The 243,793-nt window shown below is 41.5% G+C and overlaps 1 long non-coding RNA gene across 1 annotated transcript; it reads left to right on the top strand.

The window, feature by feature from the left end:
- Window positions 1-3,858: 3,858 nt before the first annotated feature.
- LOC136571313 (uncharacterized) lies at window positions 3,859-127,146 on the top strand. Its single transcript, XR_010785697.1, has 3 exons — window positions 3,859-4,066; window positions 78,689-78,796; window positions 127,056-127,146. It is a non-coding gene; the product is annotated as an uncharacterized lncRNA (long non-coding RNA).
- Window positions 127,147-243,793: the final 116,647 nt, after the last annotated feature.

Genomic DNA, 243,793 nt, shown 5'->3' with positions numbered 1-243,793 from the left:
GAATGGACTTCAGCTCATCATCTTTGCACAGAGCTTTGAGCCTGGTTGGTCTGGACTTGCAGGGGTGTCCTGTGGGACTGGATTGTCCTCACATTCCAGGGGTCCTAAGAGAATTAAGCCTGAACAGCAAGATGTGGGATCTTGCACCTCCAGGAATCTTTGTCACCTGCAGGCATCCAAAGCAAGAAAGAAGAAGAAGACGAAGAAGAAGACGAAGAAGAAGAAGAAGAAGACGAAGAAGAAGACGAAGAAGAAGACGACGAGGAAGAAGAAGAAGAAGAAGAAGAAGACGAAGAAGAAGACGACGAAGAAGAAGACGAAGAAGAAGACGACGAAGAAGAAGAAGAAGACGAAGAAGAAGACGATGAAGAAGAAGAAGAAGACGAAGAAGAAGACGAAGAAGACAAAGAAGAAGAAGAAAAAGAAGAAGAAGAAATTTGAAGGGTGAAACAGAATCTGCTGGGAGGTTGACTATGGAAGGTCAGCTTGTGAATCCACATAAAGTACTGTTATTGAGTCAGGTGCCACAGTTTTGGCACTTAGATTGTATATAATTATTTTAAAACACTGCTGTGAGGTGGTGTTATCAATTTAAGGATGGGATATCTTTGTTTCAGGAATAGAGGTGCAATCAGGTAGGATATCTAAAATGCAGAAGAGAATGGAATTGCTATCATCTACATCCCAGTTGCACAATAAATCCTTTGCTACAACTTCCTTCTTAGTACAGTGAGTTTGGTGTGCCACTTCAGCAGAGTGAAGCACAGCTGAGCTTCTCAAATACTTCACTGTGATTTTGCAGAAATCTGTTCCCAAATGTCAGTCCCAACAGTGAATTTAGAGGGCTTGAGGTGGAACACAAGTACAGTACTTGTCTTTCATCCTCTGTCAAATTTTGTGTGTGTAGGTGGCAAGCTCAAGCAGCACCTGCCAACTACTTACTGGTTATTGGCTTGGAACAGAGCTGTTTACATTTAGTTCTGAGGCATCCATTTGTGTACTGCTTTGTATTGCTTTCAGAATTGTACTGACAATCATGAAATTTTAGGTTCAACCAAGTACACAGTCTCAAAGCAGGAGCTCTAATTTAAAACCACTTTGTAATCAACAAAGAAAAATTGGTCTGAAATCAGTTACCAATGCACAGCTTGGTGGCAGGACTATATTTAAGATATGCAGTGTATCAGCCATTGAGTGCACAGGAGACACTAAAAAATTATATTAACATTTTGCAGACTGGCTTTTAGAACAAGGGTTTAACAGCTTGGGTTGTGCCCCCGAAGTAATTGTTGAGACCTGAACTCTCATCAGAACATACAGTGCCTTATGCTTCAAGGGGGATGAGCACACAAGGGTATAATAATAATAATAATAATAATAATAATAATAATAATAATAATAATAATCGTCATCATCATCATCATCATCATCATCATCATCATCTGTTTTCTGCGCCCTGTTGAGAGAGTGTGTCATAGGTGACAGTTACAAAAATCTGGTAACACTTTCCTCATTCTTGCCACTTTTGGTATCACATGCAAAATTGGCTTCTGATTCCTTTATAGTTTTATTTATGTGTGTTGTGACCAATGGGTCGCTCTCCTCAGACTCTGTTGCTGATGTGCAGTTTGCAGTCACCTTCTGCACAGTCACTGCTGCCCCAGCTTTGTTTTGAATATTGTGTTCAACCCTATCAAGATCCATCTTCCCTCCTGTTGTGGATGTATCTGTCCAAAGGGTATTTGGTATGCCCTGGGTGGTTAGTGTAAATGTACATTAATTGCACAAATAATGCAACATTTCCTTACTTACCTTCCCTGCCAGAAAAGAAGTTTTCTTTGTTTCCTTGCAGTCAAGGTGATGCCAGATTTGCTGAATCTTCCATTTGTGAATTTGCATTTTGAAAACATCTTTACTCAACAATGATCAAAACTGTCACAGAGTTTTTACATGGGGAACATTTTAAGGTGTTTTCTTCCTTTAATCAAGTGGTATCAGATTTGACAGTTATTGGAAAGACCTTATGCCACATTAAAGAGCCTTTTTTTGGAAAGCTTCTTCCAAAAAAAAAAAACAACTGTGGTTTGCCACACAATTTGATTACCATGAATTATCTTGAGGCTTAGGTTGACTTGAACCAGTTGAGTGGAAAGCAGAAATCACCTTGGAGCCAAAGCAGGTAGCTGTGAGGCTGGCCCATGATAAGTTAATTTCTCTGTATTCATCTCCAAGTGTAATTCATTCCTTATACTTTGCATATTGATGTATGACAGAAAAGACAAGGTTACGTCTCCTATTTGAGACAAAAGGCAATTTTTCAACTGCCCCCTTCCTAAGGGGTTGGTGAAATCACCGTGGAGGTGTGTGGGATCCCTGGGTGCCAAGCAGAGAAGGATTTGAGAGGGAGGGGCTGCCAGGACTGACCCTGCAGTGCCCCTGTCCTGAGCTGGAGGCTGGGAGCAAGGAAGAATCTCCCCATCCTTGTGCCCAGGATCTCTCTGGCACAGGGGAATGCAGACAGGAAGAGATCTGGGACAAGAAGCTGTGCTGGGAGCCAGGCAGGTGCCATATGCCTTCCTTCCTTTCTGTGCTTCCATAAACTGTGCCCAAGTGCTTGGTTGGCCACAGGGAAGGCTCAGGAGGTTCTGCCAGAGCAGCTCTGGATCAGGCAGGGAAGGTTGATGGCTGCAGCTCCTCACTGATGCTCTCTTGCTGCCTCCTAACCTGCCTGCTCATTTCTGCACTGCCAGATACCTTGCTCTGGGAGAAGTCTTTTCATTTCTGAATCTGTGTGGGAAACAGCCCCGTCTGTGGCAGCTTTGAGGAGGTGTTGTCACATCAGAAGGTGCAGTTCTGGCTTTTGAACCAAAGCCTAATGCTCCAAGCACATACACACCATTTTACGTGTCTGAACAGCACTGTGCTTGTTAAATATGAATGTTTCCAGGACTGCTGCCCAGCTCTGCAGATACAGCATTCTAAGATTATCCATTTGCTGTCTTTCCATCAGCTGTGTTCACTGCAGGAATGGAGATTATCTATCTGCCAACCATGGAAAACTCTGAAAGTCAAGCTGTGTCCTTTCTGGCTTGTGAATCATCACCTGAAACCTTGACTCAGCAGTCACAGGGGAGCTCTTAGGCCATGGTTAATATGTATTCTTGTGATCTAAAAGATTCTCTGTGGTGCTGTGTTATTTATTATTTCTTTAAAAATGCTTATGTGGGATCCTACCCATAATCTTTAGTTCCATGGAGCTAAGGGAATAAAACAGTGGAAAATTACTTTTAGTCTGTTCAGAGAGGGGGATCTGACATTAAATATATTTTGAATGCAGACATAAGTCTATATATCTATATATCTATATATCTGTATATCTAAATATCTATAAATTTATATATTTTTAAGAAATATCACTTTCCCAGCTATAGTTTACTGAAAATCAAAATAATATATTGCTTCAAGGTGTCAGCTTTTAGTTCCAGTGAGATATGATGTTCTGGCAAGAGGAGGAAATGTATATGAGTGTGAACTGGGTGTGAGAAGAATACTTAAAGAGATGGTTTTCTTCATTATTAATATAGCTTTTGGATATTCTGTGATTATTTATAACTATAAAAAGCATGTTTTGCATCGAAGACAATTATGCCAGTTAACAGGCTATGATAATTGACTGAACAATCTTAGAATACTTTGCCCCTTTCAAACCTGTTGCTTGGATACCACTTTCTTTGAACTATTATGTACCTTGCTGAAAATTAAATAGTAAAGAAAAGGTTTTAGCAGCTCTTTGTCTTTTCCATCAACTCTATATTATAAAATACTTTCAGAAGTGGAGACAAAGGGTTGGGGCTTTCTGGCAGTAAAGTACTGACAGAAACAGCTGGAAAATGCAACTCATGTACAATCTGAATTCAAACCTTTGTTTTCTAGTTATGGTTTTGTTTTGTTTTTTTTTCCTTGCATGCAAGCTTTTCCTTCCTTTTCCAAGAGAATTTGAACTTGAGATGCAATGCAGCAATTCTCAAATTGCAGTCATCCAAAAGTAACTGGATAATGCATCCAGGTAAGTCTCTCACTAATGAGAAGGGTTTGTTCCCTGCTCAGCTTTACTTACTCACTAAATATGTAATCTAAAATTGTGTGGTGGCATTTGTGATTTGGAGTTTTTATATAATGGAAGGTATTTTTCATCTCCATCTAAATGCCAGGTATTCTATTATATCCTGCCATGAACTGCTGTGATTTCTTTAAGCTGTGAGCTGCTGCTTTATCTGCATGCACAATCCTCTCAGAAACAACAGAGGTGTCTTGTTCAAGGGCTTAGATTTGCCTACAGGACTCATTTGCTGGAAATCTTCACGTTTATTTACCTAGTTTCACTTCACTCTGATGAACATGAGAAGAAGGGTTGGGGGATGAATGATCTGGTTGGTTCAGTAGGCAGAGTCTTTGGAATCACCTTTTTCTGGGATTATTTTACCATCTGAGTTGAGCTTAAGCTGAGGACTTAACTTATGTGACATTGCTAGCAGAAAACACAAAGGCTTTCCAGTGAAAGTCCAGCCTCTGAAGAGAGAAGTCACTTGTTTACAGGAAAGATGTTGACTCCAACTCTAGGTCCTATTGGACCTAGGTTGGGAAAAGAGTTATTTATTAGAGATTTGTCCCAGTGAGGATGGCTTTTTCTGCCCTCTGGAAGGAAAAGCTCCTGTCTGTCCCCTGTGGCCCTGTGCCTGGAGAGGGTTGTCCTGCCCCAGGGAGGGTTGTCCTGTCCACCTCCCAGAGAGGCGCAGGGTGACTGCCAAGGACTGGCACAGACTGGATTGTGAGAAGCAGCACCTCCCACAGTCAGTGAAAAGTCAGGACTTTGGTGCAGCTCATTGCTCCGGTGGGTGATGGGCAGAGCTGCAAACACAGCTACAGTCCAGCTGTCTCCTGTTTCAGCTCCTCTCTGCTTCCTGTCATCACAAAAGTGAGCAGAAGCAGAGGGGAAGTTCTTATCTGGGTACAGGGTTGGACCACAGACATCTCCCAGTCTGGATCTTGGGATTTGCCTGTGATCTCTAATGCAAAGGGAATGTTTTGTTGCTTTATGTTCATAGCTGAGCCATTCAGCAGCACTGCTGAAGTGACTCACAGCAGTGCTGAGATTGTGACTCACTGCTGCATCCTTTCTGGAAAGACACTAATCCTCCTTTCCTGCTGCTTGGGCTGCTTTGGGAACCACAACATTAAGGACTGAAAGGCACATTTATTAAATGACACATGCCAGGACTGGGTTTTGTTTGTAACAGCGAGGAAGTACTTTGTGGCCTCTCTGCTGTTGACTAGACACTGACACATCTGGCACCCAGGCACCAGAGGATGGAGGGATTTGGGCATTTATTTCCCTGGTTAGATCTGGGTGTCAAGCCTATTTCAGTCAGTGAGTCTTTGGGCTGGATTCCAGAGTTTTTCTTAACTACCAACATCTGTCAGATGTCAACTCCCTGAATCCACCCTTCCTGGTCATGCTATTTTAAGGCACTTGTATTTTAAATACTACTACTACTACTAATAGAACCCTTATAGATTTTTCTCTGAGTAATTTGTCCTCAAGGGACTTGGAAGTCCTCAGGTTTCTTCCTGACCAGTGTCAGGATGTGGTTTATCCACTAGGAGTCATCCAACCTTTTGCCACACAGGCAGTCTGGCCAAAAGCCTTTGGGATTGCTGGTGGAGCAGAGGAGCTCTGCCCTGTGAATGTACTAAGTGGTAACTCTGCTTCAGTTGATTATAGGTGCAGCTCTTGCCCTAAAGTGGGAGATTTCTGTTCTAAACAATTACTTCTTGTTGGTTTTGATCTCTTGGGACCTTAGCTAGAGCAGGAATGATCTTTTATGCCCTTCATGTCTACAGGTATTTGAAGAAGGTGTCTTTATCAGAGCTAATCTCCCTGGCTCCAGTTACAGTGGAGAGAACAGGCATTGCTGGGTGTGATTTACCTGACATGCTTTATCTTCCTTCCTTAGGATGAAGCAGCTATGTCCTGGGAAGCAGGATGAAGCAGTTTTGTCCTACCTGTTTCTCTCAGTAATTTGTAAAATAGCTCTTGGAAGAATCTGTACTGAGTCAGGTGACCAACAGCCACATTTACTCAATAAATAAGCTCTCAAATGATATTTATCCATGGAAATGCCAATGAACTCTGTTACCACAACTCTCTCCCAGGGCTTGGACTTTGCATAATTTTTTTAACTAATTAGGGGTATGGTAATTTAGGTTTTTTATACCAGCAGAATTATGTATGTGTGGTTTCTTCTTCCTTGAGGGAGGGAGGCAGATTTGTTCCACTGTCCAGCACTGGTGTGGCTGCTCTGATTCACTCAACTGTGCCAGTGTTTCTAATTATAGCTGTTTAAAAATTGTAGAAGGTTTTCAAACAACTCCTCTGTGCAAGTACCTACACACCCTAATCAAGAGTCACCTTAGCTGGAGGAGTGACCTCTGCCTTGAGACTCATTAGGGCACCAGAATGTGCAAGTTTCAACAATTTCTATTCTTGAAACTATGAAGGAATGTGAGGTAGGATCCTTTCTGATGAGGAGAATGTGTTTGTAAATGTTTGCTTTGTATATTAAAAAGTTTAGAAGTCTTGAAATAAAAATTATTGCAAATCAAATACAAGTTTTTCAGGGTGAAAGGGTGCTTCATTTTCTGCTTGTTGCTTAAGTTTTTGAATATTGTTTTCAGGGTGAACGCTGATAAAATTAAAAACAGTCAATTTTTTTTCTTAACGAATGTCTTTTATTAAACAGAATGGTGATAAGAAAAATGTTGGTAAGGCAAAATCAGTCTCAGCAACAGTTTCATTTTTGAAGCTTTCTGCTGCTACATGAAAAAAAGTGTAAAATAGAAATCAATAGTAATTTAAAAATATTATCTCCCTAAAATATTAAATAAGGATGTAGTTTTAAAGCAGGAAAAGTATAAGGTTGATATTTTACTGAAGTGCTGCTCAGCCCTGCTTCATGTGACAGGTGAAATTGGAGGCTGGGCACGAGCCAGGCAGGGATGGTCAGGGCATCCTGTGAGCCTGAAGGGGGCTCACGAGGTCCTGCTTCCTACCAGGGATTCATATGGATTTTGTTTTCACATGAACCATGTGAAGGTGGTGTAGCAGATGTTGGACTTCTAGCCATTAACAATTTTCACCTTTGATGGCACAAGGCTGTTCCATCCCACAGAAACACAAGTTCACTTGAATTCCCACGCTGCCCATCTGCCTGCATTTCAAAGTTTGCTACCTTATTAACTGGTGAAATATGTTCATTATAATAGCAGCAATGAGAAGTATTTAAGTGCACCTCAAGCAGTCAAACCCTAAAGATTTAAATCTGCAAAACCCATCTGCTCCTAACTCAGGAACTCACATAAAATAGGAAGGTGCAAAGGATTCCTATATTAAATTTTGCAAGCACTTGCTTTCATCCTTGGGGACATTGGAATTTCACTTGGAAGTGCAAGACAAGCCAACTTTTAAATTTTTTTTGTCTTCGGTTTGACTGGGCATTATAAGTTCATGGGTACTGCTAAGTTCATGGTGCTGCTATTTTTGCTCAAGCTGATCATTCAGTTCTCAAAGCACTCTAAGAGCTCTCCAAGTTCTAGAAATTTTAGGTTCGGTTCTTTTCTCTATCTCAGAATTATCAGTGGTGCCTATCTAAACTGCAAGTCCATTTTGTGCCAAAGGTGACCATACTGAGTATTAACTTTAAAAATGAAGATTTGGGTCTGTAATTCCCAAAGTTTGGAGATGTTTCCTTGCAGATGAAAATAATGTATTGTTCAAAACACAAGTCTTAATGACTGAGTATATTTGTCCTGCCTGAAATATGTGTAGGACTATCAATTTAAAAAGTAAGATTTTCCTTTAGGACTGTGGAGAAACTCCTCCTTCCCTTCAAGAGGCAGCATGTCCTCTAGTGGAAGACATTTTGCTTTTAAACAGCAAATAATATTTATAATAAATACCTAGGTTTGGAGAATGCCTTGGTTGCTGGAGCTGCCACTTTTCTGAGCTTTTAAGTAAACTGAGAATTATTTAAAAAAAGGATGCTTCCATTGTAATCAGTTACATTTTCCTCCCTTCAAAATCTACGTTATCAACAAATAAGCAAAAAAAATCCTGTCGAAAAAGTAATAAATGTTAAGTCTCTTCTCTGATTTGTTTTTCATGTGGGATATTTCTCTTGTGCCTGTAACTGCCATTTCTGTGCAGAAAGATGCCATGATCTGGTGGCTCAGGTGTTGTCTTGCAACCAAAAAAACCTGGGTTCTCTCCCCACAGGTTTTCCAGCTATTGCATTGAAGAAATGGCAGCAATAAAACCAAAAAGGGATGACTCTCACTGCTGAAAAAATCAGTATAAAAATTAATTTGCCCATCTTTGATACCAAGCTTTTCTTCAACACCTGCCCTAGATGCCTTTGCTGCAAGGAGGGGTGGATGTGTCGTGCTTGTTGCAAGGCTATGTCAAGGCAGAGTTTGTGGTTTTTTTTTCAGAGCTGTTTTAATCTGTTCTGAAAGTCTGTTTCTTGCCACAGAAAATCTAATCACACTGTTCTCTGCACGAGTGGTTTAGAGAATCCCTCTGTATCTTTCAACATGGAAATTCTCCTTGCACTTATACGGCCTAGCAGTGCATGGTGGAAAACTCAGCAGGAGGAGCAGCCTCCTCATACCTGCCATCCTGGCCTGCTGAACTATGATTTTTTCCCCCCATTTCTATGTTTAAATCTTGTTTTTTGGTGGTTTGCAGATACTTCTCTTGCTTCCCACATAAATTCCAACAGTATGACCAGATGTCTGTTTGGTTTCTCTCACACCCTTTACAGCCCTAATCCGAAATGTTTTTAACACCAGCCACAAATGGATCGTGTGCTCGTCATGCAAATTACCTCAAGCAGATAGCCAAAACATTATCTCATGCTGGCTTAGATGCTACAATGCTGAAATGCTCCCTCAGGATCCTGGGCAGATGTCTTTGGGCTTTCTGACTCTTCTCTGGGATGGGCAAAGTTAAGCCTCAGCCATTTCCCCATGTAGGAAATGTGTTGTTGGAATGGAGGCTACTGTAAGAACAGAAATACATTTCTTGGTTGTACCTTCACTTAGAGGGATGCAGATTCCAGCCACAAAAGATGTCCCTGAAGAGGAAGACTTCATTTAAGTGGCTTATAGGAGGGAGAAGGTGATCATGTTGATATCATTCCAGCTGTTTGGAAATCCTGCCACCTTTGGGGCTGTTCTGCCTGTTGGCAGTGGGAGCAGAACAGTCCAGGGCTCACAGGCAACAACTGAAGAGCACAAGGTTTTTGCCTTAAGAATCTGAGTCGTTCACTCATCTTGATAAATTCTTGGAGATTGGGTGCTGGGCTGTGAAACATGCTCTGCTCACCTACCACTGGCCTGCTCATCTTCCTTATTATTATTATTTTTATGTGTATTTTTCTATTTGTAAAACTTTAAACTTCGTTAAACTTTCTGAGATTCATGGTTGGAAAGTGCTGCTTAAAAATTAAGTTGTTCTTTCTGCTACTTGATTATTTTTTTTCCCAAGGCCTGGGTGAGATTAGAAGTTTGACTTTGCGTGCTGAAGTTGTATTATTTGTTTTGTTTTGTTTTCCTAACCACTTCCACATGCAATCAGGTTTTATTGCCAGCTGCTTTCCATGGTTGGTCTCTGGGGAATGTAGGCTCCTGTTTGTTGTTAAACTCATAGCAGTTGGTTAGTTTAACTTTTTTCAAATGTTAATTTTTCAGGTTTGGGTTTACCCAGCCAGAGGTGGGCAATGGAATAAGCAATGATGTGTAAGAAGGGCTCATCAGAACCACAAATTCCTGTAGAGGGAGAAATGGGCAAGTTTATCACCATTCTTGCATTCTTTCTGTATTAAAATTAAATATCTTGGAATTTTTCACTTCCCACAGAGCAGGAACATGAAATTTCATTTAATTAATAAAAGAAAGATTTTTATTTCGCAATTTTAAACAGAAAAGGACAGGGCTGCCTGTGATGATTGCAGCAGGGAGCCTGTGAGCCCAGACATGCTGCTCACCAGGGAAGCTCCCAGGGAGGCCAGGAGCTAGCAGGAAACCAGCAGGTTTCCCTAGGAAGTGTGTTTGCTCGCTGTTAGAAGATTTGATTCAATCAATCTGTTCCTGCAGAATATATATGCATATTTTTCAGGAACTGGCATTTTCCTATGGAAAAAAAGAAAAAAGTCTTGCTGAGTTAAAACTGGAGATCAGTGAGCATGCTTCTCTAGCTGCATTGGTGAGAAAGCCACGTGTGCTTTGTAAATGTATGTAAATATATGACAATTAACATACAGTTATGCAGCTGTACCAGACCTCTAAAATGCAGCCTATGGATGACCCAAAATTATCCTTAAGGATTTTTTTACTGTTATCTGTCCACCTAAAGCTAGCACTGGAATGAGCAGATTATTTGTCAGAACTCTGGACATCCCTCTGGCTGTCCTGAGCAGCCAAGACCCCTGCCAGGGGGCTCAGAGACCCTGGCACAGAGCCCAAAATGCCCCTGTGGGTTTGATTATGACCCGTGGAGCAAATTACCAAACTTAGATGAAGATCTACAAGCCATGACAATTTAAGTAGAATGATAGTGAATTTATCATGGGATGGAAAAGTAGATTTTGGGGTTTCTGGTATGGGGGTTCAGGGGGCAAGATGGAGGAATCTGGGCGTGTCCAGCCTTTCTTCTTCTTCTTCTTGGCCTCCATCTTCTGCTGTGATGTTGGCACTTTTAGATTGGTTTAGAGTAGAAGCTCACTGTCTAACGTAGATGATAGGTGTTGGGAAGTAATTGTAAATATTGTACACGTAGTTTTTAGTATAAAAAGATAACACTGCCCTGGGGGCAGGCAGAGTGCCTGGACTGTCTTGCTGAGTGGGCCTCAGCAGGACAGGAGAAAAAATGTTATAGATAAGATACAATAAACAACCTTGAGACTGAGAACTGAAGAGCTCTGACTCCTTCTTTGAGCACCGGGCTGGGAAAAGAGACTTTCTAAATTTTCTTGGGGTCACTCTGAGCAGCGAGAGATCCCGAGACAAGTATTGGGACAATTTTCTACCTTGCAGGCAAAGGCTGTGTGGGAATGAGGCACCAGAGAAAGCAGAAGAAGCCCAAGGTGGTTATGGTGAGAACATGTGTAGCCTCTTCAACTTTGCATATTCAGTGTGACAGCTGTGAGCCCTGTGTATTTCCCTGTGGAATTTATTCTTTTAAACCAACCTTCTGATTGTGGGCTTGAACCCTTGTCATGGTTTGACACTGGCACAATGCCAGTGCCCCCATGAAGATACCTTCTCCCTGGTTTCTGCTGTGAGATGTGACCAGGAATAAGCAAAGTAGGCTCCTACTTAGGGAAAAAAGAACCAGAACTTTATTAACTACTCTACAACTACAGATAAAAAGGAACACACACACAGGGAAAATGAAAACCTCACAAATGCATTTCCTCCTCCCCCCACCAAATTTCCAACACAATACATTTATTCCTCAAATCACCAACTCTCGGTCCAGCACCACCTTTTAGACAATCAATCCTCAGTTCATCAAGAGGAGAGGAGTCCTTCTTGTGCCATGGGCTTCCCCTGGAAACACAGCTGAAGCCTCGTGTGTTTCTGTGTCACTCGTGGCACCGCCCGGAGTACATCTGCCATCATGACCTCTTCCTTTCATGTCCAGCGCTCTCACCACTGAACACGGACCAGAACTGCTTCTAGGGTTGTCTTTTAAGGATGCTCTGTCCCGATCTAAAAAAGGCACAGTCTCTCCTTTGGGACACCTGTCCCCACAATCTCTCCTTTGGGACACCTGTCCCCCCCATATTTTTTCACCCCCTGGGGCCGAGGGGCATCAACACTGAACCCTCTTGGTTCTGAGGCCATTGCCTCCCCCTAGAATGCAGTCTCTGTGTCACAAGGAACATGGGTCTGTCCATGGCTATACAAAAAGAGTCCAGCAAAAGCCACTCCATCATCTCTTCCCACTAGGATTCTTCTCTATTCTTCTACTATCTCTCACTCGCCCAGACCTCTCTCACACTGGCCCATTTCCTTCCTCATCTTCCAATCTATCTTCTAGAAAAGGTCAATGTTCTGTAAAGTTCTCATTCTCCAAAAAGGGGTTAAAAGCTCCTACAAGTGGCCGGCTGAACCCCCCCTTCTTCTCCGTCCCAGCCGTGCTGCCGGCGCAGGCCCATGTTTATCAAGTCTCAAGGTTACAGTCCCAGGCAGCGGCTCGCTTTCTCTCTCTCTCTCTCTCTGTGTCTCTCAGGGGGGGCTGCCCGATGGCTCCTGGTCTCTCTCTCTCTCTCTCTTCCACCCTTCCACCCCCGGGCTCAGGCCTACCTCTCCCGGCCACATGGCTTTTCCCCTCCCCCTGCCCAGCCAGCAGCTGGGCCGGGGGAGAGACCCGAACTCTTTCCCGCCGGAAACCCAAGAGAGCTTCCCAAGGGAGAGCTCTGCTTTTAACCCCGTGTTCTCAGAGGCGTGTCCATGTCCCAATGGCCAGGTTAAATGCCAATATTAAAGTCTGAATATCCATTGGCCAAAAACACAGCATCTCAAAAAACACATTTCCTGTCAAACCACCACACCCCTCGGTGCCAACAGCTGGAAGACTTGAGGAATTGGGTGTCTGTTCTGGATTTAAGCATCAGTTGTTGGTACCAGCTGTCAGAACCCTGGGCACTGGCTGCTTTTCCAGCAGCCTGAGGGCTGTGCTGTCCCCAGACTGCTGACAATGGTTTGGAGAGCAGTGGCCAAGCTGCACGGGCACCACAGGAGGAGGGACAGAGCGGGGGTGAAAAAAAAGAGGATTTGGGGCTGAGCGGGGTAGCATAGCCCATGTTCAGCCCCTCAGGAATTCCCACTGGGCATTCCAGAGGGTGGCACATGGAAGGGCTTCAGTGAAATCAGGACAGGAACAGAGTGTCTGGCTCCAGGCACCAGGCAGGAGCTGAAGCAATTTCTCCTGTCCTGGCAGGTATAATGGACAAAGGTCTGTGTGTCCCATGTACTGTTCAGTGTCTGGGAATCTAAACACCACCAAAACCAGAATTTTTTTCACACAGGCTGTTAAAAAGAGATGAGCTCTTGTAAGGGTTTGCATGTGGACGCCTTTCTACCCTATACTTGCTCAGAAGACTCTCTGTAGGTAAGGAAGGAAAGGGTTTAAGTCCCGAGCGAGCTCTGGAGATCCTGCAGCATTTCCTACCTTTACCCTCAAAATCTTGCCCTGTTGCTGTGGCTGCAGGCTTTTCTAAAGAAAATCTGGGTTTACATGGGGCCACACATCCAGTGCTCCAGCTCCATTTCACAGGGAGGGAAGAGGAGCTGTGGTGGTGGAGGATGAGAGGATGAAGCCTGTCCATGGCTCTGTTTGTAAGGCAAATGTGGGTGGGAGGAGCAGGACTGGAGCTCCAATTCTCTGTGTGTGGGAGTGATGAGGAGTCTGATCCCCTCAGACAGAGCAGTGGCACTGCCTGATGTGAAGGCTTCACTATTTAACCATTAGCTGAAATCATCTAGCTTCTAGATGCAGGAAATAAAAGACTGCTTGACTTTCTGAATTTTTACCTGTGCAAAGCTGTTGCCCTCACTGTCCTGCCTGAAGAGAGCTGTGTTTAGTCCTCAGCTGGAAGCTGGTTTGTGTTTTAATAGAAGCACTTTGGAAACACCTTCTCCCACAGCCCTGAGCCCCACCAGTGACTCAGTGCTGACTCAGAAGAGAAGGTTCCACCACTGAATCAGCCTCAGAGCTGTGGGACAAGGTGAGGTTTTCCTTGGCTCTGTCCATCCAAACTGTGACCAGATCTGCAGATCTACTCAGCTTGCTAGATGGGGTGAGGTCACAGCTCAAGAGGCTGAAGTCACATCAGAACATATTTGTAATGAGAAAAAAAAAAAAAAAAAAAGAGATTTTCACAGACTTGGTTGTTTGTCCAGGATGTAGAAGGAGGCGTGATGCAGGACACCCAGATTTGGAGCTCTCTGGATGCTTATTTTAGAATTTTCTAAAGGGAAATCATCATTCACACTTCAGAAATGAGAAGACACAGGTACTCTTTGGGGTCTTTGAACTGAAATATTATGTTAATATTTGTGTGATTCAGGTTCTATTTTCCCTGCATGAGTTGCCTTCACAATGGTGGGGTTTGAGTTTTGTGGACTTGTTTATTTTTTTAACTCACCATTATATCAGCTGCAGTGCTTCTCATAGGGAGCAGTGAAAGAAGCTAAAAGTTACTTTATGACTATGTAAGAGCTGGTATATTACTCACCTTTCTAAAATAAAAGTTGTATAATGAATTAAATGGAATGATACCAAAAAAGGTAATTTTAAGTTGAAACTTCACCAAGAAATTTTGTCAGATCTGTTATTCTGCAAAGTATTTCCCTGCAAAGGTGACTGGGAGAAGATCCTTAACACAATATTTGACTACACCTGCATGGAGTGGGCTCCTTCAGCAACAGAGCAAGTAATCCCGTCCCTCTCACTCCTGCCATCTGTGACTGCAACACAAAGAGTTGAATATTTGCTCCCTATTTATTTACTGCCATGATAAATTTTCACTGGGATACTGCTGACCCTGTCTGCCATCTGTTTTTGGTACTGGGCTGCCACACAGTGGCCTCCTTCAGAAACCTGGAGAATGGGAGGAGGAAGGGGGAATATCAAGTTGATAACAGGAATGAGCGAGTTCAAACGTCGTGATTCAGTTTACAGGGGCTGTTAATTCCTCACTGGGTGGGGAAGCAGAATTTTGTTTTGTACAGTCCAAACAACAAGAAGAAACAAATATGAGAACACAGAAAAAAGATGTAGGAAACCCCTGAGTTAACTAACAAAATATTCTTTCAAGAAATTTATAAAGGAGTTTGTATGAAAGTAGAAGAGTTTTCCCTGATTCACTAATACCTGCTTTCTTTTCTTTGCTACTTCCTCTTTTTTCCCTAGATGCAGACAACTAAAATTTTTTTTAAAGCTTTTTCCTTTTAGATGAGCCCATGTTGGGAGGATGTTCAGGGTGGAGGTTTGGTTTTGTGCTGCTGGTAGATTGAAGCACAGCCCCTCCTGGTTTGATCCAGACCTGGAACATCTGTGATTTTAAATTTCAACCAAAGTGCTCCCTCATGCAGATTCTGCTTTTGTAAAGTGTCTTAGAATGGTTTGGGGGTGGAAAGGACATTAAAATCCATCTTGTTTCAAACTGCCTGTCATCAGCAGGGGTGCACACACTGTCCCAGCCTGCTCAGAGCCCCATCCAGCCTGGCCTTGAACACTTCCAGGGATGGGGCAGCCACAGCTTCTCTGGGCACCCTGTGCCACCAGGAGGGAGGTGGGAATGGGGTCAACTTCATCCATTAGGATCCTTTCTGGATTATTACTTTGTAACTTTGTAAAATGCACGGGGTTTTGCTGCCCTATAGGTTGAGATTTTGACATCCTTCACTCCCCTCATGTCTTCCCCATTCCTGTGAGAAGAAATCCATGGCAAGGGGTCAGTCCTGGAGGCTTCTGATGCACCTGACCCTGACAGCCTTCTGTGACAAATAATCTGAGGCAATAGAAAATCTGACAGTGTGAGGCACTCTGACATTCCAAATATGCACTTCAGACCATCAGGAAGCCTCAAATGAAAGGATTTAGGAAGTTTTGACTTCAGTGGTGTTATGTGCCTGCAGTCAGACAAGTTGCCTTGGTTCATTAATATGAATTATTGCCAGGTAAGGAAGCAGAAAGGTAGGAAAATTTACTCTGTAAGAAAGGACTGCTTAAATCTTAAAAATAGTTTCATGGGATTATATGTCAGGTTTAGATCTATTATTTTATGTATTCATCTGTGATAGGATTTTTTGTACCTGCTTGCTCTCAGAATAAGCATCCTGTGCTCCTTGGTTTGTCATATTGTGAGGAGTCTGATGTTGTTTACAGTAGGTGGATGTGAAATATATTTCTGTAAAAGCTCTGGGATCTTCATTTTAACACCTGCACATTAGTGCTATTAGAGTGGAGAGTGTTTCCTTGGTGAAATTATTGCTTGCTTTGTCATTGTGCTTATAAGGCTGGTTTTATTTTGTCATAAATTCCAGTGCAGGCAGAGAAGCACAAGTGACTGAGGCAGTTGATGCAGGCAAAACTGTCCCTACCTGGGGAAATTTTATTTAATCTAATTTACTGCCAATTAACACAAACTTCTGGTCATCTCAGTTCTGATTTTGAGAAAAAGAAGGACAAAACAAATCAAACAAACACTTTGGTAGAAATCCTTCCTGCCCCTTCCCCTGGCTCAGCAGAAGTTTGATCAGCATTCACAGGAGCAAAAGCCTGGATGTAACAAATGAGAGCAGAATTGAAACTGCCCTAAAGGGAGGTGGTGGGGCACCAACTTTCCTGGATGTGTATTTTCAATAAAAGCAGCCACTTTTTGCAGCCTTATAGATGCTCCTTAATGGTCTGTTTATCTGAGAAATGGAGAACAGGTTAATTTTGAAAGGAAAGGTCCATGCTGGGAAAGTATGTGCACTCAAGATCCCAAAAGGAAGTATACAGAGGAAACAAAATTCTGCATTTGACTGAGTGAGGTTTTTAGGGGCCCTCCTCATGGAAATCCCAGTGCAATTAGCCAGAAAAGAGATTATCAGAAAAATCTGATGAATTTTTTATGTGAAAATATGCCCATGGAATATCTTTTCCAAGCAATTTCACAGAGAATAAAACAACAACAACAACAACAACAACAACAATAATAATAAGAATAGTAATAAAGTAGTAGTAGTAGTAGTAGTAGTTTCCATTTTAGAAAATGGAAACTATTCTATTCTTTTAGTATAGTTTTAATATAATCTGTATCATAAAATAATAAATCAGAATAAGATGGTGCAAAAAGAAGCTGCATATTTTACTTGAAATTTGATTTAATCTTACATATGTGTTCTGTTAGTAAAAATGTGACAAAACCTTCAGCACAGAGAAAAAAGTTTTAAGCAGAAAGAAGAGCAAAGCCTTCAGTGTGTGTTGAATTGCTACTGTCATTAATGATTTTCAAAATGGAATAAAAAATTAAGGTTTTATGAATTAATGAATTATATTTAATTCGTGAACCACCAATTTCCTACATTTCAATTTGCTAAATAATATAAGAACAGTGTATCTAAATTAAGCAGTAAAAAATTTCTTTAAATATAATTGAAAATTCCTAGTTATTCTTTTTGAAAGAAACAAATTTCAGGGTTTTCATTCCATAGGAAACTTTGGAAATCATCTTTTCCTTTGAGAGTAAAACTTCATTGAAAAAGGTGGAATTTCCCACAAAATAAATGCTAGATTTTGAGAAACGTTAGCTCAGAGTTTGAAAGACAGTCACAAAAATGTTGAGTTCTCTGCTGGAGAATGGGAGTTGAGTTATATTCATCCCCCTGGTCATGTTTGGAGCCCAGAATTTTTGGTGGGGTGTGTTTGGGGCAGAGGGAGGTTATGACACCCGTGTCAAAGTCCTACTGGTTTTAGGGAGAGGGTGTTTGTGTGGGAATCCTGCAATCCCAGCTGGTTTAGGGCCCTCTCATCTGCTCCTGCCATGGCATCTCCTTCATGGCAGTCTTGAAAGGTTTGGAAAACATCTGCCAGATGTGTTCTGGGTGCAGGGGATCCCTCCTAGGTGGAGGGAGAGGACAGTAAATGAACTTTGAATTTCTGCTTCTGTGTCCCATCCCAGGTGTCACAGCAAGGGGGGATCTGGGACCTCTCACCTGTGCTGCTCTGTGTCACAGACACATTTTATGGAAAATCCTTTCCTTAGGCTTTTTCCTCCTGAGAAGCTGAGAGACCTCAGGGACAAAATGTAACCAATGGTTATCTGCTGCTGTGGAATGCAACAGGTGCATCTGGGATTGGGCTCATGGGGTTGTTTCTCATTAATGGCCAATCACAGTCCAGCTGGCTCAGACTCTCTGTCCAAGCCACAAATCTTTGTTATCATTCCTTCTTTTTCTATTCTTAGCCAGCCTTCTGATGAAATCCTTTCTTCTATTCTTTTAGTATAGTTTTAATGTAATATATATCATAAAATAATAAATCAGCCTTCTGAAACATGGAGTCAGATCCTCCTCTCTTCCCTCATCCTGGGACCCCTGTGAACACTGCCACAGTTCTGGAGTGCCTGCAGCTGAGTTTGGCTGGGTGTGGGTTATTTCCAGTGCTGTATTGCCAGGTTTTTGTTGGAAACATGTCCTTTCAAACCATACCTTCACCAGAATTCTGGGACATTGCTCCAGTCCTGGTCCTGCCCTCTCCCCCAGGAGGTTTCCCTCTGGATGCAGAGGTTTCTCCTGGATACCTGGTCTGTAGCAGCATCTGCTGTCAGTGGCTTCTGTTCTCCAGCAAATTCCCTCCTGGATCTGGGTGTAAGACTGACTAGAGCACAAACCACAGGAAAGTAACCTGTGGGTTAATCCAAACACAGCTCAAGTGCTGGTGGCTGTGAGTGGGCAGTAAAATCCATAGGGCAGGTTAGAAAAGCAGGGAGAGCAGCAGCATTTAAAAGTGTCAGTGTGCCTGGGGTGGTGGGAGGGAGGTTACTACTTACAGCTCCTGGAGAGAGAATAGAGTTCCACAGGAGCTTGGATGGCTTTCCCTGTATCTCCTGCAATTTAGGTACATGCTAGCTGGAGCTAGCATTTACAATGGGATTTCTGTTTTGCACTGGGATGCACATTTGTATTCCTGGCTGAAAAGCCTGGGAAGCAGAAGTTCCCAGCTCCACTGGGATGTGCTGGTTGCAGTGTGGGTGTGATCCTGATCTTCAGTAGATGCACAAACCCACATTTGCAGCATAGCAAAGCAGGGACTGCCATGAAATCAACTGCAGTAAAGGAATACTACAAATTCTGGCCCTGCAGTTCTATCCTTCCTCCCATTATGCCCTTCCAATGCTTCTATTAAGTAAATTCAGATCTGAGTAGGTTCCTTTATTTTCTAAGTAATATATTTTTCTTGCACTTCTTATCATTCCTATAATGGATTTTTATAACACCCAGCTTCTTTCTTCAACTGAAAATGGGGCTGTTCTAAGTGTAATTTTGAGAACTACAACTTAAGTTTTAACTGACACCACAACAGAGTATGCATTTGGTGTCAGCAGTGTTTGGTGTGTCACAAAATATTCTTTTGGTGAATTTTACTCTGTCTAACTAATGTCTGTGTTGCTGTCCCAGCCCCTTTGCCACCAGTCAGGGTGATTTAATCAATTTAGATAGCAGGGGAGCACTGGAGGAGCAGTGTGTCAAACCAAGCAAAAGCAGAAGTGGAGCTCCAAACCAAATACAGCATTATAAAGATCTCCTGCGTTACACATAGTGGCTCTTCACAATCCTTGTGAATTCAGAGGTGTTGGCAGGTGAGTTTAACTTCTTCTAATTTAAAAACCAATGTCACACAATATATACAGCTTGAGAAATTTCTGAAAGAAGGAATATGAGTGTTAGTAATGATCTTGTGTTATTTCATTTATGTGAGGAGCATCCTGCTGTGAAAGTGATACCCTTTGTAATATTAGTTTTTATAATAATATCAGTATTTTTTCAAGTGTGTTACTCCCATGTTCTGCTTTTTCACCAAGTAACCTGTGCTTGATGACATGTAGAGGCTCAGAGAAATGCAGTTCAGGGTTTCTTAGCAGTGGCCTTTTTGCAGTGGTGCAAAGTGGACTTAATGACAATGTTTTATCTACAGCTAAGTGTATGAGACCCATTTTAATTGGCTGAATGATATTATGGCTGCAAAAATCCAAAGAGTCACAACTGAATTAAGTAAATCATCTCACCACATCTTTTAACTTCAAGGCTTAATGCTTATAATTCCTAGATTTTTTCCCCCATCCACCACCTCCTTTAAAAACTGCAGAAGAAAGATAACCCAGCCAGCTGTGATGGCATCCATGGCTTTTCCTTGGGCAGGTCTTCCAACCTTAGGGAATTACAGGTAATTGGGGAAATGTGTAATGAAGAAGAAAGTTGTCAGGTTTTTTGCTAGAGAATGTATTAGTTTGAATTTACTCAAAATTCTCTATTTTGCTGCTAATTATTATTGCCACATGTCTGAGTAGGAAATAGAAGGGTGATTTAAAAACCATAATGAAAACAAAACTCTTTTAAAATGCCAATATAGCAATACAGGGAATCTTCCAGTAGAACTTCTGCTGAACTTCCTGCAAAGACGGTCCAGCCCCAGGGAGAAAATGTAGCTGAATATGATTATGCAAAGGAATAGGTGATTTCCAGCTTTGATCACTGGCTGATCATAAAATGCTGAAAAATTATCAAAAAGAGTGGCAACAGTGGTTTTAGGAGGGCAGTTTTACAACTGGTGAGAAGCACATTGCTTTGCCATCCTGGCCAAACACAATGCATCTTTATTTTTTCCCTTCCTTAACCAAGGAACACAGTGTGTTTGACAGCTCACAGGCTGAATGGGTTTGCCTTACATGAGGGAAAAAAAAATGTGGGGATGTGGAGGTGGTGTTTAATTTCTGTTTAGTTTGTGGTGGGGTGGTGTTGTTTCTACTTAATTTGTGTAAGATTAAAAGCAGGTATTTGGGAACTTGTTTGCTGTCTTTGAAAGGTGTTACAGGGAGGTCTTGAACAGGAAATTGTGAAAAAAGGAAGTTGTATGCCTTTGAATTAATCCTTTATAAATAGGTGCAACCAGAGGGGTTGAATAAAGGCTAGGATTTATTTGCATAAGGAAGTAAATTATGCATGTTATATGCATAAAAGAAAAGGAGAAGAGCTGTGCAGCAGAGAAAATGTGAGCTGTTTCTGTAAAAGGCTATTTTTTACTTTATAAATATGGCACAGTGTTGACAGCATTCATGACATCATGTGATGCAAGTGATGTCAGCAACTTGGTGTCATGCAATTGTGTATTTTGACCTGCATTTCAACAAGAGAAAGACAAACTCTTTAAAATAAGGACTTCAAATTAAAAGCTCCAAATAAAAATAGCCCACATCCCCCACCAAAGTGTCCTGCTCCAGTTTAGGGGAAGCTGATCTCCATCACCCAGCACAGGGAGGCAGATGTAGGTGCCAAGGTAGGGATGCTCTTCTCTCTGCTTTGCTGAGACAATTTCTCTGGTTTTAATGGCATTTCTCCTTCTCCTGACCAGTGAGATCAGAGCAGTACCCAGCTGTAAAATGGCAACATGCTGATGAAGTTGCAGCCTGATTGCTTGTAGTTAATCCATAAAGTAATTCTGTTTCTCAGACATTTATCTCTTCTGCAGCACTGACGGGTGATAATGTGAGGGGAAAAAAAGCACTCCTTGGGTAAGAAAGTGATTTTTTTCCTTTCACACTGCTTCTGAAGAGCTTCCTGGTGTTCTGCTGGCAAAAGAATGATAATTTTCCACTCTGCTACTTCTCAATGTAAGACAAAAATTTCTGTTAATGGCGAGCTGCTATTTTAATTAGTTAATAATTTAATTGTTTCTAATAGCCTTTTCTACTAGGGCAAGGTAAAGAGATATAAATCTAGCTATGCATATTTATTTACAAATCTGGAAGAGAGGAGGGTTTATACCTGAATGTATATTTCTAATTGGAAGGATTTTCCTAAGAACCTGATTTACAGAGAAAATATGACAACAAACTTGGAGCTTTTTCCTTTTGAGAACTCAAAATTCCTTATTACTCTTCAATCCTGCCTCTTGATTTCTTTATTTTTATTGGCTTTTTTTTTGGAAGAGAACATAAAATAACTCAAGTATGCTGTGCTTTACTGGTTCTAACTTAATTATAGTTCTGCACTTAATTAAGAAGAAATGATGGCAAATAACTCTTACTGTTCAGCATTCATTGAAAAAAAAATCCTGGAAATAATGGAGGCCAGATGAGAGAGAGAGAGAGAGAGGGGAAGAGAACTGAAACTCTGAAAATTGGGCTGGTGGGGCAGCTGCTGTCCCAGAAGCCATGTTCTATAACCCCATATATGCTTCTTACACGTTATTTATTTGGGAAGTAGAAAATTTTGAAAGGAAAAGTCTGTACTGAAGAGCTTAAAGTCTGATCTTACACCCTTGTTTTGTTACAGCCCACCTTTTAGTCTTCAAATTTTGGCAGATTTTTGGAGGGTGTTTTGCAAATGGGTGGCATTAATTTGTGGTGGCAGGGGATTCCAGGTGATCCCCACTGTGATTCTTGATGAGGGGATACAGGGCAGCTACATCCTAAAGGAGCCCAAAAATGCAGGTATGTAGCTAAGGACTTCCATAGATGGTAGGCAGAGGATTATTGTTAGGTTTTTAAAAATCCTGAGTGCATCCCAAGTACCTCAGTTGTAACCTGGTGCTGAGCAGTTCTATCATCACAGCACACGATGCTCTTTGGGTGTTACAAGAAAAAACATCAACACCAAAGCCCACTCCACCTTCCTTTAGTGTGTTAAATTTCACCACAGGGTTTTTTGTCATGAGGTTCTGTTGAATTGTGCTGTGTCTGTGAACAGCACAGGTAATTAAACCATCCCTGAAGGTAATTAAACCATCCACTTCTGGCTCCAGAGATGTGCTGCATTCAGTAAGTTCACAGTGCATTCTTGAAGTAAATGAAGCAAGTTTCTGGTGTCTACCTGCTGAAAAAATGCACTGTGCACTGCCAGCCAGCTCTACCAGCCAGATTTAAGCTGTTCATAAACTGCTTTGTTTATCTTGGGACTTTATTTACAGAGTGAATTGCAGATGTCTGAAGATCAAAAACCTCCCAAATGCCTGTTGAGAAAATTTAGGATAGAAGCAAACACCAGTGGGTAGTTTAGGAGTTTGCTCCTGTTATATCTTTGAATAAAAACCAATTTTGCATCTTTAATGAAATGAGACAGTCTGAGGGCAGAGAACAGCTCATGTTTACACTGTGGGAGCATTGGAGAAACTGTCTGTTCCCAAATTCAGGGTACAAATTGTTTTGCAGCTAAGGGTCAAGAAGAAAATACCCTCTTTTTCCCCTCTCCATATCCTGCAGGATGCTATAGAACAATTAGGTTCATTGGGGCTGGGGGGGCAGGATTAATCCTCTCACGGAAACATCTGGAATTGGTAAATATCTGAGCTGGGAGACCCTCTTAGAACAGAGTATGGAGGATTTCCACAATGGAACAAACCAGCTTTTATTCTTTCCTTTCTCCTGTTCTCAGCTCTTTGTTAAGTGACAGATTTCAAGACCTGAAATGTAGAAAAAGTGTGTCTGTGCTTAAGGGGGAGATAGGAAGGAAGAACTTCAGCCAAATTAACATTATAGACCAGACAGAGGATATGCTTATTCAGGATGGGGTGAAAGAAGAAAATATCTCTCATGGCATGAGACCATTTGAACTTTCAGATACCTGGAAATAACACTGGTAATGGCAAAATACAGTGGAAGTTTCTTCTAGAGAGTAGAAAAGCAGGGGAGGGATGGAAGGGGCTGGTTTGTCTCAGAAGGACATTTCCCCAAACACAAGTTAAAAATCATGACTAAATGGTAGATACTTGCTGCTGACTTGGAACTCACACTTCCTCTTGTCTTTGTTTCTCTGACATGGTTTTTAAAATGCATGTAACAGATATATATTCAGAAGTGCTATTTTTTATAGACCCTCATATTTCCTGGCTGAGAAGTTACTTCAGAGCAGGAAACCTGAAACTTCCTGAGCCTCAGGCAAAGTGGAGCCATATATGATAAACTCCTCTGCAACTGTAATTTTACATGGCTTATTTGGCTTGTGCTTATTATGATTTCTGCCTGTCCTTCTGATGAGTCCAAACAGAAGGGGCTGATTTTGTGGTAACACTCTCTTCCAGCAGAGAGTAATTGGTCTTTGTATAGATACACCAATATGACAATTTTTCTGCAAGGAAAAGATTTGTCTTTATGTTTTTGCATCAAAGCTAAGTGGAAGGAAACAAACTGAGTCTGTCTCAGCTGATGTTTTCAACTGACTGAGACTTGCCTACCACACTTAGGGAATTTATTGAATGTGACTTGTGTGGTATATACTAAACTATTAAGCTTCCTGCCTATCTCCTGCCAAAAGCAATTGCAATTAGAGCACTTTATTTCCAGGACCTCCCCCACCCCAACCTTCTCTTCAATGTATCTGTATCTGACAGTGGGATTATTTTGTAAATATGTGCATGTGTTTAGTACAAACTAAACCAGAACTGGCTGTCCTGGAGAAGTGAGAGTTCTCTTTAGGCATCTACTAAAATCCCTTTTCCCAAGAAGTTAGGAAATTTTTTTCTGCTGAAACTCGCAGTATGTGGTATCAGTGAAAAATCAACTTGATTTACTCTAGATTTGTCAAACAACATTTTGTTTCTATTGAAATTGTAATGTTGCATGCAACCTGATTCTTTCTAAATTACCCCCTATTCTCAAACTTCTATCAGCGTGTTTAATATAAATTGCTATTATCAAATTAAGATGTTACAATTTAAGAGCGTCTAAAACGTTTTGGTTTTTTTTCCCCCTGTCATATGAAAAGTAAATATTGTGACAGCTGTCTTGCTGCAGATGTCTTCATAATCCTCCTGGTAGGATTTCATATTAATGAGATTTTTTTCTGCCTATAGATTTTATTTCATGGATGTAGGGCTGCTGTTGGGTCCCTGCATTCACCATTTTTTGCTTGAGCACAACTCCAGCCTATAAATGTGCTCCTCTCTCTGGAAGGTGACTCAGGCCAGGACTAGAAAGTTGTTGTGTGTCTTCAAAAGACTCTGAGGACACAAACAGCCTCCTCATGAGTATCTGAACCATTAGAGCATCTGAGGCTCTGCATAAGGCACAAACACAGCCCCAGCTGGCCCTTTGCCCTGGCCCAGGGATTTCTGTTTGATTATTGACAGGGCTTGGGTGAGTCACTTCTGCCAAATCTGCAGCTCAGAAATGTTTGTGTGAGATGTGGATGTGAAGCTTGAAAGTCACCTTGGACTGTGGTCTGCCTCCTTCTCCTGGAAACTTTGCTTAAAGCATTCCAGGAAAGAAAAATAATTCTTCAAAGGGTTTTCTGATCCTCCAGAGACTGATTGGTGTGATGTCAAGAAAGAGCAGTTAAATGTGGTTACTCCTTATAAATTCAGGAGAGGGTGAAGTCAGTTCTCTGTTTAATGGTAATTTTATTTAATATTGCAGTAAAGTGCGCTCATTTTTGTGATGCCTGTAAAAAGTGCTATAGAAATTGAAGAGTATTTTATATTCTCAGAGATACTGCAAGAGGAATAGAAACAATTTGTCTGTTTCTAGGTTTCACATCCCATTAAATGTGAAGGAGACTTAGGCACCCTCTTTTAAGCAAACTGGGCATTTCAAAAACACTGAAGGACCAGGAAAGGACTTCAGAATAGAGCAAACAAAAATGAAAGGCTATAGCAGCTATTTCAAAACTGCAGAGAAAAGTAAATTCCTGACAGGAATACCCAACCTAGTCAGCCTCAATCTGTGGGGCAAGGAAGGATGCTGAGAATGAAAACCTACAGCAGCTGAAAACCAGAAGTAGCTAATAAAGCACAGTTATTAGCTGTGGTTTGCTATGATGCTTTAACCCCCCAAAAAAGGCTGACCCAACCAGCTAAAATTCCTTGAGACACCATCCACAATCTTTTTACCATTTAGCATTACCACTAACACTTTAGCTAATAATTAGGAATTCCTCTGGTTTCCAAAGTCACTGTATGAATCATTTGGTTTAAATGTGGGTACCTTAAGTGAGTCTGAACGATTCTGCTGGAATCAGCAAATTAAGTAGACCATTTAATCTTCTCAGCTGAATTTACCTGGCTGGAGGAAATGTGGCACAGACATTTTGAATGTTAATGGGAGACTTGTGAAAATGAAGGTTCCTCTTACTTTTGTAAAGGTCAGCAGAATCAATGGCAGAATTCACATCACCTGGAAAAATGAAAACATCTTGGAAAGTGTCAGAAGTGAAAAAAAAAATAGTATTGAAATGAATAACCATGTGAAGGAATTAAGTGAAATGGGTACAGAATTTGCTTTGGGTCTAGGGATGAGCAGCTACTGGGGTCTGTACAAGGAAATCAATTGAAAATGTGGAGATAAACCTAGATTGGGAAATATAATTCTAAATAGACAATTGGTCTGTAATATCTCCATTTCCCTCATCCCTTTATTGAATATGTGGTCACTGATTAACCAGCATTTTAATGAGTATATATATGACACACTTTAAAGAATCAGTTGTGAGATACAAATTAGAAAACTCTGTGAATGTGCTCTAATGGTAAAATATGTGATACTCATAACTATGAAATGTTGAAAAACCCTCCACTTTTCTATTGGTAATAAAATAGGTGAACTTGGCAACTACATAAATTAACTAAATGTGGGATGCATTGAGTTTCTTTTTAAGTATCTCCTTTGTAGTAGTTGCTATTCTTTCATTTAATTGAGAAAAAGAGAACTTCCTCTGCTTGTATCCTGAGAGTTCCCTTTGAGAGTTGCATTTCCAATAATATTTGTGTTTTGATGGGGTTTTTAAAAATTATTTGCTTGAATGGTTTGTTTCTGTTTTTTACTTTTGAATTTTCTTCCATGCAACTGATTCAGTGCCATTTTCCTGCCTCCCCAGCCCCAGGCCCAGCAGCATCTGTAGGTCAGCTCAGTTTTGTGCAGACTGGTGAGGAATTGCTGAGGGCAGCAGGGTTTTGTGTGGAAGGAAATGCTGCAACTGCTTTATGGGAGCAGATTACATTTCTCACCTGAGGGGCTACCAGTGGCTAAATTGGTTCTGTCGAGCTGTCTGTGTGTTCAGAGCCCTGAATTTATTCAAAGTGTCCTTAACCAAAACCAGCTTTTAACTTCCTTGCTTGTTGGAAGAGTTTGAGCCCATCTGCTCTAAATGAATCTTTAGGCATCGTTATTAAAATATCAGCAAGGGATATCACTCAAGGCTGGAGTGCCCTTGCTCTGATTTCTGTGAAAACACAGACAAGGAAATATTCCCTGCCCCAAAGAAATGAAATGGGTGAGACAAAGCCAACAGAAGCATCTGGAAGGGAATGAACTTGGTTCATTACGCAGTGAATAAATCCTTGGCAGACCTCAAGGTCTCAAATTTTGTGCGGTTGAATTTTTTTTAAAATAAATGCAACAGTGGTTTGAAATGGTATCCAAAATGTTAGAAATCCCCTTTTTATCTCTTATTAGTGGAAATACCCTTTCTGTCATATGGAGTGATCTTCCTGACCTGCTGCAGTCCATAATCCCTATCACCTGCCCCTCTTCCTTCACCTACCCTGTGCTGTAGGAAAGGTGTAAAAGAATATCTCTTACCTTACATCAATAGCTGTTTATCAGAGGTAAATGAATGCCAGAGTGAGGAAAAAGGGATATACTTTGCAGTAGCCTAATTTATAGAGGTGGTAGCTTCTTTTGAAGACCAGGAATTTGGTCCGTTGTTTTTAATAACAAACAGATCGAGCTATAAATCAGTTTACCTAATGTCACAGATTGGTGAGAGGAATAGAAACAGTGGAGACCACAGACACACTGTGCTTTTATATTACTTTTTCATCTGGTTTCCAGTTACCTTTCCTGCATATTTATTTCCTCACCATCTTCCTGCCTCCATGGTGGTATTTTGAAATGCTACTGTAAACCTTTTTGTAGGAGGTCTTCACCAAGACAGCTGAAGATGTAGAAATGCCCTCAGCTCTACTTTCTGATGGGATACAAAAATCCCTCTGCTTTCAACCCAGCTGCCTTGCTTTGCTCTCTCTTTCATACTTGGCATCTTATCTCCTACAATTCTGTGGAAAAAAGTTAATAATCAGTACTGACATAAATGTACACACATACATATATGTATATAAAGATTTGGGACAAGATTTATACAAATAGACTCAGATTTTAAAAGTATTTTTCTTTTTAGTGGTGAGGTCCCTGTTTCAAAAGGCACTTTGGGGTCTCACTCATGCAGAAAGTCACAAGAAACCACCACAACATGAAACGACAGCAGTCACTGGCAAAGCTCAGGCAGTGGTGTGGATTTAGGGACTGAATTTGTGTCCACACACCATGAAACCAGTCCTGCAGGGTGTAGTCATGGTGGTTCCCATATAGGGGTCTTCTCTCTTCTCTCATCAGCTGGTTCTGCCTGGTTTACAAATAATGTTTCTTTGGTAAAATGATCTACTTTTTCTTCATTAATGTGAAGCCCCCTCATTCAGGCATTGTAAAATGTGTAAGTGACCATTCTCAAATTTAGCAACACCTTGAGGTATGAGTTAGGGTTAAGGTCCCTATACCAGGCACTGTAAAAACTCACAGGAGTTTTTCCATGGCAGGAAATTTCTCTTATCTAAGTATTCAAGAATAGACAAATTTAGGAGGTGAAGTAGTGATGTGGAGAAGAAAATAATCTGCCAACCTCATGTTGCAAGACAATAGAAAAGATAAGAAATTAAACCATTGACCTGAATCAGTGTCTTACCCAGAACCACTGTTGTGTTCCAAAATTAAACAGTAAGACTTAAAATTGTTTAGTAGAAGACAAGGAATAAAGTAGAACTGTCCACCTTAAATACCTTTCTGCTTTTTGTGGTGCTCTGGACTTCTCTTTCCTGCTGTTTGCCTGATATTTGGCCACAGTGTTGAGGAACATGGACTTTCACTCTGCCCCAACTATATGCTTTTAAATCTTCCTATCCTTTGAGTATGGAGACTTTTGATTTCTTATTTTATGCCTGACTCTGCCCCTTCTGACCAGAGGAGGACATTTAGGCTCCCTGTCCCTGTTGCTTGTGGGCAACACTGGATTTTTCACCTTGCTTTTTGTATTGCTATGTGTGGATGGTGCTTTGCACAGCAACACCTCCCCTCTGAGCCAGCTGCTGGTCCTTCACCTTGTTGTGTGCAAGGGTCTGTGCTTAGAACATGATTTTCCTTCTTGCAAGTTTATCTCCTCATGCTCTCTGCATGCCTTTTCCTGGGTTGGATCTTGCCTGTCTTTAGAAACCAGAATCTCTCCTGTTGGCTGGAGTAAGTGAGCCACAAATGTGCCTTTAATTAAGGAACTTTTAACAACTCCAAGTTATGTGTTGATGTGTGCGTTCTTGGGTCCATAACGTGAGCGTGTAGCTCATATTTTGCTGCTTAACTTCTAGTCCAAGACCTCTATTCTGTCACAAGACTCACAGCAGTTCATGGCTGGCCTTGTGTTAACTCTTGGCAAGAGTGTGTGTCTTATGTAACCTTTCTTCCCAACAACACAGCAAAAGCTTCACCTTTCTTTGCCCCGCCCTGCTCCCTGTGAATTGGTTTGTTTATGGGCTTCCTTGTTGTTACTCCTGCTCCAGTGCTCGACCAGATTTGTAGACTCAGAAATGTAAATGCTGCTTTGTTTGCCTGTTCAATCATAAATTCTGTTCTGGTGTGTGTTCTGCCTGGCTGACCATTGGTGCTGTACTTCTCATATATTTATTAGGGAATGGCAAAAGAGCCAGAGTCTCTGAAGCTGTATTCACTCCTTGCCAGGGACATTATTTGCAGAGATGTTGCAGGTTCTGCTCCTCTCCATCTAAACACACACAAGCTGGTTTCTTGGCTTCTTCCATCAAACTGTTCCATTTAGGGCTTTTCAGTTTTACAATATAGCAGGAAAAAAAATTGAGTGAGTCTCCTTCCTTACTGTTTGCTGTAGCTCCTTCCTTGCTAAAGCAGAAGAAAGGTTGAAACAACACAGGAATGAATTAATGGTGGGGGGATAGCAAAACCAGGTGCAGGACTACAAAGCAGTGAGTGCCATGCAATGCAGTGTGAAGGATTTCACAGCAACAGCATTGACAATGCCTGAATTAGGAACTAGAGGATTTAGGAAGAGAAATGTTCCTCTTTAGAAGGTCAGGTTTTCCCTGTGTATTCTGTTTCTTGTCCTGTGCTTAACATTGATAACAGCAGAAGGAAATCCCTATTTTCTCCTTCATCTACAATTAGACATGCTGTATTTCACTTACAAGTACCTTTCAAGTAAATAAAGCAAAACAAACCACTCTGTGTTTACTCCTCTTTTTATTGCAGATTTTTTTGTTGTTGTTCAGATAGAGTAGGGTGATACACACATCTCCTTGAGCACTGTCCTTACACATTGTGGATCCTGAGGGCTTTTTTTGCACTAAAGCAGCTCTGGAGATGGATTTTCTTGTTTCCACCTCATGAACTCAACTATGCTGATCTTTCCACTGGTGGCATTTTAGATTCTTCTCCTGATACATATGTTTTGATATTTGCATGACATCTGCTAGTGCAGAAAACCAGGTGTGGTGTGATGGAGACAAGGTCTATGTTACTTGGCAAATTATATAATCTTAAAATCTGTCATAGGAACATAAAGTATTGGAGTTTAAAGATGGAGTATTTGTAAGTCTAGAGTAGGTACTTGTTTTATTTAGAATAAATGCTTGGATGTTTTCACAAAATGACTGGAATTATAGGCATTGTGTTAAACCCTTCAGCTTTCCCACTTGGTTGCTTCATGAAATTCCCCAATGTTTTCCCATCACATAACATGCTGGGCTTTTCTATTGCAGCCCTGTGGTGCTACACTTTCCCCCAGACAAACAAGTCTTTGGGAAATGGTATCCAGGCAGGATGCAGGGAATTAGGTGATCTCTGCAGCTTCTCTTCCTGGTGTAAACCAAAGCCTAAGCTTCATTACCACCCCTTGGGAGAAATGGAAGAGAGACGGTTGCTAAAATTGCCAAACAAGCCCAAAGTGTAATTGACTTAGTCAGCTGTGAAGAGAAGAGTGTTCTGAGACTGGACGTGTGCTCCTGCATGGATTAGGGAATAGGTACAAAAGATGGCATGGTTTCACAAACTGAGAGGGAAGGGAGCTCTATAAAAAGCAGACAAGCCCAACCACCAGGGTGACCTCTGGGCTTTGAAGGCCAAGTCAGGTGAGGGGGCAGCTGAGGCTCTCAGCTTGCAGCACCAGCAGCAATTGCACAATAATGAAACATTTTGCTCGGTGTGCTGTGCTGGCTGTGTCAGGCTCTGCAGCTCCTGCTGCTTCCAAAAACAGCAGAGAAACCTCCCTGGCATTGCCTTGGCACCAGCCAGGCTCCTGAGGGGCAGGAGCAAGGGTTGTCCAGGTGGCAGTCCAAAAGGATGCAGCTTTCCTAGTTCAGGGTATGTATGATCTTAGAAGGAAATAGAAAAGTTGGCTTTATTTACCATCCCTTTCCCCTTTCCCTTCCTTTTTTTTCTCTTTAGTATGTGCAATATACATCTCCTCTGGAATCTGTCCCAAATGATGGTGTTTAGCCTTTTCGTGTCATGCCCACCTGCTATTTTTCAGCCATTTCAGAAAATTACTGGTTTCACAATAGGATTGCAACATATGTCAGAGGGATAGGGACATTAGGACAAAATTGGAGAGGGAGGAAAATATAAATGCATCCAGAGCTGTTATTTCATGTTAATATGCAGATGTTTTTTATTGCATAAGGACGTGGGGAACCATGTGGAACTTGCTCTCCTCACTCCTTTTGTCCCAGTCCTATTCCCCAGTTTTTGCATTTGTTTGATTGTTGCATTTCCTTGTAACCAAGAGTGTGTATTATCCTTGAGGCACCATCTGCTTGCTTTGTGCCTGTCTGAAACACCACCCTGGGACCTGGCACAGAGGGGCCCTGAATGCTCTGATAACACATTCATATCCTGATAAATGGGCCAGTTCTGCACTTCCTTGGTGCTCCTGGGCTCAGAGCATGAATAAAAGCAGCTCCAGCCCAGGGAGCACTTGAACACTCTGCAGTCAATAGGAATTGGTGCTGCTTTGGAAATGGAGGTGAAGATTGCAGCAAGGCATGAGTGTTGTTACAGAAGGTTTCTGTTTGGAGTATCTTTGGAAAGAGGGTATTTTCTCTTGTAATGCAGTGTGAAGACACAATTCTTATTGCTCATTTTGACTGAGTTAGAATCTGACCCAGCTGTCTGAGCTGCAGCTGAATTAGCGCCTGAGTCAGTTATAATCCACTTCTGAAGTGTGATAGGAGTCCCATTTTCCCTGACTCATTTTTAGCCCATTGTCAGTAATTCAACATGATCTTCAATGAAGATACAACGAACTCAATTTTTCTCCATTACAATTGACTTTTTAAGCATTAACATTTTTCTCAGACTGTATTTTTCAGTTTGTTTTGCATAGTCCAAAACTCAAAGCCACAAAATCAACAACACTTAGGTCTTTTGAAATCCACACTTTGTGTGGTTGTGTATGTCAGCATCCTTTTCTACAATGCAGTAGAGCAGAGATGAAGAATAGGCAAAATAAAGCCAAAGATTTCTCTAATATTTAAAGAGGAAAAAAATTTATACATTTTAAAACACATGTTTTGTGTGTTTTACAAATCAAATCTGAATTCTATTTGCTCCAAGCTTTCAATTTTCTTTAAAAGAAACCCGAGGTCTGAACTTAAGCTATTAAAGGGATGTAGCATCATTGTGAATGCCTGTAGGAACAAAAAACAGGAGACCACTTGAGGGCAGCAAATGCTCAGCTTCTCCCTGACAATATAGCAACGTATCATCAGGAGGCAGGAGACTGTACTTTTATTTTCCATTCATTTATCGTGTAATTTTTGACTTGTTTTACAAAGAGTGTTGTTTCCAAATAATTGCACAGATAGGGAGATTTTTTTTTTAATTGCTGTAAAAATGAAAAAGGGAAATTTTGTTCTGGGTTTTAATTTTTGCTTTGGAATTCAGCAAACATATGAAGGTGCATGGAAGTTTTTTGAAGGTGGAAGAGAAGGGACCCAGCAGTAGAAGCTAATTTTTACCAAATATGTCTTAGGATTTTCACATGTCATTTGTGCAAAGTCTTCACACTAGAAAATACAGAAAAAAACCATATGTACTAGTAAAGAAAAAAAATTCAGTATAAATGATAATGCAAGATCATGTAACTTTCAGATACCTAAAGAATGAAGACAGTGTCAAAATACACATTTGGTATGTCAGATTAAATCTGCACAAGAACCTCTAACCTAGCACAAACTAAATTCTTACAAAACTTGATTTCACAACCTTATCTTTTCCCAAAAAATGCTCAGTTTTAAAATGCAGCAAAATCATAAAACGCAATCCATCATCTGGAGCTAAATTTATGCCTTTGTGCTCCCTTAACAGTTTTAGAATTAGATGCCAAGCAGAGATCTTTACCAATTAGGGTAACAGGCTGATCAGCCAGGAGGTTATCTGGGAACTCCATGGAGAAGCCCATGAGGGTTTTTTGTGATTCATGATGATGATGACAGAGAAGTGCAGGTTCCAGTTTAGTTTTTTACTTTCTTCCCAGTGCCATCTTTCCTCAGCTGACTCATTTTGCACCTTTTCCTGTACCAGTTGCTGCCTTCTCTCTCTACAGACCTTTAGTCCTCATTGAAGGTTTCCATTCCTCTGCTCTGCAGTTTGAGCTGCTCCCCCTCATCCCCTCACTTCCTCATCCTCTCCCAAGCTCCTCTTCCATGTCAGCTGGAGTTCTCCTCCTCCTCCCCCTCGCTGAAGCACCAGGATGGGAGCAACCAGAGTGCATCAGAAATCACTTCCACCTCCTCTGCTTGGTGCTGCAGCATCCTCAGCTTGTTGGAAGATGCCAGGGCAGGGATGTCCTGCTCAACCCCATCAGCTGTGACTGTCTGTGAGTATTTTGGGACCTCTGAGTCTTGTACAGCACAACCTGAGCAGATTTTCACAGAGGCTGCAAATATCAGCACTGTTTTCATCCACGTTTTTGCTAAACTTTAATTTCTGGTCAAAAGTACGGAGTTGCTGCAGAGTTCTAGTTTTATGGTGGTATTTATTTTAATGTTAGAGGAAAAAGTGAAGTCAAATTACCATTTTCAGAAACGAGTGAAAAGCATAAGCCAACTAAAAATATATCTGCATACAGAAATAAAATTCAAATTCAATGCTTAATGCAATTCAGCACCATAATAGGCAATTTCAGTTCATGTGAACAAAGTGGATGAGGTTTAATTGAAGGCAGGCTTATGTAATTGAAAATGTAAAAGGTGCCTTACCTGTAGGTATTGTCATTGGTGTTACCTCTGCTCTGTTTCTCTTGTCTGAGGTCATATTTTCCTGTGGATGCACAGGAATTTTGAAAGGGGTAAATGTCTCTATTTCACAGATGTAAACCCACCACTCAGAAACACTGTTGGTCAGAGTTTTCAAGATTTGGCACTGCTTTTGCATTTTTAAATTTTCAGTTTTTTTAATCTCCAATCTGTGAGAAAGAAGCTGTCTTTTCCACAGTGCCTTTTCATTGTCCTTCCCACTGAAAGTAAACTGGAGCTTGCTGTCCACTCTTCTAAAAATCAGGCTTTATATCTGTTTCAGATGAAGTCTGCAGAAACTGGCCATTACTGAAATGCTGTTTTTTTTACTCTATCTTGCACAGGAAATCTGTTTCAGAGCCAGAAATACAGATTGACTCTCAGGACTTCTACACCTTTGGTTCAGCAGCAAGACCATCTGTCACTTCTAATTCCTGCTATGAAAAAGATGATCTAGTTATCTTTGATGGAATAGTTCTGAATTTGCAAGCTACAGTCTTCTCCTTTTCCTCAATTAGATTTTCCTCCCCTCCTACATACTGGAATCTCTATTTGAAGGTTCAGCCTTGGATAAAGCTAAACCCCAAAAGAACGATGCCTTTTTAATCACTGGCTCCCCACTGCATATGATATCAACTTGCAAAACATGCTAGCTCCTCTCACCAAAGCAATCTTGACTTGCTTCCAAAGGGGAGAGAAAACAGGTGAATTCCTTGTCACTTTAGATTTCACTAAAGATATGCAGATATTTTGCTCCATTTTAAGCTTGATATATGTTTTGGAAGGTTGAGGGTTTCTAAGGAAGGGCTGGATATTTTTTTCAGGCATGTCTACATCTTAACCAGCATCTGCATATCATTCCAAGGTTACTTTTAAATCTTCTGGATTTTCACTCAGCTTTGTTTGACTCTCAAAGGCAAAGCACTCTTTCTCATAGGACCATTAAATCATAACAAGATTCTCTTTCACAATGAGGAAAAAATCAATTTTTTTCCTTTGGAGGAAGCCATCCTCATCTTCATCTGGGTAAAGAGATGCTTCCTGAATCATAATGCATTCAATCTTTCACACATGTGTTTTCTTGGTGCAAACTACAGATAAAAAGCACATGATATAATTACATGCTTTTGTACCGTAGGTGAGGGATTGTCTCAGGCTGTTCCATCCAGCTATTGTTTTTTTCCCACCCATGTACACATAAACACATTCCTGAAGCTCAAACTCAGCTGTGTTTCTGTAGGGATGTCTCAGGTCATGTCTCTGCTATTACATTTTGATGAAAATAAGATTGAAATTTTAGGGATTAATGACCACTTGGCAAAAATTCAGCTGATATCTACTTTAGCTGCACCACTTCTTCCAACCTCCCTTCTCCAATGAATAACTGAAAAGGACCGAGGAACAGAGAGCTGTTTCTAGGATACAATGTGCAGCACTTCCTACTCTTGGCTCACTCTAACTTCAGCCTCTCAGCTCTGTCATTTTTTTCTGTCTATGAATTTAAAATAGTTTTTGCCACCAGATAGTGAAGTGGAAGCAATAGCATTTGTCCCAACTGTGAGTGGGATCACCTTGCTACCGTGGTAAAATCAAAGGGGCTGATCTGCACATGGATTTTACATTAAGGTAATTTCCACACCTTACTTATCTTGCTGTTGGGTTAAAACCTTTCCTGCAGTGAGTTCAGAGGCTTTATGCATGTGTGTGAGAGCACATATGTCTCTGTGCAAAGCATGGCTTCTCTGCATTGGCATTCCAGCTGGCAGTTCCTGGAAAGCTGTCTGGAAAACCACCCTGTGGCTCCAAAATCTTCTGCAAAAGGGAAATCATGAATGCTGTGGCCTCCCTCCTGCCACTCATACCTGTGCTGTCCTTTCTGTGCTCCAGCACGTGGGCAGAATAGGAAAGACATGGTTGGTTTTTTTGTAATCCCTCTTTGAAGGGAAAACAAATTCCTTTTTTATTTTTTGGCCATTCCAGATGAGGGAAAGAAAAGTCTTTTGAACTGGGTTGCCCCAGGTTCATCTGGGTACAAACACTTTGGGTACATTGATCCATTGTAAACTCCTGGAACAGGAACAGGATGCAGGTATGGTGGACAATTATTATCAAACAATTGCTGCTCTGTATCCAGCCACTTTACAGCTTTCTGGTGTCCCTGAGATATAGGTGCTGGTTTCATGTTCTTGGCAGCCCTCCACACCCTTAAGTCAAGGTCCCCCTTTTTTGACCAGGAGCTGGCAGAAGGCTCACAGATCAATGGAGAAAAGCTTCCCTCAAACTGGAAAACTGAAGAGACTTTTTTTGTCATTTAAGCTCTATAGACAAACCTCCTCACCAGCATTTTCCTCTTGCAGTACATGATTACTCTGAGATTTAGGAAGCAAACAAACAGTAATCATTAAGAGCAGTTTATTAAACAAAATAAATTTCTCCTTGTGCCGTTGACTAAAGAGCAGGCAATTTATCTGTTCCTAATTATGAGGTTATGCCTGGATTTTTCTAAACTGAAATGACAGTTTATATACACTTTTTTTTTAGGAACACAGTCACTTTTTGAGGCTTTTGCACAGATGAACTCATTGATATCATAAGTACCGCCATGTGCAAGAGATTGAAAATGGTGATGGAAGTGATTGAAAATTGTGTTGTAAATCTTGGTGCTGCTTCTAGTGAATTACAGACCCACAGTAATTTATACCTGCCCTGATGTTTAACAGAGGGGTGTTTTTTCTAGTCCAATTCAGTCAGATGCACACATTCACTCCAGGCCCATGTTTGGGATGGTGAAATGAAATAGTTCCCATAGTTATTCCTAGAAGTTAATTAGCTGTGACAGTGGGAAAGTGACCACCTCATGATTCTTGGATATTTATAACAGGGCTGTCACTTGCTAGGTTAGTCAGGTCATAGAGGAGATGAGAGTGTGAAGTCAGGTTTCTGTGGCCCACAGAGCTGACCCTGCATCACTGCTCTTCCTTGCCATGGCTGGAAGATGGCAGGAAGGATCTCTGGGTGCAGGATTGGTAACACAACCCCAGCTGTGATCCCTATCTTTGGGAAACAGGGCAGTGCTGCAGAGCTCTGTAGGTGCATCTGCATTTCCTTCGTCACATTCCTTCTGAGTCTGGCCTGGGATTAATGAAATGGAGATGCCTTTTCTGCTCCTGCTTTCCTGAGCTCAAGGTCAGACTTCCAGGGGCAGAGCAGAGCTGTGGCAGAGGATGGAGAAGTGTCACAGTGCCATCCCTCAGCTGCACACACTGCACCACCCTGCTGCTCATCTGCACCAAGTGCTGGTTGCTCAGTGGGGGACACAGAGGGAGATTTGGGGGTTTTTTCTTTGCCTCTACTTTATATATTTTGCCACTGGAACTTCCACTGTCATGCCTCAGGACTTACTGTAGCTGTGCAGCTCCCTAATGCATGAGGAGATGTTTGTTTGAGTCTCCAATTTTGCCGTGTAATCAAGACTTAATGTGCTAAATGTGTTCTCTGTAAACTGGTATCAGCACAGCTGAGCATGACCTGAGCAGCTGGGAATATTTCTGAGAGCATTTTTTGTGGTTTTGAGAATTAAAAGAGCAAAGGAGTTACATCAGCAGGGGAAAAAACCCTCCCAAATTACATGTTTTATGCAAATCAGAGGTATTTTATTGGTAATGATAGCCTAACCTGGAACAGATTATTCCAAAGATCTTTCTCATTTAGAGTACCATTTATAAATGTTGTCACTGCTCAGGAAAAGAGATATCTCACACTAAGAAAACCATGAGTTACTATCATGACAAGGAGAAAGCACAGAAGTTCATTTTTGTCTGTCATTATGGTCCTTCAGTTTTAGCAGGAAAAAACTTTCATAGAACTTCAGCATGATTTGCAGAGTGTCATTTCTCATTTCTCTGTTAAAATTTCCTGCCCATAAATAGTGTGCCAAATGTTGTAGTGGGTTTGTCATCTGCCCAATATTCTTCAGAGAAAGCAGCTGACTGTTGGCTTCCCTAATTATTTCTTCTTCTAATATTGTTTCCTCAGAGCTAGCTTGAAAGGGGAACAAACCCCAACTATATATGCATATATATAATCAAGTAAAACCAGACATTTCTGTCAAAAAAAAAGAAAAAAAAGGTAAAGCTTTGGAACAAACAATAAGTTTCATGCAAATGTCTCTCTCTTAAAACTGGCAAGATTTCAATAAGCATTTTCTGAGAAGTATTTCATTTTATTTTACTGAAAGGTGGGACAGTGCATTTTAAATTGCTATGAACCCCCACTGGAGAGCCAAGCTGGGAAACTGCCAAACCTCTCATACCTGCAGTGACAATGGGGAGCCATATCAACACACAGAAACCCATATTTAACTAAACTGTTCAATTGAATTCTAATCTCCAGCTAATCGCTAAGGTTGAGAAAAAAAAAATCTCCCTATTCATGTTTTATTTCTAAAAAATACCTTTATGAGGTAATGCAAGTGCATGAATGGATGAGAGACTCAAGCACAATACACTGTCTACAAAGCTAAATGAGCTAGGGGGGTCACATTCTATTAAATATCTCACCCATGAAACTCACAGTTAAAAAGAAACTTTAAATGGAGTTTGGAAAGTCACTGAAAGGCCTTTTTTGGGGGTTCCCAGGGTAGAAGGTGATACAGAGGTGTGTTTTTGTTTTGCTTCGCTCCAAGTCTCCATAAGCCACACAAATCAATGAGATTACAACAGAAATAGCAATGTATGTGTAGTTGGGCACATTTTGTGTGTCAAAACAGAGCTGGAGCCTCCTGAACGGGGCATGTCTGTGTCTTGTAGGCATAGGGAGACCTTTCACCCTGCCTGCTGCAGGACTATGTGCAGGAGAAAGCATGTCAGCCCTGAGTCTGGGCATCAGGCGGGACATCCCTGCTGTGACTGCCACTATCCAACTGAAATTCTGCTCAGTATTGTGTGTGGGAGAGATCACAAAAGAAAAGAGGAGCTCCTTGACTTATTTGAGGGCATATTTGAGGTTAATAATGGGGGCAATGTGGGGTTAAAACACATGGTCCTTAACTCAGGACTTGTAACACAGCCCCTCATCACTCTTTGCAAAGTCATGGTTGCCCTCCCCTGGTTTTACCAAAGCAGGAACTGATGTTCCTGGTAAAATCCACATCTGGAGAAGGTATCTCCCTGTTACAGAACCAAAATATAATTTCACACGAGGATGCTGTGGAGCAGTTGTGAAGAACTAGACATTTGGGTACAGCTGGTTCTCAAGCACAGCTGCTCAGGTCTCTTACTCTCCAGAAACGTGTTTGCAAAACAGGAAGGTCTCCCCTGGACCACCCCCTCATGGTTTCAGGTGCTTACTCTCTGGTTCTGAGTTTCCATCTTGTTTGCAGACTCTGGAGGCCAGTCAGGTCTGTGCTAATGGTTGGCTGGGGAATCCCACGAAACTCTGGGTGGGTACGATGGCTCCTCTTTGCTGATTTCAAGAAATTCCTTGCAAGCAGCTCATTCTCCTGGCTGTCCTCCCTGCACAGCAAGGCTGGGCGTGTCCTTGATTTAACCTGGCAGTGAGAAGTACTGGCACTCACTTTTAGCTGAAAGGGCTCTCCCTGACCCAGGTTTTATGCTTGTGTGGAAACTCTGGCAGCAAAAATAATTTTCCAGCGTCTTCCCATTTGTCCTGTTACTTTCCTGTGTCTCCAAATCTCACCTTTCTCAGTGTGAATCGGCCAATGTGACCTTCTTGGCAAACGCTTGCTGAAGTTTAGAGCCAACCAAGTGTTGTGGGGGGCTATCAAATGTCTCCGAGGTAAGGCATGCATAAAACATGAGCACAGAGTCGTAAATAACTCGGCTCCTCTTCATTTATTTTAAAATAATGATGGTTGTTTAACTGGCTTAAAAGGGTTACTCTTTCACCCCTAGCTTGTTCTGAGCACCGTGGGAAAATGACAGGAGCACTGTTTAGTTTAAGGGATGTAGTCATGCAAAACCTTTGCTGTACCTTCTGGAGGAAGCTGGAGTGTTTCAAGAAATAATGAAGGTGTGAATCATCACAATTCTGAGTTGTCTGATAAGAAAATCTTTTAATCTCTTGTAGCAGTGCAAGGTCTCCGATTGCTGCAATTCTCTTTTATAAATTGTGCAATAAAATATGGAATAAATCATTGCAAATGAGTCCAGGATTATCAGCAGTCTTTTCCTTTGATATCAGTATTTCTGACCGGTGTTCTTTAAAGGCCTTTACTTGTTAGTTTAGTTTTAGGAGACAAATAAAGTAATTAGTGCTCTTTCTTTTTTTCCCCATTTTATGGTCTGTTCTTGGCACACTTAGAAAACATTTGAGCTTGAACAGTTAATTTTCAGTTGTGCCTGTTAGCAGGAATTATTTCCATTTTTCAAAAACAACGTAAGAAAACAACCAGGATGAGATACTGGTTTCATTAAACGTGCATGCAAAGGATGAGGTGTTTTGTTGCTTCAGTCCTATTCTCTTTTTCTTTAATTTTAATATATTTTAAGCATTCAAAATGCACTAAAAAATATTCAGTTTTATATGTGTGTGTTTAGTCAAAAAACCCTCAGGAGTTTCATTTTGAAAAATATTGTCATTGTTTCTGGAATTTGGCTCCACACACTCTGTGTGTTTTTACAGGACAAAATCTCTGGTCTTTTACCAAGGTTTTATGGTTTTATTTATACAAAAACCACACAATGCCAGAGGATGCCAAGAAGGTGAACAGCTTGGTAAGATTTAGGCTTTTTGGGAGTCCTTTCAAGATCAAGAAAGATACACAATCAAGTAAATAGCTCAAATTGGAAACCTCAGAACCCAGCTTTGATATGTGACTCTTCTCATAATATACAATATGACTCTGATTTAGCTTTATCACTTCATTGATCACTTCCTAGGCAGCAGATGCCCATCGGCTACAGAGAAAATCAAACATTATTCACTGCTACTTTGACTGTGGATGGTAAACATGTATTTATAATATAAGGCAATGTCCTACTGTAAGAGACTGGAATAGTGGAGCTAGAGGGGAAGAATGAGCCATAAAAAAATACAGCTTGAAGTGTTTGGGTTGGAATCTGTTGTGATTTATTCTCCAGCTCCTTGCTCAGGTTGCTGCATGTCCCCTCAGCCTGCCCTGGGTGGGAACTACAGGCAAGGGGCAGCTCTGCTTGGTGTCCACGAGCATCCTCCACACCCTCTGATTTCTAAAGGCTGAAAGAAGGTGGAAAAGCACTTTTTGGAAACAGCATGTCCACTTACCTTTTGGAATTTCGTTGGTTTCTTTTACTGCTGGAATGCCTTTTACTAATATTTGATGAGCGGGTGAAGAAAATGTGACAAAATTGCATCAGTAGTAAGATTGCTCATGGTGCTTTAATTCTTTGCTCCATTTGCTTCACACAGGAAGTTATTGGGTGAAATACCTTTGTGTGCAGATGAGGGATGTGTGACACACTCTGGCTAATAGTCTGGTTGTGCAGCTCAGATGAGGGTCGGGCCGCCTGGCCTCTGTCACTCCCTCCCCTCATCCAGCTGTTTGCAGCCAACAATCACCTTGGGAAACCACACACAGTTCAACCTCTGCTTGTGTGTCAGTCATGAGGGACTTCTTCCTACAAATAATTCCCAAACTGGCTTAGGAATGCTTTGGATGCTGGAGGGAGGAAGCCAAGTGACTGTGAGCTGCAGGGAGTGAGTGAATGGCTGAGGATGAGTAGTGGAAGGGGAAGGCCATCTCTGCCAGGCATGGTTATATCTCCTGGGGCTCATAGGTGTGGGAGACTGGCAGTAAAATGTCCCTGGGAGGGCAAGAGAGTCCTGAAAATGAGCTGAGAGCCCCTTGCAGCTGAACAAGGGGATCTCAGCACGTGCTGGAGGTGCATTTGTGGAAGAGAACAGACTGGGGAGAATACAAGTAACGGAATCACAGCATTTACCTGGTTTATGTGCAGGCCATGGGCTGAACAGGAGGACTTGACAGCCTGAGCTCTTCTCAGGGGTTCTGAAGTGTTGAGATGGCGAAGGATCTGTGAGGAGGAGGAGGGAGTTCCTCTGTGCAGCTCTGCCTTGTGGTCAGGGCCTTGTGGTCCTTCCTGGAGCTCTGTGATGCTGCAGTGAGGTCACCTTGCTGTCCTCCTGCTCTCAGTACATTTGTGGGCTCATGGTGTGGCATTCATATCCTCTGAACAGAGACATAATTCTCTCTCTCTCAGGTTTTTTCCTGGAGAAGCACAGAGATCAAAACAATTCTTATCTCATTTGCTGCTCCTGTGTTTTGGAACATGTGGAATGTGTTGGAAGATTATTTACCTGAAGGAATTTTCTTGATTGGATTCTGGTGGGAGTGTTTTGTTTTCTTGACCAATCTGCAAACTGTGTCCTGACTGTTGGTCAGGAGACAGGAGATTTTGTTGAGTGCTTGTGCAGTTTCAGTTTAGATGTAGTGCAATATAGTATAGAATAATATAGTAATTAATTAGCCTCCTGATATCATGGAGTCCTCCTCATCATTTCTCCCTGCATTGGGGGTCCTGAATTATCTGATATTGTGGTCCCTCTCATGTTGCTGCATAAATGATATGGATGCCTGAGCCTGTGTGATCATACTCTGTCTACAATGGGCTTTTAAAGCCATCTGATGCAGATACAATCTCATGAAGCAGTTGGGACTGTGTAAGAATTGTTGATTTCTCCTTGGGTTTCTTTAAACCCAAGGCAATGGCACAGCAATCTAGTGATAACCTGGTGTAGAAAAATAATAGAGATGCTTGTGTTGTTCCCTTGCCATTTTCACTTCCTTTCTTTTTCTTCGAAACCCTGTTTATTTCCCCGTAGGGCTATGAAATAACAGGAAGCAAGAATACCCCAGCTAGGCAACATCTCTTCTGCAGAACTACAGGAGATTACATCCTGTGAAAAGGTTAATGAGGAACTGAGACTTTTTTTGGTCAGGATAAAGAGCATTATTCACTTCCTGGTGCACTAGAAGCATTCGTGAAACCTTTTAGGAAATGGCATAATGTATTTTTAGTGCAAAATTAGGCTAGAAAGAAGTTGCAAAAAGCTGTACCATCAGCCCTGGATTTGATGCATCTGACATTCAGCAGCTGCAGGTTTTCTTGCTTCCTTTTTTCATTGAAAATAGATGCAGAGGACTTTAGGAAAAATATCCATTTTTTTCTCATATCCTCATCAGACTCTCCCTAGAAAATGCACACCAGCCAGTGTGTGAGCCCAGCTGGTGCTGGACACTGATCCTGCTGGACTCCAGGCAGAGTGCACAGCTCAACCCTCACTTTCCACCTTTGAGAGGACTTTTGTGGCTCAGTGCCCATTGCCATTTCCCTGCCTTCCTCTCCTGGCCCATGGAAGCTGCTTCCAGGGCTGCTACTATGCACACTCAGAGATTTTTTTTTTTCTTCAATCTCTGCATTTTAATTACAAGTCCTCCTTTTCAAAAGGCTGGATGTTTTGAGATAATGAAATCTTTCCACAGGTCATGCTGCTTTCTCTTCCTCTGGATTCCTCTATTAACAGAAAGCTACCGGTTTCCAGAAGGAAATTGTCTTGATTTCTTTATAGCCTCAATCTGTTCTCACCAAAGCCACTGGCAAACCTTCTGTTTATTTTTCAGGGATACAAAAACTAAGCCAAGTGCCATCAGGCAGAGATCAGCACATTTACTGAACCACGAGCAAGGCCTGGGGAGCCTAGTTAAGTAATTCATTACAGCTTCTTTGAAATTCCTCATTAAATAGGTTTGAGGTTGCTTTTTGCCAGAAATGCTAGCTTGCTGAGGTGGAAACATTTTGTGGCAATGTACCAATTTCTGTTATCCAGAAAGTTATTTTTGGGTCTCAGGTGAAATTTTATGGGGAGAAAAGGAGGCAGAGAAGGACTTTTATCTGTAATATTGGGCTGAACAAATGTAGCTACCACGGCTTCTGGGCTAGAATTGCTTGCAATTGCCTGAACACATCTGGGCAGATGGACTTAGCCCTCAATTTCAGGTGTCTAAATTGAAAGGCATTTGAAAGAGGATTGAAAGGGGGCTGGACTGGATATTCTTGAAAAACCAACTAAGCCAAACCACCTTGTGGCTCCATTAAGTCTATATGTTTGTGATGTATCTGGTTATAAAAAATTATGTTGGAATTGAGAGAGCCATCAACCTGAGGGAAGGAGAAACATCATTTAAGCCCAGTATTTTCATAAGGATTTGAATTCCATGTCATAAGGAAGTGTGACATCCCCTGTCACAGGACAGAGTGTTAATTCAATGCTCAGAGGGCACTTAGAGACATCACAGAAGATCTTGTCAAGAAGTATCAGCAAAAGCTGTTTCTAGTTTAAGAAATCACTAGAAACTGGGAAAGTGTGTTGAATTAAATCCATGCCATTTTTACCTTGTCCTTGCACCTTTTCCTGGCTGTGTGGTCACTGTCCAAGACAGAACTCTGGGCTAACGAATACTTAGTTCAGTCTGGGGCGTTTTAGGCTTTTTAAAAGAAATTTTGCATGAAGGCAACAGAAAAAATCCTTCCTGACCCTTCAGCTGTGCCTGCTCTCTGCAATTAGCACTGTGTGCCTGTAGCTGCACTGGCTCTTGCAGATGAGATCTTCCACAAGGCTCTGGAGGTGTCAGTGAAGGAAAAATGATAATAGAGTTGTAAAGAGTGCTGAGGCTGGAACAAGACCAAATACCCATCAGCATTCCACTGGTTTTGATCCATCACTGACAGTAAACCAAAGTCAGGGATCCACACTAATAAAGGCATTCAAATACCGAAAGCTCACCAAAATCTCTGTGAGTAAAGTGTCTAAATATTTTTATAATGTGGGTCCTAACAAAGTTAATAAATAATATTTATGTTAAATCAGAGTGTTGATTTGGCTGATTCAGGCTTTTTGGGAATACAAGAAAATTATAGTTATTCTCAAATAATTTAAAGTATCATGTAGTTACTTTGCATTGAAACACCACTATCAGCTTACCTCACTGTTGTGTTGCATTGTGTTGATGTCACAGGCAGTACAAAAGCAAAAAAAAAAAGAACTAATGATGAATGCTTGCACTGCAACAAAAAACAGATCAAGATTTGCTTTGTATGTTGATTACCATTTTATTTATAAGCAGGACATATTCTAAATATTAATATTAAGTGATCTATTTTGCTCAACAGTGTAAGTATGAAGTTCCAGGGTTTCTGCTTAGATGCTGGGTCCCCATCTGTTGTATCCATGGTGATAGCAAGACTTTTGTTCTGATTCCATTTCAAATCAGTGTTGTGATTCTTAGTGATTTTGAAACTGCTTTCTAGCAAGTCTGAAAATTAATGGTTAATCAAACAATCTCAGCTTTGGCTCAGTTATCTATGTGCATGCACCCATTATTAAGTAGCAATCTACCTCCAGCAGCAAAACCTTTCATTGTGGTTTCAGTTCTTGTGTGGTGTCTGTAGGGATAGGATAATGTATTTGAAGAAAATCTGATGAAATTGCACCAAAGCTTTCTACATCCTTTATTGGGAAATATAAATGTCAAGCTCTTTCTTTGTAGGGATTACTGGGTCTGTACAGCCTCAGTAGTAGGAGTGAGCAATAGGAATGAGGGAGTGGGGTGATAAATCAGAGGAACACTTGCTTTAGTAGATATCTCTCTTACAGCAATTTGCTCTTGGAAAGATAGTTAGGGTTTGTGTATTATCAGATCTTTTCTGGAAATTTTTGGGTAAAAAACCCCAAACATAAAGTTAAAAGATGTGACTATAGGGAGAAGAGAGATCACAAAGGAAGGGTGTCCCCATGTGCATGTTTCAGAGGAAAGGAGTGAGGAAGGCAGGAGGTACAGCAGGGTGTGCAGAGGAAATACCTTGGAAAGCAAGTGAGAAATATTCTTAATTTTGACAGCTGTGGAATGGGAAAACCTTGGTTGTCCACCCCACATGAGGGATGACACGGAGCATTATGCCAATGGGACCAGCAAGAAACTGGGTTAGCCCAGAGTGTGGGACATGCCAGTGGGGAAAATCAGTGTGTGACTGCTACAGCTCCTTCTCTTCTAGCTAGAGACTTTCACCCAAGCTTGGGCTGAATCAAATTAATACATGTCTGATAGGGAACTTGAAAATCTTCCTGGTATTCATCAGGAACTGCAGGTTTCCAGAAACTGTGTATTGCTGTGCTCAGGCTGAACAAAATGAAGAAGTACTCCAGAGATTTGCTGTGCTGTAATTTGCCCTTGAACAAAAATGAAGCTTAAAAAAGGTTTAACGAATATTCACACTTCTCAAATACTTCTCTGGGGTTCTGGCCTCCCACTTGGCTTTATACACTGAAGATGAGGGGGGGAAGCCTGCACTGTGATTAATCCCCCTGGCAAGGTCACCTGGATAGAATGTTCTTGGCTGGAAAAACCCAGTGAAGGGTCAGCAGTGATGCTACATATGTGGTTTGTCATTAACATGCATTACCAGTGATTGAAAGGTAACCTGAAGTCTTTTGTTTCTGTGACTGTGCAGGGCTTTTATAGTTTCAAATAAACAGCTGAAGGTTTTTTCTGTTTCCTCCTCAAGTGAATGTGCAAAACATTTGGCTCTGGCCATTCCTCACACTTGCCATGACAGAGCTCCTCCCTGGGCCAGTGATGACAGAATGTGGTCCATTTTTTAAATGGGGATTTGCAAACTCAAACACATTCACAAATCAAGTTCAGTCAGGGGATTCCTCACATTCCTGCCCCGAATGGTCTCCAGACTCCATGAAAAATGCAACTGGTCTGCACTCCATATGACCATGTTTTTTTAATTTTGCTCAGGGGGATGTCAAATGATAATCACTGTCAGCCAGTTTCACAAATGACTAGAAATTATCCTCAAAGTCAGTGCTATCAAGATGGAAGGTTTCTAATATATCTTGTGCTACTTCTGATGTACAATAAGATGCAAAAAGACCTATCTTTTTTACAAACAATTTGACTGATGGAAGAGATGCTTTTAAAATTTGACACTTCAGTTGGTGGAGTTGCAAGATGTTCTGAAGGACACAATCAGAGTTCAAAATGAACTTGGTCAGACAGGCAGATGAATAGAGAACTTGTCAGAGAGATGAATAGGTGAATAAGCAAAAGGATGTTCAATGTACCAACTGTGACATTTAGGAGGGAGAGTACAAATGCCAGGTGGGTACTGTCTGCTAAGCAGCAGTATGGGAGAGGAAGGTTTAGAGATGAGAGTGGAACAATACTCTTTTAGTCAGCAGCATGGTATTGAAAAAAGTGGGAATTTCACCCTAGGCTGAAGTTGAATTTTAAATAGTTTGGTAGTCTTAAATGTTCTTTACCAGAACTTCTGTGATAAATGCCTCATTTAGGTCTGATGGCCATTTATCCTCTCTGTAGATGCTCCATTTATTTTTGCAAAGCCAACTCATTCATTACAGCTAGCTCTTAGTAAAATGAAGCATTCAACTGGGAAGGTTGGCTTATGGCAGTCAGCCTAAAGACATCTCCAATTTTGTTTTGAATGAATTAGTGCAGACCTAGTGTAACAGCTCTTAAAGCCCATGTGGAGCATGGGGTGCCTCCTCTCCTTGGATTTGCTTTGTGAGAGTGAATTTTTCTGTGGAGAGAGACAAAGTGCTGCAGAGGACATCCCGGGGAGTCTTCCTGGGGCTCCCATTGTCTGGAGGAATCTAAGGAAATCCACCCAGGCTAAGGTAACATTTTGTGGCTTCATCCATTCATATGACTTGGCAATCCATGCATATGACATGGATTGATGATGAGCACATGATTCTTATATTGAATTAATCTGATTTCTGCATTTTATTAAAAGCAGTGGGGACCAAGCTAAAAGTGATCTTGCACACAGACTCTGATTTTCTCTTTTCTTAAAGAAATTTCAATACAGACATACAGATATCTTCCTTAGTTTCCCTATGCTTTCCTTATCTCTACATAACTATTTAACCAATACAGACTTACACAGAAAGAGCTTCTTACCTGTGTGTCATGTATTGCACAAATTTGACAATGGTTCAGCTATCCATCTTAGCTGCTAAGAGCTTGGTTTAAAGCTTTATAGCAAAAGGAAATTTCAGATTGTTTTCAGCGGAGGCAGAACAGACTGTATGATAGAAGTGTGGAGTAAGTTTTAACTGAGGGGTCCTTCTCAACACTACCCTCTTCCTTTAGGAGTTTCACAAATTTCTTTTACACATAACCTATTAATATTTATTCCTGACTCATGAAAGCAGGGCTGAGCTAGATGACAGCCTTGAAATGGCCTTTAATTTCTATGACCTCTTCATATCTTGCATAATCCTGTTTGACTTCAAACTGCTTGTAGGTAAGTGCACACTGAAAAATGTTTCCTTTGCCTCCCTGAGGGCACCACCAAAATGAAGCAAAGCAAGGAGAAGCAGGATAGCTGAATGGGGCTCTCAAAATCTAAGATGCTACATCTTGTCTGTCTGCAGATCCCCTCTGTGCTGCAGCCTCTGCTCACTGCTTAGTTTGCAGAGATAAGTTGGTCTTATCTGGAAATATCTCTGTACTTGAAACTACTAAGCAGAGCAGATGCACACACCTCCTCATACTGTAGAGTAACCTGTGAGGTTGGACTATCTGGTCTCATAAACCAGCCTCTGTCATCAACAGTCTGCTTTTTGAAGTTTCTGCATGGGTTAACTGTAGAGTACCATCTCCCTCTGAAGATAAGATCAGAGACTGGACCTTCTTTGCAGTGGTAGCCAAATGTGCCTGGCAATGTTTTTCTATTTTTTTCCCTCTCTGTCTCCCATGCAAACACATACACAGCTAAACAGAACACAAGAAAACAGTTGGAAATAACTGGGATAAACCAATCTAATATAAAATCTGTATCAACAGCCTCAGCCTCTGCAAAGCTTTAAAAGCATTTCTTACTGACTTGGCTGACAAACCCCCATCACTCTAAATCTTGTTCCTGGTGTTTGTACCTGAGTAACCAGGAAGATGCCTCCCAGAGAGAATATTGCTCTTGGTTTTCCTGCCAGTAGTGCTCAAGTTACAGACCTACAGCACTGCTGTTCCAAGCTCTTGCCTGAAGTCAGAGACAGAATGTAATGCACAGTCCCCAGGGAAGGTCAGAGGCAGCAGTGGCAGATCTTGAGACGTGTTGGGTCCATGGGCACACATGTTGTGCTGTCACCAAGGCTGTGCCATGAAACCCACACCCAGTTCTGGGGCAAGGAGCTGAGGTGAGGCCAACATCCCTCGTCAGTCCTTGAGCCCCATCTCACAGTGGAACAGCAAACCCTCCAGGAGCTGCTCTCATTTCCTGTCTCCAAGCCATTCACAGGGTTTCCCAGATTTGCCAAGGTATAAGAGATGTGTCTTGGGCTTTTCTTCCTTGCAAGAGAAGCGTGAGATTTTCTTTAGAGAAAATTAGGGCTTCTCTCCACTGTGTGTAGCTGTTTGGAACAGTCAAGCTCTGTCTTTTGGATTGATCTTCCCAAGATTAATCAAATCTGAAAGATTCCTGGCCAATTAATTCTTGAACACTTTATTATTACACTCATCTGAGCTAAAATAGCTATGGAAAATTCTCTTGATATTTTGGATAAATTGCAAATCCTTTTTCCTTATACTCTGGAATAAGCATGCATTATCCCTAGAACCAAGATTTCTCGTATTTTCCCTAAATGAAAGTTTAATATTTATTGAAATCTTCTGTTGATTAAAAGCTCTGAATAGTGTATCCAAAAGACTAATCGATATTTTAAATTCACTCAGACATATTAGCTGCTTACTGTTACATAGAGAAATAATGAACTTGCTATATGAGAATGTAAAATTTATGAATAATTCATAGATGCATTAATTTATTCAGTTTTGCCTTTTGAATTGATTTGGCAATTATTCTTGTACTGCACATCATTTACAAATGCTTAGATATAAATATTTACAGTTGCAAATTTGTGGTCAAATAATTTCTCTTCTCTGATTGAATGGGTTCTGTAGCACACCAAGCAGTGAAAATTGTGAATTTTACTGTTAAATATACAGTTCAGTGGAATGTGGGTGCTGGAACGATCAAGTAAAGTGGATACATATTGACTGCAAATATGGCCAAACTAATGTATTTTAAATAGAAATAAATATTTGCAGGCAAGTTTTCTTCATTTCTTATTGCAATAGGAACAAGGGAAAGACCTCATGTGTTGTGGTGCCCCAGACAAAAAAGACTAATGTCCTTTGGCACTGATATTTTTATTGTTTATTCAGCTCTTCTCACTTTTTCCTTTGTTTTCATTTTTTCCCCCTGCTGATTGTGTTTTACGTCTTTCAAGGATGACTGCAACATTCAGGAAAATGAGAAGTCCCTCTAAAGGGGGATGACTTAACCCCACAGTGAAGTTATAGAAAAAGAGGATCCAGAAGCTGAACATTATGGATTTCTGAAGAAAATTGTGGTCTGAGTGGAAGGGTTAATTCACAGTGGCTTATTTCAGCCAAAGGAGACTTGCCTCCTAAACTCCCCTGTATTTACTGGAGAAGGAGAGACTTCTCTAGAGGATGATTCAGAACAGGAGCCTAGTTTTAAATGCTCTGAATCACGCTGCTAGTCTGCTTATTTTGAACGGTGCAGTTTATCTTCCCTCCATTTCCTACTTGTTGCCCTGATTGATGAGTAAGGATTTATGCAGAATGAATGAATTTCACCTTTTATGAATAAAGCATACCATTGTGAGTATTTAGAGAACTTGATTTGAGACTAAAGAACAAGTGAAAGCATTAAGAAGTATTATTTTATGTATTTCTCTCTCTGAACAGTTAGAAGAACATTTAAAAATTCCAGCTTTAAGCATTGAAGTCATTTAATACAAAGCAATAATTCAAAGTAACTTCATGTGATTTTTTGTTTTCTTGAAGCACTCCAGAAAATTGTTTTTCCAAAGTTCTTTCACTTTGAAATGCCTGCACAGAAACACTTGAGGCTGAAAGTAAAGCTAATCCATTTGCAGATAGCACGTTCAGAAAAGAACAAAACCTGTGAAATTACGAACAGTTTGTTCTGAAGAAATAAAGATGAAGGCATTAGCATTCAAAGCAATCCTAAAGCAAAAGTAGGCATTTTGATGAAAATGCATTTGAGAAAGGAGAGTGGATGCTCAGCTGGTCTTAAAGCCAGACCAGTGGTAGCTTGGTAGGGATGCAAGGGATGCTCAAAGGAAATTTGTCACTGTGTGTAGCTCATGAAAGAGCATGAAACCACGTTCAAATTGTTTGTGACTGCTCCCCTCCTGGCATTAAGTGCTTGTGCTCAGAGAAGAGCTTCACCATCACAGCACACCAAACTGCTGGAGCTTCTGCTCTTGAGGAAGCAGCATCACTGGGCTGCTGGAGCACCTCACATCTGAGTGAGTTTTGAATCAATGTGCTGAGCTGCAGATGATGCCCAGGAAGGAAAATCCTGACCAGCAGCCTCCTCAGGGGCTGCTATAAGTGCTGCCTGTTGCCTTGCTCTCCATGGTGGACTCTCTATGTCTTTTTCTTTGTGGCACTGGGGATGCACAGGGCTGTGGATGGCATCCTTCTGACACATCAGCATCTTGGGACAACAACAGCTGATGCCTCTGAGGTGAACCTGGGTCACTTCACAGGTGCTTCTACAGGTGTGGAATAGTGTACCACTGTAAGGTGGCCTCCAGTAGGAAAGCCAGGATTTCCAGCTGCCAAAGGCTGTTCTGCAGGGACCTCCTGTCCCAGGCAGCCACTGGTGATCCCACTTGTGACACTGACTCCCTGCTGACATCCACTGCTCTTTCCCTGTGCCTTTGTCACCCCTGTGCTTGCTGAGGGCTTAGGAAGAACTTCAAGCACCCCCACAAATGATTTATCATTAAAAGACTGTTTTAAATATGATTTCCATTATGGGTAAGGTCCATATGGGGATTTGTGTAGTTCAGAAATGCTGTAGGAGGGGAGTGATGAGTGAGCTCCCTAGGGCTCTGCCAGGTGCCTGTAGCATGTGTGTGCTCCACTTGAGTCACAAACATGAAGTGGGGAGGCCACAGGGCCATTGCACAGAGGTGAGAAACTCTGTGCTGCTGAACTCAGTGATGGTGTAAAGGATGCTTGAAGCTGGCTTCCTGCTCATGATGTGGTACATTGTGGAGCAGCGTGCCTGTGGTTAACTCTTCCTGTCATGGGTGAACAGACAGAAATGATATTTGCTTTTTTGTGCAGTGCTGAGACATTCTTGTAGTCTCTTCACATTTTCATGTGAAAAGCAGGAACAAAATTCTGCTGTCACTAAAATGAGTTGTCAGAACAACTCCATGTATGAGTTTAATTTCAATTAATATTTAATAACTATCTAGCTTTTCTTGGGATAATGATTTCACAAGAAGAGAAAGATCAGAGCAGACCTCCTGCTAGTGTAGCACAGATACAGCAGGAACTGCAGAATTGCAGGGTCAATACAGCAGAATGAGATCCTGCCATCTGTAGTCATTGTGGGTAGCACTCCACTCCTTGAGAGTCTGCACTTGGGCCAGTAGGACTGTGTAAAGGAAAGAACACACTCAGTGTTTATTGAGGATCAGAGTTTGACCCTAACTGCAAAATACTCCTTCTCTTGCAAAGAATAAACCAGGCATGGCTTAAGGCAATCCTCGGTGTCTGCTGCCTTTTGTGAGAGGGGTGAGATGTCTCCTCACAGGTCTTGCATGTTTTGAGTCTATGCTGTCCACCCCTATCCACAGGCACATAAATTCCTCACTCAGCCATGTCATGGAGATATTATTTTATATAAAGCAGACTTTATTACAACAATTTCTACAACATGTTTGGAACAGCAAACATTTCTGTATGGCAAACAATGCTAGAAACACTCAACCATCAAACAGTCGCTCTATGGTTTTGACATCAATGTCAAAAGTAATATTTCTACTCTCAGCAGGTGAGCAGATATAGGTGGTTGTGGTCCACAGAGAAGAATAGGTGCTGATTTGTTTCCTCACAGTTGTATTGGCTCTGCAGTGCTAAAAGTCTTGTTAGTTCTTGTCCTTGGCATCATCGGATGCATTACTCTGAATTTTGAGAGTTAGAAGAGCCATTAGGTACAAAGGAGGGAACAAGAAGACCCACAGCATATGTTCAGTCTGCAGGCAAACAGGACTGCCTGTGCTAACCCCGATCCATGTGCATAAAGATGGTCTGGGAAGTTAATTATGACAGGCAAAAAAAAAAAAAAAAAAGAGAAAGGGCTGTAGGAATTTGCTCCAAATGACAGCAAATGCAGTTGGCAGGATGACTGAAACTCAGTCCCTGAAGAATCCCTCCAGGATATGTAGCTTCCCTGACACTAAGTCAGTGGGCTTATTAGCTGGATTTGATGATAGATTCATTTGCTACCCATAGCCAGACTAACATGTGTAATTCTTCCTCTTTCTAATTTTTTTTTCTGCCATTGGATAGGGGCCAGCTCCATAGATCAATTTGTTTATTTGTGGTGATTTTGTTTTTCTGATGATGGATGAACCAACTGATAGTGCCATCACCGCCCTGTGAACCCAAGGATAAATTCATGGGCTGCTAGCAAAAGCACTGCCTGATACCTGTCATCTCCACTGAGCAGGCACTGCTCCTTTCTCCCCAACTCTCAGGATGGCTGGAGGCATCTTTTCCTTTAATGTTTTATTTTTCACTGAGCTGCACCGTGTGGTTAATTTTCCTTCCTACTTTGCAGCTTCTCATCACCAGCCTGCTCCATTACGTAGGTTTATTCCACTTTCAGATATCACAGCTCGCCAAGTGCGAGGCACAGGGAGGAGCAGCAGCACAGATTTCAGAGGATCTGGCTAATTTCTCTCCTGGCTGGCATTAAGGAGCAAATAACTGAGGGTTTTTACCTGTTCATTGGAAATGAACCCCCAAAGGTTTGTGGAGACAGAGGAAAGATGGTTTTCAGGCGCGGCCCACCAGATGCCAACAGGGGGAGTTTCAGCTCTGCCTCAGATTTAGGCCTCTGACAGTCTCCTCACCTTTGCTGATATTGATCATGAGGGATAAAAGTTATTTATTTTCCCACATTTCAATAACATTTCTTAACGCCTCTTTCCTTTAAAGAAACACTTCCACAACTCTTCTATAGATTGAAAATGAAGGCACAGTTCATATCTCTTGTTGAAATCCTTTTAAAAAGAGACCAGTGATGGAATGGTTCTACACTTTGCTTTGCTGGAATGAAAGAAAGCTAATTTGCCTCTGGGACAAATCAAAACCAGATTTTAGAAAGCAATCTCCATTTCTCTCTCCTCCCTAAAAACCCTCATAATGAGGCACTTCTCTTGCTCATTTTGCATTGACAAAGATTTGAGTGATAAGATTTTAGAAAACCAAAAATCTGCTTCTGGCCTACCAGTTTAAACAAAATAATTCATAGCCAGATAGAAAACAAATATAAAAAAAATATACCTCTTTGATATATTTGTTTTTTTAAGGGGCCAGTAAATGGAAGGACATCCATTGTGAGGAGGCAGAAAAACATCTTATGAAAATGAAGCTCAGTCTTTAGAGTGGGGGTGTAAACCATGCTCGTGTACAAATGAATGGAGGAAGGTTTTTTGAAGAGACATTTTGTCTCTTTATAAACAGGATGGGTTATGTCTGTGCAATGCTGCAGTCAGTTCTGCCAGGTCCCAGTGAACTGCAGTTTCTTTTCTTTTCGCAAAATTTCTCTTTTCTTATTTGAAAAATTGTTTTCGAAATTGGCTTCAAAGAAGAAGGACTGTGTATTTTTTGTAACAGAAGCATGATATTTCCAGTTGCTACTGAAGAGGGTATCTTCTGTATAATGAGCCTCTAGGGTTCACTCAAGTTGCATTTCAATCATTTTTTACAGCCATCCAGACCAGACTTCAGCTGCTGAATCTGCTTCATTTCTGGGTGTGAAAACATGTACAGATTAAATCCAAAGCTCTTCAGGAGAAAGCTGAAATGTCCTGAGTCATCCAGTGAGAGTTAACACTAGTCTCTTTTCAGAGACTTATTACCTCTGGCTCTGAGCTTCAAAACTACAGCTCCTTTCAACTATGATTTCTCAGCTGAGAGGGTCCAGAGCTGTGATCTTGTCAATAGAGGACAGGATGGATGAAATTGCCCTTTGGCAGAGTTGGGCAAATCCTGGAAAATGGACTTTTCCTATTCTGTGGAAAGAGCATTTTTAAGGGATTAAATATTCTTCATTTTCCACTTGGCATATGAAATTTGAATTCACAAGCTTTGTATTTTTCTTCATACCCATCCATGGGAGGGCCATGCTCTGTGTAATATCCAAAAACATATAAGTAAGGATGTCTGTGGATATATGTATGTATATATATATATATATATATATATATATATATATATACACATACAAGTACATATAAACTGTAATTGCCTATTTCAGAAATCCAAATTAAAATTCATATCTACAGCAGTGATATTCATCATTTCACTCTGTCCAGTTTTCCAGTCGGTTGAAAACCTTTTTAATTAGTAGCTATCAGCAATCCTGTGAGTGGGTTGCTGAGTAGAGAAGGTTAATGCTGTGTCTGAGGGGGAAGGGAGAGAACTTACTGTAGGAATTAGGACATTTTTCTTGATTTGATGAAATTGTGTTGGAGAGAAATCCACTGCGTCTTGATATTGACGTAATTGCATTGCATATGCTGAAACATCCCTCTGTAATGGGCTGATCCAAAGGGCAAAGACGGCCTGGTGAGGTTTGCCGAGATGCTCTGTCTATTCCCATGCCAGCAGACCAGCCAGGAGGGGTGAATGGTTCCAGGGGTATTAGGAGGGATGCCAAGATCAGTCAGGCCTGGCAGGTTTCATTAGGGCAGTTGCAATATTGTGGTAATACATCTGTCTGGGCATGGCTCTTGAGTCAGAAATGGAGAGTAAAAGTAATTCCCAAAGATACTGAAGTAGGTCACTCCATCCCTGACTGTGACCCAAATTCCTCCCCTGAGAATGAAGCCTCATTTCACACCCTAGCCAAGCAGTGTGAAGACAGGGCTGGAAACCATTCCAGTTCTCCTGTGTGTGAACTTCTGCTTGGAGCCCAGACTGGTTGTTGAGGCCACTGGCAGAGAGTGAAAGAGAGCAAAGGCATGTGGATGTAGGGAGGGTGTTCAGACCAAGAACTGAGAGAGGCTGTGTCAGGATTAAGGCAGCTATGCAAGCTTGCACAGGTATTTCCACTCGCGCTGTCCTCACACCTTCTCTGAGGGGAGGTTTTTGTCCTGGACACAAGGGCTGTTTGTACATTGCCATGCACCACACACACACACGGCCCCTGGCCACGTCTGCTTGTGTGGACATGCCAGTTTGCACCATGCCAGCTGTACCCTGGAGAAGGGAACGGACAGGGAAGGAGCTGTGGGGCAGCAAACACCGGCTGGGATGCCTGTGGGAGCAGGCCCCGCAGGGCGCGGCCAGGGGCCATGCTGGGGACCAGGCCTGCATCTCCTCTGAGCCCTGCTGGGTTCTTTGGGTTGCAGCACTGAGGATCCCAAGGCTATATTCTGTAACCATGGGATCTGGTCCGTGTTTGGGAAGTGTACAAAATGTTGCTTGGGAAATGTGCAAAATGGCCGCAGCAGGACGTGGGTACATCTTTCTGTGTCTTTGGCCAAGAAGACGAAACTGCTGCTGTCACAACACCGTGTGAAGCACCGAGGGTCACGATGGCATTTTAAACAAGATAACCCAGTCAGTGGGGAGGTAGATGGTGCACCATGTGCACAGCTGGCTTTGCAAACCACAAAATCACAAAATCAGAAAGAGTAAGTAGGGAAGCATCAGTTGACTTGTAGAATGAAGGTGGATGTTTGATGGAAGTACATTAAAATTGTTCAATGCTAAAGGAAATAGCAATAAAAAATGCCTTATATCTCTACCTATAACTCCCAGGCAGGCTTACCTGGACAGTAAATAAAACAGTGTGCTTTTGTGGAGTAAGGCCAAGATGCTGTCAAGGATCACATATCTTTTAGTCAAAAGTGATCTAGGATCATGCTTTCTCTAAAGAGAAAAGGGACAACTACAGAGGGGAAATATCTGTAGAAGAATTGTTCGTTTTGACAGCTGAGTGTTTAAAGCACAAAATCCCATGAAACACCACCAGGAATTAGTGAGGAATGTGAGGCAATTCTTTAGAACAAAACAAAACAACAAAATGGGAAGCAAGTAAGTTGTGTCTACCATGTGCTTAAGAACAATAGTGCTGAGTCAAAACCTGCTGGAATTGGTTGGGAATGCTGTGGTTTAGCAAGCCAAACTGAGCTGAACTGGAATGCTCTTTTTGTCTTTCAAAAAGCCTGTAAAGGCTGGCAGAGATCTGGTCAGCTGTTCAAGCCCTGCTGAAGAGCCCTCAGAGTTCAGTTTTTATATCTAGTTAGGGGCCCAGTAGAAAAATTAAGGGTCAGGCAGGTTGTGTTTGAGCAGTGTGTGGAATGGGTTTATTCTGCATGGAAGAAAAACGTTTGTTGCCTCAGAAAGATGTGTCCTTGTGCACTCTTCTGAAGCAGGGGATTGCTGTGTAAATAGGAATGTGACCAGCAGTTGGGAGAATTATTTCATGCTTGTGACGTTACACAGACTAGTTTAGCTCTTCATTTAAGGGCTCATGTCCAAATTGATTCAGGTCCAAGTCAGAGCTTTGGTCTTGCACCTTGCTCCCTCTCTTCTTGCCAGCACTGATATTTGCATGGTCATGTCATGAGCCAGTTCAGGGAACTAAACTTCTTAAAGGCCTCAGCTTTTTCTGCAGAGTTACTTTTTACCTGGTTTGACTCCCTGAACCAGCTCATAGCAAGATCATAGCAAGTCCTGGTACTGGCACACAACATCTTGCTGGAATTTGTGGCTGGGGTGAGAAGGAAATTGCAGGACTTGGGTTGGTTGAGCTCTTGGGGAGCCTCAACTTACAGCAATTTAACCTGTTCCATTGCATCCACTTACAGATCTTCAGTCCCCTTGGATATTTTATATCCACATTTACCTGACTCTTTAACTGGACTTCTGCACTCATCAGCATGTGTCCATTTGGGTCTGTGAAATGCTGTGAGTTCTCAGCTTGGAAGGCTTAAATCACCACCCTGATGTCTCCTTCTCAGGTCAAAACAACGGGCATATAGAGAAGTACCAAGACTCCCTGCCATGTAACTGAGTTAATTCTGACTTGTTTTGGGCACATCTTGGGAAGAAAAATGGGTTGGTGCCAATATCTTGGCCTCATCCAATGCTGGTGAATCTTAAGATCATCACTCATCCTCTCTGGGCATAGGCAGGCTATGCAGTCACATCCATTTAATGTTAGAAATGTTAGAAGATATCTATGTATGAAAAGAAGTAGACATCAGGATGGTAATGATTTGCTCCCATCTTCTTTATGAGGTCACAAATATCAACAGAAATGTGCACTTTGGTAGAACTGGTAGAGAACAGGTCTTCAGAGCATGGTCTCAAATGGTGTCCCCTGGGAACTTGCCTTACCAAACAACAACATCTCCTTCAGTTCAAAGGAGTCAAAGTATTTTCAAAATTTGCTTTGTAAGTAACAGTTGCAGTTGCTGCAGAGATATTCAGCAATTGTGGTTCATAGTGGGAAGTAGCCTGTGAAATCAGGAGAGGTGGGGAAAAGTCCCAATGTACAATTTCTCTCTTGAGTATGAGTTCCACATTTTGTGATGGCCTGAGACTGTAATTTCACCTTTTCTGACAGTTTGACTTTACTTCCATTTGCCAGCCATTGTCGTTATTTTGTGTCTCCATTGCTCATCTGTTTGCCATAGCAATTTCTGCTATCTCTATCCCAGCTTATGTGTTTTAACTTCTAATGACTTCCTTAACATTTCCTCGGTGTTCCTCTGTTGCTGAGTTGCTCTGTTGCTGCTGGAATGCAGGAATTTTTTCCCCCCAGAATGAGGCTTTAGTTACCTGAAGGCTGAAAAAATGAACATTGTATTTCAAGGCAGTAGCACATAGCAGTGAAGAAAGTAAGTGGTGCTTTTCACTTAGCCTGTTTTTTTTCACCAAGAGCAGACAAATGACTATTCCAATAATTAAAAGGAATATACCTGGAGAATAAGCTGCATAATGAGTGCCCCAGATGCTGAAACTTCAGCTCTGATTGTGCTTTTAGATCTTCACAGATCTAAAATGCAGAAGCCAAATTCCAGTTCAGAGCTGCTGCTTTCAGATGGTAGCATGACCTCTGGTATCAGCACCATTTATTATTATTATTATTATTATTATTATTATTATTATTATTATTATTATTATTATTATTATTATTATTATAATATTATAATTATTATTATATTAATTATTCTTTTCCAGTGCATACCTCAAAGTGACACTTAATAGGAGGAAGGCTAGGGAAGAAATAAATACTGAGATGTGATAGCATGCATTTTATGTGATTTACCCACAGTCAGAAGTGAAAGCAGTGACCTGATAAGTGTTTCTAGTTTTAATATACCTGAAGAAGGGAGAGAATTACTCCCCCTGTGAAGCTATCTGTGGCTGGTTTTGGTCATATGGAAATATGTAGCTTCCATGCCCAGGGGTGATGGGACAAAATCTAGAATAGCTGTACTCCTCTATGTATGAGTAAACTGGCTGTATTTCTTTCTTATTCAGAGGATATTCATCTTGCTTTTTAATCTTAGAATATAAGCATGGCTGAATCTCAGAGAAAAGGCTTGAAAAAAACCCAATAAAATTCTTTTTCTTGTTATACTGCTTTGGACACCCTTTTATGAATAAAATGGCACGGCCAAGCGTGAAGTAACAAAGGAATTGTAAGCAGTGGCCAGCATGTGGGAAGTCAAAACTATCTACAGCTGAAAACGTTCTTATTAGAAATGAAGGGCAAACAGGAATATAATTTATTATTGCCTCTCTATGTGGCTTCAGAGATCACATAATCCAAAGTAAAAAATGGCATGCATATGTTCCCTAAAATATTCTTCACCATAGAGGGGCTATATATCAAAACCTTATTTCCTGGTAATGAATTTTAAATAAGTGCCCAGGGCATCAGGTCACTGATGTTTCCACTTTGCAAACTGGGTGGGCTATGAAAGCCCCTAGAGCCCTTCAAAGGCACCTTAAAAAAAGTTCCCAAGCTTTAACTGACCAAACTTTTCAAGAAAAATACCTGAAACAATTAGGAGAATGAAAACCAGGAGGTCAGATTACTTGGCCTATGGCTGAGGATTTACATAAATAGGCCTAACCTTTGACTTGAAAATAAAAGGTAAGTACAGAGCCCTGACAGAACAGCAGGTCATTGGTATTTACTCTGTAAAGTACTGCCTCTGATGCTATGACAAAAATGCCAGGAATTCCACTGATCACTGTGTGCTGATAGGGCTCAAAGGTATGCAGGCAGCTAACAGAAACCCAGCCTACCTGACTGATCGAAACTGCATTACTCCCACGCATTTATAACCCGCAATCTGTGAGCGTGGGAAAGCGTGCAAGGCCTCAGATTAATTCCTCAGAAAAAAAAAAAAAAAAAAAAAAGGAGAAAGTTGCTGTCCTTAAACAGTTTTGTTTTAAATGGTAGTTTGGGCAATATATAATAAAATGAACAAAAATTCTCTGAGTGAGCATCTTGAGGCATATTCTTCACAGTGTGTGTCGCTGTTCAGGAGACTCCAGAGCTGGTGTTGGCCATGCAGGCTGAGATTGGTACCACATTCAGCATCTTGGGACTTTGTCAAAGATGAGCTGTGCTTCAAGTGTTGAACTGGTAAGCAGCTGTAGGAAACAAGTCCTTGGCTTAACTGAGGAAACTCTAGACAGCAAACCTGCAGGAGAAATGCCATGCTGTGTGTTTGCGCTACATTTTGTCAAGCAATGGCTGTGTGCTCACAGGTGAGAGAGGGAAAGGTGAGCAAAACAAATTTTTTTTTGTTTTTAGTTCTAGTACAATAGCAAAGATGCTTTAGATTTTTTTTCTTTTCTACATGGATAGCAAAGAAAGGAGGACTCCTGTGAAAGTGGAAACAATAAGGGCAGAGTTTTTATGTTCATGTTTTATAGAAAGAGATTTGGTTTCCTGTTCCAGTTTGAGACACAAGCACACACCAAGTATCCTGCAGGCTGTTTCAAACTTGTTTCACTAATTAATCAAAAGTGATCCATTACAGAAAACCTGCAGGAATGTCAGAGATGGATGCTTCTGCTCTACTGTTCTTGACTTGCTTGTTGCAACAGAGAGGGGGAAGCTGTTAGTGCCTGTCTAGTAAATTATTGAAGGATGGTGTAAGAGAGCCTGCCGCCTTCCTCTTGAAGGGCCAGGGAGCCTGGGGCTAGCCAGCCACATGCTGCTTTCTCTGTCTGCTAGACCACTGTGTGGTTTTGGAGGGAGGTGGAGGAACACCCCACAGCTGGGTATTGATCAGGGAAGACAGGCTGGCCCCATGCCTTGGGCACTGCCTGGCCAAGCCCCGGGATTGGAAAGCTGGGCAGGCAGTGCTGAAGCAGAAGGAGACAGTGGCCACCTGAGGATAGTCAAGCAGGGTGTCCCAGCACCCATGTCTGACCAGCATGGCCAGGGTACCACTGGGTACAACTTCCTTTCCTCTGAGGCCAACAGGCATGAACGCAAAGGGAAGTTAAAACCCTTTGAGGGACATCCTGTCTAGAGGGTGTTCAGGGTGAGTACAGCCCCTTTGGTGTTAGTCCTGGTGCCTCCCCTCACTAACCTCAAGTGCCTCCTCCACTGGCCCTGGTCTTCCTGGACAGAGCAGTAGCCAAATGTCCCCTCTTCTGAACCATTTCTGTGATCCTCTCATGCTAAGAAGGCCGCACAGCTTTGGTGTCCGTGAGTAGGTGTGCTGTGCTGGCACTGTGGCACTGTGGCACTGGTGCACTAGGCTTGGAGGCCACGGGGCAGAGGTGTTACCTACCCAGTACCTGCACTGTGCTGCCACGTGCTCGATCTCTTGCATGCTGAGCTGTGTTCCCTGCCCTGCTCTCATCACCTGCTTCTGTTTGGCAGGCAGGCTCCTAAGGGCTGCATCCTTTGTGGAGTGCTGTCCCTGCACAGTCCACTCACAGACTGCTCTTGAGTGCTCTCAGACTGGATTTTAGCCAGTGAGAAAGATTTTGTGGAATGCTGAACTTTGTACCCTTACCTTGACCAGTGGAGCAGCAGACTGGCTGTACTCTTCTTCTGAGTCTCTTTTTACTGCAGTGTCCAGTATGTAAATCCTCTTATCCCATTTGCCATCCAAAACATGTTCTGGCTTCCTGTGAAATGCCTAAGGGCAGAATTGAATTGATCTTTATGTGATCTCTGATGGTAGGCAGCTTTTTCTTAATGGTGCTTGTGCCACTCCATTCTTGCAAAACCACAGGAAAATATTTAGTATGACAGGACTTTCAAACACTGTGCTGTCATTTGCTTTCTTCAGATAATTATTTGCTTTTTTCAGGATCACTGTTAAATGTGACATTCACCCTGACATTCCCTAGTGGCTGTGCAGCTCATGCACATGTAGCTTTTCCTTCAGTCTCTGTACCTAATGGAGCAATTCACCTTTCCAGCACTCTTTTAGCTTCTGCCTTGGAGGTAGAACTAAACTTTCACTCCCTACAAGAGCTGAATGAAATTTGTTGGGAGAGACTGTTGGGGTTGAACCCTGTTCCAAAAAACTCATCATCAACCCCTTCAGTCTCCACCAATGTTGCCCCCAACCAATAAGTGCCTCTCTCAGCAGATAAAAGCAAGAATTTCATAAAATTTTAATGTCCCAGGGAGACATTTTCTTCCCCAGCTCTGTATTGGCTGAACATGTTATTTGTTCCTTCACTCATCCACTTCCTTTGCTGACTAATTATGGTAAGACACTGGCCCTGTAAAACCCAGATCAGCCCAGCTTGCCTTCTTTTGCCTATAGATTTTTCCTCAGACCTACAAGACCACAATCTAGACCAGAGAGATTTGGGTACCTGCATTCAACTGGAGATTAAGATGCCCCTTTTTTTGCTTAGGTTGATTTTCTGTTCTGCTCCAGGCACAGTGATGTCCCCAGCTCTCTCAGAGGACTCCCTTGAGTATCCTCTGGGTTGCTCAGCACATGCTCTCCATGCATTTGTAAACTCCTCCAGTGCCCTCGGTGTAGCTCAGGCTCGTTAGGTTGTTTCCCACTGCACAGAAGAGCTATTTCATATATTCACTCATAGCTGGAAAGCATAAACATTCAGAAGCAAAACATTACTCAAAGTCATAAGGATGGAAAGCTGCAGTTGTAAAATCTTGTGTAGAGAAGCCCATTTTCTCTTGTGAAGAGCTTTCAGGCACCATATCAAGCCTGTGTTTTGCTACAGGAGGCATCAGCTGAAACAGCGGCAGCCAAAAGGCATTGATTCGTTTCATTTATTTTTAACTTTCCTATTGAAATGCCTGAGGGGAAAAAAATAAAAAGGGAAATCACTCCCTTGGAGAACCCTTCAGCTCTGGGAAAGATACCTGCTGCAATCTAGAAACAAGCTTGTTCAGGGAACAGCCAGGCCAAGCACTGCCCAGGGGGCTGCAGTTTGCTCTTTCCTAATCTATTTATTTTAACTGTGAGCACAGCCACCTCTTTCAAAGGCTGTTGCTGTGGATTTGGTTTTTGGTTTGGGATGGGTTTTTTTGGTTTTCTTTTGGTTTTTTACTCCAGTCATGGGGGTGGAACGAGTAAGAGCAAGGAGAGCCTGAGCCTGGGCAGCCTGGGCTGCGTCAGCCAGCCGGTCACAAGGATGTCTGTCATGTGCTGCTGCTCCTCACACAAAGATCCCTTTCTTTCCATGCCCGGTGGCTTCTCCATCAATGAGAGGACCTTGTCCTACAAACAGAAATCAAACGTCCGTAATTGCAGTGTCACTGATAAAACATGACTTCTTTACCAATTTGTGTGAGCACTTTGACCTCCTGCCTCAGTGCAGCAGACTTCGAAGATTCCTTTTTGTCTCTGGCTCTTTTGAAGGCTGTGTTGAAAATACTGTAGGAAAGTTTGTTTGGGGAGTATTTTTGATCCACCTCAAGTAAAAAGCTAAGCTGGTGCACTTCAGTCAAAATTGCGCTGAATTGTCTGGAGTGATTGCTAGCTCTAAAAAATAAAAATGGATTTCAGGTTATGGTTTATTTTTGCTTAAATTTAGAACTGCTTTTGTGTGAATAACTAGTATTATGTATTTTCAACAAAAATGAGAACAGAATTTCTGCTCCACACAGCTTCCATTCCTAAAAAAATTGAAAAACTTAAGAAGGTTGAAAAGAAAAAAAATTCAGTGCTGAATAGCATGGCTGAGCAGCTGTCTTATTTTTTCTTCCCTAAATTGGATTATTGCTATAACTGTTCTTTCTAAGTTAAGATCTCACTGGGGGAAGGAAGAAAGTTTCTAGGTTTCCCAGCAGGAAAGTCTTTAACAAGAAGTTAATGTAGGATAATGAAGGGGTCAGAAAAATCGTAAGCACAAAGGGATTGTCCAGAAGGCTGTGCAGAGAGGGGTACAAATAAAGATATTAAAGAGGACGGGAAATGTGCAGCAACTCTTGAATTTTAACCAAGCTCTTCATGCTCATCACCCTGGGCACAGCAATCAGCAGCACCCATGGTCAGTGTCCCAAGTTGTCACAGAGAAGGGAAATTTCTTGTTTGTTCATGTGTTCTTCTTTAAAGGGAAATACCTTACAAGTGACAGGATTTAAAAGTCTAGAAGATACATAGGAAGACAGTTTAAACACAAAACTGAACTGAAAATGGAAAAAAGCAGATATTTTTGGGATTTTGAGATTATGCTTGAAGTTTCTAACATTTAACTCCAACAACAGGGAAAGAGAACAAATTAACTGGGTTAGCACACCACTTAGATTTGCTGTTGTTTTTCAGTCAATAGGTCACTTCCCTGGGTTAAGAGTTGTGCTCTGCCAAGCAGCAGGATTTTCTGGCTGGTCCTGTATTGATGAGAAAATAACTCTCGGATTCTCTGGTGCCATAGGTCATCAATAAAATAAGAAATTCTTATGTTCTTCAATACTGCAAAATTTCTGCCTTTAATATTCTTAGAATATTATGCTATTTTTCAAATATACTAGAATTTTTTCAAATATATTAGAAACCCATCTCAGCCGATGTTTTTTTGTAAGTGATTTTATAGACATTATCTTCTGAATTCCCCTTGAGATGCTGTGTACTAACTGTGCTGATAGCTAATTCAGGTTTATTAACTAGAGTGGGATTTTGCCAGTTAGGTCCCTTTAGGGTCAGGCTTGGACACTCAGAAGTCTTATACCCATGGAGACTATTTCATCAGATGTACATGCAGATGTAGGTATCTCTGTGGTCTGTGTAGTTGTGCTTGCACTGATACCCCTAACAGTGAAATAACTTGGCAGCTTTAAACACTTTGTATGATGAATGAGAGACAGCACAATTAGCACTGAGTTCCATGAACAGATCTGTTGCTGAACAGCATTATTAGCAACAGAAGAAAATGCTATCTCATCTACCAATTTCAGGAGATTTTATTGTTCAATGATAAGATAGGAAGATTCCACATTCCTTATTTCAGAAAGAAGTGGTTTTTATCTGTGAAATGTCCTCACTTCTCAAAAACAGATGTCACAGGCTAAAATACCTAAATACTGAGGAAAATGACAGCTCTCCCCTTTCCTTTTGCCCTCAGCAAAAATGAAGTCTTGGCTAGCTACTGGCATTTTTTAGGAATTATGCCTGCTCAGTTATTTTTTTTAATATTGCTGCAACTTTTTTTTTCCTGATTCCTGCAGAAATGAGGCTTATGCAATCCTGCTGCGTGTGCTTGTATCTTCGTCACTTCCACACCCCCGAAATCTTTTGAACCTATTGACAAATTTCAACCCATTGATCTCTCAAAGAAAATCAAGTTCCTACAAGCTTTGTGAAAATAACCTGCTCACAGAGAGGTTGGCTGCAGTGTGAACAGGCACCATTTCAGACAGAGGAAAACCCACTTTTAGGAAAAGTGTTTATTTATAGACACCTGTCCATGGGGAGTATTCCAGGGAAAGCTGTTTCCTTCCTTCAACTGCAGTCAACTTAATTTGAGGCTCTGGTCTTTCAGCAGCCAGGCTTTAATGTACTGATCTCCACAGCATGTGGGGATACTGATTTGCAGTAATGATTTACCACCTTTACTGCATTTAAAGCAAATTGTTTTAAAAACCACTTAATTTTCCATTTCCTCTCTTTTTTTCCCCTTCCTTTTTGTTAAGAACCAAAAACTGTCCAATAGCCTGTCTCTTAAGACCAAGACATTATGCCCATCATGTTAGAAGTCAACCCTTGACCTTTAACACTGTCACTTTTCTCTGTGGATTCTCTGAGGTTAAAGTTACAGAATTGCTGAAACAGATAACAGAGTGCAGAAGGCTGAAAAGTGACTGGGACGAACCTCCAGGGACAAAGTTAATCTGTTGGAGCATTTCCTGTGTGTACTTTGAAACCTCTCAATTTAACTTGATCAAAGCATGAGCCGACACGTTTCAGCTCCCTACTGAACAAACAAATTTGCTGCTTATCGTTGTTGCCACCTCAGCCTTTAATTTACTTTACTTAGTAAGCCAGTACATGTTAAATGAACAACCTGGTTACTACAAATGCTGGGTGCTGGTCTCCAAAAAAAGGCTGCAGTTTCCCTGACATTATTTAGCTCAGCACATCAAAGACCCTGTTTTTCACCACAATCTCAATGTAAAAGAACCACAGCCAGTGTGGTCAACAGAGGCCTCTTAGGGACCACTTGATCCATCAGCATCCATTGGCTTATATTTCAGTATCTTGGGATTCTACCTTTCTTTTTCATTAATTCCCACAGTGCATAGTGGACTGAGAAAATAAATGGAAACACATTGGTTAAATCACATTAACACCTTTCAAAGAACGTATGGATTAACAGTTCCTTTAAACATCACTTTTTTTTATCAAAAGCAGTAACTAATACTTTTTTAAATGTTCTGGTAGTTGGGAGTATTTTTCCCAAAAAATATCTTTAGTCAAGTTAACAATAACAATAGTAAAGACTAGTGTGAGATGTTGCATGAAGGGAGCATGGCCAGACATGATAATGAGCTAAAGTGGCTGCTTTCTGTTTTTAAACCAAAATAACTTGGCAAGTGTTTTAAACCAAGCCTAAAGTATTTTCATTGTTTTCCACTTACTTAAATCCACTGGCCCATATTTTCCAGCATATCTGCCTTTCCTTATTCTCAGAGAAATTGAGCCCAATGATTTGAACTGTTCTTCAGTGCTTCTCTGTGGCTGCAGAACCCCTGAACTAGGAAATTACTCCTGTCTCTTCAGGGTATAGGTTTCTGGGTCCATCATGCCAATATTGAAATATCCTGGGCTAGAGGAAACAATCAGTCAGTAAACCAACCTCTTAAACCAACCTTCCTCCCAGAGCAATGCTAGAAGGGAATTTCACTTGATGTAGGTAGGTACAGATATAATCTACTCTTCATCAAAACCATGGTTGCCTTTGGCAGCTTCTTTCCTTCTTTCAAGTAAAACTGACTTCTTAAAATATTCTGCAAGCTCAGATATTAACCATAATCAGTTTTTATTCTACTTCTGTGTTCATCACTCATTGAAAAAGCAAAATACTTAGACAATGTAAGTAATGATGGAAAATTTCTAAAAGAGTGCAGTGCAGTGACACGTCTCCTCCTGGAATTAATGGGACACGTGTGATGCTCTCCTGAACCATTCCCTCAGTGTCATTCAGAGACTTGTGAGCATCTCTGTAGGAAATGACAGGGCAGCCAGCCACATGGCAGTGTCTGCTGACACAGATCAGCCTCCACAAGCAATTCAATAATAAATGTATCATGTCTTTCCCCATAATACCCACAGACTAGTTGAGTTTAGGGGTTTGTGAAGCTTGCAGGTGATCTTTTGGTTATCCTGGACTCTTTCAGGTCCACTGGGTTCCTTCTCAATGTGGACTTGCACTGACTACTCTCTTTCTCCATGTTATTAATTTAAACAAGTTAAGCAACTTATTTTTTCCACCTAAATGAAAACTGTCCCAGACATAGAAAACTCCCTTCCCAAAAGAGGAGTTGTCACAAATAAATGACCTGCATTTTGGGGTTAGCTTTAATGAATTAGCTGTAATTATTGCGAGATAATGCAAGATTTATCATTTTGCCAACCTGGTTTCAAACTTGTCTAAAGAAATCTAATTGTAACTAGTTGCCATTTTCAAGAACAAATTTAGGCAGCAGAGTTGACTGGGTAATGTTTCCATGCTTCTCTGGCATGAAGCAGAACTCTAAAAGTATTCTCCAAGTAGGGAAAAGAGCAAGTTTGTTCTGGACTAGGTGGTAGCCTGGTACTTGTTTTTCACATTGGGGTTATTGGAGAAACAGATTTAAACCCTTCCTTGGCTTGATCTGGGTTTCTCACACCAGAAGGGATTCCCCTGACACCACTCCATCAGCTGCTCTGTGATGGCTCTCCTTAAATGGGTCTGGCCATAGAAGTTGCTTGTACTTCTCCAAGAGATGCTGTCTGTGTGGGTTTGAGCACTGCTCTAGGATGAGGGACACTCACATGCTTGTTCCTGAGCCAGGTATTTTTTATTTATAAAAAGTGGAAACTTCTCCAGTGGGTGGGCTTGGAGAAGATACTTTTTCCTTTCTATCAAACAACACTGGTAAGGAGAACACCTAATACTGAAATTGAAATCCCTACATCAGCTCCAGCAACCTTGACACATATTGTCTCCTAGAGTGACACAAGCTGGTTTTTATACCAAAAAATTTAACATCTATATTTCCATAAATTTCTCTATTTTTTAGCAAGTCCACATAAAAAAAAAAAAAGGCATTTTATAGAAATTTTCATAGCAGCTGTAGAGATGTAGAGAATAGGAGGTCAAAGGAGTGGTTCTTTGGGCTGCTCTGTGGATTTTCTCACTCAGCCCTCAAAAAATCTTCAATCCTTTGACTCTCCTTCTCATCCCAGCTGGTCTTGGCACAACTAATCATAGAACACCACATTTGATTCTGTCTGGAACATGCTGCTAAGGGCTGCAAATGCTCTTGCAGGTATTCCTGTCTGTGCTGAAGCAGCCAAACAAGTCAGGCCCCCTAAATGAGCAGGGCTGCACAGAGGCCAGCAGCCCAGAGGTGACCTGTCCCATGTGTGGAGCCCTTACACAGCTAGTAATGGTTTTTAAAAGCAGAATGGAAACAAAATATTTAAAACCCCCCACAAAGGAGTCACCATCAGCTGCTCAGCTGTACTGGAGGCCCTGTCTCAATGGAAGTCTGGTTGGATGGTTGGGAAGTAAATTCCACACAGCCGTGGTTACTAAGGGAATAGGAGCCAGGGAATGTCAGCCTTACATGCTCCTCGGTCCTCCTCTTCTGGATGAATATTAGTTATACTTTTCAGGCAGTTTTGTGGGTGGGTAGAGACAAAGGAGAAAATAGACAGGAAAAAAAAAAATCTCTATTTGTGTGACAAGGCCACCTGCTCATATCTTCTCAGGGTGGTGGCCTCATTGTGTGTTCTGCTTCTCTTTTCCTCTACACAGCCAGCATTCCACACATCTGCAATTTTCCAGCCATGAGTTCTTTTAAATTCAAACACCAGTTTTAGCCTTCAAAAATTAATCTTTGCAAAGCATCTATGTCAGGAAAACTGTTGTCCATTAGTAGGAAATTATTCAGAAAAAGGAAGACAATTTGCTTATTTATGTAAGAAACTGCTGTACAACTAAATACAGATATAGGTCAGTAAAATAAGTTCTTTGATCTATTGCCACAAGAAATCAGTGTAAATATGTTTCCTGATAAGAGTTGCTACAGCATAATTGCATTTTACAAAGTGTGTAGTGTGCTATTACTCAGGAAATGTGTTCACTGATACACATGTCTCCACTCAGCCTCATGGCTGAAAGGTTTGCTTTTTCTCTTATTTATAGTTCTTACACATTTGTAATAAGGTGATTAAACTCATGAAGGCATGGAAGAGAGTACAAATAGGGAAAATTGATTCTAGAGCATACACAACCACTATTGAAATAGATACCAGTTGATTGTTTTCAAACATATGTAGGTTAGTGGCATTTGAGATTAAACTGCAAGGCAAATATTAAGAGGGATTAATTTATACTGTCAACTATGACTGTTCTGGGCTTCATTCTTTTGCTAGAATAGCTGAAAGCACAACTCCATTACAGCTGTAGAAGGCTTGTTCTTCATGGAGTTTTGTCCTGTTTTGGGGGAACAGTGCTCACTGTAGAAATTGAGCCCCCCCCAGATCTTGCTGAGGCTGCTCACTGAATGCTGGTGGTATTGAATGCTCACCAGGTCCTCACCTTAGGGCAGATTTACCCTGGGCTTCAGTAAGATTGCTGATATGGGAAGATGGGAATGATCATAGCACTGTTAGAATTCCAGCTGTGATTGCCTATTTACAAGGATGCTGCCATAATAATGAAAAGTATCCAGGTAATCCCTTTCAAGGTTTGTGAACCTACCTGAGCAATGCCTGCTGGATAGAAATTGTTCAGCCAGGCAGGACTGAGCTTATTAAACATTGTCTCAGCATGAAAATATGTATATGAGTGTACAGGTTTAAGCAAAGCCATCTCAACAGATTTAATGTGGGGGTTATGAAAAGACCATTGTTAAGAGTGTCAGGGAAGTGGTTGCAGTAGTATTTCTTTGTTTTGGAGAGCTCGTGGTTGAGCTACCAGAAGCAGAGCCCTGCAGCAGGATGGGAAGAGCAGGAATGCCTCTCTGCACTCAGGCTACAGAGACTGGGATTTCACTACTTGTGGGCTGCTATAAAGTCCCGTTTTGCTTAGGCATGATATTCATGACAGGGTAAACAATCCCCTCCAGGCTCCAGTGGGATGTCAACCATCCTCATGGTCTCTAGTAGGCAGCAGAGGAAAAAACAGTGGGTGATTCCCGAGAGAGAAGATGTGGTTCTGGGTTCATGGCCAGAGTGGGAGGCAGTTCCCGCATCCTGCCTTTTCACTGGGTTCTGGAGCCAAACTTGCTGCTCTGCACATCATGTTCTTGTCATAGAAAAACAATTTCTACAGCTGTCTTCCCTGCAACAGCTTCAGGACAAGGCCTTCCTGGGACAGCCTGAGGGAAGCTCTTGCTTTTTCTTACAGGAGGTGCAATATGCAGTCACGTGGAGGACAGCCTGAAATCAAAATGAAACTGAAATCTGATATGTCATTGTCTGCTCATTTTGGAGGAGTAATGGGAGCCATCACCATCATTTGGGGTTTAAGTGAGCCTTGTGCTGTTCCATAATTTTAGTGTTCCTGACCTCTCTCCTCGAGGTATCTCCTTTCTAGTTTTTGGAAACCAGTATCTTTGTGTGACTGTGAAATGGTTCATTAATTATTGCCTATCTTCTTAATTCACTTGGAGATTGATTGGTGGGAAGTGTTTGGTGGGACAGTCTAAGTTCCTGATGGCACGGCAGTTCAGACTGTGAACAGATTCTGCAAAGCTAGAAATGGTTGTTGCTGATGTTGTCTTGTTGTGATTGTAACTCCCAGAGTATGCAGAAAAACCCTCTCCTTAGAGATATGTAGGATTGTCATTGCCATAGTTGTTAAAAAATTAGCTTTATCTTTTTCTCTCTTAATCTTTTTTTTTAACTTTTAAAATATGTTGGAATAATAAGATGGGGAAAATCTATAAAAGAATGCATTAGAAATATATTGTAAGCAGATACAAGGAAACAACATTCATGTTGCACACAGAGTCTCAATTTGTCTGTTTTGGGACAGTACAGTCTCTAATTACATGAACAAATATCATTTTTGAAGTCATATGATATAAAAATATCTTCCATTTAAAACCTTAGACAAACATGAAAGTCCCACCAGTTATGTTACTCTTCCTCTGCTTTGTTGCCCTTGTGGGTATGACACTCATTTTCTACAACAGTTCACTGACAGTATGGGGGGTTTGCAGTGAGTTCAAACATTCCTGACTCCTGTGCTTTCCTAAACAGGGATAGAAGTACTAAAATTTTGAAAGGCTTTCCTCACTCAAGCCCATGAAAATTGCTAGCAGGGGCCATAGCTGGAGAGCAGAGAATCTTGGCTGGGAGGAGGATGTCCCATTACTATATATTAGAAGAACAGGGCTTATCTTTTTCAGATTTCTGAAGAGAAGTCTGGAGGGATTTCAGAAGATGTGTAAAAGGTATGTAAAATGGGATATGTAAAAGAGGAATAGTCTGACCCAGACAGAAAATTGTCTTTCCAGTCTGTGTGAGGACATCCACCTCGAGTCATCCTACTTAGGGATGAGAAAGTTAAAGTAAGTATCTTATCAATAGCCTTATCTTTTAGCAGATAAGGCTATTGATAAGATACTTGAAAAACATGAAAAGAAATTATATGTCTCCTTCAGACATGCATCAGGCTTTTCCTCAGTCTCTTCCCCAGCAGTATTGCATGGAAAAATGCTTCCTTCTGTACAAGAACTTTTCTAGTGGTTAAAAACATTAGTAAGTCTGAGACAGACCTTTAAGTCTTGTTTCTTGACTGCTCCTAATAGATGTCATGAACTCAATCCCACAGTTTTGTATCCCTGAACTTCACCTTATTTCTCTGTAAGACAGCCTTCTGCTTTCAGTGTTAGACACCTCACACAGCCTTGTGAGGACAGACTTTATGTAAAGCCAGCAAAGATTTGCTGGGGGAAAATAACGTGTGGTGTAATCATAACATCTCAGAGTTATTATCTTTTGCCATTAAAAGAATTGTACTTTGGCATGTGAGAAAGGGAAGAAGGAAAGACGCTCATTAGCAGCTTCCTTCCTCAGGCTCTGAGCTTCCAGGGGCTCCTCTCTGAGAAGCGTGAGCACAGCTGCAGTCCCACAGCAGCCTCAGCTGATGGAACAGCTGCCTCCGCAGTGCAGTGCCATCATCTGCCCCTCTCCTTCAGCCCCACTCTATTCCCTCCATCCCCTGCATTGGCCTGGATGTTCTCTGCTCCTTTGTGGAGCCATTTTAAGATATTAACATGGAAGAAAGCTTCCTGTGACCTTTTGTGTGTGGAGATAAGGAAGTCTCTGGTAGCTGTGGCAGGACACTCAAGGTGCCCCAAGGTGCTTCAGGAGAGGGGCAGAGTGGTGGGCAGGACAGCAGAAGTGGCTGTGGTGGCCAGAAGACACAGTGACTGAGGATGTCAAGGAGCCACAGCCTTTCCCTTCAAGCCAGAGCTTCCTGGTGCGATGGGAGCACTTGCTGAGACTGCCTGGCTTCCCTAGAGCCCCACAAACACCAGTGTTGCCCTGACTGCTGGGGAAGAGCAAGAATGAAGAGGAGAGAGGAGAGGAGTGAGGGTGCTGTAAGATGGGACTGTGATCAAGAATTACTTTAAGAGAGAGAAAAAGGAATCTGAAAGTACCATGGGGAAAATGCTGTTTCATGGCTCTGCAAAGTTGACCAGACTGGGGTTATTAAGAGAAGTTTATCTAATACTCTGCATATACATTTTCAGACAGTAGAAAGTGCCAGATTTGCTTGCCTCTTAAACTCTGCAAGGAGTTCTGGTCCTTCCTCCCTCGCTTAGAAAGGATGAAGTTGAATTAATAAAGGTTGAGAGAAGGACAGCAAGGATGAGTGGAGGTACAGGGCACCTCACCCTTTTCTAAGGGGAGAGTTAAAACAGAATAATCACCCTGGAGTCTGGAAAAGAGACCTGGAAAGGGCAGAGAGGGGCTCTTGGTTTGTGGTCCTTCATGGGATCATCAGTGATGTGGTTGATGGGTAAGAAGAAAGTGAAGAAGGAAGTGGTTCATTGTTGCTTGTTAAAAAGGGTGGTGAAGACCCTGACAAGTTACAAAGGCAGGGTGATTTAGGTTGAAAGGAATCCTTGGACATAATCTGGTCACAACCTCTCTCTAAGCACTGCCAGTTTAGCTCAGGATTTGTCTTCCTTGGTTTTGAATGTAGGATGCAGATCCTACAGCCTCTCTGGGTAACATCTTCTAGTGTTATCAGACTAAAGATCTGAAGCAAATTAAGAAAGTGGATCAATGCATAAATCAGCTCATTGGATATGCTTGACTCATAGGATGCATGGAGAGGAAAGTCTGAATTGCTTTCTAAGATGACCAAAACTCAACAAGAAAAATGCTTCCCGAGCTACTAAAACTGTGAGCACAACATCTGGCTTGAGGCAGCAGGTTGAGGAATCAACATGATTCCCACCACAACTTATTTGTCCTTCTCTGCCCTGAGACACCTACTACTGACCACTGTCAAAGGTCAGGTATTGGTTTTGAAGGGTCTCTCATCCACCCAGCATGAACATCTTTGGTCTGATCAGCGGGTGACCCAAGCCTGCCAACACATCAAGCAGGTGAAAATGCTGCTCTTAATGCTGCCTTCAGTTTTCACAGGACAGCTGCCCAGGCAGGTTCGGACCTATTTCCATCAAGCATTAAAAGCTGGTTTCATAACGTGTATTTTTCTGTCAAACTTTGTGAATAAAACAGTGCAGGAAGATGTCGTGACTAACGCGAAGCTTTTTATTCAGGCAGCAGATGAAGTGGGTTAGTTTTAGAAAGGAGTAGGAGTCAGAAGAACATTCAGCTTAAGCAGACAGACCAACCCTGGTTAAACTGAAGGGAAAAGCAGTGACACTAGGCCCTGCATATCTGATGTGAAAGACTAGGAATACAATACTGGATTTATTGTTCGGGTTATACATTATCCCAGAAAACTGTGGTTTTATAGTGGCGACATCTGACCGCTTGCTATCAAGAGATAACTTGAAAGTGCTGCACGATAGGAAAACTGTTCTTTTCTTGTTGCAGTTATTTTTATTGACAAGCTTTCAGACACCGTGAAAGAGTCCACTGATACTTAGCAGCAAAATACTGTTCACAACCAGCCAGAGGAAGATTGAAGGCATGAACAACAAAGCAAATGAATACCCTGCAGCATCTCTGCACACATAGCTGCTTGTTCAGCCTTCAAAAACAAGTAAATAAAATGCACAGATGTTTGGATTCAGAGGTAAGATGATTCCTCAGTGCAGGAATGTCTCCCATTTGTTGGGTGCAGTGTGCTGCATCTTGCAGGAGAGGTGCTTCTTTCTGCAGTGTGTCGTGTGCAGCAGAGCCCCCTCACTCTCACATCAGACCCCTCCTTTCCCACTCATAGGAGCTGATAATCATTTTGTTGCAGAAACATTAATTGATTGCTTGGGGGGAAAATACATTGAGAAGGAATGCAGTACTTTATTTATAGGTTAGTTGTTGCTTTTCCTCCTGTAAATTGCCTTCACTTCTGGTGGTTGATTCTTAAGGAGGGCAATGCTGTGATCACAGGGAGAGGCTTTCTGGTGTCTCTGTCTTCTTGCTCCAATTTCTGCTGCTCCCCTGCCGAACTCAGCTGCAAAAGGAAGTTCTGCACCAGCTGTGGTGGTGTCCAGAGCTCAGAATGGCACAAACCAGAGGCACAAGGGGCCAGCAGACAGGTAGGTCCCAGGCAGGGGATGAGCCAAGGGACCTGTGACCTGTAGGCACAGTGCCTGGATTTGCAGCTCCAGGTCCAGAGGCTTCGTGTTACCAAGAGTGTCATAGCCAAGACATGGTGGATGGGCAGGTGGAGTGAGCTCAGCCAGGTGTCATCTTGGACACCAGCTACACCAGATCACCCATTGTCTGAGTCTATGAGCAAAAAGATACCCTCATTTCCCCTCCACATGCACTTGCAGGAAAGGAGGAAGCCTAATCTGTGCACAGTGGGGCTCCACCTCAGATCAGCAGCTCTGGAGCCAGGATTTGTCCTGGATGGCAAAAGAAGGGCAAGCTGGATGCCCAAGTCTGCACATTGCAAAGATGAGGAGACAATGAACATGGACATTATTTTGTTTTTGCAGCTTGTATCTTACCCAAGCCTTTATTTTTAGGGATCTCAGTTAGAACAGGAGAAATAGCAAAGCTTTTAGTAAGATCAGTTTCTCTAATGACTCACCAAGTGCTACAAAGTCAAAACAGGTTGCTTGTGCTTGAAAGGTATAAAACATGTCATTTTTATGGTTACTGTACAAAACACTGCATATATGCATGCAAGGGAACATGAGATTTTAAAATCTCATCAAGCTTTTTTCTTGTGCAGCTAGAGGCTCCTTTCTCCTGTTCTTTTATTCGTGTGTCATGATTTGTATTAAGCATTATTGCTCTAGCAATTAAGCAAATTTCCTTGCTGCACTCTGCCAGTCAGTGTTGCTCCTTTATACTCCCAAAAGAAAGGAGGAATTAAGTTGCTGTACCAGTGTCCCAAAACAGTTTCTTTTGCAGTGCACTAGAGTCTTTTCATTGGTGCTAGAAGGGGCATCAAGTTCTGTGAGCATTGGGGAATGAGTAATGCCTGCATCTGACCTCCAATAAAGACCTGCAAGTCCATCAAATGTCTGTTACATAATGCTATTTTCAACAACATTAATACACCTACATTTCTTTAATGTCTTTCATTCCAAATGAAATTTCACCACCATAGTGGAAAATGTGCCTTTACTGTTGTAATTACACAAGATTTGACAAGAAAAATATCCCTTTCAGCAAAGGCTGACAGAAAAACAAAATTCCAAGGAAATAAAATATTGTGTAATGCAATTAGAGATTTTTGCAAAAAACTTTTGAGGGAAATACTCTGATTTCTTCAGAAAAAAAGACAGTCATTTTATGATTTTCCATTAGTTTCTTAATCTCTCTCCCCTTTTTAAAGTTTTTAAAAATTTTATTTGATGAAACTGGAAGCATCCAGAATTACCCAGGCCCCTAGAGGACATAAATAGTAGCATGTGATATTTCCTTGGGTGGAGAATAATTCTTGTGCATCACATTCCTTTTGCAAGTTAGGGGGCACCTCTGCTACAGCAGCTGATGGTTGCTGATGTGGCTGATCCACACCAAAGTCCCACTTCCACAGCAGCACCTCTACCCAGGCCCCCACAGCTGGTGTGGAGCTCACCTGGGTGTGACCTGCAGACAAAGGATGCTCAGACATCCCTGCATTGTTTTTAGACCTGCCTGAAATGGGCTCTGAAATGAGTTTATCTGATGAGTTAAAGCAGCAATGCATACAAGAAATAGTTCACATCTTTGAGATCCTTGGTTTCTTTGTACGAAGGTAAGTTACAAAATCCCTGGTAGAACTCTGCAGGTGAAATGGTCTTTTTCCTCCTCTTCCTTCCTGCTGGGGAACTGGTTGCTCAGGGAATTTGTCCTTCTTACCGTGCTGGTTACAGGATGAGGATTTCTTGCTGAAGACTGTCTTGAGGATGGGGATGAATTAAAAAGTTAACTACACTCTTCCTTTTCAACTCTGGCTTCACAAGAGCACTTCCGTTCCCTGGCCCTTGTGGAGGTGTTATAAAAACAGGTGGAGGTGCATCACTCCCATATGGAACTGTGGAGAACATTGGATTCTGTGGGGTTTTTTCTACACTGTTGCTCTGTGACCTGCACAAGCCATTAGAAAAATGGAAAGAGTTAAATGTGATGGCTTCTGGGAGTGCCTTCCCAGCTTGATGCAGGTATTTCCTGCCTGACAGCTCAAAAATGGTAATTCATGGAATTGGATGCACATTTCTTTCTGCTCATTAAAAAATCAGTGATGACAGACATGATCTCCAGAGTGGCTTTTCTGTGCCTTGCCATGGCTCTGGCCTTCCCCTAATTAAGAGAGCTTGGTGCTGGTGAGCATCAGGACACATCTCCAGGGCCCAGCCACACATTGTAGGGGCAGAAGGAAGTGTTTTGAATGGCCTTTTGACCCTCTAATCCCTAATCCTATTTACATCCTCATGTGGTGAAACCTTGACTAAAGAGGTGTTCAAGTTCTGGGAGAAATGTGCTGCTCTAGGTCTTGTGGAATTGACTGGGGACAGCCCCAGAAAGGAGGAGCTTTACAGGAGGATGATGGAAAGGTGGGATGTTGCCCATGGATGGCTGACCTGCACCCCAAACTTCCCAGGACTGGCCCAGTAACTGCTCTTGGCTTTTGCAAACGTGGCTTGCATGTCCTCCTCCAAGACTAGTGAGCTGCTCTGCTTCTTCAAGATCTTTAAATTTGGGTTTCCCCACAGCCAGACCTTTCTCAAACTGCTTAGCTTTTTTTTCCTAGTACACCCACATAATTACTCCAGCACAAAGAGTGGGCTTGTGAAGCAGCAGCATTTTAAAAAACCACAAACTCTGATCTCAAGGCAATCTTTCCCTCCCACTTCCTCCCCCTTCAAGCAGGGGTGTCAGCCGTGCTGTTTCTTTCAAACTTTCTCTGAGTCATCTCATCAGGCAGCTTGTAAATACTTGAATGCATCCATCAATGTCAAGTCAAGTAAGTAAGTAGCAGCACATGCTGTGCCATGGACTTTCCCTTGCTCACATTTCTCTCATTTTCAGGGATGCAGAGAATTTAGGGCTGACCTTATCTTCCTGTACCATCAGCATACATACAGAGATGTCATCAAAGATGTTGTCTCATCATGAGAACAAGACACCAGAAATAAGGTGAGCTGCTTAAATTCAGGAAGGCTTCAACTCTTCTGAAACTCCCACTACTGTATTATCCAGAGTGGAATGCCTTCATGTGAGATGCTCCATTCATTTCATCCTAAACCTAAGAAATTTGAGGATCTGCATTACCAGCATGCCTTTGAGAATTTGAGAATGTGTCATTGCTAACCATTTTGGACCAGCTGGTCACAGCATTATGAACTGTTGCTAGAAAAATATTATGTTTTCATATTACAAGGGTGTAATTTGCTGTGTCATCGTTGCGTACTAAAATCTAAAAGGCAGATTGTGATTCAGAGGGTGCATGGAACACAAACCACCTCCTCAGAAGGCAAAAATCTCTGCTGAAGAGCAGCAATGCTCCCAAGTATGACTGATAAACATGTGAGTCTTGTCGTGAGCTAAATGGCAAAATGTGGAGCCTGCACCAAGGCTTTGCTCAGCACAGCGCATAATTCCCTGGTTTGTCTGCTAGCAGGCTGGTTTATGGCAATGAAATCACGGCAGTGGGAAGAAATGAAAAGTCTTGCAAAAGTTCTGAGTTATTCCCTCCAGATGGCTTGGGAGGAAGGTCTGGTGTCATCGTGATATTCGCCTAATAACTCTGAAATGATCAGCTGAGGTGGATGAGTGTACTCTCAAACAAGTATATGTGTGGAAATACGCTCCTCCCCAGCCTTTCCACCCAGACAGGTTGGTTATGTGTGAAAATTACATTGTGAGCCAGGAACTCAAGCTCAGTGCTACCTTATGGAGTACACTGGGGGAAAATTGTCTGAGTAAGAAGAATGTTATGCTGCAAAATGGAAGGGAAGAGGTTCTGAGTACTCTTCCTCCTGCCTGCTCCAGCCCCCAGTGAGAGCTGAGCACAAGTCCTGCTGTGAGGGGCATCTCACTCGTACCTGCTTTGAAAACATGAGGCATGGAGATCTCTCTCTAAATTCAGTGGCCTGTCTGAGTAAGATACTGGTTAAAGTGAGTACAGATGGTAGAACTGATCCACAAGCAATTTTTCCCTACCATGACCAAGGGACATTTCAAGGGTTGCCCTTCCCTCTTTTTTCTCAGGGAGTGCAAGTTGAAAATCAGGATAATTGCACAGCAAAAATGCTTTCCATCTCACTCCTTTATTTACTTTTTTTTCATTATTTCCTTCCACTCCCAGGTGAAGGAATGCAGGCTGTTTGAAGAGCTGATCTGCTCGGGTGGGGCATTAACTTAATTTGAAGCATTGCTGAATATTTAGTCATGTTCTGTAGGAGTATTAGAATCAGAAAATTCTTGGATTCCTAACAAACTCTGCACGTGTACATGATCTCCAGAAAGAGAACAAGTGTTTAAAAACAGGGCTCTGTACACAACTCTGAAGTAATTTAAATATAAGATATATATATATATATATGTATATATATATAATTTAAGTTAAAAACATCTTGCAGTACTACATTACTGACAGCTGAAAGTCAGACACCAACTGTGATGGCATAGATCTGTAAAGTGCTTTAGGGAAAAATTACTAACTGGTACAAATCTGATTTTTAAATAAAGATAGCACAAAGAGAAGTTTGAGTTAATTTAAATAGGAGCATGCCATTTACAAAGAGAAATCTCTTTCCAATGGTCAAACTGGTCAACCAACAGGTTTATGAAGGTAGCTGTCTTATTTTTAAATCCATTAACTTGTGCTGTGGCATGTGGCACCTTGCTTTTGTGACTTAAATCTTGAAATCAGGACACTTCTCAAGTCTATTAAGGGCTAAAGCAAGATTCTCTTCTCTAAAAGATTTTGTGTTCTCAAAAAAAATTTCCCATTTTGGACAAGGATGTACATGAGCGCTTAAGTGAACATTTAATCCAGGGCTTCCAGACGTGTTTTCAGAATGAATCTCTTTGTCTTCCTTTTTCTCAGAGTAATAGATAACACACTTTTTTTTAGAAAAGCATAAGTACCTGATTAAGTGATGGCTTTATAAACAGGCCCGTTCCTGATCCTTCAGACTCAGACTAGAGGTGGAAGTCTCACAATGCACACTGGAGTGGTGTGCAACAAGAACTGGACCCAGCATTTTCAAACCAGGTCCACTCATAGTTCACACACACTGGCTTCTGGCTCTTTTGGTATCAGATTTCAGAGGAAGGTAGAAATTGTTTGTAAAGCACAAATACTTTATAGTGAATACTCTTTCACTGTGTGAAAGATGAGCTCAAAGCTGATGGTGGATGACAGATTGGCTGACTTATCCAACTGCCATGGACAGTTTTCCAGCTGTAGCTCCAGAGCCACAGTCAATATGTAGTCATCTAACTACTTCCTGGAGAGGCATAATGAAGTAATTAGCTGCCTAAGCTCTATCAGATATACTTGCCCCTATGTGCCCACAAAACTGCTCCTGCGAAAGTCAAAACACAAATCTGGGAGGAGCTCCAGGCCATAATGCTGTGCTCACAATCAAAGTGAGGCAAAGGCAGCTGCTGTATCAAAAAACTCCCCCCAGCTTCCATTGTCAGAGGCAAATTGGCTTTCAGGTCTTAATGGTCATTACCCAATCCCTTATCATTCCCAGTGGCTGAGAGCAGCTCCCCCACAAAGCCACACAACATCATTCACTCTCACACACCACGTTGACTTCAGCACCGAGGTGCATCTCATGCCCTGACTTATCTTGGTACGTGCTGCCTATGAATAATTCAGGACATCTCCAGACAAGTTTACCATTTCAGTCCAAGTGAATAAGCAGCAGTAACAAATTCGATGCAAAAGTGTAGCAACAGACTGCGCAGCTAGTGCAAAGCAAGGAGGGTTTCCATGGACACACTTCTGCTCTGTTAGAAGGCTTTGAGAGAGAAATGCAGCATGAGTGGAGCAGGTTGAGGACATAAGAGGGGATGGGCTGTTCCAGAGAGTTGTGTTTGCCTGGCCACTGGGGCAGGAAGGTGTGATGGGAGCTGGAGGCAGCTGGCAGGATGAAGGCTGTGCAATGCGCCCATCCCTGCAGTCTGGGGCTGCCCGAGTTTTGCCAGCACGCTGTGCTTGTTAGTCGCTCCTGGGGTGACAATGGGCTGCACTCCTGGCGCTGCAGCTGTGCCAGATGCTCAGAGCTCAGGTGCCAAGTCACACCGTGCAGGACACGGTCACACGCAGATAGACCTGTGCACATGGTTACAACGACACTTTGTTACAATGTTGAATTGGTTTTGGGTGCATAGCTTCCTGATTTTTAACTTTTTTAGCTAGAAATTGTACCAAGCAGCTCAGAGGCTTATGTTAGAAACAGGCAGAATTCTTGTGACAATGTGTTTGGCAAGGGTAGCACTCAGCAGATTTCAAGGACATTTTGACAGGAAACTTTAAGATACATCAGTGCTATAATGAGAAAGAATATCCTCCTATTAACATGTAGCTAGATTTTCTCCTTGATTGTTTGGTTAATGATCCCAGCCTTGTTAGCTGCTACCAGGGAAGATCCAGCAGCTAGAGGTCTGAGATGAAGAAGATGAAGAATCATGGATTTCTAAATTAGAAATGTTCAAAGGTAGAAATGGGTAATAAGGAAATGAAAGGAAAAATCTTTGTGATCATCATCCAAACTCTAGGGGGAAATGAAGAAATCTACTATGGATAGGAGGTACTCTCCATTCAGCCCTTCAGGTCGAAGGGTTTTCTGAAGTTTCTTTCTTTGAAGAGAGAAAGTAAAATGAGCATTGATTTAGGAATACAGGGAGAATGTGGAATACAAATGGGAATACTTGAAAATGTTGTGGTATTTGGGCCCCTGTTAGCCTTAATCAGAGGGGAGGAGAATGCAGTTTTTTGGGGAGAATGACTTTACCCTGCCAAAACTTGTCACACCTAAATTACTTAACTATTCCTGTTATGCTTGTCCCTTGCACTATTTGAGTAGATGAAAGCTGGCCCAGCTTTATAGGTGGATTTGGGAATTTGTTGGGGTTCAGGGTTTGGACTTGCAAAATTGTTTATTTTTGTGTTTTTCACCACAGCTTGTCTCTTCATTCCAATGTTTCCGTCAAGTTCTCTGAGCAGGGATTGTCTCTTGCTATAGTAACATATCCTGCTTCTGGTATGAGGAGTCCTGCTCTGGGGCAGGGGTGCTTCTTCCTGCACAAAGCATATCTAACTTTTGATTTTACAACTAGCTTCTAAGGGTCTTGGTTATCTTTTATCTGCTATTTAGGTAAAGAATCTACAGCAAAGAATCCTATAAGTCTTTCCAGCTATCAACCAAACTAATTAAAAAAAGTCCCATTAATTTCTTTTGGGCAATTACTACATAGTGAATAATGCAGTAAGTCACTCCAAGCTCCTGTGTAACGTTTCCTTGCTTTATGGATTGTTTCCTAGCATGCCTGCAGCAGAGCTGTTTATGTTGTTTTCACTTTGTAATTTTGTGCATGAAGAACTACAATAAACATAATTAAAACCAAATTTCCCTATCTCTCCTCTTATATTTCTTCTCATGACTCTTCCCTTCTCTTAATCTTCTTTATTCTCCTCCTTCTTTCCACTCAAATTTATTCTTTTTTCTTTACTCTTTCTGCTTTTCTATCTGTTTCCTCTCCATTCCCAGTTCTTTTCTGACCTTTTTTTTTTATTCCATGTGTTTTCAGAACCCTCAGAGGGCCTACACTTAGCGTAAGCTGGGGTTTCCAGAGATGACAAGTTTGTGGGTAGATGCCAATAAGATTTGAAGCTGAAACACAATCATAAAAAAGATCTACAAACTCTTGCAAAACTGGCTTGTATAGACTCATACCTGTGAATGACTTATGAGCAGACTGTCTACATTGCTTGTGTTTTCCATTTAAGGTGATCAAATGTCATCTTTCCACCATTCATCCAGCTGCCTGATTTTGTATCTATCAGTCATTTTCTTTTTAAGGAGAGAGCTGCTACAGTATTGAAAGCACAGCTGGATTTTATTCTCTAAAATACCCCCTTCTGCATCTGGGTTTGTGAATGCAGACCCTATTTTAGGGGTCAAGATTTTAGGGCTCTCCAGGCTTTGTTTCTGCATGACCGTGGGTTGACCAGCTCATCCTTGATCTTCTGCTTTCCATCTGCAAGATGGAGATATTGACTCCTATGTAAATTACTTGGAGTTCTACAGATGACAAAGGCTTTTACTGTAAAAAATGCTTTTTTTTTTAATTTACACCAAGAAAGCACTAAACAGTTCTTGATGAGTGTTCAGCCCTTGCACGTAGAACAGGTGAATGCTGACCACTGGGATGAGGGGTTGAAGTTTTCCACAAAATTTAGCAGTTCATCCAAAAAATGTGTAGAAGCTGATGAGCATTACCCAGTGGGATTTTTTTAATTACTTCTTCCTCTGCATCTCAGGAAAAGCCATCACATCTCATTATGCAGATTCTGCTCACTAAATGGGAATAATTGGCTTCTGGAATGACACTGCTTTAGGTAAGCACTGTCCATGACATAATGACAAAAAGTGTATCCCATCTGAAAAAGAAAGAGATGCCAGCCTGACTGTGCTGAACACCAATATCAGTTAACATTTTGCTATCTTTTCTAAGGGTCCCTGTAGAACTTGCTCTGAAATTTTGTTTGGCCATTGATAAGGACTGTAGGATTTGGCTTTTAATGAAGATGATACAAATTTCACCTTGGCATCTTTCAGAAATGCCATACTTGCGTTAAAGGAAAATGCTTCTGCTCAGCACAGAATCCTGTTCTGACAGACATAATGAAACACAGATTAATGCTTTCATGCTAAAATGTTCTCTCATGCACCTTTGCTAAGTTTACATCAAGAAAACATGTCCCAAGGTGTGGAATGGGATCATATATTTTTCTTACAACTACATAGCTTCCAAGCTGCTTTGAATGTTATTTAGCAAGGAAAGAAAAGAAGGTGAAAAGGTTTTCCCCACCCCTTCACCCCCTCCTCTATGCTTGCTGCTATTACAAAATACCCAAATGAAGAAATTAAGCAAAGATGAAGATGAATTAACATTAAGCACATTTGGACACACCTATGAGAAGGGCTTGGGAAGTTCCAAGAAAGCTGGGAGAATGAAATCCTCTGTTTGTCCACAGCTGAAATGGGACCACATGGAGGAATTACCACCAAAAGTCACCATGTTTTGTCAAGTCCAGAACACCTACACTTGTAAATTACACAGTGCAGATTCCTCAGTAGAAAGACAAATGCCATCATTTCTGTAATGCTGTAGTGTTAGAAGACTCTTGGTGCCCCAAATACAAGAGCGACCTTCACCTAACAAACTTTTCTAACCAATTAATTCAAAGGTTCCTTGCTCACTAGAAGGGAAGTGATAGGGCTTGATGCAGATTTTGTGGGGATGGGGAGACAGACTTCCCTTTGACTTTGCTGCCTCAGGCCCCTGGAGACCACTTGTATGTGCATTTTAATGTGGATGTTCCTCGCACGTCTCCAATCCAATCCAGGGGTCTTGGCAGGGACACAGCCTAAAGGGGTGACCCAGGGTTTATCTCACACTGCACCAAGGGCAAGGCAGCTCTCTGTTTCCATTTTAATTGTGTCAGTGTTAGCCAGGGCTCACGTCTGCTTCCTCTCTCACCCCACAAAGGGAAAATGTGTGCCAAAATGCTTCCTGTTTTTCACTGCCAGCTGGGTCGCGTGCTCAGGGTGAAGCTCATTAAGACAGTGTGTGGCACTAAACCCTGCAGCCTCCAGGAGTGGAAACAATCATGTTTCAGCATCCTTGTCCTGAGTGGACTCAAGTGGAAATCAGGCTGCAGAGCACAATCAGTCCAGAGACAAAACCTGAAAGAGGGAAGGCAGCCACATTTAGCAGTCTGAACAAACCAGGGGAAGAGGGCATTTGTTCCATACAGACGGTGTAATTGTCCTTTGCTTCAGACAACATAGGAAGGAGAGTCCAAGAGGAGCACCTGATGGTGCAAAATTGCTTATAGTCAGAGGGGTTTGCCTTCTTTCCCACAGTATGAAGGGGTTGTCCATTTGGGCAACCCTTTTCTGGCTGATGGAGCTGACATGCATTACAAAAGCATTATGCCATTAATTAAGCTTTAAAAAAATGTCCCTTTTCTTGACAAAAGCAAACACATCTGTGTCCTTGACACACTTTTCTGTACTTTATACTTCTCAGCTGTGATATCTCTCCGTCCCTATGTTGCACCTACATTTTCCTAAGCCTTTCAGCCCCAGGCCATATTGTTTGAATAATGCTGGTCATTTTGTCCTATAAGGGCTTCTTTTTCTCCCAGAGCAGGTTACAGGGTTGTTATGTCTAACTCCAATCTCACACGTGGCATAAAAGACAAAGAAAAGCTGTCTAGTATTTCACTCTCTCTTCGTTCTTGGTGGCTAAAACGAGATTTCATAATAATGTTTATGTTTAGAATTTCTGCAGTAATAAGCAGATCAGTATCAGTGTGTATGCAGTAAGTTTAAAGAGCTGTTAATAGACAGTTGGATGGCTTAGGAATTTAAAACCTTCATTACTATGTCATCAGTTCAAAGCCAACTCAGTTTACCAGGGATCCCTGATAGCATCAGTCTCTCCTTCCCAGATGAAGCAGGTATGCTTGTCCAAACTTGGAATTGCATTGCAATTCCACAGAAAAATCAGGAATTGTAAACTTTTCATTCCACAATTTCCTACAAAAAAAAAACATTCTGAAAAGGGTATTTTTAAAAATTTCAATGCTCATTTTAAAATTTCATTTGGCCTGAAAAACACTTATAAACAGCCAAGACTAAACATATGGCAAAAAGTAGAATGATGCAACAATAAGAGATAATACACAAATTTCTTTTTTTTAAAGAATGAATTCTGAAAATCTATTTTATAGTTATGATCAAGAAAGGATATATCCTATAATAATGTGTCATTTTAATGTTATTTTCTCAAGGGGAAATAGTTATAAAAGATTCTATTTTGATTTTTTAATAGGAAAATACATCTTTAGTAGTTTTTGGAGATAATTTAGGTTAATGTGCTTTGAATGTCCTTATCATATTGTATGTATACAAATTCCTTATGAGGAAGGGAAGGGAAAGAGCTGCTTACTTAGAGTATTCCACTTAGGATGTCCTAATAATTTGCCAATTATCTTGGAGTCATTTTCCACAGCCACCAATTGTGATCTTGCAAAATGGATTGGGACAACAAGGAAGTGAGGGAAGGAAGGAGGAGAAGGAGAAGGAGAAGGAGAAGGAGAAGGAGAAGGAGAAGGAGAAGGAGAAGGAGAAGGAGAAGGAGAAGGAGAAGGAGAAGGAGAAGGAGAAGGAGAAGGAGAAGGAGAAGGAGAAGGAGAAAACACAATGTTTCTTTAACAGTGTATATCCTACATGGTAACACACTGCTTCCCCTTTCCAAATGCTCCATGAGGAGACAGTGGGTTTTTAAAAATACAGTTGTACGTTTTAGGTATTTTCCTGATGAGACACACCAAGTAAGATCAGAGGGCTAAAATTTAACTCATTGTTTGTTTGTCTGTCCATTTCCACCATCATGGGAAATCCCAAAGTTATCCACCGGTGATTGGTTTCTGCCTTCCAAAGCCAAGGAAGGAGTTCAGAGAGGATGACTTTTTCCTTGTCTGTGAAAAGTTGCTTTGTATTTATCTGCGTTGCTGTCCCAAGGGAGGATTTTCTTGATTAATTTGATTCTGGTAATGAAAATAGATAATGGTGTGGTGAGTCCAGTTTTCAGCTATGGAAATGCTCAGGACATTGGTTGTACTTAACCCTATATTTAAAAAGGAGAAAAATTCATCATCCCTTTGCCTTTGCTACTGTCACAGGAATGAGGGGCCAATTAACATAAATAATACAGAAGGAGGAAATTTTCTTAAACCACAAAATTTGAATGTGGAAAATTTCCACTTTAATTCCTGAAGAATGCCTTTATCACTTTTTTAACAGAAGTTATCTTGGGCTATGACTCTTTCCTCTAGTGCCGTGGTTTTCAGCATTTTGTCTATGAACACTTCATGGTCCACAAAGTATTCCTCAGGTTCAGGAAAAGGTGAATAAGTAAAGAAGGTTTAAATATGCTCTTGAGTGATGTATACACATGAATAGTTGAGAAAAATTGAAAAGGTTTGGACATCTATAAAGCAAAAAAATTCACTTGCAGTCAGTGAGGAGTAGAGAAAATTTGGACATGGGTATCTGGAAATTTTGTGTTTAGTCTAAAAGACTTTCCCATAAGCTACTTTGCAAGTTAAAACTATATTGGATGGTTTAATGATATTTTTAAAACATGCAATGAAACTGATAAACTGATTCTCACTTGAGGGTATCTAGGAATGACAAACTCAGGATACATACAACATGTAGGTACTGCTTCCCTAGGAATAGGGAATAGTTTTTGAATAGGCTTGGAGAGACAGACTTGTTCCTTTAGAAAAATTCATGGTTAAATAAAAACAGTGAAACAAATTGCTTGCTAATATTCTTTCAAAAGAAAGATGCCATGTGAAATTGCTCCATTCCAACCATCAGGTTGTAACTCCCTATTTTTTCTTCTCTATTTTTCTGAGCTGCAATAATGACATGCTCCTCCTGGTATGGTATCTGACATCAGGCTGATCCTCATACTCTGAATGCCAGGGAAATCTGTCAGGTGTTGGTTATTCCCTGACATTCTTCTGTACCCTGAGGCTGGAATCAGCCCTTGTCCTTTCCCTGGTAACACAACTTACAGCAACAGGCACCAGCTGACCTGCAGGTTTCTGTAGGTAAACAGCTCTTTATTTGGAAAGAGATCTCAAAAGACATCTTTTGACAATTATTATTATTATTACTATTACTACTGTTTTTTTAGAAACGGAAGAACTCCCCACACCTTTTTCTGCAAGGCTGTAGTTTCAGTGTGTTTGGTAAAGTACTCACATTTTACATCATCTGAGAGTCTGAATCCATGCATCCTTCTACTGCTGGTTATGTAGAATGCTGCCTTTCCAGGCTGTATATTAGTGTGTAGCTTTAATGCAAAATCCCAGCTTTAACATAAAATTAACTCTTGGGGTCAGACTTTCAGATTTTCAGACTGATACCTACACAAGTAGCTCCATGGCCAGAGATGTTTGGAGCAGTGGGAGCTACATGCATTGAACTTCTTTGGAAACCAAATTCCTTGTGCCTGTCTCTCCTACAATAGCTTTACATGTGCAGTGAGGCATGAGCAGTTTTGTGGGTGTCAGTGGAACAGCCTCCATGCATGCAATGAGATACATGAATATGTGCAGCATTGAGCCACTTATTTTGTGATTTGCCTGTCTTGATCTTAACTTGAAGCCAGTGAGGCTTGAAAAAATTGTCTTAGTTCTTGTAAGAGATGAGGTGAAAAGGGAAGCTACTGTTTATACTGCAGAAATTTCTGAGTAATCTCAAGGTAAAATAGCTAAAGAACATTTATTTTGAAGCAGTCAAATATTGTAGCCTAACTATGACTCATAGCTGCCAAGTTCAGCATCTTAGAACTTAAAAATGACTGCAGCTTGGTGAGAAAAAACAGGTGAAACTGGAGATGGTGGCACCTTGAAGCATCCTCCTGCGACAAGGAGGTGATGTTTTCTGGACTGCAGCATCATTTCACTTGCTTGTTATTTGCAGATGCCCATAGCTGAGACAATCTGAGTCAGTGAGACACAGAGTGCCACGGTAAAATTTGTATTTTCAAAAGAACTGAGTGGTGATTGCAACTCACCATGATTGCGTGAGCATCGCTGAACTTCTCACAATTTCATGAATCCAAAACAGAAGAAGGTTCAATAGTTTTTGTGTTCCTTCCTTTCTCAGTCTGATTTTCAGCTATACACAGCCAGGACATTCAGCAACCTCTGTATCTTTAAAAAAATTTAAAAAAACCCAAACCCATATATATATATAGAGAGAGAGAGAGAGAGATATTTATATTCTGATTTTTTTTTTGGCAGCTGTAGTACCAGGTGCTTGAGAATCTCAGCTATCAGTGTCAGGTGTTTCCTACATGCAAGACTTGTGCAAAGAGAACTTTCATGAGCTTTTGGTATGAACAAAATGTTCCTTAAAGCTCCTTAAGTGTTCCTTCCTGCTATAGAGAACATGGGGGAAGAATACTCTCTATGTTAAAATTATTTGTCCTCAAAAAGTGAAAGCTTGGCTTTGGTGACCAAAGGAATGATTTGTTCAAAGGCAACCCAGTGAAAGATGGAATTAAACTCTGGGTTCTTTGTAGCCAGATCTCTTTGGCCTCAAGGACGTCCTTAAGACTTAAGTAGTAATTACAGAAAAGAGCTTGCAGTGATTGTTTCAATATCTCTGCAACAGAGCATGTTGTATATCACAACATGCTTTATGAAATGCTCCCTGGGTAGTGTTTGGAAGTTAACTTTGCCATATGAAGGTAAAAGTTCCCCTCCTGTTTGAAGGGTTTCATGAAAAAGAGAAAAAAAAGTGGATCGCCCACCGACAATTTCAAAGACCAATTTTAACAATATCACACTTTTGTTTGTTTATAGTAAAGCTCTTGTCTAAACTTGAAGATTCGGGGTTGTTTTCCCCTGGAGTAGTTTTGTTGGCACTGTTCATAATCTTTTAAATTCCAAGCTAGATTTTGGAGGACAGTCAATGCATTACTTCATGTGAAAGCTATTATTCCCTATGAATAATTAGCACTCCATTCTGCAGGAGGGCGAACATGAGGCTTAGTGCTGAGCTGCTGCTCAGAATGCTGACTGTGGTTTGCACAATTTGCAGTCCAAAGTGGAATAAACTGTGGGCTTGGGCTGCCTGAAGCATCACTCCTAGGTGTATGGGCTGCTCACTGAATGAGTTCTCTTTGGGAGAAAGCTCACGGAAAGCTTTTTGTGCATGTGGATGTCTGTCCTCCCCAGCCCCAGGTCCATCTGCAGGAAGAACAGCTTGCAAAAGTGAAAATGGCTGCTGTGGAATTCCTTGCCATGTGGAGGATTGCAGCTTGGAAAGTGACCAAACTGGACACACTTGTTCAGCATCCTCCTGTCCACGGAGGTGTCACTGAAATTTTTATCCATTCCCAAAGAAGTCAAATCCTAAAGCAGCAAAAGGATGATGAAGAAGAGCAGGAAAAGGCAGATTTTGTTTATGTGTCATTCTTTTCAGGCTGTCAATCCACATATCTCTGTGCTGGTCACACTTACAGAAGCTTCTTGTAATCCTGACTAAGAAATTTCATCTGTTTTCTGAATTAATCCATCATAATGATGTAGGGATATCAGTGTTGTAAGGCTGCTGTTATCTATGTAATACAACCAACAGATCTTTATAGATTATTAATTCCAGTGTAAATAATTTACCACAACATCCACGTAACTGGTATGTGAGATACTGATAGTGTTGGACTCTCCCAGAGCACAACAGTTGCACAAAGGATCCAGTACACAAACCAAAGATATTGAAAAAGATAGTGCATTGTTGCTTATGGAGTTGCTAGAAGTCATAGGAACCTGGAGAAAAATTGATCCTTATTTTGCACTGCATCTCTGTCATCAAGATGATTTCTAATGGCAGGCTGTGAAAACAATTTTAGTTCCAAGACTTTTCAGAGTGCTCCCAGGAGTTTGAAATATCTCAGAAATTACTTTTCCACGTGAACTGTGACATTTCTATAGGAGTCTGAGGTTCAGGCCATAGATGTTTGCACATGACCTCAAAAGTCAGCGAGTATTCCTGTAAGAGGACAAGGAAAGTGAACAATTGTGTTGACCTGAGCTCTTTTTACCCAATATCAAAAAGTTTCACACACCTTTATAATTATTCTTTCTAATTTCCTTTTTCTTTGTATTGAATATTCTGGTCAAAGTGTGGATCCTCAACAGGTACTAAGTGTTCTGGAGAAGAGTAGAGTAGGAATTTGCACCAAGTGAGTGAACACTGTGGCCATGTCACCTTTTTTCCTGAACAGGCATGTTTTGAGAAAGAGAACAAAAAAGAGACACTTGATTGAAGAATTTCTAAATTAAATACTCCTCCCTTTATGCCACTTCAATTGAATGCTAGGAATATAGTTTTAATGCCAGAAAAGACTATTTATGATCATCCCGCCTGACGAAAGCCATATATTTTTTATCAAACTGGTTCCTCTTTTGAGCCTCTAACCCTTGGTAGGGTACACAGGTTCAATTTCAAGGCTTCACCTGAGAGGGATTCCAGTGTACCCTTGAGCAAGTGATTTGGTTGGAGGTCTTGGCTCATAGGAATGCATGCCTTTGCTCCTGAATGCAGTTAGCATAGTTACCAGATGTTGGATCTTGCTCTACCTTAATCCATTAGTTTAAAAAGCCCTTTGCTATCAGAGGTATTTACAGACCATGTTCAGATCCTTTTTTACTTTTCTGGGGATAAACTAAACAGACTGAAGTCCAGGAGTCATAAAACTCCTCCTTAGAAAAAGGTTTAACTTTAGATTGTTACTCCCTCTGAAAAGTGACTGTAAAAACAGTGCTGTGGAGTTTCATGTGGATGGTTTTAATGGTTTCTATATAAAGAGCTTTGGTTTACCAGTTAAAATGCTGTGTGACTGCCTGCCAGACCTTTCAGTTTTATCATAGTCTCTGAGGGAAGTTGAGATTTTGCATCCTGTCTGTCATCACAGGCAGTAAACACAGATTAAATCAGACCAGGGATTGAAGATTGCAGTAGAAATCCATTGCCTGCATCCCTCTCACCTTGGAGGAAAGGGATCACATCTCTGGTGACATCAAGCCACCTCATGCCATGTGATGCGACTTGGAATTTGTTCAGTCCCCCCATCCTCTGGTTCCCCTCTTGGCCCCCATCACCAGGAGCCACCTCCAGTCCAGCGTTGTACAAGTGGGGAATGAGGGGCTGGAGGGCAGTGCCACAGAAAGGGCTCCTGCTCAGTGGAGAGCTCAGTGTGAGCCAGCAGTGCCCTGGCAGCCAGCAGGGACATCCCTGTCCTGGGGGACATCAGGCCAGCTGGGCAAGAGAGGGGATTGTGCTGCTCTGCTCTGGGCTGGGGCAGCCTCACCTCAACTGATGGGGGCAATTTTGGGCACCACAGTGGAAAAACAGACGTGAAGCTATTGGAGAGTGGCCAAAGGAGGGTAGCAAAGATGGTCAAGGCCTTGAAGGGAAGCTGTGTGAGGAACAGCTGAGGTCCCTTGGTCTGCTCAGCCTGGAGAAGAAGGGACTGAGGAGAGACCTCCCTGCAGTTACAACTCCTGAGGGGCAGAGGAGGGGCAGGCACTGATCTCTGCTCTGTGTGACAGTGACAGGACTTGGGGAAATGGCCTGAAGTTGTGTCAGGGCAGGTTTAGGCTGGGTATTAGGAAAAGGTTCTTTCCCCAGAGGGTTGGTTTGGCACTAAACAGGCTCTCCAGGGAAGTGGTCACAGCAGCAGCCTGGCAGAGCTCAAGAAGGGTTTGAACAATTCTCTCAGTCGCATGGTGTGACCCTTGGGGATGGTGCTGGGCCAGGAATGGGATTGATGATCCTTGTGGGTCCCTTCCAGCTCATCATATTCTGTGATTCTGTGATTTTGTGATCTGCTCTGGTCCTGCTACTCCTTCATCTTCCCCATGTGGTGGTGGCACTGTCAGTGCCTTTCACTGAGTCAGCAGCCAATGTCATCGCGTGAGGCTGCACAAGTGGCCCTGTTAATGAGCCACAAGATGAAGCAGAAGTCTGCTCTTGCTCCTTCAGCCACACCAGCTCTCTCCTGCAAACACTCAGTGAAGCAGTATGCTGCTCTCCAAAAAAATAACTTGAATGTCCCCTAGTGCAAAAAGCATCAATTTTGTTCTGTGAGAGGATTTCACTTTTACAAAGTCATTTCCTCACAGCAATGCTGCCCTTTGAGGCAAAGAGATGTTTTTTTGCTCCCTCTTGTTCTAGTTGGTGGGTGTAGATAGAAAGAAAATTCCATACTTTAGAGATAAGGATTACAAAACTAGTGGATTAAATTGGTGACTATAAGGAGGAAAACCTAAATACAGAATGAGTGAAAGAAAAAGGCAAGAAGAAATGGAGGGAAGCAATGAATATCTGAGGAAATAATACACAGTGTTTCTTTTTCTCTCTACTATTTTTTCTTCCCACCACTCCTTCCAATTTAAATCTTTCCTTTGGTTGTAGGCATCAATCCAGCAACTATATGAAGCAAGTAATTAGTGCAAGTATGGAAATAGTATTATTAACTTAGGTGACCACAGTCAAGATCAGATTTCTGTTCCTTTTTTTTCCTATAATATACATGTAGAATTCTATTTCCCATGACAGAATATTTCCTTTGCAATTTGTTAATTGCCTCTTTCATTATGAAGAGAATTTGTACTCAGAGAGCTACAAAAGGCCATAGGGCTCCAACAGCACTTAGAAACAGTCAGATCTGCAATGGGAAATAAAGGGATGAATTAAATGATCCCCAAATGCTTTCCAAGGCTGGAACAAGAGCTAGGCTATCTTTTAACAAGTTAACTTCTCCCTAAACACATCCTCATTGCCAAATAGGCAAATCCGGCTCTCCTGGGTGAGAGCTGCACCTGCAAGACCCAGAGGTGCAGGAACAAACACTGCAGCTGTTTTCTAACAGGTGGGGAGCTGGATGTGAGGTCTGGGGAGACTTTGGATTTGCCCCAGTTGCAGGGTAACAGGTGTAATGCTGGCCTCCAAAAACCCTAAGTACAGACCACAGTGTGACCAACCTTCATGATAAAATACTGGGAATTCAGGTTGCAGTGTTCTAGGCTGGGTATCATCACCCTCTTCCCCCTGCCTGATGTTTTCACCAAATGAAAAACATTTCCAAACACATTTCACAAGCTGTGTCCTTTTAATTACCATTAATGATATTTAATTCTTGAAGATACAAGTCTGCTTAAATATTTATTATAAATAAGCTCTCACTATAGATTTAGAGTCCATTTTAAAATGCAAATCATCTCTAAAAAATGGATTTAAGACGGATCTTATGCAATATTTATCAATTAAAACTAGTTTCTGGGATTCATAGTTGCATAAGGATTTATAAATAAAAAATAATACTGGGGGATATGTTTCATTTAAACTATTTTATTTTCTTTAGATTCAGTTATATCTAATATTTTGGTAGTTAAATTGAAATCCTGCTACATAATTTACATCTAAGAACATAAGCTAACATCTAATTTAATTTCATCTTTTTTAGAGCAGATATAAAACATATTCTGCAGATTCATAGGGACATTGTGGGATTTTTTTATAATTAACCTGACAGGACACAAGAAATGCATTTATGGATAGTTGTTATCAGTGTTCCACCACAGTTAAAATCTTCTTGTAAAGAAATCAAGAAGGGTGTGGATCCCTCCAGAAGATCAAAGAGATCATGCATGTTTGTTCCAAGTGTTGTCCAGCCCTGGCCCTACCTAGACTGTGAGATCTGACACAATTCTGGTCACGGTCTGTATTGGTTCAAAAGAAAAACAGAAGTTCTGCAGCTGCTACGGCTGCCTGAAATGTTTGCCTGGTGTAGCCAGTCTGAACTGAATTGGAAAGTTACTGTGTAATAGTAACTTTTTATTCCCACAGAAAGAAAATATTAGGAAGTTAATATTGATATATTTTATTCACAAAGTATCTGAAACTTCCTGAGGCTGCAGAGGTTGGCAGTGTCTTAAAAACACCTACAGATTCAGAATTTTGTCCTGGTATTGCTGTGTAGATCAGTTTGTCCTGTTTTCCTGCATCCTTCTGTTCCTTATCTCAGTCTTACACTGAAAACCCCTTCAGACACAGACCAACCTTTCCTTCTGACATTGTGCCCATGGCAGGGTTGTCTTTCCCTATGAAGTCTTGATGACACAAACAATTATACCAAAAGGCCATTGTGGCAATCTGTTTAGGATTCCTGTAGTAACAAATCTCTGAAGACTTTGAACAGACCTTGTTTGAATTGCAATGAATCTTTAGGGGAAAAAAAATAAATCTGGTTGTGATTTAAATATTTTCCAGTGAGAGAGAATCCATCACATTCCTCTCCACCTGATAAATGTTAATTATCAGCATTTCTATCAATTGTTATCATTTCCTTAAAACAACCACAACAAAACCTACCTGTCTGTTTACTCAGAATTGCAGATGAATCAGATCTGCTCAGTTTAGGAATCTGCCAGGATGAAGGTTTCCTCCTGCTATGCCACTCCATCCCAAAGGATATTGTATTTCTCCAGAAATTCACCCCAGGACACATCAAAGAGTTTTGGGGGAGATTGCTTTACTTCACTAAAGAGTTAACAAGCAATAGGGCTGAACAAATAATGAAATATGTAACACTGTGGATTTCACTTCCCCCTGCTGCAAAATGTCCATGAGCAGCACATACATTATTTAATGTGGCTCTTCAGAATTGCTGCAAGAGCTGTACATTGGCGTGTGTACGTGAGAAAGGAGGGTTATTATTCCTTCCCAACCAATTGCTGGGCAAATTCCTTGCAAATATTTGGGTCTTGAGAAATATTAACTGTGATGGATCATCATTTTGGTATTCTTTCTGGACTTGGCAGGTGCTATCAGCAGGTGGAATGTATTCGGGCTTCAGCTCTGCAATGCAGACACACAGTCGGAAAATTTAAAAAATTGAAACAAAACAAAACAAATCTCCCCTTCTTGAGTCAGTCAGGGCTTACATGGGAGACTGTTGTTACAAATCTTGTGTTTGGTGGTGAAATCCATGGACAAATCTTGAAATGGATGAACTTTACTGGAGCCAGGCTGGCCCTGGGCACCTGCAGCATCATGGCCACGAGAGGTTTGAGTTCCCTGCCAATGACAGCCTTGGTAAGGAGCGGATGACAACTTCAAGTTTCACTCTTTTCCCTCTCAAATACCTGCACACCCCCTTATTCACGCCTTCAGCAGCAGGTAAAGCCTCAGGTGGGCAGCAAAGGTTAATAATCTCTGGAGGTATCCTGGTCCACCCACTGCCTCCAGGGAACGTGGACTGGGTACAGAGCACGGAAATTTCGAGGGCATTAAAATAAAGATTGCTTTTTACTAACAATCGTCTGTGAAATTAGCACCTACTTTTCCTGATTGATTGTTTGTTTGTTTTTTAAGTACCTGACACTGAAATGCAGGCATTCTTGGTATGGCTTGTATTATGAAACAAGAAATTATTTTAATTGCCCAGGCAATTCCCTTCCCGGTTGCTGCAAACAAAACGATTTCCTTCAGCAGCAGCCTGACTCATGTGGTGGTTGACAAAGGAGCTGCTCCCTCGGAGCAGGGCTGCTGAAAAGTTCTCGGGGGCTGCAGCCTCTCCCCTCACCTGGACCATGGGGGTCCAGCCAGCCCGGGGATGCTGCTGGGGCAGGGACTGATCTCTCAGCCCTTTGCTCCCAGCTGTCCTCACCCAGCTCAGTCTGCACAGACCCTGCTCCTCTCCTTTGCAACTGCTTTCATTTATAAGCATTTCAATGCTGAGTGTGTGTGGAAATCATTTTAGGGTAGGGGATGGGAAGAGCACTGAGCTGGGAGAGCTTTGAGAGCCCAGCTCTCTCTGAATTATTTCTAGATTGAAGTATCTTTGTGAAGTTTGAAGGTTTTTTTTTTCCCCTTGAGCAGGTTCATGCCCTGTAAAAGGATTCAGTTAAGACAGAAAAGCAGTTGAATCCAAAGGATAGAAAAGAGATTTTGGTACATGTGAAAATCCTGTGGATTTTCTCTCAAAATGTGCTGATCTATAAATTCATGCACTAAATGCAGGACACAAATATTACGAAAATGCATCTCTGGCACTGCCCTGCCTGTAGAACCTCCTCCTCTGGTGTAGGCTTTGAACTCACAGCTTCAAAATTATTGATTAAAGCATGTTATTATTGATGACATAATTAAAGTATGAGTGAAGGAAGGAACATGCAGCCAGTTATGGTATTCAGCCTCACTTTATTTGACTTTATGAGACACATTATTTATTTGTGTCTTGCTGTGGGATGAGATTGAAATGTGTCTTTAGATATGCTTTTGGCCCTTGGCAGGTGAAACATCTTGGATTAATATCAAGTCTTAAACCAGTAACACAATTATATGAACACCACACTTCAGCTTTCATGTTCTGGATGTTTAATCATAATGCTGTAGTTAACTAAATGCCTGTAACTGTCTCCATAAGCCTAGTAAGTCTGTATTATTAATAAAAAGGTCCTTTGCTGAGACTTTTAAAACTCCTCTATATTCTCAACACTCAGGTGAAAGAGGGAGAGATGAAAAGAGATTTTTTAGACACTTCAGGGTATAGAAATGACATCACAAGCTTTTTTCTTAAATTCATAATAGCTTTCTGCAGGCTGCACTCTACTAATGTGCAGCTTAAATAGTGTAAAAACAAACTGGCATTATTTAAGAGACACAGATTTCTCTGGAGAAATACCTATTTTTCCTGCATGTATCTCTCCTGGTAGTAGGACTGCAGAAGCACACAGATGCCTCAGTCAGAATTTGCTCATAGACACAAAAAGTCCTTTGATAGTGATACATACATGTTTTAATTAAATAGAGAAGACACGACTTCAAACTGATTCGTGCAGCAGATGATACAGCAAAGCTAATTATTATCTTTGAATCTGATAACAACAGAAGTAAAAGCTTCCTGATGCAAGGGAAAGAGATATAAAGAGTATTTGGGAAAGAATGTAATGCAGATTCAATGACTCTTCTTTTCTATTAAAATCAGATATGAAAGTAATTATAGAATTTTTGTGTGCCTGTGTCAAATTTTGCCAATGCTAAATAAGCTGGAACTACAAATTTTTAAAAAAATACCTCAAGTAACTTGCAGCATTTATCATGTCAGCATTTTCAGGTGGATATAGTGCTGGTCTGCTTTGGTGGCTGCACTTATTCAGCCTGAGATGAAGTAGAAGAGATGTTATTTATAGTTACTCCTTCCATTAAATTCGAAGCTTGTACTCTGTGCCACAGAGGAGCATCCAGCAGTCTACAGAGTTCAGATTACTCCAACTGCTCAGACTCCAGTCTGGCCTTCATTCCATAATCAATAATGATCCAGCCCTCATTTTTATTGCTACCTAAGCATAACTACTAAATAGATATGGTGGGGGATATACACCACCACTACCACTAAAACATCTTTGTTCAACATCCTGTCAATGACACAGCAACACTGTCTTTTTTTTTTTTTCTCATGCTTTGGAAAAAAAAAATATTTTTGAAAGATTAGCCATATTGATTAAATGGATTTTCCTTTAAAGCTCTAAACTCTTTGGGGAAACGTCATGCAGCTAGGTTACAGAGTGTTTTTTCACTTGCTTGTTTTCTAACTGCATATAGATTACAGCCAAAAACTTGGTTGATCTGAACACATATAGCCTCTGGAAGATGTGATCTGAGCTCAAAATTGAATTAGATTGCAAATTTTGCAAATTTTTTTGCCTTCATATCACAAAACTCTGAAGCCAAACATGCTGATCTTGAGAACACTCCAAACTATATGCCCCAAACTCATGTCCTATAAAACCCTAGAATTTACCATCTGTTGCAAAAAGAGTATAAGAGTCTCTTGGTATTGATACTATTAGTATCAAGGTTAATTATTCAATAAATAATTACATTTGGTTCAAATGATTAGCTTTTGCTTTCTGTTCTTCATTTGTTTGCATACCTGTGCCAGCTGGTCATACAGATTGAATATGATTGGGTTTCTTCATTTGGATTGCTTGATACTTTTAAACCAGGAAAATTCTAAGCAGAGCAATTTTGGCTTTGAATTTTATGATACAATTTTAGTCCTTTGAACTAAAATTTGTAAAACTCTGGGTGTCCTGTAAATACATAAAATCTAATTTGTACTTCTGAATAGTTGGGGGAGTAAATAACACAATACTCTCATAATTTGTAATAAAAAATAAAAGGAATTTCTTTTTTTTAATGTGCCAATCTTTCATGGAAAACCAAGTGGCATTTTAATAGCATTGCTAATTTCTAGTTAGTAACCAATAAGTAGAAACTCTAATTATTCAAGGTTTCTTTTTCCTACATTTTATAAATTATGGATGTTTATTATGAGTTAACTCCTTAGTAAAGGTTTGTGAAGGAGTGTTTTCTTGCCTTTAATATGAGTAGTTTTTTGCCCCTCAAATTCTGTTCAGAATTCTGAAGGTTATTTTCCTCTCCAAGGTGAATCTATGTAGAAGCATGAACTCAACTGCAAATGAAAAAGGTTGAGGGCAAAACTTGACCTCAAATTTTGATTTTGTTCAAAACCAAAACCCAGGTGAGAAGACTGCATTTTCTAGCACTCTGTCAAAAATGAGCAGTATTGGGAAACCTAAATTACTCAGGCACAGCTGAGAAGTTCACAGTGCAGTCAAGAAGGATAATGTAGTTTTCAGGTCTGTGGGTTTAAACCCAGGCAATTTAAAGGAATGTTGCTTAAACTGTTCACCTTCTAAGGAAATATGCTCAGTAGCCTCTCCAAAATGAAGACTAGCTGGCTTATCAGATTTTCTAGTAGATACCCATCTACAGACCAAGAAGTAAAGTTCTTTTCTCAACCAAAAATTCAGACAAATAGGACATACTTGAAGTAGGGAAGGGTTCAAAGCCTTGTGGTTGAACTGGAGATGTTCACCTGTTCACAACAGGCCTGGATTGCAGCAGTCTTATGTTATTAAAACTCTTATCACAGCTGGTTACAGATGTCCAAAGTATCCAAGAGTTTATGCCACCAAACTTCATGCCACAACTCCACCTTGGTAGAATATGGCTTGGAGCTTAAAAGCAATTGATAAACTGAAATAATTAAATCATGCTAGGGAATTCAGGATTCAAAATAACTCTATTCACTACTATTAACTCTGGCACTGTACAGATTGGGCAACATGGATGGCTATTCTGTATTTATTTTCTGAATATGGTCTGAATAGTAGTTGAATTAACTCCTGCATTAGGAACTTTATTCCCTGGGTTTGATCAAGGTGAATTTGCATGTACAAGCTTCACATTTTGACTGTGTGCATTAAGCATTCAGTTTGCAGGCAACCATGCACATCAGAGCACTTACAGATCATTTCAGATATGACTAGAAAAACATCAGCTCTTGGGTAACCCAAACCTGTCCCAGGCAGGTATCTCTTCCTTCCAGGCTCACTGTATCATGTTTCTATGTAAAAGTCAACATCCTTCCTGGAATGCTCCCCCTTAGGGGAAGACCAAGGGGGAAAAAACAGGGAACTTGCCTGTGAGACAGTGGTATGCCTTTGATTCATTGATCCTAAGGACAATGCTGAGACATCCTCAGGAATTTAATGGCTTTGGAGCCTGAATTCCAGTTTGCCAGTGCTTTTTTCAATTCTAAAACCATGGAAAATTGAAGAGTTTTTTTTGTTCTTGTTGTTGTGGGGTTTTTTTGTTAGGTTTTTGTTTTGTTTTTGTGGGTCTTTTTTTTGTTTGGTTTTTTTTTTTGTGTTTGGTTTTTTTTTTTTTTGCTTGTTTGTTTGTTTTGTTTTTTCTTTTCTGGCAGTGAAAATGCTGGTTTAATATTTTCAATTTGTTTGGAAAAAGAATTAGTCCTTCTCTCTATAGTCTTGTGTTCACCTATACCACAGCAGCACGAAGTCAGTAAATGAGGTTGGTACTAAAAACTGAAACCATTTATTTTCCTGTGTTTGGATCATCTGTGGATTATAACCCTGCAGCTGCACTGAGCCCCCAGAAGTCCATAAAGCTGCATTTAGTGTTTCCACATGTAGTCTGATTGCAAGGATACATTAAATACAAATATATTAAAAAGAAGGTTTCAAGAGCAGGACTGACACTCTTCCCTGTAAGTCTGGAATATAACCACACATTTTTTCTGTTATTCTAGTAGTATTAATGTAACTAAAAAATTAATTTTAATCAGAGTATAAAGTCTATCTTAAAAACCTCATTATTTATGAGCAGTGTTATAAAACAAGTAGTATTTACCCTGGAATGTCTTTAAACTTGTTGAAACTGTAAAATCCAATTAATGCTCTCTCTTCTTTGCTTCAGTCCATTCAAAAACCAGTGTCTAAGTCTTGCAAATACTGACAGGAGGGTTTGTTAGCTTCATAGAAAACATCCAAACAGTTCATGGAATTTATGCCTTGGGGAAGCATTTGTTTTTCTTGTTTGGTCAATTAAACACTGCCTTTCTTAAGGGAGGGTGTATTGTAACATCAGGCACGATAATAAACAGAAACACCAAAGGGTTGCTGCAAAAAGTTTGGGTTGATGTTGGGGTTCCAGTCATGCCTTTGGAGAGCTCAGACACTCAGGGAAGGGGTAATGCAAACTGAGGAGCCTTCTGCACAGTTTTGCTTGAGATTATTCAAACTGAATAGCTCCAAGCCTCTTATGAAGCTGATGGTGCTCTAGTGGCAAGTGAAAAAAAAAAAAAATAAAGCTACGTGCTTATTTTTTCAATGTGAGCAAAGGGAATTTTAAGCAGAAAAGTTATGAAAAAGTTATCATGGTGCCATCAAAAACACTGGGAAAGCTTTTCTGCTGAAAAGGAATAGATGTACAGAGCATACAAATTGCTGAGCTGGATGGAGGCTTAGAAAGTGCTGATTCAGCACAAAACACAATGATTTCACCGACATCTTCACGAAAAGTTTTGCTTTATTTCAATATATATAAGATGCATGATATTCACTTTAAGTTTTATTTTTATGCTTACATTTAAATTTATCTTTTTTTTGTAACATGATAATAGAAAGGTCAAAATTATATGAAGCAGCAGTGAAGTATTTTGTAAGTATGAAGTGAGTAATTAATTTTGAATTATTTCAACCTCACACAAAGATTCTGAAGCCTTGGACTTTCCCATAAGGAGGTCTCAGGTGGGGAATCACCAAATTGCAGAGGATGTGTTTCCTTTCATTGGGTCCATTTGCAGTTACTGCATTGACAGTCACAGGCACAAAGTAGACCCAGCTCTTGCTCTTTCCAGGAGGTCTGGTTGTAGAATTGCACTCAAGAAGCTCTGTCCTGTTCCTCTGTCTTTCTGGTGTGTCACCAGTGATTTAAAATGAAATACAAAATGTATTCTTCAAAGTTTCAAAATAGCTGATGGCGAACTTCCTCCTTTGATTTTGTTCCTACCTTCCCTCTACCTACTCTGTCCCTCCTGAACTGATTATGTTAAGGATAACTCTGGAAGAGGAGGAGGCTGGAAAAATACAAAAATTACACACATCTATGTAAAAAATACAAAAATTACTCACATCCCCCACTGGGTTGCCGAGCACATATAAAAACCCTGGACCACAGTCCCCAGCAAGCCTGTGGCAAACCATAAGGGGGACATGTTAACTGTGATTCTCTCACAAAGTCCTTATTAGGCTACACCAGCAGACTTTCCTCTTCTTCCTTCTCCAGGTTGCTGTGGGAGTGTAACTGATGCACTTCATTAGGGTTTGAAATGGTGTGAGTAATCCTATTGTTTCTATCACTCTGTGTAAAGTGTGTATAATCACCCTGCTTCCTCATGATGGTATGAGTAACCCCTTTTTATGACAAGCTTTTTCCATATTCCCTATTTTTTACTCTTTAACTTGTGATTCTACTCCTGCAGCTTTGGATTGATTCAGGTGAGGGGGGAGGCTGGGAGGTGGGAAGAAGGAGGGATGCAAAGAGAGAAAAAGAGCATTTTTCTTTCCCTCACCTGTAACCCTGATGTTTCAGTTTGGCTGTGGGCTGGAGATCAGATCCTAAACCAGATGAAATCCCACAGGCTGTGACTGCTGAGGGTTGTTGGTGAGGATGTGGCAGTGGAGGTGCCTTGTCCTGTTCCCAGCATATTGCAATGCTGTGATGGCCCTGACAAGGGGAGACAATGATGAGGAGGACTCCATTGATATCAGAAGGCTAATTAATTACTTTATTATACTATATTATTCTATACACCTAAAACTGAATCTGCCAAGCACTCAACCCTGCACACAACACTCACACTGCACTGAATCTCGCGGCTGTCACCCGACAGTCCCAACACTCACACACACACTCTTGGCCCTGACAGGCCAAGGAAACAAAACACCATCACTTTGGGTAAACAATCTCCATATTGCATTCTACTTCTGCACAACCACAGGCACAGCAAATGATAAGAATTGTTTTTCCTTTGTCTGATGTTCAGAGAATGTTCTTCCAGTTCCCAGAAATATTCTTGGGAAGATGTGCCTTGCTCTTCTCTGTGAAGAGAAATATGGGGCTACACCAGCAGATGGAAGTGGTGGCTTGGTGAGGGTGTCACCATCCCAGGGGCCTTTTCCATGCTCACTCTGCCAGTGCTGCTCCTATTGGCACACTTGTCCTGAGATGGGAAACCTGGGGCCAAGAAATCAAACGCAGACAACATCCAGAGTTTGCTTACAAGATCTTTTTGACAACTCTGAAGAAGGATCTGGAAACCAAAAACTTGAGCTGGTTCTGGACACAAGGATAACATTGCTCCTTACTCATGTCTTGCAGTTACCTAAAAGCATTGAATGTATAACTTGGCTTAATTATTTCAGGTGATACCTTTATTTTCCTCATGCTGTGTATGCCTTGTTCTTGCTGCTGCTCAGTATTCGGTGATGCCAGCACATCCAGCAGTTTGTAGTGCTTTCCCCAGTGTGTCCCTGTGTTCAGCTCCCTCACACAGCCATACTGGGCTCTACAGCCACATGTGTTTTGCAATATTCCTCTGCCACTCATTTCCACCAGCACTGTCTCTGCTGCAATGTTTTGCCACAGGAGGAGATGGACAGTGTTGTTCAGAGCATTTCCCAAAGGCTCAATAAGACTTTTTGTTTCTGAAGTCGAGGGTTAGTTATACTTCCTGGGAATGAGACAGTTCCCATCCTCTTGGAAGAGCAGGAGAAGAAGGCCCAAGGAAGAAAGGAGATTAAACACCAGCTGCTGGGCTGATAGATTGCTTTGCTTTACTTCCTTCTAATATATGGGCATAAACCAAAATCTTCCATCTCACACTTTGACATTTCTGGCAAACATAAATTACAGACCAATAGAAAAACAAAAGTAGCACATACCAGGAATCAGTCCCACAAACCAAACTATTTTTTTTTTTTTACTTTGCTGCCACAAACCCTTATCCCCATATTGTTAAAAGAATTCCTTCACTTCCTTCCTACATACAAGCTCAGCCCCCTTGATAGATAGTCCACTCCTTTTTAGTATCTACTGTCTTTGTGGTAACATTTTTATTTGCTGGATGAAAGGGTAAGAAACCCACTGGTGATTTTCTATTGCTGTTCATTTTTTGCAGAAATTCCTCAGATGCTCCAGCATGGATATCTTCTGGGGATCTTTTCTTCTGAAGTATCCAGCATGGAAGGGTCTTGATTCTTGTTACACAGACAGTAAATACTCAGCATTAGCAACATAGCAATGCTTAGTTGTCCTTAAGTAATTGTTGTTTCCACTGGCTGGAAAATAGAATAAATGGGAGGGGAGGCATACCCTGGGCAAGTATTGATTGCTGTTCTAAGATATTGTCAAAAAATGAGATCCACAGAAACTATAGTAAAGCATTACAGTACAAGTTGGTGAGACACTGACTGGTGTTCTGAATTGTTTTCAGCTTTGTTGAGAACATTATTGATCTTCTATATCCAAGGGGACTTGGTTTCCTCAGCATTTTCATTACAGTTTCTGGCTCACCTACAAGCACACTAAACCAAGAATACTTTGTCTGGGGAACTAAGTGGTCTCTGGTCTGCCTTGCCCTTGAATTGAATCTGACTTCTAAGAGACTTCCTCAGCCCTGATGTCGTCAGCAGAGCACAGTGTTATGTTGGAACATGAGGGAAATATTAGATCATGGAAATTAACTAAGTGGAAGGACTTAATCTAATTCCTTCATCCTAGGTTATTGTTCTTTTAGAGTCATAACAAATTAGGAAGACTATGTAGTGCAAGGAAATAAAAGAAAAACACTTTACCCCAAAATCCCCTAAGAAACAAAACAACAGGCCCTGGCTCATGATGTCTTTGCCTTGTGTTCTGATGTGTCCCTACTCTTGTCCCTTTAATATACATCATGAATTTTTCAGAATGTGCTCTCTGCTGATGTACATGGAACTGTGAGTTACAGATGTTAATAGGATGTGGTAGAAATGAGCTTTAAAATTTCTGGTGAAGAGAACTGTGCTGGCTATGGTCATAGGCTGGTGAGATGACCCACAAGTGGTGCTGAATGTCTGTGATTGCGCTGCTTTGAAAATATACATCCCAGGAGTGGGGCTGATTGGAACAGCTGCAAAAAACGGCACTTTTAAGTGTTGAGGAGAGATGATAAAGGGCATTTACCGCAAACTGAGGCTTGTGAACATGTTGGTCACAGTTCTGATACCCTGGCAGTGGCTGCCACATGAGAGAATCCCTGAGTCTGAGGACGGGCTGGGGCAGTTTCCCAGCTGCCCTCAGACAGATGGAGCAATGGATGGGTGCCAGGCTTCTCTGTGCTTTCTCGACAGGTTTTATGTGACCCAGCAGAACACTACTGAAACAGCAGGTCCTGTACCACTCATGTAGTAATAGCTAATGGGTTTGTTGCTGAAATTTTTCGGTTTTCTGTGTGCAGTTGTAAGCAACCCATTTATCTAACAGCTGTGCTATTGTTGTTTATGACCACTGACTTGAATGAGTTACCAGGAGCTGTTCAGAAGGGGCTCTTTGCTGCCTGTGGCTGTTTTCATCTATGCTCTTGTGTCCCCCAAAAAGAGCTGGGCTTTAAAAAAGTGTGAGTCAGCACAGTTGTGTCATGTCATTTATTATCATTCTTGCTGAGAGCCTTGGGTATTACCTCAACATAATTATGAAACAGGGCCCTATTGGGGTTAGCCCTGCACACAAATATGCTGAAGGGTAGTCCTGTTATAAAATGAACAGTACAATGAGAAATACCAGCTAGAGACACTAAAATGAGTGCAAAAAAACCCAAGATAATGTTTTAGCCATGAGTGGTTGGGTTAGTCTGCAACTGCCTCAGCTGAAAACATAGGATTTCTAAATTGTAAAAGGCTCCTAAAAAAAAAAAAAAAAAAAAAAAAAGCATAAACTAAGCATAAACTTTACACCATATTTTTGGGCCAAACAGAAGCAAATGTTTTGAGGTGGTGAAGGAACTGAAAGAAAAAGTGTTTGCAAAGGGATTAAAATAGGGTACTGGCAAACCTGGGCTTGCATCTCATGGTCCTTGCTGCTGAAGGACGAGTCTGTTTCTGTAGCTGGTGGCTGTGCTTCCAGTCCTGTCCTTCTCTGGCACCACACTTTTGAAAACTGCTTCATGGCAGGATTGAGAATGTGCTGAGCCTCAGAGCAGCTGGATCAGACAACATGTCCATTGCTTCAGAGAGGATTTCCAGAATCCAGCTTTGGTCCCACAGGAAAGCGCTGGATCGCCCAAAGAGATCCTGTTGGAATTCTGGATGCTGAGAATTTTAAACTTTCTGTGCTGAAAGGCACAGGCTTGCAAGAGAGCACTGCATTTGACCTGAGGCTGCGGAGAAGACTTTAAAAATTGATTGATAGCACTGGGATTACGGGTGTGCAGTTGGTTAGAAATATGTAATACACAGGGTGGAAAACTTTGAGTTTGGGGTTTTAGAATTTAGAAATAAATATGAAGCAAGATGGAGGTTTTAGGGTGGAGACAGGTTGTTCTTTACCTTCTTCTTCCTTCTCCTTCATGGGTTTGGGTGATGTTTTGTAATTGGACAGAACAGTCCTCACTGTGGGCTTTGAGGGATCAGTTATTGGGTTAAAAGGGAAAATAATCTAGGTCTCCTTTCTTAATTGGATAGTTTAGTCTTAAAAGACCTTCTAACAAGGGATAGTTAACCATTTTGTGTTTTGCTAATGAAAAGCTGCAGAACTCATGGTTGTGAGGGCTGTTTCACTGATAAGAAATAATAAACACCTCGATCTGAACATGAGCCACCACCTCAAGTGCCTTAAATCCCAACCTCGAGAAGCCACAAGATCCCATTAAAATAAAGGTTCCAGAAATTTCCAATCTCTCTGCTGCAAAACTTGATCTCAATTAGATCAAGAGCTGCTGGACCTTTGCTTTAGCTCCATGGATGAGTAACACTTTCTGGGGGTCTGGCTTGTCTCTCACTGCTGATGAAGTTTTCCTCTAGGAAAAATCTGATGAGTTGTGGTGGGTTGATTCTGGCTGGATGTCAGGTGCCCACCAAAAGCACCCAATCACTCCCATCCTCAGCTTGACGGGGAAAGAAAATACAACACAAGGTTCATGGGTTGAGATAAGGACAGAGAGAGATCACTCACCCATTATCATCATAGTCAGAGCAGACTTGATGCGAGAAAATCAGATTAATTTATTACCAATAAAAGCAGAGTAGCATAACAAGAAATAAAAAGCATACCTTCAAATACCTTCCCCCTGCCTTTCCCTTCCTCTGGGCTCAACTTCACCCCTATTTCTCCACCTCCTACCCCTTAGCAGCACAAGGGGACAGGGAATAGGGGCTGCAGTCACTCATCTCTGCTGCTCCTTCCTCCTCAGGGAAGAGGAGGACTCCTCACACCTTTCCCCTGTTCCAGTTTGGGGTCAGATATAGGGGAAGCTTCCAGCAGCTTCTCACAGAAGAAATCCTGCAGTACCCCAGCTTCCAAAGTCTTGCCTCAAAATCCCAATCTAAAGAATCATAGAATGGTTTGGGTTGGAAGGGACCTTTAAGAACATCTAGTCCAGCTTCCCTCAGAAGAACAGGGACACCTCTAATCATGACATGTGTCTAACCCCTGCCAGATGTCTAATAGGTCTTGTGGCTGAAAAATGCCACAAGATTTTAGAGAAGATTTGAATGGGCAGCAGTAATTCCGCTTTGTATGTTTCCATGAGTGCTCCATCAAGACTGGAGTACCATCATGGTGGCTGAGAGGAGATTTGATTTCTGGGTCAAGAATACATTTTCACATCTATGAATAGTATAAAACCCTTTCACATTGATCCAAAAACACACAGAACTTCTGAGTAAACACTGTTCTTCCCTTTGACTGTGGCTTCTTCCTTCCACCTTCCTTCATGGGCCAGACCTTGCTGCTGCTGCTGCTACATAAAGTTGTTCAGCTGAAGTCCATGGCAAGTGACCACAACTGGGTATCTGTCCCATGGATTGTTTTCTTCTCTGATTAAAAACTGAGGCAAATTCTTCTCATTCCCAAATTTCCCAAAGTCCCATGACAGGCCTGTGCACCAGCACACCGGTTCCCCACGAGCAGCTTGGAGTGACACAGAACTGCTCTGTGGCACCTTCAGCTGGGGCTGTTGCAGAGTGAAGATGTCATTTAGCAACTCCCTCTGGAGGGACACTTTTTCCTCCTGAAAACAGAAATAAAAGGTTTTGTGTCTCTCAGGACAGGTTCTGAGCTACAGCAGGTCAGTGGAGTCCGGGCCAAGTGAAGATTGCATCAGTCAGCCCCCAATGGTCCATGCAGGAGCTCCAAGCATGTTGGTATTGCTTATTTTACTAGGTAGGAAGGTGAACCAAACACAGCAAATATTGCGTGGTCATCTCTGCAGCCTCAGAATGAGTACTTAACCTGGGGTGGGGGAAAAAAGCCTATAAGAAGATAATGTGGGTGTGTTGAGAGGGGAGGTAATTTTTAAGCCAAAAAATAGAGTTTGGAAATAATGGTTTGATTCATATGGTTTTCTATAGCTGGAGGAAGGATGTGTATTGTTTGAGTCAAGGAAAATCTTTGGGGAGCCAGTCTGAAAATATAAAATTACATGATTAGTATGAGCATTCTCTAATTGTCTACTCATAAGACTAAAGAATACTTTTTTCCCTACTTAGCCATGCACGAGTTTTTGTGCTGAGTGGCTGCTTTTGGGAGATTGACAATACCAAAGGCTGCCTACCTTTTTCTCTCCAGTTGATACATCTGGATGTATCAGTCAAGGAATATATTGTGAAAATAGTAACATTTTAAAATTAGAATAATCACTGAGAGAAATAATTCATGTCGTAACATAAAATAGTTCAGGTAGTTTAGGAAGTGGCATCTATGCTGTAGCCAGCTGCAACTGGATCTTGTCTGTCTCTCAGTTGTGGAGTTTCTTTTCAATTGATACTGTCATTGAAATAGCTGAGACTCAACTCCAGATACCTTGACCTTTTTCTGCTTGTTTTAATGCTGGCTGATTCTTCTGGATTCCCTACTCTCCTTATTAATTATACATTGAAAAAATAATGAAGTATTATGAAGCACTGCCATGTCTGTGCAATCCAGCATATTGGATTTTTCACCTGGAGTGTCAAGCTAGATTAATTATTCTGATAACAGCAGGATTAATCCATTCATCACATACAGTGAAAAAGGCACTGTTAACATTCAGACTGAGTAATTCATGGTCTTGAGAGGTGCAAATGGCAGAACTGGCATTTAGAGGGCATTTGTGCCTTTTAAAAACCACATTCCCCTGTTACCTTCCCCCTTTCTTGGGCCAGATTCTTGCAGCAGGGCTGGCTGTTACCATGGGGGCAGGAGGCAGCTCTGTGCAGGGCTGTGTAGGTACAAATGTTTGGCAGAACCCTCCAATGTTAGGTAGAGGGTATAATTAACCTGTCATTTAACATTAAAAACAAAACATAACAAAAAACCAAAAGAAAATAAGAAAGAAAGAAGGAAGTGATTTTGTTTTTCTGGTCGCCTTAGTTCCTGCTTTCCTAAGGTGAGATTGCCAAGAACCATTACATGGCTTTTGAAAGCTGATTTGAGGTCAGACAGTGAATCAAAATCAATTCTTGATTTTTGTCAAGTGTGAGCTGCAGCCGAAGGGTCTGATTTGGGAAGAGGGTGAGCGTCCACGCTGGCATCCTGCCCTCACTGCTGCTTCCAGCTGCCAGCATCTTCTGTGCTGAGCTCCACCTTCCTGCACTTCCTCTGAACTGATGAAACTCAGGGGCAGGATTCTTTCAGCTCAAACCCCTCGTGTTCAAAAAACTTATTCTATTTTGGTTCAGGGAAAGGAAAAGAAAGTTAGATCTCTGGAATGTGGCCTCATTAAAAGAGAGGCAGGTAACTGGCTGGCTGCCTGACTGGAACTCGTCTCAGCTTCATGCACTTGTAACTGAAACAACTCAACTTTCCAGAAGTCTCTAAATGGATTGCTTTCAGTCGGAACAGTACACAGACATTATAAAACCTGCAATTACTTTTACTGTAGGGCCATAAAGTATAGATCTGTTAAAGTCTGGGTGCAGAACATATGGACATCCTACAGTTCCGACCAGCCCAGATGAAAGTCTATTATGAATGATGAAAACAAGGTACTAGAAAATCCATTAGGGCTATTTGTTCCCACTTGCAATGATAGTCTCTGTAACCACATTAAATCAAAGCATCTCTGGGACTTCATTACAAATTTCTTTTATCGATACCGTAAGTTGATATAAATAACAGTGTAAGAAAATCTGGGAGAAGAAATTACATTGCTTTGTATGATTTACGTATTTGTGATCAATTATTTAGCATTTCTAGCAGAGATGCACTTAATGTTTTCATTGGAGTGGGACCCTGTAGTGCTGGGGACCATGTGCAAATTGAGTGAACAAGAATCGCTGGCCCAGAGTGCTCTAACCATTTAAATTGGGTTAAGGACATAAGAGTGTAAAATGAGAGAGCAAAAATGACTAAACTCCTCTCCAGATACCACCACTGCTCTGGGATTGAAACTACATTCATATCCAGTGAGAATTGAAAAGACATGTTTGGTTTTGAACTCTAGGAAACAGTAAAATCAGAGACCAACAGAAACCTGCGGTCACTGTGTGTAGCAGCTCCTTCCCCATCCTCTCCACAGCTCTTCTTCTTTCACAAACAGAAACAAGACTGGCTGGTGTCTCTTCTGGAAATAATGGCCTTGATCAAGAATGGTTCGCAAAGAGGAGAAATAACTGCATGTTTTTGTGGTAAAAATTGAATCAAGACTTTCTACAAGGCCAGGCAGTGATAGGACAAGGGATAATGTCTTTAAACTGAAACAGGGTAGACTTAGATTAGATATTAAGAAGAAATTCTTTACTGTGAGGGTGGTGAGACACTGGGACAGGTTGCCCTAGGACGTTGTGGATTCTCCAGCCCTGGAAGTGTTCAAGGCCAGGTTGGATGGGGCTCTGAGCAACCTGGTTTAGTGGAAGGTGTCTCTGCACATGTCAGGGGGGTTGGAATGAGATGATCTTTAAGGTTCCTTCTAACCCAAACAATTCTAACAGTCTCTTATTCTATAATTCACATTCTTGTGTTCTTGACAAGAGTCAAAACCAGCCTTGTTCCTCCTGACCCATCAAGAGGTTTGCATTTCAGTTTGCAGACCTTGTGAGCTCAAAACATAAAAAAGAGATATTAATCAAACATGCCAATAAAGTTCAGAGAAAGTAACATGAACCCAAAACAGTGATTGCCCCCACCACCACAGATTCCCCTCCCTCTCTGCAATTTGTAATTATCATGAGGTGGTTATCAGTCCTGCAATAACTAGGCACAACAGCATGAGTTAGGAATGTATCATCAATTTATCATCACATTACCTTGTAATTTTTTTGCTTTTATTGGTCTATACAGCCTCATCATGCATAAATAGTGGTGTGCAACTTTGTGAAAATTGGTCAAAATGAAAAAGCCCACCTTGAAATAAATTATATTAAACACATCAATTTCTAACATAAATATATAATTTGTATTTTAGAAATCCAAGATGCCTGCAACCCCAAATTATAGGAACTGTGACTTGTTAACATAGATGAGGAGATGTGTCTATGCCAGTCACTGGTTCCAAAATACTTTAAACAATAAATCTGAAACTCAAACTTGCATAATGCCACATTTTCAGGGACTGCTGGGGTGGGTGAAGTTCAGACTATGATGGCAGGGGCTCTAATTACCTAAAGGACATGAAAATCCAGTTTTTACTCAAGGTGGCTTTGAAAATCTTAGACTGTTTATTCAGCTTTATCACCTCCATGCATTTGTCCCTGTGAAATGGATGTGTCAGGGAGTCATGTTCCTGTCCTGAAGGATGGTCCTGCTGTAATGAAGACAGAATTTCCAGGAGTTTTCTTTCAGGATGCACATGGAGGAGAATGGAGTGATCTTCTGAAGGCCTCAAATGGCAGAGAATTATTCATCTCCCTCTAAGTGTAAAGCCCTGGAGACCTTCCCCAAGGTCTGGGCAGTTGGAGTTGATGCCATGTGCAGGAGCAAACTCCCAGTAAAAGCAGCAATTTTTGTTCAGTCAGGGGGGCTGGTTGGCTCCAAGACAACCTGCAGCAGCTCATCCTTTGCCCTTCTTTGCTTCTGAAATCTGGGTTTGTTGTACTGTTCTCATTTTTGAAAGGAGGAACAGTTTTGAGCATCCTAACCAACCAGAGCCTTTGGGGCAGCTGCTATTCCTGATTTGATCTTTAATCAGTGTAATCATGGAAGCAGAGTGTTTTACATTTCTGGCATTCATGAAGACAGCAGAGGACCCTTCAGGTGGGCATTGCAGGATTATGTCAATATTGCCCCTTTTTCTCTTCCACTTCACTGTACCAGAAAGGTAAATCCATCAATTATGTCCCAAAAAGCTACAGATTAAATGAACACACAGCCTGCTGTCTGCCATCAGCCTGTCCCCATGGTCTCTCTGACCTGTTTGACTGAATGCCATATAGCAAAGCCAAAAAGCAGGAAAATTCCTGTCCTCACAGCAGTGACATGATATAACCAATGTCCTTTCCTCTAGTATCCCTAAAATAAACCTTTTGAGGTTCAGCTGAAGCTCCTGAAAACATCCTTGAACATGGCTTCTGAACACACCAGAGTTACAGCTTTTATGTGAATATCTATTTATACACATATGTACACATAAATATTTTTAAAAGTTAAAAGTCCAATTCAGCTTCCATTCCTTAGAAACAGAGTACATCCACTGGGTTTAATAGGAGAGTAAAATCAGGTCCCAGCTCATGAAAGGGCTTCAGTCTGAGCTTTGAGGAGGTGACACGTACCAGAGACTTTAATTAGTCATGTCAGCAAAAGCTTTGCTGACTCAGGGCTTCCATAGCTCAGCTGGTCTGTAGGGCAGCATCCAAGCTGGATCCTATAGGATGTTGACCTCTCTTGAGAACCCTGTGCAGCAGCCAACCATCTGCAAAACATGCAGAGTAATCATAATAATTCCCTTGGCAGTCTGTTTCAGAGAGGAAAGGGAAAAGAAAGAGAGAGGGAAAAAAAAAAAAGGAAATTAATTTCAGTTAGCGTTGAAATACTCCTGTGATTATTGCCTTCACATTTTTTAGTTTGGGGCTGTGTATTGGAACATTTCTACTCTCAACACCAAATGTTGTAACAAGGTCTTCAGGGCTAAGACAAAAAAGAAAACTCGTTATTCTAGTTTGGTATTCTCTCCCTTCAACAAAGATAGATCTTGATTCTTAAGAGGAAATGTGTTTTTACACATTTTTGCACAGGGGTAGTTAACATTATTTATTATAGCCACAATAGCTTTCATATCTAATTGTAGGGGTGGCCAACCTCCCTGACCCCATGAACAATATAACAAAACCTTTGTATGCCTGACAGTCTGTTTTCCCTGAATTTATAAGAAAAGGAAGGGAAATAAGTTTATGATGGGAGTTTTTGGTTTTCTTTTCCTGAAGCACTGACATATAAAATACCTCAATTTTGCTGTATTGCTGTATCTGGTGGCCTGAGCTCCTCCATTCCTCTGGAAGCCTGGCAAGGGCAGGTGTTGCTTTGCAGAACAGCTGCCTCTGGCTGGTGACTGCAGCATTATCAGGCCAAAACTGTTTTCTGTGGAAGGCCTGTTCACCCAGGAGAGGTCAGGAGGTGGAAGTGTCCCCATGTGGAGGTGAACCTGTGGCAGTGCATGGAGGTGACTTTAAAATGAAGGCACTCTTTAGCAGGTTCAGTTCTGAAATTTGTCACTTGTACAAATGGGGGAACAGAAAGTAAAATGAGAGAATTTTTCATGTAGCACATGTAATAACCCTTTAAATACTTTGTGAGCCCTCTAGTGGTGCTGTCCATGCCCTGGAAACCTCCAGGAGGCAGCTGGAGCAGGGCAGCCTTTCGTGTGAGTACCAACACTGCTCTTAAGGGTGCAGCGTGCACATCTCCCTTTTTCTGATTAGCTTTGAAAACCACAGAGGTGAGGGCTTTATTTCTGCTTCTCCTGATAAAAAATTCTTCAGAACAAAGGTGTGTGGCTCCTACACACCTCAGGCAGCTGAGGTGGACAAGGCAACATCCTAAGAATGTTGTCCTTAGACAACATCCTAAGACAACATCATCCTTAATGTGTCTGCTGCAGGTCTGGTTTTCAGTATGCTGTGGGTTAAACAGCATAGCAGGGATACAGCAAGAGTTCACCAGAGAGGAAAAATTTGGCTGCAAAATCCTAAACCCATTTCTAAAAGAGCTCATCTATGGGATTTCTGTGCTGTGAAAAGCATCACTCTGCTTTTATTCCAAACACAGTTTGGAGCGCTCCTTTATTTTTTTAGAATTGACTCATAAAGACTCCAGGAGGGCAATTAGTGAAATAAACCTCTAATCCTCGGTGCAGTGCCTGCTATGGCACTGCTGTTTAACAGCCTCCTTGCTAATCAGTTCTCTTCAGTGGGCTAAATGCCATAGATGCTATGTAAATAAATGCAAGTTTAAGAGTGTTCTACAGCGAGCAGTTGCAGGTCTGTTCCTTCTCCTCCACCATAAAATCAGCAGGCATGTCAACAGATATCTACTCCACCTTGCAGAAACAACTTTCCTGCTTGTTTCATTGCTGCAGCTCAGGAAAAACAGAAGCAGGGAGCAGCAATAAAACAGCCTGTTCATCGTGGGCAGCACCACCAGCATCTGATACCTGGTGGCAGCCAAGGCATGGAGCAAAGGTGCATATTTTAGAGTCGAAACAATGCCCACCGTTTAGGTGGCTATTTTATTTCTTCTGTGATAAATTTAAAGCCAGACTCTCATAGTTAGAGCTTTCTGGATGAAATGGCTGCTCCTTGTCACCTTCTTCATGCATAACATTTCTCCAGAGGAGAGGTTTTCCAAGTTGAGATGTTTTCCCTCACAAATTATATTTGTAAGGGAATATTATTGAAATTAGTGAAACATGAGAAATATTAGAGGTATTAGTGAAAATTAGTGAAGCGTGAAACATTAGAGATATTAGTGAAACATGTAATAAATATAATTTGAAATGGGGCAGTGTGCAAAATCCCATCAAAGACAGATGAAACCCAGCCCTGTTGAGGATGGTGGCAAACCTACATCTTCTTTAAAGGAACTAGAATTTCACCCTTATGTGTCAATGAGCAACACCTTTTAACTAACTTTTTTGTCTTCCAAGGGGGGTCAAAGAAATCTGTAATACTGGATGTATTTGTCATTTCTCTTCTGTGCTGTTCTGAGGTAAGAGCAGTGATGCTCAGAAAGAGATAATTAAACCCTTAATATTTCCAATACTACATCCCAGTATCCTCCAGCACAGAGATGAGGGTGAAAAAATGAAGACACAAGGAGATGGAATTACTTGCCCTGAATTATCCATCAGACCTGTAAACAAAGCACAGGTCTTGTATGCTCATGGCATTGAGCAGACATCAAGTAAATAAGATGATGCTGGGTCCTGCAAGTTTCACCAAGTTATTTACATAACATTCTTATCAGTCTTCATACTTACATTGAATGGCAAATCTAAATAAACAAAGCATTTTATTTGAGTTAAATAACAAATCTTGAATAAACAAAACATTTTATATGAGTGTCTAGCATTTAAGAATTTTCAGAATCTCCAGAGTTCCATTGTCTTGCCTCTGTAGAGAACTGCTCCCTTCCTTTTTTTTCAGTGTGGATTTTTTAATAATTTCTGATAATGTTGTGATACATATCACTGGCAACTTCAAACACTCACATTTTACAGATAAATGATCTTAATTATACAAATTCCTTCTGCCTAGTGAGAACTTATTAATATAGCAACATCTTATACATTAATACTAATTTCCACATATATTATTTATCAATATTTTAGCATCTAGCACAGGTGGTGAGCTTTTCACTGACTAAAATGGTGAATGAACTCAGGTAAATTATACTGACAGACCATATGCACCATGTGCGTGACTGCTGAAACCTAAGAATTTCACAAAGCAGAAAAAAAGATGCCATTTTTTTTTGCTCTCCAAGTGTTACCAACTTTGGAGTTCATTTTCTTCTATGCACACAGAGACACAAAATATTCAGCAACATCATTAGGTATGTTTATTAAGGATAGAAAACTGGACCTGTTTACATACTGCACATGCAAAGCCATTCTGAAGTTATTAGTTTAACTAATAGGCAGTTAAATGATTTCAAAATATGCTTAGAACAGGTGAGATTGCTTAAAGAGGAATATTTCTGAATTCAATAACTGAAAAAGGTGGCAGCAAACCCTGCAAATTCAGATCAGTGTAAGCTAGAGGACAAAGAGCTGGTTATACAAAAAATGAGAATTGAAAGGATTCAGTGAGTCCTGGTGAAATTCCACAATAGCAGAATACAGCAATTTCTTTGCAGAATGTTTAAAAGAGTTTGTTTCTTTACCTTTATTTGAATTTTAATTTTACTATGAGATGTTCAGAAATAATTTTTGATTTTCTTAAATTAGCAAGATCCTATCCATTTAGGAAAACAGTGGGGGCTTTTCTTCTACCTTGCATTAGACTGAAAATATTCACACTTAGTATAAAATAGCTATAAATTATGTAGTATAATTTCCTGCCAAAGATTTGGATCTGCTCTTACTAGGGCTAGTGGTTTGTCAGGATAAACCATGCATGTTTTCATGGGGAAAATGCAAGGTGAGCACCATGAACGTGCAGTACAAAACATGGGTAATTTTATTTAAATACAAATATTCTTTGTTTTGAAATACACATAGATATTACCTATTTTTAAATACACACATTGAAAAATAAAGAAGAACAACAATTTTGTTAACTCTTTATCTTTACTTCAGTGGCAGCAATAGCAGAGTGGTTTTATTGCCCTCTCCTCATTTCTGCTTCTTTGGCCGTGCAGAGGGAACTGAGTTTTCCTAGTTCTGTGGGGTCAGGGGATTCTGAGCACACAGGTGACTTCTCCAGGGGCTGCCAGGAGGTGAGGCAGCCAGCCCACATCCAGTGGGTCACCCTGCCAGCCTTCAGCCCTCTAAGAGAGAACTCCAGGTGATGGACAAGACAAAAAACATCGCTATTACAGATTTCCACAGAGCAGCCTTGTCCCTGGAGGGCGTAATTACAGAATCATCAAGGTTGGAAGAGACCTGCAAGTTCATCCAGTCCCACTAGCAACCCAGCACCACCATAATCACCCCTAAACCATGTCCCCAGGTGTCACATCCAGATGGTTCTTGAACACTTCCAGAGACTCCACCAACTCCTTGGGCAATTTATTCCACTGCCTGATCACTGTGTCAGTGAATTTCTTCACTAGTATCTAACCTGAACCTCCCCTGGTGCAACTTCAGGCTATTCCCCTCTTGTCCTTTCACTTGAGACATGGCAGAGGACACAGACCCCAGCTCACTGCAGCCTCCTCTCAGGTAGTTGTAGATGTCTTTGGGCTCCTTCCATGATCACAACTAAGATAAAGTAATCTGATATAACTGAGATAAGGTAATCTCTCAACTGAGATAACATAACCACTTGTCCAGAGAAGTCTATTTCTTTCTGCCAATTAATCAATCAACCCAGATAAATGAATCTCCAGCAACTAAAATGTTTCTCTATGAATTTTGTCCCCTGTTAAGCCCCCTTCTATTCTAAGGTTCTGTACCACCTTCTATTCACAGGTGGTACAGAACCAGAGGGGGTGTGTTTATACTAACAGCAGCCCTGCCAAGTCAGAGCCCACCTTTCACTGAAAAGAAAGGTCCTGCTCCATCTCCCCTGCCCTTTCTCCCCAGCTGCAGGCACCCTTCTCCCTCCCCATATTGGCTTTGGAAATTGTGTGGCCTCAGGGCGAGCCCTCTCACTTGACAGGCTGACATATCTGGCAGTAAATTGTTTTTTACTTGCATATTTATTTATCTGAGGTGTTGGATTCCCACCAGGTCAATTCTCTGCATTGATTTGCCCCAGGGCTACCTGATCTCTAGAACCACCCCAAGGGAATGGGGCAGGCTGGGGGAGGAGAGAGGGTGAGGATCAGGGTCTCCTCTCTCTTCCTTGGCAGGGCTCAGTGAGATGTGAAACCATAACCAGAAGATGAAGCTCACTGGCAGCTTGATGTCCTGCCTGCTCCTGTCCCATACTCCTGTCCTGTCCTTGCACCAGCCCCAGCAGCTGCAGGAGCTGCATTTGACAAAAACCTGACACTTCCTGGCAGTCCTTGTTTCAGCTGCGCTGGCAGAAATGCATTTCACTGCTGGGTGGGCAGGCAAGAGCCCACCCACACTGACAGGAGGGAGCAGGCAGGGCAGGGACATGGAACCACAGCAGGTAGACAGGATACAGATGGCTTGAGATACTTTGGAAGGGCCCCTGAGCTATCCAGAAGAGATCATGAGCTGTAGCTGTGGGGTTGGCATCTTTGAGAGCCCCTCTGAATGTGTTCACAGTGTCCCTCTTCCCACATCACTCAGCACATCTTTCTTCTCTTAAACAAATGTCTCCTTATGGCAAGAGCTGTGGATGGATTTAAAAACACACGAAGCCAGCTGAAAACAAAACTCTTGTGACAGCTATCACAAAACTGCAGCTCTAACAGCCATGGCTGCCTGGATGTCGAAACATTGCTGGAAGAGAGTCGGGCTCAGTGCAGTGGCACTCATCAAACCCTGGCATGATGAGAGGTATCCTTCCTGTTCACACAGGCATCCCAGAAGCCAGAACTGTCTTTCTGCATCTGCCTTATAAAAACTTCTTTCTTGAGCTGCATGTATCAATTCAGTTTGCTTTCCTTCTGGATGATGAGCAAACGCGAGCTTTTGAGTTTATCAAGCCACAGCTGTGAGATACCTTTGACAGGGAGTCTGCAAACCCAAAACCCCCAGTCTGATGAATATTCTCAAAACTAAGCACATTCAGGCTTCTGTGCACTGGATATCACACAGGCTTCCACAAGATGTGAGGGACTGGCAAAACAGAGCAGTGAGCTTAATTATGAAACAAAAAGCAACTATGAGAGCAACTATGTAGTAGCTAAGGGTACCCAAAACCCAGAGATTAATTCTGTCTTCCTGAGATATGAAGGACTGGCTGTTACAGGCCTGGTTTATCACTGTGTTAAACCAATTTTATGTTGGTGTAAAACCAGGATGATAGAGCTGTGCTGAATAAACCCGAGTATGCATCCCCTCTGTTTTGTCATACACTCTCACAGATCTAAAACCAGCTAATGATTGAGAAAATCAAAGAAAAACCTGTAAAAATGAAATGGTAGAAATGTCAGGTGCGGGGGAAGAGAATCGTTACACTACTTGATCAATGCACTCCTACTGAAATGATTTGGCCTGAGGGGCAAGAGAAATTTATTGGGAAGATAACATGCAGCAAGATAAAGACCTCTTGGAAAGCAGCATTAAAATATCTTTCCTGAGTAATTAAACCAGGCTAAAAGTTTCTTAAAGACTTTAGGGTTCAACATCCCCTTGTGTGTTTGACCACCTCCATCTCAACATTTTATTTAATGCTTGCAACCCTTTGAACCCCTGTTCTGTTGTTACTGAGCTTGTTGTACAGTACTTTATTGGTTTAGGAGACACTTTGATTCACAGTGACTTATTCACAGCATAATTCTATTCAAGAGAAGCAAGCATGTGACTCTCTACAGCAGCAGCACATTCTGAGTGGATAGCATGGCACACATTGCAAAATCTATATTCACCACAGAGCATGTGTTCATGCCATGAGAATTCATATTTCTTCTTTAAAACTACACGAGTCTTTCTCAAGTGTAAAAGGCATTAGGAAGTGCACTTGAAAACACTCTGAAGTTCAGGAAATGCCAAGGAACCTCATTTCTAAGCGTGTCTATTTGCACAGGAACGTCAATATGCAGAATGACTGCTGGGCTAGAACAATGCAGGAAAAGAATTTGCAGAAAGGGGGCCAGCATGGCTGGGATGAGCATATTGTGAGAAAAGTACCTTGCATGGTAGCAGAGCTTTCAAATAATGGCTCCATTTAATTCCATCTCTGATCATTAACTTTAGCTGTTTAAAATATTGCAAATATAGTCCTTATGAGATTGTTTAAAAGAAATTTTTGGCTTGCAATAAGTCAGTAGTAATCAGTGGCAATGGTACTTTTACAGTAAATGTACATGAAGTTTATGAGTGACTACACAGTAGGACATAAAAATATGTATTTCCAAGTTTTATGGGTGTTCTCCAGAAAAAACCCCAACCTTCTGAGAAGCCGATTTACCCAAGTAGACATCTATATACATCCATTTACTGTAAGAGAAACCAAATTTTTGTCCTTTGTAATGTTTACTTTGATTAACTATAGGTAGTTTGCCCTTTGATTGCTGCTAGTGTTCTGTGGAACCATTTGTTTTCCTGCAGAGTTAAGGGCATTAAAAGAGGAGGTATTGCCTTCTTTTTGGCATGAATTAATTTTAAAAGATCTTTTGTTTAAAAGGGTATTTTAAAAATCCTGAAGAAGCAGAGATTGCCCAGCCTCTTACCCATCCACTTTAGGAATGTGCATGAGCAGACACCTGGGACATGGACCTTATTAAGGAAGAAGAGAGAATATTTTTGTAAGGAGCACTCTGTTAAGTTATTGGCAACAAATCACTTGTCCCTCAGGACACACAGCACTTTCATTTCTACTGGCAAAACATGGAGGGAGCCTGCTCTAAGTTTACCTGTTATTTATTCTGAAAGGTTTTAATAAGGACTTAATTGTAGAAGGGTTTCCAAGGAACGAACTTGAAAATTAATGTATCCTTGTCCAGGGAAAATAATGGCTCTGCTGCATAGTTTAGAATCTTTGGGATTAAGGATGTGGCTGGTGGAATTTATGAAAAGTAGTGTAAATAAATACATCAAGATGTGATCATTTGGAGGTTGTTTCTCATAAGTGCTCTTCCTCCTCCTTTTGTGTTATTTATTCTTCTCTGCTGTGCAGCCCTGACAGTTTCCTTTGGGAGCTGGTGCAGATACCTGGGGTCTGGCTGCTGGGTCCCCCCAGACGGGATGGGCTGGTCCCACCTCAATGTTCTTGGAGGGCTTCAGCCTCCAAACACACCTTTTGAGGAGAAAGCAAACAAAGGAAGGCTCAGGTTCCCTTGCTGGTGCTCAGACAGATGCTGTACCTGCTGTGGGTGGGGGCTTCACCACCCTACAGTGCTCTGCTGGTGATCTTCTTTGCTTTCTGTGGAGGAGTCTGTTGACAATGGACTATTTTCCACCTGAAAAATGGAAGCAGTTTTGCTGTTCATCCTCCCTGTTGGAGGTTTTCAATGACAGGTGTGCTGCAGCAGCTCTGGAGAGCTTGAGGAGCCCACTGCTCTCCCACCACGGAGTCAGAGAAAGGCACGTGGGCCTGAAGAGCCTTTTGAGAGAGCTCTCAAGCCTCTTGAACCTGAGCTTGGCTGTTTCTGTTGTGAATGACAGCAAAGAGCCGATCACCCCTAACCAAGTTCGTGTTGCAGTAAAGGGAATTTAAATCCTGAGAGTTTTGGTTCAAGGCTGCACAGACACCTCCACTTGGTCACTGGCCTCTCTTTTTATTCCAACACTGTTGTAGGAATGTAAATTGGGACCAACAAGGAACAAAATGGTTTCTGTTCCTAAGTAGATGCTTCAGTTAAGGCCATCAGATGCAAGTTTTAATTATCGGTGAGGTAATTGAATACCAACATTTTTTTCTTTTGTTTCAGGCTGTAATTATCTCATTTTACACCTTCATGGTCACTGCTTGTTTTCATGGGGAGATTTTTTTGAAGTCCCTCACACTGATTTAAAAAAACATCTGAAATTACTAGCACCATAATTAGGACTGAAACTGGGAACAGCTCCCCCTAATAATTGCAGATATGATGAGTAACTGTAATTTATGTTGGCTTTCTATCACCACGAGTTTTACAAAAAGCAAACAAACAAAAACAAACAAAAAGGTCAGCATCCCCACATTTGCTTTTTGCCCAACCTGTCCCCTCCTCTCCTGATTCCTCTGGGCTGTGGCCACTGAATGGCAAAGGTGTGGGCTGAACATGTCTGTCTGTCTGTCTGTCTGTCTGTCTGTCTGTCGTTGCTGCAGCTCTCCAGTGTAACGTGGGGATGAGCCACAGTGGATCTCATCCACCTTATCCCCTCCTCCCCTGTGCCACATCCTCAAGCACAGCAGCTCACAAGGGTGTGGAAAACTGAGCTGACAAAGTCAGAGGACCCAGTGGATGGGAATGCATGACACCAAGTGTTGTGAAGCTATGAGGAGCCAACACAGAACAATTTGGCCCCAAATCCTCCTCCCAGATGTGTCTGTTGGGCAAAGGTCCACTGCAACCTCTCTTATTCCAAAATACTGCAGAAGTACTTTAAGAACCAAAAACCATTATGTTTTAAAAAATAACTATATTGGAGGGAGTTGAAGGTTTACTTTTTAGACACAATTGTCTAAAACCCCAGATGTTTCATGTTTAAATCACCATGAACTCAGAGGTCTGATGCTCCACTCAGGCCAGTCCCAAGGTTTAGAGGCTTAGAACCATCTAATAGACCATCCATATGTTGTCACTCTGTCCTTTCAGTGATGATTCAGACATTAAACTTCTCATTTTTATGATTTGTCTTTCAGTGTGTTTTTCATTAATATTAAGATAAAAATAAACCCCAGAAAGTTCTTAGGTGTATGAATATATCATTAATACAAGTGTTGAATGATTACGTAAGATAAGAGTGCTTTTCCTCCTCCCTTGCATTTCCATGGAATAAGAAACTGTAATATGCCTGAAAACCCTCCTTTGAAATGTTGCTTCACAATCATTGACTAGAAAGATCAGAACATTTCCTGAAATAATGTGGTTTGCATAAGGTCACAGTAGAGATCAGAGGGAAGAATTGCACCATGTCCCAGTTAAAATATGTCTTTTAACCGCTGAATTTGCTCTTTTGTAATTTTGAATATTTCCCCCAAATGAGCATAATCAAGATACCTCCACATGTGTTATTGTGCATGTATCTGTATTTATATACATGCCCATATACATAGCAGATGCAAAGATTTTGGTTGTATCGCATGCAACTGCAAAAACAAAGTTACTTCAGAAAATCAACCAGTAATAAAATGCTGTAATTTTTCTTAGGAAGACAAGAAAATGTGAGTAAAGATTAGAATTATAAAAACAAAAATTCACCTGGAAAACTCTTCTACAGTAAGCAGAACTGTTGTTCTTTATCACAGTGGTCAGACAGTCACCTGCAGTGTGGCAGCTGTCCCTGAACACCACTGAGTTCTCCATGCCCATGGCTCTGTACTGCTCTCATAATTGCTAACTGAAAGTTATGGGGAGAAAAAGAAATAAAATAAAATAAAATAGAATAAACTAAACTAAACTAAACTAAAATAAAAGGAATATCAGAGTATCAGTTTTAACAGAGCGCTGGAAACCAAAGAGCCACAATGTGTTGTCTGGCTGATGGTGTATCCAAAGTACATCTGGAAGTTGAAAGGGGCTGCAGGAAGACATTGAATGCACCTGAGAGATAACGATGTAAATCAGGTTTTGTGGTAATTAAGGTATGTGTGGTGAAAACAGAGGCAGATGCATGTTTAGATTAGTGAGTTGTGCCAAACATGATTGGTGCTGAAACTTCGAGAATTGATTGCCAAATTTGTTGTCATTCCCATTCTGGGCACAGAGTTTGGAGTAGAAGAGTCATTAGCGGCAACTCTCTCAACACTACCAATGTAATGATTAGTAAAACATGAAAACATGCTGGGCAACTAACATGGCCCTAAAAGTTTCTCTTATATTTTGTCTTTTACCTGCTGGTGTCCTAAAATGATATTTTCCACCTTCTTTTGTCCAAACCCCTGATTTTGGAGACTGAAATGCAGCATAAGACACACCCTTCAGTTCTCAGGGTCAGTAGGAACATTCACTTGCTCAGAGTTAATCACACACCAAAGCAATATTTTGAATGGCCATTTTAACCCTGCAACACCCTGCCATGTACCAAAGAAAACCCTACTGGCAAGGATCAGTGTTATCCCCAGTGTTGTCTCCCCAGCTCTGTTTATGGCAAGAACCTGTGCTTTTAATTTATCATAGTTCCCTCCTGAAGTCTGGTGTTGTCATGTAAAGCCAAACAGAGCAGATGTTGTTATGATAATGATGATTAACATTATTATTGATGTTTATAAATTAAAGCCTGTTTAGGCAAGCAGTCACCTGCCTGTTTGAGTTCTGTGGAACTGACAGGACCACTGAGGTCCCCACGCTTGATTAAAGGCTGTTTTAAATAGGAGTGAACCCGAACATATGTTTAATTGCTTCACTAGAAGTATGGAAAGTCTCATTCTCTTCATGGGACAAACCTTTGTTCCTTCCAGCCAGACCATGCAGGCATAAATCACCCTGAACAGCCAAAGAATCCTCTGCCTGCAAAAATCCCCGGATTGATCAAACTTAACACCTAATTACAGAGCTGGGGAGCTTGCACTGAAGGCGGTTTGAAAGGCTGCCTGGAACATCATGGGTTGAGCTGCCTTTGTTGGGAGCATTGTGCTGTGATGTGTAACGTGGGTAGATTCCTGTGGGATGTTGACAGTTTGTGGGAAATGCATGTAGGAGGAACTGGGTTACGAAGACCAGGGGGTTTAAATTTTTTTTTTTTTTTTTTTTACTCTCTCTCTCCCTCATTGTTCTGCATGTGGGCTTGGAGATTTTTGGGGTTTGGTTTGTTTTGTTGGCTTTTTAAGCTATGGGGAAGGAAGAGCTTCTGGTTTTGGAAAAATCCGGCCACTCCATGCAGTGTGTTATGAGCCACTCATTCCTGAAGGTTCGATACTGTGCTGGTCCTACCCTCCCAAAAGGATGCTGGTTGATGCTCCTGAAAGCTCTAATGTTCCTTTTTTTTTTTTTTTGCTTATGGCATTTATATTGAGTGCTAATCACTTGTTAAGCTATGGATTTATGTAATAAATTAATTAGCTCTGCAATGTTTTCTCCACTCTCTGCCTGCCAGTCTGTCTCTGCTGGGACTTGTTAGTTTTTTTCCAGTTACAAATAGCTCTCAGAATTATTATTTGTTTTTAAATAATTTATCAGGCAAATATTTTTTTCCCTTTCACACCAGAAGTGGATTTTCTCCTGTGTGTTATCCCAGCCTGAGGCACTGGGCAGGCGTGATTTGGGTCGGCACTGGCAGTGGGTTTTCCACACTCAAACATACAGAGTTTAAAGTTCATGAGCTTACAGAAGAGCAAGGATAGGGCCAGAAGCTTTGCCATTGGAAAAGGATGGATCTTGCCTTCATGAACAACTTAGGCCTAGTATTAACAGGGCATGAGCTATCCAAAGCCATAATGCCATTTGTTCTAGAAAAACCATTTTCATGGCACCCTCCCTCCCATGCTTTCTGTTCCCTCTCCTGAGTGTATGCTGGAATTGGTAGGATATCAGAGCAGGATGTGTTTAATCCAGAGATTTGTTTGGTGTTTACAACTTACTGAAAAATATTTCTTGAACTCCATGAATTTGCATATTCCAGCTTTCTTCATATGCATTCAGTCCATTTTAATTTTGCTAGAACAAAGAATTTCAGAGAATGGTTTTGTATTGGTGTTGTGAGAAAAAATGCAGTCTTTTATCACTCCTTATGGATTTTTATTATGTAACATTTCCACCTTTTTGAATGAGAGAAACATTGAATAGGAGCACAGGATATTTAATTTGTATTAGACTTATTATATTGAAACCTCTAATATATTTCTTCTTATTTTGTCTTTAAATTAAATGGACCTAATCCTTTTTATCTTTTCACATAGAAAATTCTTCATTCCTCTATTTATTTTAATTATTTTTATCTGAATCCCCTCTGTTGTTGTATTATCTCCTCTAAAAGCACTGACCAAAACTGAACAGTGTCCCTGTTGGCAGTGCATTATTCATTTTCCTATCACATTATGCTGTTTGTAATGTTTTCCACCCTGTCTTGCACCTCATAATACACAATTTGTCATTTTTTTTTCCCACAGATTCCACACCCTACAGAAGCTTTCCTGCAGAGCTGTCATCAGGAGTGAACCAAGCCTTTTCCAGAGTGTAGCAGTTTATAAGTCAATAAAGTGCCTTTGACTTTCTAAATTCTTACTAATTGTCAATGCTTGTACTGGGCTGCCATTCACCTGGCATTGTTAGGGTTGTCACCATGTTTTTCTTCAGTTTCAGCCAATAATGTGTTCAGTTCTGGTCCCCTCACAACAATAAAGACTTTGAGGCTCTGGAGTGTGTCCCGAGAAGGGCAATGGAGCTGGGGAAGGGGATGGAGTACAAATCTCATGGTCCGTGGCTGAGGGAGCTGGGGGTGTTTAGCCTGGATAAAAGGAGGCTCAGGTGGGACCTTACACTTGGTAAAACTCCCTGACAGGAGGTTTTGAGCAAGTAGCCATTGGTCTCTTCTCTCAAGAAAAAAATTAGAGGATGAGAGAAGCAAGGGGAGGTTTAGATTGGATATTAGGAAATATGTCTTCACAGAAACAGGTTGTCAAGCATTGAAACAAGCTGCCCAGGGAAGTGGTGGAGTCACCAACCCTGAAGGTATTTAAAAGACCAAAAATTGGTCTACTATATAATATATGAATTATTTTTATATGAAAGTGCAAGCATGGCACTGAGGGACATGGTTTGGTGGTAGATCTGGAAGGTGTTCAGGTGAAACTGATGCCTTTTCCAACTCAAACAACTCTGTGATCCTGTGTGTGTTCTGCAGATGCTCCCACATTATCACACATCCCTTTCTCAGGTTCATTTCCATCAGTAGCCCTGCAAGAAGACATGAGACACCCCAGTTTCTGCTCAGTTTCTGCCAGGCCACCTGGGTTTTTTGTTCTTACTCTTCACCTCACACCTCTGTGCTGTGCTCCAGCTCATGGGGCTCGTGCAGACACATCTGAGCTCCTCTGAACTGGCTGGCCAAGGTGGAGCTGGCAGAGTGTGGGAGGCTGAGAGCCTCCCTGAAGTAGCTGAGATGATCTCTGTGCTGATACACCTCTGTGCTGATACACCTCCCCTCCTGCAGCACGGGAGCTACGCTGGCAAAAAATGACTCACGTCAAGCTCCTCAGCCTCCAGCTGCACCTCTGGGTGCAACCTGTGCATGGCCTGCTTATTTCAGCCATGAGGAGGCTTTCTCCAGCATCCTGGGCTGCCATGTGTTAAACAGCCTTTCTGGGAAAAAAAAATATCACTTTATCAGAGGCTTTTTTGCATAATATCCGCAGAGGTAACTCCAGTGGTTCTAGATTCTTTCAGGCCTCCATTGAGCAAAATTCATAAGCTTTTGCTTAATAGTTAGCTACCACCAGTGTGATTTTTCCCGTGCTCCTATGTTAAACTCAGTGACATCTTTCTGTTTGAGTACTTGGCTGAAGAAACAAGCTGTGTTATGGGATGCAGTCTTTACACTTTATTTCTAAAAAGTTCATTTCTGTAGCCTGCAGAGCAGGTTCTGTGGTGCTGTGCCTGAAAGGCTGCTCACTGATAGCGGGAAATGTTGGCTGCAGTACCTTTCTGAACTCTGGCCAACAGAGCATTCAGATTAAGCAATAATTTAAGCAACATCATCATGAGTGGGGAGAGCACATGGCCAGTTAGTCACCAGAGGTACAGACGCACGCAGAAAGTAAATCCCCAACCTGTTATAGTAATGCACTTAGTTACTGGAAATGCAATATGAGCCTACTTTCATGAGCAAGGATGAAAGAACTTGTTTAACCTTTGTACAGCATTTTCCACCCACACACGGGAGTGACATCAGATGCCTCGTATAGGTAAAAAAACAAGTCAGCATTTGGGAGACTCCCAAACAAGAGACAGAGATAACCCCTTGCCTCTAAGTTTGTGCATTTAACACGCTTGTGGTGGGTCACTTGAAACTTCTTGCTGCTTATTCCTGGATCCTGATGGCTGTGACAGAAAAAAAAACCCCAAAAAACTTCAGCCCTGTGCGTAACGCACTGGACGTGAAGCATTTGCTGGAAGGTATTTTATGTTTGTGCATGCATGCATAAAGCAGGGCTTTTGCATTTAAATTGGGGGATATTTTCATTTTGAATATCCTGAAGATCAAATCACTGGCACTGGAGAGGGATTTTCAGGAGGCCAGTCATTAGCTGGCCTTTAAGTAAGACTGCAAAGCCTGGGAATGGGAATTTGAGTGAGCATCACTGAGCCAGACAAGCAGGACAGGGCTGGAAGTGTCTGGCTCTGTGCCGAACCTGGGTGGATTTCAGTCCACTCAACGCCACCTGAAAAGTCCTGCAGGATTCCTGAAGTTCAAGATTTCCTGAGCAACTCCATGCTAACCTTCGTGTTACTTTCAAAATACGTTGGGGCTTAGTTCCTGTGTGTCCCACTATGCAATAAGAAAGGATTTGGTTTTAATTGATGGTTTTGATTTTTGGAACAATCTGATTGTTCTTTCCTCCCTCCTGCTCACCTCCCACCCCTCAAAAATGCTTGATAAATAAACTTTGAAGTCCTGGGAGAAGTAGCATGTGTTGGTGAAGGGAGAAGGTGGGGGTGGCAGGGGTGGTGGAAGGAGCTCAGTTTGTCAACACAGCAGCCAGGAAGCAAGTTATTTATAAGGCTTGTGGTGGAGAGGGGGCCAGCCCACATGTTTTTAAAAAAGGGCTTAACTAATCACATGGTGCAGCTAATTCTGGTATTTGTAAATACAGTTCACTCTCTCTTGATGGATGAAAGGAGAGCTAAAAGAGGAGCACAGTTCAGGCTATGACAAGTCCATCTCTACACTCAAGGTGCCCAGATTTCTCTGGACTGCAGTGATGCCCCTGAAAAGGACTTCGCTGTGTCTAGGCAAAGCATGAATGGAGGTGCACGGGAACTGATGCTTTCTCAGAACTCAAACATCCTAAATAATGGCTCTGACAACACTCAGCCTAAATTCTGAATGCATTCTTAAACCACAGAACGGCTCATTTGCAGCAGGGTTTCATGACTCTCTCAAGGTGGAAGTTGACTGTGAGAGGCATATGACCATGAGACCGTACTTGGCTGGACTGACATCAAAAGTGAATTTTTGACACACAAAGATTTTTAAATCCACTGATTCAGTACAGTCCCATTTATATTTATTTATTTTTTCTGTGTAGAGCATATAGTGAGCTATTCTTGTGGGCTGAACGACACTCAAAGTCCCATGATGGAGGCATGACACAGACTTGACACTGCTGCCACATTCCTCAGTTCAACAGCCATGGGAAGGTTGGAAAAGGTCAAAAAAATAGCTTTATCTCCAGAGGGATAGTCTGCAATTTAGTGTTTGGCCAGGCAAACTCAAATCACATGTGTATGTCTTTATATATGTACGTATATAAATGTTTATTTATTTATATACATATATGCATATATAGAAATACATATGTGTGTATATAAACAACAGTATTTCACTCTTCAATACAGTTATATTTAATTTCACTTTCCTACAGTAAAAAACTAAATAAGACTAGTCCATCCCCCTTTTTTTCTTAAAGAGCAGTAAAAGACATAAACATGTGACATAGCAGATATACAAATGTTTGTACACTATTTTTATACTTGGAAAAGTATATTAAAAACAGATACACGTGAAATTATATATATATATATATTAAAATGTTATATATATGATTATATATTATATATGGTATGTTTATGTTTATATCATAAACATACCATATATAATAAACATACCATTAATATATATAGTAGTAATAATAATAATAATAATAATAATAATAATAATAATAATAATAATAGTTTTTTAAAAAAGCAAAAGCTGTATTTAGGTCTGCCTTGCTAAAGAGAAGGAAAGCAGAGAGAAGCTGCAATAGGTATTTCTGTAGAAACCCCTCTGAGTTATGTCCATTTACTGGTTGGAGAACTAAAATCACTTGAGGGCATGCCCTGCCCTTCATCCCCTGGATGTGATCCCAGTGGGATCCTGCAGAGCTCTGGAAGTGCAGCAGAGCTCCAGCTGGGGATGTGCCATCAGCACCAGGAACCTCACAGCTAGCATGGAATGAAACTTCTGGGTGAAATTCTGGCCCTGCTGACCTTGGCAGGTGTTTTGCAACTGGATGAAATGGAAAGAGAATTTAATCCTCTTTGTCCAGAAGAAGAGAGAAGAGAGAAGTTGTGAATCAAAACTAATACCCAGGTACAAAAGGGAGGGAATTTTATACTTTGGGGTATCAGGGGACCTGCTCTTGGTCTGGAAGGTCACTGGATGAATCAGGAAAGGCAGTAATAAGAAAAAAAAAAAGTGTTTTCCTGGTGTTCCAAAGAGGTAGGAAATGAGGATCAGTTATAATTTAAATGTAACTTGCTGACAAGATTTTCCTGAACTTTCCAACACCTGATAATGAGAATATGTGACAACTTTTACTCTCCTTAAAACAAAACAATAGACATCCAAGAGCAAACTTGGAAAGCTATGTTTTGAAAACAAAAAGTTTTAAGTGAAACAAATATCTGGAAAAGATTTTTAGAGGACACTTTGGTACCCTAAAATGCAGGGCACTCTGTCCCCTTCCAATATTGCATAAAAATGATGGAATTTGCTGCATCCCAACATCATCGTGAAGGGTGTTCCTTCCTAGCCAGCAGAACATGACACTGGAAGGACAACAAAAGGAGCACTTACTTAAAAGTTACAATTCCTATTTAGCCTGTAAAGGGGAAAGGGAAGACTAAATAGAATTTCTGTTTTATATGCATATATATGAAAACAGATATTTTAGCAATCTACTCCATGTCACTTCTCAGACGCATTAGAACAGAATGCATTTAGGGGTGCACAAAGAAATTATATTTCCATTTAAGTATAAGAATATGAAACTTTAATTTCAATCTTTGGTTTTATTTTTAGTCTAATATTTATATTCTTTCACAAAGCAAGGTATCAGCAAAAGCTGTCCTGGCCCTACAAAATACAAAATTGTCTCTAGTAATTTGCAGAGGTGTCTGAGCCCAACATTCCTCACTGGGCAGTTTGCTGAATGTTACCTGGTGCTGCTCTTCCCAGAGGATCATAAATAATGTTTTCACTGGAAGCACAGGAGGCTTCTTGACTTTAAGACTCTCCCACATTTATATCAGACTAATATCTGTTCTGTGTTCTTGTGTTCCATAAAATAAGTGAAAGCAAGCAACAGCTGAATTCCCAACTCTGGTTTCTGGCTGATATTTTTCCCAGAAACAAATTCAGGCAGTCAAATCCCAGTACTCCCCAAGGCTGGATTGCAATTTCTTAGTATTTTACCTATGTTTTGAATCACGATCAAGAAATGATAAATTGATCTCATATGCAGTACCATCAGTCTAAAATGTTATAATATCTTTGGCTAATTATTTAAATTGATTGCAAACAATTCTAATGAGACCTTTTTATGTGAATTTATTTTTAAATGATAAGTAATTATCTTAAATTGGGACAAGTGTTTAAACTGGCAAGCAAACTAATTGAGACAAATGTCTCAAAGCCATGATCTCTTGTCTGGGAGAGGAAATGTTAAAGCAGGACTGACAGTGGATAAAATGATAGGATTTGTAGAACTTACTTATTCAGGGAGTCTGTAACATCTTAATGTCAAATCAGTCATTCCATTTCAAGCAAGTATGTTCTTTCTAGGCTGAGTATGGATCCAAACCAGAAGTCTGTGCTTTAGAAATATTTGCTTTCAAAATTCTGATTCCCTATGGATTTTGTGGACTTTGGGTAGAACTGGATCAAAATTTCCACAGAGAGCGCTTCCAGCACCAGTGATCCATCCATGAAGCTGCGTGCTAGCATTGATCAGGCTGTGTTGCAAGTATTGTGAAACTGCAATATTTGTTTTGAAAAGACACAGATCCTGAGGCTTGAGAGCCTCGGCCACTTTATTTTTTGGTTAACAAACTATTTCTAGCACTGAAGCATGAACTTTTTTATTCTGTACAAAACATGGCCATGACTTCTTAATGGAAAATTATAATTAGACTCAATTTTGTGTTTTCTCTTTTAGATACTTGTAGGGCAGAGGTGGCATTTAATTAGGGAATAATGAGACCAGAGTTTTTCACCCTGAACCCACCAAGCCGTGGTACTGCCCTGCAGAAATCTCTCACGTCTCCCATGTACCAGGCAACTGCAAATGAACCCATGTTCTTCCTGCTCAGATGACCAGCTGGGTAACAGTTAATCCTGACATTTTAAATAGAACTGACAATTCAACAATAGTTGCTACAGCTGTGAGGGAGTTCATTACGCCAAGGGACTGCATCTGCAATGCACAATGGAAGTGAATCTGGGGAGGATTTGAATAAAAAGGAGCTGAGCTGTTTGGAGGGGAAATGTGGAAGATTAAATGGAGTCAGGAGCATGAAGGCTGCTTTTGTATAAATATGAACATATGAAAAGAGGTTGTGGATGGAACTGAATTTCACCAGGGAGGTGGGCTCCCCATGCACAACCTCTGTGGGCTGAACTTCCCTATCAGACCTGGGTTTTGCCAAAGTGCAGCACAGAGTGAGGAAGCTGCAGGCAGAGGAGAAGCTCTAGAGGACAAATAAACCAGCCAAATAAAGAGAGTATTGGACATCTAGAAAGAGCACATGTTATAATTCTTTTTCCTTCATTTAATGGATCCTAGAAGACAAACTCTCTGTTCAGTGTGATCTGTCAAGGTAGATTTCAGCCGTGCTGTATCGACATCCTCAGAAATCCCTTGCCTAGATGTTGCTTGATTACTAATATTAAGAAAGGTGGGCAGACAGCAATGGGCTGCAGGCTAAAAAACATAATTCAAAACTACATAAAAATGTTTGTTGGGCTTTTGGGTGAGCTGTGCAGCACCCTGGTGCTGCGTGACCCAGCCTAAGGAGAGATGCATGAGACAAATCTGCATGTAGAGTCCTTAGAAGGCAAGGAGCACATGAAACCACATCAAGGCCTCTGTGAGCTCCTTCTCAGATGGTAACAGGCAGCTTGCTTCAAGAGCAGTGGCAATGATGAGAGAGACAGAGACAGAGAATGCAATTGGCTAGAAAAAATTTTACTGCCAGAATGCTCTTTTTGAACTGCTTGCTATAGCTTTCCAGCAAGTTATTTACAATTGCAGCCCATGCTTAGCAGAGTTTCATTTGAAACAAACAAACAAACAAACAAAAAACCCCAAAACCAAAACACAAAACCAAAACAAAAGTGAACAAAAAAATAAAGGGGCAGCTATAATCCTGTGTGTCTGCTAAGAAAATTGTACTAGCTGACAAGAGGAAAATATGACTTGGCCAGCAGTCTTAGCAGCTTTTGATCTTTTGGAAAAACTTAGTCTGGATGAAAAGAGAGGGAGTGTGTGAAAGGTGTCTGATGGTGTGTTGCAGAAGGGGGGAGGGATGAGTGGGTTGTGGTAGTTGTTTTCAAATTGTATTAATAACATGTTTGCAGAAAGGACTTGCATGCTGGTGACATCCTCCCTGAGCTAAAGGAAGACAGAAGAGAAGCCAGTCCCACCTGCAGCCCATCAGCTCCCACCACAGCTGTTGGGATAAGAGGGATACAGGGTGGAAGTCCCAGGTGAGATGCTGAAGATGAGACCCTTGGGGGCATCACAGTGGCCTGGCTTCAAAACTGGTGGTGCACCACAAGTCCTGGAATTGTTTCACACCTCTGGCACAGAGTTTGCTCCCACAAAGCAGGAAAATAATCACAGAATGATGTGGGATGAAGGGACCTTAAAGATCCTCCAATTCCAGCCTCCCTGCCATGGGCAGAGATTGAGTGGTCATGGTGCTCTGTGGTTCCTGAGAAGTAATCTCAGAAGCAGTTTTCTCAGAAATCATCTGAGAAATAGTTTGGGATCAGCCAGGACTGTGCTTTAATTAGGCACAGTAGTATTGTTTGAAAAACCTGGCAACACACTGGCCATGGCTGATATTAAGAGAACCTGAAAAATTACAAGAAAGACCCTCATACATGGCTTTTTTTCATAGTTCTTTACGCAATCCAGTGCCTTCAGAGAGTAGCTGTGCTGTTTGTTTATTATTGTCATTAGCTTTTATTAGATTCAATGCAACTTACCTCAGAATCCCTCTGTGCTTCAGTCTCTGTTTTGACACCATTATTTGTACTGAGGAAAATTTCAATATATTGTAGAAATTATTATAAAGTAAATTATTATAGGATAAATTATTAAAATTCCTTATATAATATTTAAATAAGTAATGACCAATTGTTGAAAACATATTAAATGTGGATACTTCTGCAGCTGGCTGAGGGGAGATTAAGCAATATTAGCAGCTATGAAATGTTTATATTAGTGGTATCTATAGGAAAATTGAGGATTTTTTAAACACATACTAAGCAATACCTTGATTCAGACATGGTTTTGAGGTGATAATCTGTAGCAGTTCTAGCAATTGATTGACTCTGCATCTACCTACTACAGTAGCGAAAACAATTTCTCTCTATAAATATAAAAATGCTGTAGAGCTGGATGGTACTTGTTTGCTGTGCAATTAAACTGTTAAGGTCGACATTTCAATTACCATCATTAGCCCTGAGCACCCCACTGAGAGGGATGGAATCAGTTTACAGCCTCACGAGTGCCCTGGCCCCAGGCTCCCTGAGGAGCTGGGCATAGCTCCCTGTTCACCCAGTGTCTGGAAGGTTGCTTCCATCCCCAAACAGGCAGGAAATGATGGTTTAGTTCCCAGGACAGCCCCGCTTTTTCCCACTGCAAGCCAATTTCAACAATTTCATGTGCTGAGAGCTGTGACGGCTGCTTGCACTCGCTGCATTTCTTCAGGTGAGACCCACGTCCTCCTGTCAGCTTCTGCCCCACATTCTCTGGAAGCTTTCTCACCCTTCCTCTCCTGAACTCTCTATTCCCAAACTTCCTTTTCTTCCACATCTTGTTGCACATGGGCCACACCAGAGCCCTGTCCTGCTTCAGAGCCCTGTGAGGCTGCTGGGTCTGGTACAGGACCTGCTGAGGGGAGCAAGGGTGTGACAGACACACAGACAGGAATTTTTGTCTCAGCCAGGAATTTTTGTCTCTTTTTTGCCCTGAGCAACTGCCTCTACCCAGTTCCATCCTGGTATTTCCATAACCATGTCCCCTGGTTGAGCAAGGCACAGGTGACAAGAGTGACACTGAAGGAGGAGGAAGAGCAGCCAGCTGAGAGAGGGAAGGTGGCACATTCAAAGCAGAGCTGGCAGTTTTGTAAAGCTGACACCAGCAGTGCCAATGCCCAGGCAGATTGCCCAATACACCTCAAAGGTTTCATCAGGAGAAGGCAAGAAACTCTGGTTTCAAGAATGGAAAATTTGGAGCAGCTCTGTCCTGCATGAGGAGATAGTTCAACCTCAAACACAGATTTTTGCAGGGTACCTCACATTTGTGCATCATCTCTGAAGCTACTCCCTGACTCACACCCAGGCTAAGTGCTCTAAATGCAGTTATGAAGGTGTCATGCTCACAGAGGATGGATGGATGGATGGATGGATGGATGGATGGATGGATGGATGGATGGATGGATGGATGGATGGATGGATGGATGGATGGTGGACGGATGGTGGATGGATGGATGGATGGATGGATGGATGGATGGATGGATGGATGGATGGATCTCCCCAAACCTGCAGGCAGAGCTGTGCAGAGGTCTCAGGATGCTGTAAAACCTCTCCATTCAGGATGCCTGACACTCTTCTTTCTCTGTAGCTTTTCTTTTGTAGTTCCCCTTCTGCAGGGGTGGGATGAGTACAGACTGCCCAGATCTTGTGTGCATTTCACCAGTGCTGGGTTGGGCCTTTTGGGAGATTTAACCACATTATCATTGCAGCCAGCTCCTTCTTGTGCCAGGTCAACAATCCAGATTGTGGGGTGAAGAGATGCCCAGTATGAACCCCTGGGGTTCTGGCTGGTGTCCTCACTCCAGCTCAAAGCTGACCATGGATGAGCAGTGGAACCATGACATGACCATGGATATCTCCAACCTCTGCTTCCAATTCCTGCATCCTCCAGGCCCCTGATCCCAGGGAAGGGGGAATTGATTGAAGCCCAGAATTACACTACAAGCATTGCCTTGGCAGGCTTGCTAGTGTGGAGTATCAAATTAAAAGTGACAATAATATTTTTTTATTTTACTTTATGAGATTTCTCATTTTTAAGTCTGGCAAAACTGATGCAGAGATAAGGTGACTTACACAATGTCACTCATCCAGCAAGTATCAGTCAAAATAGAGACTAAGTAGCCTGAATCCCTTTATAAGCAGCTTTTGTCTCATATTTTGGCCTGACTTAGCATCATCTCACATCCCAAGGATTTTTAAGTGAACACTGTCTTCAGCAATGCATGACAGTGACTGCATGACATTTCCCAGACTCCTGAAAACTTAATACAGGAATCCAGTGGTGATTCTGATGTGCTTTTATGTGCACATCAAATCAAAGCTCACCTTAGCACACAGGCACATTACAATGTCAGCTTTATCCCCATCATAACTCTGTTGGCGCTAATGGAGCAGCACCAGGAACTGGGCTTGGCTGTGAAATGGTAAAGCAAGTTCCAGGAACAGTCTTTTCAGCCCATGTGCAACTGCTTTCCACAATGGCAAGAAGTACATTATTCAGCCAGTGAATGGAATAGAAGCACTGACAATCTGAGTGTGATGTTGAGGAAAGCAGTTTTATTCTTCATGTGTTGAAGGAAAATGAACTGGCTGTGTTTAAAAATGTGGCCAAGCATATGTGATGAGTAACATGTCAGTAAACATGTAAATTTTAAAATTTTAACAGTAAAAAAACAGTAAAAATTTAAAAATTTTAACAGTAAAATGTCTCAAAAAAAAAAAAAACAGCAAAAAACCAGAACATTTCCAGCATTGCTGGGAGCCATGCTTTTAGACCAGAATTCACACTAAATCTGGGTGGTGGAACTTTTTTGATTTGACTTTTAAAAAAAATTTAAATCCAACTCAGGTTTATCAGAACATGGCAGAAAAAATTCCTGTCCACAGCATTTTTCCCTGTGGGGAAGGTCATGGTGGCAGAAATTTCACAAGGACAACTGGCATCATCCTGTCCACAGCATTTTTCCCTGAGGTGGAGGTCATGATGGCAGAAATTTCACAAGGAAAACTGGCACCAGCACATTTCCACCTTTCAATTGGTCTGGGGCCAAAATAGTAATTGATTTTTCACTTTCTGCTGGAGGTTGTAAATACCCATAGTGTCTTTTATTTTTCTGCAAGTGTTTTTTTCATTAGTATGGCACTAATCAGCTACAACAGAACTACTTCTGATCAAATTTTAATTTTCTCATCTTATCATTAAATATAATAATTTATATTTGGTGCATTCAATCAAATTTGAAAGATAAGCTATCTTTAATGAAATATAAAATAAACGACAAAGACGATTGGAGTACTGTGAGTAGTAAAACCAAAGCAAATTGGTCAATGAGTATTCAATTCCTTTATTTAAATGCCTACAGAGAAAAAGGTAAACAAAAATATATTTGACAGTGAGTATATCCAGTGGGAATATTTCCTTGTATTTTACTTTATCGTGGCTAAACATTAAGTCAAGCCTTTAAGTTGAATTTAATGTATTAAAGCAATAACAATCAAGGCACAAGGCATTTCCTGGGAATTAATGACTGACTGGGAGAGTTGATGGGCCAATGTGAAGCTGAGGACCATTAACCTCGGCTAGTCATTAATTTCCCTGAAAATTCCCTGTGCTGAAGTTGTTAGTGCTTTTCATAATCTTCTTATCTGTTAAGTGTAAATATAAACATTTTTCTTCATGTCCAAGAAATTTTTTAAAATAATCCATAGGATGGAGCTACCAGCAGCAGTGTGGCTCCAGATGTCCCTTCCAACCCCAACCACTCTGTGACTCTGGGAAAACAGAGAGTTTTGACCACAGAAAAGATTCTCTCAGGAAATCCTTATGAGTAAATGCTGAAATTCCAACATTTTCTAAAGGCCCTGCATGGCAGCAAGCTCATGAAATCAGATCCTGAACTGTCTCGTGGAGTATAAAACCAAAAAGGGCAGTTATGATGCTTTATTCTGATGACATCAAGTTCCTTTGTACATGTCCCTTTACCAGGTCATCTTTGTGCATTCTTAGCTGTTATTAATAAAGTTCACTGCAGTAATATCTCAGGGGCCTTGGGGAATGGCTTCCTTTTGTGTTGGGGGACTGAACAGACCCCCAGACATTCCCATGGCATCCACAATCTCACTTCTCCTACACTGCTTGGGACAATAAATGGATGATCCACAGCAACTCTGAGGAACAGAAATTGTGATGGCATTCTTTGTCTCATTCTTTGTCAGGCTTTTATTTTTTTTCCCTTGATGGTATTGATTTAACCTTTATGAAAATTAATCTCAGGAGAGGGACAGAGCCTGAAGATTTTAAGACTTGAAATTTGCAAGAGCATTTGCAAGTTCTTGCTTTTCCTGTGTTGTTTTTGTTTTGTTTGGTTTTGGTTTGGGTTGGGTTGGGTTTTTTTCTTTTCAGGGTTATTTGGTTGTGCTTTGTTTGGGTTTTTTTGTTGGGGCTATTTTGAGTTTGTTTGTTTGGGTTTTTTCTTTTTGCTGGGCTTTTTTTTTTTTTTGTGGATTAAATGTCTTATTTGATGAAAAGGTTATTGTTTAGTGCCTCCTAACTTCACCAACCTGTTTTCAGGAGTCATTAATTCATCTTATAATTGGCAATAAAATGTTCCATCTCATACTGTAGCCTGCTTAAAAATCAGTCATTGCTACCAACAAACGAAAACTCAGCATGTGTTGTGTTGAAAAAAGATGCTGAACCACGTGTAGGGAATTTTATTCATCCTGATACTTTTGTGCACCTGTGAAGTAATTGGGGCATATTAGGCCATGATTAAATGTAGGCAGGAAAGTAACTCCAACCGTGTATTAGACCTAGGGATGAAATTACTCACATGGAGAATAACCTCTGTATTAACAGATTTGAGATACACCCCTTCAGCATGGAGAAGTAAAGAAAAAATCCATGACTGGCAAAGGGCCACTCCTCTTAAATCTGAAGTCCAGCTTGTGTTTAGGTAGCATTGCTATACAATTTCCCATAGCTCTGTCAATTTTCTTCACAGATGCAGCTCTCAAAGTAAGCAGAGAATTGCGATGCAATCCTGGCTCAACCTGATCAGAAGCAAACCAGGAGTTATCACCTCCCTCTGTGCCCTGTCCTGGCTGTGAATAGCAGAAAAGAAGTGTAAAGAGGATGCTAAACCAAAGGTACCTCATTCAGCAGACTCTGGGGAAACTGTGACCCCAGTCATAATCTGAACTTTGTGGCTGACTCTTCCTTCTTGAACGGGCTATATTAAAACTTAAAACCCAGTAAATGAGGTTGAATTGACAGAGGGGAAAAGACAATTCAGATATATACTGTGTTGCCTCAAACAGTGGCAAATTACCCAGTAGGAAGCTATAGAAAGCTGCATCAGTGCATTTTCTTTTTGTAAAAAAAAAAAAAAAAAAAAATTGACAAAACTGTTTTCACTACCTGAAACAATTGCCAGTGAGGAGGCTGTATTTTATCATTTGAAATGCAGCCCAAGCTGCAAGAGTTCTATTAGATTGTCTAGCTCAATGTTTTATATTTATTCTTATCACTTAGGAGCATCAGATACTCATATCTTGGAAGGTGTCTCTTCAATAAGTGTTTAGTACTCACACAAGTGATAACACTGCATTGGAGTTAACTCAATTTCACAGCCTGTGAGTTCAGAGTATTATCATGGAAAGATCTTGGAGTTTATTTACATCAAATTGACCCATAATTAAGTTTGGCACTTGCATACATAAAATTTGTGATTTCTCCAGTGCTTTCTCTCCAAGATGTTCTACAATTCTTCCTTAGGCAGTCAGACATCTGATTATCCTATTTATTGCTGTTATAAACCCCTCACTTCAGAAATGCATATATTGCATGGGTAGTTAGAGACAGAGCCCTTACAAATAAGTTTTAAGAATATATTCTAAAGAGATCCAAACTACTGGAACATGAACAGTCCACATGTTACAGTGTTATGAGCTGAAATGACTGTAGGGAGCAGAAAAAGGGGCACTGGAACTTTTCCTCCTGTGTAGTGGTTGAAGAAGTGTGATCAGGCAGAAAGAGATGTTTGCAGAGAATTGCAGTTACTCTGCTAGTTGAGGTGTTAGGGCTGGATTGGCCTCGATGATCTTGAAGGTCTCTTCCAACCCAGTGATTCTGTGTGATTCTCTGTGATTCTGTGTGACTCATTAGCTTGGCAGCTATTTGGTTAACCAATTAAGAAATTATATTGATTTACACAGCAGTTCTTAGAAATGCATGTCAGTTTTATTGCAAATGCTTTTAATAACCAGTGGTGTCTCTAAATAGGTTTGGTCCAGGGAAATGGTTGCATTAGAAAACAGATTAATGAATGGCTTCAATGGTTGATGTAGACAAAAAGGAATATATTTCCCAGGGAGTTATGTGGTCATTGACATCTAATTTGTAGGCCCATATTAGCTACAATCTGTTTGAAAGCAGATAAAAATTTGTAATGGTTTCCCAGTCTGTTGGAACAGAGCTCTTGTATTTTAGATGAAAAATACTGGGTTTTTTTAACCTGTATTGGAATCTAAATGTAAACTGTATTGCTTTTTTGGCTTCTCCTTGAAGAGGGTTTGAGCATATTGATGTATTCTTTAGGGGGGAACAAAAGTGACTTGAGATCTACTAAAATCCACTTGGAGAAGAACATGGCAAAGGTTTGGGCAGACCTGTTGTGAAGAGCATCCTGAGAAATAAGACTGATTCTACTCTATGTGTTTAGTTAACAAGCAGCACTGATCATGAACCTGCTACAGAGATGGCAAGGGAAATACTTGAAAGCTCAGTAGATGAAGTAGGAGGGTTTCATTAAATGATTGTGTTTCCATAGAATTGACACTCAAGCCTTACTTTGCTCAAGCTAGGTGGTTGCTGGCATTATCATATTCATTGAGTAGAGACCAGAAATAGCTGGTAACAAATAAATTGATGTGAAGGAAAATCTCATTTTCCTGTCCTGATGGTTGGAGATTTTGTAACTCCAAAACAAGGAGTTTGGAATGATTGTAACACCATCAAATTGAAACAGCCTATTGCCTTAAAATGCTGTCCAGGTTTTGTTAACATCTTATGACTGAACATAACTCTCAGCTATTCTTTTCCAAAGAAGGAGAAAAGGCTCTTGATGATCCTATTATTAGAAGGATGATAATTTTACTGGGGAGGAAAGATGTAACGTGAGGAAACTGGTTGTTGTTATAGGCAACTCTTATTCATTCCCAATGATTTCAGCTAAAGCAGATTCTTCGAGGGAGAACTTGTTCTGGGGGAGCTGATCAGCTGCCTCCTGGATTTTTCTGGCTTGGCTGGAGACAGAGCCTTTGTAGTTCTGTTTGCTTAGATGTAGTGTGCAGGATTATAACATTTCCTTAGCCTTGCAGAAGTCTGGCCACACATCTCCCACTACCACCATGAGCAATTCCTTCCCACTGCCAGCTCATTTCCTTTGCTCTTCTGAGTCCCATGTCAGGGCATTTAAACTCCTCTCCAACTCTGAAGTTCTCTGGTGTAAATTTCAGTGCTCACTGACTAATGAATGTATCTAAGGTGATGTTAAAATTAAATAAATAGTTTTAACTAGAACTGGTTTTTTACTCTACAGCTCTTCCTTTTTTGTCTCTGATGCCCATTGGGGTATGTTGAAGAGCTTTGACAGAAGTTGAAGATATTAAAATACCTTCACTGCTCCGTGCTGATGTTCAGTGTACATAGAAAATTGAGGCAAGAGGACTCCCTGAAATTAGGAGAACTTTCCAGCTGCTTGCACTACATTTTGCATAGTTCCTAAGGACTGTTTAACACAGATTTCTCATTAGCACACTATTCTTGCATACTAAATGTTTTATAGGGTATTTTTTTTGCTGCTATTACAGGCAATGGATGGTTTTCCTATAAGAAAATTGGTTCTTGATAAATGGGTTTATGAAATGGTTTTAACTCCTTCCTACTACTCAGAAACATCATGTGCCATCCTAACTCTGTCTTTGATTGTTTGCATTCATCTGTGAACATCAAAGAGCACACACTGTTATTCTTCCTCAACCAGCTGTTGGCTTTATTATGCCAAATTCTGGTTTCCTTAGAGTAGACTGAAGTCATTCTTTTGATGATAAATGGATCAAAATTGGCTTCATCACCTCACTGACTCTTAGAAGGGATTTTGCATGTATAGAAAACAAAACATATTTTCTCCAAAGTAGTTTCTATAAACTGCCTTGACAGAAAGTGAAAAATCTCTGTGCCCACTGTTCAGATTTCCCCAGACAATAAATAAGGATGTAGTCCAGCCTGGAAAGTTTAAGATTATGACCTGCATGTTCCTAGAGCTCTAAGCACACTTGGTAGCAACTAAAGCAAGAAACTAGACCAGAAAAATACTGGAGTAGAAGAGATTTCATCTGATCTGCTCTCAGATGGGCAGGGCAGGACATGGCAGATTAGACCTGAAGACACAGGAGGGTTCTTAGCAAGTTCTGGTGGAAGCAAAGGGAGAGATGATTTACCAGCACATAAAATAAATGGATGGTGCATTGAGATGTGTCAGTAGGAGTACTGAGTCACAGCTCATCATCTGGAAAACTGGAAATTTTCAGTACTACAGCAACACATTAGTTGATGTATATATTTTGGGAATGAGGGGACAGTGATAAGTAATGCTTTCTGGAGCATATTATAAGAGAACTGGGTTTTTATCTTCTGGGTGTTTCCATCCTATAAGTTTTCCTGTCAGATTTGGGAGAACAATATTTCACTTGGCTTTCAGTTTGTCTCTGAATCATTGTTACAATGGAATTTATTCTTCCAAGCCTGAATTGCTGAAGAAAAAGACAGAGCTGTTTGGGAGGTGGGTGGTATAGAGGAGAGGAGGTGAAAGAAAGGGTCTGTGCATGACTGATCTAATTTTCTTCATCTCACACACTCAAGGCAAGTATGATAGTGTCTGATTAATAGTCATTATTAAGTGACCAAATGCTTATTTTCTTGGCTTGACAATAAGAATTGAGAGAGCATTTCTCCTGTGATGGGCTAGATTTAACAGCAGTGTTGTGTAAGAGCTGAAAGGAACAATGACTTCTTTTGCAGAGGGAACAGTCTGTGCGCTGGCCATGCTTCAGTGAAAAGACAAGAACTTGCTACTAGCATTTAATACAGCTGTAACAGTTATGGGAAAGACACCTGTTGACAAAACATTATGTTTATGAAGGGCTTAGTGGAAAATGAATTCTTCTGCACTGGAGGCATGTCAATGTGGTTTCTATTGCTGAGGTCTGTTTGAACAGACACAGTCCTGGAAGTCATGGGCAGACCTCACTGTAGATAACTGTGGAATTTCATATGATATTCACCAGCTGGTAACTACTGGTATATTGATAGTTGCATTTAATTGAAATTTAGGTGAGGAGATAAAACTGAAAAACTTAATTTCGTCTCATGTATCATAAGCTCAAAAGAAAGAGTATAAACACACCATCTAGAGACAAAATAAATTTTATTACTTATCAGCTGTAAAAGCTTGTTCTGTATGTTTAACAAATGCATTTTTAAGCAGAGCTATGGCACAGCCATTTTCAATATTCACATTGTTTTCTGAATTATTGCACCAATGTGCCACAAGGTTGTTAGGTTTTGAAGGGAAAGACAAAGAATGTTTTCTTGGATGAAGTACATTAAAAAACAATTTCTGCATGCCTGTATCAGTTCTTATCCTCAACTTTATTGGGTTAATTTATACTTTTTTTAGTGTAAGCTTTGTTTGGTTTTGATATTTTTACATTAGGAATGGCTACAGATATGATTAGATATAATTGCTGTTTATTAATCTAGTGGAATTAAACTGTACAAACTTTTCTCAGATAAGTACCTGTGTATGTTGCTATCAAAATATGTGTGTTATATTTGCTACTTTTACAGATTTCTGGTTTACTACTCATTAAATATTCAGGTAGTCTGGCGTCTCACTTATGAGATGTAAGAAGAGGAACTGAAAATAACCTTAATTCTGCAGAAGACTAGATGAAGAAAAGTGATTTTATTTTTGTAGCTTACTTCTTAATATGTCTAGGCTACAGGGTGATACCACAGTTTGTAACATGACTGTATGGATTTCTGGCTTACCTTGAAAAGGTTGGGTCCCAAAAGGATTAGAATAAAACATTTGGGAAAGGTAAAGATTGTCTTAAACAAAGTGGAATCTATTGCTGTGGGAAGAATGAATGCAGTATATTTTTATTACACAAAATTGAAAATGGTATCAGTTGGTGTGACGCTGCACCAATGCACTCAACTCCTCCCCAGGCTCCTTTACTGGGTCGTGCTAGGGCACGCTTTCAATGCCAACATCACCCATTTGAAGAAAATGATACAAACTCAAGAATTTCAATACATCATATTGTTTCCAAGATGCAAATACTCAAGGCAAAAGACAGAGAATGAGAGAAGTGCTCATAAGGATGAGCTGTTCTTCCACCAGTGCGAGAGCTCCGACGGCACGTGCACAACCTCGAGTTGAGCTGCAGTTTTAGTTACAACACAGACATTTTCCTAACACTTTTCTGCATTTACCTGCTGCTTTTCTCGAATATTTTAAGCATCGCAACTCGAATTTTTAAGATCCTACCACCTCCCTCTAGGTTATCTCTCAACGCCAGCTGTCAGAGACCCATCAACAACTGGGCTTCCAGCACGTTCCTGAGCACGTCAATTATTTTGTAGCGGCCAAGACTCCTCGTTTGTTTGGGCGGCAGAGCGGGGAGGCACCCGGAGCTCCTCCAGCGCCTGGCAAACGCCTCCCCGCCGCGGGGGCGGCGAGCATCCCGGCCAGCATCCCGGGGGCTGCGGGCACAGGTGGGACGCGGCCCCGCTGTAGCGGCGCGGGAGCGTCACCGCCACCTCCTCCCTTCCTCCGCAGAGCCCCGAGCCCGCGAGCGGCTCGGGCGGGAGCCGCAGAGCCCCGCGCTGCCGGAGGCCGCTGCGGTGAACGGGGCCGGAGCGGGGGCGGCTCCGGCGGGGCCGGGGCGCGGACAGGTGGGCGGCGGGCGGTGCGAGCGCAAAGGCGGCGGCGGCGGGGGCGGACCGGCCGTGCGCAGGCGGCTCCGGCGCGGATGCCGAGCCCCCCGCACGACAGCGGCGGCGGCGGGAGCGGCGGGAGCCCCGGCCCCGCGATAAAAAGGGAAGGGAAGGGGCCGGAGGTGCGCGCTGCGGGTCCGCCCGGGCGCCGTGCGGCAGAACGTGCCCGGAGGGGCTGGAGGCAGGCTGAGCCGGCGGGGGAGCGGGAGGCTGTGCCCAGCCATGAGCCGCCTCCCTCGCTCGCTCCCGCCCTCCCTCCCGCAGGAATCCCGGGCGGCGCGGCAGCACCCGGGACGCGCGGCTCCCCGGGGCTGCACAGCAGCAGCAGCAGCAGCAGCTCGGAGAGGAGCGAGCGGGGCAGCCGCGCTGCGAGGAGGAGCCGCCGCCTCATCCTGCGGCACCGGCCCGGCCAGCGCAGGTGGGTGCGCAGCGCCCGCTCCCCGCCGCGGTCGCCGCTTGTCCCGGCGGAGCCAGCGGAGCCCGTGTGCGGCTGGGGCGGCTCGGGGGCCGTGAGTGCCAGGGCTCCGTGCGGTGGGGATGGCTCGGGGACAGCGGGGCGGTGCCCGGCGCACCTGAGCGGCCGCAGCCGGGCTGGGATGGTGGCCGGGTCCCGGGGGAGCCTCTCCCGTGCGGGAGTGGCCGGCGCTGCTGGGAAGGCGAGGGGGTTACCTGGACGTGTGGACAGCCCCGGCGGCGCTTGGGAATTTTATTTCTTTATTATATCATCTTCAGGTTTATTTTTTGGTTTTGGTTGGTGGTTTTTTTATTTTCTTTCTTTTTCTAAGATCAACTTGTTCTTGGAAATCGCGTTTGATTTCGGTTTCTGTTCCATTCAGTGTGAGGTTTCTGGCGGCGGCTGCGGGTGTCGCCGCCGTAGGGCAGCGCAGGGTGCGGGTGCCCGGAGCCTCCCGAGTTTGTTCCTGCCCGCTCCCGAGTCCGGAGCGTTTTCCCAGGGAGCATTCGGGCGCCCGCTCCCAGGGATGGTGAGCAGCTCTTAGCTGCAGGAAAGGAGAAGGCATGTGCGTGCAAAAGCCAGGTTTCCCCCCAGAGCTTGTACTCCGAAACTTCGCTATTCGGTGAAACCCGTGTTCTGAGCACCAGGAAGCTTTGGTTTTTCTAGGAAGGCGTGAATTTTGTGTTTTTTTCACATTTTCAGGGAAGGATTAACGTGAGGTCTCTGGGTATACTGGGTTTAGATCTTATTTTGTTGTAAATTGTTAATTTAGCAGCATCTGTGGCATATTGCTCAAAAGTGCAGTAAGCCTGGAATAAATTGAATGGTTTTCATTGTATAAAAAAGTTCAAGATCACTGCTATTTCTATGAGATAATCTTTCAAATACTAGCAATTTTTATTTGCATACATTTCCTCATAACCTATATAAGGTAACTAAGCTGAGCATGGATATTATGTTTCTGTAAAACTATGTTCATTTTTCTGATGGAAGAACAAATCCAATTAGGTTTTTTTGTATTTACCAAGTAATTAAGTGCAGGTTTTTTTGCATTGCCACTTCAGAAGTCCTTTTGCTCTGTCAAGGTTATGATGTGTCCACCAAGCAATGAGGATAAAATAAAAATCTGAAAAGAGTCACGGAGTTTTAAATGTCCTCTTGGTTTAAAATTAATTGGGATTGTTTGGTGGTAATTATTCTATCTTTTTTCTTCAAATGAATTAAAGAGAAAAATGTAAATGACTTGGTTTGAATATTGAAATGCACATTTTACAAAAGGGGACGCTTTAGAATGTTTGTCTAGAAAAACAAGTGAGCTGAAACATTGTGCATTTAATAGGATTTGCAGCATAAAATATTGCTAATTTCTCTTGTATGACTACAGGTGGCAGTGTAGAAGCCAAGAACAAAAATTGGCAGAAACTGTGTTCTGTGTACGAGACTATGAAGAGTGTACTCATGACTAAGCACAGGAACCTGGAAAACCACAGGTATGTGAAGTGATTCATACAGCTGCTTATGGTGCTCCTGGTATTTACTGTATTCTGATATTCCTGGCTCAATAAGTATTTTTGGACCAATTATCACTTAATGTGTTCACAGTAAGAGCCTAATCAAAATGTCATGGAAAAATCTATATTTGACTACTAAAAGGAGAAAAAATACTTTGGAGGCAGTATGGAAGGAGAGGTGGGATTTTCCTACTTTTTATAGTTTATTGTAACTATTGAGAATTGGAACACTAAGTAGCCTGTAGTTGTGGTTTTTTTATCCTTTTAAATAAATACATTTTACATTGATAAACCTAGCAGCAGTTACAGGCCTGGATATCCTTGAAAACTTTAGATGCAAGAGACAACTTTGCATGTCTGGGTGTTTTGGATGTATTATCCAGTAAAGTTTGTTAATGAGCATTGAAGAACTGAAAGTGTGAGGAAAATTGCAGAATTAAGAAGATGTAATTAAGCTTTACATGTAATTTCAAGTAAGTGTCCAGAGGAGATATGTATACCTTGTTAAGGGTTAATTCTTGTAAAATTAAAAAAAAAGGCAACACTGTTTTCAATTAAGAAATAAAAGTAAAAATAAGCAGTGTGTAATAAGAGCTCAAGATTAGGTCTCCTATTTCAAAGCACAGGGAAATATTAGATTATTTTAATAATTATTTGGTCATTAATTAGCAACATTAGAATAAGGCAAAGCTTTTCTTGCATGTTTACCTTGGTGTGCACAGCCTGTGGAAATTAGTCCGTGGGTCTGGATTCCTGGGAAGCCATGGAGGATGAGACAAACTCAAAGCTGGGGCTTGAAGATTTTTTAGAACTGATGAGTGGGAAGTTATCCTGGTAAGAAGCGTCAAAGTGGAATTATCACTGTGATCATGGATATATTTATAGTCTTGCACTTCCTTCTCTGGTCCAGGAGAGCAGTTTGCCTAAACCTTCCAGCTGCTCCTGAGAGAATGTGGTTCTACTGCAAATTCCTATGGATGACCAAGCCACCTTGTGTCAGCCCCTCTGCAGGAGCTGGCCTTGGGCATGGTTTGAGTTGTGCCCAGTTGCAATGGAAATTGCAGAGAGAATGATTTATTTTGCTGTTAAAATGGGCCAAGGCTGTGCACCCCATAGGTACAACCAACCAGCTGTCACCACTAAACTGTTACATTATACTGACTTGGCATCTTGAGATTATGGAATCCAAGTAGAAATGATTAATTATTTCCACCCAGTGCTTAAAGTAGTGACCAGGAAACCAAAGTCCAGGCATGGCTTTGTGGGCACTCAAGCCCTGAAATTGTAAAATTGTAAGGTCTCTGTAGAAAAGCTGAGTCTCTGTTGGGGAATAGTAAGACCCTGATCTCTGGTTTTGGGTACATTATAATGCTTTCAAAATACTGTGTGCCTTGGATAGAATACCCTGCAAAGCTTTCCAAGTTCTTCAATTACAAATGAAAAGGTGGCTAAATCTAGGTCTTCAGGCTGGTGTGCAGAAGAGAGCTCTTCTAAGCATCAGGTGATGGCCATGTTTGTCTTGTCAGCTGTTACTTCTGAGTGAGCACCAGCACTAGCTTCCATATAAACCAGTAGTTCTTTCATTATTATATGTTATTGAGCAACAGTGTTTGAATATCCATCAAAAACTCACATTAATATCTCTGATAAAGTCAGTTGAACTGTTTATGTAGTACAGGTCAGCATATGCTTATGGCTTTGTTGAACATTGTTCAGTTCATTAGTTTGTGCTAACACATTTAGAAGAGAAATAAAAATGTCATTTGTCATTGGCACAAAATTTTAATGGGGTCTTCCATTACATCAAGTGCTGAAAATATTTAAAAAAAAATGGTAACTAAGCAGTGTGATGCTCAAGAGTTCAATTTACAGACACTTCTCTGTGCTAATTATGAAGTATTGACATAAATGAATGAAATCACTTGTTAAAGCGCCTTTTTCAGTGTATGGCAGTTATGTGTTCACAAGATGATTCATAACATTCAGCAATTTGTGATGAATTTCCCTGCCTTTACAGGAGATTACTAAGTATCTGATGTATTTGCACTACAGTGGGTTACTTTAAATTAGATTTGATGGTGGAAAGGGAGCTAGAACCATTTTCTGTCAACTGAAAAATCAGGGCTGTTTTGTGAATCAGTATTGAATTTTTCTGTACTGTATGGCACAATTTACCCCTTACAATAAAATGCAAATGTTTGAGCATCTTGCCTATAAATACAGCAGTGACAGCGTGTGTGTGGAAGCTCTCAAGACTTCTTTTGTGTCGAAAGCTGTGTACATCAGAGCCAACAAAACGCAGCAGACTTGGTGTAATTGAAAGTAGAATTCATAGTAAGAAATCTAAATTTGGAATCTAAACACGTCAGGTCCCACTTTGAATCAGCAAGTCTTGGTTATGTAGAATACTCTTTGATTTGGTGAACGGTGTGTTTGTAAGTACAGCTCCCCTCAACAGTGCAGAAGAGGCTGCATCTTAAAAACCAGTTCTGTGCTTCTGTTTTGAGCTAAAAGTTGTGGCTGGTTGTGTTCTGTTGTCTTAGGGAAGCAGTGTTTAAGGACTTGCACAATCAGTCCTTTCATGCCATCATAAAGTGGCTGTGATCTGTTAGATTATAAAGCATGATTGCCCAGCAGTTATGGGAAATGTCTGTTAATGATACCAGAGTGTTACACAAGAAAAATGAAACTTTCTTACTCCTCTTTACTTTCGTGGGATTGTCTTGAAAATGGTTTGTGGGAACCTGAGGAATGGATTAAAGATGCTGAATGGAAGACAGAGAAGTTATTAACATTTCACAAAATAAATAAATACTTTAAACTTTCACAAGCACCAACTAGTCCAGTATTAAAGATGGCTTTTTAGAAAATAACTAGAATGGTTTGAGATTTTTAGAAAACCAATGTCTCCCAGGAGGATGAGGACAGTCTGAATCAAAGTCTCTGGAGGGAGAGACACAAAGTGAAAATTTCAATGGAATACAATGAGAATAAGCCTAAAATGACACAAGGAGTGTGTCTGAGGGCATTTAGCCTAAACCTTTTTGCTTCTCAGGCTAGAGGTTGATATCAGATCTCCAGTTAGAAAAAAACAAACCATAAAAAGAAGCATTTACTTGCCCTCAACAGTATTAATGCAGCTGTTAAACCAGAGGGATAGTTATGACACTGCAAGATGCTCACTGCAGATTAATGCAACTGAACTCTTGTGAAAGTCACAACATGCAAAGTGTAAGGAAAGTATTCTCAATTAGCAAATGTGTAAAGCAAACCTCCAGGCAGGTATTCCCACCTCTGTCTCCAGGGAGGCTGCCACTGGGATTCCATGAGGAGCTGTAATGCAGCAGGACATCAATCCTGCAAAGGAGAAATGACCCTGCAATTACCTCCAAAAAAAAATCTCATCCTGTAGATGAGACCTTGCTGTCAGGTGATGGCCAAGCATCCTTTTGCTCTAGGAATTCCATTGTATGGTGCTGGTTCCACCTGGTTCCAGAAGGGTGCTGGAAGCAGCACATGAGCTGCTGGGTAAAAGGTGAAGAATAAAGAGCTGTGCAGCATCAGTCTGCAGTGTAATCCCAATGTCCTGCATGAGGGAAAGCAGGAAAGGCACACAGGTCCACGTGACACCGGCTGTGGCTGCAGTGTGTGGGGCAGAAGTTGATGAAGGTCATCTAGAGAACAGTCAAGGGCTGCTGGAAAAATTAGGTCCTGTTTAGACAGGAGCACAGAAGGAGAGGCAGGCAGACCAAAATGGAAGCGTTTCTATGCAAATGTTGGAAGAGTGGAATGTAAAATGGAGGGGTTGATGGCTTAGTTCTGCAGTGAGTTATTGACAGTCCACATCTGCCATAGAGAAGGTATCAAGCAGGACACTGATTAAGGTTCCTGTGGACAGCCTGGCAAGAGGAACTGTCAAGAGAATAAAATGCTTGCAGCCATTCTGGAGAGACTCAGAAAAAAAAAAAGCATATTTCCTAAAAACTGCTTCTCTGACTCTTTAAAAAAGTTTTGAGGAATATTCAGCATGGTTGAGCAAGATGTAAGGAACAGAAAGATACTTTGCAAAAACTTCTTCAAAAATTTTAAAAAGGTGAAATTCATGCAAAATAAACATGAATTTTACAGTAAAACAAGTTAAAGCCTGATATGTGATTTATAAAAGGCAGAGAAACTTGTCATAAGTTCTTTCAAAACAATCAGAAATGGAATGGCCAGTGGTCCAGTAGATAACTAAACTCTAAAAGAGCCCAAAGCATATTGCCCCTGTAGCTAAAGGCATGTGAGATAACAATGTTCACAGTAGCAGTGAAGCTGAGGGTGCCAAAGGTGATGCCACTTATTAAAAAGGCTTCCAGAAAGCCTCTGGGAAAGAACAGGACAAGTTTGACTGGCATTCATAGCAGCCAGTTTTCTGGTAAATACCATGGAGAAGAAAACTGAAGCGCTCATGGACAGTTTGATGTACCAGGAAAGAGTCAGAACAGTCTCTCAGGTCTGGTGGAGTTCTTTGAAGGCACTGCTGAGGCTGTGAGTAAGTGTGATTTAGCTGATGCAGTACTCTGGGGTTTCAGGGAGTCTTGTGAGAACAACTCACCAAAGGTGCTGAGCAAAATGAAACTGCTCTGACATAAGAGGAATTTTTTTTGTCCTGGACTGCTGGCCAAAAGATGAATAAATGTCCTGTTTAACAGAAGGGATGGACAGAGTTATTAATGGATCTGTGCTAAGTTTAACACCAGCATGCACTGGTGATCTGGAAGGGAGAGTGCAGAATGATTCTAAGTTAATGAAAGCAGCATAAATGAAAGCCAATTATGAAGAACCCAAGTGGGAGCTTGTCATGCTTGGTAACTGGGGCTGAAGCTTGCTGCTGGTGTTATGAATTAATGCATGTGGAGGAGAACAATCCTGCCATTGTTGAGGTTTTTAGCATGGAAGGAAGTGATGTTGTCGAGAGTTTATCATGCCAAATCCAAGCATTGATCAAGTGTTTGGGATTGGTCAAAAAAAAAAAAAGAAAAATTAGGGAAAAATGGCTCACAGAGCAGGAATCTGCTATGCCAGTTTGTAAACTGCCTGTGCTTTTGTCTTAACCTCAGAGTGCTGTTCTGAGCCCTGGATTTAAAGGAAGAATGAGGGGGGAAGAAAAAGGGGGAGAGAACAGAGCTAGAAATGGGTGGCAGAGATGATAAAGAGCAATTAAATAGATTGAGAACCTTCAGCCTGGCGAAGAAACAGCAAAAGATGAAAATGATAAAAATCTGTATAGGAGTGTAATGGGAAAAAAAAAAAAGAACAGGGAATGTTCATTAAGTGTCTCTTGTAGTACAAGACCCAGAGGGGATCAAATAAAATTATCAGGTGACAGATTCAGAACAAGTAAGAGGTGGTATTTTTTTCATAGTGCATAGTTTAGCTGTGAGCCACTGCACATACTGCTGGATTATCTGGGTATGGACTCAGTGCAAAAGCACCAACTCTTGCTTAGAAGAACACAGAGCCCAGTCCCTGAAGGCTGCAGAGGGATCCCAAAGTCCATCCCTGCATGCTTTTCTTGTCCTGGTGCTCTCAGCCTTTGCTAAAGACACAATGTGAGGACAGAAATATCTTTGGCCTGATTGAATGTGGTTATTAATACGTAAAACAAAGAAAAATCGCAGTCCCATACAGAAAATGCTGACCAAACGCCACTCCAGATGCATAACAGAAATATTGGTGAGGAAAACACATTGAGAAGGACAGATTTTTTCTTTTTCTTGGGCCTGATGGCTTCCCAAAGCAAAAAAATTTCAATTTTCTTTGAACAATGGACCAGTCTTTACTATACCACATTTTAGTGCTGTGGTTTAGTTGATATGGTGATGATTGGCCAAAGATTGGACTCTCTGATCTTGGAGGTCTTTTTCAGCCTTTATGGTTGTATGATATGTGGAGTTTAATGCCTATAACAAGAGAGTTAAGATTCTTAGTTCTGGAGTATCAGTTTACAGCTGTACTTCTGTCCTTGTACAAAGTAAGTTGGACACTTGTTTTCCCTTGCAGTTTATCTTCAGATGGACTGAAATAAAAACCTATATGCAAAAATAAACTGGAGAATTTTGGTTCAGGATAAAATGCTTATTGATGCAATAAAATGAAAAATACAGGTTTTGAACATGGAAGAGGAAATCTCTTTTCCTATAAAAATGGTGAGGTTACACCTAGACTTGTTCCTTATCCAAATGTAGAAGGACTAAAGCTATGTTAGACTTGAAATGAGCAAGAACTTGGAGAGAATAGGTTGTTCAGAATAAACAACAACTTGACCATTAGACATGAGAATGGCATTTAAATATTTAAAAGTATTTAGAAGTTATGAAGCCAGGCTTGCGTAGCCTTCCAACCCAGTAATAAATGAATCAAAGAGTCTCCCAGTGGTAGATCTTGGTGTGAACACAAGAGAATCAGCACAAACACTGCGCTGCACCTTACAAGGGGTCACCGGAGTGGATGGTGCAGGGAACACAAGGGTTAATCTAACCCAGGAATATTTGTCTCCTTGGGTTCCTGGGGTTGGTACAGTAATTCAGCTTCTCCAGTGGGTGATGAGGAGCACCCCAAGCTGGTTTCTGCTCTGAATTGCCTGCTGGAGGAGGTTTTGTCTGTCCACACTGGCTACAGACTGACAAGGGAAACAAAGCAGACTGGCCTCCCTCAGTCAAAGCTGCCCTTTGAATATATCCATTCTATATGTTACTGTCAGATCTGATTTTTCTAGAGGTTTTTGTAGGTCACTTTTTTTTTCCCCAGTGATACTAAGATAAAAATACATGAAAAGACAATACCAGCTAAATCCATTTTTAAGAGTTTCTTGTAGAAGTGTCTGTTTCCTACTAAAGTTCAGATTGTCCCACAAAGTTTTCCATAGTTACCTATTGAGCTGAGAGCCATATTAAAACATGAGACTAAAATATTCTTCTGTTTAAAGGAAAAAAAAAGGTAAAATCAGAGATTTTTCTGAAATAAAATGAAGAATTGTGCAAAAAGATTATATGGAGTTTTTTTAAATTACCAAATTAAGGCAGTAGAGTCTGTTTGAAAGAAAGGGTTAATTATTTACCTAATTATTTACCACCTAAGACACTCATCTCTCTCAAAGATGGGAGAAGAATCAGTCTTGTCATTAGCTCAGTTATTTTGATGATTCCCTTGAATGGTCTTCAGTTTTCCCATTTGTTCAACAACAGCAAAACAGACTTAGAGTAATTTCTTGATTTTAATTTTCTGTAGTGGAATGTTATACTAAAGGAAAGAAGAAGTATAGGGAAAATCTTGGTTTTTCTCTTTATCCAGTAATTAATATAGTGAGGTAATGAAGCTGAACCACTGGCAGTCAGACACTGAAGGAGATTTGGGTCAGCACAGATAACAGCAAGGTTTGATTGTTCTCTAAAAAGAATTTGTTACCAGGCACTGTGGAGCTGATCTTCACTAGTAACATAGTCAGGGGGTTAGGCTTTCATATCTATTTAAAATCATACTTTAAACTGTAGTGTGTGGTCTCAAGTGGTTAAGGGGATGCACCAGCCATAGCATATTTCCCAAGCAATTATTTATTCCAGTGTTATCTTAGAAAGTGGACACTGCTGTATGTTTTTGGTTTTAGTTGAGTGCAATCAGCTATTTGGAAACTGTTTCAGTTATATTTTTCTAATACAAGATCCTCTGAGAAAACAGGTTGTTTATTTCAGTATTATAAAGCTTGTGCATACATACCCTTTTTTATTTTCCTTTTTATCATCAACTATACTTGTATTTTTCATTTTTTTGGGGGGAGGGTGTCAGGCACTATAATTATTCTCTGTTGCCTTACAAATAGTTGATTGTACTTGTTAGTTTTTATCTGGATGGTTCTTAGTGTTCCTGATAATTGAGGTGGTTGTACACTATATAATGAAAATAATAATAATTCTGAAGTCAAAATGAAAGTCACATGCTGCCTTTGATTCAGATTTTGGTTGTAAGAAGTCTGTGTTGCTCACAAAGAAAGTTGTAAACTCTTCTGAAACCTTTGATAAAATGGAAGCCAGGGCCCAAAGCAAATCAGAAATTGCTTATCAGGTCTCTCCTGAGCCCAGTGGTGAGGCACAGACGCACTTCTGACATCACCTCCTACAGCCTTGCATCCTGCTGCCTCCTGAGAATGCACAGAAATTCCAGGTCCTCTAATTTCAGACCCTGAAACCATTGCCAATTTGCTTTTTCAACTTTTAGATATGCCTTCGTCTCTCGTTTTATTTTTCTGTTTGTTTTTTTCCTTTGCTTCACAGCAGTTTTACCTTTAATCATCAGATTTATAGGTGGAGTTTTTTTTTTTTAATTTTGATCCATCTTGGTGCTTCTTGACACATGTAAACATAATCTCTGTGGTTGCTTTACCCCATACACAAAAAAAAAATTTCTAACTGGAATGTCTATTTAACAGCATATCAAATGACATAACAATGCTCTCTCCATTGACCCAGATTGGGTTATTTATGAAGTTTGAAGAAGTTTTTTTGTTTGTTCAGTCAGAGCAAGCTGGGCTACCCTAAGTGGTGGTGTGCTTTGTCAGCTTGCTGGTGGCAAAAGCCTTGAGAGGGTTACTCAATTTAATATATATTTCCTCACCAGATAAACATTCATAGTATCCTTTACAGAGACCAAGGACTGACAGCTTCTTACACTCTGTTTTCTCAAATGATTTCCTATGCAGGCATTTGCCTGTTAAATTTTTCAATTTGTAAAGGAGTAAGATTTGGTTGGCTGTGGTGAAGATGCTTTTGAGCAGGGGGGTTCTGCTGTTTGATGGTTCATGGAATTTCAAGGAGCTGCAGCATCCAGACACAGCAGCTGCTCTGGGGCGATGCTTCCTCATCCTTCTTCATCAACCCTGATCTTCTTAATTTTAACTCCCAAAGAAAAGGAAGGCTGAGGGGACCCTTAATGCCTTCTAGAACCCCCTGAAAGGAGGTCGTAGCCAGGTGGGGTTGGTCTCTTCTCCCAGGTAACAGTGACAAGACAAGAGGAAATGGCCTCAAATTTCACCAGGGGAGGTTTAGATTGGTTATTAGGAAAAAAATGTTATGGAAGGAGTGATCAGACACTGGAACAGGCTGCCCAGGGAAGTGGTGGAGTCACTGTCCCTGCAGGTATTTAAGACACAGGGGTCATATTTGAGTGGTGGATTGGCAGTGCTGGGTTAATGGTTGTATTTGATAGCCTTAAAGGTTTTTCCAGCCCAAACAATTCTATGATTCTATAAATTTCTCTCAAAAATTGCTTGTAAATCTTTTATTTAGCAAAGGCTGTGAAAAGAAACCTTTCCCCCCCACCAACCCCACTCCCCTATAAACAGACCTAGAAATCCCAGCCTAAAATAGAATTGCTTTGTATTCCTGAGGCTGGGGAAGGGAGGAGAGTGGAAGTAGTGCTTTTAATGACTTCTGAAACCTTTAAAAGATAGCAGTCCTTCCAAGAAGTCTGCTGTAGCTCCTTTGATTCAGCAAAACCTAGAAAACTCATAAGAATCTCAAGCCAGGTGGATTACTTATTTAAATTATTGCTGATTTATGACTGGTTCAACAATTACTTCAGGTTTTATTTCACTTTAATGATTCAGGATAGAAGAAAGTTTTGTCCCACAGAAATTTCCTTGTGTTTTATGTCTCATTAATTAATATCTTGGAACATAGTGAGGAGGTGACAAACCTATGGATGATATAAAGCTGGGGAGATGGAGAATTCTTAGGTAGTTAGAATTAAATCAAACTTACCTGTGAGGTTTTGGGGGAGCAGTATGGTATAAAAAATGAAGTTTTAGAAAAATATTTAGCTGTTCTAAAAAGCACAGGCATTAAATAACTTAGTGAGCAGTGGCACTCAGGCCAGAATTTTGTAATTAGCAGCAAGAGTTGAAACTGTTCAGTGGAAAAGAGGAATGTGCAGATTTCATGTCCATCAGGCTCTTTACATTTAATGCAGAAGTTAGAACAAAAATTTATCAAAAGGTTTAGGGAATAAAGAACCAAAAGGTTTAGGGAATAAAGAACCAAACAACAAGGCCAGGCAAAAGATGTAATGGCTAAATAACTAAACAGGTTATTATTAAAAAGTCAATTTAAAAATAATTTTGTCAAATGTCTTGTTAAAAGATTCCAGTTTTATATGTGAATTTTGACTGCTACCTGCTTGCTGAAGATTATTTTCCTCGTATTCCTCAGTGGTCATGTGTTCAAAATATGTCCATCTAATTTTCCACATTTGAACTGGGGAATATTTTATTATGAAAATGTTATAGATCTTCAACCCTTACATTTGGTATTTTATGCAGAAGTGTGTCTGAAGATAAAAAGTTTCATCTCTTGGACCAAATGTTTCTGAAATAGCACAGGACTTTCCTTGAGTGGCAGCTGTGTGTTTTCTTGCTTATATGGGGAAAAAAATACTTCTGCCTTCTTGTTAAAGTTCATAGATGGTTTTGTTGCCTGCTCTAATTGTCTCAAGTACTCTTTTACTTTTGCCATCTCCACGCTGTTTCAGTCTGAGACCCTTATGAAGAAGCTTCTCTTATTTTACAAGCTGATTGCAGTTACCTTTTAGTCACTTGGGTTTTCCACCAGCTCTGCTGATAAAGACATGTGGCCACATGGCACCTTGAAGATCTAGCACATTTTTCTCTCCCAAGGCAGTCACTTTACTGTGATTTTTTTCTCTCTAAACCTTTTTTTTTTTACACTGAATGTTAATCTCTCTCAAGCTGGTCTCACTGAAATGTTCTTCATTATCACCCTTTTCCTCCCACTCTGATAAATCCATTTCATGCTCCTGCTTTGTCAGGCAAGGCTTCCCCTCCCTCTGCCCCTCTTTTAGGCAGCATTATTTTCTGCTGGAGTGTTGGCTGAAGGGCATCAGCTTTGACACCTTGGGGCATTCACAAAGTCTGTCCTTAGTCTAGAGGGAGCACTGACTGTGTTTCCTCCCTGGCTGTGGAAAATGATTGGGGTTTCCAGGGCAATTCTGAGTTTCCAAGTTGGGTTTTTTTCTGAATTGCCCCACAGAGAAGGCCACAGACTCCTCCAGCTGCAGCAGAGCTGTTTGATGGTCACTGGTGAGGAGCTGGATCTCCCTGCCCAAGGTAGCTCAGTGCATCTGGAAAGGAAAAATAAGATGAATGATTGGGAATTCCACCTTTTTGTTATGTTGCAGGGTCTGGGTTGGCTTGAACTGTGTACACGTGAAATAAGATGTACCCTACAAGTGTTTCAGTGCTTGAGTTGTGTTTCCACTTTTCATGGCTGTTGGAAAGTGCAGAATGCAAACAGCTTAGCTGGAATTTTCTCAGGGTGCCTCTCATTTAGTTGAGCTGCAAAGAATTGGTGGCTGGTATCATTTGCTTCATAATGGAGTCATTAATTTTCATCACAGTTCTGTAGAGCTTGTCCTGTTCTGCCATGTAGAAAACTGTGCTTTTTATCTTGCCTGAATTGAGGAGATTTTTTGAAGCTGATACATGGTTAAAATATTACGTGGTGCTTTTACAAAGTTGTCACTAATGAATTAATTACAAATCAAGAATTTCAGTTCTTGTAGTATGTCCCTACTTCTGTTCTTGTTCTGGAAAAAATGAGACTTCTATGGAGACAAAGCTGGCTTTGAGACCTTGGAGGCCTTACTCCTCATCCCTTTGAGTGGTTCCTGACTGTATTAAATCAAAAGTTAATGTTTGCTACTGAGGATGTCCATGATACTTCACCATGCATGGATTTTGGGACCTTTAGAACCAAAGGGCCTCTCTGTTCTCGGGCAGCTTTTTGTAGAATAAGACACTAGACAAAAGACAAAGCCTTTGCTGTGAATTCTTTTGCTCTCTTAATTCATTGTTTTTCTTATCATATTCACTGTCTAATCTCATTCAGAAAGTTTCCCTCAAATGCATAATTTGCGATTGTATTTCTCATTTTTTAATGTGAATGAGTTTAATATTTGCTCTTTTTGACCTTGCACTCCCTTTACATATTTTTTTGCTGCCACATTTCTACATGTGGCATTTCATTTTCATTTTTTTTTAATGTTTTAATTTTCTACACCTACTGGGAGGGGATTGAGGATGACAAAAGGATGTGAAGATGTGCAAAAAACCTTGGCCTTGAGAGACAAAGGATTAAATTGTTTATTTGATGTTAATAACTTGCTTAATGCTATACCTAAAACCTACATTTGGAAGAAGAATGTGGGGAATTCCTTTAAAAAGTGGCACAAAAGCAGGGAAGAAAGTTAGGGGACAGTGATTAATTGCTTTATTGCAGAAGGGGAGCTTTTGGTATCTCCTCTTGGTTTGAAATGAGTTGCTGTGTGTCGAGAAGGTGGAGATTGGCAGAAGACTTTCCTGTCTTACTAAGTTGTGACATCAGGAAATAACTAAATTTACCACGGGGAGTTTACCTAACTAACCACAGCCTTTTAGTGATATGTTAACTTTGTCCTCACATACAAATTTTGAAATAAAAATGCCAGTACTTGGGGTGTCACTGATGGGAAGTAAAAGGCAATATTTTGGTCATAATTGGTAGGAGGCGAGACTGACATTCGCGTGAATTTTCCCCAGTTAGAGAATGAGCAGAAAATATTTCATAGAAATTAAATTATTTCTTTAAAATTCTGTCAAGCTGACTTGGCATTTGTAAATGCTTGTGCTTTCCCCACTCGTAATGCTTACTGTCTGAAAGTGGTTTTATTTAAATAAGAAACACATTATTTGTTTAAAGCATTAAATATTTTCTTTAGATTTCAGTTTTCAGCTTTAGCACAGCCTTCAGAATTTTGTTTTCAAGGCCAGAAAGGTCCTCATGCTGTCTTTTAAAACATCCTGCATGCCAAAGGACACAGAAATATATTCTGCAATGATTCTGCTGTGTTCAGTATCTTGCAAAAACTGAAGGGGATGACAGAGAATCCATCACTTAGCCTGGTACTCTGTTCAAGCAAATTATCCTCACTGATAATTTATACAGACTTAAACCCTCAAGTCTCACTTGAGGACACTTTGGTTTTATCCCTTAAATCACCTGGGGCTTCTTCTATTTCTTCTCTACTTTTATTTAGCACCTTCTGCATACAGTTCCAATGCCTGTGCATTCTAGTATTGATCTTGCCATGCAGAGAAAGAGCAAGATTGGTGAGCTTGGATCTGTTGGGTGTCTGAGGACTGCCCTAATCCTTCTTTTCCACAGCACTGCCTGCCAGGCACGTGTTGGGGGATTTGTTCAGTGATCCTGCATCAGTCCAGGCTGTGGTCCCAGGTTTGAGACACGCACCAGCTTTGTGTGCTGTCAGAGCAGTATGGCCTTGAATTAGCATGAGAGTTTGCCTTCATTGTGTGTAATTGGTGTCTGCAGATGGGATTTTGGGGAAATACCAAAACTGGAGATAAATCTGCTTTATAGGCTGCCTGAGTCCTGTAACACTACTGTAGGCCTGATTCTATTGTGTGGGTCTTAAGAGCAAAAAAACCAGTCCTAAATTATGCCTTCTATATCTCCTTGCATTTTGTAATTATTTGAAAATGAGTCATGTACATATATGCTGGCTTATCATTATGCTTTGCAATTAAGTCAAACTGTACTTTCCTCTTATGCAGGGAAAAACTAGAAAAATTTTACTTTTTTTTTTTCAACAAACTCTAAGACCTCTTGGGAACTCCCCTGTTTCCAGCTTGCCCTTCTGCAATCTGTTTCTGCCTTTCTGACAAGTTAGATTTTAATTTCTTGGCAGACCCTTCTGAAACCTGTGTCTGGTAGTTTGTAGCTAAAGACAGGCAGACTAAACCAGGCTTTCCAAAGCTGCTCCTCTTGCATAAACAGTCGAGTGTGACCCTGTGACTCTGTCATGGATGGTGGCAATGGCAGGCAAACAGGTCCTGGGGACTCTTCACTGTGCACTGTCCTTGAAGTGGTGGCAGAGCTGCCTGAGAAGTTTGGGAGGGGAGAAGCAAGCAGCATTCCTTTCCTGACAGTGAAGTGAAATGTTGGCTTTTCCATGAATAAAGTTGGAGCTATTGATCTGTTTTGGGCAGCTGGCAAGTGAAGATGATCACAGAGCTGTTCAGCTGCCTTCACATGAGCTTTTTTGTCCATTTATGTGTTTCAGTAGTGGTCAGCTTTGCCAGCCACCAGGAATTCCTGGTGTGTGATGGTTCCCTGAAACAAGGTGGGCTACCAGGAAAAACATTGTAGAGCTTCAGCCTGAAAAATTTTTCAAAACGTACTCTCTATTCCTGCCCAATATAAACTAGACTTGGCTGCTGAAATCCATATGTGGTCTTACCCAAAGGCTTCCTCAGTGCAGACCCTGGACATGGAAGTACCACCCTGTTAACTGCTGCTGTTTTCCCTCTGTTGTCACCCTCTGTATTTCTCCTCTGGAAACACTGTGGCTGCACAGGGGTTGTCACCACCAGCATAATTCAGTTTGTGTGGGTCCCTTCCTTGTCCAAGTTGTTGCTGGGGGATAAGTGAGGCTGCTTATGAGTGGAGTGAATTATCCAGGCAGCAATTTCCCATTCCTGGCCATTGCCTTCCCATCCCAGAGGGCAGGTGAGGATTCAGACTGTGTTGTGTTGTGACTGTTCACAGGGAACACTGAGGGAAGAGACGAGGATCTGACTCCATGTTTCAGAAGGCTTAATTTATTATTTTATGATATACATTATATTAAAACTGTACTGAAAGAATAGAAGAAAGGATTTCATCAGAAGGCTAGCTAAGAATAGAATAGGAAGGAATGATAACAAAGGTTTGTGGCTCGGGCTCTCTGTCCAAGCCAGCTGGGCTGTGATTGGCCATTAATTAGAAACATCCAACATGAGACCAATCACAGATGCACCTGTTGCATTCCACAGCAGCAGATAATCAATGTTTACATTTTGTTCCTGAGGCCTCTCAGCTTCTCAGGAGAAAAAATCCTAAGGAAAGGATTTTTCATAAAAGATATCTGCGACATTGTGTAACATAAGTTCAGAAAGTCTGAGAAAGCATCCAGGATTTGCCCTGGCTGTGTTGTTCTTGTGGGAATTTGTGCTGCTGGGATGTGCAGAGCCCTCAGTGCAAATGGAGGGTGTTGTACATCTCACAAGATGTTCATGAGGCTGAGAAGGGAGGTATAACCTCGTGGTGTTTGGTATCTTTTTGGGTGTGGAGCTTTGAGGAGCTGGAGTTTTTGCTCCTCAGCTGGTCCAGTTTGTGAGGTCACCATGAGTGCTGGTTCTTGGAAACTGGAGAATTGAGTTATAGTGACAAAACTCTGACTCCCTTCTGTGTCCCCCTGTGACATCAAGTTGCCTACCCCAGCAAACCATTTTTTTGGGTGGGTGGGGGGATTCAGAACCCCCATGCTGGCTGCATTCATGCTTTGTTTTCTCCCTTTGGAGAAAGGCAGCAGAGTGCCAAGCGAGGAATTGGTCTTGTCATTGGGAGCTGGGAAGGCACAAGGACCAATGGCCAGCAGGGATGTTCAGGTGAGACAGCCCAGAGTGACACCCAGGAGGGCACAAGGTGACCCTGGGGACCACAGCAGCAGCTCTGTCATGGTGTGCTGGGTCTTCCTCTTACTCTAGGGTTTATCTGTGTGCCTGCAGAAGGGCAGGTCGTGGGCAAAAGTAAAGGAGAAATGACCTTTCCCAGCAGCTCAAGGAGGTGTAAGTTACCCAGCTGAAGAAAAATTGAATTTCTAGAGGAGAGGGCAATGGAAAAGGATGATAAGATACAGTGGAGTGATGTACATGAATAACTCCCACAGTGTTAAATTGACTTTGAAATAAAATATCTAAAATAAGTTACTTTGAGTGTCTGGGACTTAGGTGTACAGCATACTAGAAGTCAAAACTAAAAATGGAGTGGGACTTGAAAGGTCCAACGTGGTTGTGACTAAGGTGAGGTCCATGTAGATAAAATTAAGGCCTCTGAAGGCAGAAAACCAGCTGCAGAGAGTTGTTTCAGGTAGTATTCACTAGAATTGACTTAAAAATAATGAACATGTTGATGTTTTTTTGGCAAAATGAAGAGCTTGTTTTTGGAGCTGTTTAAATTCGTGGCGGGTGGGAGGGAATAATACTGTTGTAAACATCATGAAAGCAGGGGAACAATGTAGATCTGAGCTCTTATTCCCAATGGGTTTTTTCTTTTTTGTGTTCTCTGGTACATGCTAAAAATATTTTCAATATCTTAACATCTGCATTGTTATGAAATATGGCACGTCTTTGTTTTGTTTTCAGCTGTGTCATTCTTCCATTACATTTTGTTCCATATGCTCTCTTCAGTTGGGATGTGAAGTCATTTTCTTTAGACAGTTTTAGGCCTAATTGCCTTGACTCCAGAACTGCACTGTGCACCACTTGGAAGAAGTTATTTCTTTTGTTCTGGCTCAAAACAAACCTCAGGCTCTATGTTGGGGAATATGGATTGTGAAAATGTCTTCTGATTGGCAGAGAGGGGCAGAAAATAGGGTAAAAAGAAGGCAGTTATGCCTCTTTAGAGATGGAAAAATATGAGGGTGAAGAAGGACTGGGTATACCAATGTATTTGGGATATTTCTGTGTATTAGCACATCTTACCTCAAGTGCAGCCTCATGTCCCATTTATTTGATTCAGTTGGAAGATGGGGCAGATGGACATGGCAGACCAAGTCTCCAAAGCTCCAAGGAGCAGAGGAAGATGGTGAAGGAAGGCGGGAAGCAGTTCTGATTCATGTGCAATAGAAGCTGCAAAGCAGGCAAGAAACAGGGCCAGACTTGCTGTGAGCACAGAAAAGGGAAATATTAAGTCAGACTGGTAAAGAGGGCAAGATGGAAGAAGATGAGGGGCAGGCATGGGGAGATTGGATGCTGCTGCTGCTCCCCAGAACACTGCCTGAAACACAAGATTTCTGGACTCTGCTTTCTCTCCTAGCCTGGGGCACTGCAAAGTAAGACAGACCCTGGTTTTGGCTTCAAGCAACAGCACTGGGTGTTAATGCTCTCACCCTGTCTCTCAGGTGTGCAATTGTCAACAGGTTGACCCAAAAGAAAAAAAAGGAATTTGCCTGGTTTGATTACCTTTTTCTCTCCCCTAAGTTTGAGGAGACTTTGCATGCACAGCAGGAACTTTTAAAAATTTGCTAAGGTGACAAATCCTGGCTACCAGAACTGGGAAATGCTGAAATCAAGGTTGCATGTGTTACTTTAATTCTGTTTTCATGGATGTGTGTGCTGTAGCAAAATCTAAATAAATGGTAAGTATTGGAGGTTTTATTGGTGTGGTTTTGGTTTTTGTTTGTTTGTTTGTCTGTTTTCCTGGGAGAAACACACCTTTGATAAAACTATGGTGTTTATGGGATGAATCAGGGCTAGGCAGTTAATGAGATGTCCACAGATATTTCTGAGATGAATTTTTCTGCCCAAAGCTGTGACAGACATTTGCTCTTGGCAATCTCCTCTTCCCAGGGGTTCCTGCCACCTGCCTCTGTGTGCAGCCCCACTCTTACTCATGGCAGCAGCAGCCTCTGGGACTTGCTGAAAACCCCTGGAGGGAGGGGGTTCCCTGCTTTGAGCCCTTGTCCAGAGGAGGTGCTGGGCTCTGCAGGCTGCCTTCATTTATAGCTCTGTAGTAGCCAACATCCCACTAATGGTGCGTGTGCTGTACTCAGAGAACATCTCATCTCTGCATCTCCCCTTGTCACAGGAGTGGGAAGGTGTGGCTTGCAAGGCTCAAGGACAAAAAAGGGTCTCCTGGCTGAGGCATCAGGTGGTGTGAGGGGGAGCTGGGCTCTGGCATTGCTGCCTGTACCACAGAGCTCCTGCCTGAGGCTGTCATTTTGTGGCCAGCTGCTCAAATCCTGGTACGTGTCTTGTTTTCTGGATTTCCAAATCAACTCCAGGAGCCACGTGGTCATTCAAAGCCAGTTTTAGATGATTTGCTCTGAGGAATTCAATAAAAGGCACAACCACTATTAAGGGGTAATAGGGAGTGAGGCTTAACTATTGAATAGATTACGTGAGACTGGAAGAATCAGACAGCCTGAGGTCTGGAATGGTCTGGTGGTTGAATTTTCAATTCCAGGTCAAACATAACTTGCTGGGGTTCCCCTCCTCCCCCCCACCAGGCTTTATGTTCCCCAGAGTGCAGTGCACTTAAACAGAAGTGATTGGAACAAAAAAGGCAATAGATGTGTCAGTTAATCTATAGCTCTTTTCTATATTAAGTTAGTTTTAAATAGCATGAAAGGCTGAGTTTAGTGAAGCACTTAGTAAGGCATCTCACGGCATATTTGAATTGAGGCCAGCATTGATAAACTTGGATACTGTGTGATAATATATTCTAATAGGAGCTCTGCATCCACAATGGTTAATGTGTATGTCCCAAACAGGGCTGTGTTCTTCCTTCTGCTCAGATTCAGGGTTGCAATTTAAAGCTAGTTTATTTGTGGGTTTGGTTCATATTTTTCCAGTAAGAACGGGATAATTATTTTTTTTTCTTTTGAAGTGATTTATAAGCAAAGGATATTCTTTAACTTCCCAAAATACTTGCTGTCTGTCACAGAACTCACTCCTGCTTTGATTCCTTTAACACTTCTTTACTTTTCTGGTGGATATTGGACCATTTGATGCTCCTGTATGAGATCCAGTTGCAGAAGGTTTTCTGAAAGAGGGTTCTGAGGCTTCAGGAGTTTGGAAGGGAAACAACCCAAACATTCTTTAAGTAGACCAACATTAAAACAATGCTTATTCTTAATTTATGGAGAAATATGTAATTGTGTCTGGAAGGTCACTGTAATGAGACCTTTACAATTTAAAAAAAGACACTATTTGCTACGTAAAAAAACCAAACACAAAACCAAACAAAAACCACAAAAACACTAAGGCTAAGGCTTTCATAGCTTCCAGAAGGTAGAACTTTGGACAGTTATCCTCTTAAAAGAAGGGATAAATATTAAAAGTTTCCAAAACACATGAAGTAAGAACAAGAAAAGTAAACTTCTTGCAAGGAATAAGGAGTGCAATCAAGGACCTGTCTATGTAAGAGGCACAAGATGTACCTAAAACATTAAGCAGATTTTTGAAGTCTTGTTAAAAGTCATGTCAACCTGAACCATTATAAACAGAAATTAAATTAAAAGACACATTGTTTTAGCCTGAAAATTCATTGAAAAAATATTGACTTCATTTTGCATTTATTTCTGAAAAAGTCTTCAAAGTTATTTCCTGTGACTCTGGGCAAGAACGCCTTGGCAAAATGTTATTTAAAATGTTGTATGTCCTTCATTAGTTTATAGGAAATAATAATTTTAATAATAATAATAATTTTTTTAAGTACATTTTCTTTAACATTGTGGATTGAATTATAATTTCAAATTTTAAATAATTCTCAGTGATTCCTTTTCCTTTAGGTCTCTCTTTAAGTCAAATCAAGAGTCAGAAAATGCCACAGTTTTCTAAGTGGGGATGCTGCCTTCTTGAAGATAGCATCTTTTAGATAATAGAAAATTTAACCAAAGTGTTTACATCCAAAGCAAAATAGCTGTTATGTGCAAGGATGTGAATATTTGATTATTTTATAGTAAAATGTAATTGCATCTGTTGTTGAGAGACTGGTGAAGTGGATACATTCAGAAAAGCTGTGATTGGAGAGAATGGCATTCCCATTGTACCTCATAAAACCAAACGAAGCAAATAATGTTTAGTTTCATGATGCATTTGATCAACGTGTTAAAATAACATAATTTGAATTAGAATTTAACAAAACTATTACCACCTTCATTTATGGCAAAAGAAAATGTCTTTTTTTTTTCTTATTTGTGATCATCAATTGAAAGATTCTGTCTGGAAATAATCCTACAAATTGAGCATAACAGCTGATAAAATACAAAGTACTGTTTTAGTGTACAGTGATAGGGCACTTTGCTAGTTTTTAGTCTTGATTTTGAAGTGCTCTGGTAACAAAATTACTCCTATTTTCTGTTTTTATGTTTTATCTTTCAGTGAACACAGCTAAATCATAGGAACCCTTAATTTCAAATTTCTACCTTTTTCTTTAAAAAGAAAACCTTTGTAAATTTAATGTAAGTTACTCATAAATATGTGTCTCTGCTAGGCAAAATACCAAAATAGCAAAAAAAACCTTTTTTGTCCTTCTCTTTAGATTTTATTGGAAAGTTATGACATACCTTTTTTTCCTTTCTATTTCCACATCTAGGCTCTTGTTCTCCTTCTTCCATGCATAAAGGCCCAACTCCAGTTTACAAAAAGACAAAAACACCCAAATGAAAAAACCACAGGCAACAGTGATGTAAAGATTTAATATTTTTTTCCATCAGGAATGTGTTTCTATATTCCTAGTTTGGCCCATCTGGGTAGTGTATATTTCTCTGGTGTGTAGCCCCAGCTGGGTCATGGTTGTAGAGGAATTTTGTGTGTATGGGTATCTGATGCATCCATAAATTAGAATATAAACAAGACTGCTTTAACCCAGCCACATTTAAAACAGTAGGGTAATCTGCAGTCTTTCCTCTCACTCCTGGAATAATTGTTCTATATTTTTTTTTTCACCATCATTTTCTTCTGTAGCATTTTAGGCTCTAAAAAAACTCCAAACCAACCTAGCTAGCTGATACTGCCTTAGTGAGTTTCTTTTGTTATTTCTACTTTTTGTTAGCTCTCACAAATATATTAGGTCATTTGAATTTTTCTTTGATATATATCCCTTCTATCTGATTTATTTTTGTATATATACATAAAAATATGGGAGGGGTTTGTATATATATTAAAAATATGGGCTGTGCATATATATAAATAAAAATATATGGGGATGTGTGCATATACACACACACACACATATATTTAATACCTATCCAACTTCCTTTGGTTGTTTCTATCATTGTGACTGAGACAAATGGGGTTTTTTTCTTCAAAGAAGAAAATCACTTCTCTCAGTAGGTGATTTGCAAATGAAGTTGTCCTGCACATCTAGTTCCACTTCTGGAACTCCCCCTCCAGAGAGCATATGAAGGGAATATCCCTGGGTGATTCATAGGAAAAAATGATGAGTGGGGGTAAGATTTTGACAGAGAAGTTAATGACAAAAGCCCTGTTGACTCCAGGGATGAGAGGATTCACAGTAAAACACCAATGGTTTAAATTACTTTGTTCGTTGTTCCCAAATATAATTTGTGCTGCTTCACCACAGTTCACTGACTCTACCTTACTCTGCAGCTTGTGAAAACTAACTCAACTAGTAGCAAAATTCAGCTAAATCTCAAAATTTTCTAGTGCTTTTGTTATCCTTATTAGGCAGCAACTTAAAATACTACTAAAAAGGTGTTGAACAAAATCAAGCTTGGTTTAAAGTGGGTTTTTTAGCACTTTTTTCTCTCATGTGCTTTTACTTCTGTAGAGGAAAAAAATAATTCCTCTTCAGTTCAAATCCACAGTGAAGTGGAGATCAAGAAATAGATTGATAATCTGCTAAGTCTTGAGAACCTTAATGGCATTGCATGATGAGCAGTGAAATAATGTAAGGAATTTGTTAAACATTTATGCACAAGGCCAAGATCTGCCCTCTGTTCTGTGACTTCTGAGTGTTTAGATGTGGGATTCAAAGTATTTATGTCTCAGGCTTTGCAGAAGTGGTGCTGCCTTTGGGAACCTGGTGGAACACCTTGAGTTGCCCTGTGTGAATTCAGTGAAAAATGGGGCAGGTTTGAAGCAGGACCCTAAAGTTTTGTTGCAAGTTTGGTAAATTACAGTGAGATGTCACAACCTTGTCTGAGGAGGGATTGCTGCATTGCTCTGCAGAAAGTGATAGAACTAGAAGACAGCATCTAGAATATCAAAATCTCACATTTGTGGCACTAGAAATACCATACAAAGTAGAGATACAATTTTAAAGATTCACTTTATTTAGAAGATAGGTGCTGATCTTGTTTTGAAAACTTGAAGCTGCATATTTGGTAGTTTAGAGATCCACCAATTTTGCTAAGAGTTGCCAAGAAGAAGTTGACAGCCTGGACCAAGGGTTGCTGTGGTTGCTATGTGCAAAAAGCCCAGAACAAACCAGCGGGAAATAATACCAGGGTGGGAAAGTATTGCTATGGTTACAGAGTATTTTCTTTAAAGGAGAGGTGGAGAACACAGCAAGAATCACTGAAACTTAGGTAATAATGTATTGTACAAAAGGAAAACGACTGAAAGATAATAACTGTCTTCTGCTCTTAATGGCATTTTGTTAGTTTCCAGCAAAGAGGGATTTAATTAAAGGAGGAATAATTTGTGAAAGCTTTGTTAGAAAAGTATCCTTAGCTTTTATTTTTTAAAAGTGGAATGCCAGCACAATACCTTGCATATTTTGGCTCAGTCTCTTTGTTTTTTAAAACAAAAAAGATTATTATTTTTTTTTGTCAGGGAGATTAAGAGTTCTTTTAAAAACAATAAAAGTGTAATTATACACAAATAATTTGGCTCATGTAAACTTTTAAAACAGGCTTTCAGAACATTAAAAACTACAAAAGAATTCAGTTTTGCAAAAGATATATGTGATATAAAGTGACTACAAAATACAGTAAAAATTTTAATAAGTTATAAAAGCCTGCTTTAAGTGGTGCTGTAAGTCTGAACTAAAAAAATTCATCTGGGAAGCATCCTGTTACATTTGTAGATGTCCTGCAGGATTTAATTGTAATCACCTCTGTGGGTTTGAGCCTGAAAATCAGGAAGCAGAGGACCTCTGTGGAGCTCAGAGTTGTGTCTGATGGCCTGGGCCATGCCCACCTCCTGCTGCCCACAAGTGCCCTGCTGGGAAAGGTGGGGCTGGGCTGGATTCCAGGTGGCCACCAGAGCCACTCTCTCACTCCCCTCCTCAAGTGGATGAGAGAAATTATAAAGAAAGGTTCATGAGTTGAGGACAGGGAGGGATCACTCACCAGTGACTTCATGAACAATCTTGTGGGAGGGACAGGACAGATCTGTGCTCCAGGACCAGGAAAAGGGAAAATGTGAGAAGTGGACTTTCTGTTTTTTGGTTTTTCGTTGTTTCCTGTGGCTGCTGTGCCGTGTTTGTCCTTCACTCTGACATCCATGCCTTGGAATGCTGCCTTGCTCAGCTGCTCCTCGAGGCCACCACTGCCCTTCACTGGGCTGTGGTTGATGGAACCAGCTGCAGCTCCTGAGCTGTGTGACTGTGCTGAAGGTCTGCACCACACCATGGCTCGTGTGCCAGCCTAATTCCTTGTCCAGGGACACGCAGGAGAATTTATTGTGCTGGGGAGGAAAGGATGGGAAGAGAATGAATGGACAATTTCTCTGTGCTCGAGAGCCTGCTCTCCTTCAGAGCATGGCTCCACCACACCACATCAATTGTTCATCACATCTCTGCCTTGGGCACAATTTGTTGAAGTTGAGGGGGAGGAATTTAATTGTCAGCTGAAATATGTTCAGCTGTTTGTGACTGTTTTCTCTTGCTTTAGTGCCATTTTGCCTGTACTGTGGGTAGGGATTTGAGACTTGGAGGTGAGGCAACATCCTTTTACTTTGCTCTTGATAACTAAACATGGAAATAACCTGCTGTACACAGCAGTGCAGACCCTGGATATTGAAACTGAGATCAAAGACCCTCCTCAAATTAATTTTGTAGCTTTTCCAGCAAATTCCTGGGCTTTTTGCAGTGGACACATAAGACAGACTGTGGAGTAGAGTGGGGAAGGAATGGTCCTGATGGGGACTGATTATACCCGGGCTGGACTTGTTCTGTATAAAAACACTGAGACAAGGGTCCTGACAAGTCCATAACAAAGATCTGAGATGGGGTAGAAGCAAGGGAAATGAGGTCAGCTGGGGAGATGAGGAATGGCCATTTTGTCAGGAAAACGGGGAATTTAAGAGAAAAGTCTTAAGAGAGAAAAGAGAACTGGACTAGATGCTGGAACAAAATGAGGAGCTGGGAAAGCAGGATAATGATGAGGGCCAGTGCTTGGAAGCTTAAGAGTGGATGAAGAACAAGTCCTGGAAGGAAAAAAGAATGAAGGGTACAGAAGCAGAAAATGTCAAGGCTGAGGAAATGGGTCAAAAGTTGTATGCAACTCAGGTGCACTGCTCCTTGCAAGGAAGAGCCAAAGATTTCTGAGCAGAGCCTCCTTTCTTTTCCTACATGTCTTGTGTAGCTGACCCACTGTCAAAACGATGGCTTGCATGGATGAGAGCATCTCACTGCTGTAATTATTCCCTCCATTAGTACAAATGATAGGGACAAATGTAGTGTGGATTCAACTGTTCCACACTGGGCCATTTCCCTATGAGCATTTGTTCTACATTTTTTCCCTGGGGTTTTAAAAAATATACTGAATAAAAACACATTGCATAATAAGATAGTAAAATAATAAGATAGGTGCTAAAGATTATCCAAAGTTGGAATCAATTTTTTCCTGTGCTGCCTTAGCTCACTAGAGTTCTGATTATTTAGCCATGCTAGAGGATCTAATTACATGTTCACATGATATTTATTACACAGGACTTCCTTCTTGCACTCACTAGCTCAGGTGAATTTGCAAATCAAAATTTGACAGCTATGGATTCTGAAAGATGTATTGTGAAGGAGAGAAGTTTGCAAAGCAAGAACAACTCCCTTAAGGACAGCTGAGGGCTGCCCAGGGACTCTCCCAAGGTCTGTGGGACAGTCCAGTCCCTCCCCACTGCTGGAAAGCTGTTCTCCCTCCTCCTTTATCCCATTTTCAGACCTTGATTGTTGGCATTGCTGAACAGCCTCCTGTCCTTCAGAGAAGTCAGGACAGCTGCATTTTGAAGGTCTCTGGCTCCTGGTTGGAGACACCTTACTCAGACATGGTTGCCCCCAGCCCAGATTTATGGGAGGGTCTTGCTGTGGGCATGTCTGAGATGGTTTGGAAGCAGCTGAACCATTTCAGTATTTATTTATACCCACTATAAATAAATCTATTTGTATTATATATATATATATATATATATATATATATATATATATATATATATATATATATATATATATATATATATAAAAATATAATCTATATCTATATATATTATATATTATATAAAATCTATATAATATAATATATTAAATATATATTAAATATTGTAATATAATAAATATAAAATATATATAATATATATTATATAATATATATTATATTATATATAATATTTAAATATATAAATAAATAAATAAATACATATGTAAAAAATAGAGTCCCCAGGTCTGTGGGAGGGTCTTTCTGTGGGCATGGCTGGGGTGGCTTGGAAACAGCTGAACCATTTCAGTATTTATTTATACACAGTATAAATAAATATATTATATATTATATATTATATATTTCAGAGCCAGCTCAGCCTGTTGTGGCCACCTGGCACCATTTCCCATTTTCTTTGCTACTACTTAAGCTGGATGACCACAGTCATCCAAGCCTTGCTCTCTTTACACCTCAGTTCCCCAGGTGTGAAATTAAAATAGTTCTTCTCCCCTTTTTTCATAGGTGGGTGATGCTTACAAATGTTATGGGACTCATTTTCCCAGTATCCATATGGTGGTGATAAACCCAGGAAGAAATTTGAAGTCTCAAAGCTGGAGTTGAACAGGAGAAGGCAGGAAAGTCTGTGGCCATGTGCTGAATGGCAGAGTAAACTGGAATATCCCTTTGCTTGTTGAGCAAACAGCCAATGATCTTGTGCTCTGACGGGGATGGACCTGTTCAAGAAAAAAAAAGAAAGAAATCTAGGATTTGAATGATAGCTGAGGATTTTTATTGTGGTGTGTGCACACACAAAGCAAGATGGATATTTACAGGTGCTCAAGGGTCCTTCAGTCTGGCCCCATCTGCTTTGTGAGTGCTCAACTTCACTCAAAGGTTTAAGATACCTTTTTGTGCATCATAGATTTTTAGAAGCACTAATGCTTTACAGACCTGTGTGCATTTTTACCTCCTTAATGATTCTGTGAAAGCATTAAGGAACTGGGAATACTAATTCAGCAATAAAGTTTTCCTAAGTTAAGTAGTCAAGAAGAGTTCTAAAAAGCTGGTCCCTTGCAAGCCCCCATGTGCCTCCATCTGGCTCACAACCTGAAAGACAGATTCAGAAAAAATCATTGAGATAATTTCTTTCAAAATCATGGCTTTCAGTCCTATTGTTTAGGTGCAATGGACATTATATTTAAGGACTTGCTTAAGCAAATTTAACATTCCTTAGGACTTGAAAACTCCTCTTTTTTCTCTCTGTCCTGTTCTTGCTCTCCACTCTTCCTTGAAATCTGACATTCATTCAATTTGCCAAGGTTCTCTCCTTTCTTTTGTTTTCCCATGGTTCTCAAATTAAATAAGACTTGATTTAAATAATGACATGCTACAGAAAAGAATTAAGCTTCTAGCCATAAAAACTGTGAATAAGCTATTTGAATTTTAATTGATACCTCACATTTGTACAGGATAAATTTTTTAATAAGCTGTTGAAACTTTTTTATCTAGACTAATATAATTACAGTTTCTCAAAGACCAGAGAACTTCAACTCTCATTTCTTCTCTATTTAAAATTATTAAAAAACCTAAAATGAATCCTTTTTGATATAATGTAACATACTTAATTTTTTTGATCAGTGAAAGCAAGTGCAGTTCTTGTTGATGAATGTCACTGCTTATTAATTATAGCAATGATTGTTTATGAAACAGCTTGGTAGAGCAGAACAGAGAGCAGGGTGCTGATCACTGATCATCAGCCTTGTTTATGCTGACAAGTTTTTGATGTCCTGAATAATCCCAGTGAGACAGAACTGGAAAATAACAATGAATGGGAGGCCTTGAAATCCTCCTCCTTCCTTTCTGCTGGGAATCGCTGCAGGACTCTTCATTTTGAGTGCAATCATTGCTTGAGATGATGTAACAAGATACAAGTATGCTGAAAAATACTGAGCAGATGTTTCTATAGACACATGGAATAAATATTCTTCCTGGTTTTGTATACATGGGACAAAAATTCACTTGTACAGGAACAGTCCAGGTAGGAGGGAGCTGTTACAGCCCTCCTGCTTGTGTGCCTGCATCCAGCACTGTGAGATTATTCACAGCATGTCACACTGTAGCCACTGAGCCCCAAAATGAGGCTTTAAGGGTGTCCATTCACAGCAAAATCCCCAAATTAATTTTGTGTATCAAACATAAGGTGTCAGCACCAAAGCCTGAAACTGCAGCACCTGAAAATACTGCAGTGGAAATGAGAGTAATTATTGGTGCTGTGTTCCTTGATTGGCTTTATTGGCCTCTCTGAGGAAGCTGAATAAATATCAATATACTTAAACTGCTGCTGGTCCCTGAGGAGACGTTCAGAACTGCAACATCCCTGCACCTTTCTGAGCCAATGATTGAGTTCATATTTTTCTTAGAAATCTTGGTCTGGAGAAACTTTTAAATGTTTTCAGAAGTGTATTAATAGCAAAGAAGAAATATTTGAAGACGCCTTTCCCTTTTTTTTTTTTCTTTTCCCCTTAATTAGAAAGATCATGGGTCTGTAAATATTTCAGAGTATAAAACTGGATTTGAAAATATGGAAAATGCTGGAAAAGAGGTGAGGAAAATCCAGTGTCCTTAGTTTTGTGGGACAGAGTGTATGAAGTTTCATTGGGAATATGAGGCACAGGTGCAGGGCTCTGTTCTGTTTTGGCTGATTTTTTTTGGTGCTGCCAATGTCTGAGGGAATCTTGGTGAACTTTGTGCTGTAAGAAAAATCACTTTCTCTCCTATTTTGGAAACAAACCAGTTTCTTTCCCTTTTTATGCTGTGGTGAGGTGGCCTAGATTTGCCTCTGTCTCTTGTTGAATTTTAGTAATTTCTGATTTGTGGCTGAGCATAATTGCTCTTACTTTGGGACAGGCAGTGTATACATTTATGTGATAAAGAGATTTAGGGTCTTGGACACACAGCTTGCCCAAAGGATTCAAATATGAGCATGAAAAGGAGTCACATTGTAATTTGGGGTGCTTGGGGTGGGTTTTGGTGCCTGCACATCATTGTTCTGTGCTCTTTGAGGTGCTGCAGTGTCCCAGGCCCTCGGATGGGGTCTGCAGCCCTGGGGCAGATCCTGAGCCCTCTGGAGTTTGGAGAATTGGCTGCAGGAGGTCAGGGGAGAGCTGGCACCAGAAAACTGGACTGGAAGAGCTGAATTGCACCTGTGAAATCTGAAGAGAATTTGTGGTTATTGTATTTGTGTCAGAGAAGCTGTTTGTTTGGTAGCTACCACCTTGGCAGTAGATTGTCTGATAAGAAGACCCAAAAGAAAACATTTTCTGCTGTCCTTCCTATGACAGTTTGACATTTCAGAGACTGCAGTGGGACTCTACCAGTTCATCAGACTCAGAGAGCTTTTGCTGCTTTAGTTCTGTTGGAAAACACTGTGAGAGCATCCTACAAACAAATACCTGAGTGACTTTACTACTTTTAATTATGGAAGTGTTTTACATATATTTCCTTTCTAAATTCTCTGTTCTAAGCCCACTCTCTCAAAATGCTGGAAAACTGTGGAAGAAGCTGAAAATGTCAAGGTAACAGAAATGAACTGTCACTAAAATCTTACCTTTTTCACTCCAAGGAATACCTGGTATTTGAGAGAGAGAGGAAGAGAATAGTGAGGCTGAGGGATTCCTTGTCAGGGAGGGAAGGGAAGGAAAACAAAACCTGTTTCAGGAAGCCCAGCCCATATCTGAAAGTAAGAAATAATGGTGTGTGATGGTGTTCACAGGGGCCTTAGGATGAGGGAAGAGATGAGGATCTGACTCCATGTTTCAGAAGACTTGATTTATTATTTTATTATATCTATTATATTAAAACTATACTAAAAGAATAGAAGAAATTATTTCATCAGAAGGCTGGCTAAGAATAGAAAAAAAAAAAAGAATGATAACAAAGGTTTGTGGCTCAGACAGAGAGTCTGAGCCAGCTGGGCTGTGATTGGCCATTAATTAGAAACAACCACATAAGACAAATCCCATATGCACCTGTTGCATTCCACAGCAGCAGATAACCATTGTTTACATTTTGTTCCTGAGGCCTCTCAGCTTCTCAGGAGGAAAAATCCTAAGGAAAGGATTGTTCAGAAAATGTGTGTGTGGCAATGATGTCAATGACAGCAGTGTGCACCTTAGTCCAAGTACGCAACTTTTCCTTTCCTCAAAGAGCTGCACACCTGGAGGACCTCAGAGGCAAGCACCAAGTCCTGCCCTGGGGAGGAACAGTCCAGGACCAGGCAGGGATGAAAAGCTGGGAAGGAACTCTCCAGGAAAGGCCCAGGGGGCTGGTGGACACCAAGCTGAGCAGAAGCCAGCAGTGCATCCTTCTGAAATGGTCTGATTGCATCCTGGGCTGGTGAGGAGGAGTGCTGCCCAGCAGGTGAAGGAAGGGGATCCCTGGGTGATCCTGAGGTGATCCTTCCTCTCTGCTCAGCCCTGATGATCTGCAGTGCTGGCTCCTGTTTTGATTCCCCAGTAAAAGAGAGATGGAGCTACTTTTGTGTTCCTTCAAGTGAAGGGACACAAAAGTGATGAAGGGTCTGGAGCAAAGGCTGAGAGAGCTGGGACTGTTGTGCCTGGAGAAAAGAAAGCTTTGAGGAAGGAGCATAAATGTGTTCAAATACCTGAAGCAAAGCAGACAGAGCCAGGCTCTTCTCAGCATTGCTCAGTGACAGGAACAGAGACAGTGGCCCCAAACTGAGGCACAGGAGGCTCCATGTGAATGATAGGAATCACTTTTACATTGTGAGGGAGCACTGGCACAGGTTGCCCAGAGGGGTTGTAGTCTCTGGAGGTGTTCCAGCCCGGGGCAATGGTCTGCAGGTGCTCCTGTTTAAGCACAGGGGTTGGACCAGATGACCTCCAGGGGTTTTTTCCAATCTAAACTATTTTGTGATCTTGTAGATGTGCTGACATGCCTCCTCGAGGTATTTCTTTACAATAAAGAAGGTGGAAATTACCTTCACTGCTCTTGCATCTGCATCTGTTTATTTATTTAGCCCTCAAATTGTCTTCTAAAAGTTGTTTTTGATTTATAAAATTAATTTATATTAATGTCTAAAAACTGGTTTTTATTTTAGAAGATTTAGGTAGTAAGTTCTGTTCTTCTGTAGCACTGAAAGGTCTGTGAGTAGTTCAGTGCACAGTCTACACAACTCTGCTGACACAAGTAAACAACAGTGTGGTAAACACCACTGCTCTGTGGAACATAAATTCACTCACTGGAGGTAAAACAAATATCAAAACTCTCTAAACATATCTAAGCTGCTAGATATAAATTTGTATACATTATCTGACCACACTTTTGGCATACCAAGATCAGGTGGGTTATTCTTGGATAACTGAACACTTCCTTTACCTTTGAATTCTTATTATTTTTTCTTTTGCACTTGATTTTCACCTTATCACTACACTGATACATATAATTCCATTCATTCTTGCTTGCAGCCATAATGTAGTTTGGAGACAGCTGTGCATACTGAACAATGCACCAACCTGATTGTTACTACCCTACAAGTCTCTCCTGCCTCTTCCCATCCCCTCTCCCTCTTGTCCAAGTAGCAAAATGCTGATTAAGTTCCTTTCACTTGGCAATTTTTCTCTGATTAGAGACTTTTTGTTTCCTTTTCCTCCTTTTTTTTTTTTTCCACCTACCTCCAAGTAGAAGCAGTGGTGATCTTTCTCATTATTTTCTCTGAAGTAATTTATTAATGATGCTATTTGTTCTCTGGAACACTTGTGTTTAGGTAGTGACTCAGTAGTCTGGATGCCCTGGTGGAGGTTGCTGGTTTGGTGGACACACTCATACTGGTTTATGTCAACACAGAATTTCTCCTGTAATGTAGACTCAAGATAAATATTTTGAAGGAGATAAACTTGAAGTGTTCATAGCATTTCTTTCTTTAATTGGTTTCTTGGTTTGTTTTTTTTTTTGGTGCAATTTTAAAAAAGAGAACTTCTTCCATCTTTGGAAGAGTTATCATAAATGTTTTGTGGGTTTTCCTCCTCTTTCTTCCTGCCACAAGTTATCAAACCATTAATGGTCATTTGTGCTGAAATAGTCTATCAGTTACAACAAACCTTCTTGCTGTGAGCTGGGATATATTAATTATATCTAACAACAAATTATGGGGTTTTTTTAATATTTGTTTTGCAGTTCAGTTCTGCTCACAGTTCCTTGGGGATTGCAGACTAAAAATATTTTTAACTGTACAGATTGTTCTAGCTGTTAAAGAGCATTTCCTTATTCCTGTAGGGACTTGCTGTGGGAGCAGCTCTGAGTTGACTGAAGGGCAAATTTTTTTGGCAGAATGAGATTCATCCATTTAATACCAGATCAAAAGAGCATCCCTCTCAAATACATGCTATTGAAATTTTTTAAAAAGTGAAAAAAACCTAGAAATTGGCAAGTCACAATCCAAAAAGTGCTTACCAATGCTCTGCAAAGAAGCCAACAGGTTTAAAAATAAAAAGCACAGGAGCATCAGTGTTGACCAGTGACAGTGTCTGATTTTGCAGTGTCACACCTCATGTTTTCATTCCATCCACGATGCCTTGGGGACATGGTTTTGTATCTCAGTATTAATGGGCTTGCTGCCACAAAATTGGTGAACTTGTTGCAATGGGAGCCTTGGAATGAGAATTGTGTTTTGAGTTCTTCCCAATAGTGTAGGGGAGAGTAGGACAGCTAAAAAGTGATCCATGTAAGTAAAGATATTCAGGATGGCTTTTGCTCGACATTATGGAATGCTGTCCCATGAGCAAAATGTCTTAGAGATGTAATTTCTTCAATTTTAAGAACTGGATGTTGGTTCTAATTAAATCTGAGAAGTTTATTAATGTTAGTGTACCAATTTTGAATGTCTTGAAAAGTTTGGAAGTGTAGGTTAGAAATAAATCTCTTTCCAGGCATTGCATGTGTGTTTCCTGCAGCAGATAAAAGAAACATGAGCAGATGCTACTTTAGGCCAAATTCCTTTAAATATGTTATTCAAAATTTAAGTTTGCACATAATTCTGGTGTAATATGGGTTTAATGGTTTGGAATTTTCTACTATACCTGCAGAAAATGCCTGTCCACCACTATTCAATTTATTAGGTTAATACCTGCAGAACTGTTGAACTTTTTGATGCTTGTTAGCATAAAGCAAGGAAGTTTCTCTTTTTGTTGGGCACAGGACTGGTAACCAGGAGATGAAGCTCTATCCTTGCCTCAGTCTCCAAGCCTTCCTTTGTGACCTGGAGAAAATAATTTAGTCTTCTTGAGACCTTACAAACAGGAGGAAAGTTCTGAAAGTCCTCAGCAATGGGGCTTTTTAGTTCCTGAGCATTTCCATGATGCCTTGGGATCCTGGAAAAGAAGGTACCAGATAAAGGCAAAGAACTGATTGCCTTTATTTTTGCAAAGAATATTTGTTGATGCTCTTCCTTTTCAAGATTCAAAAGCACAATTTGGAAAAGCCTTCAAGTCTCATTTCCTTAATATATCCATCATCAAACAGAAACAATTTTTTCCCCTCCCTCCCTCTGGCTCATTTTTTAGCTTTTATTTCTTACTCCTCACAAAGACTCCTACAAGTGATCCGTGTGTTTCTGCTGATTACTACTTGATGCCATTTTAGAAAAATGTAGCATAATTAAGTAGTAAGAGGAACTGGGCAGTAAAAGGGGTAGCTTTTGGACAATTCATTAAATACTCGGTGCCTTTTAATGGTAGGGTACTTCCTTTGCTCATGAATTATTCATTTTAATGCTTTTGTTATAATGGCGACAGTGTTCGGTCTCTGAGGCAGTTCTGGACAGCCTTCCTCTGCTGAAATACTGCACAGCAGCAGCTACCATTTATTTTATAAACATCTAAGTCAATAACACAGTTAGTAAATGTATTTTCAAAATCAAGAACACAAGAAAAGCGGACAGATAACAATATTGTAACTGAAGGGATCTGTTTTGCTGAAGGGTTCAGTTTGTTTACTTTTCTGCGAACTATTTAGGGATGCAACTTAAATATTTTTACAGATTATTGTGTTTAGTATTAGATTCAAATTATGTCTATAATGGAAACAAACATTAGTGTCTCTGCTTTATACAGCATTGTGCAATAAAAGGCAGTTTAAAAACACTGTGCATAAACACATCGAGTTTTTCTTAAAACTAATGTTTAAAGGTCTCTTTGAAACAGTTTTTTAAGATGAAACATAACACAACCGCATAACCCACATAGAAAATGCATCTGAGTCATGTGCCTAGAGAAATAAAAGTTTCTTTGTGGTATCTAGTATCAGTCTTTCATTAAAGCATGGACTTTCCTGAAGAGAAATTCCAGTGCAGGCGCTTGAGGGCTCTCCCCATCTTCCCCCCGCCTCCCTGCACTTCCCTGACTCTGGGATAAGCCCCTGGATCTTGGCAGGCTCTGTTAGGGACAGTCCCATGAGGAGCAGGGAATTTGGAGCTGGGAACGGGAATTTGGAGCTGGCAGCAGGGAATTTGGGGCATTGGGAACAGGGAATTTGGGGAGGGCAGCAGGGAATTAGGAGCTGGCAGCAGGGAATTAGGAGCTGGCAGTAGGGAATTTGGGACTGGGAGGAGGGAATTTGGGGATGGGAGCAATGAGTTTGGAGCTGGGAGCACGGAATATGGGGAGGGGAGCCAGGAATTTGGAGTGGGGAGCAGCGAATTTGGGGCTGGGAGCAGGGAATTTGGGGCTAGGAACAGTGCCTTTGGAGCTGGGAATTTGGAGCTGAGTGCAGGGAATTTGGGGATAGGAGCCGGGAATTTGTGGAGGGGAGCAGGGAATTTGGAGCTGGAAGCAGGAATCTGGGGCTGGGAGCAGGGAATTTGGAGCAGGGACTTTGGGGCTGGGAACAAGGATTTTGGGGCTGTGAGCAGGGAATTTGTGGCTAGAAGCTGGGAATTTGAGGTTGGCAGCAGGGAATTTGGAGCTGTGAGCAGGGAATTTGAGGCTGGGAGCCGCAATATGGAGCTGGGAGTAGGAAATTTGGAGCTCGGAGCGGGAATTTGGGGCTGGGAGCAGGGAATTTGGGGCTGGGAGCAGGGGATTCGGAGCTGGGAGCCGGGAATTCGGAGCTGGGAGCAGGGAATTTGGGGATAGGAGCAGGGAATTTGGGGCTGGGAGCAGGGAATTTGGAGAGGGGAGCCGGGAATTCGGAGCTGGGAGCAGGGAATTTGGGGCTGGGCAGGAATTTGGGGCTGGGGTCTCCGTGGTGCTGTTCCCTGCGGACACCACCGCGTGCTCCTCGCAGCGCTGTCCCTCTCTCTGATGTGATTTTAGCAGCGCTGCTTCCTCCCGAGCCGTGTCCTCACTCCCAAAATGCCTCCAGGGCAGAGATAAGTGCGTGTGGGGGACGGAAGCAGGAGCAGATAGATGAGTGATTAGGTCATTGGGATGAGGACCGAGGGGTTTTTATTTTTTCACTCCGAGCTCCCTTCTGGTTTCTTGCTGATCAGATTCCCTGCGAGCACGGAGGGCTGAAACTGCGTAAGTAGAGGAAACAAAACTCCATAGATGGATAAAGCTGCAGAGCTGTTAAGGAGCAGCGAAGAAGAGAGAAGTCTGAACTGAAAGTAAATGTGGTTTCGGGGAATCTGAATCATGCAGTGTTACTTTCCCTTTTTCTAGGCTTGTGTTTCCTATGAACAAGCCAGTGGGGAGATAGAGGTTCTGATTTAGATAATGGCTTGCAGTCTTTGGGATAGCACATCCTGCTGGAGGGGGAGTCCTCTGGCAAAGGTCGGGAGAGCTTTGCCCGCTGCCCACGTCCACATTGTTTCTGCTGGGAATGTCAGCTTCGGGCCTTTTCCTGCGGGTTTTTTCATATATTTAGGTGACCACCCCATGTAAAATGGAAGCACCAATAGGAACCCCTCCTTTCCTTTTTCCTGTAGCTCTGCTCAGACCATTCTCTGTTAGCATGGTAGTGGTACAAAGTGTGTGGTCTTTCAGCTCTGACTAATGCATTTTGTGCTGTGTGACTGAAAATGTCTCGCAGTCTGCCAGGGCTGACTGAGGGTTGTGGAATGTGGTGCCTTTTCTCTTTTTTTTTTTTTCCTCTGATTTATTTTTTTCTTCCTTTTTTTTTTTTTCTTTTCTCTTCCTTTTTTTTTTTTAATTTCTTTTTTTTTTTTTCCCTCCAGTACAAATGTGTAGGCAGCTTGTTGAGAAAGCTCGGGATGCAGGGGAAATGCTTGAGCGTTGTGGAATGCGGCTTCCCCTGGGAGACCCCAGCCAGGCGGGCAGTGAATGAGCAAAGTGGAAGAATGAGAAAAGGGAGGAGGTCGGGAGGCAGGGACAGATAGGAAAGAGTGAGCGAGGAGGAAGGAAGGAGGTGGAAACAGAGGGGCCCATTTCCCTTTTTTTCTGAAGCAATGACAGCTGGTTCTGTCCTGCCTCGCATGACAAAGTGCTGTGGAGAGGAGTATTTCAGCTGGAAGCCAGGGAGCGAGGGTGGTCAGCTGATTATATTTTAATTTCTTTCCAGGCTTTAGTCAGGTGATCCCTGATGAGTAGCCAGCCCACCAGGAAGGGACTTGAGCACACAGGTAAGAGAGAAGCTGAGCACTCTCACATGCAGCTCGGGGGTCTGGGGGAGGAGGTAAACAGCTCTGACATTGTTTGAATAGTTAAAAAAAATCCTGATTTGCTTGGATGTGTAACACTGTGATTGTCTCCTTCAGTGCTGCTACTTCTGCTATTCAGTCTTGTTCTCGATTTTTTTGGAATCTGTCTTTAATTAGAAGCTTTATTGAAGAAAAAAAAAAAAAAACAAAAAAACCCAATTGTGTGGTGTTAAATATAGACCTGGGTATTGCATGAATATTGCATTTTGTTACTTTTTGAATAAAATAACTTTCCATAATGCAAGTATGTCAAACTCATATTTAGAGGGGAATTCCCAAATACTTGAACCATGAGTCATAAAAAGTTAAAGGACCAGTACAACAGTTCAGGATAAAAACTCCGTTCTGCCTTGGGTGGCTGCTTTTGTACACATTGGTAGTAAAATATGTCTTAAAAAAACCCCCAAAGCTTCACAATGCTGAAGCTCTTGAAACTCTGCTGACCATAACCTAGAACATAGGTGGCAGAGAGGAAACAGATGACTGGGGAGGAGGATTGTGCAAGTGCTCTTGGTTTCATGCATCTCTTCTCTCATTGTGTCTAACAACCTGGAGAATGAGTCTTCTCATGTGCTGAGGATATTTCAAAGAGATGCTTCTGGCTTCTTAATTCCTGTTAGATAATGTCTTAGTAAGAAAACAGACTCAAAACCAGTAAGAAGTGCACTTACTATAAATGAAAGAGTAGAGTATAAAAATTCCTCGTGCGTGTAACAGATAAAAGTGGGGTTTAACTGGTTTTATGTGTGGCTACTGTGCCACAGTCTCTTCTCTTTAAACATAACCATGCAAAATTTTCTTCCTTAGTGTTGTTTTTCCTTACTAGAAGAGCTCAGATACTCTCTGAAGTCCTCAATGACTCCTGTTTAAAGATGTGTTCAGGGTTTTTTAAGATGAAAAAGGCAGGCAAGTGTTCCCACCTCCCACCTGCAGCTCTGAAAAACCCCTCGTGGTCTAGAGTTGAAAACTTTATTTTAAAAACCTGTCATAAAAATTCCCATGTTTTACTGGTAGCATTGCTCCTGCTCATTAATTTGCGGTATTTAAAGTAAAACTATTTGAGCTGTACCTTTTTCTAAGAGGCTGGTGCTATACACAAGGATAATAAAGATGCGTGGCTTTCCAATTTTTTGTTTAATTCTATGATGTTTCTCTTTTTCTCATTGTTAAAAAGTCTCTGCTTGTGACAATCTGGCTGTGGGATGTTGGTATTGTCTTGTAACAACAACTGGTTCTTAGAGGCTCAGATATCCTGAAGTTTGATCTGGAGGAGACCCTGGAATGGGGTTGTGGGATGGGTGGAGGAGCATTTCTGTTGGCTTCAGTGGATCTTTATCATATGCAAGCCTGAGGAAAAACCCAGGTTTGAGTGGAAATCTGGGAGGCTAAATGCAAAAGCACGGGCAGCATCAGAGAGGTTGAGGGTACCAGTGGATTTACAGCATGGGATGAGAGCTGTGAAGTTGGGTTTTGCACAGATCATGGCACAGAGAGCTCTTCAGTTTCAAATGATCCTTGGCAATAGTTCTCCACCGAAGGTTTTCCAGACGTGCTTTCCCCTTTCTGTGGGATAGGAGGAGGAGAGGTTTCAGGAGGTGAGGAAAGCTTGGTGGAGCAAAACAATGTCAGGCAATAAAGGTTCTGGATAGCAGGGACTGCTCTGAAGGGGCTCCTCTGCTTGCCACGAGGGCCAGCCAGGAGGCACTTGGTGCTCAATGCCCGCCTTCCCCTAAAAACTGGGAATTGCATGGGCTTGGGGGTCTGGAAAATTGGGCAATAGCCCCAAAAGTACCCCAGGTTCCTGCAAGCTGTTCCACATTGGCTTCATCTTAAGCAAAGGGATCCTTTCTGAATGGATGCAAATCTTCTTAAGCTCCTTGCAGTTGTCCTTAGGGGAATTCCTGGCAGGTGGGCTTGTCCGGGCTGCAGCTGCAGAAATGCTGCCAGGGCACACCAGGGGTTCATGTCCTCACTCAGGGCTGCTGCTGTGAGTGAAAGGGGGTCAGACATGTGGAACTGGAATGAGTAAAAACTTTCAGAGTATAAGAGTATTCATTTCTTTTCTTCATTTTTGGCTTTTTTTTTTTTTTTGCTTGCTTGGTTGGGTTTTTTTGGGTTTTGGGTTTTTTTTGGGTTTTGGGTTTTTTTTGTCTTTTTGTTGCCATTTTGGTTTTTGGGTTTTGTTTCCTTTACTTTATGAAGTTTAACCTATTGATTATCTGTGACCACTAACATCTTTAATAATGTAGACTGTCTAGTTCAAATATATCTCAGAGACAGGAAATGTTTGAGTTTCAGGTCTATTTCTGCCTTTTTGCTTGTGTTCTTAATATGTTTTAGTCTGAAGAGAGGGATTTGTTTGAAATATTTCAAGTGCAGTTCCTAGATTTCCACTTATTGACATGAGAATATCTCTTTCACATAACTTCTGACTTGTGATCACTTTGGGTCATGTTTAGTTAACCCTGGAAATGCCTAATGATCATGATGGCCTTGATGATCAGTAGGAAAAAATAAATAACTTGCCCTGCAAATGAGGAACTGATTCTGTGTGTATGGCATTATAAAGGATAACATCTGCAGCATTTAATTTTCCTTAGAGCAGTGGAAGAAGAATTAAGAGTTCAACAGCTGTACTGAGTAAACTTGCAAGAACATGAGCTCTTAACACCTTTAAATACAGAGATGCTTACTTTCATAAATAAAACTGGTCTAAGAATCTCCAAAAAAACCTTGAGAAAGTTGAATCACAATATTTCAATGCATTGTTTATTATGATGAACTGTTTTACTATACATTTTATCATAGATTGGAAAAAAATCATTGGAAAATGATTTTTTGTTTTGTTTTGCCTTTTTTTTTTTTTTTGCTAGATAGAGGGCAAACCCCGATGTTACTCATTTAGTAAGATCTCTACATTTTAGGGCTTAACTTGACACCAAAACAGTCATTACTTAAGTGCTACATCTCACTTGTCTTGCAGTTGGACAGCGCTTTAGCTGCTTAAAACCAAACCCCTTCATTCCCCTCTTTCCTAGTTATGAGCACAAACGCCTGAAATGGGATTTTCCACTCCTGCAGCACTAAGAGGCTTAGACCTTTTTGGTATTATTCACACGAATCTCTCAAGGCTCCACTTGCATACTAACGCTCGGACAGCCCCGCCAGGTTTCGCTGTGGCCTGGTGGGATCCTCCTGGCGCCTTTGGGGTGCTCCCAGAGGGGTTTTTGGGTGGCTTTTGGGGCTCTTTTGGGGCTGTTTTGGCGCCGCGGGGTCGCGCTCGCAGCCTGGGAGCGGGCGGGGCGGCGCCGCTGTCGCCCTCCCGCGGCAGGACGCGGTACTGCACCCACCGCGCCGCTCCGCCGGCTCGGGGGAATCGCGGCTGGAAAAACAAAGGATGGACTCCATCACTTCCCTGCCTTTTTCATTTATTCACCCGCAGAAAATGAAAAAAAGAGACTGGTAGAGGCAGCTCCAGCAAGTTCAGCGTTCCTCGCTTTTCCCTGATGTGATGGAGAGGGACTTTTTGCAAGGGCGTGTAGAGACAGGACAAGGGGGACTGGATTCCAACTGAGAGTTTGGATTAGGTGTTAGGAAGAAATTCTTCACTGTGAGGGTGGTGAGGCACTGGCACAGGCTGCCCCGGGAAGTTGTGGCTGCCCCATCCCCAGAGGTGTTCAAGGCATGGCTGGGTGAGGCTCTGAGCAACCTGGGCTAGAGGAAGGTGTCCCTGCTCACGGCAGGGTGTTGGAATTATATGGTCTTTAAGGCCCCTTCCAGCCCAGGCTGTTCTATGATTCTATGGTTTTATGCCATAGAATCATAACCTAAAATTCTATGGTTTGGGATTTTTTTGTTTTTTTTTTTTTTTTTGTATTGGTGCAGGTTGTGTGATATAATACATTGTAAATGGTGATCAATACTCTGGAGAGATATACTAAAAACACCTCGATGAAAATTGATAATATGCTGAAACAATAAAAAAAAAAAGAATCTTCAGAAGTCTCTGTTTACTGAAATGTGACATTAAAGTTAGCAAAGCGGATTTATCCTTGCTGCAAAAGCAGAATGATATTTTTACATGTCTGGATCAATTGGAAAGGCTCTTTGTGAACTTTGCATAATCTTTTGGACTGGAACAAAATGTTGGAAATACCCAAAGCTTTCTAAATCAAGTGTTTCATGTTAATATTTAATATCAATATACATGAGCCACTTCCCAAATCAATTTCTTCTCAACTCCAAGTCTTAGGAGTTGAGAAGAAAAAAAAAACAAACAAAACATTCCCTCATTGCTCTATGCACTGATAGTAGTAATAAGCTTCTAAAAGAGTCATGAGCTCTGATACTAAATCACTATTTGTGATGAATGATTATTCAGAAGCAAAAGTCCTGCCACAACACACATTTCATTTGAGAGCTGTCACGGCACCACGTACTCCAAACCTCAGTTCCACAAACTCAGTTCACTCAGGAAAAGGCACAGGCAAGGAACTGTCCTTGATCTGAAAATGATCTGAACTTTTGGAGCATCTTAAGAATAAAGGGGATGCTCAGAGAGATGGGAGGACCAGGCATGTGGAGCTGCTTGCATGGGATTTGTCCCTGGCAGCTTTTTTTTGCCATCTTTTCTTTCCCCTGGCACCACAGGCACCACTTGGGCCAGCAACAGCAGATTGCACTCTGTGGAAGGTGATGAGAAGGATTTTTGGGAGCCTGAACACAGAAGGTCCTATAGTAAGCATCATAAGTGTCCCATACCATAAAAATGGCAGAAGAAAAGGAAGTATGAAAAGAGTTAGTCAGTGACACCAATGATGTCCAAAATTCTTCAGCAAAATCAGGACTCAGTACCTGCTCACAGAAAGCAGAATATGACTGAAATGAACAAGAAAAAAAAGGTTGCAATTTAAATGAAGCAAACGTCATCTTAATAAGCTTTGGGGGTTTTAGGGTTTTTTTTCCCCATTCATTCAGATCATAGCTGGCTTTATGTTGAATCACCTTTTCTGAGGAATTTATTTGTGTGTGTGCATTTTAAAAAATAGTGTCATGATTTGTCATTTGTAAGACAAGAATATGGGTAAACCCCAAAATAACGACCTGCAGTTGAGGCTGGCAATCATTGACATCTTGAGAGGAATCAGAAAATCCATGTTAGGGGTGCTTCCCACGTGTTGCATTCCAAGCACTTCAGTAATACTGTGTATTCTGAAGCTCATATTTATTTTGCTATTCAATGGAAAGTCATACCAACAGAAGCAGCATATTATGACAAGTTAATGTAGTTTCTACTGCACAGTGCCACTGCTCAAGGTGTTGTTTTCATTAGAGGTTTTTTTTCCCCCCTTAAAAATAGAGACCTATTTTGATGGCACATCTTGTCTGTCATAACAATAGAAGTTCAAGACCTGCTTTTCCAACTGTTTTCTCCTTGTTTATGTAATTATTAAATACCCAAGTGTGCACTACATGATAGAAAATTTTAATCCTCTAATCTCTATATTTAATCTGTGATACAAATTCGCTGCTTTTTTTCCAAGACTGCCCACTGCTTCCTACTGGGTGGGAATTGCTGCTTTTTGGAGCAGGGTATAACATTCTCAGGAAGTTTGCTCCTGAGGAGTGGCAAGATCTGAAGTGCTGCAATAAATCTTGCAAACAGGCAACTATGGTTTTAATTGTATTTTAATCTGTGCATGCTCAGATTGTTCCAGTGGTTCTGAGCAATGGCTATGTGAGATCTCTTATTGACCACTCCATCTGAAAACTGTTTAGGAGAGTGTATTTTCCCAAAGAATATTGAAGAAAATAATTGCTGGGGTTCACTGAAATTAAAGTCTCACTGTTGTGAGAATTTTGAAGATGTAATGAACCTTTCCTATAGCCCAACCTGTTCATCATCACACCAAATTCCTCTGAAGAAAAACAAGCCATAGAGTTGAAGCTTTTTCACTGAACATTTTGTTCTGTGGTCACTTGTGCGAAGTGTTGGCTGATATGGGACATACATTACGTGCTAAAGCTGAGTATTCTTCGTAATGGAAGACAAAGCTCTTTTTAGAACTTCTCATCAGTCTATGAAGAATGCTTTGTAGACCCTGATGTAAATGTTTCCTGAGAGCAGGGGGGAATCCCCCTCAGAAAAACCTCTCTGTCTGGAGGGAGAGCTCAGCCCAGCGAGTCAGGATGGGGATTTACTGCCCGGGGGCGGCCATGCCTGCTCTGTGCTTTTGGGGGATATTTGGTTCGGGTCTTTAACTGGAAGAGGTTTTAATGCCAGCCCTGCCTGTGCACCAAACCCACGGGAAGGAAGGAAGGAAAAGAAGGAAGGAAGGAAGGAAAGGAAGGACCTCGAGTACTGAGCGGGGTCGCGCTGGGAGGGAGCAGAGGCGGCGGCAAAAGAGCCCTGGAATGGGACGGGATGGGATGGGTTGGGATGGGATGGGTTGGGATGGGATGAGATGGATGGGTTGGGATGGAATGGGATGGGATGGGTTGGGATGGGATGGGTTGGGATGGGATGAGATGGATGGGTTGGGATGGGATGGGATGGGATGGATGGGATGGGATGGGATGGGATGGGATGGGATGAGATGGATGGGATGGGATGGGATGGGTTGGGATGGGATGGGTTGGGATGGGATGAGATGAGATGGATGGGTTGGGATGGAATGGGATGGGATGGGATGGGATGGGATGGGATGGGATGGGATGGGATGGGATGGGATGGGATGGGATGGGATGGATGGGATGGGATGGGGCGGGGGTGGCTCCCGGGGCAGGTGGGGATTGAGGGATCCCGGCCCTGCTTCCTCCGGCACCTTTTAAAGCCACAGCCCGGACATGGCGTGCGGAGCCCGCTGAGCTCCAGGAGCAGGAATAATTCTGGGCAGCACCTAAATGTTCTGCATATTAACCCAATACTGCCCGGCTCCAGGAGTGCAGCCTTTATTTGTTTCCAATTCAAGCAAATTTGCATTGTATTTGCTGCAAGCAAAGCCCTTGTGAGCAACATTTTGGGCTAAGGTTTGATCTCTTTAATTTTGATCAAGGTGGTGCAAGATGTGTTTCTTCCACCTTTAGGTTTTCTGAGCCTGGCTTGCTGCAGCTCTGGATGTGTTCTGTGCTCAGTGTTCTTGTGAGCACTTGGCACAAAGTGCTGAACAGCTTGTTGCTACTGGTGCCTGTTTCCCCCTGAAGCACACAGCACCTTTTTTAATTTAAAGGAATAGCAATAAGTTAACTAGTTAACTAGTTAACCCCTAACTAGTAGAAATTATTTGCCTATTTAGTTTTCCTCTCAGTTATGAAAGTGCAAAATAATATTAAGTGTGCAGTCTTCACTCTTCTTGTTCTGTGAGAAGCTTAGAGGCTGTTACAGATTAAATACTTGCCCATTTATTCAGTATTAGTAATGCTTGTGTTAGAGAACATAGACTGTGTTATTCTGTGTACCCAGGTTATTTTGTTTTCCCTTTTTGTGAGATTTATTTTTCAAGTAATAACACCCAGTTAGTCAGCGATTGGGTGGACAGGCTGAATAGATTCCAACTTTATAAATGTTAATGCATGCTATGAGTGGCCTTGAGTAATAATGGATGACAGTACAGCATTCAATCAGAGAGGATGTCTGAACCACTCCAGTGTGACTCTGCTACGTGCTCTGGGGAGGGCATGTGTTTTTCTTGATAATAGGAGAAAATCTGGTAAATGTAAAAAGCTCCTGGGGAAAATGCACCTTTGTTTTTCCAAAGAACACAGCAGGCAAAGGCTTAGAGTCACAGAATGACAGAAAGGGTTTGAATGGAAGGGACCTGAAAGATCATCTAGTTCCAACATCCCCAGCAGGGACACCTTCCACTTAGACCAGGTTGCTCAGAGCCCTGTCCAGCCTGGCTTTGAATACCTCCAGGGCATCCACAACTTCTCTGGGCAACCTGTGCAAGGGCCTCACCACCGTCACAGTCAATAATTTCTTCCTAATATTGGATCTAATCCTCCTCTCTTTCAGTCTGAATCCATTCCACCTCCTCCTGTCACTCCAGGTCCTTGTGAATAGTCCCTCCTCATCTTTCTTGCGGCTCCCCTCAGGTACTGGAATGCCACAGTTGGGTCACCTCAAAGTCTTCTCCTTTCCAGGCTGAACAATCCCAATTCCCTCCATTTTTCCTCATAGGAGAGGTGCTCCACCCTCATAATCATCCTTATGGCCTCCTCTGGACTTGCTGCAACAGGTCCATGTTCTTCCTGGAGATGACTTCTCCTGATTAAGTACCTTGACATGTGTGATGCCATACCTCCATTTATGAATTTTGTGGCTTTCTGCTTCTGAGAAACCAAAGCTTAGTCCACAGACAGTTTGTAACCATTATTCAGAAATGAGCTCTGCTATGGACCTTAAACTAGAAAAAAATCAAGCAGTTGTGGATTGATACTCAAAAACTGAATGAGACAGCAGCAATCCTCTAATCTGGTAGTGTTGAGTTAGCATGAATGATACTTGTCAGATGTCCCTGTAAGTATGAGCTGACACTTGTTTGTTCCTTGCTAATTTAGGCACAAGCATTGTCTCATAAAGTTGTGCAATCCTTATTGGAAATATACAGGCACTTTTTCAACCAATGATGAGAATGAGAATTCATCTGCTCTTCATTTTTTTGGTGTAATTATTTAACGTGTTCATCTGACATTTGGAAACTTTAACTGGAATTAGTCTCTCTTAAATGTGTTTGTCACTAAGATTTAAATGGGTTCCAGTATATTTGTTTCATGTAGTGGAGGAGGAGGAGGGGAAGTAACATTTGAAAGTTATCACTGCTTGCTTAAAAGCTTACAAATGCTACCATATGTCCGGAGGTTTTACATCATTTATTAAGATGAGAAAATAACCTAACCATTCATACTTTGAACAAGATATCTAAAAGTGAAGCAGTATTTCCCTGAGCATGATATTGTGCAGTCTATTCAGTGTAGGAGAGGTCAGACTGGTTGATTATCTCTAGACACAATGTTGCCAAAGAGCAATAAATCAGGTATTTTTAAGCTACCCTGTGAACAGGAATACTTTAATGTACCAGCACCACTTGCCTTTCAGACTTGACTGAGCAGACATATTTTAAGATGTTTGTTACAGTGTATTTTTAATCTAACCTGCTTCCCAGAACATTTAATTGTGGAGGCGTCTGAGTGGTTAGCTGTCCTGGACTTAAGTGCAGGACACTCAGAGCCTGCAGGAAATCAAAAGATTCCTGGGCATGGGGTATAATAATCCTGCCAAACTTTGCTGCATCTGTGTCACAGGAGGACTGCAGTGGGGCAGGAAGGTGCAAACAGAGCTCCAGGAATACCTAAGTATGCCACCTTCCATTATGTGTAGATTCTGCCAGAGTGCCCTGGGAGTGCTGAAACTCCATGTGCAGGGACACTTTGGCTGTGGGAAGGGTTTAACCAAAGGATTCTCCTTGTGAAATGGAGTAGTTTGGGTGTTGGAGGCAAGGAACATTCAATAACAGAGCTGATGATGTCTGTGGCATGAAGGAAGGAAGATGAGCTGATCACTTTTTGTCTGCTCTTGAGGGTTTTAGTAGCTGTTCACAGGTGTTTTACCAGCAGAGATCTATGAATGGGATCTTCAGGCTATTGAGCAAACAGGGAGCTTAAAGAGCTTTGATGAGGAGTTACCAAGGTGCCACTTTTGGGAGTATTGGCCAGACAAACACAGAAAAGATTGTGCAGAGCTCCCAGTCTGCCCATTTAATTGTAGTAATGGCTGTGATGTGGCTCCCTTTACAAAGCAGGTGAGTGCAGAAGAGAAAGGAAATGTTAGGGGCATAGAAGGAGGGAAACCATCCTTATAAACCTGTCAACTACTCCTGGTGCTTTCTTTTTTTGGGTGGGTTTGTTTGGGTTTTGGTTTAAGGTTTTTTGGTTTGTTGTTTTTTTTTTTTTTTTCCCTTTACCTGCTGCTCTGCTGTTGATGATCCCTCCTACACACACACACACATCCCATGCTGGTCTTTCCTCTCCAGCTACAGGTTTATAGGATTTCCACAGGAGTGTTTCACAATTGTCCCTAAGTGTGTGGGGGTGATAATCAGACAAGGGAAATTATCTCCCAGTGCCATATTTGCCAGGGCTCTCCCTGAGAAACCCTGTAAGCAAAGACTCACCCTACACAGCCTCTCACACAGTGGTGATTTCAGGGTGGATAACATGAGGAGAAGGCAATCTCTGCTCTTACTCCATGTCCTGCCTAGCCAGATCACCAGAGGATTTTCCTTAGGACAAGATAGCCAGCTTAGAGAAGAAGATTTAAGAGTAGAAGATTTAGTATTGCTGGAGTGTTTTTTGTTTGGAAGAGAATGTTTCTGTTGATCTTCTCCACATGTGTGCAGAGTAGTTCTTCAAGATGTCATTTGTGGTCATTTTTTGCTAGAGAAAAGGTTCTGCCCAAGCAGACTTGGCCTCAGTCATGTCACAGCAGCCAAGGTAAATGCAAAAAGCATTTCCTATAAAATGGGGTGATGTACCCAGACCTGGCCATTCAGGCAGGTAACAGGAGGTCAGCATTGTCCCTGCTTAAGCACCTGACTGCTGAGCAGGTCTGGGTCAGCTGCAACCCTGGTTTTGAATCTTGCCTGGCAGCATCAGCAGAGGGCTCTGGGCTGCCTGTGGAAGCTCAGAACCACGGGTTAGGAAATGAAGTGTCTCAGCTCTGTGCAGGAGGAGCTGACTGCTGCTTTGTTCTACACTTCAATTCTTGGTGAAGTCTTACTGGGACTTCTCCAAGCCAGAGAAGTCCCCATGTTTTGTTGGGCAGCTCCTTGCAGGGTCGATTGTGCTGGCTCTTTTGATCAATTATGTCACACACGGGGGTTGGAAAGAGTGGAATTACAGACCAGGCTCTGCTTTTTAAGGTACGTGTTGGCAGTTTTGCTCAACATCTTTCAGGGACAGTCATGCACAGCTGTCCAGGCTGCCTGTGGTGCACCCTGTGGGGAGGAACCAGATGGATCCTAGGTTTTCCTAGCAAGAAGTCTTACCTCAGCATCTCTTTTTTCTTTTTCTTTTTCTTTTTCTTTTTTTTTAAGTATAGAATACATTTCTTATCCATTCTTATACATTTCTTGTGTGCACTCCACACAGAAGTGCAGGTGTGTTGTCAAAGTTGTATGCAGATTATTCAGCGCAGTGAAGTAACTGCAACATACTTTCACATGATTCCAGAGAGGGAGGAATTCCATGCTGGCTGAGCAATACAGCATTTCTCAACCTTAGGGGCAAGGGAATTTTGTAAGGTGTTTTTTTCTTTTTCCCTCAGTAATAGAGCTTCGTTTGTTTGAACTGTAATAGTTGGGGTAGAAAAAGGCAACTGGCTACATCCCATTTTTCAGCTCAGAGAACTTACTTACAGAATTACTGCTTGTAAATTTTAAGTGATGTTTAGATTGTTAAAGAACAAAGTGATTAAATTATATTATTTGGATCCTCTGAAGTCTTTCTAAAGATCTGAGTGTTGTTTGGTTTCGGTACGGTTGCTTTAGTGTTTGGTTAGGGCTCTTCATAAACAAAATACAAACATTATCTTTATTACTCACAGTGCTGCTGCATACTTGCGGTTTAGGTTTTGCCAACTATTTGCATTGTATAGCCACAGACTCTGTCTGGGTGGCATAAACAAAAACAAAGCCTTTCTGTTCCTATCAAGACTTGTTTTTTCAATTAGGTGCATTAGTGTGGTGTTAGGTAGAGAGGTAAGATTATGTCTGTGCGTGTGTGTGACTCTCCTCGAGTCTGAAGTGGCAAAAAACCACATCAGAATAGATTTATGTGCGTCTTATTAGCCCTGAGCACCCACAGCATGATTAATGCTCTGCAAGAGAGACAGACAAGGCTGTCTCTGCCCCTAGAAGCTCACAGTCTAGCACTGATAAGAGTTGCCTTGTAATTTAGGAGGTGTGAAATTAATTTTGCGTTTATTAGTATTGTGACCCTCCTCTGGATGCAGTTCTGGGGCGCAGGAGCTGTTGTAGGCACATGAATCAGCCTGCACTGGCTTCACTAATCCATGCAAATCGAATGCCTCCTGTTAGCTCTGGAAAAGGTGCCAGATCAGGATTGTCTGTGCTAAGACCTCTCTCTCCTGAAGCATGCCTTGAAACAAATTTCAAATAATGCGTTTCAGGCATCGCAGGCTAATTTAAAAACTCACATGTGCATCCATTATGAAGTCACCAAAACTCATAATCCTGGACTGCCTTTTAAATTTAACAGGGCAGGAATAAAAAATGCACTGGAAGGCAAGCAATAGTTTGTACCCAGGGTTGCACTGTGCCTATGAGTTTTGAAAGAAAGAAGTTCTATATTTTATTATGAGTGGTGTGTTATGTTCCTGACTACAATTGCCATTTCCTCACATCCCCACACACTCCCCCTTCCTATAGCTTTTATTCATAGGATTGGAGAAACAAAATGTGTAATTGTGAAGAAGTATTTGTTCTTTGTTCTTGAGGATGTTCCCATCCCATGCTTCAAATTGTATTTGCAAGTATTGGCATTTTCAAATGGAATTTCCCATCGTCTTTTCTTGAGCTGTTCCAGCAATTCTGAGAATGTGAAGGATGTGTGGACTTTTTTGAAACCAAAACAGAATTTCAGTTTTCAAAGGCTACTTTCAGAAATATTTCTTAAGCCATTAAAGTAAACAAATAGTAGTAATATATGTTCTAATTTAAAGCCATTGCATTTACAGGAGGTTTTCTACAAAAATCTGTAGTGTTTAGATAAATCCCTAATGATTTTGCTAAGTGCATAAGTATATTATTTTCTGTACTTGGATAAAAATTATTCTCTAGCCTTAATATGGTTTTGTAGCCAAGTGCCTAGATAGAAGGCTCTCTTTGAAATTTGTCACTGAGATGGTTGAGAAGAGCTGGTAGAAAAGATATGTTCTAGCAGCTATGTAAAAACCTCATAGCTAACATACACAAAATTATATTGCATATAATAATAATAATATTTAAAACATGATTAATACCTGGGACTGAGGTGTAAGAGCTTTTCTGTTTAGTGGCTGAGAATGTTACTGCTCTGATCAATATTGGTATACAGTAATTTTTTGCCAAAGAAAAATGTTCTTTTCCTTTCTGTACCTTTCTAACAACTACAAGAAATGGCAGCTTTTTGCCATGGAAAGCTGGGAATTTACCAAGTGGTGTGGATAGGACAGTCCTATAAAAGTCCCTACTAAGCTTGTCCATCCTCCTTATTTTGGCATACAATGGCAATTTGAGAAGTTTGGTTTCTACACAGTAGTTGAGAAATAATTTAACCAGAAATGTAAAAAAGCCCAACAACCCACAGCCTGTGGTAAGCTATTGTGTAATAAATAAAGATGACCACAGCTATGGTAAAAATGCTGATTTATCCTTCAGGAAGAGATATTAAGCATCTTTTCTGGTTAACTTCTGGCAACTTGCATTTTATTTCTGCTTATTTCTGCTATTTCTGCTTGGAGCTTATTCTTCATTGCAAGTAAAATTAGGGAACATCAGTGATTTTTGTCTTGAGGCAAGTGAGGGGGAATTGGTCTTCTTTGAGGTTGTGAATATAAAGAAAAAAATTTGTATTTTCTTATTATACCACCAGACCATCTCAAAATACTGGTTGTCACAGTGACACTGATCTCTTTGCAAGAGAATTCCTATTTTGAGGGATTTTAAAGGATTGTTGGAGAGTTTCAGTTGCTGTGTTCTAGAGAGTCATTCCAGCCTGTGCTGTTGTCTGGTAATCCTGCAGTCCTGGGTGGTTGTGTCAAAGACATCTTCTGAGTGATTTTGTCCTCCCCTCACATGTCCTGCTTGTGAGGTGAGACTGTGAGATGCTGTAAGGATAATCTGGATTATCCTTAATATAATATAATATAATCTGGATATAATTTATATATATATATATTAATATAAATATAAGCTGGATAATCGAAGATGCTGTGGGATGATCCACATGGGATGTTTTGAATCTGCCTCTCACCAAGCACTGCAAAGTTGTCTGGGCTTTTGTCCTACTTGGCAGAGGTTTGGGTGAACCTGGGTGCTGAGTGATGCTGACAAAAAAGGAGGAACAGCTTCCACAAGGCAGCAAGGAGGTTGTTGGGCCAGCAATTCCGTGTTCGAGATGGTCAGAGGGGGTTTTCCAGAATGGCTGAGGGGATTGTCTTCCATTTCCTTCCTTCCCCCACACACAGCCCTGGAGAGTCACAGCAGCTGCAGTGGGCTCGACAGAAGTTTTCTGTCTGTCTGGGAGTCGCGTCCTTAAGGCTGGTGGTTCAGCTGAATTCCTGAACATGCTGTACACCCGTCCTTTCTGCAGAGAGTTTTACTGGGCACGTGCAAGAGAATTACTATGGGAAAGATCTGGAGTTGTTTAGGGGGAGGAATTGATTCCAAATGATGCCTTGCTGAGGCTTTATTGTGTTTTTCAGACAGGGAATTAAATAACATTTTCTCTGTACTAGAAGCTCGGAGGCAAAGTTTTTAGTTATCAAAATCAGTGGTTCCTCACTAGTACAAAAATACATATAGTTATCTTATTAGATACCTCAGTTATCTATCTAACTAGTAATTAATAATGCATGGGTTTGTTCCCAAGTATTTGTGTTGGCCTCTTTAAAAGATGTTTTATGGTATAAGCCCTTTATTCTTTACCCAGTATCTCATAGTTAAGTAGTTATTCCAAAGTGTAAAAAACACTCATTTTTCCATTACCTTATCTCACTCTCACAGGAAAAGACAAAGAGATATTGAGTGTTTTTCTGTTTGGCTTGTTCACTAAATAAATTGTCTTTATTAGAATGCCTAATAAAGCATCTGTGCTAACGTAAATCATGTATTCCCTGGACTTGCATCCTTGAGCTAGTCCTGACTGAAGAGACTACATGTGGTCTAATATCTAATTTTCATTATTAGCAGCAGTCTTTTTACCACTGGAGCAAAAAGGCTTCTAACAGATGAAGAAAGATTTTGTTCAGAGATGCTCATCTTTCCCTTGTTATAATAGGAGAAAAAATTAAAAGGAAGAGGAAAGTAATTGAAAGGTTTTAATTCCTGTGAATTTTAAATGGATTATATCGATTAACAAAATTGCTGCATCTTACAGCAGAAACTTTTTACAAGAACTCAGTAATTGTAATTAATTTTTAGTCTGTGCCACATATTTGATGATAGCTCTGATTCATGCTATTATATTCTCTCTTCCTTCACCCACAGCAAAACAAATTTAATTTGATTCATACCCTTACGAAAAAAAAAAAACCAACAAAATTACTCACATGGTTATGATTCAGCTCTTGGCATAAAACCCTGTCCTCCTCCATCCTCCCCTTCTCCCACCCAAACCTCCCCCACCCTCACCCACTGTATATTTATGTCACCGTAGTCTGAAAAAGTTGATTTAGAAATGGAGCAAATGAAATCCTTCTTCAAGCTGCTGTTTTACTTCTGTTGATAAGAGTCTAACAAGACTTCCTTTTCACAAGTGCCATAGAGGAGCAGCAGTACTCTGGTTTTCTTGTTACTTTAGCAGACAGCAGCACTGCATTGGTCTTGAGTCGTGTTTGCTTTTAGCAGTCCAGCAGAGCTGCAGCAAGCGATGCTAAAACTGGCCAGGTTCTTGTAATTGTGAGTCTATCTTTGAAAAAAAAAAAATTATTTGAGAAAACCATATATAGGGATTTTTTTGTTGAAGTGGAACACGAGAAGACCTTACTTTAATATTATTTGTTCCTTAATTAATCTTAATTTTGTATCCTTAACAAGCTTTTCCCCAAGAAGAGATAAAAGCTGCAGTTCTTTCATTACACAAATGTGTAGCAGCGTGCCGTGTTTCCTACAGGCTTGTGCCAGATTCCTCTGTGGATGGGTGGTGGAAAGCTCCTGTCTTCACCCACCGCTGGAAACACAAATGTTACAGTTCTGCCCATCATTGTATCTGACAAGCCATGTTCCCTAAGAGCTGAATGCTGAGCACAGCTCAGCTCCTGTGATCAGACACTGCCAACATTCAAAGGAGATGTTTTATACATGAAAAAGAGATGTTTACACAGAGCTGGAATGTAGAGGTGATGCAGTCCAACAATCCCAGTGGAAATTAGGAGCAGCTCAGTGCCTCTGAAAGCTGACGTGTGTTATGTGTATAACACTGAGCACGGAGGGACTTCCTGCACACTGATGCTGTGAATCAGTCACTGCAGGTACCATAACTTGCATAAGCTGGTGGGAAAAAGTGCATTTTCAGCCAAGCGTGCTAATACAGCCCTTCCACTTTCACTGAAACAGACAAATAAGGCATACCTTAAGGGTAAATATCAAAGAGGATTCAGTTTTAGGGGTTTTTTGTTTGTTTGTTTATTTGTGTGTTTTGTTTGGCTTTTTAAATGCAAAGGTTCTAACAACCTACATCACTTGTTTACCCAAAGGAAAAATAAACAAACATGGACTTGCTCACTTTCTAGTTAAATGATGCATGTTTCTTTGTGTCTGTGCTTACAAGCTTTACTTTTTCAAAATATCGACAGGGAAGGGGATCTGTAGGGGAGAAAAGAGAAAATTCATTTTTTTCTCCTCTTCCTAACATCCTCTGCTTCTGCATGGTGCTATAAGGAAATGATCCATACATTCACATGCATCCATGGTCTGTGACTTTTCCTGGTTCACACGTCCCAGTGGTGCTGGGAGCTTCCCCGTGGGCTGGGCTCTTCCCCTGGGGCAGAGGAGGGCCTTCAGTGCAATTAGCATTGAGGGTGGTGTCACTTTACTGGGGAGCTCACTCCCTTCCTCAGGGAAACACCAGAGTCTGCTTTTTTCCCCAGTCCTGAGATCTTCAGATCTTCCTCATCTTCACTCCTGGTCACAAAGTACTGCTATAAATAAACGTGACCTAGAGTGACAAGTGGTCTTGCACGTGTGGTCTCTGTGCTGCCTTTTCCTCTCCTCTCCTGCCTCATGGCTTTATGAGATGGGAACTGTCTAGCCTGGGCTGTCTGACTCCCCTGGCGAGCAGGAGTCCCTGAGGTGTGGTGGATGGTGGCCTTTGGCAGCACTGTGGAGTGCTGAAATCTTGATAGGATCAGTTCCTCTTGCCCATGTTGTCATCTGGATGTCCTCTGTGTCCAACACCAATGACCAACATCCAGTACCAGCGCTGCCCTGTCCCTGTGTCCAACACCAGTGACCAATGTCCAGTACCACTGTTGTCCTGCCCGTGTCCAACACCAATGGCAAGCATCTCAAAAGCAATCAGGCAATTTATCTGTCATGTTTGGACCAAGACACAAAGGTGAGAAAGTCAGAAGAGAAAAATATTTGGGGGAGGACAATTGCTAACTACAGTAGGAAACAGTCACTGCTCAGACAAAAGAGAAACAGGTCTCCTGAGGAAATGGTCAGAAGAGGGAGAATAGGTGGGAGATTTTGTCTGTGAGGGGGCACAGAGCAGGGTGAAGAACACAGTGCCTTCCCTCTCACGTTCCTTATTCTCTGCCTCCCTGCTCTTGTTGGGTTTCTGTGTTAAAGCACCCAGAGAACGCGACAGAGGGAATCCACATGAACTTCAGTCATGTCTGAATGGCCAAGTTGCTGAAATCAGACCATCACTGCCAGCAATTCAGTGATGCACCTTTCTGCATTCTCATTCTGCAGTAGGACAAAAGTCTCAGCCTCTGACCCTCAAAAAAACCACTCAAAAATGACACCACCACCAACTATACTGACTTTACCAAAAAGAGTATTTCTCAACAATGAGGACAACGATGAAAGCACTTCTTACTCCATTAGAGACCAGCTGCTATAACTTTTCAATGTTCTGTTTTTGCCACATGGAAGGTGACTGTAGGTGATCCAGCTCAGCACTAGGTTGGAATGAGATGCACAGTGTGCTCTTACAGGAGATGTGGCATGGCACAGGCAGCCAAGAGCTCCTTAGGTGCACCTCACTTCCTGATGGAAACTTCTGTGATGTTGGTCAAGACATTTTAAGTATTCCTGGCCTCTCATTTTCTAAAGGAGACTAAAGACTACCATTTCACAGGGATATTATGAGGATTTACCTTAAAATGTACTTCTGAAGTATTTATAATGGTTAATCAGCTTTTCCATTATGGAGTACTTATGTTATTTGGCTGGCTTCAGCCACACGAATTCACACAAATGCTATACATAGAATACTTTGGTGGAATATTCTGTGTTTGGCTCATCTGAGTCACGGTTTCCATTCAAAAAGAACTGATTGTTTCAATCTAAAGTATTTTCATGAAGAACCTCATAATAAATGCTTTGGGGAGAACTCAGAGATGGAGCATGATAAAATTGTTAGCATAAAATATCTCATCAGAGTCAAAGGCAGATATGACTGCTGCCTACCAGCGAGCTGCAGAATGGAAGAATGGGGGCATTTGTGGTACAGCACAGGAAAAGGAAAAGCACTGTTCTTGCAAAGAGAGGACAATGCAGATCACTTCATGTTGTGCCAGCAGCTGGCCCTGAATAAGTTTAAGATGGAAATTTTGAAAAAAGAAGTGAAGGTCCAAACCATCAGAAGTGACTTCTGGAACAATCTTTCAATTGCAGGAGCTGTGAGGAAGCTGGAACTTTTTTCAAGATGGGGATACACTCACATTTATAGAGTCCTCAGGGAGGTGTTGGCTGGTTTGCTTTCCAGTTGCTGATTTCTGCAGCTCCACCTGTTATCTTAGGTCTCATATTCAATGCTGCTATCTATCACCAAAGTTCCAATGGAGGTGGACAGTGCCTCTCCCATTTTTTATGTTAATAAAAAACCCGTGGCTATTTTAAGAGAGATTTATTCACTGTCTGCTAAGAAGATGGAACATGTTATTCTCCCTAAACTAATCTATCCGTTATTTAAAAATCACTAACTGGCGTAATGTTCATAGGCATGATTTATAAAGTATTCTGATCTCTTTATTCTAATCAAATAACTTTAAATCCAAGATAGAAAGTACTCCCAAAAGCTTAAAACGTGTGATCATTTTCTTAAAAAAAATTACAGTAGATGAAAAAGTGATACTGAGTTTTGTATGTACACAGTGTGAAATTTTTATTAAGTCATCTGACTTTAATTAAACATAACATTTTTTGCTATCCTCATGCTATTCTAGGGTAGGATGTTTTTGTCATTTTATGGTTTTATTGGTCTATGGAATAGTCCAAAAAATTTGAAAATGTGGTTAGATTAGTTTTCCCTTGGGTTTGACCTCAGTAAACTTATCTTGTGGTCCAACTAGATTTCCCTTTAGTGTATTTGTTACCTCAAGACAGTTGTTGTGAGTTTAATTAATACAATGTGAAAAAAGAGGAGGGGGTGGGAAGGAATTGGGTGTTTTCTGTTCTGTGGGGGTTTTTCCCCTACCCCTGAGAGCAACTTTGAGTCATTCCTCTAAGAGATCCTACTCCCCGCTGCTAAAGAGGGCTGTTGTTCTGTGGAACAGGAGGGTGGGGGAGAGGCGACTTGAGTCATCTCGGCTGGTTAGTCCTGGCATACGTTTCCTGCCCATAAATTGGGATTGGCAGGGTTTGTCAGTGGCAGGCAGCCTGGCCCTTGTTCCGGCTGTGCACCCGTGTGATGCTCACGGCCACACGTGTTTCTGCAGGGCAGGAAAACCAGGATGCAGCGTGGCTCGCTGGCATCGGTGACATCTCAGGCAGACGCTGGGAGGTGCTGGCCTGTGCTCCGTACGGGTTTGTGGGCAGGTGAGGGTTTCAGCATTGCTTTTGAGCGAGCCTGATTTCATCCACTGTCCGTCTCTTCTCGCAGCAATTCCTCACAATTAAAACGTAAAGCATTCATTAGCACCGGCGCGTTTCTCTTGTGGGAGCCTCTTCTGGCACGGGGGACTGTTAATTACTAATCGGTCAGTAATGCCTTTCAATAATTCCGGTTTTTTATTGACTCGTCTCATCCGCCGCGCTCAGAAGTTTTTCAGGGCAGCGCCGGCACACATCGCTCACCATCAGCTTTTGCTTTGCCGCTTCCAGCTTATACTCGAAAATATATCTGTATATGCGTGTGTGTGTGTATAGGTAACAGACAGCGCTTTTTTGGCGGAGAGGCGGGAGGTGCCGCTTTGCCCTGGGCGAGGAGGGGGAAGCGGGCGAGGCGATGGCCGCGGTGGCTGTGTAAAAACCCCAGCTCGGGGGCGAGGATTAGCGTAATGTGCGCCAGACATTCCTCCCGCGGAGATGCTGGCCGGTGCTGAATGCGGCCGTGTCTGTGTGAGGCGAGGGAGTTTCCTGCTTTAAATCACCGAGCAGGCTCCGGCTGGGCGTTCCCGCTCCCGCTCGCTGCCCTTTTTTCCTTCCCCCCTCAATGAGTGTCCTTTGTGTAACCCCGCTAATTCAGAAAATTCTCCGCCGTAATTGGAACTGCCCCGTCACGTGGCCGCCGCACGCCGATTGGCCGCCCTTAATTGGCGGGTCGCTATAAGAGCGCAGCGCCGCGGCGCCGGCCGCTGCTCCGCGCCGCTCCCGCGGCCTCGCCGGGCCCCGCGCCGGGGCCGCCCGCCCGCCCGCCTTCCCTCACCGCCCCCCGGCCCGGCCCGGGGCTGCCGGGAGCCGCCTGTCAGCGGGGAGCGCCGCTGGGCTCGGTGAGTGCGGAGCGGGAGCGCCCGGCCCGCTGGGGAAGGAAGGGGCGCACCTGTGGTGGGGGGAGCGCCGCGGGTGCTGCCGGCTCCCCCCTCCTCCTCCTCCTCCTCCTCCTCCTCCTGTGGCTGAGGGGGAAGTTCCTCGGAGGTTTCTCGGAACCCCGTCTGGATAAAAGTGCCCCTTAGCACGTGTGCCTGCGACTTCCTTGTGGCGGGGAAAGTCCTTTCTCCTTGCCCGGGGGTTCAGGTGCGGGTGGTGGTGGGCGCGGGGGGAGGCCGGGGCTGCGGGAGCTGTGAGTTTGCTTTTCCACTTTTTTTTCGTGTGTGGAAGCTGAAGTGACTTTAAATCACGAGCTGAGCGTGATCGCTTTGCGTTCTGCGTGTTAAAACTAGATATAACTTCCCACGTGCTTGTTACTTAATATCCTCTCAGTGTTTAGGGAAAAAAAAGGAATGTACTTCGGAGACACAAGCAGAGATATAGTGATCTATAAATGCATATAGATATTCAGAATGTTGGTTTTTACAAGACTTCCGAATATAGTGTGATCCTAGAAACCATGTTACTGTGTGAGTGCGTATAGAAACCTTTTTCTTTCAATTTTTTTTTTAATGCTGTACACTAATTGCTACCTTGAAAACTGCCTGCAAGTCAGATGGGAAGCAGTAGTGCCTGTAATACATTGTAGACCTTGCGTATGGTCAAGAAGTAAGGAATGGATATGTTATGTGGAAGTTGTAACCTGTGTTTCAAATTTGCTGTGAAAACTTTGTAAGCTTTATTTTACTTTCTTTTTGAGCTGTAACTTATTCAACATGCACTTGGTAAGATCTTTGGTTACAGGTTAAAAGGTGTCATGCAGAGTGTGGTCTTCCCTGTTGGTTCTGATGCATAAAATGCTGCTTCTTATTTTAAATCTCTTGCTTTCGTCTGTCTGAGATCCCTATGTGAAGATTTTTCCAAAAAGGGAAAAAAAGAAACTAGCTTGTGTTGAGATTATATTTCTGTTATGAAGCTTGTCTTGGTTGTTCAAAGGCCTTTCTCTCTTTCCTAATACAATTTTCGGAAGCTCTTTGAACAATGCTGCACATAAAAATAGAGCTCAAGGTTGTTGTGTAGCTAAAATTATTGCAAAAACGAGTAGGAAATGTCTAATAAGAGCAGCAATAAAAAGAATAGATGGTGAGATAAGCGTGTCTTCCAGAGGCACTCTGGCTTCGCCATTCAGAAAGAGCGTAATCCAAGTTGTGCTGTCGGAATCTCCTCCTTAGCTCAGGTGTGGCTGGGCACCATCCGAGGGAAATATTCTGTTTCTAGGCTTGAGCACACGGCTCTGAGCTTCTGTGATTGTGCTGGGGCTGGGGAGCAGCTCCCTGCAGCTGGGTACGTTTTTACTTATAGATTTACCAATTAAAATTCCAGAGGAAGAATTCATAAGGTTAGCATTCTTCCCAGAGGTCCCCCTGCTCCCTTCCCCCCACTCTCCCAAAAATAAAAAGCACATACTACTCTGTTTAAGTAGTCAGTGCTTGAAAAAAATTTAACTGCAATCAATTTGTTGTCTATTATTAAAATGATCAGTCCCCTCCCACTGGGTTTCGCTCACCTATTTTGAAATACTTGTATGAGGTGAGAGCTGACTGATTTAAGCATAAGTTGAAATTTTGAGAATTAAATAAACATGTTCCAGTCAAATTCTGTTTAGATCATGTCTGTTACTTGTACTTTGGTTTGTGTCATACTGTTGACTGTTCCAGTTTATTCATTAAAAAAAAACCCTTACATTTTGTAGTATATGATCTCATGCAAAACCACATTTTACTCTCATTCTGTTAGTAAGTTTTTGCTGTCTGATTTCTGTGAGCATATGTAATGAAAATATTTGTTTAAAAAAGAAAATGCCTGGAATTACAAAATGCTTTGGGGGAATCTGAAATTTTATGTGTCATAATAACAGTTCTTACTGATTATTGCTAGTGGTGTTGCCTGACTGATGTAGAGAACGGGAAACATGAGGAATGCATAAAATTAGCTTTTCTGGGGGGCGGGAGGGATTGTTGTAGTTCTGTGTCAGCTTAGATGCTGAAAGAGTTACATGGCTGGTTCACCTCTGTCCCTGATTTATTCAGTTGTTTGGTAGCACTTCAGCAATGTGTGGATTCTGTAAAATATTTTGATTATGTAGGCAGCAAGACAGTGTGGGGATACCTCCACATCTGTGATGGAGCAGCCCTGCATGGTGACACCCAGAACTGTCAGATAGCAAAACTTCCAGCCTCATTAATTTGGATGTTCTTAGACCATGTGCTGGTGCATGCCCCATTCCTCTCCTCTCTCACACATAACACACACTGACCTCCTGGATATCGATAACTTTTTGCGACTAAACGGGTTTTTTGAGTGAGAGATCAGAAATTGTTATAATAGCTACAGTGAGCCATGGAAGCTTCAAATGTGTGGTGTGTGCCACCCTCACCCTGTAGCATCTTGAGCAGGTTGGGTTCCATGGGACGTTTCAGTGTCTGAATAGGGCACATGCACACTCCCAAGTGGGGCAGTGAGGGTTGCTTTTGGCAGTACCATGGTTTCCTGTGTCTTGGATGTTACTTTTCCCCTGCCCAGGAATGGAGGGCTGGGTTAGCTGCTGCACTTCTAGTTAGCCTTAACTTAGGGAAAGATTTAAAAGGCAAGGATGCTTGTTTCCAGTCCCTGAAGATACATTACATTTATTACATGGCAAAAGAAAGAGTTGCCCTTTAGATTACTTTTCTTCACTGCAGTTCTTTGAGCAAATTTTTCCCCTTTATATTCTAGTTGTGTTGAGGTTTGAAAACTGCTTTCTTTATGTGGGATCTGTTCTCTACAAATGCAAAAACACTTTGTTCATCCATCTGTAATATTAGTACTGCAGATAGTTCTTCTGCCCCTATACTTGTTAGAAATGCAGTGTAACGTGATTGAAGTAGTTTTCTTTGGGGGTTATCATGTTTGATTTGTTCTTACAAATTACTTGACACAGCTGAAAAGTTGAGCTGGTATTACTTATTTGCTTGGGATTTGTGAGAAAGATGAGACATCTTTAAAAAGACATGTATAAGAGATGTAGCAATTTTATAGGCTTGTGATAGGCTGTTAATATTTCTTTAAATGTCTTGTTGAAAATCCTCAACACCAATAAAAATAACTTAAACCTAAGCTGCTGCATGGACAGACAGAGGTGGAGTGCATATCTAAATTCTCCTGTCTCCTACATATGATAAATATGATTTATCATTGGTTTCAGTTCATAATGCCAGAACATCATCATCAGCTCATTTCTGTGAAGATCTAGTATTGCTCATAAAGGCTGATGAGCAATAGAGATTGAAATAAGTGATTTACTGGTACAAATATCAGTATTTTAAAAGTTCAACAGTCTCAGGACAGAAAATCTGCTTTTATGGTTCAGCTGGATGATGTAAAGTTCAAGAATGAATTGACTCAAGCAATCTTACAGAGTTGCTGGATGACTTTGAAGTTGGTGATGGAGTGATGACCCACAAATTGTTCTTTCACTTTCACACCTTCTGTCTGGCACATAGGAGATTCTCTGGACCAGCATCCTGCCCGAATGGCTAGGCTGACAGTTTTCAAGCAGATCCTGATGGCTGTGTTTCTGCCTTGTTCTCAGAGATAACTGACACAGCCCTGTTGTGCAACTCCCAGCAGAAAAGCTTGCCTTGTCTAGGCTTGCCTAACAATACAGATGCTGCTGAATCTGACTATTCCTGGTGATAAATTTGAACTGAAACTATTTGTCCAAGAAGAACAGTTTAAACCTCCTTTTCAAGTTTGTGTACTATTATATCCCCACAGTATCTCAAAAGTCACATCGTGTGATTGCCTGAACAGAGATTTGAAAAGGTGGGACTGGGTGTGGTGCACAGGGGAACACGCTCTGTAATCTCCTAGAAATTATTCTCTTTTTTTGAGCCTGATTTCTTTATAAAGGTGAAAACTTCTGTCTTTGACTATAATACACAATAGTCAGATATGCTGTTGCAAGCATCCAAGTTCAGGGAAGAAGCTGTAGCTGTTCTTTTAAAAAAATATACTATATTGGCACAGCTCATACTATGTATTATTAGATGAGATATTGAGCCAGGGAAACTAATGATCTGACAGAATTATTGCCTAGAAACACTGCACAAGCAGCATGTTTCTCAAATGGAAATACTCACCAACATTTTGTATAGCCCTGTTCAAATTCTTCCCTATTTCTAAAATGTTCTTTATTTCTCTATGAGAGCACAAGTGAGTGCTAGAACATCTCAACCATCAAGAAGTTTTCTAGGCCAAGTTCTTACTTGTGGCTGTGTCTATGTTGAAAGTGTCTGGCTGTCCCCAAAGATTTTTGTAAATGAGGGAGAACAAAACCCCCTTCATTTTGAATATGTGAGCTCTTACTTGTGTTACAACAGTACATGCTTGCTTTCAGGACTAGGCGGTGATGCAACCCTCCTAGTGAATTTGCAGACTGGAGTTATTCCCTGCATAATGAAATATCAAAGTCAACATCCTGAAAAAAATTATGTTGGCCTTCTAATGGTCACTCTACACTTCATCTTTACAATAATTCTGCCTACTGCATGTGCAAGTACCTTCCTGCAGAATTTTGGGTTCCTTTTTGCACACCAGTTTGTGCTCTTGAAAAGTTATGCTCTGTAGTTATTATGTGATGAGATTTGTCTGTTTCATAATCATCTTGAACCAGATGTTTCACTTTTCTTCACCATCAGAAATATCTCCTATAAATAGCTGCATAGTGCTGTAGTACAGTTTTGTCTTGGTCATGGTGAAACTGTGTGTTTATAAATCACTGCTCATTTTAAGAGCAACATCTGGTCTAAATTTTGTAGCCAGCTGTTCACACCTTAAGGAAATCATCACAGGTCTAGATGGCTTGTGAATAATTAAATATTTGTATTTTACTAATCTTTTTGTGCCCTTGTCTAACAAGTGTGGGGTTGGGCAATACACCTGAAATTATTTCTATTGGCAATGATTTCTATTCTCTACCTTCATTGCAAATACTTGGAGTAGTTGTTAATTTGAGAGGCCCATTTTGCTTTGTACTTTTAATCTATATTTGGGGGGGAGGGAACAGATATTAAAACCCTGGCTAAAGCATTTAAAAGATCAGACTTTTATAGTGCTTATATCCAATAGTACTTTAAATTTCAGCCTTAGTTAAGAGTTATGATATTGTGATAAGGAAGGCTCAGCATTTGGAGGTGTGCTTTACTGAATGGGATTTGAATGCTTTGAATGGGAGATGGTCACATGAATGTGATCATGTGATATCATTCTTGGTTTTGGTACAAACTGGAGGTATTTGCCAGTATCTACCTGCAGATACGAAGGGAAAGTATGTGTGCTAGCAAGTTAGGAAAAAAAGGGTGAAAATTTTGGGAATATTGACCATTCTGATTGTTTCAGGAGGAATCTGTGGAAATTAGACTTCTTTTTGGGAGCCTGCTCTTGCCATAGTCCCTAGTGAGTGAAAAAAATTAGATTACCATCAACAATTACTGCTTCCAATTTACCTCTACCAGCAAAAGCAGCCTCCAGGGTGCCAGCTCCCTAAGGCAGGTATTTTGCAGGGATGAAGTGCCAGGGTTTGGTGGGCAGCAGCTGAAGCAGGGGCTGAGCTGGAGCCCTGGCCGAGAGAGCTCCGCGCCTCCTCCGAAATTCCTCAGGGGAGGAAGGAGTGGACGGACGGGAGGCCTCCCTCCCCACAAGCAGCTGTGGAATGAGGATGAAATCCAATGTTTATTCTTTCTCCCGGAAACTATAGGAAATGTAGCACTCACGTACATTGCATAACAGTGTTTGCAGTTGTGATAGGGAAAGCCTGAGCAGGGCATGAGGAGAGTGAGGTGTTAGAAACTCACTGCTCTCAGGAACAACCACAGTGTGGACTGTGAAGGTATTAAGCTGCTTTATCAGGGAATTGATCCTTGCTTAAGATAGTCTGAGCATCCTTAGAAGATTTTTGGCCTTCCTTTAGTAGGTGCCAGCTGAACTGAGCTGCAGTGCAGTGTCTTGGGAGCATCTGTTGGTGCAAGCAGACAGGAGGATGTGCCTTGTGGCTGGGGAGAGGAACTGGAAATGAGTGGCTGCTTTGTTTCTACTCTGCTGCTTAGCCCAGGCAATCTTTTGGTGGAAGCTGTCTGTGATTTATGTGTCTTGTAAAGGAGTTGCTCACTTGAGTGCTGTAGTGGTCCAGTCTCTTCCACTGTTGTCAGCTGCAGGAGTGTGGCTCTGCTCTGTGGTGCTCAGATGGCTGAGAAGCTGAAATGACTGATGATACCCAATCTTCACACACAGAACATAAAAATGCTGCCCTTTGTCAGGCAGGTGTAGGGTGAGCTTGTCTCTCACTAGTGACACCACTTTACCTGGGAGATCACCTGCCTGGCTGGAGCTGCTCAGAAATTGCTGAGCAATATCAAGCAGGTCTCACTAAAGCCTTCTTTAGTACAGCAGCTGGAGAAAGCAAAACTCTTCTGTCACATTCAGAAAATCAAAGTGCTTTCTTCCCAACTGGCTTATGGCTGTAGGAAGAATGAAGCTCTGAGGCTCTGAAATCCATATACAAGCTTACTGAAGGTGTGCTGGTGTCAGGGTGATGCTCCAGGTTGCAACTGCCTCATTGGTTTTGTTCAGCTGTTTTCAGTAGGCTGAATGATGGGGAGGCATGGCTCTTTCCTGGTTGTGGAAGGTGATGTCTTCCACTAGATGTGTCAGTAATAGCAGCAAGGTAGGAGAAACCTTTATGTAAGAAGAAACTGAAATGTACCACTCTACTCTTACACCACAAAAGAAAGCTCTTATGACTGTTATCCTATCTAGGTGTCTCTTTCTTGTCAATGATGTGTTTTAGTATCATTATTATATAACCAAAATTCCCCTGAAAACATATGTGGATCATACTCTAGAAAATGAGTACAGAAGGTGGAAATTTATTTGAATTAGAAGCCTCTAATTGCCTTTTAAGTATGAAGTGGCATGTCTTGCTCTTCTGTCAGGATTCATCTTCTTGGTTACCTCATCTGGTAGGGAGAGGGAGGAAAAAAGCTGTGTTAGCAAGATGAGTGCTGTATTTTCCCCAGGATTTTCTGCATGTTATAGCCAGAATGCCCCTCAATAATTTGTAACTTCAGGGAATGACTTGTTTGCTTTGAACACTTCCAGCATGCTTTTGCTACCTGATAAGCTTGCTTACTGTAACTTTGTTAGTCCATGGCTGAGATTAAAAGAAATGCTGTGGTGGGGGAGCAGTGTGCAATTCAATACCACAGAAATACACTTCAATTAAAAGGTGCCTAGATATGGGCAAGGACTCTTAGTCAAATATTCATTTAGGGGAGGGGGGGAAAACCCCAAACAGAAAGTTTGTATGTTGCAGGTAAAATTGCTTGTTTGTGATAGCCTGGAGAGCCAAACCCATGTGGAAAACTATTCCTGGGATGTCAGGTAAATCTGCTTTTAAAGGGTTGCATTCAGTGGCTCAGTGAGATGGGAGCAGTGAAGGTTCTGATGGATATGCTGAGCAGTTAGGACAGTTCTAGTTGGTCTAACTAGTTGTGTAGTTAGACCAAAGGTGTTTTCTTCCTGGAATCCCCCCTTTACTTTCCCGGATCTATTTGGTGCAGAGCTGCTTCTTTGGCATCTTATGCTTGTAAGTGTAATTTCTATGGAACTTCAGAGATGGGTCTTATGCTTCTGGGATGTGCTGATAATCAAAAATTGTTAAAAGAACTTGCTTAGCAGACACCTTGATTTAAAAACAACACACCCACTTCATTGTGATGCTATTCAGGGAAATGATTCAGTGCAGTTTCAGTGGGTTTAAACAATGGCCTAGTGGCACACCTATTTTGTAGAAAGCAGAGTTTTAAATGGGATGCCTATTTTCTGCAAGTCTATACATAGCTAACAGCTGCAAGGTGATACTCAGTAGTATATATGTCCTGTACAGAGCTCCCCTCGCTGCATTCTATTTTCCCATGCACTGAAAACTGCCAAGTGAATTGGAAATATTGAAATGATTTGTTGGATCCTTCAAGTTTCGCTTTCAGAACTGTTTTATCTTGCAGTAAAACATAGCTGGGGCTGAGTTGATTCGCACACAGTATACACAGCCAAGTCCATTTTAAAAGGTACACTTGGTTTAGGGTTTTTTTTCCCTGCTCTACACACAGGCTGCAATAGCATAACAGCTTATTTATCTTTATCTCTCTGTTCATGGCTAGTTTGAGTTGCAAATAGTGAAATACTGCGGACAGCTCACGGTCTGGAGCTCAGCTTGCAGTCCTTCAGTTCTGTGCATAAATTTGTGTTCAGAAGCAGGAACAGCAGAGCTGAGGCTGACAGTGGGTGGCAGGCTGCAGTGATGAAGATGTGTGTGAACACACCTTCATGCTGAGCACTGGTGTGTCAAGGCAGAATCCCAGACTGGAGTCTCTCAAATTCCATGTGAACTTTGCCTGCTTCATCCCTGCCCACGTGCACCTCAGGCACACAGATCTGAGTGTGACTGTGCAGTGCATGGGTACTGTACAAATGAGTCAGTTCCTGTTCCTTTGGCTGGAGCTTCGTTAGGAGTTCTCAAAAAAGTATTTCAGAATGTGGATGTGGTCAACACAGTCATTTTCCAGGCATCTTAAAGGAAACCCACATCAACTGTGAAAGTGACCTTTTAACTCCTCTGTCCTGCCACTGTCAGAGCTCAGGCAGTGCTGGATGGGAAGGCTGGTTTGCTTCCATCTACATCTTCCCTCACAATGTGCACTTCTTGCCATTCAGATTAAGTGCCTGGTTATTCTTCAGGAGAATTTCCTATAGCATGTCTGCCTGATCACTGGTGGCACTACACACGTAGTTAGAAACAGCTTCTGACAAACTTTGGGTCATATTTAGTTCTTCACCACATTTTAGCATTGAAAGCGGTTAAAGCCATTAGAACCTGTAGTGTTATTTCTTAGTTCTTAAGACAGAATGTGGTGAAAAACACTTGTACTGCATCTCCTGGGGTTTAATATATAGCTTCAGCTAAGTTCTCTTGAAGGCATCAATTATTAAGAGTCTCTTTTTTGAAATGTCAGAGGGATTACTTTCACTGAAAATGTCTGCCTTGTACTGTGAATCTCTGTCTATTTAGAATGACTTATTTTTAAACAACTTTACAAGAGTCTTTCTGCCTTATACCATGGATTTCTTGGTTTTTCTTGTGGTTTTGGCTTGTTTGTGTTTTTGTTATTGTTGTTGGTTTTTTTTTTACATATTATGTTTGTGTTTGTGTGCACCAGGATCAAGGGTCTGAATGGCATTATCTCCAAAATTACTGTTTTAATGTACTTCCTTTACTGATAAGTGCAGCTCTGCCATCTAATTGTCATCTTGTGCTGATGTTTGTGTTCTTGCAGTGCACTGGATTTCCCAGCTATCCAGTGATGCTGTGTGAGGCATTCTGCCAAGAGTAGGGAGATGCTTCCCCTGGGAGCAAAGGCTGCTACAGTGGGATGGCAAAGCAAGTCTCCAAATGGGACCTTACTCTTCATTTAGAGGAAAATGCTGCTACCAGATGATGGGAAAATGCTTTGAACCTGTGTTGGAGTGTAGAATTCTCAGGTCTCTCCTCTGGAAATCTGTGCATTATTTACAGTGCTGACTGTGCTGTATTGGTACAAAACAATTAGAGTGGAAAAGCTGTGCTATCCATAACTCTAAAGCTTGTGAGTGACTGCTTTATTAGTAAAGCATTGAGCCTTCCTTACATTTGACAGGAAAAAGGAATTTTGTTGCATTACTTGTGTTCACATCAGGAGTTGTGACTCTCTTATGGGCAGAGAGGTAAAAAGACTTTGAAGCTGATCGTGCCATTAGCAGACACTGAATGGACAGTCAAGAGTGCCTGTCGTCCTTGCTGCCTGTCAGAAATATTCATGCATGTGTTTTTGTTTGGGTTTCCCTACTCATCTTTAGAAAGGAGTGAGACTGGCTTTTTGATAGTTGTTCTTGTGTTACTGCTAGGCATTACAAGCTATCAGGCTTAACTAGACTTTACCTAATGATTTATCAGTATAAATTTACCTGGTGTTTTTAAAATATGCTTTGATAATATTTAGAATTTTTAACAGCTGTTATGCCACAAAGGCAATATTTCCTTCATCAGATATTAAGAATAAAAGTATGCAGTGTGTGATCTGAATTTGATATGGTCATATTTCAGTTCTGTTAGATTTAAGTTTTCTCAATGTCATCTTGACCTGTAATAGGAATCTAGTTCTAAAGGCTTTGCCTCAAAGATTAAACTTAATTGTAGCAATGCATCTGACACATTCCTGACTGTTGTACAATATTTTGCAGTGAATGTTACTTTCCTTGTCCAGGTAACCTTGCATTTAGATAAACTACTGTGCATGAATATAGACCTCTCTGACACTTATCTTCTGTGTTTATTGCAGAGATTGCTACTGATATTTCTCTTTTTAGACCAACAAAACATGCAGTGACAGACCTATGTCAGTGTGTCTTGCAGCTGTAGAGAGATGGAGACCACTTCACTTGTGAAACAAATCTCCTTTCTGCAGTGCAGTCTTCATTTACAATACTGATGCAAACACACCTGAAATGGTTGGTCTGCATCCTCTGCTTGCTGATTCGTACTTAAGTTGGTTTTGAGTTTTGCCCTTTTTAAATGCTTGTAGTGTTCTGATGTACCCTAAATCTTTGGGTTGTTTGACCATCCTTGCTGTCCTGGTCTTTAAAACCCTGCCTTTAAGAGAATATTCTGCTGTCATCTGTTCATGCTGCATCTCTGATTATGAAAAAGCCCTTTTGGGCAGAAAGTTGTTGAGTTGGAGTAGATCTGATTCAAAAATGCTCTCTTGTTTATTCTAGTGTACTGTGGCTAATTCAGTACTTGAATACCTCAAAATTACTTGGAATAAAAAAAAGCAAACAATCTCACAGAACCCTTAAAACTTCTCAGAAGAACAACCAGGACTTGCTCCTGTTTCTAGGAGTAAGACTAGGTAATTCTTGCATTTAGAACAGATTAAGTAGCTGAATTTCACAGTGACTAATGAGCAAGCATTGCAGTAAGTCAAACTGGGTGAAATAGAGCAGGTATAGCCTGGGTTTCTGAAATTCATTCTGCTTTGAGATGGTGTTTTGAGCATGTTGGGAACCAGGAATAATGGCTTTTCAGTGGAGCTCTCCACTTGGACCTGCAGCCACACACTCCTGAAGCAGTGCTTGTTCAGGCCACATCAGGAATGTCATGAGAAGCTCCAGTTAAATCTGCTGTTGTAACACAGTGTTCATAACTCTCCAAGAGACCTTCTCAAATTGCAGAATGAGTTTAATCACTGTCCACTGCTACACACTGTTGTAGTGGGGTGTTAATCTCAAAGCTTTGGTAGCAAATACTGTTTAATGCACAGCTCAAAAGTGAGACCACCTTATGATTGCTGTCATCTGCTGTTTTGTCATAGCCTGAACCTATTAGCAATCCACACAAGATTAGATATTACTGATATTCCATATTAGCCAGGATTTCCCTTCAAGAGGCCTTGTTCAAACCCACTGGTATTCTTGTACTTATTCCTTTTCTCAGCATTGTGAACTCCTGTCACCATAGTCACTGCCTGCCCTGAAAAAATTTGCTTTCTTCATTTTAAGGTCACCTTGGTGAAGGACAATATTTCTTCCTGTTTGTCCTGGATATATTTTTGAATTTTTGAGTATTCCTGAGATTTTTGAGGTATCCCAATTAATTGGATACTTGAGTGAGTTACTTTTCTGTTCTTTCCAGTCACATCTTACACAACAGTCCTGGGCTAATTTTTGTCGTTTTCTTGGAGATGGTCTAAAAACAGTCCATGTTATGGAAAAACTAAAATATAATCTTAGCAAGACTCTGAGTGGGTAAAACAGCCTAGAGATTGTATCTACCATGAGAGAAGATGCTTCTCCAGCTGGTGCCTCCTCTAATCTGTTTTGTGGGAGTTATATCACTTGCACAAAATATTTCTAGAAGTTCAGGCTTCTCTTCCAACTTCTGTTTTTCCCCTTTTGAAAAAAGAGATAAAATCAAAGTTAAATTTTAATGTCATAATGTGTTCACATGAATTTTTTGACCTACTAAGGTCGTGGGTTTGTGGTTTTTTTTCAGGATCCCATTTAAGACTTCCCCAGACTTTTGTGCCTCTTTAGCATGGTTGCTGTGACATTTTCTAGAAGTTTAGTGATTAGCACACTTTGTACAGACTGCTTTTGCACTGATGGATGCAGCCCCGTGTTTTGGCTCCCTCTTAATTATCTGTATGATGTCAGGCATGAGAGGGCAGCCTGGCTTTGACTTACATGTGTCACTCAGTTAGTGGCCTTGTGACACAGCTCAGCTGGTGGCCCATGTCACACAGCCCCAGACCCAAACAGGCCTTTCTGCTGAAATGCTTAAAGAAGGTAAAGCAGCACTGACAGCCATCCATCTCCCTGCAAAGGCACTTGCTGTGTCCTTCTCTACCTGATCGCTCCAGTGAAGTGTATTTGTGTGGAAGGAGCAGGGGAATCTTCATTTAAATGGTTGTTTCAGTAAAACACAATCTTTTTTTTTTTTTTTTTTTTCCCTAGGATCCTTAATTCTCTGCATACTTTAAAACTCCTCTGCTGGTCAACTTGTAAAGCTAGAACTGTGTGACTTCTTCCAGTGTTGCTGGGAGTACCAATTTGGAATAAGAATCTTACTAACTTCAACAGCATTGATGCCACTGTCCTTTACACATCACCATTCCTGCTTTCTCCTCAGTGAAATATAGAATATTACCTGTCTAGAGCTGCATGAATTGGTGTTTGTAACCTGTGTGTGACTTGCTGGTGACTATTACTTTATGCAAATTTAATACCAGTAAATATCACCCTGGGTTCTGCAGAATAGATGCGTATTTTAGGAAACTTCTTAGTACATGTACCTGTTGCTTTTCTGCTGAACGTATTTCTCTTCACCATTTATGGTCTAAAGGAAGCAAAGTCATGTTAGCTGTGGGATAAACACACACATTTTGGTATCTGTGGCACAGTAGCTTGCTGTTGTCATGTGATAATCTTCAGGCAAGATAAAATGTGCCCTTGGCTTTCAGATGTCTCTTGCAAAGCTTTCTTAACACTTGAGGAATTGCAAACTTAATTTTTGGTTGTTGAAAGGTGCTTCATCTTTTAAGTAATTTGCAGAACACTTACCTGAAACATAATTTCTGGTTTAATTTCAATTTTTTTTGGAGACTTTAACTGCATCTGCACTGTAGTCTGGGTATTATGTTCAGATTTCCAGACTTCTGATGGCTTTGATGTCCCCTGGTGACTTTTTTGGCATCCACCTTAAGGCTATGTGTGTTTTTGTTGAAGTTGTAGACTCTGCATTTTCTTTGACACACTTGTAACTTGCCCCTTGTGTTTCCAGGGGAAAGATTGCTGCTGTGTAAGATAAACTGTGATACCTTGTGTGGACTTGCTCTGTTTTTTGGGATAGTTCTAGCACTTACCAGGGGAGAAAGATGGCTGTCATCTAAATTGCATGGCTTGGAGGGATAAATTGAGTTATCTCTGATTCATAAGGCACAACAATGCCCAAACCATTTATATAATCCAGATTCATAATCCTACAGGATTAATTAGTTTAAAACACCTATCTAGGTAGTTACTTTATTTTCTTTCCCCACTTGCCCAGGTCAGCTTGGAGGCCAGAGTTACTTTCCCTGTAGCACAGGGAACATTTTAAGGATGTTAGGATCAGAAACATTAAGTTCTCAGCATAGATTTTAAGTTTATGTTTTAAGTTTCATATTGCACTTGGCTGAAAGGGAGGGGGGGAATGTGTGTTTGCCTCCCCCAGCTGAATTCACAGGAAGGCAAGTAGGAGATGGTGGGCAACAGGACAGTGAATGAATTTTTATTCACCACCCTCCTGTTGCATATTTAGGGTGTGATACAGGGCCAGGTGGCTTTGTAACATCACCTCCATAACTAATTAAGTACCTTATTTGGTGAAGTTCAAGTAACACAAATGGTGTTCTCCTCTGAAATGAGTACTAACTGCACTTAGAAGAGTAATTATCTTCTAAGTAGGTCCTTGAGAAGGATACAGGAGGATTACACTGTCAGTGCTGAGAGTCAGTCTTGGAAATTGTTGGCACTTGGCTTGTTACCCAACTTCTGGATCAGACTGGTCTCATCCCTGGTATGCTTTCACTTGTTTACTAGGTGCTTGCCATTTCATGCTGGTATTTTCTTTCCCTGATATTTTCTGCACGTTAAGTATCCAGCATGAATAAATAACAGTGTTACTAAAGATGAGGGCCCCTGTTTTCCACACAGACTGGGTACTATAGAGGGTGGAACTGTGTGATAGCTTGGATTGAATTGCATGGCAGGGACCTAGCAGGGCTTTCAGAGCCCAGCCATCAAAGATTATGTGCTGTAGGGGTATTGAGAGAGGCTTGCCTGAGTAATTTCACCCAGCATCAGAATTTATTAGTATTTAGTCTTAACTTCAGCTGAATTATATCTGCACTAAAATACAATCTTTTGTGATTACCCATTTAGTTTCTGCTCATGTTTCAGCTAGTCAAATTGTTGATATTTGGCATGCTGGTGGTGTGCTGTTGCAAGGAGCATGCATGCTGTTTAGAAAAAGAGAACTAAGCTAGCTAAGAAACTGATAAAATAATTCTTTGGTGGCTGTTGAATCCTTAGCATCTCTACTACAACAATATTGATGTGCTGTGAGCACCAGCTGTTTGCTTCTTGAATGGCTGGGTGGGTCTGTTCTGCACATGTTCTACACCCTGATGTGTGCCCAAAATGCTCCTGGGCAGTGAGTCTGGCAAACCCTAGTGGCACAGGGGCTGTGGCTGCTGAGAGGACACACAGGTTTTATCACTCTCTTTTTCACCTTTCTGTGCTTTGGCAGCCTCCTGCACTGTAACCCTGCCTCATGCTTAGAAATGTTTGGTTTGTGTCCATGCAAGCAGGTCTGGCTGTGGGTGTTTCTCTAATACCTTTCGTGTGCACAGTGCTACCTTCCATATGTCTTGTAAAAAAAGGAGCTGGAATCCTCTGGCAAGGTGTTTGTTTAACACTGTGTGCCTAAACAGAAACTTCACTGGCACTGTTTGCTGCCTTTATATAAAATTCTACCTTACTGCTCATAAAATCTTGGTTTGATGAATAAGTTAATTCAGTTTCTCACATTCTATTACCATCCAGAGGACAGTTACAATACACTGGGGTATGAGCATGCACTAACAATAGCTGACAACTGAATGGTACTCACTTGCAGAACAGTGTGGTCCTAATGCAGGCATTACAGAAATTTAGCTCATTACTTCCTAGCATACAGAAGCCCCTAGCTGAGGGACCTTAACTCGTGCTTATACCCTTCCATGGAAGTTTTGTGCCACTCTTCAAAGCTGCAGGCTTCATTATTCCATCAATTTTGTGAACAGTTTGCTTAACTCCTTATGAGACCTATTTTATTATGGCTGTAAAATGTATGTAGAATTACAACTTGCCTTGGTCATTTTTTGCATGCTTAAATAAGTAATTATTTATAGCATCCTTTATAGATTTTTGCAGCTAAGTCAGTTTCTTTTCTGTATCATATCCTTCAAAGACCATGTCTGTGAAGTCAATGCAAAAATAGGTCCTGGTTAAAGGTAGCTGTGTTTGCATTTATCAGCAATCAAAATTTAAAACCAAGTTAGTTAGCTGGCCTTAGAGAATGAGTGGTTTTGCCTTTAGGAAGTTGTTTCAGAAGGCTGTGCCAACCCTGTACCTCCCTAGGCTTGCTCATACTAGTGCTCTCTGGCAAAGCAATTTAAGAAATGTCTTGGGCAGGATTTTCATAAATCTATTCAGCCCAATCAGAAGCTTCACTTAATAGAGCAATGTATAAATAGTGCAGAGAGTCAAGTGACCATCAGCTGGTCTGAATGGGTTTGACCACTACAGTCACAGGGTCTGAGGTATGCAGGAGCTGGGATCACTGAAAACATGCTTTGCTGCAGAGATATCCTGGCTCTGGAGTAATTATGTAACTGCAGAGGAATTCATGTGTGTGAGAATGAGTTTTAATTGGACACCTGTATTTAATGTTTCACCTTCTGTGTCATTACCGTGGGCTTTTGAGAAAGAAAAGTTGGTGCCTTGATGAACTTTTCCATTTTGTTAAGTGGTGTGTATTGCAGTGCAGAGCTGAGCTCCACGATTATGCGTTTCCTTTATAAACTCTGTGCCTACTCTCTTGAAACAATGCACTGATCTGTTTCACTGAATTCAGAACTTAAGACAGAATGGCTCTTTGCCTAAGTTCATATTAGGTAATTAGAAGTTCTTGGCATGCTTGGTAAATGCTGAAATTCCATTGTGTTGTGCATTAGGCATGGGGAAATATTTCTTCAACTGCAGTGCCAGTGCACTAAATTATGTGTTTTGGCTGTCCTTGGTGATTGCTTTATTAAATCTCAGTGAAACTGTCAGCTCTGGACTTGCAGGGGTGCTGCCTTGCTTTTCTTTGGGAAGTTACTGAAACTGGCATCCAGGTAATGATTTTTTTTTTAATTATTTTTATTAAAAGTTCCAGCTTCCCTACTTGTAAATATCACAGTATGGATTCTAAACAAACCAGTAAAATGGCACCTATTTCTTTGAGTTCAGTTCACTTGACACCAGAGGCTGTGCTGTCCAGGACAAAAACATTTTACCAGATTCAGTAGCTTCATGGGAAGAGCTATTGTCCAAACACAAGTAATTGGTATTTCCCTTCTTCCTTTCCCCACCCACCAAAATATTTGTACTGAATAGCTTTCCCCTGCTTCACTACAGATTTTAATGCTTGTCAGTGCCATCCCTGTGCTTAGGATGTATTGGCCCATGATGTGACTCTCACAGCAGAGCTGTTTGATGAGACCCTGATTGTTCCCTTTCCTATCAATTCCATATCTAGACCTTGAATTTTAAAAGTTACATGTTTAGTCCAAACCAGAAAAACAATGGTGGCCTAAGCATCCTTTCCAGCCCTGATTGATGCACTTGAAGATCATTCAATCATATTAAACATACCTGGATTCAGCAAGTAAAGGTGTGAGTCTGTTAGGAGGTGATTCACAAGTTTTCTGATCACCTGTCTGTGTATTTAATGCACAACACACATCCAGGGTTTTTTTTTTTCTAATTTTAGCATGATATGGTGATGGGCTCAGTTGTATCTTGCTTTTTTTTGGCAATAAACCTTTATATTAGAGCAGTTCACCAGTGTCAAAAGCTTTGCCTGTTGGATTTAGATGATGACAGATGGTGGGCTTTTTTCAGTAACTTGGTATTTTTTGCTTTAATGAAGCAGTGAGACTCCTGTCTGCACAAATTCCAAACCAGGCACTGCTCAGGATTATGGTACAGCTCGAGGCTTCAGGTTACATATGTGCAGAGAGCTCCTGCATCTCTGAGGTGTTCACAAACCTCCTCCCTTTCCCTTCCTGCAGGAGCTCTGAATTTGCAGTGGTCCAACCCTTTGTCTCCCTTTTCCTGCTGGCCTGAGTAGTTCTGGGGTAAAGTTGAGTGCAATGCACACCTTAGAGGTCTGGGGGAACTTCAGAAGTCTGGGGGTCCTTACAAAACTACTCAGCAGCTGCCCCCCAGCATCACCTGCCCTAAAACAGAGGGTGATATCTGGCTTCAAGGCTCTGCCCATCCCCTCACCCCACTTTTCCTCTTACAGTTGCAGGGGCTTTGGCTGAAACACTCAAATGCCAGAATAGTTGAGAACGTAAAAAATCATACCTGTTTTCATTAGAATAAAAATTTCTAATTTAAAAATAACACTTGTACCACCAAAAGTCTTGCAAAGCTGCTGTCTGAGCCTCTTGGCCTCTCCCTGAAGACACAGTGACTGTGCTGTTCTGCCTTGTTCCAGAACCTGCTTGACTGAGGATGGGAGGGGAGAGGTTTCCTCTGAGTGGCCCCAAGCCCAAAGTGCCTGTGGTGAAGTTCTGTCTCCTTGTTTCAGGAGGGAGGATCCTCTGCCTCCTGAATGCTGCTGGGCCCTGGCTGGGAGGGAAGCTGGGGGTGCTGTGCTCTGAGGCTGGAAATGGCTTCAGCTCTAAGCTGCAGCATGGTGGCAACACTGCAGTGGGTTATGTTGGCTCCTCTTGAGGAGGATTGAAGGCAGGGAAGGGTGGGATTATTGCCTGCAGAAGGAGGGAGAAGTGGACAGGTTGCAGTGAATGAGTTGTGCAAATCTCTGCTCTAGCAGAGAAGTGTTCAATTCCCAGCTTCAGTGCCACTGCTCTCGTGCCTCTGGTACCTTTTCCTGGGAAACCTCCCTGTTCTGCAAGCTCCAGAGGCTGGCATAGGTACCTATGGCTAAATAATGTTTGTTCATCATTAATAAATGTTATTTGTGAAACTCTATTGTGGAAAAAAGTTCAGCAGTGCCTGCATGGTTATATTACAACAGGGGCATAGTGACTACCACTTTTTTCCAGAAGTATCTGACAGCAAGCTGTTCTCTTATTTCCTTTGCAATTGACCAGTCTTGAATCACTGCTGATACTGCTATAATCTAATCAAACATCAGTGATAAAAGTACTCAAAAATTATTAAATATACATAAAAATTCTTACAGTCAGTTTTGGTTTTGTGTTTAAAAAGAAGAAAAAAACACTTGGCAGGCTGATGGCTATTAAAATACTCTGTCATTGAAGCTGAAAGTCTTCCCAGTTCCCAGATACATGTTTTATTTAAACAAATACTTGAAATATTTAACGAGCAGTTCTAATTTGATGGGCATTTTTTGTTTGTTTTTACCAACAATGACATTTCTTGCAATGAAAATCTTAACACATACAAGACTTCAAGGAGTTACCTGGGGTACATTTCAGCCACCACTGAAAGGCCAAGCTGGGCATGAATCCACTGGGATTTTTCTCAGATGTGCTGCTCAGTGCTGGGGCAGTTCCTGAGCTGGCAGAGAGGAGCCAGAATTTCTTCATTTAACAACAGAGATAGAAGAATTTTCAACCACCATGAATGGGAGATTTTTAAGCAAAGTCTTGATGTGCTGGACTGGATTCTAATAGAAACTGACTCTAAGAGTCTTTCCTTAGCTCTGCTAAATGACACTGGAGTTGTACTTGCTTCCCCACTGCAATGTGGGATATGTTTTCCCATTCCAGGATTGCCTCTATGCTATAAATTTACTTTTATTTACTGAATGCCCTTTCTGACACACTAAGAACAGCCTGGTTTTGCATAACTCATGGGGTTTTTTTTCTTGTCATTTTGTACAATATTGTTGGAGGATTAAGAAGAAACTTAATGTGACTTTGGCTCTGCTATTATTCTACTTTACGTTTGTGAGCAGTTCTTATTATTTGCTTTTTTGGGGGCAGGTCTTTAGTAATACATGAGGATGAAACAGTTTATTTCAGAATAAAGATGTAGCAACACTGTGAGTACTGTTTAACTCTAAAAGCCAATGACTGCATACCTGAGGTGACTGTTCTGACAACACATTTTCTGTTTGCTGTCCACAAGGAGTCTGTGTGATACCAATGGTGGAAAACTCTTTATTTATGAAGGCTAATCTACAGAACTCTTTCACATACTGATTTTAATTTTTTTTCCTGGTTGTTTCTGCAGGTCGTTTTGGATTAATGCTGTGGATCAATCAACCCAGACCTTGTAGTTGCCCATCAGTCGCTCAGTAGTCAGTGTAGATTCTGTCTTTACAATCAGCAGCTACATCTGGCTACTGGGTCTCTGATGACATCTCCTACCTCCTGTCTAGACTTTTTGTTGGATTTGTGTCTTCTCTCCTGGGTGCAGAACAAGTTCACAGTGCAAATGAGTTAACGCCTGAGGTGTGGCCCCAAATAAAGGATTGGATATCTGTTGGATCTGCTTCACAGTGGGAATCAGATTAAATACCTGGATGTTGTGGCTTGGAAAGCAACAGCTTTTTCTGTAACCTAGTCCTGGGGGTTACAGTTGTCAAAAACCCATGAGAATATTTGCAGATTTGAGCTAAGAAGATAGATGGACTTCACTTTTTTCAGTGAAGGATCTTTAACCTCTCCTGCAAAGGGAAGGTATTGAAACACCTTTGCTGATTGCAACCTCCAGTGTGTTAGGGGAGGAAATTGTACTGTGAACTGGGTGTGCACAGCTGGTTTTTATCAGTTCTGTGTGAAGACTCTCCAGGTTTGGGGCATGAACCTGGCATACAATGTAGATTTCTGTGTTTGTTAAGCAACAGCTACATTGTCTGCTGGGTTTCCAGCTGCCTGGAAATACAAAGTGGAGGGTTGTCTACAATTTTTTTTCTTTTTTTGGTCAAGGTACCTCCCTTATGTCTCAGAGGAAGACAGTGCAATTCATGTCCAGTTGCTGCCTCCCCCTCTCTTCTCACACAAGGGATCCAGCTGGTGCCAACAAGAGCTTGGAGAGAGGGTAGATCTGAAATTAGTTAAGAGGATAAAACCTCAAGGAATTGAAGTGTGGAGACAGTTGAGCATGAGTAGATGTCAGGCAGAAGGTAATGCCTGCTTTCTGAGTAACTATTACTTTCCCTTGGTAATGGTGCTTCACTTTTTTTTCTTTCAAAAATCTTCAGATGGAAAGCTATATATGTGTGTGCTGTGCAGTTATGGAATTCTTTTTGGAGAAGGGAGTAGTGGGGAGCTATTTATAGGCCTCTTTTTTTTTTTTTTTTTTGAAAGTATGCTGTGTATAGTGTGACTTATATACAGAAAGTGCCTAGAAATAATTGGGGAGGAATAAGATAATGTCTTGAGTGCTGATTCCAGCTGGATCTCTTGTCATTTAGTGGAACCAAACCTAATTTGCTTTACTTGTGCACCATATCCACCATGCAGTGAGAAAAGGGCAGTTTCAGTTTGAGAACACTAGGCCTGGAATAGCAGGGGACTGTTGTCCTTCCAGATCTGGTCTGCAGCTACAGCAGTAAATGGGGAAGCTTGTGCATCACGTGTCTGTGCTGTTAACCCTTCACTGGGCAGCTCTGGGCCATTCCCCCAGGGAAATCAGGACAGTTGTGATGGCTGAAGGAATGGATGGTTTGGCTAAGCTTGTCTGGACTTTACAAAATGTGGTTTTAGATGAGCAGGCATCCAAAACCTTCCTCTGCAAGGGCAATACTCAGGAGGCTGAAGGGCTTCTGCGTGAGTGTTCCTGTTAAAAACTGTATTTTGTTAAAATGAATAAACCTTCTCATGCAAAGAACTGTGTGTCTTTTCTTGGTTTTTATATCAAACTTAGGTTTTCACCGGGTTGTTAGGACCTATAAAGGGACTATAAAGCTGTTCATTACAGTGTCTAATGTAGACAGCCCCTCAATACTTGTCAGCCTGACTGTTCTCATAAAATACACATTCACTTATGCATTTGTACCTTAAGTAAAAATGTACAGACAATTACCAGCAGCCAGTACTTGGCACAACTAATCACTTCCTATTGAAATAACTGTGGATTGTCTAGATAGTTTTGAAAACTGCTAGTTATGGCTGAGCAACTATTTATCCTTTTCTTTATGTTGTTTTCCTCAGTGCCAGCCTTTTGGCATCTGCATCTCTGATATTGCAGAATGGGTGGGGACTTCGATATAGCTGAGTCTTTTTGTTAAATTAACTGGCACATTCTCAGAGGTGTTAGTGATGTTTCATTCCATAGAACCACCCAACTCCTGACCACCATATGCACAACATTCCTAAAAGTGGTACTAAGTTACTCTCTGCAGTGGTTTTGTGGCTCATTTAACTTCAGCAGCATTAAGATATCAGCAGCTTTTATAGCATTGCTCTGTTCCTCTGTTTGTGGTTGTTCACCTCGACCCTTAAGGACTCATGTCAGAATAAGGTATGACTGCCCCAACTGTGTGTATGACAAATACCATAAAGAATTAAAGAGCAAATCAACCTAATGTTTAGCATCAAGCCCCTCTCCTATTCAGTTTCACTTCCCCACTGTGTTTCAGTTAAACTTTACCATGTTGAAATCCCCTTTGTGGGCAGGTACTTCTGGTTCCTCTTATTTTTCTGTCATGCTACTTGGTTTTGTATATGGACACCTTTAAAATAAAAAAATAAAAAAAAAAGAGGAAAAAACCCCATGCACTTTACTCTGTTACCTTACTCTGAGTTTTTTTTACTTTGTTTTCAGTGTCTAGCATAACTAATGGAAGTAAAAGTGGTTACTCTTCCTACTGTGATATTTATTTTTTTTCTTTTTTTAGTTTTTTGTTCCTTCTGTATGGATTTCAGTGAAACTGGTGTAAGTGCATGGCTCTTCCTTCCTCTCTCCTGCTGAGGGTGCCTTTACTACTCCTGGTTAAACTGCTGCTAACTGCAGCCACAAGTCCTTCAGCTTCAATAAAAGAAACTGGATCCTGTGACATAACAATTTCCACCTGTTCAACCTCAGTGAGGCTTTGAGAGTTTGCATTTTCTTTGTATTTTTTTTCCCAACAGCACCCTTGGCTATATTTTTATGATGTTTCTCTGCTGTGATGCTCACCAGTGTGAGACATAAGGTGAAGGTTGTTCCTCTGACAGGAAAGTGAGACCAAGGCTCTTGCCTGGCCAGAGCTGTCCCTCTGAAGGGAGTGAGGCCCTGGCACAGGTGGGTGAGACAAATTTTGGGTGCCCTATCCCTGGATGTGTTCAAATCCAGGTTGGAAGAAGCTCTGAGCAACCTGGGATAGTGAAAGATGTCCCTGCCCATGGCAGGGGGGGGATAGAATGATATTTAAGGCAGTAAATGGTGAGAACATAATTGCTAAGAATCTTGGTTTTATCCCTTCAAGATGCAGAGCTTGGAGTTTGGATTCAGACTTGATTTCCCCCAAATGCCCCCTCTTTCCTGCCCAAGCAAATAATGGGAACTAAGAGAATAGTGGCAGTTGGGTCTGTTTGACCTGTAGATTGAAGAGGATCACAGTACTTTCCTAATTTTCTATTTTCAGTTGCATCTCAGTTTATGTAATATCTTCCCACACTGATATTTTTTCTCATCCTCTGACTTGCTTTTAGAATTGAATTGAATATCTATTTAAATCTTAATAGCAGGAAGAACAATATTTTTACTTTCTGGCTCCAGATAACTGCTAGGAAAGCCTCGCTGCCTACTATTTCTCTATTCTGTGACAGATACAGAGCTCTCAGCTTTGTTTTCTTGGCTGTGTTTATTCTTTCTATGCAAATCAAGAGGGTACATTTAGCCCAACCTTGCTGTACTTGCAGCATATCCTTCCATATCAGTACATGGTAGCAAAAAATACATTCTGCAAGTTTCTTAAAAAAGAAAGAATCCAAACAACCCTGCAGTCATTAAGTTTCTGAAATGGCAATAGCCAGCATAAAACCTGAGACAGGGACACCAAAACTCAAAACTATGTTCTTTGTAGAACAGAATAACGAATGGGTTGCTTTAATTGCCCAAAAGTGTGAACGGCCATTCCTAATGGGAGAGCTCCATCCATTGGATACGTGGCTTGTAATTAAACTATGGAAACCTGTAATTTGGACTTCTGCTGCTGTCCTGGGTAATTGAGCAGATTTTGTGCCTTGTGCACAGCTGCTTTTGGGGACTGTGTGGCTGTGGCTGTTTCCCCAGCTCCACTGAGCATGAAGGAATTCCCTGAGGACTTACCTATGGAAGGTCAGGGCAGAAGGAAGGTGTTGAGGGTTTTAGAGCAGTCTTTTGGAGACCTTCCAGCGGGTGCATTTTCTTTCCCTCAGCGTGAGTGAGCATTTTCCAAAGGCATAAACACACCTGGGACTGCTCACCAGAAGTGCCCTCTTCACAATGTGCTTTGGTGTCTGACTTGAATGATGTTGGTGTGCTCATGCATTTTTACTCTGTAAATCTCCCAGTGCTCTCCTGAAGTGATGTTTCAGGCAAGATGAACAGCCCTGGCTCCTCTATCAGATGTCTCTGGGCCTCTCGTGGAGGGTTTTAGCACAAATCCTGTGGCACAGAGCTGCTTGTGTGCATGCTGCAGAGCCTGTCTGCCTGTGGGGCTGTTTGTGCTGTGATGTGTTGCTTTGTACAATAAACTGAAAAATGAGCCCTTGGTTGTGGGTATTTGCAAAACAAACCTCTGCTGAAGAGGTGTTTAGCTCAAGTGGTCCTTGGCATTGGAGAGCCCTGCAATTTCTGAATCTCCCCTGTCCCTGGCTAGCCAGCTCCTCATAAAAGCAGCTAACCAAAACTGTGGAAAGCCTTGAGAATCCAGTTTATGCTGACATTTTTCTCCTACTGTGTGGCTTTACAGTTCCTAGTTGTAACCCACAGAAAATGCTGAATTGTTTTAGGATGCTGCTCCAAGGCAATGGGGTGGCTCTGACTGGCTGTCCCTGTGTACGGCAGCGAGTTTTAGTTCAAAGGCTTTGAAGAGCAGTTGCTGCTCCTACACATTAACAAACTTTATCCTTTCAAGTTGGTAATTTTTCTATCCACTCTGAAAGTCTTGTTCTTGTGGGTTGCTAAGTAACACCCGCACGTATTTAATTTTCCATGTGCTCTGAATGCCAGTCTTCCATGCAAAACACCTTTCCAAAATTAGTGTCTGTCAAGCTCCTGAAAGGTAGTGGTGCTGTGATGCAAGTCAATCATGTTGCCTGCTGTAGGTGTTAATTCTCCCATCTAAAGGCACTTGCAGAATCACTAATATGGTGAATCTCCAGTTCCTTTTAGCTACAAGAAAACAGTATCTACTGAAATACTTGCACACTAATTCCAGAAAGAGAAGTGAATTGCAGGGGGCCCACTTATAATATCAATTTGTTCATTATGGTGGTAACATATCATTTAAAGCTTAGGGTTTTTGTAGAGTGTGGAGTTCAGAAGGGACCTGGACTGAATCATTAGGTAGGTAATTTCCTGTGCTCCAAGGCTGGCTTACCACTGACTGGGCAGGAGCTGAGGACTGAGAGGGGGCAGGCATCATGAGGATGTGAGGGAAGGGTTGATGAAGAGTGTAGGAAACTTTCCCTTTCTTTTAACCTGTTTTATCTTGTAGAAGGAAGGATCGGCTCTGCACTTTCTCTTTCCTCACCTCTAGAAATTCAGGATACTGTTCCACTGGACATATGTGCTATACCAGACACTTCAAGTATTTTTCTTCCTGTTTGCCTGTGAGTGTTCCCTGGTTGCTTGTATAATCTGGGCTGAGCCTGTTGTGAGAAGAATATCAACACCTGAACAGTGCACTGTGTATGCTGAGACCAGGAGCTGCTGTTCTTTCCTTGAGCACGCCTTCTCTGTTTCATGGACTTCACACAGCAGTGTGTCTTGTACCCTTCCATGAAGAACTCTGGATAACTGCAATTACATGCAAAACATCCACATAAAAGACATTATAATCACAGCAGCACAGCCAAAACTACCAGAACTTTATAGCTGCAGCAACAAATAAGCCAAAAATGAATGAATGTGAAAATAAACAAACCTGCCACTGTGTTTTGTAACCTCTGTGAGCCCAGGCAACTGCTGCAAAGCACCGTGGCAGCCTTTGTCATGGTTACTACAGAACTGACTCAGGAGGTGTAGGATTAGGAATTGCAAAAACCTTTCCTAATGTCTCCCTCTGTTTACTTACAGACAGATTAGCTGGCTAAAGATGTGAGAGTGAGCCCTACCTGTTGTTGAATGGCCAAAATCTGCAGTGCTCTGTAGAAGGTTCTTGATCCTCTCTGCCACCCAATTCCTCCTGGCTGTGGCAGCCACCCCGGGTGTGATTGCTGCTCATGGATGTTTTAACAGCTCTCAGTTATTGCTACATTGGCCTCATTATCAGTCCCATGAAACTTTTATGCCCTTCTCAAAGGCTGGTGTACTCCATTTTTTCCTTCACCTGGGGTGAATAATGCTAAAAGAAGGATTTGAGGGACTGGTTAGGAGGTATTTCAGAAGCCAAATATTCATGGAGGATTTTGACCTCAAGTGAACTTTCTGGTAATTTAGAAAGACATGGATTTACATGGTGGAATGGCCTGCCAAGATCCTGGGTTTCTTTGTGTTTAGCAGTGTTATGAAAAACAAAACCATTCCAGTGGCCAAACTCCCTTCAGTTCTCCCCTAACAACAAGGACAGTGTGATTTAATGTGTTCTCTTGGATTCAAACTTCTGCTGTGTTGTGGGACCACAAAAGAAAGTTGCTGTCCAAGAATGCATGTTTTAAGTGTGTCAGATCTTCATCTGCCCTGTAACATCCCTGTTTCTCAGATGCAGAGTTTGGGCACAGTGAAATTAAAAGCCAGTCTTTCTCCCCACTTCTCCATGTGAAAATCAGATTTGAGTGAAAACCTGAAATACTGCGACTCCTGAGTAGCTTCTCAGCCCTGAGGGAAAAACCTGCAGAGAACTGAAAGTCATTGCTGTCTTTATTTAAGAGAAGTTGGAAGGCAGAGGAGAGGATCTGAGTTTTGGAAGGCTTTGAATGCTGATCAGAAGAGAGACTTCTTGTTTTTACTGACACAGCCAATATGAATATAACCCAGGGAAGTGGGAGACCCAAATTTATTACCTGTGCATTGTCCTGCCCCCTAAGTTTCAGACTGATGGGCAGCAGGGGGGTGCATTCCCCTAATAAAGTAACATTGCTTCAAAGAAGTGGAAGTCCATACACCCAAAGAGTAGAAACACAGTTGGGATTTAGTGGTCAAAGCAGACAGGACTGAAATAAAGGGTGGCTTGAGGTAGGAAACCTGCTCCTTAAATGTTGATTAAAGAGCTCCTGGCTGCAGCAGCCCTAGGAGCAGGACTGTTACAGTGCTATTTTGCTTCTCAAGGACCTCCTCCTAACAGTGCATTTTGTTTTCACCACTGTTACAGGACCAGATGAACTTGGTCCCAGTGTTTGTAATGAGAGAGGGCACAGGACTGGAATCTTTCCTTCTGCTTTCTCGTGGTTCTCTGAACTTTTCTACTTACTCCCTGCCCCAGAACAACCAAAGTGGGAGTAGGACTGTTCCCCCCCTCCAAATGTGGGAGGTACAAGAGACTAAACCTGAAAATTCATCAGATTTTTAGTCAGTTAAAAAACCTAAGTGAACACCAGTTTTAATTTTGTCTGACACTTACACACCACACAGCCTCAAGAAAATGGAATATAAAGTTCAGACCTCAGCAGATAATGCTGCAGGGTGCTCTCAGACACAACTGGTGCTTTGGCTGTCCATAAATGGGACTCCATGAACTCTTAATTGGAGTTTATTAGGGTCTGGTGTATAAAGACAAGCACCTCTATGAGTGTTCATCATGTGTAACACTCTCAGAACAGGAATATAAACTCTCAGAAAGGGATTTAACCACAGTTAGATACTTCCTTGAGTGCTGTGTTGACATTCATTGTTTATCTGTTCAGACTAGTCATATTTGGAAACACTGTTCTATTCTGACATATGACTTTTCCCAGGAGCAGCAAGACTCACAACGAAGATTTCACAATAAAGAAAATTCTGTTCCTCTTTGTGGGAATGTTATAGTAAAGCCATGACAACTCATTTGGCACAAGATTGTTTTGTGTTCAGCAAGGATTCCCCCTCCCCCCTATCCCTACACATTTTTGATGTGTTTCCATGTGTTGGGGTTTTGTTTTGGTTTTTTAAATATTTTTTGTGGGTTCTTTTTTTTTTTCAGGAGGGTGGTGGTGGATCATTTTACATTTAGCCTTCCAGCCATCCACTGAGAAACCAAACCCTGCAATAGGTATGAAGAACCCGAGTCCAGGCTTGTGTGTTTCAGTGTCACCACCAGCAGTGGAGTTGCTCCTAATTTATCACCACGTGAACAAGTTCAGCATCAGTCCCTTGGGATCTGCTCAGCTGGTGCAGCCCTGGAATTACACATCCTGCTCCAGGCAAAGGGGAATCATGGTGTGAAATACTGAGAGGTGGCACAAATCCACAGGCAACAGCTTAAATACCAGGTAGCAATTCCAAACCTGCATGACTGGAAAGGCTGAGGTATCTGCAGTAACCTGTGGGGCCAGTAAAGATCAGACACCAATTTTGTTCCCTGGCTCAGTGTTAATGCCATATAAGCCCAGGGTATATTTGGAAGTCCCTGGTACTTCTGGAGGTTTTACTTCTGGTGTCTGATCTTCTTGGACTTTTTTTTTTTTTTTTAACTGCAGTGCACAGTGTTGAAGTGGAAATTATTTTTATGGTGTCGCACCAGATCTTTTTCCAAAGTACAGGGCTAATTAACCAGGTTTCAGTGAGTTACACTGGGGATGACAGTCTAGCAGCTGAAAAGTCATTAGGCTTTTTTGCAACCGTCCCTGGAGATAAAGTGGTTATTTTGGGAAGAATACACATATGGTGAAATCTGGTCCTCAATGTAGTTCTTGGAAATCTTCCTCATGATCACAGTTTGCACCCACCTAAAATTCCTGAGTTATAGAGAGGGCAGCATTTTCCTGCCTCAGTGTTTACTGCCCCATCCAAAAAACTCTCACTGTGTATTTAGGAGCTGGAAGAACCACAAGGTTACACTTTCAAAGAAGAAAGGAGAAAGATAGGAGGTTTTCCAAGATGTGAATTTGTAAGGATAGCAAATAAAAACCCAGTGGCATTGCCAACACTTCTGAAGCATTTCTGGAAAAGCTGCTAGGCCAGCCTTAGCCTGAATGTGTTTGCTGCACGCTGCTGAAACTATAGTTCAGGTTATGTTGCTGTTACTATTCTAAACCCTAGGAAGTGGGTGTTTATAAGTGCAGTCAACATTCCCTCTGAGCAAAAAGCTGGCCTTAAAAGGGAGTTGTCCCAACAGCAAGAAGGATTATTTAAAGAAAAGAAAATGCTAAATTTTTGCTGTTCAGAGAAAAAAAATCAAAAAAGAAGAGGAAGCAAACCCAGGGATGGAATATTACAGCATTGCCCACACACAATTTTTTTTTCTTTTCTTTAATGGCTTTTATCCAAGGCCATTCAGTACAGGCAATGATCATTTGTGATGGAAAATGAATAAAATGCCTTTTTTTCACACATTTAATTAACTTGTTTTGTTTAATTAGGAAAAATTACAGTAGCAAATGCACAGAAATGCATTGTCACTGATAGCATTATCATATTTTACTGCTCACAGTCACTAAAGTCAAGAACATGCTCCTGGTGTTTCACTTGCACCTCTGTTTTGTTCAGTAGCTCCCAAACATTTTTCTGGAGCGATGCAGAGAGATGGCAGTGAGTCAGCCCAGGGATACCCTCCCAACCTGCCCCTGGGAAAGAGGGATGCTGCCTTGAGGTGAGATGGAAGGAGGAAGCAGCTGGGGATGGACACTCCTGAGGCTGCAGGAGCCTGCTGAGACAGCGGCCTCCAAGCAAGGTGTCCTAAGCCACAATTTAACAAAGCCATGGACTATGACACAGTCCATAGCAGGGACTCACAGTCCGCTCAACCCTGCTCCAGACCTGGCTTTATTTAACATTAATAAATCATATGATTTCCAGACATCTCCAGTTTCTGTGACATCTGCTTTTCTGCTTTCAAGTCTGATGCTTTCTGTCCCTTTTAATCTCTCTCCTGTGCCTCCCCTGCACAGAGATATTCTTAAGGCACAACTCATTGTCAACAGAAAGCCACTGCTGGGATTTCTCATTTGTGACCAGAGCTTCTCTTTCCCTCCTCAGCTGCTGTTTGTGGAAAGATGCTGGCACTTTCTGTCAGCTTTTTCTGGGTTTCTTGACAAATTGGGTGCAAATCAAGTGCAGTGCTCCAGTCATGTGGGTGTGCACATATTTATCCATCCAGGTACCAGTAATGCACATGTGCTGTGTGACAGGGGGAAGCTGAGGAGCATCTGCACAGGATAACCAGCACTTAATTGCTGTACAGTATGTGCATTAAAAATCCTGGCACCTGGATTTTTGCATCCTCTTAATGCAAAATCTCTCAAGTGAAACTTTTGAAGAAAATCATGCTTTGAGCCTTTGGGATTGTAAAGCAGGAGCAAGCCTTTTTTTTTTTTTTTTTTTTTGTCCTTCTGAGACATGAAACAAAAAAACCCCTTCAAACTATAACAATTTATCTTAACGTGTTGAGAAACACAGGGAGGCAAAAAAATGAGGCAAGATTTCTACAAAGAGGGCTGTAGTCAGACCATTTGTACTGCACAGTGTGAAATGCATACAGGGCTTGTTGTGTCTGCAGGTTGCAAATCAGTCCCTCATCCCCTGCCTCCTGCCACTCCAATCTGAGTTAGCATCCAAATTGTTTAGGTTGTGTTCACCAGTGAATTTTCTTCTCCCAAAAGAAGAGGGAGAGCTACAGCAGTCTGTGCTCAGAGCGTTCTGCAGTGCCAGCTCTGGCACTGCCAAACCCAGAATGGGCTCTCATGTCTCAGCCTTACTGTGGCTGTGCTTTGGCTGCAGTTCACTGAACAGGATGGTTCTAACAGACAGGACAAAAACAAGGTGAAATGCTGCCAGGGTTGCACAGCTGACCTTGGTGAACTGCTGCAATTAAAGCTAATTTGTTGTCTCACTCCTCTGTGCCATCTTTGTATCATGGTGCCACTTGGCTGCAGAATGATGCTGTAATTGGAGGTCTTGGGTGAGGTTGAAGCAGCATGAAAGAATATTTGTGTCTGTGCATTGAGGTTTCTGTCTACATTGGTTTAAGTTTTAAAAACTTTTTTTTGGTGCTAGTCTGCCCATCACAGCACATCATCATGTTTGTTATTCTCCCAAATCTGTGAGAATAAGGACTGGTAAGCAAAAGAATACCACTGAACAGAAAAAGTCATAGGCAAGAAGTGCCTCAAAATGTAGAACTCTCAAAATATTTTCTCCTTGAATATTCAAAGTGAGGACATTAAGGTGGAGAATTTGGGGGAGGACTGCAAATTTCCTGTAGTAACTCACAAGGGGCGAAGTTGGAACTGCTACTTCGCTTCTACTCTTTTATGATCAATTGTGATGTAAATGCTGATGGCTGCCTAACAGGCAAAACAAAGTAGGGAAATGATGAGTCATTTGTACTTGTAGTTTGTCTGAACAAGTAATGTGCAAGTCAAGTTTCATTTAAGTGCAGCAGAACTTTCCCCTGAGGATTATCCTCGCAAGGCAGGGCAGCGGAAGACTGAGGAGGGCTTTGGATCTGCAGCCATGGACAGACAGCCATGAACAGACAGACAGCCTCTCAAACAGACAATTTCCTTCATGCCAAGGCTGCCCAGCTTCAGTGCCCACTGTTCTAGAGACACTGAAATACAAATGGCAGCAGCCTTCACTGTATGTTGTGTAACACAACTGTATGTGTAACACAACTGTATGTTATGTTATGTGAGTGGAATTTTTTCTGTTGCTCTTCAAGGACGTGACCATATTTCTCCTGATGTGGGAGAATACATCCTCCCTAAGGAGAGGAACCACCTATACCTCTCCAGCAGCTGGGAGGAACTGGCTGGCTGTCCTTGCCATCCAGGAGGTTCAAAGAAGACTCTGTCTCACTACCCTCACACCTCATCCTGCTCCCAACTGCAGCTCAGATGGCAAAAGAGCCTTTAATATTTGCCTTGTAAAGCAGCATCTAAATTACCTCTCTATTGATAATCTTATGCCCTATTGCAATTTTTTTTTTAAATTAATAAACAAAGATCCTTTAGTGAAAGGATTTTCTTCAGTGGCAGAATATTTTCCTTCTCCACAAAAGAAGGAATGTCTATACTGGTAATCCAAGATACACCAATGCTTAGGAAGTTTGTAGCACAACTCCCAGTGACTTCAGCAAACCCAGGAAGGAAACCCAAAGCTCATGGAAGTCTCCAAAGGTATCTGTGGTGCTGTAGCATGAACCTAACTGTGACATCCACTCTAAGTGCATCCATCTGTAGCTCAGAAATATTGTCCTTTTCCTGGCAGCTGTTCCAAAGGCTGATCTGAAGCCTGGTCCAAGCTGCCTGCTGTCATCTGCTGGGATATTATTGAAATAGATGCATGGGAAACAAGTCATGGTTATTCAAACCAGCCAGAAACTGGGGGAAACGAATTTCAGAAGCCAAGGTGCTGTGTGTGTATATATATATATACATATATATATATAGCAAAGGTACAGCCCTTTGAAACTGTGAAGTGAATAGGATACAGTTGGAAATGTGCTGCAAAGGGAACAAGAACACAGTCTTGCAGTTTTGAAAACTACTGTTTGAATAAGTAATCCAGTTCCCAATTCAGACCTAAAATAGCCTTCCTGTTAGTGCAGTGCTGCAGTCTGTCACAGTTGGCAGCAAGAGTTTTCTCTTTTGGTTGACTTTAGGCTTAAGTAATAATAAGAATATGCCCAAAGTGCAGTTTCTCTTCACAAAAGGCCTTTTTTTTTTGCACATTATTTATTAAAGGGTGGCCTCATCATTTCAATGTTGTACAATTTACAGTTGGTAAATTTCTACCTATAATATGAGGTGCCATTTGAAACACAAGTGTGCTTTCTTCCTAAGTTTTGGTAAATGTGTCTTGGACATCTGCTCTTAGTCCCAGAAGGTAATTTTGTATTTAATCACCTGGCTAATAAAGATTAAAGGTCTGATTCAGATCTTTGTTACTACTGGTGGCATAAATTAGTAGGAGCATTACTGACTTCAGGCTTTTTAAAATTCTGATTCAATTACTAAGGAAAAATTTAATATTACTTAATGAAAGCAGATGCCAGGTAAAGCAGTGGGAAATGTCCTATTATTCACTAAACAGGCCTTCAGTGAGTCAGTCAAAGGCTCCTGGAACAATTTAGAAAAAGTTGACGGAGGAACCCCAGGAGGTTTGGATGGTCCCACTCTGGCTGAGCAAGCACGTACAGTCAACCAGCATCAGCCAGCAAAGCACCAGGGCACATGAGGGGCAGGAGCATCTCTAAACCACATCTGGGGATTTCTCTGAACAGACATTTCATGAGACAGAGCTGCAGTGTCAGCTGTGGGGCAAGAGATGGGCTTTGGAAGCAGCAGGAATCATCAGAAGTGTTGCTGATCCCAAGGTGAAACAGGAGCAGTGCAGCAAGGAATCTCAGCCATCAGTGTTCACACGTCTGAAATAGAAAAGTTCACAGGAAAAATTGCAGAGATCAATGTCCAAGCAATCCTGTGCATGATGTATCAGGGACTTATGAAGGAACCCACTTCTTTTGCTGAATTCAGCCAGATATGTGAAACAATCCATCCTATTTCAAATGAGTGGTTGGATGGATTAAACACAAATGTAATTAGCTTTTTCTCTTGTGCTTGAAGCTTGTCATTTAAAATGATGAGGAAGCAGGAGAGAGCTCTGCTAAAAGCCCACTGTGTTACACTTGTGAAAAATGCCTGGCTGTTCTGTTTATAGCCTGCTCCATAGCTGTAATCTTCAGCAGCCAATAAGGAACTTCACTGTCAGCAAAGCTAAATAAGAACAATCTAATCATTGTGTCTTAGCATTTTGCTTATTGCTGTAAAAACACAAAGTGCTCATATTTACTTGCGAAGGATCTAGAGTGCACCATGGGCTCCTGTGACTAAAGGAGCTGTCCTTCAGTGTAATTTAAACTTCCTTGCTCATTCATAACCACAACCACAAGGTTAAACTGACCTTCTTTGTTCTTCTGAGTTTCATCCCTGAAAAATGCACTGAATATCCACCCCTGCCAAAACTATGGATGTTCCATTCACATGAATTTTAAGTCTAATACAGAACCCTGTCCCAGGTATGTGACTAATTCTTAGTCACATTCACACAAGTTTTTCATCTTGAATAAGGCAGTGTATGTCCTTCCCTCTCCCACCATATGACAGATCTGTCTCTTGAAAACTGTCCTAGTGATATGAAAATGAACATATCAATCTCAATCCTTCTTGATGACAGTGCAAACACCCAAACCAAAAGAATGAAGAGTTTGGAGGAAACACACACTGTCCTCAGACCACTACAACAGAGAAGCAAAACACTGCATGAGATCTCAGAGCAGGTCTGGTGAAGGGAGCCAGGAGCTCCAAAGAGAAGGTTTTGTTCTCTTTGCTTTGGAGTGTCTGAGGTCTTTCAGCATGCTTCACCCTGGGAAATGCCAATTCAGGAGCATCTGACACAGCGCAGAATTTTTGACTGTGAGAGGCAGTAAAGTGTTTAGAGAAGCCCAGAAAATGATTTGGGGACTTGGCAAACACTGATCTGATTTCTTGCTCTTGAAGCCTTGTGCTGTGAGATGAGAATCAGAGGTTCAATAACAACAAATCAGTCCAGTGGCATCCAATTCCCAAATAACACAACTGAGTTGCAACAGAAAGTTATGGACAGATAGAGACTAAGCCCTAAATAGAAGCTAAATGTATGTGCAGACACATGGATACATAACCTCAGAGAGGAAGCTCCTGTTCTGGATGTACTGACATGGCCCATTAATGACAGTCAAACAGAAAGGGGAAACAAACCCATGACAAACAGGCTGATATTGGTTATTTTCAAACCCATGACAAACAGGCTGATATTGGTTATTTTCAGGCCCCGTGATGTAATACCTTTTTCAGGCACTATCGCACAAAGTTTCTCTTTCTTGAGTTTCTTTTTCCTCTAGAAGAAATAGAAACTTAGCAAGTGCTGCAAAGCAGTCAGTCAATGCCTGGAGTGTGTCCAACTCACTGAAGCACATGAAAATGCATGGGAGAAATGGGTTGATTATTAGAAAGTCAAGCCTTACAGAAAGTAAAGGGAAATATCAGCAGCTATTTTAGACATCTGTGCTTACTCTCGGTCCTTTAACCTGATTGTTTTAAGGCATGTTAAACTAAGTGTGAAATGCACTTATCAGTTACATTGCACTGCCAGTTTAGTGTCAATAGGAAATTCATTGTATCAGAGACAAACTCTTCATGTTTTTGGTTTTTTTAGTAATCTGGAGTAAAACCATGATCCATCATCTTCCAGAGAGGTGAAGAATTTTTTTAAAAATTGAGAAGAATACTTGAAATGCCAAATACCTATGTTAGTGAGCTTTGCTCTGTGACTTACAATTAAAACATTTGAATGTAAATGCTAATGAAATGGCCTTGGAATACCTCTAAGCAAGTCTTGTCCCCAAGAGATATGTGTCCTTAGGAGATGTGTGCCTGATGATGTGTCACTCTGTGTAGGAGAGCATAGAAGTTGTTCACAGCACTGACCTTGCCCTGTAATGCTACATTTGCTCTCTTAGCGTGAACAATATGATTTTTTTGTTCCATCCCACATCTTTCTGGTGCCAATTTCACAGTTAAAGCAATTAAGGCTGCACTAGAGGAACCATTTGAAAAATAAAGTCTAGCTCTGGGTATGCAATAGGTGTATTTATCAGCTTCAGCCTTGGTAAGTGGACAAATGAAGCAGAAGCCAAATCCTGAAGGTCCTGGCACTTTCACTTCTTAGCTGTGAGGTCACAGAATAATTTTTTTCCTAGGCTTGGAGAGCCCAGCTCCTCTTGGCAGCTTTTTGCCCTTGCTCCATGCAGCACCTTTCCTGCTGAGGTGATACTGGGGTGTGCATTAGCTTGGCCACATAGCTCAAGCTCCCTACCCAGAGCTGCAAGGACACCAGGATGAGGCACACAGGCTACAGCACAAGCTGCCACCAGAGCAGAATGATGAGAACTTGCATTCTGATGGTGAACAGTGTGTTAAAAGCCCATGCTGGTACATCTTCATTGCTGCCTTCAGTGCTGGCTGGCACAGACATGCTGTGCCTTCACTTTAAATGTAGATAGATTCATTCCACATCTCCCTTCCTCCCACTGGCCCTTCCATAACACAGTAGGATTCTGTCACACCCTAACATATTTTTCTCCCCATCCTCACGTTTTTCTTTGGAAACACTCATTGCAGGGAGTGGTGGTGCTGAAGCTCAGTGTTACACCATCTGTTTAGCAATCCCAGCCTGGTTTCCAATAGCCCACCTGAAATGCATGGTTACTTCCAGCCTTTCCTTTTGCTGGAGTGCTGGCTGAGCAAGCCACCTTGCTTCTTGCTGGTGTCAGCAACCACAGCCTCTCTGAGCACATCAGGGTGTGGGGAGAAAGCCTTGTTTCACAGCCAGCACTTGCAGAGTTTCTGTCAGCTGCCACAGAGCCCAGACGTCACCCAGGATATCCCTGCTTCCCCCACCAAGGGTTGCATAAGTGCTCATGTAATCCCTTGGTGGGTGGTAGGACTGGCCCTCCACGGCCACACCAGCTTTCTCCAGGCACAAACCAGTCCTCAAGCACTGCAGGGATGCACCCAAGCCTGGCTGTGGAAAGTTGACCCTGGCTGGATACCAGACACCCACCAAAGCCACTCTGTCACCCCCCTCTGCAGCTGGACTGGGGAGAGAAAATATAATGAAGGTTGATACGTTGAGATAAGGACAGGGAGAGATCACTCACCAAATACCATCGTGGGCAAAACAGACTCAAATTAGCGAAATCAGTTGAATTTATTACTGACAAAATCAGAGCAGGATAATGAGAAGTAAAATAAGATTTGGAAAATGCCTGGCCCCACCCCTCCCTCCTTCCCAACTCTACCTTCTCCCCTCCAGTAGGACAGGGACATGTGGAAGGGGGTTTACAGTCAGTTTATCACACATTTTTTCTGCCACTGCTCCAGCATGGGATCCTTCCCAGGGGAGACTGTTCTCCATGAACTTCTCCAAGGAGTGTTGATCCCATGGGAAATAGTTCTCCACAAATTGCTGCAATGTTGGTCACTCTTCCACAGGGTCAGTCCCTCAGGCACAGCCTGCTCCAACGTGGGTCCCCTGCAGGGTCACAAGTCCTGCCAGGAATCCTGCTCCAGGGTGGGCTCCTCTCTTCATGGGCCTCCCATGGGTTCACAGCCTCCTCTCAGCATCCCTGTGCCCCATTTTGGGTCTCCTCCCTGGGCTGAGGTGATCTCTGCATCCCTGTGCCCTCCTGGGCTGCAGGGAATCCCAGCTCCAGCCCCTGGAGCAGCTCCTGCCCCTCCCTGTGTCCTGACCTTGGTGTCTGCAGGGCTCTTCCTCTCGCACATCCTCACCCTGCTCTTCTCTGGCTGCAACCACATCTGCACTATAACTTTTTTTGCTTCTTAAATTTGTTATCCCAGAGGTGTTACCACCTTTTCTAACTGGCCCAGCCCTGGCCAGCAGTGGGTCCATCCTGGAGCTGTCAGGGATTGGCTCTGCTGGGCTTGGGAGAAGTTTGCAGCATCTTCTCACAGAAATCACCCCTGTAGCCCCCGTCCACTACCAAAACCTGGCCACACAAACTCAGTACAGTGGTCCAGGGCAGCAACAGCAGAGCAAATTTTGCAGATCAGCAGCTGGATGTAGCCCTCCTGGTGATGGGACAGGAGGAAGGAAGATGAGGGCTAAGCAGTGGCCATAGCAGCCTATGCCCCAGGAACCATGCAGGGTGTACAGCAGTGGTGCCTGGCAGCTGGAGCCCCTTTTATTCAGCCCACAGTGCATAAAATAAACCCTAAGGAGATATAACATGGCCTTTTCCAAGAAGAGCAACAACCCTTCCATATGCTGAGCATCTTCTACAGAATCCTCTATAGCCTGGCAAAGTGTGCTGCCACACTGACCCACTGGCCACAGCCAGACAAGTCTCCAGGTGCTGGGCACCAATTCATTCTGAAAAGTGCCTGCTCCTGTTTTAGGACCAAATATCCTTCTTTCCCATTAATGCTCTGCTGTTGGCTCCATCTTCTGCCATCACACACCATGAAAACCAAGCAGGAAAATATAAATGTCAAGGAGAAGTTAAAAACATGATATTCTAATTAGCAAGTGTTCTCAGAGTGTTAGCCCCACATAATAACTACTGACCTGTTTGGGTATATTTTCAAATGCTCTTTCTTTTTTCAAGTTGGCTTCTTCTGCAGCTTTGGATTAAGCAGTTGCCTAAAAGCCTTCATTGTAAAGCATGCGTTGCACTCACCCATCTGGCAACTTTATGTTGTATAATACAAGGGAGTGCACAGTATGTGGCATAAATTACAGACAAGAAGAATGAACAGCACAGCATGTAGGGTAAATTAAAGCAGGCATTCTTCATGGCCCATAGCAGAGAAGGACAGAACAATTTTGCATCATAAATACAGGAAAAACATGTGTTTTCAAATGAGGATTGAAAAAAAAAATAAATAAGATATGCCCTCAGAGACAGGCAGCTTGTTCCTAGAGGCAGCAGCAACCATGCAAAACCACATAAAGGAGTAAAGAAAGGCATAATGGTAGATAACAAGAGGTAACAGATTGCAGTAGGAGGACAAAGAAAGAAACCAAATGCTGAGATGGAGCAAGCCCCAGTGGACTTTTAAAAACAAGAGTGCAAATTGAAAATGAAAGGAGCAGAAAGCACACACGGATCTGAGGATGAAAACCATTCCTATTGGTTTTTTGTGGCATGAGCATATGTAATGCACACCCCCTTGTTAGTGACATATCACTTGATATCAAAGGGTTCATACATGGGATCTCCTGACCATGGCCTGGTGAACTCAGCAGAGCCCCAGGAGCCTTCTGCTCTGAAGATCCAGAAGTGCTGACCATCCTATGCTGCTCCTCACCCTCTGGACCATTGTGTGGGCCTGTGTGTGTGTGTGTGTGTGTGTGCGCAAAAATGCCCACGTGGGAGAGAAAAAGTGGGAAAAATTGGACAAAGTGGGAAAAGTTGAGCCAACTCCACTTGCTAGCAAGTGCCAGAGCTTTTACTCTGTGCCTGACCTCTCCAATCCTGGGTGTCCCACTTCTTTTTGTGAGCTTCCACAGCAGCTTATGCCAGCCTAGGGCACAGCTTTTGCTTTTCCACTGTCCTGCCATGGCCCTTCCCTCTTGCCAGCACTGGGAAAATCTTCAGGGAGGTAACTCTGCTACACCAACCTCACCAAAGGAAACAGGGGACTAGTTTCAGATCAGTGTTGCTCTTCTCCTTACTGGAGTGGAGTTACTCAAATTGTGAGCCAGTTTAAGCCACTGAATGGGCAATTTGAGTTCTGGGTTGGAGGTGCAGGAGTGTGGCAGCTTCAGTTTAGATGAGGTTAAGCTGCCATTGGAACGGTGCTCTGGCTGTTTTCCTTTCCCACCCTGAGCTGTTTTTGTCAATTTAGAATATGTTTTTCTCAAGG

Source organism: Molothrus aeneus, chromosome 2 (genome assembly GCF_037042795.1).
Source record: "Molothrus aeneus isolate 106 chromosome 2, BPBGC_Maene_1.0, whole genome shotgun sequence".
NCBI classification, from domain to species: Eukaryota; Metazoa; Chordata; class Aves; order Passeriformes; family Icteridae; genus Molothrus; species Molothrus aeneus.
This window is presented reverse-complemented; position numbering and strand designations above follow the sequence as displayed.